The 288,358-nt window shown below is 42.9% G+C and overlaps 3 protein-coding genes and 1 non-coding gene across 19 annotated transcripts; 2 read left to right on the plus strand and 2 right to left on the minus strand.

Moving 5' to 3' along the window:
• Positions 1-5,866: 5,866 nt before the first annotated feature.
• On the minus strand, positions 5,867-122,666 carry SMARCA1 (SNF2 related chromatin remodeling ATPase 1). 10 transcript variants are annotated; one of them, XM_070605177.1, is made up of 26 exons: positions 121,770-122,321; positions 116,921-117,007; positions 114,879-115,045; positions 114,435-114,535; positions 114,229-114,329; positions 111,548-111,727; positions 107,466-107,621; positions 106,195-106,326; positions 105,006-105,074; positions 101,998-102,107; positions 100,450-100,676; positions 99,401-99,522; positions 96,767-96,802; positions 95,679-95,831; positions 93,790-93,922; positions 93,048-93,196; positions 90,326-90,445; positions 84,405-84,515; positions 84,028-84,141; positions 74,394-74,516; positions 71,446-71,578; positions 68,816-68,934; positions 68,487-68,699; positions 56,667-56,777; positions 42,992-43,100; positions 5,867-6,705 (listed from the first exon to the last, which is right to left on the minus strand). In XM_070605177.1, the coding sequence occupies exons 1-26, from the start codon at positions 121,950-121,952 to the stop codon at positions 6,566-6,568; spliced, it is 3,399 nt and encodes a 1,132-aa protein (XP_070461278.1). In that variant the 5' UTR covers positions 121,953-122,321; the 3' UTR covers positions 5,867-6,565. The 10 variants fall into 10 exon arrangements, with proteins under 10 accessions (XP_070461278.1, XP_070461280.1, XP_070461281.1 ...); XM_070605179.1 differs by lacking the exon at positions 96,767-96,802; XM_070605180.1 differs by lacking the exons at positions 5,867-6,705; positions 42,992-43,100 and adding an exon at positions 54,822-55,553 and having other exon boundaries at positions 121,770-122,666.
• Positions 117,133-117,204, plus strand: LOC139081256 (small nucleolar RNA SNORD112). The gene has a single exon (XR_011536377.1). It is a non-coding gene; the product is annotated as a small nucleolar RNA SNORD112 (small nucleolar RNA).
• Positions 122,667-129,549: 6,883 nt separating the features above from the next.
• On the plus strand, positions 129,550-184,854 carry OCRL (OCRL inositol polyphosphate-5-phosphatase). 7 transcript variants are annotated; one of them, XM_070606237.1, is made up of 24 exons: positions 137,328-137,586; positions 137,894-137,964; positions 142,779-142,858; positions 145,465-145,503; positions 153,209-153,319; positions 153,747-153,836; positions 154,819-154,939; positions 155,028-155,189; positions 156,413-156,514; positions 157,034-157,148; positions 158,274-158,390; positions 158,495-158,682; positions 160,680-160,791; positions 162,074-162,183; positions 163,706-163,841; positions 168,194-168,304; positions 168,932-169,097; positions 169,359-169,594; positions 176,651-176,674; positions 179,476-179,592; positions 180,457-180,541; positions 181,165-181,292; positions 182,076-182,187; positions 182,402-184,854. In XM_070606237.1, the coding sequence occupies exons 1-24, from the start codon at positions 137,548-137,550 to the stop codon at positions 182,524-182,526; spliced, it is 2,697 nt and encodes an 898-aa protein (XP_070462338.1). In that variant the 5' UTR covers positions 137,328-137,547; the 3' UTR covers positions 182,527-184,854. The 7 variants fall into 7 exon arrangements, with proteins under 7 accessions (XP_070462342.1, XP_070462341.1, XP_070462338.1 ...); XM_070606236.1 differs by having other exon boundaries at positions 137,414-137,586; positions 137,885-137,964; XM_070606240.1 differs by lacking the exons at positions 137,328-137,586; positions 137,894-137,964 and adding an exon at positions 129,646-129,709.
• Positions 184,855-231,906: 47,052 nt separating this feature from the next.
• Positions 231,907-241,486, minus strand: APLN (apelin). The gene is made up of 3 exons (XM_070603466.1): positions 241,103-241,486; positions 235,133-235,304; positions 231,907-234,445 (listed from the first exon to the last, which is right to left on the minus strand). Exons 1-2 carry the CDS (start codon positions 241,167-241,169, stop codon positions 235,138-235,140), a joined length of 234 nt encoding a protein of 77 aa, XP_070459567.1. The 5' UTR covers positions 241,170-241,486; the 3' UTR covers positions 231,907-234,445; positions 235,133-235,137.
• Between the last annotated feature and the right edge of the window lie 46,872 nt (positions 241,487-288,358).

Consider the following 288,358-nt stretch of genomic DNA (forward strand, 5'->3'; position numbering starts at 1 on the left):
CTTCCTGGCCTCAGAGGGTAAAGTGAGTATCAGATGAGATGATGGATGTGAAAGTGATTTGTTCCGAAACAAAGAACATAAAGACACGTGGTAGATGCTACTGTTCTTTCACATTTAAACCCCAGGGAAGGGCTTCAACACTGGGGAGACCAGAAGCCAGTGTATTTTCAAATGATACATATATGCCACTCATTTATTCTGCAAATGCTTGCTGAGTGCTCCTTGCTTGCAAAACACTGTGCTGGGTGCTGAGAATCAAATTTTCCTCTTCTGTTAAGAATAAACTGATTTGGGGCCAGCCCGGTGGCACAGCGGTTAAGTTCGCACGTTCTGCTTCTCAGCGGCCCAGGGTTTGCCAGGTCGGATCCTGGGTACAGACATGGCACCACTTGGCAAGCCATGCTGTGGTAGGCGTCCCACATATAAAGTAGAGGAAGATTGGCATGGATGTTAGCTCAGGGCCAGTCTTCCTCGGCAAAAAGAGAAGAATTGGCAGCATTTAGCTCAGGGCTAATCTTCCTCAAAAAAAAAAAAAAAGAGACCGATTTGTTCTTTGGCCATGGCAACAAGTAACCCCCAGAGCCAGTTTTATTAACTATTTCTTTTGTCAGTGGGACACTTTGTACTAGTAATCACACTTATGAAACCCAACCAAGCAGCAGTAGCCCCATACCTGGGAGAGTGAGCTAGTCAACGGCAGACACGCTCCAGTAACCACGTTGCCATAGCTAAAGATGTAAAGTCCCTAAACACTTCTGCTTTTGAAGCTCACTAATTCCTGAATTCCATGTTTTCCAAAAGCCTGCATAAGGTAACCTCTCTGCTTTTCTCAGAGAATCTACACCTTATAAGTAAAGCTCTCCCTTGCTTAAGCAAGAAATAAATTCAGCATTTGGTTTCAGCCACTGAGCCTTCAACAGTATTAAAAGATGTTATATAAATACTCCAAAGATGGCCTCTGTATATTAGCTCTATGTTGTTGAATTCTTCATAGCAGGCTGGGATCTGCTAGCTCAAAAGCCAATAGACACCAAACTCAAAGTGTTACACATCCAATTCTTTTAAATATAGCCCAAATAGGCAGATTTTAGCCATTTAGAGCCTACGTGCGTTGAATACCCTGCAAAACTGCACCTAAAATCTGCTAGCCATAGATAAAATAAAGCCTATAGCTATGAAAGACCACAAGCCACTGCTGCCCTTCAGAGCCCTTGGAACCAGAGGATCCCCATTGTGCTGCTGAGCAACATCACCTAGGAATGTAAGCTCCCTCTCTGATTTCCCTCCCCGCTGGAAGTTCTTTGCCATCCTCCCCTCCTCACTTTATGGGTAGTGGCTTCTATATGGTGGCCTTTAGAAGGACACATACTGTAGGGAACTTCTCCCCTACCCCTACCCCACCACAGCCATGCAAACCTATCAAATTGGCACCCAAATAAATCTTACTGTGTGTTGCTGCCACCTTGTGGTCATATATTTTTTCCTTGATCAGCCCTCATATGCCCTAAAACTACAAAGACGAATTAGCTTGACTTGACATTCTGCCCTCCGGGAGTTGTCAGGTTGATAGGGGAGATACGACAAATCCATTCAGATCAGTGGCCAGTTGATGGATGTAAACTATAAGTGATCAGATTTGGGAGGCAGGAACGGGTCACTGTGGGCAGGGGTGTATCAGGAATAACTTCCTGGAAAATGTGGAAATTGAACTGAGTAGTGAGATAAGTAGGCAGAGAAAAGGATATAGAAACCAAAAGATGAAATCCAAAGAAAATAGGTCAAACCACTCAACAATGGGGTAATTCTTTAAAATTTTAAATCTTTTTCAAAGACCTAGTAGAATTAGGTGCCCTAACACAGGCCAAATACTGAAAGCTAGTTTCTCCCAAGTGGATCTGTATCTAAGTAGTCTCTCAAAGGTTTTTCCCTCCAATGGTCACTGGAGTAAGAACACTGCACATGAAAATGATTGCAGGCTAAGTAATGTGTGGATCACAATACAGAACAGCTTGATGACCCACCTGTCCCTGGGTCTAAAGGACCCCAGAGAGAAATAACCTTTATAAACACAGAGGAAAGATTACATCCCACCATGGCTTTTCAAACACAAAAGAAACGCTCATAAATATTCTTTGATTCTCTGGTAACAACACTTGCTCACAGGAAAACAAAGCTGTCCTTCCTCTGCTATCCCCAGTCTCCCAAAGACATCCCGCCGCCCTGATCAGGTTATCCTCCTTGAAACAAAGTAACTTTTAATAAAATGGGTCGCTGGCAGGGAAAACCTGATATGATCACACACCTGTTATAATAGGATTTAATTCTGCTTCAGATGTGCTAGTTTTAATAAAAAAGGATTGCACAAATCGAAAATAAATTACATTGAAAGGTCAGGCTTATTGCTTGTACAGTTATGTTAACTCCCCCACCGACACTTTTAGAGACTATATTTATGAGACCTTTTGATTTGGGAAAGAGAGGTATAAAATACATCTACAATTTCCCCATTATTTGCAGCGGTATTTCATTTTCAAGTGTCAATTCCAAGCACTTAAGTATGGCATTCTTTAACAGGAGTAAATCTAAAAAGTATGAGTTGTTTACAGAATGCTGTTATTCAATACATTAATAAAACAAGCTTTTCTATCCAGTGGAAAGTTAGAAAAATCCTTCCAGAGTTTACACAGCATGATAATTCACTTTAGTGCATGTGGAGCATTATTAAGAATGCGCTGGCTTCTAATTTAAATGAATATATTCCTCTGACACAGCATCTCCTCTGCCAGAAGGGGAGCCTGCTTGATTTACTAACTAGGAATGGATGGACCAATGACCCACCCAAGATTATTTTCCTGATCTTTCTAATGGGACATTCAAGTAGATATAGTGAGTTTGTTTCTTTGCTCAGCTTCAATTAACTAGAAGTGTTACATAAGCAATTCTAAATATCCTTCCTTGTTCCTAGGTTGGTTTCATGACCCATCCATCAAACATAACAGGATATTGAAGGAACTTCTCCTATTGTCCCAAAATTGGTGACTATTGGGCACAAAGCTGAAGACAAGTAATAATCGTCATCATCATAAATAACAATGAACATTTGCATGACATTTATCACGGACCAGACACAGTACTAAGCACTTTACAAACCTTAATCCAACTAGTCCTCATAATAACCCTATGATATAGATACTATTATTACCCACAATTTAGAGATGAAGAAATTGAAGCACAGAAAATTTAAATGAGCTGCCCAGCGCGAGACAGTTAGTAAATGTAAGAGACAGGATTTGAACTCAGGCACTCTAGCTCCAGAGTTGAAGTGTCTTATAGCCTAGACTCTGTCATATTCTCAAGAGAGCCACCAACAAATGGGACCAGACACTTTCCTCAGGGCTTATTGGACGTACTGTCATCTACTATGCTCTACCACCCTCCACCTCCAGTCTACTCCTCTGAGGCCTGGAGGAAGGGAGGATAGCATGTTATTGGAGTTTTCAGGCTGGTAGAAAAGAGGAAGAGATGTTTCTCTCCCATCCACCAAAGCCAAGTGAAGTAGTGGGTGGGTCCCTAGAGAATTTCTCATGAATTTTTGGAGAACCTATAAGAAGAGGAGACTGGCATCTTTCTAGCCGGCAGGATGCACGAAGAGGTCTAGACCCTGCAAACTTACCCTCATATCTTTGGGTGGAACAAGGTGAGAATCCTTAAGAGAAGGTGATATAGGTTCTCTAAAGGCAAAGGGAATATGTGAATGTGGAGGCTAGGGCCTTCTCCTTATCTGGAGATTTCTGAAGGCAGCTGTCTTGCTGGAGTAGTCCATTCCAGGAAGACGTGAAAGAATTGTAGTGTAATATAACTTGGAGTGGAATGGGATGATAGTCCCACTCCACATTCCTGCTGCCCTTGGAAGTCACAGAAAAGAACCACAGCAGCTCTGTGATTCCACATGAAGGAGCCTGGAGCAGAAGAGCAGGAGTCTTAGTGCTGCCCAGGCAGCTTCAGGGCCAACAGTCATGGCACTCCACATAGGGAAGAGGCCGGGCACATGAACTTCTGGGAATGACTGCAAGAGACCAGGCTGCCCCTCTCTGAGAGAGTTCTCAGTAACAGAAGACACTTCCATGAAGCTAGCCACCACTCCCATGAAAGCCACATATGCCATCTGTGTACACAGAGGGTAGCCCAGCAGCAGAAGCTACCACCAAGAGCTAGAAGGAAATCTAACAAGGGTGAGGCCAGGGGCATCTCCCTATCCCTAACAACCAGCCAGAGAGCAGTAGCAGAGGAGCTAAGTTATAAGCAGGAGGGAGAATACCACGCCCCTGCATCTACTCCTAGTTTTCCCAGCCACTCATCTAGACAGCAACAGGGTAAGGAGTAATCTTTGAATCAGATATGAGAAAATTTAACAGACTAAATTTTACTAACTGAAAAGGACCAGAAGATTATGAATAAAGAAGAGGAACTCCACAAAGCAAGGTTGCAGTCAATGTTCAGAAGACATGAAACCTTTACATGTTAATACCCCTACTAACTTAATATTCCTCAGTGAACCAGTTATATCAGAATTCCATTGGGGGGCAGGTGCCTCGTTAGCATGTTGTAGCAGCGTGGAAATTACTCTTCAGCCCCTCCACTTCAAAGGTTACAGCTCTACGTAAACATCCTGACCTTCCGTGGTTCATTTTCAGTTTGCCATTCCCGGATTTATGAGCAACACGTGTTGCCCAGACCACCAGCCTAGGGAAGAATACAGAAACACACAAAGAAACAGTAACAAAATTGTCCTCCTCTGGCTGGGTTCCCACTTGCAGAATTGGAGGAACTCTAGCCCCATCCGAATTCCTCCTCCTGGCTCAAGTAAAGCTATAGTAAAGGATGGAGGAGGAAGGATCCTTGGCATGTTTTGCAATTTCTGCCTTAAGCCTGATTTCCACTTGGTTCCTGGAGACCAGGTTCTGACCACTATCTCTGGGGCCTACCACATTGTCACCGCCCAAAGAATCTACTGCTGTTTGCTGTCACAGCATTCCACCTCCATGATACTGCTAGTGTCATCACCACCACTGCAGTAGTCCTCTTCTGTATTGGCACTCTTAGTCTCATATAGAAATACTACACCAGAATGTGCTCGTACATTCCAGATACTACATAGGAACACCCCGTCCCACAGACTCTGACATTTGTCCCAAAGGAGTACGCCAGTAGCCTATATGAGTGTCAACCCACCACAATGTCCTTGGTAATCCCTCTTTCCACACCTTAGCATTATCCCCACACCAAGTCGGTGGACCCTAACTCTCCTTAGATATGTATAGTGCAAGTGCTCTGTGGTCAAGCACTGTGATAATTGTATTATCACATTGAATCCTCAAAACTACTCTATTAAGCAATTCCTGGTTCGGACTAGTTTTGCCTGGAAAAATAGAAATGAAAAGGAAGCAATAGTGACTTAAACAACATGGGGCTTAGTTTCCTCTCATGTTCAAATAGGACTGGTCTGATACCCCTACAGTGTCAGAGACGTAGATTCCTATTCTCTTTCTCCATCTTGTGTGTTGCTTCCATTCCCATTGACATTTCACAGTCCTGGTTGGCTGCTGGGGCTTTGGCCATGATGATCCTATTCCATCCAGCAGAAAGTGGAAAAGGAATAGAAAGATGTCCCCTCCTTTTAAGGACACTTCCTACAAGTTGCACATACTGTTTCTGCTTACAATTCATTGGCCAGAACTTAGTCACATGGTCACATCTAACTGTAAGAGTGGCTGGGAAATGTAGTCCTTATTCTTGATGACGGTGTGGCCAGCTACAGAACTGAGGTTCTATTGCTGAGAAAGAAAGGGAAATATATTTGGGGGACAATTAGCAATCTCTACCACAGGAAGGTACAAGACTACCACTTATGACTGCATTTTGTGGATTTAGAAAAGCTGAGAGAAAGATGGGAGATGAAATCTAGCCAGTGCCCACCAACCAAACCAGTGTGCCACAGCTCAAGGTTCAGTCAGCCCAAAAGGGTGCCTTTTTGTATTAGGTTGAATCATATGAAATTGTCATTTTCATACATCAAAAATGATGGTAAAAATGATATAATATCAGCAATTTCATATGGTTCAACCTAATTAATGTGACCATATCACTACTCTGCCCAATGGGGAGGGGGCGGGCCCCCTTATTCCCCAATGGCTAAATGCTAAATGTTTAGCAACCAGCTCTCTGGCGGGGGGGGGGGGGGGGAAGCCCTTATTTGTAGAATTTGCTGATTTCCACGGTGTAAGTACTCTCACCATAGCCAATCTCAAACCTCCACCTTGACATCACTGAGCACAGAGTTGTGAAGATACATGCACTAGTACACCGTTACACAATATTTCCATGTACAAATATAATAATCTCAAAAGCATATATAAGTAAAAAGTAGTGAAACAATTAGGAAGTGATGGTTTTTGAGTATTTTTAACATAATTTTTAATGATAAGTTTATGTAACAATTTTTTTTTTCCTTTTTCTCCCTAAAGCCCCCCGGTACATAGTTGCATATTCTTCGTTGTGGGTCCTTCTAGTTGTGGCATGTGGGATGCTGCCTCAGCGTGGTTTGATGAGCAGTGCCATGTCCGTGCCCAGGATTCGAACCAACGAAACACTGGGCCGCCTGCAGTGGAGCACGCGAACTTAACCATTCGGCCACGGGGCCAGCCCCTGTAACAATTTTTAATAATGGCTGTGTTTAAAAATTGGCTTGCAAAATTTCCTGAAAAGTTAACAACTGGCTCTTGTGAGCCAGAATGAGGGCCAGCTAAAGGTGACAGTCCAATCACCCGGTCATTTGACCTGCCCAGCAAACTCCTTGCTTCCTTCTGTAAACCAATACCTCACCACTCCCCTCTCCAGCCCTCCAGATGTGTATGAGTTAACTGAATATTTATAGCTTGGCCTACACCCTGGGATCTCTGTCCATATATCAGCACTTCTTTAACCTCTTCTATTTATCTTTTCAGCCTATACTACCCCTTAGGGTAGTAAAATCTATATGCACTCTCCACTAGGTGAAGTCCACGTTTCCTGAGTTTATTCTAAAGCCATCTCATTAGTCCTCTAGCTACAGAAATGGCCCCCTACCCGCCCTTTCTAGGATCCAACATAGACAGCAGCTTCATTTTCTCCTTCTCCCCATCCACCCCACCTTCCAGATAACAAGAATGTCTGTCCTGTCAACCATTCTTTCTCTATGTAGAGGAAGCCTAATATTTTGTCCTTGTGGTCAATTTATCCACCCCACCCATCCATCCAGGAAATTTATTGCCATATTCTCCTTGGCTAGTCTCATCACTTTCATTATTGGATACAGATTAAATGCCTCAAAGTCCACATAAGGCCCTTAATGAAGTCCACGTAGTCGAAATTTTGTCACTCCCTACCTCACATTTGATGGTTCAGCCACACTGAAAAGCCTAGAGTTGCTTACACTCTCCCAGGTGTTTCTTGCCTTGTGCCACAGCTTTTCTCTCCACCTGAAATGGCCTCCCTTCCTCTCCCCACCCGACACAATCATGTTCACCTGTCGAATGCTTGCACGTCTCTCTTCACCTCCTCCGTGAAGCCTTCCCTGATACCTCAAGACAGGATTCATTAATTTCTCCACTGCACAGCTTCTCTACTACATACAGATTTCTATTCTTGTGTGACACGTAGGGTTGCCAGATTTAGCGAATAAAAATACAGGACACCCAACTCAATTTGAATCAGGTGAATAATGAATAACTTTTAGTATATGTCCCATGTGATATTTGAGACATATTTATGTTAAAAATTATTTATTGTTTGTCTCAAATTCAAGCTTAAATGAGCATCTTGAATTTTATCTAGAAACTCTAGTGACACCACACTAGTGTTTCTCTCTGGCAGCTTGTCTCTGAGTTCCTTGAGGGCGGGGACTTGGGCTTGTTCACCTACGTACCCTCAGCACCACGCAGTCTGTAGCACATGGTAAGAGCTCGCTAAGTTTTGGAACTCCCTTCGGGTACTATTTTGTACCATTTGAACTAGTTTACATACATCCTCTTACTGAGTCTTGCAAAAATCCAGTGAGGTTTTACAAAAACAGATATTATTTTCTTCATTACACCAATGATGAAACCAGGGACCAGAGAGAAGTAACTTCCCCAGGACCATGCAGTGTGACCAGGACAGAGCCGGACCTGAGACCAGTCTTTCTGAGTCCCTAGTTCTTTCCACTAAACTACACTGCTGTTTTTCTGTATGTGGCCACAGATTTTATGCAACTTTGCAATTTTCAGGATATTTCTAAGCTTTAAATAAATGATCATCCTTGCTTTGGTTTTAAATGATATTGTGCCGCCACTGGCATAGCAGAGACTTTAATATAGCTTGAGGAGCTTGAAGTTGAGCCTAGTGAATTTTTAATTAGGTATCAATCAAATTGAGAGACTGGTTATAAAGCATCATTTTCCAGTAAAGTCAGCAACATGGTAAATGATTTTATTGGTAAACCATGAGCTTTCTTTACATATTTATTATTATTATGTCAATACAAGTTTCCTCTATCTGCGTATGTATAGCAGTTGACAATATCAGCCACATTATTAGTTTGGTTTCCTCTGCTTGGCTAGCTTTTCAGTTGTGGTAAGTGAAGTCTGCATTCCCTGCTCAGCACTTTTGAAGAAGCAGCAGTTACAGTAAAACTTATATTAACTTGCACCCAAGTAATGAGCCCTCCCTTAATTGAAAATTTTCATCACTTAGCTCTTATGAAACAAAAAGAGGCAATTATATGAAGATGGACTGACAAACTTTATTTTTTCCCCAGAAACGTCTGACTCTGGTCTATTCAGTCCAATTTCCTGTGCCACCTATTTTCATCTAGAGTTCTACATGTTAACGGGCAATCAGCACCTTGGCCCTTACAAAGGGCCCAGCTCTCTACTAGGTGTTGTGGGGTTCAAAAGAGACAGAAAGAAACTAATGTTGATTAAATGACTACTATTGATGTGGATTAAGGCTGCCCCAGCTAGAGCAGCCCAAGGTGACCTGGCCTACATGCCAAACTATACGACCCAGTGGACTTTTTTTATGGTATGAATTAGGACTGCCCCAGGGAGAGAAGCCCAGGGCATCCTCACCTACATGCCGATCTATATGGCCAGATTCGTATCTAAAGTTATATGACCGCACAATAACCAGACCCCATCTGCACTGAAATCATTTAATGACTTTTTACATCATCTTTTCTTTTCTCCAGTAAAAATAAGTCACGTACCCATGCCTTATAAAATTAGCCCTAACCCTCAACTCGGGGCAGCAGCAGGAGCTCTGCCTGCCCATGGGTCCTGTCCCCATGCTATTCCACACTATTCTCTAAATAAAAGAGCACTACTGCCAGATCTTGAGAGTCTAAGAAATCTTTCTTTCGACTCCTCGGCTCACTGACCCCGCATCACTATGAGCTTCTCTGGAAAGAGTCTCAAGAAACTGGTGACTGTGGTTGTCCCCTAGGAGGGAAACTGAGTGACTGACTGGGGGACAGGGGTGAGAAGGAGACTCATTTTGCACTGCATTCTCTTGTGTGCATTTTGAAATTTTTATCATGTGCCTGTATTACCTAATCAAAGAAATTAATTAAACATTGTTTTAAATGACCACCACATTCTTTGCATGATCTAATAAATTCTCACAATGACCCTTCGAGATATGAATCGTTCTCTCTGTTTTCATAGAGAGAAAACTGGGGCTCAGAGAATTTAGGTCGCTTGCCTCAGCTCACACCAGTTAAGTGAGAGAACTAGAATCTGAACAAGGGTCTGCCGCACTCCAAAGCTATGCTAACTATGCTGCTTCCCAAAGAAGATGAAAACCCAGTATTTGTCCTCAAGGGCAATCTTGTTGGAGAACTAAGACATAAAACCCTTAAGAGTTAATTACCATATTTCATTGATTCTAAGAAACACATTTTAAAAGTTCTGAAATTAGGATGTGTCTTCCAATGGGTGGCATGTTGTAGTATATTTGGTGGTGTTTTATTTTTCTCAGTGATTCGAAAGTTAATGGTGTTTTTTTCCACCAACAGCATCTTGGAGTCAATGAAATATGGTTCCAATATAATGCAGAGAATCAAAAAGTCCAAATAGGCAGTACAAGCAGTAAGTGCTGTAGGAGTTCTGAGGAAGGAGCATCCTCTGCTGTAAGAGTTGCTAGGGAAGGCTTGGCACTGATTTGAGCTAAGCCTCAGTGATTAGGTAGCGTATCTGTTATCTATAGCCACAAGAATGCTGTGCAATAAACCACCCCAAAACTCAGTGGCCCAAGACAGCAAGCATTTATTTACTATAGCTCTTGAGTCTACAGTTTAGCTGGGAAGTTCTGATCATCTAGGCTGGATTTATTCACGTGTCTACAGTCAGCTGCAGGTCAGCTAACGGATCTTTGCTAGGCTCACTCACGTCTAGAGATCAGCTGGCTGTTGGCTGATCTAGGTTGGCCTCAGCTTGGGTGAGGGATGGTGTGGCTCTGCTCCCTGTGTTTCTCACATCCCTTCAGCAGGCTGGCCTAAGCTTGTTCTCATGGATATGGCAAGGGAGCAAGAGCAGAGGTACAAGAGTGAGCAGGAGAAAATGTGCAAGCATTTTCCAAGCCTCTGCGTGTAACATGTATGCTAACATCCTGTTGGGTAAAGCATGATATGGCTGAGCCCAGAATCCAGAGATGGGGCAGAACACACCGCCTACAATGGGAGAAGTGAAGAATTAGGTCCATCCATGCAATTAATCCATCACAGGAAGGCTTCAGATATGCAGGTTGAGGAAAGGAGGGCTTTGTTTGCTAGCCAGGAGAGATCCTGCGGGGAGAGGAGAGTCAGCCAAATGGACTGTATGTGTGTGTTTGAAGGGGTTGTTACATCAGCAAACACAGAACCAGGCTAGGCTCTAACTGTGAGTTTATTTAGCAACAATGTTTACAATGATGACACAGAATCATTGTTTGAAATAAGAATAGAGCCAATCATCCCATAAACTCAGCCTCCCCTATCTCTGCACTCAGAAGCTCCTGAGGTTCGCTCATGGAACCCTAAGTCCCTACCAAATACAGTTGGAAAACTACTGCATGGCATTCCTGGCCCCAGCAGCAGGCCTAGCCTGTCTTTGTTCAACTTCCTAGGGCAAGCATAATGAATTCAGCTTGGAGTGTAGGCACTCTGGCCTGAAAAATCACCCTCCAGTTGAACTGTCTTGTGAAACCAAGGTGTCTTCCTTACTGACCAGGGCACCATTCCTCATGTTCAACTCCCTCCAAGGCCAGAAAGAGGTCCTCTCTCAGCAGACGAACTTTAGAAAGGACACACAAACAACTTCCACTGGGATTCCAATTTGCACCCTAATAATTTGCCGAGCTTTCTTCTCTGTGATACTGGTGGATAATTAACCACCTTTGAGCTCTGAATCATGCTGAGGATATCCACAGCACTGAGAATTTTTCTTTTGAAAACAAAAGGGAAATCAATTTCAGCCAATTCAGTTGTTGCTATTTTATGAAGTTAAGGTGCTCAATGTAAATTAATGTTTTGAATGTATGTCTTTGATCAATAGGTGTAATTATTGATTGGAGTCACACAAAGCCAAAAGGAAACCAATAATTCCTGACATTGTAAGCTCTACACCATGCAGAAAAATCACAACACAACTGCACTGAGCTCAAGGCTTATGTGACCCCCTGATGTTACAAGTCAACTCTTAAAAAATGCAAACATGTTCACTCTTTACTTCCCTTCCTGTTCAAACTCCTCTGGATTTTTAATTAAAAGGATCCATAGACCAGAGTAGGGGCAGTTGCTCCTGATTGGTCACTTGTCCAGAAGGTGACTAATACAGTCCCTTATGCTTAGTAACCATATTGCTGCTTGGAAGTATAAACCAAGCAGCATATACCAATGCAGAGCCCACAAGTAAAGCTAGCCTAATTTTATTATTGGAGGAGCACTGCAGCCCCTGCCCCCAATCAAAAGGATTACCCCATGAACTTGTCATTTGTCCAAAATTATTACTATTTGTCATTGTCAAGGTTCCCAAAGGCCTTTCTCCTCTTAAGCCCCAGGATCCCCTCTCAGTCCCAAGCCAGTTTCCCATGCTCTCACCAACACTGGCTAACACTCAGTGAATACGTACTCATGTGCCAGGCACTCAGCTAAGCACTTCACACGCATTACCTCACTGAATCTTTACAAAACTCTATGAAACGGGTAATGGTACCCTGGTCTTAATTCCAAGATTCCATTTATTTTAAGATTCACTATCAATTTAAACTCTATATGAATCATACACATGAATTGTAAGATGCATATCAAATGCAGTGGTGTTAAAATGTTCGAATCAGGAAAATAGGTAATATTGCCATTTACTGATGAGGAAACTGAAGCCCACAGGAGTTAAATAACCAGTCTAAGGTCACAAAGCTGGTGAATGGTGACTGCAGTTCAAACCCAGATCACTGATTGCAGTACCTATAAAAGTATGATCTCTTTACTTCCTTTGCCACTGGTCTCAGATTCCTTGCTCCTCCTCTCCCCAAATGCCACCTTCCATTCTGTTTCATGGAGTTCTGCTCATCCCTAGTGCCTGGCTGCAAAGGCGACACAAATGACCCAGTTTCTTCCTTCCAGAAGAACTCAAACAAGCAGAAACTAATGGTCAGGAAATAAATAGAGATAGTATCATCTGGTAGATAAAGGTGCAGGATCACAGATTTCAAGATGAAAGACCTAATATATGCTGTAGTCTCTCCATCCAGCACCAAAACCATTGAAATATAGAGGAATCCTTGAAAGACATGAAGCAGGTGAGATCGTATTAAAGAGAAAAACTACAGCCCATGATCATAGGCAGTAAAATTCGGCTGTGGTAGATGAGAGCAGTACAAAGGATGCTTCATGCCCTCAGGTGGTCAAAACAGGAAGAGCTCAAGGATAACCACGAAATGATTGGGCAAGATCAAATAGGATAATTGGCTCTGCAAATCCCTCCCACCTCCTCCCCCCATGGGCCAGGTAGTAGCAACAAAAGCCACAGCAGTGTCTATCTCCAGGTAGGAACAAGTGAGAACGGGAGCTTGGATCAAAGAGACAGGGACTGCTTTAGGTATAAGGTTGTCAGACAAATTACAGGACACTCATATTTGAACTTCAGATAAGCAATGAAATTTTTTTTTTATAAGTATGTCCCATATATTGCATGGGACATACTTATACTAAAAAAAAATTCGTTGTTTATCTGTAATTCAAATTTAAGTGAAATTAAAATTTAAATTAAAAACTTCTAACATTTTAGGACTTTAACATGCAATATAGAGCACATATTTATATGAAAAACATTCATTGCTTATCTGAAATTCAAATTTAACTGGGAATCCTTTTATTTACTAAATCTGGCAATGCTCTTCAGGAGGCTAGCGACCCCTGAGGGGAATAGAGAGCACCCACATCCAGAAGTTTAGCCCCCAATGTACTCCAGCCAGCAATACGTCCTACTCTCCCTTTAAAATAGTCATAACAGTAGCAACTTCTGTCTTGTCCCTCAAGCAGATTGTGCAGAAGCAAGAAATGTCAAACATTTAAGGAAAACTCACACCATTGAAGAGGAACAACAAACTCAATAAAAGAAAACACGAGTTAAACAGAAACAAAATTCATAGAAAAAGCAGAATAAGACCTTCACATAACTTTGATTTATTCCCCCAGAGAGATATGGAAGGACATCACATCCATAAAACAAGAATAAATGGTTTTGAATAAGAACTGAAGATTATTTTTAAAGCTATTTAGAGATATTAAAAATTGAAATATAACTATTGAAATAAGTAGCTCAATAGATGGGCTAAATAGCAGATTAAATTTACATGAAAAGCAAAAAGGTAAGCTGCAATATGGAACTGAGAAATTATCCAGTAGAACCCAAAGAGTTAAGAAGGTAGAAAGTGCAAAAGTACAAAGACGGAGAGGACAGACCCAAAAGTTTTAACATCAGTCTAACAGAAATTTCAAAAGAAGAAACAGGCAAAATAAAGAGGGGGCAAAATTTGAATAAATAATAGCCAAAACTTTTCTATAATTGAAGAAGGATAGTAAGCCTTTGATTGGAAAGACCCATCGAGTGCCAAGAAGGATAAACTAAACACACACACACACACACACACACACCCTTAGACACATTGTAGTACAATTTCAGAAACCAAGGTTTCTGAAAGAGCAGAAAAAGGTGTCAGATTACCAGAAAGGAATGGGAATCAATTTGACATCAGCCTTTCATCTGCAACACGGGATGCAAGAAAACAAGGAGCACTTCGTATTGCTAAGGGAAAATAATTCTGAACCTAGAATTCTATCAATCAAGAAATTGAGTAAAATAAAGACATTTTCAGCCATGCAAAGGCTCAGGAGTTTTAACAACCAAAAACCCATGCTGAAAGAATTACTGGTGGATATATTACAGAAAGAAGAAAATTGAATCCAAGAAAAAGTAATAAGACTCAAATCCAAAACCATCAATATGAGAATTGAGACTGGAGAGCACAGGGCAGTAAAAGCATGCTAAAGTCATCATCTTTCCAGGAAGGTGAATTAGATACTAATTCCAGTGTTAGAAAAAAATATAACTTTATATGTATGTTAAAAACTTAAGGGTGATTAACAAAAGATAGAAATAAAATGTATAATTTTTCAATTTGAAAGAGGGGAGAGGAATAAAAATTCTCAATCCATTCAATAAAAAGCAGGAAGGAAAAAAATTAAGAAAGTAAAAGCATGATAGGCTTATAACAGGAAATAAGAAAGCAAGAATAACTATCTATAAACATCGGTAAACACAGTAAACATGAATGAATTTAACTTATCTATTTAAAATATAGTAAAAATGATCCAACTAGATGTTATGTGCAAGAGACACACTTAAAACAAAATGACTCACATAGATTGAAAATAATGAGTTACAAAAGGATAATACCAGACAAATAATAACAAAAGGTGAACTGATATGGCAATATTAAGAGCAGACAAAACATAAATTAAAGGCAAAAATAATTCAGAGACAAAGAGAGAAACATTATTTTGATAAAAAGAAAGAATACTCCACCAAGAAGTTATAATAGTTATGAACCTTTCTGCAATTATGAACAGAGGATCAAAATATAGAAACATGAACTGATAAATGTACAATAAGAAATCATGCTTTATATAAATCACAATCACAATAGGAGAATTTAACATATTTCTCTAAGAAATTGAGAGATCAAGTAGACAATAATTAAGAATAAAGACAATTGAATAAAACAATTAACATATATGTTTGTATTCAACAAGTAGAGAATATACCTTCTTTTTAAACAAACATAAATATTCACTGAAAAAATGACTATCCATTAGACCACAAGGAAATATCAAATTCCAGAAACATGATGTTATGTAGGCTACATTCACTGTTCTCAGTGCAATAAAATTAGTAATCAACCACAAAAAGATAGTTCCTTAAAATCTTTACACCTGGGGATTTTTAAAGAACACAATTCTAAATAACTCTTAGACAAAAGTATAAGTAAAACGGGAATTACAAATTATCTAGAACAGGACTAATCTCAACACATTGGGAAAGGGTGCTCAACTTCATTAATCATCACGGAAACACAAATCATAACAGCAATGTAATACCATTACGTATTCACCAGAATGGCTAAAATGAAAAAAAAGACAGAAAAATACCAAGTGTTAGTGAGGACACCGAGCAAATGAGAATCTCACACACTGCTGAATGGGGTGTAAATACTTAGGAAAACTGGCACAAAGCAGCTGAATACATACATACCCGATGATGCGGCAATTCCACTCCTGCGTATATACCCAAGAGAAATGTGTGCATATGTTTACCTAAACACGTGTACAAGAAGGTTCAAAGCAGCTTTGTTACTGCTAAAAACCGGAAACAGTCCACATATCTATCTGTAATAAAATGGATAAATTAATTGTAGTATATATTCACACACAATGAAATACTATGCAGCCAAGGATAAGGAACCACTACCCACAACAATATGGATGTTTCTTACAGATATAACGTTAAGTGAAAAAATCAAGACTCAAAAGAATATGTGCAGTATCATTCCATTCACACGAAGTTCAAAAACATGCAACACTAATCTACATGTCATTGTAAATTAGGATAGTGGTTACTCTTGAAGCGGGTGCTGGTGATGACGGGAAGGGGCACAAGAGGAGGCTTCTGAGAGGCTGGTCATGTTCTGTTTCTTCACCAGGATGTTGGTTACACAGGTGTGTTCAGTTCGTAAAAGTTCATTGAGATGAAAACTTTTGATTTGTACACTTCGTTATACGTACGTTATACTTCAATAAAAATTACAAAAAATAACGCCTAGGGATATGGCCAGATAGTACTCAAAAATAAATTTAGTCTTAAGTGCATGTATTAGAAATAAAGATTGTAATAAATGAACTAAGCTTTCAACTCAGGATGGTAGAAAGAAAACAATAAAATAAATCAAATGAAGGTAAAATGAAACATTTATATAGATAAAAACATACATTGATAAAATATAAAACTCAAAAAACCAGATAATAAAAAACCAAAAGTGACTACTCTGAAATAATTAAAAATATAAAAAATATGGATAATATATTTAAAATACTTATTTAAAAATATTATTTAAAAATCTATAAACAAAAATTTGCCAGATATGATCATTTAAAAAAAGAGAAGCCAAAATAAGCAATATCAAGAACACAAAAGGTGGGGCCGAGTGGTTAAGTTCGCGCGCTCTGCTGCGGCGGCCCAGGGTTCGGATCCTGGGCGCGGACATGGCACCTCTCGTCAGGCCACGTTGAGGCGGCGTCCAACATCCCACAACTAGAAGGATCTGCAACTAAGATATACAACTGTGTACAGGGGGGGTTGGGAGAGACAAAGCAGGAAAAAAAAAAAAGATTGGCAACAGTTGTAAAAAAAAAAAAAAGAACACAAAAGGGGCCTAATTGAAGATAAAGTGGAGACTTTAAAAATTACAAGAGAATACTATAGAACCTAATACCAATCAATTTGAGGCCTTAAAAAAATGGACACGTTCAAGGAAAATACAAATTACTAAAATTGGCCCAAGAATAAACAGAAAATCTTGAATAGACCAAAAGCCATTGAAGAACAGTAGCCAAAATTTTTTAATCCCTTCTAAAAAACAGTCCCAATAGTTTTACTGACATTCTATCAAAGATTCAAGAAAGCAATATTTAAATGTAAATGAACAGAAAAAGTTCTGGAAGTATAAAACCAAACTGATATTAGTGGTTACTTCTGGAAAATGGAGGTGGAAATTATTAGTAACAAAGAAATAATCAATAATATTTTCATTTTTGTGAGAAGAAGGTATTCATGTATTACTCGTATAATTTATAATTTCTTAAGAAATTGCCTTACAGTTTAAATACCAAAAAGAGTCTTGATTTGTAGCTAAATTGAAGACCTAAATGAAATGGACAATTTCCTATATAAATTACCAATATTGACTCAAAATCCACCACTTCCCAGCTGTTTGCCCTTCGGCCAATTATTTAACATCTCTGAGCTTCAATTTATTCTGTAACTGGTGAATAATAATAATATTACTTTTCTTATAGGTCTTATAAAACTTAAATGCATTAGACAATGGAAAGTACTTAGCACAGTGCCTGGCATATAGTAAGTGTTCAACAATTGCTCATTATCATCATTACTACTTATTAATAAAACAAGATTGAGGAATTACAGAGGCCACAGAACCTTACAGGGATCTCGCAGCCACCAGCTCTGGTCTGCAATTCCCGATTCCCCTCTGAGTAGATGGTGACTGGGGGCCCTCTGGGGTTCTGCCTTCTGCTCCCATTCCGGATTGTGGGCCTCACTCTCCCCTCCCACCCACAAGTCTGATCCACTTCAGGGAAAGTCACGTGGAGTGTCCTTTTTTATTTGTTTCTCTTTTTTAAAACTATTGTGGTAAAATATACATAAAATTAACCATTGGAATCATTTTTAGGTGCACAGCTCAGTGGCATTACGTACATTCCATTACTGTGCAGCCATCACCACCATCCATCTCCAGAACTTCTACACCATCCCAAACTGAAACTCTGTACCCATTAAACAATAACTCCTCATGTGAAGTCTTTTTTTTTACTGAAATTCCCTCTTCCCTGCCTAAAGATACTAAGCCTTTGTCTCCAAGGACACTTAGCCTCTCTGAAGCTCTCCAGACTGGGTGGTCTCCAGTTCTCCAAGTCTCTAGAACGATGGTCTCCAGGCCTTTCCTCACAGTCAGTACTTTCAATGAAAGTATGGAAGTCTTCTTTTGAAATATATTTGCAGTCGTTTTAAGTCATTACTTATCTTACTGAGCTAGTGAGAACCTGTTATGGGTTGAATTGTAACCCTCAAAACTTCATATATTGAAGTCCTAACCCCTAGTACCTCAAAATGTGACCTTTTTTGGAAATAGCATTGTTGCAGATGTAATTAGTTAAGATGAGGTCATATGAGAGTAAGGTGAGCCCCCAGTCCATTTTGACTGGTGTCCTTATATATGGAGAGACACACATGCACGCAGGGAGAACGCCAAGTGAAGGATGGAGTTTTGCTGCCACAAGCCAAGGAACTACCAGAAGTTAAGAGAGAAGCCTGGAAGAAGATCCTTCACTAGCACCTTCAGAGGGAGCATGGTCCTCCCAATACGTTGTTTTCGGACTTCCGGCCTCCAGAACTGAGAAAATAAATTTCTGCTGTTCCAAGCCACCCACTTTGTGGTACTTTGTTACAACAGTCCTAGGAAACTACTATAGTCACCTACTCAAGAAAATATGATAAGGAAGTTTTCAAGGGCAATGGAGGGTTGTTGGAGTGTATTAGTTTTCTATTTCTCCGGGTAACAGATTACTCAGAATATAGGGCACTTCTGGGGAGAGTCGGCTAGGCAGAGGTCATAAGCTGGGGGCTATGGACAGTAGGGGGAATTATAAGGGTCCTGGATTCCTGGAAGACTCATAATGTCTATAACAGCCAAGCCTGGTTACTGCCATTTTCCTAGTGTTTCCGAGGATACATTTTCCAGGTCTATCTGATGACTCCCCGGGTGCCACATTATGCATAATTTCCCCCTTTTTTGGTACTACTATTTGTTCTTCTAAAGAAATGCTTTAGGAGCAGATAGGCACTTGAGAGGAACCACCAGAGGGAGGCAGGCTCTCCTATCTCTAAGCTGTCCACCCTGGCATCGTAAAGCACTACCCAGTGTTCAGTTGTCATGTTGTTTAACTGGAGGCTGATTTTGTCTTTTAAAGTGAAGCAGGCTACCCTGGGAATTAGCTAGGGGCTTTGAAGACACAGCAACTGGAATGAGTTGGGATATTCAACCCACCTTTCCCAGAAGAGCTAGAGGCAGGGCCCACTTCTCTGTCAGCCACAGTATGATTTCCTCACTATAGACCACCAGCTCAGGAATCCAAGATCTTCTTTCAGCCAGCACTATTGTCTAAGAGCTGAGACTGAGGCTACAGAGGCCTGACCAGAAAGCTGCCCTGTAACCCTGCTGACCTGCCTGGTGGTTGAAAAGGCAAGATTCTTTCTCCCGGGCTTGAAACTGGCTCTTCCTTTTCATCAAAAATGCAATTGAAGGAATTTAGAAGTTCAGGAGGTTGGAATATTCACTTGCTGAACTGGCCTTTAATGTCTCTCACTTCTCCTCCGTGTCTTCCTGTGTTCCAGTCTCCTGCCAGTGTGCCCATAACATGAAGAAAATAGCCCATTCTCAGCAAAATACCTTGAGGTTCATAAATGACAAATAGCTGAAAAGGGAGAGAGCTGTGCCTTAGTTGGCTACATAAGATTAAAATGTGTCATCTCTTATTTTTAATTATCTTTTCTTTTTTAATTTCCCCAGTGAATCTTTGCAGAAGTTAGGTAACCATAATTACAAGTCAAAAGGAAGGCCTTCCCCACAGGATAATTGGCAAGATTTTCAGCCATAATCATCTTGACCAAATATCTAATCATCATAATCAATCATGCCTTTGGCATTTGCAAAGATTTTCCAAGATCCAAAAGTGTATCCCTTTATGAAGACATCAAATAAAAAAGTAAAAATGGGAGAATTATGGCAAAGGTTAGCATTGTCACTATATTTTGTAAAGTTTTCTGAAAGGTAGTATAAGCTTTGATGTATGACATAACTCATTCACTCATGTATTCATTCAGCAGGTATTTTTTTAAGAATCTACTATATTTTAGGCCCCATGCTACACACTAGGGATATAGTGACAGGCAAGATGGACCCTGCCCTCACTGAGCTTATGAGCTATTTGAGAGATATACAATTAAAGCGGCAATTACAATAATGTGTGATATATTCTGCAAAAAATTAACTTCTTAAGGAACTGTGAGATACAATGGAGGGACATTTCTCATGGAATTGGGAGTGGGAGTGGAGTTAGGAAGATTTCCCAGGGGTGATGAAATTTCAGCTGAGAGCAGAAGGATGACTTAGTCTGGCAGTATGTAGGCAGATTGGAGTTCCAGTCAGTAAAAACCCATATGACAGGCTAACGCTGTGAGGCTGTCAGTAGAGTGCATAGAAGGAACTGAACCAAGTTCATTATGGTTGGAGTATCAGTATAAAAGAGAGAGAGGTCTGATAAAAAAAAGAAATGAGGTTGGGCAAGTGAACAGATGCCAGTTCATAAAAGGTTTTTTAAAATGTGTTAATAAATTTAGACATTTTCCTTAGGCGATGGGAAGCCACTGAAGGCTTTTGAACAGTGAAGTGACATGACCAGATTTATGCTTTAAAAAGCGCACTCCAGCTGCAATGTAAAGAACTGACTGGAGGTGGGAGAAAGAGTAGAAGCAGGGAGAACAATGAGGTTACTGCAGGAGTCCAACAGAGGAATGATGGTGGCCTGAAGGGGAGTGGTAATCTATGGTGCAGTGATGGAAATGGAGAAGAGTGGAGAGATTCAAGAGATATTTAGAAGATAAGATGAACACGACTTGGTGATTGAATGTGGAAAAGGAGAAAAAAAAAAGTGTCAAGGACGAGTCCTTGATCTAGGACATAGGAAACTGGGTGGTTGGTGATGCCATTCACTGAGATAAAGAACACAGGAGAAGGTGAGAACTTGAAGGGCTGTAGTGAGGGGAAGGAGATGAGTTTAGTTTGGGCAATTTTGAGTTTGCAGCACATGTGCTACATCCAGATGGAGATGCCTAATCAGTAATAGAGGAGAGGCTTGGGCTGGAAATATAACTTGAGGGTCACCATCATTTAGATTATACTTGAAGCCATCAGATAAGATTGCCTGGGCAGAGAATACAGGGCAACAAGAAAAAAGGGCTGAGGCTCAAGTCCTGAGAAATCCCACATCTAAATTCTAGGTGTAGGAAAGTAAGTACCCAAATGAGACTGAGAGGGAGAGGCCAGGAAGTAAGAGGAAAATCAGAAGAGTTGTATCATAGAAGACATGGGAAAGGAGTGTATTGAGCAAGAGGGGGTAGTCAACAATGTATGTTGCTGAGAAGCCAGGTAAAATGGGAACTAAGTGTCCACTGGATTTAATGACATGGAGATAATTTTCTGTTCCTGTATCTTACTTGTCTCATTCTTAAAATGTAGGAATTGGGCTCATCTTGATCTCCCCCAAATTCAACCAAAGTACTTTCACTCTTGTCTGCTTTACAAATTGAGCTTCTTTCCGTAAAATTTCATTTGAAGAAAAAAGTCCATGGATTTTAAAAAATTCTAATGAAAATGATAGGAACTAGACCAGGAATTCCAGCTCCAGCTGGAAAATTGGCAATGCCCTTTGGGCTCTAATATTTTGTGATTCTATCCACTCAAGATACACCTCAATCTAAACTTATCCTATTTTGCGAATATTATCTCCAAACGGTTCCTAGTATGGACCTTCAACCCTATTAGTCGGTCTCCTTATATTGTCAAACTCATGTAAGTTTCTTTGCATCCCTTTCACTCCTCTGTCCATCAAAATCCTTCCAAGTCAAACTTAAAAGCTCACCTCCTCTCAAAGGCCTTCCTTGACTTCAAGTCACACTGATGGTAGGCTCCTCTGTCCTTGTTTTAGCAATTATCACACACTACCTCTAACTTAATAGTTCTCTATTTGCAGTATGTTAGTCTTATCACCCCAATGAGACTGCAAACTCCTCTAGAGCAGCAACTACGTATTTGCTCGCCTATGCCACCCCCCATGCCTGACACAGGCTACATGCTCAGCAAGTGCCTAACAAAAACCATTTTTCTCCTGAAACTGGTATGCACCCTTCCATTTTAGCTGTTAAGGCAACAAGATCAAACCCTACATTCTGTTATTTGTGGTATGTTTATTGCAAAGGATTTTCATTCTATGGCATTTGCCGTAGTTAATGGGGTGGGGCAGGGAGATGTCAATATTTTAGTTGCAGTAAAGCACAAAAAACAGGCAAATGCCACAGGAAAGAAAACAACAGCAGGCACTGTGCTCAGGAATCTGGAATCTTTGTTACAAAATCTCAAACCCCAGCATGGGCTTGGCCTTGAAAATGAACATTTCACACTGAGAGAGGCTCATTTTTAAAGAAGGTCAAGTTTGAGGTCATAGCTAGTGGACTGTGTTGCTTTAATAGGGACAATATAAAAATCATACATTTTCTAAACAAGGGTTGTGGGAATGACTCTGCCTTGGCTTGTGATGCATTTACCCTGGAAGAAAAGTACGTAAACATGGTTAAGACTTTCATTAAGCTATAAAAATTGATGGAGCCAATTATCTCCCTCTGAAACTCAGCCAATAAACGAAAGAGGATAAGAGAAATGGCTTGGAAATGGAAATGAGGCACTATAGAGATATGAGTGGCATCCAGGCAGTCTCTGATTTTCATAGTGGCCCACAAAAAAAAGAAGGGGTCCTTCCGGGAGGACAAAATTCAACTGAAGTCAGTCAGCTTTTATGAAGCACCTTCTGTTCCTATAAGCCTTTGCGTTGAGCCCTGTTGTGGATGATATTAAAATACAGAGTTCCTAGGGGCTGGCCCCATGGCCGAGTGGTTAAGTTCGCGCGCTCCGCTGCAGGTGGCCCAGTGTTTCGTGGGTTCGAATCCTGGGCGCGGACATGGCACTGTTCATCAGACCACGCTGAGGCAGCGTCCCACATGCCACAACTAGAAGAACCCACAACGAAGAATACACAACTATGTCCCGGGGGGCTTTGGGGAGAAAAAGGAAAAAATAAAATCTTAAAAAAAAAATAAAATAAAATAAAATACAGAGTTCCTGGTCCTTGCTCTGTAGAAACCTACAGTGTAGTTGGTGGAGCCAAGACAAAGATATCTGAAATAACAAAAGAACATTTACAAAGTGGTATGAGCTGAAAAAAGGTTGAATTAGCTTCAAGCACCCAGGAGATGCGGAGTCAGGGAATCACATGATGTGTGTGTGTCCACACATGTATGTGTGCTTATTTGTGTCTATTGTGGAGGAGATGGTGCAACAATCTGGGAATGGAGCTTTATCCTGAGGAAGTGTATGAGCTAGATTGTTGGAGGAAATGGAGAATTCTCTGTAACTATATGAGTAATGGGTGGAGAGGCAAAAATAAACAGGGCATGTAAAGAAAAGTATTTTAAAAGATCAGGCTATTTAGACTAGTGGGTCTTTGTGGGCAAGGCTACGACTGGAGAGTTGAGCAACAGGCGTGCAAAGTTCAGCAGTGGGGAAAAAGACAGAACAGTTGAGACTAGTTGAAGGAGAGCATCAAAACCCACAGCTAACATCATACTTAATGGTGAAAGACTGAGAGCTTTCCTTTTAGGTCAGGAATAAGACAAGGACACTTGTTTTCATCAATTCTATTCAACATTGTACTGGTGGTTCTAGCCCAGGCACTCAGGCAAGAAAAAATAAATAAAAGGCACCCAGATTGGAAAGGAAGAAGTAAGACTATCTCTATTTGCAGACGACATGATCTTGTAAATAGAAAACACTAAGGAATCCACTAAAAATCTATTATGACTAATAAACAAGTTCAGCAATGTTGCAGGACACAAGAGCAACATTTAAAAAAACAATTGTATTTCTATATACTTGCAACGAACAATCAAAAAGTGAAATCAAGAAAACAATTGTCTTTACAATAGCATCAAAAAGAATAAAATACTTAGGAATGAATTTTAAAAGAAATGAAAAATTTATACTCTGAAGATTACAAAGGTCTGTTGAAGAATATTAAAGATCTAAATAAATGGAAAAACATCCCTTGTTTATGGATTAGAAGATTTCATATTGTTAAGATGGCAATATTTCCCAAATTAATCTACAGACTCAAGATAATCCCTATCAGAATCCCAGCTGACTTCTTTGTAGAAATTGACAAGCTGATTCTAACATTAATGTGGAATTGCAAGTTTCCCAGAACAGACAGAAAAGCCTTGAAAAAGAACAAAGAAGGAGGACTCACACTTCCCAATTTCAAAACTTACTAAAAAGCAATAGTAATCAGGACAGTATGATAGTGACACAGGATAGACATATGGATCAGAGGAATAGAATCATTAGTCCAGAAATAAAACCATGTGTCTAGGATCAACTGATTTTCAACAAGGGTGCCAAGACCTCCCAACTGGAAAAAATATTATTTTCAATATACGGTGCTGGAACAGCTGGATAGCCATATGCAAAAGAATGAAACTGGACTCTTATCTCATATGCTACACAAAAATTAACTCAAAATGAATCAAAGACCTAAATGTAAGAGCTAAAACTAAAAAACCCTTAGAAGGAAACATAGCAGTAAATCTTCATGACCTCAGATTTTGCAAATGATTCATAGGTATGATACCAAAAGCATGAACAACAACAACAAAAATTAGATAATTCAGATTTCATCAAAATTTAAAACTTTTGTGCTGCAAAGGACACCATGAAAAAAACTGAAAAGAGAACCAAAAGAATGGGAGAAAATATTTGCGAATCATATATCTGATAAGATATTTGTATCTAGACTATAAAAATAACTCTTACAACTGAACAGTAAAAAGATAAATAACTCAATTTAAAATACAGTCAAAGGATCTGAAGAGACATTTCTCCAAAGAAGATATATAGATGGCCAAGAAGCACATGAAAAGATGCTTAACATCATTAGTCATTACAGAAATGCAAATTAAAACCACGATGAGATACAATTTCATATCCACTAGGATGGCTGTAATAAAAAAAGATGAACAATAACAAGTGTTGGGGAGGATGTGGAGAAACTGGAACCCTCATAATGGGAATGTAAAATGGTGCAGCAAGTATTGAAAACCACCTGGCAATTCATCAAATGGTTAAATATAGCTACCATATGACCCAGCAATTCCACTCCTAGTTATATATCCACGAGAAACCAAAACATATGTCCACACAAAAGTTAGCAGACAAATGTTCATAGTAGCATTATCCATATAGCCCAAAGCGGAAACTCAAATGCCTACCAACTGATGAATGGATAGACAAAATATAGTATAATCATACAAGGGGATATTATTCAGCCATAAAAAAACAATGAAGAATGGATAAATGCTATAACATGTAGCATAAAAACATGTAGCAACCTTGAAAACATTTTTCTAAGTGAAAGAACAGTCACATCAGACCACATATTGTATGATTGCATTTGTATGGAATGTCCAGAGCACGCATAGTTATAGAGACAAAAAGTAGATTATGGATTGCTTAAGAGCTGGGGCAGAGAAAAGGGAAATAGGGAGTGGCTGCTAATGTGTGTGGAGCTTCCTTCAGGGGAATGGAAATTCTAAAATTAGATTGTGGTGATGGTTGCACAGCCCTATGAATATACTAACAATCCTAGCTTGTACACTTTAAATGGGTGAACTGTATGGTATGTGAATTATACCTTAATAAAGCTGGTATTACGAATTGAATCGTGTCTCCCAAAAAGATATGTTAAAATCCTAACTCCCAGTACCTGTGAATATGACCTTATTTATAAATAGGGTCTTTGCAGATTTAATCAAGTGAAGATGAAGTCATTAGGTTGGTCCCTAATTCAACATGACTGGCATCCTTATAAGAAGTGGGAAATATGGACAAGGATACACAGGGAAAATGCCATGTGTGACAAATGCAGAGATTGGAGTGATGAGCTGCCAGCCAAGGAACGCCAAGGCTGGATGCTGCCACCAGGGGCTAGGAAGAGGCAAGGGATGATTCTACTGAGTCTCAGAGGGAGCATGGCCCTGCAGACACCTTGGTTTTCAGACTTCTAGCCTCAAAAAGTATGAGATAATAAATTTCTGTACTATCTAGTTTGTGGAACTTTGTTATGATAGCTCGAACAAAATAATACAGCTGTTAAAAAAATAAATAAAACAACCCAAAGAGTTTCAACTTGTATGAGATAACAGAAATAACACTAGACTAGGAGTTAAGGGACCTAAATTTTAGTCGCAATTCTCTCCTGACTCACCGTATGACATTAGACAAGTCGCTAGCTCTCTCTGAGCCTGAGTTTTCCCGTTTACCAAATGCAGGGATTGGGTTGCATAATCACTAAGGTCCCCTCAAGGATGACATTCCCCTTCACAGAATTCATTTATTTTACAATTTTGAAAATGTTAGCATGGGCCCCAAATTCAAATGACACCAATAAAAAGTAGTGAAATATTTTAAAATCAAATTAACTCCTTCCATTTTGAAGCTCTTTTGCTCATCTTGAAATCTCACTGGAACTAAAATTACCCCCATTTCTTAACATGAAATCACTCCCCAAGGTTTGTGGGGATTATGAAATGGGACATAGTTTCTGAGACACAATCCAGTTTTGAGTTAAACTCCCTTTGTCCTTTCTCTTATACCTTGTAAATGCAGAACTTCCTTTCCAGCATTGGGTTAATATGAAACCTATGTGATGCCAACAACTAAACCTCATTTAACCAAAGAAAGAAAAGGATCATTGCTATAGTTCTTGTTCTGCCTGGTATTCAGAGATGCTCTATGTAGTTTGTAAACCACTGGTTTTGGGATACATTAAAGAAATCTCAAGCTGATCTCCCTTTTGTTGTTAACAATGTACAGCATAGAGTTGCACAACACAGCAAGTGTTCAAAATGGCTTCTCCCTCCCTTTCCTATGTTTTAAAGATTTGGAACATAATACTCTTTCCTTTATGTTTCCTTTTGCTTTTTTTTTAACTTCTTTTTATCTCTCCTGCAGTCCTTTCTCTTTGCAAGAAAAGTCACTTGACCCTCTCGACACTGGCAAACTCCATTGTAGCTCAGGAAATGGAGTACGCATCAGTTGCTGAATTGTGCACATGCCATAAAGATGTCTTTTCTTTAATAGACAGCCCTATGTGAAGTTTAAATTAACTTCCCAGATCACCACAAACCATCAGAATGATTTTTCATAGGCTGAATATTCAGTAAGCAGTTTTATACTTAGCTTCAAAATAATGAACTCCTCTAAGTGCCAAACATTGGCTTTTTGGCAACTCATTATGGTTTCTATTTAATAGCTTGCCTGTTGCACTTAAGATTTTCCAACTTCCGATTGCTAATTTGTATCAAAACTTCTTATCCTACAGGTTTTTATAAAACAGCATTTTCAATTCCATGCTACAGTAGTTAGTTTTACATTCATTCACTCATTCATTCAGTAAGTATTTGTTGAGTACTATGCAAAGTTTTACATAGATCGAATTTTTACAAATTAAACCACATTTCAGTAGGATACATGTGTGGCTATTTAGAAGTAATCTGGAGTGGATCCTTCTTTAAAGTAAATAATCATTTGTAACAGAGATACCTTAACCTAATGTATGTTGCATTGTGTTTACGTGAGGTAAGGACTCTATTAGTTGAACACAGGTGGAACATTAATGATCCTAAGGGGACAGGAAATGTGGAGTTGGGCCCATAAAAGAGAGAAAACTGGAATTGAGACTCCTGTTTAAAATTAGCATCCTCGAAATCTACCCATTCTGTGTAAAGAAGACTAGAACAATTTCACCCATCATCTCAGGGGAACATCAAGGACACTTATGGGCTCCTGGGGGCTATGGATTGAAAACACAGTCTTCCATGAGAAGTCATATCGTAACTCTGTGGGATATTTCGGGGTGGGGGGTGCCCCCATATACATTACTCACATGGCCTAGGACAATAAATTAACATAAAACTTGGTCCAGAACCAGTAAAACTCCTAAGGCTTCTGCAGAATCAAAACAAATTGTTTAGAGACACTTCCACATCATAGGATGCATGGAACACCCATAGAAAAGAGAACCCTGAGTTTATAATAAGAACATAGAAACCACATGAGGAAATTAACCACTGTAGGGAGAGTCAGCCTTCACAAAAAACAGCAGGATTAGCATCCCAAGAACTACACAAAATAAAAGGTTGAAGGAGATTATAAAATAGGTATGTCTAAAACAATTAAAAAGATAGAAGAGTAGAATTTTTGAAGAAAACAGATGAATTTGAAGAAGAAACAAAAAGAACTTTTAGAAATAAAACATACAGTCTTTAAAATTAAAAAGTAAATAGAGAAGTAAAACTGTAGACTAGACACAGCTGAAGAGAGATTTCGTAAATAGTAGAAGTAGCTAAGAAAATTACCAACATAGACAAAAATAGATGGAAAATATGAGTGATTAAAATATCTGAGGATAGAATAAGCAGAATATAAAGAGGTAGTATTATTTTAAAGATTCCATTCACAAAAAATAGAAAATGAATTATAGAATAAATGAAGAAAGAGAATGGGGAAGAAGCAATATGTGAGGAGATGATGGCTGGAAATTTTACCTATTTTTCTTTCTTAAGTCACATTTATCTATAAACCCTTAAAGAATTACAAATTCACTTAAATTTTTAAAGAAACAACTAGAAGATCAGAAATAAAATGTATGATTTCCAAATGAGTAGAGGATGGAAAGAAAAATAAAGAAAACTTGATCAATAAAAAGAATCATCATTAAACATTTCTCAATAAAATGAAACATAAAGTTACCATATGACCTAGCAATTCCACTCCTAGGTATATATTCAAGAGAATTGAAAACATGTCCACAAAAAACCTTGTAAATGAATGTTCATAGCAGCATTATTCACAATAGCCAAAAAGTTGAAACAACCCAAGTGTCCATCAACTGATGAATGGATTAACAAAATGTGGTATATCTCTACAATGGAATATTAGGCAGCCATGAAAAGTAATGAAGTACTGATACATGCTACAACATGGATTGCTACAACATGAATGGACCTTTAAAACATGCAAAGTCAAAGAAGCCAAACACAATAGGCAACATATTTTATGATTCCATTTATATGAAATATCCAGAATAGGCAAATTCATAGGGACAGAAAGTAGATAAATGGTTGTCAGGGGTTGGGGGAAGAGCAGATTGTAAGTAATTGCTAATATGTACAGGGTTTCTTTTTAGGATGATGAGAGTGTTCTAAAGTTAAATGGTGGTAATGATTGTACAACTCTGTGAACATACCAAAAGCCACTGAAATTTACATGTTGTTAAAAATAAGAATTTTGGGCCAGCCCCAGTGGCAAGTAGTTAAGTTCAGCATGTTCCACTTTGGTGGCCTGGGTCCAGTTCCTGGACACAGACCTACACCGCCTGTCTGTCAGTGGCCATGCTGTGGTAGCAGCTCACATACAAAAAGAGGAAGATTGGCAACAGATGTTAGCTCAGGGTGAATTTTCCTTGGGAAAAAAAATAAGAATTTTAAAGTACATGAATTATATCTCAATAAATATGTTGTTAAAAATCAAAACAAAAAAGGAAAGAAGTCGAAATATATCGGTAATCACAATAAATCATAATGAGTTAAATTTAGCTGTCAAAGGCCCATATAGTTTTGGAGGCCAGTTTAATCAAATTTTCAAAAATGTATAATCCAGATTTTATATAAAATAATCCAGAAAAAAAGAGAAAGAAGTTAATCTCTCCAACTTATTTTGTGAGTCTAGTACACCTTGATACCAAAACTAGAAAAGAACAGCACAAAAGGAGGACAGAAACAGAACAATCTGACTTATGATCATTGATGAAAAATCCTAAATTAAGTATTAGCAAACCTAGCAATGCATTATAATTTTTAATACATATGACCAAGTGGTATTTATCCCCGCAATGCAACATTAGAAAATCCACGTAATTCACAAAATTAAGTGTCCAAAAGAAAAAATTCATCAAATCTCACTAGGTGCAGAAAAGTCATCTGATAAAATTCAACATTCATTCATATGATTAAAAAAAACCTCTTAGCCAACTTAGAACAAAAAGGAGCTTCCTTAACTTGATAAAAGGTAGCTACCAAAAACCTGCAACAAATATCATACGTAATGGTGAAACATTAGACTCATACTCTTTAGACTCAGGAAACAAATCAAAGATCCTCATCACTGTTTCTCCTCCAAGTCTGGAGGGACTTGTCAGAACAATAAAACAATATAAAGAAATGAGAGGGGATATTCTAAAGAAAGAACAAAAACTGCCATTATTTGCAAAATGATAGCTTATATAGGAAAAGCTAGAGAATCTGCAGACAAACTGTTGGCACTATTAAGAGATTGCGGCAATGTTACTGGATGTCAATCGATACAGAAAATTTAATCAACTAGAAAATGTAAAATAAATTGTTTAAAATATCATTCACCATTACAAAAATATATATATATATAATACACTTAGGAATAAAACTAACCAAGTATGTGTAGAATCATAACGAAGAAAATTATTCTTGTATTCCAAACAAAATCCCAACAGTATTTTTTTCATAGAACTTGACAAGCCAATTCTAAAATTGATATGGAAGAGTAACAGGCTAAGAATAGCCAAGAAAATTTTGAAGAAGAATGAGGGGGTATTCATCCTACTAGATATCAATTTATTATAAAACTATACTAATTTTCAAACAATGTGATATTAGCACAAAAATAATCAAATAGACCAGAGAGCACTAAACTTTTTCTGTAAAGAGTCAGATAGTAAACAGTTCAGGCTTTTCATGCCAATGGATACAATTGAGGATATTATGTCGGTACTTAAGAAACAAGAGAACAACTCCTTCCCCACCCCACCCCATTTGCCTGGGGTGGGCCATCCCAGGCTGTGAGCAAGCTTGGTACTCTCTGTTAGAGACATTCTCTAGATGAAGAGCTACTGACCAAAGGATAAGGTGCCATTCACCAACCATCCCGATTTGCCTGAGACTGCTTGTGTCATAGCCCTAAAAGTCTCACGTCCTGAGAATCCCCTCCATCTCCAGAAAACCAGGATGGTTGGTCACTCTACCTAAAGGAGAAAGGCCTGGCGGGCTTGGAGGAGGGAAGAGTGGCTGCCACCACAGTCAGTTTCATTTTTGGCTCCAGCAACACCCAGACCCCAGCACACCCTTCTCTTCTCCCAGAGAACTTGGCTGTCTTAACTTGGGCAGGTGGCCAGAGGGAAGGCAACTCGCTAAGTCACTGACTTCCAGACTAAGATTCCAATGGACTGAGATTCCACTGCTCCGTGCTGGCAGTTGCCAAAAGTAGAGCCTCCAAGTATGCGGAGACCAGTGTGGGCCATGGGCAGCAGGGAGGTGTGGCATTCAGAGAGGGGAATGAGGCAGAGGCGTATGCCCAGACTTGGTCTTCACCACTTACATAAAAAGACTCACTCATAAAAAGTTAACTGTAGATTAGGCAATTCTCCAAGACAGCATTCCTCTATGAGGTGACACAGGAATTAAGGCTGCTATGATTATGTGGCTCCATTATCTCTACAGCCAACCTCCATGCCCGTGATGAAAGGGGGAGGGACGGAGAGAGAGGGACAGAGAGAGAGATTGACTATAGAATCACAGATATTTTACACTGCCTCAGCCAGAAGATAACCGCATCACTTCTGCTCACATTTTATTGGCCAGAACTAATCATATGGCCTTGCAAGGGGACTGGAAGGTATAGTTTTCTCTTGTTCAGGAAGGAGGAATATGAGACAGAATTTGGTAAATACACAGCATACATAGCATTGTCTCTGCCACAAATGCTCATTATAGTTTATAAGGTGAAAACAATACAGTTTGTAATGTAAAAGCTTGAAAACAATACAAATATCCACCAAAGTGTTAAATTAAGTAGCACAAATGTATGCATTGGAATATTACAGTGAAAATGAATGGGCTAGATCTGCATGTCTAAACATCCATAAATCTCAAAAATATAATGTTGAAAAAGCATAAAAATGTGGATGGGAGGGATAAGCACCAACCTCTAGATAAGGATTACCTCTGAAGATGAAAGGAGGGCGGGTAATGACATAGTGGGTGGAAGCAGAATGAGTCTTCAACGGTATGAAATGACATTTTGTTTCTTTTTAAAAATAATCTGTGGGGCCGGCCCCGGTGGCCTCGTGGTTAAGTTCAGCACGCTCTGCTTCAGCGGCCCAGGTTCAGTTCCCAGGCATGGACCTATACCGCTCTGTTCGTGGCCATGCTGTGCTGGAAGCCCATATACTAAAAAATAGAGGAAGACTGTCACAGGTGTTAGCTCAGGGCGAATCTTCCTCAAGGAAAAAACAAATGATGTGTAAAGGCAAATTTATAGGAAAAGAGGGCTGATTAGTGGTTGCCTGTGACTGAGGGTGGGAATGGGGAGTGACTACAATGGACAAGAGAGATCTTTAAGGGGTGATGGAAGTCTTCAAAAATTGAATTGTGGTGATGGTTACACGTCTCTGTAAATCATTGTATTCTACACTTAAAATGGTGAATTTTATGGTATTTGAATCTTACCTCAATAAAGCTGTGTAAAAAAACTATCTGTAATAAATATAGAAAAATTCTATATTGTGTGACTCCATTAATATAAAAATAAAATGTTTGGATATGCATCAAAAGCTTTTTTTTAAATGATGGGGTATAGTAGTTGGTTTCTACGTATAGATCTGATGACTCCAGTCAATTGCTTTTTGGAAAGGAAACAAAGACTATGGGATTGAAAGATAGCACGGCTGAAATAATAACAATGATAACAATAACTACTTCATATTATTTGATTTATTAATTTAGATATGTGCTTATCTAAATTTTACATTAGGCATGTTGATTATCCACTCTCATTTTGTGAAGCCAAATCAACGTTTTCATCTCACTGGATCACTTTTTGCATCATCTAACACAATTTCCCAGAGCACACCATTTTTACTTCCAAATAATAGCAGAAGATACAGAATTTTAAAAATACTTATATGATGTTCTCTCTAGAAAAAAAATGTACCCCGGCAATAACTACCTATAGGCCTAACATACATAACAATCCATTTTTTCCCATTAATAATTTAACATAGTGATTAAAAGTATAGGCTTTGGAATTTGATGAGTGAACAACTATTGAGAACTTACTAAGCACCAAGCTGATCAATCTTCACAATAACTCTTTGAAGTAAATAATGTTATTTAGCATGACTTTTCAGATGAAGAAAAACAAGGCTCTGAGAACTTGAGTAATTTACAGCTAGTGAGGATCTGGTGGCAAAGCCCAGATTCCTACTCTAGCTCTTCCTATCAAGAGTCTAATCTACCCGGAGCCATGTCATAAAACTAACCACAAGGATCTGGTGGAAGGAGAGTGTTGTCCTCAATCCTTGTCCACGTTGTCAGAGCAAAACCTTATGTTTTCAGTTCATCCAATGATTTCAGGTAATTTTAATACCAAGGGTTCTAGAGAATTCAGATGTCGTTGCCTGAGTTTTTCTGACTGTCTTTTAAGGAAGGTTCCACATTCACCAAATCATGGATAATCCTCCTGTTACTTTAACTCCATAGAGGACCCAGGAGCGTTGGCTGACTCAATAGCCAGGTAGCAGATCAGAGATGGCTGACATTCTCTGGCAGCAATGGAATAAAAAGAAAAGTATAAACCCCAAAATGAAAACAGCAGTAAAGAGACCATCAGAGAGCTCACTCAATCTCTGAAGACAGAAAGCAGATGTAGAAGTGGTAACTGACAAAACGCAGCAGAAGAAGCAATAGCCTAGAGGATGCATAGAGGGATACAGCCAAGAAAGGAGTCAGTATGCTCTCTGGGATCAGACAAATGCTCACTGTTCAGAAGTACCAGACACAACAAAAAGTAGGAGTGAGGTGAGGAACTGACAACATAGGGATTAATTAAAAATCTGTATGTGGAACAGTTGAGTCTTCCCAACTTCCAATTCCACATGCACAGAAATATTTGCCACCAGGGAAAGGAGCCTTCTTCTCTGGAAAAATTAAACAGCTAAAGCAAAGGCCTCTGCTTTCCGATCCTTGGGAGTTCCCTACCACATCACCCTAAAGTGAAGCATACCCATTGATCAGCTTTATCTAAGCACAGAGATCCACAGCAGTTGTTTATATTTTATTTCATTATTCTTATAGATGAACAGATACCCAGGGATCATCAGGCATTTGAAGAAATTTTGCAACGGAAAAGAGATCAATAATAAACAGAAAAATGGCCCCAAGAGAAACAGCAATCGTTCAGGGAATAAAGAGAACTTAAACAACAATAAGAACACAATAATTTTTTTATCGTGGTAAGAGCACTAACATGAGCTCTACCCTCTTAACAAATTTTGAAGTGCACAATGCAGTATTGTTAAACACAGGCACTATGTTGTACAACAGATCTCCAGAACTTACTCATCTTGTATAAGTGAAACTTTATACCCGCTGAACAACAACTCCTCATTTCCCCCTCCCCCTAACCCTTGGCAACCACCTTTAAACTCTCTGCTTCTTTGAGTTTGACTATTTTAGATACCTCACATAAGTTGAATCATGCACTATTTGCCCTGCTGTAACTGGCTTATTTCACTTAGCATAATGTCCTCCAGGTTCAGCCATGTTGTAGGATACGGCAGGGTTTCCTCCCCTTTTAAAGCTGAATAATATTTCATTCTATGTATATATCACATCTTCTTTATCCATTCATCCATCAGTGGACATTTAGGTTGCTTCAATGTCACGGCTGTTGTGAATAATGCTGCAGTGAACACAAGAGTGCACATCTCTCTTCAAGATCCTGATTTCAATTCTTTTGGATATACACCCAGAAGTAGGATTTCTGTATCATATGGTACTTCTGGTGTTTTTTAGGAACCTCCATACTGTTTTCCATAGTGTCTGCACCAACTTACATTCCCATTAACAGTGTACAAGGGTTCAAATGTCTCCATATCCTAGCGAGCACTTCTTGTCTTGTTGGGTTTTTTTTTTATAATAGCCATCCTAGCAAGTGTGAGGAGATATCTCATTATGGTTTTGATTTGCATTTCCCTGGTGACTAGTAATGTTGAGCATCTTTTCATCTCCCTGGTGGCCATTTGTATGTGTTCTTTGGAGAAACGTCTATTCAAGTCCTTTGCCCATTTTTTAATCAGGTTATTTTTTTGCTATTGAGTTGCAGGAGTTCCTTATGTATTTTGGATTTTAACCCCTTATCAGATATATGGTTTGCAAATATTTTCTCCCATTCTGTATGTTGCCTTTTCACTCTTTTGATTGTTTCCTTTGCTGTGCAGAAGGTTTTTAGTTTGATGTAGTCCCACTTGTCTATTTTTGCTTTTGTTGGTTGTGTTTTTGATGTCATATCCAAGAAATCATTGCCTAGACCAATGTCATGAAGCTTTTCCCCTATGTTTTCTTCTAGGAGTTTTATAGTTTCAGGCCTTACATTTAAATCTTTAAGCTATTTTGAGCTGATTTTTATGTATGGTGTAAGATGTAAGATGCCCGGTTTCATTCTTTTGAATCCCACTTACAATAGCATAAAAAAAGAATAAAACACCTAGGAATAAATTGAACCAAGGAGGTGAAAGACTTCTACAGTGAAAATTACAAAATATTGATGAAAAAAGTTAAAGAAGACACAAATAAATGGAAAGACATCCTGTGTTCATGGATTGGAAAACAATATTGTTCAAATGCCCAAACTACCCAAAGAGATCTACAAATCCAATGCAATTCCTATCACAATCTCAATGGCATTTTTACATAAATTTAAAAAAGTTCTAAAATTCATATGGAACCACAAAAGACTGAATAGCCAAAGCAATTTTGAAAAAGAAAAATAATTTTAAAACAGCATCCTCAGAGAGATTCAAGATATTGCATCCCTAAAACAAGGACAAAATGCCATGACAAAGAACCAATCAGAGAAAAAGAAAGAGCTTGTGTAAATTTAAAATGTGATTTCCAAAATAAAATTAAGTAACAAAGTTGAGCATAAAGCTGAGGAAATTTTCCAGAAAATAGAATACAGAGACAAAGAGGTGGGAAATCCGAGCAAAAAGATAAGAGACACAAAGGATCAACCCAGAAATTCTAAATATGATTAGCAGAAGTTTCAGAAAAGAGAATTGAGGAGGGAGAGGGAAAGAAATTACCAGGAAATAACACAAGAAAATTTTATAGAACTTCATGAAGACCAGGGTTTCTATATCAAAGGGACCCCCTCAGTGTCCAGTGCAATGAATCAAACACATTCCACAAGAAGCCACATTAGTGTAACAAAAAATCAAAAGAAGGTTCTAAAAGCTTCCAAAGACAACAAAACTGATCATCTACAAAGGTACAAGAATCAGAGTGGCATCACATTTTTCACCAGCAACAATGATGCCAGAAGGCAATTGAGCTACGCCTTCAAATTCTGAAAGAAAAGTACTTTCAAATGAGAATTCTGCATCTACAAACTTATCAATCAAGTGTGAGACTAGAATCAAAACACTTTCAGACACTTAAAACTCAAAGGGTTTCTCTCTCACACATTATTTCTTAGGAAGTTACTCGAGGATCTATTCCAGCAAGAAAAAGTTAACAAACAAAAAAAGACATTGAGATCCAAGAACCAGTGGCTCCCCCCAAGGACTGCAGTGAAGAGAATTCCTAGCGTGATTGCCGTTCATTAGAACTGGGGGGCAATCAGGCCAGATCGGAGCAAAGTGATGGAAAGCTCCAGGAGTGAGGTATCCATAGAAAACAACAGGAATCAAGAGACTCCTCTGATACCATGCTTAAGAAACTGGACCAACCAAATAGATGATAAAGGCAGGAGATGTCTGGGAATTAGGAATGCAACTAAGCAAACAATAACTTAGGCAATACATGCCCACAGACTCTTCTGGAAAGAACTACTTAAGGATGAAATACATCCAGGCAAGAGATAAACAAAATAAACATCTTATAAATGGAGATTCTTTGGCAAAACAGACTGGTGTTCCAAGCATTAAATCCCTGTAAACATAAAACTAAAAGCAACCAACTATGGAAATTGAGGTTATAGGTACTTCCCATCTTAAGCAATGTGGTGAATGGAAAAACTACATTCCTCAGCCTCCCCTACAGATGTGGCGAGGTGAGGGGAGCAGGCAGTGAAATACATATGTGCCAGTTCGGGCTTCCGGAAGTATCTTTTTTACCTTCTCCCCACCCCCCCCCCCCCACCTTCTACCTGCTTCTTGCCTGGAATATAGACATGATGACAAGAACTCCAGCAGCCACCTTATGACCTTGAAAATTAAAGTCACACACTAAACATGGCAAAGCAGGAAGACAGGGGAAGCTGGGTTCCTAATAAGTTCATGGAGCCCCGACCATGTCCTGACTCCCACCTCCAGTCTTTTTTTAGGTGAGAAACTAAATCCTTACGTGTTTGTCACTACAGTCAGGTCTCTATTCACTGGCAGTCAAACACAATTTCTAACTGATTCTTAGAACACGGAGTCAATGTTATCAACCTTGACAATGTGATATATTATTATATGAAACAAAAATTGGAAAAGGAGAGGAAAAAACATAAGTGTGATTTCCTCATCTTTCATAGCAGGGAGTCAATCAATATTATTAAAAGTGAAACAAGAAAGAAAAAACACAATAACACCAACCTATTGATGTTTTTTCCATCAATTTTTATCCTTACCCTTAGAGAGATCTATTAGAAACTGATATGCCTTATGTTGAATATTTTTCCAAAGTGTATAGTTTCTTCAGTTTGACCTCATTTTCTCTTTATCCCATTAAATTCTAGTACAAGTAAATTGAATAATGTAATTAAAACTATGTATAATATGATTCAAATTTTATCATAAATTGGTTCTGTATGCTTATTACCTATCTGTCTCTATGTGTGCAATGAGATATCTAGAATGCTGTTAGCGTCATGTTAATGGTGGTTCCATCAGGGTGGTGGGAATTGGGGTGGTTTTAGCTTTCAACGTTTTACTTTGAGTTGCTTGAATTTTTTATAATGAGCATGTATCATTTTTAGAAGAACAATAAAGTCATTTTGAAATGAGAGGATTAGAGTCGAAGGTCTCCAAAGATCTCCAAGCTCTAAAAGTCTATGATTTAATATTTTATGAAGCAAACACAGATCCATAATTCAGTGATAAAAGACCCCACATTCTTTTGTAAAAATAATCTCTCACTGCATCTTCTAGCCTCCTTTGACCACTGCTCTTTGTCTAGACTCAAGCCCTATTGGAAAAGCATTAGATGACCCCAAATCATTAACCTTAGAGGATAGTGTGTTCTCACCAACCAAAAGCAATTTTTTTAATACAAATGAAAATTTTAAAACATAAAGCATGCTATCTAATCCAAAAACAATGAAGAAACATCAACTTACATATAAAGTAGTTTTTAAGATTTAATTGTAATGACGGCAAAGTGTCTACTTAGGTTGTAAATATAACTCATATTGACGTCCCTTTTCTCAAAACAAGGAATCCAAATAGATCATCTGGTAGGAACATCCACTATTCCTCTAATCTTCCAGCTCTTTCATATCTCTGTGTCTTTGCACACACCGTAATGCTTTCTCCCTCGTCTATAATTTGGACAAACGTCATTCACCTGGGAAAACTCAGTCCCTCCTACCATTACAGGCACACCTTGTTTCATTGCACTTTGCTTTATTGCGCTTTGCAGTTATTGGGTGGAGGGCAAGACTCTCCATCAGGAAAAAGATTATGACTTGCTAAAGACTCAGATGGATGGCTAGCAATTTTTAGGAATAAAACATTTTTAAATTAAGGTATGTACATTTTTTAAGACAAGATGCTAAACATAACTTTTATATGCACTGGGAAACTGAAAAATTCGTGTGACTCGCTTTATTGTGATATTCGCTTTATTGTGGTGGTCTCGAACCAAACCTACAATATCCCGAGGTATGCCCGTACAGGCCTGTAGCACTTGGTGTATACCTCTGTTATAACAGTTCTCAGGGCCATTATGTGTAATTGTGCAGGTTGTGCACTGCACAGAGGCACCCAGCTGAGGGAGTAAGTGGGAGCCGAAATCTATCCTGAGCTCAGCTGCCAAGCCAGGCTGTACCTGCCTAGAGGAAGTCTCTTATATATTTGCACAAAGACATCTTATAAGTTCACATGGACTCTTACAATTGTTTGGATTGAAATCAGAGTTTGCTTGTCTATTGCTCCTCCTAGACTGTGAATTCATCAAGGACCTGGCCTAGAGTAGGAACCTCATGTCTGTTTAATGGATCCTGAATAAATATAAGATATAAACAGTTCCCTTAATCTCCTAACATCACAGTGAAAACAAGTGTCAGGCATTTTTTTTCTCCCCTTATTTAGGTTGAAAAATATTTTTTAAAAGTCGTACAGAAAAAAAAGGAAGAAAATAAAACTAATATTTCATGCGTAGCAACTGTATGTAAAGCACTTCACATATATTATCGCATTTTATGTTCCCAATAACCCTACCCATTAAATCTTATCAGGAGCGACAATCAAAATATTTAACAACCAGTACAGCATGGGCACCCGCCATTCAGAGTGGACACTGACCCAATCCCAATCAGAACAGAGTGCAGCTGTAAACAACTGCCCCACCCACGCTGGTAAGTATCAGCTGAAGGTTTGCCCTGAGTACATCATCCCCACATTACAGATGGGCAAATGAATGCTCACAGAGGTTAGATAATGTGCCAAGTTCACATAGCTAGCAAGTGGAGAAGCTAGGAGTAGACCCTGGATGAGATTGATTCCCCAAACCGGTGCTCTTTCCCCCATACCATGATGCCTCTCCTTGGTCTCTAAAGCCCAGCAGGAGTGTGGGAAGTGGGGTCTAAGTTTCCTGATGTCTATTCCAATGTCTATTCACTAGACTGCTTCCCTTCCCCAAAGAGGAATAACCATTGTTTATGACTCTAAAGTAATGACCCTCATTCCACAAGTCACACACAACAAATAGTCACGTTGCTTTAGAGTCACACTTCATATCCTAATAAATCTGAGTGGGACACTTTTATTACTTTATACATTGAAAGCGTTAGCAAAAGGAGACAATTCTTAAACAATGCTCTTGGTTCCCCTTGCATTTTTTAAAGTCTATATTCTTTCAATTTGAACTACATCACGCAGTTCCTTTCAGCAAATACTCTTCAACTGCTGAAGAATATACCAAATGTAATTTTGTTCTGTGAAAGTTCAGGGCAATACTTTGCATCCTGCACATTTTACTATCAGTTGAAGAATTCTAGCTTAAGATCTCACATGTATGTTCTAAGAACATATATTATTTTTGGATCCTGTTATTCATTCAATCCTTGGGTCAGTCATTGCACAGCACTCTGGCCAGGCACTATACATCATGCCAAATCCCCACTGGGAATGACAACATTCAACAATGTTTGGTTTGCTTTGAGGTTGTTTTCCATTACAGCCCTGTAGGAGCTTCTAATAAATTTGTTTCTGCTATGAAACCAATTCTTTGTAGAGGAAAGGAGATTTTTTTCTTCCTTAGATCAGTTTTACTGGAATATAATACTAACCTACAGGCAATCAACTCATTCTGATTTTTGACCCAAAATTTTTTTTTGGAAATAAAAGAGTAAACCTAAGGAAAGACTATAACAAAAAAAATGCCTTTTTAAATACACGATTTCTTCTTTTTTTACAAAAATAAATGGTGGCTTTCAAAAATGCAAAATTTACAGAAAGACATGTTCAAATTGCTTTAGAAGAAATCGACCAAACCATGAAATACATTATTTCCAACTACACTGATGCAAGTACACATAGAAAATATTATATATATATGCCTTTTTTAATATGGGTTTCGGATCTTTTTTCTATGCAAGTCACAGGAGTGGTATTCAAAATATTTAACAACCAGTATGGCACAGACATCAGCCAATCAAAATGGAAGCCAACCCTAGCCCTGGAGCAGAAGCCTAGGCCCTCTGCTGGACCACAAATGAACCCTTTAGTTGCTGGGCGGCAAGAAGATCTCGGGGTTTTCAGGAACGGATAAGGTCAGCTGGGGTGGGGGAGGCACTGGAGGAGCTCAGGGAAGGAACTATTTACCAATCATTACCAGGCATTCAGTATTTTAATAACCAGTACACCTGGTTATTAAATAATTACCTGTAGCATATTTTAATTTATATTATATTGTAGCATTAAATTAAATATTAGCATATTATTTAAAATAACCAATACAGTGAGTACCATCTGAAAATCAATTCTGCTAGTCAATACACTGTACTCAAAATGTCCATCTTGCCTGCCAGGCCCAAGCTTTGTCCAATTACCCTACCCGTAGCCCCCTGCTGCCCAGGCAGTCATGTTATACACTAAATTACTCAGCCCTTCATTGGCCACAGCCAAGACTCAGTACGGACTCACAATCCAAGCACTGAAAATACATAGGCCGACCAGCAACTCTTTCTGACCTGACACAAAGATAAACTGGCAAGCCAGTCAGATTCCCAGTCTTAGGAATCTGAGTTAGGAAACACAAAAAGACCGATGCAAGTAGGAATTAGTTGTTTCCTGGCAGGAAATGAGAATGGGAAAGCTAGGGTTGGAGAAAAGTGGCAGCAGTTAACCACAGAAGTGAGTATGGACATCACAATCAGCACATGAGGAAAGGTGGCAATCCAGGTGCTAGGAGTGACAGAAGACAGGGAGACCTCCGTTTTGGGTTTACAAATCAAGGGATCTCAGGAACACAACTGACAGACGACCTAGAGAAATTCTCCTGGATTGAAACCACCGACAAAACCCCACCAAAGGCCTGATTCAAGCAACCTAGAACAGCAGTTTGTAGAGTGTAATTCCTGGACCAGCAGCATCAACACCGCCTGGGAACTTGTCACAGTGCAAATTCCCACTGAAGCAGAAACTCTGGGGGCGGAGCTCAGCAGTCTGTGTTTTAATAAGCCCTCCAGGTGATTCCGATCCAAGCTCAAGTTTGAGAACCAACCCCTCAAGCTGGCTTTGCCCAGAGTGCCAGAATTACCTGGAAATGGACTGTTGCTGCCCTTAGAGCATCTCAGGGGTAATCCCACCAGAGGCAGATTCTCCAGTTGGTCAGATTTGCTGACCAAGGAACTCCCTTATCTGCAATACATGTGGCCTACCAGCTCCAGTATATAATTCACCATCCTCATGCAGCTGCAGGATGCAACATATACTCTGAACCAGCAACCATAGGCAGGCCCAGGAATTAAGTTGAAGATGCCACCCAAAAGTTACAGACACTGAGTCCGACAAGCAGCTTTTAATGTGATCTTTTCACATTACTTCTAGATAAAACTGCATTGTCTTCCTCCTGGAATTAGGGAAGCAGGTTTTTGTGGTTGAGGCATAATAGGTAGATTGTTTTAGGCAGAGACAACTTGGTACTGCATATAGGAGAAAGGTTAGCATATCAAGGGGCAAGAAACAGACGATAGGAAAATGTCAATTTACTGCCTGTTAGTCCACTGCCTGCCTGCAACCTCTGCTGCTCATGCTTCTAAGTTTTATATCACATGACCTTGGCCTCTAGCCATAGAGCGTACCCCTGACCGAGGTGCAGCTGTCAGTCAAACCACTTACCTACAATGTGACCAGATGCAGAAGATGATCTGTACCCGTTGATTCTCCCACTCAAAAATCTGAAGACTGCAGCAGTGAGAAATGACACCTGAAGCTTACCAAAAATGCCCTGAGGAAGAGAAGGATCTATGAAGGATTATGGCAAGGCAAAGATACAGCCAAACCAGAATGCATTGCACAGTACGGAGTTGCAAGAAATAACCTCAGGAGGCCATACACTATAGAGGCTACAGACACATAGAGAGAAAAGCAGAGATACTGAGAGAGAATGACAATGACTGGCACATTGAGAGAGACGTCATGTAGTCCTGGAGAGAGATGGAAAGTTTAACTGCCAGGATTCCCTGGCCGGTGTCCTTGCAATACCCACCTTTTTGTATTTAGGTAATGGAAGTGAGTTATCAGAATGCCTGAGGAGGGGACTACTTAAATTAGTTTGAGTGTAAGAGCAGGTGAGGGAGATTAACAAAATGAGAGACACAGAGTCAACGAGAGAGACACAGAGTCAATGACAGAGACAAAGACAAGGAAAGAGAGAAAAATACACACAGACCAATGGAGATAGAGAAACACAGTCCCTAGAGATGCAAAGCTGGAAGGGCATTCTGTCAGAGAAAGGGTCAGAGCCACAACTCCTGCTCCCAGGAGTTTAACCTGAAATCCAACTAAAGGAAGAATGAATGAATAATGAACATACAAATGAATAAATAGTAAATACTTTTTAAATGAATAAAGTTAATGACATTTGTCAGGATGGACAGAGGTGACCCTGGCCAAGGCCCAGAAAGAGCAACAAAGCTTCTGAGATCAAATCACTATGAGAGTAGAAAGAGATGGCACCAGCGGCACCTTGCCCCAACTCATGTAGTTGTAGAGGAACAGGACTGGCTCTGTGGGGTGGCAAACCCCGCAACCAATCCCATCCCAGCCTTTCTGATGCCCTGAAGAAAAGTTAATGTTTCTAAAGAGCTAAAGTGTTTGAATCCCAGACCAGTTTTTCCTGGATTACCTTTGCTCGGTGGTGGCCTGGGTGGGGAACTCACTTAGGGGCCAGCGAAGTGATGGGAGCAGAAGTGTTCTGCCATACACATCAATTCAGTCATAACGGGTGACAATGCACAGTCCAGCACTAACAATGGCAGCAATGGCAATCAAGGTATCACAAACTTTGCCAACTTCGGTGGCAGCAAAAGTGGCATGAAAGCCTGTTCTCAAGCAAACAGCTTAGAGTAGCAAAGGTGGAGGTCTCCAGCCTCGACGGGGCTTGTCTGAGTTCTGGCCCAGTGCCAAAAGAGGAGTAGCAGGACCAACCCTAGACCTTGGTAAACATGTTGGACCTTGGGTCATTTCCAGACGACATAGGACATTTTGTTCTCACTGCCTATTTTGACCATGCCATTTGACCCAAAGGACATTTTTGTTCCGCATTTTGCTCTCTCCTGCACCCAGAGTATGGACCATTTGGGTTACAAGAATTCAACTTTACTAGGAGTTTAATACCTCTATTTCAACTTAAAAGAAATTTCTTTGAATGTATAAATAGGGATTTGACACCTTGAAAGCAGCTGAGCCTGTGAGAGGAAAGACATTGTGTGCCAGTCTTCCCAGTTATAGAGTTGGCACATGGCGCCTTAGGTCCTCATCTCAGAGTACTCCTGCTTTACCAGTTTATAGCAATGATAACCTGTAGCATGGTGCCTAAGGGGAAAAAAATGAAAAGGCAGTCCCTGAAATCTGAAAGCTGGCCTGATGCTCACAGCTAGGCCATCTTATTCTCCTATTGGACATTCACAATGTCACGTAATATCAACTTCAAACAAGGTTACTCTGAAAATATGAGAGTGAGACAAAACAAGGCCACTTTGTAATTTTGTCTTAAGCACAAGGTCGAGGTCACTGTGCCCCCCCAACAAACTACCAAACACCACGCCCTGTCAGCTGAAATGCGTAACTGCTACTTCTTTCCCAATTACAGCTTTATCAACTCTCTCTAGCCAGCCCTTCCTATAGATAAGATTTGAGATATCTAGTCACAGAATCATCCCTGATTTCTGATAGCATCCAATCTAGAATGAACCCTCACTTCCTTAGACCCTCCTTCAATCACCTATCCAAAGCCCAAATCCTATAACAGGTTCTATCTACTATCCTCCCACTGAGGGACCCTATGGCGCCCCATGGTGTGCATTCCCTCTCCCTACAGCAAGTAATAAACCCAACTTGTTCAACTACAGGTGTGTTCTTGGTGGGCTTTAGCTGCAGAGCATTGACATGCCTATAAAATACATTATTTTAATTGTCTTTATTGTTATGTTTGTGTGTGTGTGTTTTACATTAAAGGTTGAAGGAAATAAACTTTCTGTATCATATTTATGATTTTAGGGGGATAATAGAGTTTTATACGTTGAGTGTACAATAACTACAAAGAGTTTAAGGAGAACAGGTAAACAGCCAAACTTATATTAGGAGAAACTTTCTAGTTAGTTTGCATTATGATAAGTAAGGTGAGTTATTAAACCACTTGAGTTCATTTTAATGGAAATTTGGTAGTGTTTGAACAAATGGGAGTCAATTTAGGGGCTCAGGGATGCATAACATTTTTTCCCATTTACAGTAATGGTGATTGCAACTTTGACTTGGGAGGATTTGCACTAAAGGAAATTGCCAGGAACAAATCACAAAGGGAAAGATTCTATTCATAAGTATGGGACGTGCAATAGCATAGATTTATCCTGAAGAATAAGAAAACTCTGGAACATCTGAGGGGTGCTGCTCACAATTTCCTCAAGAAATTAATATGAATTTCCAAGTCATAATAAAGATAACCGATAGAACTAATCAATACAAAATAAAATGGTCAATGCCTAAAACAGCACATGGTAAAATTTATTAGAAACAAAAAACTGAAAAACTACATGTCATTTGCAACACTGGAAATTGTGAAAACTGACCTGAGAAAATGCAGACTTGGTGGAAATAACCACACAGAAAAAAATAAGTGGTGAAACTGCACAAGATAAAGTTTGTTATTGACTATAATTTTACAGAAAAATCACACGTTCTTGAAGAATTTAGATCTGTAAAATTTGACCCAGGGAAGTAGACCTTGATGAAAATAATGCCGACAAATAAAAATTTACAATGTGAAGTAAATTTTACATTGAAAAATAATTTATTGATAAAGCAAATCCTTACTGTAAAGTTAAAATGAAACTAATCAATCCCAATGAAAATATTTTCAGTAGAATAAAACTACAAACAGAAAAAATGGAAATGGGCTATCTGTACAGTTTAAAAAATTGATCAAGGACTTTAGTTGACTTAAGAGAATTTGTTTCATTAAAAAGTTACTCAACAAAAAATCATCAATATTGGGGTATTAGTTAGGATACAGCTGCATATATCAATCACAACAAAATTAAAGATGGTGCTTTAAACAGATGGAAAACTATTTTCTCTCAAGATAAAGAATATAGAAGTGGAGGTACTCCAGAGTTGGTAAGGCAGTTCCATGATCATCAGGGACCCAGGCGCCTTCTATCCAGCCGCAGCACCATCCTTGATGTGCAGCCACATAATTCAAGATGGTTACTCAAACTCCAGCCATCAAGTTCACATTCCAACCAACAGGAAAGAGGAAAGGATGAAGAAAACCTCTCCTTTTAAGGACACTTTCCAGAAGTTGCAATGTCACTTCTTTGTACATCTCACTGGCCAAATCTTAGTACATGGCCATACCTAGTTACGAAGGAAGCTGAGTAATTTAGTCTTTTAGCCAATAGTCAATGTGAACAGCTGAAAAATAGATCGTCTTATTACTAAGCAAGAAGTAAAAGATGTATATTTGGAGGCAATTAGCAGTCTACGTCTCTGTTAGCATAATTGTGATATACATGCTTGTACTCAGAAACAGGGAGTCCAAATGTTCTTGTAGCCAAAATAGACGGGGGATCCAAACTGCTGGATCAAAAAGACTACTCATTCAAAACGGGAGAGTCAAGAAGGCAGGTACAAAATATCGTTCAGGAAGGAAGGCTCTAAGTGATGGACTCCAGATTTTCCACTGGGTTACGTACATGGGAACTCAAATGTTAGAATTTGGGATACTACTAGGGGACTATTATTCACACAGTAACTGTAAATCAGGACACCGCAACAGAAACAGCCTGGAGTAGATTCCCCTCCACCCACATCTTGTACCCAGGCCTTCTGCAGTGTAATTGTGCAGCATCTCCCAGCAAGAAGTGGAGTCAATTTCCCTACCCCTTGAATCTGGGCTGGCCTTGTGCTTTGCTTTGACTAACAGAATCTAGTTGAAGTTGTGTGAAATCTAAGCCTGGGCCTCAAGAGGCCTTGTAAGTTTCTGCTCATTCTTTGGGAGCCCTGCCAAACTGCCCAAGTTAACCCACTGGATGATGAGAGACCTGTGGCCAAGTTATCCCCACTGCCCAAGCCAACAATCAGTCAACCCCTACAACTAGAGTCATCTAGCTGATCAGCAGTCGACCATAGACATGTGAGTGAACTCAGCCAAGACCAAAAGAACCACTCACCTGTGCCCAACCCACAGAATTGTGAGTTAAATAGTTGTTTTAAGCCACTAAATTTTAGAGTGTTTTGTTACGTAGCAAAAACATACTTATACAGAGCCCAACTAAAATAAAGCCAAACCAAGCTTAGATGTCTTCAGAGCCTGAAGCTGACAATTCTAAATACAATTCAGAATGCTTTCCTTCAGCATATTAAGTCCAAACCTCTGCATCCAGGGACATACAATCACTAGTTACGGTTCCATGAGGCTAGGCAGCTTGGGCAGCTTGCCATGCTCCAGCACCTACCTAGAATTGTGGAAGATCTCCACATGAGGAAAATTATAGCATGCAAATTATTCACACATAGTTTACACTGCTTTTTTTAAAACTACAGAGTAAAAGCGTCTTTTAAAAGCATAGTCCATCCATATTCAAATTTTAGCAGTAGATGTGCATTTATAATAGCATATGAAAGTATAACCTTTTCTCCTTACTATTATGACCAGCAACAGTTGCCAACTCCCAGAAGAGAAGACTCAAAATACTGTGACACTGTTGCTTGGTACACCATTGTTCTCAAAGACTCAAGTTCACTCACAGTCTCATCAATAATCACAAAATATGGTAGATCATAAGAAATCCCACATAGGTAATGATTGTCATGAGAGGTTATCCAAGTTGCATTCTCTAATGGTAACTCTTGTGAAACCTTTTGTATTAGTCAGTGTGCCAGCCATATACAACATGTAATCAACCACATAGGCTGGAGGAACTGACTTGGCTACACAAGCTGAGTAAGCAGTCTAAAAAGAGTGTCCGTATTGGCCTCCAGGGGAAGGGGTTCAAATCTCCTCTCTGGTCCTCTCCCTATCCTCCTACACAAGTAGTGGAGGAGTGCTGAACTGATGGGTAAAATTCCTGAACACTTGTTGAACCAGTTTCTAGTGGGTGGAGCCTTAGGAATATAAACAATCCCATATGGGTAGAAACCCTTTCTGGATTCATTCCCTCTGGAGCTGGTAGCTCTGAGTTTTTTTCTCATTGGAATGGTAAATTCTGAGATTTGATTTTGGCTTAAGGGAAATGCTAAGCCATTCATCCTCCTCTGGTTCTGAGTTCCCGGCTGCCTCTACCCTAAACCTCCTGTGGTCAAGCCTAGCTCAGTAGAGGGCAGAACTGGGGTTTGGTGGCAACGTTCCAGTTAGTAAAATGTTACTTTGCTTTCTTTTGCTACTTTTTTATGCACATGCAACCCTTGTGGAACACACAAGGGTGGTAGGGTCAAGGAAGGATTAAGTATTCCTGAGTTTCCTAGCCTATTACAACTATAATTCCATCCCTTAATAGTACCCGGATCTCACCTCTGCCCCTAACACAGACATGGGCTCAGCAGACAGAGCAAATATATGCCCCGGGAACTGACATTTGGAGAGAAGAGTCACACAAAAGACATTGAGGTCCAGTCCTCAAACTTGAAGCACCGCTTCTGTAGGCCCAGAATATAATCTCCCATGTTCTAACAGGCAGGTGTTGCTATTGCTGCAAATATTCATTTTAGGAGCTAGGGTAGCCTTATCCGTGACTTCAAATTGTGGGAGCAGCAAAGTCTACAACACGACCTAGGTCTCCCTAAAATAAGCAGTGTGACATTTTTGGCCTATTGGATTGTTAGATCCAAATATCCATATGGCCAACTAGATGGCCGGCTCAGATTCTGTCCTCTTGATCTTGTTTTAACCTGCAACCAGGGATAAAGAGAGAATGATGGTGAGATAAAATTCTGGGGTGTCATGTGACTTCTCTAAGGTTTTCTGAGTCCCTTCTCCACCATATGTTCTCAAGTTGACTCTGATTTGAACATTATATAAATACTAATCGACAAATTTGTGGAAAGAAGATAAATGGATAGAACAACAAAAAATAACCCTTAGTGATTTGCAAAGCCTGATCAGGAGATAATACGTTCCTTGCAATGGCTTCTCTGATCAGGTATCTGATTGGCCAAGCGTCTAATCATGGTTATGGATTTCAGAGACTTTAGAGTGTGGATGCAATCACTACAGAGAGGTAGAATTCACTAATAAAAAGGAATTGAGGCCTTTACTGCATGGGGAAAGTAGCCTCTGGGCTGAGGTGAAGAGGAAAATTTAATGAAAGAAAAAAGAGGTCCAAAAGTCAAAAAGGCATTAAATAATGCCTGTACCTCGAATGCCTTGGCTTTGAGAATCCAGTTGGCCTGGAAATAGTGGAAGGCCCTTGGTTTGCAGGTAGAACGACTAGAGGACATTTTAAATGAACTGAAAACTCTTGTTTGGGGGCCGGCGCTATGGCCGAGTGGTTAAGTTTGCACGCTCTGCTTTGGCAGCCCAGGGTTTCACCAGTTTGGATCCTGGGCACAGACCTAGGACTGCTCATGAAGCCATGCTGAGGTGGCGTCCCATATAGCAGAACTAGAAGGACCTACACCTATAATATACAACTAGGTACTGGGGGGCTTTGGGGATAAGAACAAAAAAATGTTTGGCAACAGATGTTAGCTCAGGGCGAATCTTTAAAAAAAAACCTCTTGTTTGGGAGATAATTTGAGTTTTAGGAGTGATGGGAGGCAAACTAGGAAAGAATTAGGAAAAGAAGAAAGCTCGAGATCTTAGAAACCAGGATAGACATATTTGAAATGAAAAAAGGACATACCCACAAAGATATACCCAGACCCAATAGCAATCAGCTCTCACAAAAGTAAGGGAGCCATCTACCCAACTGTAAATAATATAGCTAACACACACTGGGAAACAGATGGAATATCATGGCAATCTTAGTAGAAAACGGGTAAATTATATTTTGGCAATGCTCTCATATGGCCAGCACGAAAACTAAATAGCATTTGGAGACTTACAGTTGATTCTAGGAGAGAAATGAATAAGGTGTCAATCCCAATTGATGATGGTGGTCACATACCAAATATTCTAGCAAAGATACGATCTTATGCAAAGTTTTTTTCTGTCCTAGATATAGCAAATAGGCTTTGGTCTCTACTACTGAAGGAGATATATTAGTTCAAAACTATTCGTGATGGGAGGTAGTTGAAGATAAGTAGTACAATCAACCTCCCATAGATATACAGAGACCCTGAAAAATAAACCACATAATTTGGTAGTCCTACATATTCTAATATCTATTATCACAGGAAGAGATCAGAAACTAACCAATCACATCTTGGAGGCAATATGGAAGGCAAAGTTGAAAGTCAATGAAAAGATATAGCTTGAAACTGACTTCAGTGGCCTAGATGAAAAGTTTCTCTAGCGGAAAAGCAGTGTATCAGGAAAGGGACAATCAGCTCACTAGGCCAACAGATGAAAAGGGCCTGCTTTAAGCAGGTTTCTGTAATGGTTATAGACCACGATACAGTGAGAAAGGCTAACACTCGGTCCAATTATCTAAATGAACCACTGCTACAGGGAAGGGGCACCAACTAGCATGGAGAACACTGAGAAAGACAATAACCTGGGCACCAGCTCTGGCCTTACCAAAAACTTGAGAACCTTTTATACCATAGCTATTGATGATATTAGAAGGTTTCGTTTGTTAATGGAGAGAAATTGGCACCCAGTACTTTGTACCAGTGCAGAGTATCCTGATCCAGTCACATCACCCACCAACTGTCCACAGAGGGACAGATCTTCTAAGAAAAGATGCACGACGCACTATCCAGTCATTACTCTCCTGAAACACCCCACATCTTTTTATGGAGTAACTAAGGGCTAAGATCTATGCACACAGAGTGTCTTAGTTTGGGTTTCCTTACAAGCAGACAAAGATTCTAATGCAAGTAGTTTATTTAGGAGTTGACCCCAGTAAACACCCACAGGGGCATGAGGAGGTGATACAGGGAAAGGAAAGCAGTCAACAAAGAGTGTGTTATCAACAGCTACTACTGTAGGTGACTGGAGCTTAATCCCACTGGTAAACTCTGGGGAACCACACAGATCACATACCTTAGAGTGACCTTGTTCAAGGGGTGAGAGAGCTGGGCTACTTACACACCAAATCCAATCACTTTTTGGTTGAGAGCTATTCTCAGAGGTGTTAACCCTCTAGCTCTGCCAGCTTATCATGGAAAGGGCAGAAAAGCCTTCCAAGGCCTGTGATAAAGCCCTCAGACAAAGAAATACTGACAGAAATCAGCTGGAGAACACAGAAATGATAAGGCTGAGGAAGAGGGGACATGACAGATGGCATGAGCTACATGTATTTGAACCACAGGAAAATCTTACCCCTTATCCATTGGGAAGGTTAGTTTAAGCAGACTAAATAAATGAAACATGGGGTAGAACACTGATAGAAATTTGAACTTTGATGGCAACTTGAGGATTTTAGGAGTTGATAAGAACACCTGGAGAGAGAACAATGTGGACACTGGCATTATCGTGGGCCTTGAAACTGTCCCAGAAATCTGGAATAGCTGCATTGGTTATTGCACCATAGAGGAGGAACGACAGACCACAGAGGGGACCTTTGCCAGTAACTGGGAAATATCATTTTATTCTGGTGACAGTAGTTTCTTTAGTTGGGTAGAGGCTTTTCAAACTAAATATCCAGCAACCAAGATAGCTGCAAAAATTCTAGCTCACTAAGTTCTCTTACCTGGGAAATCTCAGACAATGAACCAAATTTGGGGACATATTTCATGGGAGAATTGTGTAATCTGACAAGTAGTTTTCCATATAGCATAGCCACTTGCAGGCCAGGCAGCCAGGGAATAAGAAGGAACTGTGCAATAAAGACTGAGATACAAACGGCTATGATGAAAATGAGAGATTACCGAGTTCATCACCTTCTTTTGATTCTAAGGAAATCAGGGCCTGAGTGTCCAATGGATCAAGACAAATGCTTTATGAGGGCCTCTGTGGGAGCCCGAGGGTTTCTGAAAAACCTGTTTACCTCTTGTCTTCTATAGAGGCCTCGAGTGAAGGAAACCACTCAGGATTCCTGTTCTTTTATTCACTTCCCACCTTGCACATTCTCCAAACACGGAATCAGGTTGGGTCAGATTCCAGTACAATTGACTGGACCACTTTTGCTGGGGGGCTGGATCACTGTGCATTTATAAGATTGCATGCATGGATACAGCACTCTCTGGTGCTTCCTCTGGCCTCGAAGCAGCTGACATGGTAAACTGACTATCCTGCATGACTATCCTCCCCAACGCAGCAGCCAGGTCTAGGGCTACTACCCCATCAGTCTAGGCCTCTCACTTAAAATTGAATTTCTTTGTTGGGACTTTCAAATTTTCTATGACACTTTAATTTCTCTGTGTAAAATTGACAGTAAGAGAGCTTTCATATGGAGACTTGGGCATTTTATGTCCCCGACACTGTATTATTTGGACCGTGCTATCGTCTAATGTTCATTTATGGGCCTCCTTGGTAGGCTATGCTCACCAATGATGCTATACATAATCTAAGATGAAGAACAGAACAGGTGGTGAATTTTTCACTAAATATATAGTGTGGTCTTTAAGTTAACATCCTAAATAAAACTGTTTCACAAGTTTCTGAGGCTGACATCAGAGGCATTCATTGAATATCTTGGGGAACCGAATTTCACATCTCTTTGGTCCAAGAAAGGCTCATAAGACCCATGATACGGATCAGGGAAATGGCCCCATGAAAAGGCTAAAGAACTTACCTGCAGATTTTCTCCCCTATAGTAGATAGTCATATACTGCTTAGCTATTAACTCCTTTGGGTTAACAGAGAAAGAACAATCACTAGAGATTGTTAAATTTCCATGAAAGAAGTTCAAAGACCCTAATTGTACCTGCTCCCACCCTCCAACTTCATTCCCTCTAAGAAAAGAAATGCTGAATTGATTGATCAGAGTCCAGGATCCTCACCAGGCTGTTTTTCAGTGCACAGAACTTGGGGTATCAATAAGACCCTCTCAGGAATCATTGTCTCCAGCTCAGCTGACTGTACCTGTTAATCTCATTGGAGTAGGAAATTCCAATATCTTATTTTAGGCTTCGGAGCTCTGGATTAAAGTTTGGAGCCAAAGCACCAGCTAATGAAGTATTACTTCACTTACTTTCAGCTCCCTTGTGGACCTTACAGAAAGGGCAATTATATATTTGGGTCTATCTGGGTCCCTTAATCTAACATCATCCTAATCTCATCTCTTAACAGCACCTCAATTTCACCCCAACCTCCAAGAGAATATAAGAGTCTAAGTCCTAATAGTGAAAACAGTCAAAGGAATCCAATCCGGGGCACGGCAGTAAGAAATATGAAATCTGGACAATGAACGAAGACTTGGAAGAGTCCAGCAGACAGTGAGTTGTCATTCTAGAAGATCAATTCCTATGCTGTAAAACCCTTATGAGAAGATATGAGAGATGCTTACTTGAACCAAGGGCTACCCAAGGGTTGCCAGTGATAGGAAATGTGAAAGATCTTGGTAGGGGGAGGGAGCAACTCTTTAGTAGTCCAAACCTTGTTCTGATAACAAACACCACCGTTCTGCATTCCCAGCATTGCTTATTTATTTGCTGTGTGTTTCACACTAGATTCTGATCCATTTTTCCTGTTCCCTTATAACCTGACCTTGGCTCTGATTAATTGCACACTAACAGTTTCATGCGACAGGCCAGGTCCTTTCCTGAACTGACAGCCCCTGTGGCAGAGGCAGTAATGCAAAACATTCCATTTGTTCCCCTACACTTGCCAGCCCTCTTGCATGTACACAGGACCACGTGGCTAGTTTTGGACAATGAAATCTAAGTGGAAGAAACACGTCACTTCGGGGCTGAGGCAATAATAAGCCTACATGAGATTCTTCAGCCTCTCTTTCTCCCACAGTTGTAGCTGAAAAGGCCACATGTCCCAGATGGTGCAGCTACAAAACACTGGAGCCTCAGTCAGCCTGGAGCCCTGAGTGACTACGTGGAGCAGATCGTCTCCCATTCTCACATCCCTCGGACCTGCATGGGATCTGTAGTGCGAGCAAGAAATTAAGTCTTGGTGTGTAAAACCCAGATTGATTGTTATCTAAGCATAATTGTATTTCTACAGAAGACAGCACCCTTCTTCTGCATGCACGGTGCTTATTTCATACTCTTAATTCAGTTGTTAATAAATCTATTTGTTATACCCAGACTCCTCTGAACAGGCTCTGAGACAGAAGATCATGCACAAGTCAGCAAGCAAAGCTTTAACGTTCAACCAGATACACAGTAGTGAGCAATATAATTCAGTAAACACAACTATTTTCTACTGCACAAAAAACAGGAAATAATTAAATTTCTTATAGACATTTTCTTTATTATATTTTCCCACTTGAATATTTAGAGAATAATTTAAATGTAATGCATACTGACAGCAAGCACAGTATCAAATATTAGTTTTTTTAATATTTTTCTGTTCTCACCCTTTATTCCTTTAGGGAAAAAATATTTAGATGACCTCAAAGAAACAATTATTATGCTAATCACAGTATGCAGTAACACGTACAAGCCCATACTCAATAGAAAAGAAAGCAACAAAGAAGTGAAAAAGTCTTTCTCCTCAAATCATTTTAATTCATTTTTCCACAGCCATATAAATTTAAAGTATGAAACAACAATAATACAGCTATAGAATCTAGGTTCTCTTTCAAAGCAGCGGCATATAAAACATAGAAAAGCTAAAACCTCAGCACAAGCTTCAAAAGAACAAGGACTGAGAGAATTTTGATGAAGACATGAAATGCACAAAATACAGTACACAAAAATACTAGAATGCATAAAATATAAAGCTACACATTTCAGGTAGAAAGCATTGTAAAATATATAAAATATGCAAGAAATCAAAACCAAAGAGATTTTTCTTAGAGTACCATGAATACACTGGAACTGGCAATTAGCATTTGAAGATGGGAACAAGAAAATAGCAGTTTCCCATTTAAAACTTTATTTCTAGGCTTTAGGATTTCACCTTCTTGACATCCTTCTTTCCAGAGCTCTCAGTAGCTGACTCTGCTTTTCTTTTCTGTGACTAAAATGGAAACAGATTTAATGTTCTGCTCCAATATGCACATTTTTAAATGGCCCAACAATGTTAAATCTAGGATGTAAATGCATTAAAAAAAAATTTTAACATGAATATTCACTTAAATGTTATACTCACAGTTAATGTTCTATATAGCCCAACAAACTATATAACCCAATGTAAAATAACCTTCAAAGATGTTTCTTTATAAGAAAAGACATAAAATACCCATCAAAAATAGTCATCAAGTGTCTACTTACACATGGTACTATAAATGTATTCTTATTTTAAAGAACTACTTAATATTTAAAGTTTTCTGGGCAAAATGTTATTTATGAGTGTATTATTTTTTAAAACGTTATGATAAATGTTAAAATACCATATTTCATATATTCTATGATGCACATTTCTTTCCCACTTGAGCATCTCTGAAATCAGGATGCACCTTACAATTGATGACAAATTATAGTTACTTGACAGCATTTTTTCTTAGTGGTTCATAAAATAATGCTGTCTTATAATGGAAGGCATCTTAGACTTGATGAAATACGGTAGTTTACTTCATCACACTCAAATAATATGATCTATTGAAGAGTATTTTAAATTGTAGCTATACAAGGCAACCTGACTGGATTAGAATCAAGTCATCTTATTATTCAACAGTTAACTTATTACCAAGTAAACCAAGTAAAGCTTTGCTGTCTGCCCGAAGTTCTTATTTGCACTCACAGTTCCACAAAGATCTGAAACTTATTTGATCAAATCAGAACTCCCAGGTTCAACCTCAGCCCCAGCCCACCCCACCCCGCCCCTCTCCTACTCCCCACGACAACTCTAGTCTCAATTCAAAGGATTTTACTTGCATTAGACTTCTGCTTAAAGCCATGAGGGATTTTTTAAAATACTGAGCCCTGTTATTAGGGAGTTCCTAAACATATGTTCTACAGATAGGAAAAGTGTGGTTGTAGTGTAATTCTTTTTCTGTCAAAAACAAATTAGCATTTCATAAAACCACTTTTTATAGTAGGTATCACTATGGCATTAAACATAATATAGGCATTTCAATTATGTAAAAAAATGGGATCTACCTAAAAGTTAGGAAAATGCTGAAAATTTTACCATTGGAGTTTTAGTTGCCCGTTTCTTCTTTTCTGCTCTCTCTCTTTCCTCAATTTCCATATTTTCTTTCTCAATCAATGAAATCAGAGTATTACAGCGTCTCTGGAATTCCTAAACCAAATAATAAAAGACTTAATTCCTGAAACCCAGGCATAATCTTTAAAAACGGACAATTCTTTAATTGTATCATTTCTGTGGTACAGAATTTCTAAAGTTGGTATTCTTCAGAACAATATTTATACAGGGTATTAATAGATTCCACCAAAAATATGGGGAAGGGGTAAATGTCACTCAAGGGGTGAACGGGTAAACAAACTGTGGTATACGCATATCATGAAATACTACTCAGCAATACAAAGCAGAGGTACACACAACAACCTGGATGAACCTCAAGGGAATTAGGCTAAGTGCAAAAAAGCCAACCTCAAAAGGTTACATACCATATTATTCCGCTTATATAACCTTATTGAAATGACCAAAGTTTAGAAATGGAGACTATTTCAACAGCTGCCAGGGGCTAGGGAAAGCGGGGAGAGTGAGTGTGGCTATAAAGAGCTAGCACAAGGGAGGCTTGTGGTGGTCCTGGTTACACAAACTACATGTGATAAAACTGCACTGAACTCCACACATACACAGACGCACAGACACAGACACACACAGACATACACACAAAGTGCATGTATAACCTGTGAAATCTGAATAAGCTCCGTGGAGTGTACTAATGTCAATTTCCTGGTTGTGGCATTGTACTACAGTTATGCAAGATGTTAACCTGGTGAAGGGTACATGAGACTTCCCTGTACATTTCTTTACAACTTCCTGTGAATCCATAAATATTTCAAGATAAAAAGTTAACCAAAACATCACATAAACAAACAAAAAAATAAGGGGATGTTCTATCGCCAAAGTAAGTTTTGGAAGTACTCGGTTTACAACAGTCAAACAGATTTCTTTACTACAGAGCTTCTCAGAGCCTTTAAGTTCCTGATGAGCACTGTTAACCACTAGGTAGGAGATGCAGGATGCAGGCAGTTCTCAAAGCTACTCAACCAACAGAACTCTCTTCTCCTAGGACATCTTGTGGGATCAGAGTTCTGAGGAGCACATCTCATGAAACACTGCTGTATTTGTTAATTCAGAGCAAACAACAGCTGAAAAGATTTTGCATTAACCTTGCCATTACCTATATTTCACTGCCAGCAAATCAATGCATCCAAACTATAAACAGATTTTATGAATGTATGGTGAACATTAAACATATGATTCATTAATATGGACACTCAGATATATTAACTCTGTATACTTTGTTGTATTTTAAAGATAAATAATAGTTTCATATCAAAAGATAAATAATATTTTAAAATATGATTCCTTTTCTGTATAAGCAAAAATGTCTGACAGGATACAAAACAGCTAAACAAGCAAATGAAAATGTAGGTTTATTGGCAACAAAAAACGGTCAAAGTACAAGAATAGAAAACTCATAAAAATTAAAATGTCCAAATATTAAAGAAAATTTCACTCAAACTAATGATCAAAGAAGTGCAAAGTAAAACAACGCCATCCTTATCAAACTAGCAATAATACATGCGTGCAAGTGTGCATGTGTGGCGTGTGTAGCCAGTGTTGGAGATAAGATGGTGAAATGGAAACTCTTATTCACTGACGACGGGATGCCAATGTTACTACCTGGAACAGAATGAATTGTGTCCCCTTCAAATTCGTATGTTGAAGCCTTAAAACCCCCACAATGTAAATGTGTTAAGAGACAGGGTCTTTAAGGAGGTAATTAAGGTTAAATGAGGCCAGAAGAGTGGGGCCCTAATCTGACAGGATTGGTGTTCTTATTAAGAAGAGGAAGAGACACGCAGAGATCGCTCGCTCTCTCTCTACACGTGCACAGAGAAAGGGCCACGTGAGGGCTCAGCAAGAAGGTGCTGTCTACAAACCAAGGAGAAAGTCCTCACCAGAAACCAACTCTCCTGGCACCTTGATCTTGGACTTCCAGTCTCCAAAACTGAGAGAAATTTCTGTTTAAGCCACCCTATCTGCAGTATTCTGTTATGGCAGCCCAAGCAGAATAATACACTACTTTTCTAGAAAGGAATTTGGGAATATCAATGAAGCATCTTAAAAATTTCACACCCTTTGAACTAACAATTTCACTCCTAGAAACTTAATGTAAGGAAATAGATGTATATAAAGATTTACAAAACAATGTTTAACACTGTTATTTTTAGCAGGGAAATACTGGGAACTAAATTTTTGGTAATTTGGAAATGGAATACACAGACACATCTTATTATATACATATATACACAGAAATAGCTGAGAGAATATTAACTACAACGTTACTAGTGGTTAATAGCAGCTATCTCTGAGAGTAGGACCAATGGTAACTTTTATTTTCTTCTTTATACTAGTGTGCATTTTCCAAATTTTCTGCAATGAACATTTAGGCCTTGGGAAATCTGTAACATTTTTAAGAAATGGCAAATTTTTTTAATACAGTTTTATCTTTGCAAATAAAAGCCAGACAAATGGCATACAACATAGGAAATGCTACATACAGAAATATTATCAACTATCCAAGCATTTGCTACTCTTTAAAATTCAAGCCCAAATGAGGGCAGAAAACCAAAGACAATCTAGCCAGAAAAAAAATTCTTCATCAACAAATTATTGTTTAACTGTTAAAAATAACCTTACAGAACACTGGTACATTCAAGTTTCTCATGCATCCTCAGATTACCCAAGGTTAAATAATTTAGGGAAAATAACACTGGAATTTTCCTTACTTACCAAAACAATAGTGGTTATCTTTAATATGCAGGCCAAATACTCTTCATAACTTCATTCAACAACACACATACAAATTAAACACCATGTTATTCAATTTATCTATTATAGAAAGCACTAAGTTGACCCTGATGAGATTTGATCGTTGGTTTCTAGGGAGACTTAGATAGAGTCTTTATGTGAAGCTGATCCTTGAATCAGTAAGCTATATCCTCCGGCTATTATTATTCTCAATAAGCAATAGTTGCCTGTGACTGGAGATACCTTTAGATACATATTCATGTTTCATATGGGTGATTCAGGAAAAAAAAACTAATACTTTTGAGACAGTCTCACATGCAGAGAGTTAAGACTATCTCAAAATAATTATAAATAGACTGGATAACAAATTCTTACCTTCATTCCTTTTAACCTGTCACCAACTACTCCAGACACAGAAAAATAATCTCCCTAGAGAAAGGCACCAAGGAATGGGCGAGTACGAATGTTACATTCTAGCATAGGTAATGTCATTTTCTCTAGAGAAACCAATCCATTTTTTATTCACCTGCTTAAAGATTGCCTAACTAAACAGATGGTATCATAAACAGAACACTAGCTAAAAGCAGAAATTGCAAGGAAAAAGGCTAGATTACCCATAAAACAGTGATTCACTTTTTGAATAACCAAGTGACTATGAAATGACTATGAGAAGTTTCATGATGTCAAAAGCACTTCCATCCACTATAATTTCTCCTTTCACATACCTATTCTCCTAGGTTCTGATACCTCTTTATCTTCCTATTTCCCTGGGGTTACAGGGAGTAGTTCGTGTGGTCTCAAACTATTTCCACAATTCTCTAGTCTGATTATCTCTTTCTCTCACCATTCCTCCACACTGGATTTAGGAATGAAATTGGAAGGAGAAAAATAAAACACAAGAAGAGAGGAGATGCAAAAACAATAAAGACAACAGAAGAGAATAGGAAAATGACAAATGGAAAACCATTCTGCAGTGTTAACAGCTGTGGCAAAAGAAAGAAAAAGTATCCTGTGGTCACAAGTATGTGGGAAAAGCTGGATTTGAAAAAGGTTATACAAATTTCTTCATCGCAAAACTTCCTCGGAGCTTTTAGCATTCTAATGTAGATTGCAAGGGTCAAGAGTAGGATTTAGTATCAGCACTTCCCAAATCTATTTGAACACAGAACCCGTGCCCTGCATATCATCTATTTATATATCCTGGAACAACATTTGGTAGAAACCAACTAGGGAAATGCTGTGCAGAGTAATAAGAGTGATGGACAAGGCCAAGTTTGGATCAAAGTACAAAGAAACTAGAAATGAAGAAATAAGGAATTTTACTTAATTCAGTTAACAAAAGGATCTCATTGATGATTTTTGAGCAGGAAGAGCGATGTAATCAAAGGTGTGTTTTGTACTTGGAAATACAGATTTTCAATAGTGGGAGTTCATAAAATTATAGACTCTCGAGATTAGAAAGAACCTTTAAAGATCATTCAAGTTGATGCTTGAATCCCTTCTACTAGGTCCTTGCTAATTAGTTGCCCAGCCTGTCGGAATTCTTCCAATGATGGGGTACTCACTACCTCCCAAGGCTGTCTAGTCTACCTTTGGACAAGTTAAAAATGTTCCCTTATGCAAAGCTACAGTTTGCTACCTTAAAGTTTCCAACAATTGGTTCTAAGTCTAACTTTTGTAGTCATAGAGAACAAGCTGATTCCCTCTTCTGTATGACAATACTTCAAATATTACAAGGCAGCTATAATGCCTCCATCACAATCACCAACAGACCCCCTCGAAACACCCCTCTTTTAGGCTAAATATCCTCTCCCTTTACCCATCCTTCATTTAACGCTTTTCTTAAAGGACAGTTTAACACATATCTACCCTTGGTTATATTATTTCTTTCCACCTTTCTTACAAATTCTTTTAAACCAGGGGTCAGCACATCTTTTCAAGAAAGAGCCAGATAGTAAATATTTTTGGCTTTGTAGACCACATGGTCTCTGTCACAATGGCTCAGCAATGCTGTTGCGGCATTTTGAAAGCAGCCAAAGACAACACATAAGTGAATGAGTACGGCCGTGTTACAATAAGACCTTACTTACAGATAGTAAAATTTGAATTGTGCATAATTTTCACATGTCACAAAATGGTCTTCTTTAGATTTTCTTTCAACCATTTGAAGATGTAAAACTCATTCCCCAGCTTGCAGGCAGTACAAAAACAGGTGGTGGGCCACAGTTTGCCAACCCCTGTTTTAAACTATAGATTTACTTTAAACAAATTGCGCTGCCTTGGTTTTCTGTAGCTTTTTAATGGTTTATGATTCTATTCAATGCAAAGCCACACAAGTTTCAACTGTTGAATACTAAGATATGTATCTCGACCTTTATTTAATAAATGATGGAATGTTTGCAGTGAGTGGCGCTGTCCCTTAGTGTGTGGTGAATATCAATCATGCTGGGCACCAAGTTCAAATATCCTTTGCCCCAATACTCAGCTTCAAAGCATCAATTCAAAAGGCACAGAAAGCATCGGTAGACTTGAAGTGATTTATCGAAAGAGATTAAAGAGGCTCCACATTACATTTCCTACGTACTAAAATCCTAGACACTAAGCCTACCTAAGTCTGAATGACAGAAGGTCTGTGCCTGTTATGGTTCAAAGTCAAAAGCAGGTGAATGAGCAAGGGCAAAAAAATAAACCACGCTCCACATTTGTGTTTCTAAATTTGCAGGCAGTTCTGTAAAGTCAGAATTTCCTTCCACAGTTCTTAGTAAAGCAAAAAGGGTGTTTTTTCTCCTTTGCTCTTCTATAAACTCCCTATTACTTTACCGACAGGGTCAATACTTTCGACTCTACATTTTATATACATTTCCCAGGTTCTTTGTCACTTTGGAACCTCTATCATGCTAACAAAAAGCAATGGCATTCTACACTAGAATCTCGGGACCCAAGCACACGGGCAGTTAAATGAGTTAATATTCTAAAATAAATATAGCCTACATTTCTTAAACAAGTATCAAATGTTATGATGCTTTTACTTAACTGCTGCTGCTTAAACATTGTTATTTGTAAAATATTATATCACCTCCTCACAAGATAACATACCAGTATAAATACCTAAAATGGACTCTTGTTAGTGTAGTTGTATTTCAGATTGTTAGAACAGTTCAGTCTTAAATGAAACACTATAGTTAATAATAAAACACATGAGGGGTCGGCCCGGTGACGCAGCGGCAGTAAGTGTGTACATTCCACTTCAGCAGCCCAGGGTTCGCTGGGTCGGATCCCAGGTGCGGACATGGCACTGCTTGGCAAGCCATGCTGTGGTAGATATCCCACATATAAAGTAGAGGAAGATGGGCACGGATGCTAGCTCAGGGCCAGTCTTCCTCAGCAAAAAGAGGTGGATTGGCAGCAGTTAGCTCAGGGCTAATCTTCCTCAAAAAAATAAACAAACAAACAAAAAACAACAAATGATATTTACAACTGGCTATTCAAACTTAATAATAAATAAAAGCTGCAGGGATGACAGCCAAATAAAGTCTATCACTAGAAAATGGCTGATAAAAAGAAAAGAAAACTCAAGCATTTCTTCACATTCTATCCAAATCTGACCCATCTGTAAGAGTCTACAAGACAGAAGCAAACTGAAGTACGAAAGTTCCACGCTCCTTTGTTCACTGAATGCCTACTTTGTGCAAGAGGCTATGCTGGTCCCTTTAGATATAACCAATCACACTTGAAGGTTAAAAGAGCAGTAGTGAAAAATGACTCTGGGGTAGATGGTGATACATTAGCCAAGATGGATGGGAAAAAAAGGATGAGGAACAGAGAAAAGAGAGAGAAATTTGGGAATTATCCGTCTATAGTTGGTAGCTGAGGTAGACAATGGCCCATTTCCACAGAATAGTATCTCTAAAACATAAATCTGATCATGTCACTGATCTGTTAAAATCTTTCAATGACTCTCTACTTAGTCTAGAGACTAATGACCAAAGACGTCAACACAGCAGACAGAGCCCTTGGTAATTTGGTTGTCATCTACTTCCTCATCTTCCAGTAGTTCCCGACTCCACTCTCCCATACCAACCTACTCACAGTTTCTGAACTTGTTGCGCTTGTTTATACCTTTGCATTTGCTGTTTCCACAACCTGGAATGTAGTCCCATAGCCAGCTCCTTCTAGTTTTTCAAGACTCAGTTCCAAGAAGGACCTCTTCTGTGAAGCCATTCCTCTTACCTAACCTTCAAGGCAAAGCTAAGCACTACTCCCTCTGCACGTAATCTCTATATAGGAACTATACAAAATTAAGGCTGAAAAGGGACATTTTTGTCTTTCAAGTGTGTGAGTTAATAATATATCCCTATGAGCATAAATGTATTGGGTTTTTAATATTTTAACAATTCTATAGTCAAGAAGAGCCCATCAATACATTTTATAGTTTACCAATTTTACTAAAAATACACTAATTCATATTTCTCACATTCCATTAAGAATGTAATGCTCTAGAACATCAATATTAGCTGTTATCATACAATTAAGTACTAACACAAAATCAGAATTGTGAGTGGCCTTCTTTATGTAATTTCCTAGACTATGCTGCATGAGGAACAAACAAAAGTGGTATTGTGACTAGAGAATAAGTCAGAAAGTTTTTAATTTGACTTTCATTTTTCTAAAGTATCTATAAAGAAAATCCTCCTCTGACTGGACGGATCATTTATAAAATATCTTGTGCTGAATTAATAACCTAATTAACATTTACTATCACTGATAAACCTATTAGAAGGGAAGCAAGCTAATAAAAAGCTATAGTGATATTTTCTAAAAAGTATTTTTTCCTCTACAATTCTAATGAGGAATGTCATTTTCTTAATTTTAAATAAGGAGCACAATGACAAAGTCGTGATTTGAAAACAAACAGTAATAACATGAAATTTTTATTACACTGTACACAACAGCGTGTAATTCTCTTTCTGAGATGCTATCAGAAAAATTCATTTAAATTACTACAAAAGGCAGCATAACTCTAATAACTAATTACTAATACTTTGATTCAACTCAAGGTACATGGCCACAGGCAATGTGCACACAGCCTCTTGAGCTGGCTAAGAGAGGAAAGAAAAGAGCTCCTCAGAGGTTAAAAGGCATGAATTATTTTTTATTAAAATTAAGAGTCAAAGCAACCCCGCAAAGGATGCAATAAGTGTTTACATCAAGAAATGTTCTTTATCTCAGAGAGTTAAATTCTGGTTTTTTCTCCTTTAAGTACTTAAAAGGACTTAAGCGGGTCCAACGATTTACTTTTGGACCTCGCAGATTCTTCTTACATCTCCCAGTCACGTTAGTCTGTCACTAAAGGAATGGAGATAGTATCCTGACATCCATTCCCTAAAAGGAATGGCAAGAAAATTAATGAGCTAATGTTGGTAAAGTGACTGGCAAGCCTTACACAAAAGGTACTATATAAATTCAGAGTATTATCATTTCCTCTTATAGTCATTTGGTAAAAGTCCTTTTAATTCTGATATTTTTCAAATGTCCTCAGACTAAGACCCCATTTTAATATATTTTTCTTAGAAGAAAAATGGTAGGGCGATTCATACGCTCTGAGCTTAAAAATCTAAATTGATTATATCCTTCCTACTTGTTTATGTAGTTCAATAGAGACTGATTACTTACTTAAAGACCACACAAGCTCTCAGAGAAAGAAATCACAATCTTTTTAGCACAGAGTAATGGGACTAAAACTCATTTTTTCTTTTGTATAGCCAGCATTTTTAAATGGAGAAGAGCCTCAAAGAAATCTTCAACCTTTAGCTGGAGGCTTTCAAAGTGAGGCATATTTAGAAGTGGAGTTCACGCCTTTAAGCACTTTAAGACTGTTAGTTAAGTCAGAAGCCATGAATTCAGTACTTTGAGTTCTCTGAATAAAATATGACTACTAAGGTTTCTCCCGTTTTTCTAAGTACTTCACAGTATTTATTGGTATCTCTGGGAAAGAAAAGGGTCATCTTTAAGCAAGATTACATTTTTGAAGATAGCTTCTTTAGTAAACTAAGTTTAAAGTTTAATCATTAAAGATTTTAATTTGTACACACTGACACACATAATGAATCAAATTACATCCTCTGTATTTTTAAGATGGTATTTTTCAACGAATCAAATTATTTTAATTTCAGAAATCACAACTGCTCTTTCAAGGGGGAAGTTTCTCTTCCTAGATTGTGAACGTGATTCACTCACTATACAAGAACAATTATTTAAAATGAGGGGGGAAAGAGATCATCTAAGATCATTAATAATCCATTTCTTTAATTCCCTGATTGATATTATCATGAAATATTCCAAAACGATGGTCCAAATATGTGCGTATTTTAAAATATACTTCCTACACTCCAAATCCAAAAAAAAAAAACCAGGCAAAAATTATCCATTAACTAGAAGGGAAATAAAAACAATATGATAGAAAATTTTAAAAGCAAAAAAATTTGGATTAAAATATTTAAATATGAAATAAACTATTCTATGTTTTTAAGGATTCTTTAGAAATCATAAATTCCACCTTCCAGAAAGTAATTAAGGACAGAGGTGTCTTCATTTTTAACAGACAAAATACAGGTTTCATTTTGCAATTACCTACATGGTTAACATCTGCTCTTTGGAAAATATACATTAGAGATTTAAATCTCTTAGGAAAGAAAAAAGTAAATGTCTTGTAGAAAGAAGATGGAGGATAAAAAGATTCTTTACAAGGGAGTTAAGAGACATCTAGTGGTTGTTAATATACTGGGTTTTTCTCTTAGAAAATGAAATAAGGTCATGTAGTTCTACAGTCATGTTCATATTACAAATAATATAAGATTTTCTTTGCACTTTTGAATCTGTTTCATGCTACTGTTTTACTTTAATGATTCCAGAAACTGAAAACAGCATTAACCTCTCAACCTTTTAAAAATAGTAAAATATCACTGAAATAATACTCAAAATTCAGCAAATGCTACATCACATAAAAGGGCAGGTATGATCTAAAACATGATTCACCGACAAATGCAGGTAGGCACTTGTCTTTTACAAGCTAGTGATGCTGCTCCAAAGTAGGTCATTACACACATAACACCCCAAACGGACAAAAATTTTAAATGCATGGCTTCTGAAAGGAGTTCTCTGCTAAACATGGTCATAGATGCCATGACCTAGAAGGTACCTTAAAAGGCCAACAAGCTCACTGCCAAAGTCTTGAGATAGTCAAAATAAAATCTCATTTTCACGGCTAATAGAAGAGGTATTTTACATTGTTCTTCAATAATCTATTTCAATGATCCAAAGAAGCTTGTGAAGCAACTCTTTCCTACTTCCACCCTCGGTCCTTCATGCTACAGATTCATTCTTATCTTTTTTATTCTTTTCTCAATTCTTCCTACTGTATCTTATTCATATATACACATTTCATACTCTTTTGTACAAGGATAGGGCTTTAAATTTATCCCTATTAAATGTCACGTTGTGAGAGTCAACCCATCTACCATTCTAACTACTCTAGTTTCTTTTGGATGCTGGCTTGATCCAAAGTATTTGCTAGCTCTCCCAGCATTATGTATTCCAGAAACTTGACAGGCACATTCTAACAACAATCCAAGAACACTCTAAATTTGTGTTAAAGAAATATCTGATCTTATAAAAGCATCCACCAAAATTAGCATCTTCTTTTCTTTTTATTCAACTTGAACTGAAAACATAAAATGAGTCAAACAAAATATTAAGCATTGCTTCACACCCCTATGAACTTTTGGCCAAGAAAATCATTTATGATAGATAGCAACTACTTAAGAAAAATGTCCATTGTTTGGATTGTTAGTTTCTGTTTACTTTTAATTTTTAGGCTGTATAAATCTATTTTTGTCTTAATTACCTCAGCTGACAAAGGACTGATGATGCCAACATTAAAAATGTGTTGCATTTATTTCAATATCATCACGAACACTGCTAAGCAGCACTAGAATTTAACAGGAACACAATTCATGTTAGAAAGTAACAGAGTAAATTGCATGAAGGTAAAATAAAATATCTGTTCTACTTAATTATTCCCGTCTCATAATATTCTTATACTCAACTTAGGCAATAATTCCTTCTCATTAAAAATAAATCCTTGTTATTCACACAGTCTCAAGTATCACCAGCCTAATTACAAAGAGGAAAATGTACCTTTAAAGAGGAGAGCTCTGGTGGTCACCATATTAACCAAGTGATCAAACTTAGCATCACCCAGGGTATGACAACCTGACATAATGTGCCTCCTGATGTGATAATAATAAGTATACGTCATTTATGTCACATTCTTGCCAAACATGCTTAACCTAAATCTAACAATGAGCAAAGAATGAGATACATGTGGGACATTTTACAAGACAACGAGCCCGGGCACCTTAAAAAAGTCATTGTCACGAAAAACAAAAAGTTGTAGACTAAAGAGACGCAACAACCAAATGCAATATGTGAACCTTGACGGCATCATCAATTTAAAGAAACGGCTCTGAGAGACCCTTTTGGGACAACCGGAAAATTCTGTACATGGACCGTACACTAGATGACATTACTGGATCAATGTGAACACTTCCAGGTAAGATAAGAGTATTGCGGTTATGCAGGAAAATGTCTTCGTTCTCAGGAGATGAATGCTGAAGTATTTAGAGGTGAACACTCATGACGCCTGCAACTTACTTTCAAATGGTTCAGAAATAAAGATATTATATTTATGAATATAAAATACAGATATGTATTTCTGAACGTAGATATGTTTCTGTATTTCTGAATATAAAATATAGATGCTATATCTATTTATAGATTCTACGTATGTATGTATGTATAAGTTTATATACACATATATGGGTGGGGGAAGAAAGCCAAGGTGGCAAAATATTAACAATTAGACAATCTAAGTCAAGGATATATATTTGGAATTTTTCAAAATAAAAAGTTGGAGGAAATAAGTCAGAAAGGAATACATACCATGGCAGTTCTAGACTTGATAAACCAGTCAAATCTAAACTGGGGAGCATTCCGTACACACTGTCTTAACTCTTCATACACGTTTTCTCTATCAAAGCCCATTTTGTGTAACATACAAATCAAGAATCTATCCTCTTCCTCAGTATAGTTCTTTCCTTTGCTGGTTCCATACTGAATACGTAACTGATGAAATGGAGCCTTGTATCTTGCAATCTGTGGATTTAAACAAAACACCACTTTTAATTAAATGTGCAAAACAATAAGTCAAAGCTAATCACCATATCAATTAAACAATCTAATCATAATCTGACAATTATGAAATATAGTACTTTGGCATCTAGGGCTTTCTTGATACTGATCCTTCGTTGAATTCTTGCTTCTCCACGTTCAATTTGAGCCATAATTTTCTCAATGTCCTGTAATTCATTGCAACGTTCCCAAAACACAGCTGAAAAACAGAGTTATTACTTTACAATACTATCATCTTAACCAAATGAATCCAAGGAACTGTAAAATAAAGAATTAACAGGAAAGGATACAGTGAACTTCCATTGTTTACAACTAAGATTCAGATTTAGCGATTTTCCTTTCACGAAATATTATGAAGTTTTTAATTATCTATCCAAAATGACTAGGATTTCAAGATACTACAGACACTGTTTTAAAGCTATGCTTTTATTCAAACATGACATGAAGAGACCAATACATAAAGTGAAATACGACAGAGAGAGTGGCCATATAAACCTAGAAAACAGAGCTTCCTAGCAAGCAAAAACAAGAACGAAACCATTATTAACAGGTCCTTCAAATTTCCTATGAAGCAGCAATTTCTACTGAAACTGTTACTTCGCTTTTGGAACCACTCACTAATCTTACAATATTTCCAACGACCCATAGCTTGCTTTTTCTTTCTTTCTTTTTCTTTTTTTGAGGAAGATTAGCCCTGAGCTAACTGCTGCCAATCCTCCTCTTTTTGCTAAGGAAGACTGGCCCTGAGCTAACATCCGTGCCCATCTTCCTCTACTTTATATGTGGGACATCTGCCACAGCATGGCTTGCCAAGCAGTGCCATGTCCGCACCCGGGATCCGAACCGGCGAACCCCGGGCCGCTGAAGGGGAGCACGAGAACTTAACCGCTGCACCACCTGGCCCGTCCCCCATAACTTGTTTTTGAAACTTACTTGGAACAGCCTTTTCTCAAAAAGAAAAAAACACAAAGTCACCAAATTTTATAAATGAGCTAAATAATCTGACTGCATTAATATGTCACATCTCATGACTTCAGTGAAAAGCCTTTTAATGACATACTCTGCATTCTCAAATTTTTCATTTATAGAGTCTATCAAAAAAGGAATGTTAGCACTGCAATTTTTATAAGCATCTGTGTTCATTTATTCATTCTGTCCTTTATTCATTCAACACATATTTAAATCCCTGCTTTGTACAAGATATTCACAAACAGCCAACCTCACACATTTCTTTTCTTATTGCAACCAACTACATAAACCCATTCCAATCTCCCCACCGTCTGACATGGCCCCAATTAAGCTGTCCTGAGCTAGTCATGTTACCAGGCCTGGTGTCAAATTTGAAGGAACATCTGACATATCTTTTTGAATCACTTGTTTTCTTGCAACTTCATATACACTGATGCTATTTCGAAAAAAATTCTACTTCAGAAAAATCTCTCTACACATATGCTTTTACACTCTTTTCATTCAATTCTTGCTGCTAAAATTCCTCTCTCTCATCTATTTTTCCCCTCTCTAAGCCCCCACAAGCCCTAAACTTATGTGGTAAAGCTTAAGTGTAAAAGTAATGCTATGCTGGTATCACGGAAAAGGAAGTTCATAAACTTGATATTATATTACACGAAATAAAAACTGAATATAATCAACCTCTAAAGTCCCTGATAATCACCAGGAGACCCTTTTGGATTTCCAAAAGAAAAAAAGTATCTATTCTCTAATTAAACCTGGATTTCTTCAAACACGATCACTAGAGATAAATTAAAAGCTGTTCCTAGCCTGTATTAATCTTTGGTATATTTATTAGTATTGTCATGTTTCGTCTCTACTATTTTTCACTGCAATAACACAGAATTTCAGTGTTAAGCTAAACAGACTTTGAGGGGCTAACACAGAAATCTAAACCTATTTTGTAACATTGTTTCTATAGGGAAAAATGCTCTGGATTCCAAAGAGTTGACATTCAGACTAAATTTGAGAGTTCAACCTATTCGGAAGTTCGAAACTTCCTATTCCTACATATAGAAAACTTACCAGACATGATTATCTATTTTTAATAAGATTTCTTTCCAGAAGCCTGAGGTTGGATGCGCTGTGACATGAGAATTAGTATTAACTCCGTATGCTTCAGTAGCTAACCTAGTTCTGGTCAAGAGCAAAGACACAACTGAGGAAGAGAGGGAGACGATTCTAGGACCAATCAACGGATTTCTTCACGCAGTCTTTTTAGATCTAGTCCAGCTTGCTTCAAGTTAACGGAATCCACATGACCTGCGGGGGGTTCACTGGAACCCTGAGGGTGTCTGAGGATCTAAAAGGGCCTGATGGGAATTTTCTACTTTAAGGACAACCCAGAAAGACACTAATTGACTCTGCTGAACCTGAAGTCTCAGATTTGACTTGCCCAGAAGAGGACCAAATTCCAGAGGTGGGAAAGTGGGAAACTTATTTTGTCAGTGCTCATCCAATATCCACCCTTCTTTCAGCAGGCCTCTACTTGGCTCTATTAGTTACCTACTAGGGACACTAGCAGTCAGTTTGTTTTGATAAATTTTATAGTCTTTTCATAGAAATACAATTATATTTTATACTTTCATCTACACTTTATTCATAAAAGTTTAAAAGATCTCTGAACAATGGTACAGTTGAATTGACACTAACGAAATGAATAAGGCTACATTAAACACCATGTTAGAAGTCATATACAAACCTGAATACTCCATGACCTCCTCGGGGGATTTGCCCTCCACCTCTCGAGCTATATTATCAATGTCATCTCTTCCATACTTCTCATTAGCTTTAATGAACTGGTTAAAGTCTCGCTTAGTCCAGTTTGTGAATCCCTGAGAACAAAAAATCAAGCGTCATCAATAGAGGTTAAATTAACAAAACCATTTATTGTTTTATTTACTTCTAGACAATGATACATTAAAAACAGTTTAAAAGATTTAAAGAGTTCCTCCTTATAAAATCCCAGGTTTTTTATGTTAGAATCAAAAGTTGAGTGAGCATTATTATAAAAATAACTGCTTTTCTACCATGAAGAGAAAGTACTTCTCTCCAAGTACTAAAAACTGATTCACAGTTCCAAGATAATTGTTTTTAATTCCATATTTTATAGATGCCTACTACATTAAAATATTAATGCATTAAAATAAAAATGCTAATATAAATGCTGAAGCCCTGATATTCCAGTACTTGAATGGTTTTTTTCGCAGATCTGTTTCCATGTAAATTAAGAGAGGTATGTGGATGTACTAAATCAAAAAAACGTGGAGAAAAAAAGGAGAATGCAGAAAAGAATTTGTAGCTCTTTATATCATTCCAAACCACTGTGAACAAATAATTTCTGTTCAAAATTGTATTCATAAACAGAATTTCTATAAACAGAACGTTACTGGGCTCACTCAATTTCTTTACTCAAAGATAGAAAAGTTTAACCAACCAGTGTCTTAAGTCTCTTTGGTATTACTAGCATGTCTGTGAATTCACAGGACCAAGAATTTGTTTTCCACTCCTTATGTCCCAACTCACATGAACGTGACACCCTCAACAGTGCAAAACTATCCCCAGCCTTTAGCTGATAAATGTTTCAGATGATCCCACATTTGTTCCTTCGCACTGCCATGATTTTTTAAAAGAGTAATTATTTAGGGTAGTAGAGAAAGACAATTAAAGATGAATTCAACTACAAGGAGGGGCAAAAAAATTGATTTGAGTTCTAATTACAAACTAATGCAATTTCTCAGTTGATACTGTACAATATATTGTACATTCACAATAGACTGCAAGCCAAGTAGCATTCTAAGACCATAACTTTATTGTTGTGTTTGGTAAATAAATTTTGAAAATAAAACATGAATATTCAGCCAACTACAATTATATTTTCAAACTAAACTTTATGACTTCCAGGTATTTGGCTCAAAAACTTATGAATGTAATTTGTAGAAATTAATTCAATAAAATTACATGTTATGACAAAGAAAAGACCTATATATAACAAGATATAAATATAAAAACTATCTTTCAATAATTAATGTGGAAACTTTCCAACACTGTGCCTTGCATAGTGTTCAGAAGAATTTGTTGAATAAATAAATCTTGCTGGCAACTCTCTCTACTAAAGTGGTACCAGTACACATTTTTGTTTATTATTTTGCTAGGCTCTTTTATGCTATAACTTTTTTTATCTTCTACAGATTATTTTAGAATACGCCACTCATACTAAAGCAACAATGACCAGAAAGCATTCTTATTTTGTGCAAATGGAAATGCTCCCTATTTAATAACTATTAGCTTTTAATTATACAATGCTCACCTTTAAAAGTTTCAGAAAGTTCTCGTTTTATTAAAATTCTTCCCAAAAAAAGGATAAACGGCATTTTGAGAATTATGAAATTATTTCATAAATAAAAGATTAGTAGAGTATAATTTCAGAGAATAGTTCACATCACTCAATAAGAAGATGCTAGTAATTTCTATCAGGGTTCATATGTGGATTAACTGACCTTATTATAATTGATAAAATACATGTCTTCTTTCTAATAATTGACACATATTTTGCATTTATGTATTTTCTAGTACAGTCATGCTTCACTTAACGATGGGGCTAGGTTCCGAGAAATGTGGTGTTAGGTGATTGTGTCATTGTGCAAACATCATAGAGTGTGGTTTAACAAACCTAGATGGTATAGCCTATAACACACCTACGCTATCTGGTACTAATCTTATGGGACCACGGTCGTATATGTGGCCTGTTGTTGATCAAAACGTTGTTATGTAGTACATGACTGTATTTTCAAAAGGGTGTATTCTGTGAAATGGATAAAAAATGGGGATATTTGATCTAAACGTACACAAAACAGCCCTGAGTTTTGCTGATGTGTCCAATAATTAGCTTACTGGGCCCATAAAATAAAAAGTAAGTGATCTACACCTTACATCCATTAGAACGGCTGTAATCACAAAGACAAAAACTAAACGTTGGAGAGGATGTGGCACAAAGGGAACCCTCATACGCTGCTCGTGGGAACGCAAACTGGTGCAGCCACTATGGAAAACAGTATGGAGATTTCTCAAAAAATTAACAATAGAAATACCATATGACCCAGCTATCCCACTACTGGGTATTTATCCAAAGAACTTGAAATCAACAATACAGAGAGACTTATGCACCCCTATGTTCATTGCAGCATTATTCACAATAGCCAAGAAGTGGAAGCAACCCAAGTACCCATTGACTGATGATTGGATAAAGAAGATGTGGTGTATATATAAAATGGAATACTACTCAGCCATAAAAAAGGACACAATTGTCCCATTTGCAACAACATGGATGGACATTGAGGGTTTTATGTTAAGTGAAATAAACCAGACAGAGAAAGACAAACACTGTATTATTTCACTCATGTGGAAGATAAACTAACACATGGACAAAGGGAACAGATTAGTGGTTACCAGAGGGGAAAGGGGATTGAGGAGTAGGCATAAGGAGTAAAGGGGCACATTTATATGGCGACTGACAAATAATAATGTACAACTGAAATTTCACAATGTTATAAACTATGATGACATCGATAACATTTTTTAAAAAGTGATCTATATTTTCTTGTTTCTATTTGTTGACTAGAAATATTTCAGCCACTTAAAATATTTTACTTGTGTGAGAAGTTTTTCCTTTTCTTCAGTCTCTTCTGGTGTAAGAGGTTCAGCTCCATCAATCTTTTTTTGCTCCTCTCTTTGAGCCACAGCTGGATTTGGGATATCAGGATTCCTGGGGACCTATAAATCAAGAGATGAGTTATGAGTAAACTGTTCAGAAAAATTAAATAAGGGTGTATATACACCTATCAATCTTTAGAGTTGTTTCAACAGCAAACAATATAGAGTCACACCAGAATGACACATGATCCTCTCACATTCCTACTACTATGATATTACCCAAAAAAATCATTCTTAAATGTGCTACATGATATTTTAGGGTTAAAACCCATTGCTAAATGCCATACTACATTCTAGATTTAATTATACTGCGGGACAAAGTTCAAAAGACTGAGGACAGAAGCTTAGCTCTCCAAGGAAGCGAGCAGTCAGTCAGCAACCTATATATCAAAACTGTAGCCCCAGAGGCCTGTGTGTCACAGTGAACACAGAAGCCAGTACGGTTCAGCAGTATGGAGCAGCATTCATCGTATGGAGTGACAAAGTCACTCCGCCCAAAGCCTCACACCGCTTCTATGTGCATCTACAGCGATAACGCAACACACTGATTTAAGAGGGTAGGTCCATAACACGAAGAGGCCATTTTATAGCACTCCATTAAACATGAAAAGAAAAGAGTTGACAGTAAGCCTTCCATTGTTTGGAATATACGCCTATCATAAATGACTCATTCCCTAGGGGTATCAGACAGTCATGGTTTTACTACAATGTAATTACAATACATGCTAGAGTACATTTTTCTAATTTTCATACATATTTCATAGAGTTTGAAACTATATTGCTGTAACTTAAAAATAAATCTTTTTAAAAACTATTTATATCCAACAGTTGTTTAAATATAAAACCTACTAACTGGGGATTTAAAAAATACTGAAAATACAGAGTCATGTGTAATCATCAGTACCAAACAATCACATTAGTAAGTATTGACTAAATGTCTATTATGTTTGTAGCACTATGATATGTATTCATTGGAATATAAAAGAAGTAGTGGACATGGTCCTTGCCCAAAACATGCTCACAACCTAGTTGTAGAATTTTGAGCTGTACCTTAAGAACTCTAAGGCTTAGGGTGATGGAGAGGAGGGAAAGAATATTCCAGTCTGGAGCAATATGAGCAAAAACATGAAGGCAGAAATGGACAGGAAGGAGCAGACAGGGTTTATGTTAAGAAAGGATAAGAAACAAGGCCAGGTGAAGATAGATTAGAGGGCCTTTTGAAACTAAACAGTAGGCAACAGCAAGCCACCGGAGATTTTTGAGCACAGGAGTAAAGTGTCAAAACATAATGTTTTCACCTTTAAGCTTTGCGATGAATGGACTGAAGTGGGCAAGTGACTAGAAGCGAGAGAACTAGCTAAACTGTCATAATCTACAAATGAGGTATGACCACCTGGTCTAGAATGGTGGCAGATGGAAATGGAAAAGAAGGCATAAATTAAAAATGAAATAGTGATAAATAGTAGTCCAGTGATAAGCATGATTAAAAATAACTTTTGTCAATAGCTAAATTCAATTTTTAAATTATAGGCACATCTGCAATTCCATTCCTAAGTATTTACCCAAAGAAATGAAATATATCTCTACAAAGACTTTTACAAGAATGTTCATAGCAGCTTTACCCATAATAGCCAAAAACCAGACAGAAGTCAATCAACAAGAGAATGGACAAGCAAAGTGTGGTATATCCCTACAATGGAATAGCAGTCACCAATCAAAAAGGAAAGAACCACTGATAATGGCACAACATGGATGAATCTCAAAAACGGTATGCTAAGTGAAAGAAGCCTTACACACAATGTATGATTCCATTTATTTATGTGAAATTCTAGAACAAGAGAAAAAAACTAATCTATGGAGGAAAATAATATCAGAACAGTGGTTGTCTCTAGGGAGTGGTACGGGGACTGACTGAGAAGAAGCACTTTCTGGGGGGACAGTAATGTTCTATATTTTTATAGGGGGTTCCAGTTATGTAGGCAGATGCATTTGTCAAAATACGTCAAATCATACACTTAAGATTTACACATTTAACTGTATATAAATTTTACCTTAAAAAAGAATCAAATAAATATTGAACTCTGGCTAACGACATGTATGCTGAAGTGTTCCTGGGTGAAATATACTTATGCCTGCAAGAGTGAAATGCATAAAAAAATAAGATGGTTATCCATTTGGCAGAAAGCTGGAGAAATGGACAGATAGGTGATAAGGCAAACAAGATGTAAATTGGAAAATATACGTGTTGTGTACTGTACAATTATTTAAACATTTTTGTATGTTTGAAAATTTTTCATAATAAAACATTTGAAAAAAATTACAGACATAGCTTTGAAAGTTTAATAGACTTCTTAAACTGCTTGCATGTGAAATTACTTTGGCGTAAAATTTTAATTGAGAAAAACTTCTTTAACCTTAAGATATCTCTCTATCAAATATCTTCAATATTTTCATGTCCAACCATAGTTTAACAAAATGAAATGTTTCATAAACATCTAATCTTATGACAGAAAACGGATAATAAACCCACACAAAATACACTCTTTTTCCCATGCAGATATCCCCAATACTAAAAATTTCCCCCTTGAACTTTAACAAGAGCAAAATCAGAATATTATGTCACACCATTAGATTTCAGGATTCAATGCAGACTACTTCTACATCCACTGGTCATATTTTTAATACAGCAAAACTTTAGAATGACTTCATCAATGACACATTTACTATTTTAATTCTAGAAATTACTCAAATATATACGTACTTCTGAAATTGTTTTGGGGCGCCACAAACCTTGCCCACCTAAAATGGCAAACTTAATCGATAAATGTTTTGTGTTCTGACTGCTCCACCGACCAGCCATTTCCCTGTCTCTCTCCCTCTCCTTGGGCCTCCCTATTCCCTGAGACACAACAATATTAAAATTAGGACAATTAATAACCCTAGGATGGCCTCTAACTGTTCAAGTGAAAGAAAAAGTCGCAGGTCTCTCATTTTAAATCAAAAGCTAGAAATGACTAAGCTTAGTGAGAAAGACATGTCAAAAGCCAAGACAGGCGAAAAGCCAGGTCCCTTGCACCAAACTGTTAGCCAAGTTGTGAATGCAAAGGAAAAGTCTGAAGGAAATTAAAAGTGCTACCCTAGTGAATGCATGAATGATAAGAGAGCGAAACAGCCTTATTGCTGATATGGAGAAAGTGTCAGTGGTCTGGATAGAAGATCAAAGCAACCACGACATCCCCTTACGCCAAAGCCTAATCCAGAGCAAGGCCCTAACTCTCTTCAATTCTGTGAAGGCTGAGAGAGGTGAGGAAGCTGCAGAATAAAAGTCTGAAGCTGGCAGAGGTTGGTTCATGAGGTTTAAGGAAAGAACCCGTCTCCACAACATGAATGTGCAAGGGGAAGCAGCAAGCGCTGATGTAGAAGCTGCAGCGAGCTATCCACAAGATCTAGCTAAGATCATTAATGAAGGTGGCTTCGCTAAACCACAGATTTTCAATGTAGACAAAACAGCCTTATACTGGAGAAAGAAGTCATCTAGGACTTTCACAGCTAGAGAGGAGAAGTCAATGCCTGCCTTCAAAGCTTCAAAAGACAGGCTGACTCTCTTATTAGGGGCTGATGCAGCTGGGGACTTTAAGGTGAAGCCACTGCTCATTTACCATTCTGAACATCCTAGAGACTTTTAAGAATTATGCTAAATCTACTCTGCCTGTGCTCTATAAATGGAACCACAAAGCCTGGACGACAGATCATCTGTTTACAACATGGTTTACTGAATATTTTAAACCCACTGTTGAGACCTACTACTCAGGAAAAAAGACTCCTTTCAAGATATTACTGCTCATTGACAACGCACCTAGTCACCCAAGAGCTCTTATGGAGACATACAATGAGATGAATGCTGTTTTCATGCCTGCTAACATGACATGGATCAAGGAATCATTTCAACTCGCAAGTCGTCTTATTCAAGAAATGCATTTCAGAAAGCTATACCTGCCATAGTGGATCCTCTGATGGATCTGGGCAAAGCAAACTGAAAACTTTCTGGAAAGGATTCACCATTTTAGATGCCATTAAGAAAATTCATGATTCGTGGGAAGAGGTCAAAATATCAACATTAACAGGAGTTTGGAAGAAGTTGATTTTAACCCTCATGGATGACTTTGAGGGGTTCAAGACTACGGTGGAGGAAGTAACTGCTGATGTGGTAGAAATGACAAGAGAACTAGAATTAGAAGTGGAGCCTGAAGATGTGGCTGAATTGCTGCAAGTTCATGATCAAACGTTAACAGATGAGGATTTGCTTCTTATGGATAAAGAAAGAAACTGGTTTCTTGAGATGGAATCTACTCCTGGTGAAGATGCTGTGAAGACTACTGGAGTGACAACAAACAATTTAGAATATTACATAAATTTAGTTGATAATGCAGGGATGATGAAGCAGGATTGACTCCAAGTTTGAAAGAAGTTCTACCGTGGGTAAAATGCTATCAAACAGCAGCACGTGCTACAGAGAAATCGTTCATGAAAGGAAAAGTCAATGGATGCGGCAAACTTCATTGTCGTCTTATTTTAAGAAACTGCCACAGCCACTTCAACCTTCCCCAACCACCACCCTGATCAGTCAGCAGTCATCAACATCGAGGCGAGACCCTCCACCAGCAAAAAGAGTGAGACTCACTGAAGGTTCAGATGATGGTTAGCACTTTTCAGCAGTAAATTATTTTTTAATAAGGTACGTACATTCTTTACGCATAATGCTCTTGCACATTTAACAGACTACTGTACAGTGTAAACATAACTTGTATATGCACTGGGTAACCAAAAAAGTCATGTGACTTGCTTTATTGTGGTGGTCTGGAATCAAGCCCGCAATATCCCTGAGGTATGCCTGTGTAAAACTTAAGTAGATAAATTATAGACCAATAGTACTAAGTCGACACCTAAAAGTTATCTCAAGTACTCATACGTCTGTCTTACTGATGGCCCCCAGCAACACTTAATATAGTTACAATATACAAAAAGTTATCTTTCGAAAGGAAACATCACAATTATTATTTGGATTTCTAGTCAGACTAAGTAATTTGTGACTAAGAGCTGTGTTCCATGAGAAAGCAAAAATCTTTTTGTTGTCTTGGTTCTTCGAAGGAGTTTTAGCAAGCATTTCATAGAAGCACGGAATCCCGAATGAAATGTGACCACACAAAATGAAAGGAGTAACCTGAAATCAGCTCAGCGCATTTTTGGTCTACCACTGCAAACCAGGTGGCCCACGACAGTACGTTATCAAAACTCACAAAGATTACGGAAATGTCTCCATTTGTCAAATGTTTATATCCGTCCCTAAAGAACTGTTTTATTGAGGATAAATGTTAGAATGTTCTACAGCTTTCTTCAGCTTCAAACATGGCAAAACTCCTTCACTCCAAGCCTTCGATTCAATGGAATTCCTAAATGCTTTGGATTTTTTTCATTCTGCAATTGAAATTTCAGTTAAGTTATCCTCTTCCAATGTAAAGATTTTAGTGAACAAGTGATTAAATACATTAAGTAACTCCCTTAAGTTGCAAGAGCAACGAAGCTTCTGAATACGTCTAACTTGCGACAAGGTCAACGCTTAGACAGCGGGGAGAACTGGCACATACTGCACTGCTATCTATCAAGTGGTTAGGACAAAAGAAACAAATATTTCAGCCTCAAATACAACAAAATTCTTTAACTACAGATCTTATTATCAGTAATATTGCTGTGACCTTGTGCTGAGTATGGGAGGAAAACAAAATAGAAAATAAAAATGCAAATAAGAAGGCCCTCAGGAAAATGCCTTTACCAACTGCTTCAAAACTACTGAGCCGCTCATAAGCCCCACTCCAAATCACTACAGAATAAGACTATGGGGACTCCAAACGGACAAAAGGATACTGTGCACCACAGTGCCCCCAGCCACACACAAGGCCTCTCTCCCCTGGGCTAACAATCATTTAAGCAGAAAGAAGAGAAGGAGCTCCTTTTTGAGACTCCTAACTGCATAGAGAATACCAGGCTCACTCCACTACAGCAGTTCTGTTCACCTGAGAATAAACTATTGCTCTGTTCCCTTTGTGGCTCTGGTGAGTTTTCTGGAGGCATAGGGAGAAAAAATCAATGCCAGACATCCTTGAGAAGATACTTCTAACAGTCATCAATATCACATCATCCTTGAAAGAAAGCTTTGGCAGATGATTAACACGCTATGCTCATCTGTCTATACTCTGAATTCAAAAACGAAATGCACCCAGTTAAAGTACTCATCTTGGCTCGGGTCTGTAGCTCCTGGTAAAAAATGAGAGAGACAAGGTTCAGAAAGAATCAACATCCAGAACGTATTCTTATTTATCTTGTAAATCCTCAGATAAATAGGCACACGGAGGATCAAGGCAAGTCTTTAGACAATACAGAGGCAATCCAGGATGGGGCTGAAGAGAGCACAAGGCTAGGAGCATAGTGGTAGGGGACTGAGTCTCCTTCCACCATCACCACACTCCAAGCTATCACCATCTTCTCTCATCTTGACACTTCAACAGCCTCCTGCCTGGTTTCCCTGGATAACCTCACCATTCTCTGTGTTGCAGCCAGAGTGATCTTTTAAAAACGTAAATCTGATCATACTCTACCACATAAGTTGTTTGACCTTGAGCAAATTACTCAGAGCAAATTACTCAACCTCTCTATACCTCAGTTTCCCTATCTGTATAAGTGGAATGTAGTTCCAGAGCTGTTACGAGGATAATGAGCTAATCTTTTTAAAGAACTTAGAACAGTAAGCAATATAAGTAAGTACTAAATAAGTATTTGCTATTATTATTTCACACCCACCCACCCCTCTGCCTTAAAAACATCTCAATGGTTTTCCTTTGCTCTAAAGCTAAAGTTCAAACTAATTAATATGACCTATAATAAATGTTCAGTGCTCCACATGAACCAACTTTACCCGCTCACCAGCTTCATCTCAAGTCGCTCTCCTCCCCTCCACCATTAGCAATACTGGCTTTCTTTCAGTTTCTAAAGGGGCAATCCTCCTTCCCACCACACCTTTTTACCTGTCATTCCCCTGCCCGTGCTCTTCTCTCATACTTCACTTGGCTAATTTCTGTGCATCTCTCTGATCTCAGCTTAAATGACACTTCCTTAGGGACCAGCTCTCTGATCTCCCAGTCCACATTAGATGCCCATGTTATGCTCCCTCCCCTCTAGTACCCCTTTGTAAGCACTGAAAACAAATAACAAATTATGTCATCACCCTGTGGTATCAGCTTAATGTCTACCTCCTCCATTAGAATACTTAAGTTCCGTGTGCTCAGGGACCTCGTCTGTCTTATTCACCACTTTATCCCCAGTGCTTGGCATAGGACTTGACACAGAGGAGTACTCAATAAACATGTATTAAATGAAAAAAAGCCCTCTTTTCACTCATTCTCCCTCTCCTGTCATTTCTTTCTGGAAGGTGAGAAAGAGAAAATAGTAAGGTGCCATAGCATGGATTCCACACCATCTTCCCTCTCCACATTCATCCCTTTCCTCTCTTCTTACACTTTCCTCCTTCCTATCACCCTTCGCAGCTGTCCCTTCACTCCTCCCTCTTCTAAGGTTTCCTCTCTCCTCTATCTCCTTCCAGTTGGCCATCACCCAACCAGTCATTGTAAGACCTCACCCCTAACCACAAACTGCCTATAATTAAAGGCACTGTTTACATTAAAACCAGAGCTGTGGTGAGCGCTGTATTATTGCAGGGAACAGAATTTCAGAATCTCCAAAGAAGGAGCATAAACAGTTATATCAGCAGAGATGATTTTTTTATTGCTGCTACTTGACTACCCTTGGCTCACCTCCCAAACAACATGTCACACCACTGTAAACAAAGTCCTTATTTAGGGCTGCTGAAAGAAGAGGGGTTATGTCACATGCAGAAATAGCCCAGAACGTCTGAGCAGAAAAAGCATAGCATATGAACACTGAGAACCTGGAGTTGAGACCAGCACCCCTGGCAACTCTCTTAGCTATGTGATCCTGAACAAGTCATTTACCTGCTCTGAACTTCAGTTTCCTTACTTACCATATGGAGGTGATAATAAGACATCTCACAGAGTTGTTAGGAATCAAATGAAGTATGTGGTAAAGCATTTCTTAAATTATAAAATACTCTACATAGATATCTGGTGAATATAATGATCTAAACCTAAAATTATTATAATCCTTAATGGGATAATATATATGTTTACTTCATGAAATGTTAACTACTTTATTAATTTTACTATTTTTATTTTACATTTTTAACCTATAACTTGCCTGTTTCTTCTGGCATAGCGCCATTTTCACCTTCTTTGAAACTGGTTTTCAAAGATAATGATAATGTTCAACCATGGTTACTTTACTCTTCTACAACTTCCTAAGAACGATTTTATCCAGTCCTGTTGATTTAAATACATTCAAATTTAATCACATTTCCCTAACCAGATTATAACTAACCACTTATATTCACCTTAAGTTTCTTATTCCTATTTATATATATTTAAACTTTGATACACAAATAGCAAGCAAAGCTTTTTTGCTCTGTTTCAAATGGCAACGCTCCCACTCTGGACAAATAATAGAAACATTCTAGAGATCCACTCTAGTTCCAAAATATAAATGGGCTAACTGAACATCTTACACACATGGAGCTTTTCTAGGCTTATTACAGCTACTAATCAAAATAATTGGTCATAGTTCCATTCCTAATAAAGGTTCACAAAATAAATTTTAAAACACAGCTTCCAATTCAGAAAACAGAAAGCTTCATACAACTACAATAGCGTTAATATTTTTATAATTTTGTTCATACTATCGATCATACATTTGGTCATCCCTTTTCATTCACTAGGAAGTCAATTTCAACATACAAAAATAACCTGGCATGTCTAATCTCTCAATGTGATACCTTTAGTGTGACAAACATTAAATTTCGCTAACTAAAAATGGGTTCCTATCTACCTATATAAATAAGAACTGTGAATTCCAAAAGATCATTTTAAAATGACATAATTCAAAAAGTAAAATGACATCATTCATTATCATGTTTACCATTATCTTTAACACCTATGTGACTAGAATCTACTAACCGCCAATAGGGCTCTTTCATCAACCTATGAGCAATAAATACAAAAATACTATTTCTTAGCCATACTAAGGAAAATGACCAAAAACTTCCTATCATTTATCATGCATTCACTTCCAATTCAACACATACCTATTGTTCTTTCTACTTATTCTTTGACCACTCGAACACTAGCACTATTAAAATAATGTTATTATTACTATTTTGAAATATTGGCTAATTCTCCATCAATCCCATTTAGTGATGATCCTACTGATGATTCAGTAATTTGATGTTTGACTTCTAGTTAAACCTCCTCTTTGATTTTAAAAACACCACTGTTTTGGTTTACTCTTATGTTCTCGCCCATTAAAATGGAACACCTCCTAGTCTAGCTTAATAGATATTAGCTTAAAAGATTATATTGTACTAATCTTAAAAAATTGAAAATTTTTATACCTTATAGCCTATTGTCTTCCGATAATAAAGAATTTCCTTTTCCAGGAGCTCAAATAAACGTGGTGGGAAAAACTGAAAATCCTGAACATTTGGCTGTTTTGGAGGTCGTGGAGCCTGTGGGAGAAAAATACATTATATATATATTTGTTTTCAGTACACGAAGCGAACATAATTATCTTTTACTATTTCTTTTATATAAAGAAAAATAAATACAATGAAATCCATGTATATTGCTGGGCCATATTAAGGACTTTTCTGTATCATTATTATATTTTAAGGACTATGATTGGGTACTAACGCAAGTAAATCTGAATCACAGACCGGGTTACAAGAGAATTCTGCTATAAGACATAAAACCTGGCCTCATACTGTTTTACCTTTGGAACCTTTGGCTCGCTGACACGTAAAGCCTCTCTAAAGTAGGCATCCACTGCATAGTTTGCTTTGCGTTCTCTTTTAGGAGGTTCAATCCATTCCACCATACCAAGCTACACACAACACACAAGAACAAGGAGTTTAATTACTCCAAACTGTTTCATGAAAATCTAGCACATCAAGGTCACAGAAGCGTGAGAAAACCAAAGCCATCAGAAAGAATCAAAATTTGCTTTACAAATCACAATTATACATCCAAAGTTCCAAAACCTTGTATTATATACCAATTTAGGTGCAAGGATGGTTTCCTTTTTTTTTTTTTCTCTGAAAGTAGGTTTAAAACTTAGTTCTTCCTTAGTAATTGAGAAGAATTTGCACAAACTGGTTAGTATTTCATATCAAAATAAATAAACGGGGGCTGGCCCAGTGGCATAGTGGTTAAGTTCACATGCTCTGCTTCAGCGGCCCAAGGTTCATGGGTTTCGATCCTGGGCATGGACCTACACACCTCTCATCAAGCCATGCTGTGGTGACGTCCCACATACAAAATAGAGGAAGATTGGCACAGATGTTAGCTCAGGGCCAACCTTCCTCACCAAAAATAAACAAACAGTATCTAATATAGAAGGAAGACTAACAAAATTCTGGTAACTGTGGTTATGCGTATGAATTAGAAAATAGCTGAAAGGGGTAAATTATGTATATCAACATGACAAGCATATGTTCCCTTCAAATCAAGAGAAATATTATTCATTTATTTTCTGAGGAAGATTCACCCTGAGCTAACATCTATTGCCAAGCTTCCTATTTTTTTTTATGTGAGCCACCACCACACCATAGTGGCTAACAGAGGAGTGGTGTGGTTCCACAATGGGAACTGAACCTGGGCCGCCAAAGTGGAGCACATCAAACTTTAACTACTAGGCCATCAGACCTGGCCCCAAGAGAAATTTTTTAATGAGATCTCTTGGTGAGCTATCTGTGGGAAAAGTCAGTGGAATCAGAAAGACTTGAATTTGGACTTTGGGGTTTTTTTTTATTTTTTACTGAAATATAACTGATATACAATATTATATTAGTTGCAAGTGTACAACATAGTGATTTGATATTTTTATACATTTTTAAACGATCATGCTAAGTCTCATTACCATGTGTCACCATACGTTATTACAATATCATTGACTACATGCCCTATGCCATACATTGCATTGCCATGACTTATTAAGAAAGATCTGAATTTGAAACCAGGTGCTGCCACTTTACCAGTTGTACAAATTTGGAGAAATTATTTTCCACGTGTAAAATGTGAATAATAATACCTACCTTGAGGATTAAATGTGACTATATACATGAAAGCATTAGATAAACTGCCAAGAGTTAAATGTAAGTTATTATTAAAATTCAAAGTGGGGTGAACAATAATTCGGTAGCCTTACAAAACTTTACCCCAACATCAGCTAGAAAACACAATTTAAAAGTCAACAGACCAAACTGGCAATACAAAGTTCCGGAGTTGGTAGAAATGGTTTTTCTAGTTCAGATATTTTTCTTGATTTCACAGTGCCTAGCCTAGTGCTTTTACACGACAGAGGCCATTAATGGTCTAAAAGAAGCCATTAATCTACAATTAATGATCCTACTCTATCTGATCTTATCTAAGGGTTGAGTTCCAACATTTGTATCATATTTTAAGAGTGGATGATAAACTAAGAAGATTAGGATGGTTAGAGATCTACAGACTTTCAGTGTCTAGAGAAGTAAAGACTAAAGACAAACATAATGGTGGCATCCACATATGTAAAAGTCTATCAAATAGAAAAGAACACAGTTCTTTGTTGATCCATAAGATTAAAACCAATGTGGGAAGTCAAAGCAAAGTAGATTGCTACTCAATATAATTTAACAAATATGTCTTAAGTACCTATTGTATTATTTGCAAGTCAGTGTCAAGGATATAAAGATGATTAAAATAATCTCTTCCATCAAGGAGCTTATAAGTTAAATAAGTTTTCTGGGAACCAGAGAATAAAAAACACTGAAATGAACAATCCTGAGAGGAATAAGATTTCCAACATGACTGCATTTAAACAGAGGCTGGATATGTCCTAAATGCTATAGATGGGATTTCTTAATTATAAAAAACATTAGACTAAATGACTTTTAAGTTCTCTTTTAACTCTAAGAGTCTACAAGATACAGACAGTAAAATGTGAGTTTATGTAAAATGAGAAATACCCAGAGCAGTGAAATGAGTTTTGTTTTGGTTTTTTCCCCTCAGATGGATTAATATGAGATGACAGTAATGGAAAAGGCATTTTATAAATAACCAATATTTTATTTATCTCAATCGGAGTGAAAATAAATCAATAATGATTTAAATTAACTTTCTAAAACTAACATATTGGGCCATTTAACCTATACTTGTTTGAAGGTCTAGGTATTCAAACTTGAAATAAGCATTAAAGGCCAATCCTGAGCTTTCAAACGTGGAATAAATCATGATGAATTAGTTTGTTTTAGACAGGAGTACATTAATACAAACTTTTTCAGGTTAATTTATTGAGGATCAATGTCAGTCATTATGACTTAATCTACCAAGTATGCTTGTAAAATAATGCAACTGGTTCAACAAATCATATATGAAAATCTACCTCATTGTGTAATTCCCATGATTTACGTATAAACAACATTCTTGCAGGTTTTCAATTGTCTTCAAAGGATAATATGAACCTATTTTAAGAACCTATCTAGAAAATATGAAAAGAAAGAAATAAAATATAAATAAAATGTAATCTCAACTCCAAATATTCAGAAAATATCCTGATTTGGCCAGACATTCAATTATAAAAATATAAATCATAATTATTACTATTAAAATTTCTTTATATCTGTGAATCATTATTTTGCTGGAATTAGAAGCACAGGAAAACCAGTTATATTAGAAATAGACAAGCATTTTACTGAGTCTAATTTTCTTCTAAGAATGTAGATAAGAAGCTCCACTGATATTTAGACTCTTAACTGTTTAATATTTTTCCACTTTATAAAGCACTTTTAATACCAATAAGCCTGTGGGAATAATTGTAAAATTAATAAAATTCATATCACATAATGAGATCTAAACAGCATATTAGGAAGGCAATTTCCACCCTGTGCACGCAAGCCATCACCTCCATCTCATCAGAATAAAATATGAGTAATCTGAATTAAGGTTATAGATAAAAGAACCAGATAGCTTTAAGTCAAGACACTAAATACTACCAGAAATGATAGCAACAAAGCATTATCAGCATACTAGTTGCAATGCAAATTAAAATGGCTCAGCTCTCATTTTTCAGTAAAATGAATACCCAAGAATAAGCTTTTATTGTTTTAACAAAATTCATTTCTGTCAGTTAACAAATATAACAGCTTTATGGAACAATTTGAGCAACAAAATAAATAATGATAGAAAAATATCATAACTCAAAAAAGATAAATATCCACGGGTCCATGCTGATATAAATGAACAACTGAGTATATAAAGAAATGGGAAGAAGGGACAGCTCTTCCTTACAGAAAAATCCCAATTGATAAATGTAGATGGAATGAAAGAAATACAAAATTACTATCTGGCAAACACCATATTAATTACTGTTGCAAGCAATTCCACAAACAGATGCTAAAATCAGTAGGTAAAAGTTTGAGGAGTATCTCCTCCTAGGTATTTATCAATTACAAAGGGAAAATGATAACTCTATAGTGGAGAAGTGCAGCAAACACCACCTCAACTAAATGATCAAGGTTAACATCCCCAGTAATACAACACAGGGATATCACACCTTGCCTGGTACGATGTACTTGGAGGGACATAACATCCCTTCCATGGCATGCTTGCCAAAAATGCATAATCTCAATCAAATCACAGGAAAATGTCAGACAAACTCCAAGTGAGAGACGAGCTACAAAATAACTGACCAGTACTCTTCGAAAGTGTCAAGGTCATGAAAGACTGAGAACTATCACAGATTAGAAGAGACTAAGGAGACACTGCAAAAAAACACAACGTGGGTCAAAGAATGAGAGGAGACGCCACAGACTGGGAGAAAATATTTGCAGAAGACATATCTGATAATGGACTGTCATCCAGAATTGCAAAAAAGCATTAGAACTCAACTAGAAGAAAACAACCAACCTGATTAAAAAATGGGCAAAAGACCTGAATAGACACCTCCCCAAAGAAGATATAGATGGCAAATAAGCAAATAAAAAGATGCTTGACATCACACGTCATCAGTAAAATGCAAATTAAAACAACACCATACCACTACACACCTATTAGAACGGCAAAAATCCAGAACACTGACAACAACAAATGCTGAGAGGAATGTGGAACAACAGGAACTCTCATTCATTGCTCATGGGAATGAAAAGTACCATGGCCACTTTGGAAGACAGGTTGGCAGTTTCTTACAAAACTAAACATACACTTACCATGTGATCCAGCAATTGTGCTCCTTGGTATTTACCGAAAGGAGTTGAAAATCTATGTCCACACAAAAACCTGCACACGAATGTTTACGGCAGCTTTATTCATAATGGTCAAAACTCAGAAGCAACCAACATGTCTTTCAGTACGTGATTGGATAAATAGACTGTGGTACATCCAGACAAAGAAATATTACTCAGCACCAAAAAGAAATGCGCTATCAACCAAGGAAAAGACATGAAGCAAACTTAAATGCATATTACTAAGTGGAAGAAGCCAAGCTGAAAAGGCTACATACTATTCCAACTATATGATATTCTGGAAAAGACAAAACTATGGAGACAGTAAAAAGATCAGTGGTTGCCAGGGGTTGAAGAGAGGGTGGGATGAATAAGCAGACCACAGAGGATTTTTAAAGCAGTGAAACTCTTCTAGATGATACTATAATGATGGATACAAGTCATGAGACATTTATCCAAACCCATACAACACCAAGAGTAAACCCTAACACAAACGATGGATTCTGGATGATAATGATGTGTCAATGTAGGTTCAGTTCTAACAAATGTACCACTCTGGTGTGGGATGTTGACAGTGGAGGAGGCTATGTTTGGGCGGGGGCAGAAGGAATAAGGGAACTCTTTATATTTTCTACTGGATTTTGCTGTGAACCTAAAATGGCCATTAAAAATAAAACTCTGTTTTTAAAATTGCAATGTGGGATCCCAGATAGTATCCCCTGGAACAGGGAAAGGACATTAGGGGAAAAACGTGATAAGTTCCTGCATTTGATAACTGTACTGTGGTTATGTAAGTTGTTAACACTAGGGGAAGCCGAGTGAAGGATATATGGGAACTGTGTACTGTTTTTTGCAATAAAGTCTAAAGTCATTTTTCAAAACAAAAAGTTTTAAAATTTACAGCCATAATGTCAGTTGAAACAAACAAAATAAATAAAACTCCCAATTCTTCATAGGACTCTTGCTGGCCATGCAGTATATTACAAGGCATTATTTTATAAATGAGACCACCTATAACAAACTCCTTCTGGCATTTAAGTATCTATATGTTAATAATAATATTAGTAGTAATATAGTTAATACTAAGTGCCACGCGTTGTTCTAGTTATTTTATGAGTGTTAACTTATTTAACCCCCAGAATCACTCTATGATCTAATTACTATAGCCTCCAGGTGAAAAACCTGAGTACCCCAAGTCAGTTAATTAGTGAGAGAGTTGGGATTTCAGCTTCAGAATCCAGGAACTCAACCACAACCTACGCTGCTTCTCAAAAACAAAACTGGTGGTAGTAGCAGCAACAGCATGAGATCTTTTGACCTACATCAAATTTCACTCTATAGCAGAGTACTGTAATAGGTAAGTGCCAGTGTTTTTTTAATAATTGCTATGCGGAGAAACACTAATTTGAGAGTTTAATGGTTGAGGATAAATTACCTTCTGTTTTTCTCTATAATCTTCTCCTTCAAACTTGTACAAACTTTGTTCAGTGTCCATTCTGAAATTTCTCAGAGAAGACTCTCCCATTTTCTGCAAGCGTTCATTCATCTCTGCAGTCTAAAGGTGAATGTATTGAAATTAGAAAATTATCACTGAATTACTTATAAAAATTTGTGGATTCTCTCTTTTTAAAAGTCTGGTTTTAACATGAAATATACAATCTGTTAACTTACAAGGTAAGAATATAATGCTAACATCAAACTCAAATATAAGTTTAACTTGCTTCAAGTATTTCAAATACTTAAATGGGTCTTCCAAAGTATTCTCACTTAGGCTTTCTTTAAACTGTTTTACCATTGAAGATGTAGCCATATTATAACTGCCACTGCATATTTTTCATGGGACAAATGGCTAATGCTAAAATAAAGCCAAACGCAGACTAAACAAGACATTTTGCATACTAATATGAAACACAGTAACACAAGACTGCTCAAAATTCAAGATATGACCTCAGATACATGAAAAGGTGCTCAACATCACTAAATTATCAGGGAAATGCAAATCAAAACCATGATGAGATATCACCTCACACCTGTTAGAATGGCTATTCTCAAAATAAAAAAGAAAGAAATGTTGGTGAGGATGTGGAGAAAAGGGAACCTTTGTGCACTGTTGGTGGGAATGTAAATTCCAACTATACAGCCACTATGGAAAACAGTATGGAGGTTCCTCAAAAAATTAAAAATAGAGCCAGCCCCAGTGGCCTAGTGGTTAAGTGCAGCACGATCCTTTTCAGCAGCTCAGGTTCAGTTCCTCGATGCGGACCTACCCCACTCATCTGTCAGTGGCCATGCTCTGGCATGGCTCACATATAAAATAAAGAGGAAGATTGGCAACAGTGTTAGCTCAGAGCAGATCTTCCTCACCCAAAAAAAAAAAATTAAAAATAGAACCACCATATGATCCAGCACTTCCACTTCTGGATATTTATCTGAAAGAAACAAAGACACTAACTCGAAAATATATCTGCACCCCCATGTTCATTACACCATTATTTACAATAACCAAGACAGGGAAACAAACTAAGTGTCCACCAATGGATGAATGGATAGAGAAAATGTGGTGTATATGTATACGATGGAATATTATTCAACCATAAAAAAGAAGGAAATCCTGCCATTCGCAACAACATGATTGGACCTTAGGGTATTATTCAAAGTAAAATACAGAGAAAGACAGGTGGGACGTGGGGGTGGGGGTTCAGTCGTAAAATAAATAAGTCCTGGGAATGTAATGTAAGAAAATACATATAGGGGGCTGGCCCAGTGGCATAGTGGTTAAGTACGCATGCTCCACTTTGGCAGCCCAGGGTTCATGGGTTTGGATCCCGGGTGTGGACCTACACACTGCTCATGAAGCCATGCTGTGGTGGTGTCCCACATACAAAATAGAGGAAGACTGGCACAGATGTTAGCTCAGCAACAAACCTCCTCAAGCAAAAAGAGGAAGATTGGCAACAGATGTTAGCTCAGGGCCAATCTTCCTCACCAAAAAGGAAATACATATATACACACACACACACACACACATATATAAAATATGTATCTCTCTCTCTCAGAAACAAAAGTAGTCTGAAAAGTAAATTCAACCAATCTACAGGAAATACAAAATACAGGAAATACATTTCGTAAATGTATTATTTACGAAATAAATGAACGTGGTAAAATATACCATGGGGATGGAATCAGCTAAATCTAGACATGAGCAACTGAAAAGGCAAACAACTCAATTTCTTCACCAAATAAACTACAAGGGAAATAATACATAAACTGAGGGAGAACAGACAGATTAAAATAGATAGAGATGACATATCAACCAATGGCAATGTGTGGACCTTATGTGCATTCTGATTAAAAAAAAGGAAAACTGTTTCCAAAAAAAGTACAGCTACTTATGAGACAATTGGAAGTTTGAATATTAACTAGATATTTGGTATTATAGAATTATTGGGGTTGTTCAGATGGGACAATGCTATAATGATTATGTTTTTAAAAAGAGTTCTTATATTTTAGAAACACATGGTAAAATACTTACAGCTGAAACGATGTGTCTGAAATTTGCTTCAAAATAATCCAGAAAGAGGGAAGATGAATTGGGGGTGTGACTGAGGCAGGACTGGCTGATGGTTGTTGGAAATGGGCGATAAGTACATGGGGGTCCATCACGCTATTCTGTCTACTTTTGCTTGTATTTGAAATTATCCATAATACTTTGTGAAAAAAGGCAACTTCAACACAAAATCGCAATGTTCTGAAACAGCTTATACTTTAACAAATAATGCTTTCATATTTCAAGAAATGTTCATAAAAGATTTTCAGTTAACACAATATAGCAGTAGAACATTTCTAATCCAGTGGGGAAAAAAGTCATAAAAATTCAGTCCTAATACATGTGATTTAACACAAAGTTTATTTGGCTTTTAAGTAAATACCAATGTTATTTTCAATAAGCATGAGGTATAAGGTCACTCAACTTTAAACTCTGGTTCTTAGTCTTTCTCATCAAAAATTAAACTAAAAAAAACTAAATTACCCCTGGATATAAATCTACAAATTCTTAGAACATGAGTCATTTGAAACAACACAAATACAACAAGCATGCTGAAGTACGTTGATTTTAAAGCAATCTATCGGGAAAGCTAAACGTCACTTTAACTAACCTTCTTTTCCCCTCTTTCCAGAAGAGTTGTAATGTCTTCATCCGTCAGCTCACTTTCTTTAGAAGCAAAAACATGTGTGGCCCCATGACGTATCATTTGCAACATTTCCTCTTTTGCCAGCTTGTTAGACTGTTGGTCAATGAGTCTTCCTAATTATAAAAACAAAAGTTGTACATATTCAATTATATTCCAGACAAAGCATAGCATAACAGGTCTAATCAGACATTACTACATTTAACCCTAAGTAAACCTTTATAATAATAGAAAATTAGCGAGCTTCAAAGTTATTTTTTAATGACCCACTCTCCAAGTTTTTCTCCTACCACACCTTCTATTCTCAATGTGAATTTCCTTCAGTAAAATCAGTCAACGCTCAGAAGCACAGAAACACTTTTTCATGTTCAAACTTCATTTTTCAGATCAAATTTCTCTGTATGGAAAGGTACCCCTCTAATAACATGTTTTAAAAATTTGTAAACTAGACACTTTATCTGCAGAATAACATCAGGAACTTCAAAAGACATGCCACTGACATTCAACTATAAGCTAGGGATGTTCACCTGTCTCTTCCATACACTGAACACACGGCCCTAAATTAGGAAGATCAGCATCTTTCTAACTAACTTTTTTATCTCGTTAAGTTTGCAAATTTTTCAGTCAACTTTCATTAAAAGTAATCTCCTTTGAAGAAAATTGCATGCGTTTTTGCAAAAAAACCACCTAAGTTTATAGGTATACATACCTTGTTGTATAACAATTGAGTCGAGTCTCAGTTTAATCTCCGCTCTTTCCACAATCCTTTCTTCAACAGTGTTGTCAGTGATGAGACGGAACACACGTACTGGCTTCTTCTGACCAATACGATGTGCTCGATCCTAGTAGGAAAAACCCTAACATAAGATATTGGGTATTCTGGATAAAATGTATAATATAGCCACCATATGCTATAAAATTCTGAACATAAAATTAGTTCCTAAACTCATTACACCTGCCACTTTTGAAAGGATGATGATGAATAGTAGGAATATCTAGAGACCCCTGGGAACAAGGAAATCTGCAAATATTCTACCATATCATTAATGGAAAACTTCCAGAAGGACAACAGGCAAAGTTCCTTTAAGATGAAAACTAGATGGAACTAAAAACTTTGCGATTAAATTACCAAGTATCTTTAAGCCACTAAATAGAAACATCTTCCACACTAGCCAGGAGTTTTGGAAGTGAGGGGCAAAGTAGTTAACTAGGATTGCTATGGTGGCAAGGGTCAGCTTTAGCTCATCATGAAGCAGTTCTTTCTGCTCACAGAGGCAATTCAGGGATCTGTAGTAGAGGGTCATAAAAATTAATGGGATATTAATATCCTTACCATACAGTGGTCTAGAATTGGTCCTATGGTTTATAGTTGATAGAGGTGACAGGTGGCAAATTCTGATAATATAAAAACAGCTGGAGGGAGTGTTTCTAAAACACAGAAGCTGCTAGAGCAAACAGGTGAAGGGAGGAGGGATGTTGAGAAAAAAAATTAAAGAAAAGGGTTCAAAACAGCCCTTGTACTAAATATAAAAACACTAGAGCCCAGTAACAGTTTTAACACAGCACACTGAAAAAGAATGCAACACCCCTACACGTATTTAAAATTTCAAACTCAAATCAGTAAATCGTGAAAGATCAGTCATACTCCAACACTTTTAAGGAAATGAAGTGTTATCATTAATAGATTTTCCAGTTCACTAACACTGTAAGTTACTGGGGCTTACTCCTACTTAACTCATATCAAACAGGGAGTTTGGCACCATGCTAAAGTAACAATAATTATGCCAAAGCATGTTGATTTAAAAACGTCCCAATGGTCAATATTTTTTCAATTCTCTATTATAAAAGAAAAGGAAGGACTTCTAAGCTATGCCTCATTGGCATGTGACTTTAATTGCTCCCAAAGACAGTCAATTGTCTAACTTTTCGGGATTTTGGATGCATAGCTATTTTGCATCGTTTTACTTTTGAAATTATATTTCTTTATCTTAAAATTTGAGTCACATTGACAGAAGTTGTAGCTCTAATTCAATAAACGACACCATGATGAAAGGTAAGAGAAATACCTCCCTGAAAATTTCTTTTTAGATAAAGGGTAGACTAGTTTTTGACGGTGTCCTTAGGTAACAAATATTTTCCTGGAATATATTCCTTTGTTATCTTTTTACCTTCTTGCCCCAACTGTTTTATTACAAAAGTTAAAATCCTACCTCTCCCAATTTCGTTGCTAAGGATTTTAATATATTTAGTTGTTAAGCAGAATAATATTGAGAAATTAACTGTTTAACCCTTTTCATTAAAACATATGCATGTGTCCTCTTCAATATTCAAGACTGGGGAAAAACGACATTTCTGTTTCATGATAAAAGCCAAAATCGACTACAAATGCTATAGTTGGATTTGGGGTGTATGTGTTTGTTTTCATTTCCTTTATTTTTGCAATTAGCATAGCAACTTCGTTTTCCAGAATAATCTATTTTGACATCTACAAAACCTCCCAAAATTTGTTGTTACCATCATAAATTATCTTTGTGCTATGTAAATAGCAACTGTATTCTGAGTTAAGATAAATTTCTGGCATCATTAAAGATTACTAACCATAGCTTGCAGATCAACCTGTGGATTCCAGTCTGAATCATATAGTATAACCACATCAGCACTTGCCAAGTTAATCCCGAGACCTCCAGCCCTGGTACTCAGCATAAAGATGAACTTGCTACTGTTAGGAACATTAAAGGCCTCTATTGCTTCCTTGTTTTTTTAATTGACAGAGGAGATGTAAGAAAAAGAGAGAAAAATCAAATTACCAGAGTCCTTAAGAAAGAAAGAAACATTTTTAACATGCATACTCAAAGCCCCACTTTATAATACTCTTTCATCTTCAAAAATATTTAAGTATCTATCTATCTACATACTATACTCTGTGAATTGCTGTAGAAAGTATATTACATAAAGTTCCTAATCTTCAGAAGCTTACATCAATAGAGACAAATTTAGAATAATCACATAGACAAATTTAACTAAGCAAGTAACAGGTCATTTAAATTATTTTAAAAAATAATAGTAAAAATGTTTTAATTGAGTGAGAGCTGAAATATATCTAGGGGGTAAAATGTCAGATATCTCAATTTCATTCCCATTAGTTTATAAAGGATTAATAAAGAAGGTACAGTATAGAGGACCAACCAAGAGAGAAAAAGGTTTAGAAATGGGAATGAGAGCAAAAGATAAAGGTTAAGTAGACTTATTTCCATATGGCGAAAAGGGGCAAATAGGGAAGTAATGAGGAACGTCAGGAAGGTAATCCAGGGATATTTAGTAAACAGTCTTAAAAATTAATGGGATGTTAATATCCTTACTATATAAAGATCTCATACAAATTAACCAGAAAAAAAACACTAAGACCCCAATAGAAAAATGAGCAAAAAAAAGGACAATTCACAGAACAAATACGAATGGCTAATAAACACAAGAATAATGTTCAATCTCACTAGTAATCAAATAAATGCAAATTAAAACAACATAATACCATTTTTTGAAGATTAAAAAAAATGATAATACTCAATGTTGACGAGGGGGCGGTGAGACGGGCACTCTCATACATTGCTGCTGGGAGTGTAAATTGGTACAACCTTTCTGGAAAGCAATTTGGCAATATGCATCAAGAGTCTTAAAAATGTTCATACCCTCTGACCCAGTAATTCCACTTCTAGGAATTTATCCTAAGGAAATAATCAGAAATGTGCACAAAGATTTATGTATAAGGACTTTCACTTTAGCATTATTTATAATAGTGAAAAATTGGAAACAACTTAAACGATCAACAATAGGGGGATAAGTTATTTATAGTACGTCCGTAGGATGAAATACTACACTAAAATTATTTTTACAATTATTTTTTACTGATATAGGAAAGTACAACACAACTTTATATATAGTGTATATAATATAATATCAATTACTTATATATATTACATATACACAAAATATTGGCCAGGAAGACTTTTATTTTCCAAATTTCCTTCAGCAATCACATACTACTTTTATAATCACAAAATACAGGAAGTTCTATTTTTAATGAATGGAATGGCATGGTCAGAAGTCGCAGGCAGAGAAGGTGACTCACTGCCGCAGTCCATATAGAGGGGACAGTACAGAAAGCAGCATGGTGTAGTGAGAGGCAATTTGGTGTAGAGGAAATAGCAAAAACCTGGACGTGAATAACTCTACTATTTATTACATATGTGGTTCTGAGCAAGCATTTAATCTCTCTGAGACACAGTTTCAAGTGGAGAAAATTATACCAATACTTTACTGGGCTGCTGGGAGAACTCAATTGGAACTATAAGTTCCCTAGCTTATAGGAGTTGCTTGACAAATATTAGTTCCTTTCTCTATAAAAGTGAGGAGGCCAATGAAGTAAAGTTCACAGGAACTGAGTCAGACGATGATCAGAGACTTAGCTAGTTGAATGTAGCTGCAGCAATGGAGAAAGGGCAAATCTGAGAGCTACTGAGAAAGAATTGTTTATTAACAGCTAGCAAACAATTAGAGTAAGGAATCAAACGTGGTCTTCCCCTTCTTACTGTGAAAATAGATGAAATGATTATGATTCCCATTGTGTAATGGGAAAGCAGGGCATCTCCAAAAAAAAAAAAAAAACAGCTGTGACTTTGCTATACCTAAAGTCAATATATGTAATTCAAAGTCTCTGAAGGGAGAAAATTATTTGAAATTTCAAGAAACCAGAAGAATTTGGGAATAATTAGGTAACGTCCACATTGTTCATGAGCAGAGAGATCAGTGAGAAACGCAAATCGGCAATTTGAGGTCAGAAAGCCTACTCTTCTGCCTCAGTATCATCGTTATTCCAGGAAGAAAGGCCGTCTTGAACGGTACTGTGTGGATTTGGAGAAACCCATTCTCAAGAATAAATCAGCAAAAGCCCAATAAAGCTTCAAGTTACCATTTCAGAGAGAGTAAAATACCACAGAGTAGGGAACAGTGTAAGCTTTGAAACATCCCCATATTTGTAAACGTTATTGTATTGTTTCCCCACAGTGGGTTGCAGGAAACCCTTAATGCCTGCCATCGGCACTATCCTATGCTACAGCCAGGCTTCAACAGGGAGGTGTACAAGGGACAGAGTGCCCACTGCAGCTGCGGAAGGAAGAGGGACTCGTGCTGAGAGTCTCTGTGGCCTGATAAGGGGCCCTAAAGCTGAGAGACAAAAAGGCCTGTGTGCAATTTCATGACATGCGATATATACTGCACTACACAGTTTAAAATGCAATATATACTGTAACGCAGTTTAAAAACTGCATTCATAACGATTATAGCCAATTATCCTCACAAAATTGTCAGAAAAAAGAAGCCTAGGTATTAATTTCCCTCTTATAACACAGTTAAAGATACTGAGGCTCAGAGAATTAAATGGCTTGCATACACTACAAAGTGGTGGAGTTGGTGCTAAAATTCAAGTCTTCTGAAACCAAGTTCAATGCATTTTCCACTATACCATGGAATCACGATCTTTGCCCAGAGCATGAGTATAGACTTAAAACAGAGGCCAAAGACAGAGCCCTGAAGGATCACAGAAAAGAGAAGATAAATTAGCAAAGCCCTCCCCGAAAAAAGTGCTTTAAAGGATTTAAAATACATTAGACCCATGACATTTGTGAGGGATAATCTAAAGAGCTGTAAGAATGTCCACATCTGAGAAAGATACTGGGTGCTGGGTAGGCTTCCTTGTCAGCTAAGCAACTCATTCCTGCACACCAACCTTTTACTACTCTAAGATCCAAACGCATGATAAGCACCTATACCGACACCCCGTTTCAGTTCTACAAAATCTCTGTAAGACTGAGAATATTCCTTTTACAAAATTATGTTTCATGAGTCTTTAGAGTTGCTCATAACCTGGAAAAATCTCAACTGTTAAAACTCCACAAATGGCAAGGGTCTACTGTAGGAGGCAAATCAAGAAAAGAAAATGCCATAGAATCAGAGGTCAAAGAGTAAGCTGAGAAACAGTAATCAAAAGCTCAGAGATAGCAGAGGTTAGAGGCAGTAAGGATACAATGGTGTAGTGTCCTTTAGATAAGTGAGGATGTCTTTAAAGACCTTGGGAAGGATGACTTGTAAAGAGTCAGTGTAATGGAAGCCAAATTGAAGATCTCAGATAGAGAGCGAGGTGGCAGTGAGAAATTAATGTACCTAGCTAAAGAAAAGGTCAAAGTTCAAAAAACTCCCTAATGATGAAAAACAAGGCTTAACTGAACTCCGATTTTTGAAGTCTCGTTTTATTTTCTCTGCCTCACCTCTCTTTCTTCATGTGGGGTTTGTCCATCCAGTCGACAATACTCGTAACCACGCCACATACAATAATCCTCCAAAATATCCAGCAAGCGAGTCATCTGGCTAAAAATGAGAACCCTTGAACCTAAACCATTTCACCAAAAAAAACCAAGTTATTCGACTTACATTAAACCAACTTGAAAGTTACAAAAATAAACATCATATGTAATATAAATATATAGCACATGAACACTCCACTAAACACACACACGCCCCTTCAAGGGATGCTCTACAGAATTATGCGCTTGTTGAGCTGTGCATTTTTAAGGCCTTCAAAATCCTCCACAAGCAATGAGATGATTTCAAGTCTACCTTTACTCCGTCCTGAAACAGCGTCACAGGTGATGGGTCCACAAAGTCCTTCACTAGACTACCACAACAGTTTCCCAACTAGTCTCCTGTTTCTAGTCTCTCATCCTCAGTAGATTCTCTATGCTGCTGCCTAGGTTCTCTTCTTACCATATAAATCTGATCGTGTCACTCTCCACACCAAATCTTCTATGAACTCCCCCTCACTTCAAAAGAGTCTAAACTTCTTCAAGCATGGTTTAAGTATTTGGCCCCAACCATCTTCCCAGATTCATCACCTGCCACTCTACCCCAAATACCATAAGATCTGCATTCCTTTCTTTCACACCTCTGTTTCATTGCCCTGGAAAACCCTTCGCTTCCTTTTTCCCATGGTTTACTCCTACACATTCTCCACTGCTCACCTCAAATGTCATCTGTGTGACAACTTCCCCAACTCCCAGTTTCTTAACATATCACAGCGCTTATCACCATGAAATGCAACTATTCCTCCGCACTACACTGTGAGCTTCTCCAAGGGAAAGACTATTCTCTTATACATCTTTGTCTAGCCAGACCTTAGGACAATTTCTGGTAAATAGTAAGTACTCAACAATGTTTGCTGAAGGAGAGAATGAATGATTAGTGTTTATGAAAATTGTTATTCATATACAAGTCATCAATATTAAGTTATTTCACGTTAATTTAAAGATTTGTAACTCACCCTGTTCTTTGAGTTTGGCCAACAGTTTATCAAGAACTACCATTTTACCACTGTTACTGACAATGTGCTCATCAGTGGTATAAGGTGGACCAGGTTCAGCACCATCAAACAGGTAAGGATGATTACAACACTTGCGAAGCTGCATCAGAATGTTTAAGAGTCGCATCTTGTCCATCTTGCCAGCAGAGTTTAAAACATCAATATCTTTCATCAGGATTTTTGTATACCTAAAGTTTTAAACTATAATTAATCATCAACTATTAGAAAGGTTTAATGCCATCAAGAAATGTCCCTGTGGTGATCAGCTTGGATTCTCATTTAAAGACAAACAACAAGATTTGATTTGAGTGTAAATTTGATCAGCAAAACTAAGAAAGCAGTGAAGATTTGAACATTTTAACTTGTATGCTGCCTATAAACCTGTTTCCTCCTGCTTTATCATTACCAAAAATTGCCATCAGCTAATAAATATTCAGATAATTATATCTGGTAATTATTCAATAACTACATATTTGCCAAAAGATGCCATCCAACTTTTACCTGTTTGTGCTTAAAACAATCACAATTTCTTATACATGTTGTCATAGGTCATTTCTTTCTGATTCTATAAACGTCTTTTCTAGACCTTCACCTGGGCAAAAACAGACCTACATATCCACCTGAACAGTAATAATAATTATAATCACAGCCAACTTGTACTGAGTGCAAGTGCCAGGTATCAGGTCAAGGGCTTTATAGAAATCAACTTGTTAAATCTTCACAATTCTGAGATATGTACTAGTATCACGCCCATTTTACAGATGGAAATTCAGGCCGCTAAGAGGAGTCAAACAACTTACTCAGGGCCACAGAAAAGGACAAAGCCAGGGTGTGACCTTATGTCAGAATCCAAAGAATATACTCTTCACCACTATCCTAAACTGGCTTCAATAGTCGAGATATAATTACATATTATGTGATCTAATTTTATGTAAATAAGCAACGTTTTGCTTCTCTTCGCAGCAATATTACATTATTAGCATGTCTAATTTATGATTCCTTGTGACTTCCTTTGTCAATTTCCTAGTTTGCTTGTATTTATCCAACCATCCCAGCTTCTGCTTTTGTAATATCTACAATCACTGATGTTTTCACTCATCTTATTGTCACTTATCGTTATTATAGTTATTACTATTTTCACTGATGGAAAAAAGCAAGAATAACAAACGTGCCAGTGACATTAACCCCTTTAATTCCCATAAGCTAAGTATTATTATCCCCATTTTACAGAAGGGAAATTGAGGTTATTAAACTTGCCCAAGCTAAGCAGCTATTAAGATGCAAAGCATAGGATTCAAACACAGGCCTATACACTCCAGGCCCATGCTCTTACCCAAAGGTTAAATAAAATACTCATCAATTTTCTGTTAAAATATTTGAACTACTTAACTCGACATTTAAACATGAAATGTAATTTTTGTACTAATGGCACAACTGAACCACTACAAAGTTAATTTTTTAACAAATCCTTATACATAAATCAACTCTAATGGAAATAAAAGAGCTCACCATTCTCGTTGCATTTTACTCAGTCCCAAGTAAATCTTTATTTCCTTTTTAGGAGGCAGGCTCTTCTCTACATCAGTTTTTATACGACGTAACAAAAATGGTTTTAAAACCTAAAAGTGATAGTTTTTATAAAGTTTATAAAACATGTAATATTATAAACCATATATTTCAATGACAACACCCTAATGTGAAATTTACTTCCCACTGCATCATCTGAAAAACACTACCAACATCGGCTGCCAACTTTCTTGGTAAAAAAGAACCAAGTAATGGCCACCTAGAAAATCAGAATAGGGGCCCTAAAATAGACCTTCATAATTTGATGGCACAAAATACATTAAAAATAAAGACAATATTATTGATTATTGAATAAGCGTGGAAGAGCTTTTTTAAAAAAAATCTGCTGTCATATAAGCTTTTTTAAACCTTCAAAGGAAATCTGGTGAGAGTATGGATCAGAGTTTCTAAAAGTGAAATAAAAATGCAGGAAATCTCAAAATGGTTCAATATATGAATGAGGACAAAATGGTTCAATGTTAAGGAGGATAAAGATGAACAGAGAAAAAAGATGAAATAATCAGTGTATATCTGGAAGACAGATTCTATCACAAATGCCAGTGCTACTATCCATACAGAATCTGCAATGTGCCAGACAGTGCTCTACGAGCTTTACATAGCATACTGCATCCTTACAATAAATCCTTGAGGGAAATGTGATTACTTCAACTTCAGTAACATCACCAAAGTCACTCTGCTAGTAAGCGGTAGAAGCAAAATTCAAAGCCAGATCAAGCTGATTCTATAATCAGTTCAGTCCGATTCACTGTTGTGAGTCTGGGCAAGTTCCGGAACCTTTCTGAGCTTGTTTCCCCATGTCAAAAAAATTCTGATATATGTATATACCAAGCATTTTTAAGTGGGCATAATGACACCTATTTCCAAGGCTGCTGTAACAATTTGTGGTAGTACGTGTGTGGAGCTTAACCACAAGCTGTCATTATTACAGATCTACAGGTGATAAGGAAAAGGGAAAAGTAAAAAACTTCTGGTCTCTGGTTTGGGCCTCTTAAACTTGCGTAGGAGAGACTCTTAAGGGTCTAAACTGCCTGTGAGACATTTAGGCAGAAAGACTCGAAGGCAGTGGGATATGTAAGTCTAGAGCTAGAAGAGAAATATAGAGACAAATTTGGAAGTTAGAAGTATACAGGTGGTAAGTGAAACCATGGAAGTGGATCCCCAGGGAGAGCCTGCATGAAAAAGAAGATCAAAGACATAGCCATACAAAATACTACACTTTCAGGGACAGACAGAGAAAGAAAAGTCCATAAAGGGGACTGGCAGAAGCAGGCAAAGAGGGAAGAAAAAATCCATTCCATACCCAGAAATCATACAAGAGTTTTGAGCAGGAGGAGTGGTCAGCAGTGCTAAATAGTACAGAGAAGCCAAGATACTGACCAAAAGGTGTACCGTGAATTGAGCAACTGGAAAATCACTTGCAAAATAAGTTTCAGTTGTATGGAATGGATAGAAGCCAGTGGTCAATGGATTCAAGAGTGAAGAAAAAATTAGGTAGTGGCGATGGAGAGGATAAACTACTCTTTCAAGAAGCTTAGCTATCAAGGGAAGAAACCAGAATCACAGCTAAAGAGGGACACAGTAATGAGCGAGTACTGTTTTGTACATGTGTGAGGGCAGGTGGGTATCAGTAGGGGTTTGAATTTAACAGGGGAGATATTTGAGATGTGGAAAGAGAAGAGCCAATGTGGAGGGAGAGGTAGAAAATTCAGTCAATGAAAAGGATAAATCATGGAGAAACGTCCATAAAGAAATAGGACGAGATGACATCCAGCATTCATGCTGAAAGAATTAGCCATCGACCAGAGAAAGCATACCTCTTCCGCTCAGGCAGAACACAAAACAGATGCAGATACCTGTGGAAGATGGATAGCCTTGAAGGAATTCCTACCTAATGCCTTCTGATTTCTCTTTGAGAAAGGAATGGATACTACCTGCTGAGGGAGAAAGAGAGTAGGGGATACTTGGGATAGAAGTCTTGGGGATATTGGGCAAGGTCTGAAATAACTGTTATAGGAAATGGGAAAGAATGCTGCAGAAGGCCATACTGAAGGATCACCAGCATCATCAAATCCCAGCTTACATTAGGGAACACGAAATCGTAATGGTTTCAACCTATACAGTTGTATAATCTTCTTTATCAGTTTTGAGCAGCCCCAGCACAGAGTAGGTCACTCTGCTAGTAAGTGGTAGAAGCAGAACTCAAACCCAGAGAACAGAGACACAGTTACACTATTCTAGTTTAGGGCTTTCAGGGCTGAAATGGCAGACAGACAAGACAGCAAGGGAGTTCGGGAGTATTGGCAAATGAGTGGTTCAAGTGATAGAAAATGGGCTCACTGTTGGATACAGAAAAAAGTAACAGCAGAAATGGGCTGATGGATGGGGAGAAAAAGCAGGGGTCAGGGACTGAAGGTCTCTGTAAGAGAACAGATACAGGAGTAACATGAATGAAAGAGCTAGAAGAACATAAGTTATCAAAGAATGGAAAACTGGTGTTTAATGAATGTGAGAGTCACCTGGTGTTGAGTACATGACAAAGAGAATGGGTGGTGGGTGAACCTGCAAGATAACTTGAGCTTCAAAGGAAAAGTTCTACACATGACAGTGGAGAAGCAGTGGCTTACAAGTGGCACTGGGGAACTAGGAGAATACTGATACGATCTTGAGGACCTGTGGAGTATAAGAGAGTGAAGACCCTCTGCTGGAGAGGATCACATTATCCACGGCTGAGAGCTGAAGCTAAAATGCTGTTCATAGATTGGCTGAGGATATAGTAGAGTGTATTTCCCAAAGAGGGATGTTGGGAGGGAGAAGCAGGGAGACTGAGCCAAGAGGTTAACCGGCAAGTTCAAATGGATTCTATGGCAGTTGGTTTTCTGGCTCGGTTACACACATTTAATTACTAAATCTTCTTGTCTGCTATTACTTACTGTGTGAAGTCTTTCCACAAGTTTTTGATCACCAAGACAATTTTTAGTGTCAAACCAAGAATCAAAGTCCTGTGGAGGGGTCAAAATTCTGCAGTAAGTGCACAGTTTTTCTTTTAATAAGCTCAATATCCTACAAATTCTTATACAACTTATATAGCAATAATTCACTTTAAAAGCACTTTCAGAGCCAGCCCCAGTGGCCTAGTGGTTAAGTTTGGCACGCTCCACTTCAGCAGCCCAGGTTTGGCTCCCAGGGGCAGACCTACACCACTCGCCATGCTATGGTGGCAGCTCACATACAAAAAGAGGAAGACTGGCAGTGGATGACAGCACCTTCAAAAATATGTTAACTGTGATGGCCAATATTATCTACTTCTGAAAATAGATAAAATACTGGAGCAGTTAACAAAATCTGAACCCCATTACACAGAAACTCCATCAGTAGTTTTTCCTTAAAATGCTTTTATTAGGCTTCCCCATACCATAGTAGCATTATATCCAGTTAAGAGGAGTAGGAGTAAGATTATAAAATCGAAAACACACATTGCTAATGAAAATGTTAATCAAACAATAAAAATGATAAAGTATACAAACCAATGAATAGCTGAACTTGGTACTTTTTATTATCAATTAATATCAGTAATGAGGAAAATCAAGCTGCAAAGTCCTTAAATCATTCAATTCAGTTTGCTGCACTAGCATAACCTTGTGTTAACGACAAAAACAATGTAAATCATACATTTACAAAATATGCTGTTTTTCAAATCATACATTATGAGCTCTTTAGCACTCACCGGATGTTAATGCCTACAATAATCAAAGCTCATTTTAAAGACTCCAACTGCAAAACTAGTATATAGAAAGCCCTTCCAATTTAACCAAAAGAAAATATTGAGTGCACTATTCTGAACTCAGCTTATCTCATATCATAACTTGTAGTAGCAATGTGCTACAGGTAAAGTTTAACGGGGAGGATAATCTCAAAGAAAAGAAACATTATTTCTCTAAACATCCACATTTGAAAAATTTGTACTTCAGAGCTCTTTCCTGAGAAAACAAAAACACAGATAAAGAATTACAAATGAAAAAGAACTCTAACTATAGAACTATTTCAATCTACAGTCTATGCTTTGAAAACATGTCTGTGAGCATAAGAAAATCATACTTAAAACATCTGACTTAAACTTACATCTGCAGAATTAAAGACATCAGGCAATAAAAAGTTGAGCAATGCCCAGAGTTCATGCAGGTTATTCTGCAAAGGTGTTCCAGTCAGGAGCAAGCGGTTAGTTGACTTGAACTCACGAACGATCTCTGAAAGCTGGAAAAGTAATAGTTCTGTTAACATTGTTTTATTTATTAGAAGGCTCTACATTCAGTTCTTTATCCAACCAATGCATTTCCTGAATAAAATAAAACTTGAAAATTGGTTTTCTATGGAAAAATATCCTACTTCAGGTGACACTGCCACAGTGAAGCACAAATGAACAAAATGTTCTGGGCATTTCGACCCTCACAAGAATACAGATCACAGTCATACCTGAGACCCCTGCCCCACTTCACAACATTTACTCTCCATTTTGGGTCCACAGAAACAATTAGAACACTAAGGAATCCAGGCTAGTCACTACACACAAAAATACTTCCTTCTCCCCGCCAATCATGCTCCTCTACATGCCTAGTCTAGCTCCAGCTTGACGTGGTCACAATTTTTAAGCACCAGAGTTGAGCCCATTTTCCCTGATATCTAATATTAACTTTCTAAACATAAGACCACAAATTAAAGCATCAAAAGTATAAAGGAACAGTAATGTTATCAATAAAAATGCACATTTTTATAATGCTCTTAAACAATTCTTCTCTAACATGCATCCTCTTATCAGGTACTAGTTCCAATTTGAAATTAGTATGATCCACCTGGTGGTTTTGCTCCAGTTCTGTCCCTTTCTCCCAAAGTAGCCCAGTGATCCAAAGAGAGGTTCACATAATAATTGATGCTTTGCCTACTGTTGATGGAGTTGAATGGCAAGAAACATTGATATTTTTCAATGTTAACACCACACTCTAATTCACACACGTCAGATAATTCAAGGAAATGATTTTTTCTAATCCACATGAATAACATAAGGTAGCTCCTCATTAAAAAATAAATCAGTGCAAATGACATCTGGACACCAAATATTACCAAAATATTAAAATACTGTAGGATAACAGAGTTAAGCTGCAACAGGTACAGCCAATAAACACCTAACTTTCTTTACGTTAAAAACTGTGCTGGATTCTCATTTGTTTTGCATTCAATAATTTAAACCTTAAAACCCTTTTCAAAACTGATTTCCATTCACATTCCATGAATAAAATCACAATCTTCCATCACTTTTTTATTTTGAATACAGAGAAGTAAACAAACATGTGATAGTTAAAAGAAAACTTTAATAAAATGATTGAGAAGTGGCTTACCTTAGATTTTTCATTCTTTATTCTGTGAGCCTCATCAATGACTAGGTATCGCCAATGAAACTTTTTGAATACAGATTTTTCTTTAATTACCATCTCGTAAGAAGTGACACAAACATCCCACTCTCCTGGCATCATTTCATCACGAATAAAAGCAGCCTAATGCAAAATAAAGTTCCTTCTATTAGAATATGGACAAGATGATCACAGAATTAAAGCAGCAAGAGAATATTAGACTTCTAAGAGACCCTGGCAATCATTTGGTCTCATCCATTTTAGACACAGAAAAACTGAGGCCCAAAGATACCTTTGTGGTCAATTATCCAGATGGCATGCGAATGTATTCATCAACAAAAGACAAGCAAAGGCTTCCCTTAAACAAGTACAGCATATTCAATGAAGTGGAGAAGTTCCTATCGCCAGAAGATGACTAAACTACCAGGCTCTTTCTTCATACCAACAGGTCCAAAGGGACATGGGCAAAGTAACTGCTTTCTTAAGTTGTGGTTTTTTTGTTTGTTTGCTTGCTTGTTTTCAGGAAGATTAGCCCTGAGCTAACTGCTGCCAATCCACCTCTTTTCGCTGAGGAAGACCGGCCCTGAGCTAACATCCGTGCCCATCTTCCTCTACTCTATATGTGGGACGCCTACCACAGCATGGCATGCCAAGCGGTGCCATGTCCGCACCCAGGATCCGAACCGGCGAACCCCGGGCCGCCGAGAAGCGGAACGTGCAAACTTAACCGCTGCGCCACCGGGCCAGGCCCTGTAACTGCTTTCTGAACACCATATTCTTACCAAGATCCAAGCATTGCCCACATGATATGGTTTCGACAAATGGAAAGAACTCACTATCCAAGAGTGATTCCAACCTTTTGAGATCTCTTGTACATTCCTTCACTTTCTAGCAAGGATGAGTCACGTATTTGTTAAGGGGTCGTGAAAGCTCATTAATGTTTCTGTGAACTCCCTGATGTTGTTACGAGGCTACGGACGTGATTTTATAAAGGAGACTTGCTCTATCCGGTATAGGAGGCTATTTACAACAGTGAGACTATTTAAAACTACTTTTAAACCTTCACAGGCAGTGGCCATGTAGTAGCCAAGTTGATTGAGAGTATTTCTAACTTGTATGAACTGAATTTCAGATGTTACAGGTCAAAATAAAACCACAAAAGTTAACAGGGAGCAGCAAAATCTATACTGAGAAGGGGCTGACTGGTACTCTAAATCTGAAATTACAGCGCATAAAAAAATTAACTGTGCACTGCTAAGTAATTATTTCATAAATTCACTGTTATGCACTAAACACACTGTGGACTCATTCAACAAATATTCAGTGAGTGCCCACTATGTTTAAAAGGATTGCCTGGACTAAAGCAGAGAACAGAAAAAAGGCCTTTGTAGAGATCTCAGTTGCACCCTGGGAAGTGGCCACATTAAAAACGATAATTAAGATATTAGGGAATTAGAGACAAAATAAAGAGAACCAGGGTGTCAGACGCCATTTGGTCCTGCAAACACCTTATCTTTGTTTGATTTTGTGAGACACTCAGTTTAATGGTTCCTCCTACAGTTTCATGGAACATATGCATATTTTCAATTTAAATTAGCTCTGATTTGAAATTTGTGTAACTACTTGAAAGAGTTAGAGTTAAATATCTTGACAGAATATTAAAGATTACATAATCCAAAAGGTTTCCTTTTATAGGTGACAAAATTAAGGCCCTTCAAGATTCACTCAACATCACACAGTCAGTACCAAAGCCAGAACTAAAAATCAGATCTCTTATTTCCATGTCCATGATCTTTTTTTCTTTGCTGAGGAAGATTAGCCCTGAGCTAACATCTGTGCCAATCTTCCTCCACTTTATACATGGGTCACTGCCACAGCATGGCTGACAAGTGGTGTAGGTCCATGCTTGGGATCTGAAGCCATGAACCCAGGCCGCTGAAGCAGAACACGTTGAACCCAACCACTACTCCATGGGGCCAGCCCCTCCATGTCCATGATCTTTGATGCCTCTGGAGTGGAAAAGGAAGGGGTCAAAAAACCATGTTTTGGAATCACACCTCTATAAACTTCAGGACTACATTAGCATCAGACAGGATCAGGAGTATCTCTAACAATATCCCAATTCAATTAAATACCTGTTGTAGCCTACATCAAATTTTTTATTACTAAAATATTGCCCTCACAAAATGTTTCAAGAGCCAGGAAACTAGAAAGACCCGATATATCTAGCCCATAATGGTACCAACATTCAAATTTGTCTATAAATAAAGATCTAGATTTTCTCTATCCATACTGACCATCAATCTCTAAGTGTTGAATATGGCACATTATTTATGTAATTAATAATTACTGGTTTTCAAACTCTTCTGACCATGGCCCACAGTAAAACTACATTCTAGGTCGCAATCCAGTAAACACATATATGTTCGAGTGTGTGTATATAGAAAGAAGCAATATGTATCCTTAATATGTATGAAACACTCTGCTTTTTTCTATTCTATTCTATTCTATCGCAGTGTTTTAAAAATTTGTTGTCACTATCCACTAAGATTAATTTCCACCCTATTAATGAGTAGCAATTTGAAAAACACTGACTTCGAAGATTAGTTTTCAAGATTAAGAAATTTTTGAAGCCACCAGAAGAATCCCAACCTCCCACAGGGGAGAGAGAGGGCAGTCACAAATTAAATACATCCACTTCTTCAAAAGCTTCCAGAGATACTTCATGAAACCCTTGGATTCCACATAATATAGCTGAAAACCACGACATACATTTTTTACTGAAACATTATGAACACACAAGCCTAGATATTTCTCTCTTGCTTATGATCTTCAAGAAATAATTTCAGCAAAAAACCAATACTTCAGAAAAGCAAAGTTTTATATGGAGTGGGATTATATTAAATAATAGCAGAGATCAGAAAGAGTTCTAAGTGACTAATGTGCTACTGGGAAATATTAGGCATAGGGAAGAATCAAGCCTGTAATTCTGAATTTATGAGACCAGTATTTCAATATTTAAATTATTTATGTTAAATTTAAGTAATTTTTCTTCAAGCAAAATGATAAGAATAAAATTATATAATTCATTATGCTACCGTTCTTTTGAGGATATCTTTTGATAACCTATCTAAATATATAAAATAGAATAAATCTTTAAACTATGTTCTCTGGAGGCAAAATAAAGACAAAGTTTAATAATATGCTTTCTAAGCTGATTATTCATTTTGGTATTTTTGCATAATTTATTATTTTTAGATTAATTCTACAGTCCTAAAATAATTGTAGCCTACTAGATTGACAAATGGCTAATTTAAGCAGAAGCCCAGAGTTTCTAATATCTAGAAATGTATGCAGACATGTATTTTTCTATGCAAAGACCAAAACTGAAAGCTGTGTCTACGCAGAAACACAAAACACAAGGCTCTCCATACAAATCAAAAAGGCCCCATTCGTGGGTGTATACATGTATAGCAAGTGAAAGCCAAAAGTCAAAAATTCAAACATAAAAAATTAAGTCATGCAAATTTACACATTTTGGGCATCAAACAGCACAAATGATAGAGTCACTGATAAGATACACTGTCAGTAAAATAAGATTTTTTTATAAAAAGTTACTTCAAAGTACAACTCAAAAATGTAATAAGGCACATGTGTATGGTGACAGATGGTAATTAGTCTTTGGGTAGTGAACATGACGTAGTCTACGGAGAAATCAAAATATAATGATGTACACCTGAAATTTATATAATGTTATAAACCAATGTGACCTCAATAAAAATAATTTAAAAATTACAAAATGCTTAGCTTAATGAGTTAGTCAAAAGTAAATGCACATAAGCACAATAATGGATTGTCTGTTATTAACAGGTAACACATCTACCTCATAGGAATGCTAGGAGAATTAATTAATAGATAAAAAGCACTTACAACAGAGCCTAACACAGAGTAAACACAACTAAAGTGTTGCTAAGTTGTAGTCAAGTTACATGTCTTTTACGGCAAGAACATGCAACTTAACCCCAAAAATGTTATTCTCGATTGCCTTTTTAAACCTGTTTATCACTTACTCTTGCATCCTTGTCCCCGACGAAACAAATAACACGGAGAGATGGGACCCATCGTTTGAATTCATTCATCCAGTTATGTAAAGTAGACTTTGGAACTAAAACCATGTGAGGTCCAGGAATGTTTCGGTAATGTTTCAGGTAACCAAGCAAAGCAATTGTTTGTAAAGTCTTACCAAGACCCTGCATTATTATGACAAGGAAAAAAATGCATCAATGTTTTTTATTTAACGCAACATTTTGTTAGTAACAACATCAGAAAAGATATTTGCCAACCATCTCACAAAGGAAGAAGTTAAAATATCTTTTTTTTTTAAGTGAACAACCATTCCAATCCTGTACTTACTGTGAGCACAAAAAGAAACCAGGAACCTGCAGGTAGAAACTTGCTCAACAAAGCAACTTTCTATTTAGGAGACGTACTCCTAAAGAAGCAAGCAATCTACTATATAATTTTTCCTACTGGTTGCAAAATTAGGAATTTTGTGTATATCACAAAGACTCGTTTCCTTTAACAGCCTGCTTAGATACCAGTCTTTCTTTCCCATTGTCCTTAACATTATTACACCCCAGGCATGAAATACTCAGACTATGCATCAAGGGGCTTGTAGCTCTGTACCTGCACCTCACACCCTTGAAGAGCTACGGAACCACAAGAACAGAACATAAAAGACCTTTGCAGCCAGAAAGGACCTTAGAGACCACCTAGTCCAGTGGACTTTTTAAAAAAATAATATACTGAACACCCATGAACCCAACACCTAATCAATGGAAAAGGGAACTATGTCCTACGCTTCACGGCCTTTTAAAATAGTTTCTGGCTTTATCTATGCAAGGAATATATTTTCTTTTATAAACCTAAGCTTAAAGCTATCTTTACAGGGTTCATCCCTTCTGATATTTCACTTAATGAGACGGGTTTTATGGGTGCTATGAATCAAAATCTTAAAATGTTTATCCTCTTTAAGCAAGAAATTCCACTTCTAGGAATCCTATGGAAATAATTTGAGAGGTGCAGAAAAACTAAATTACAAAGGTTCTCATAACAGCATTATTATATGCCATATACATGTATATATATCAACCAATATATACTATATATACACACACACACAATATATATATATTATATATGTATTATACATCAACGAATCCAAATAACCAGGAATAAGGGAGATGAATAAAATTATGGTAGCTCCATAAGATTAACTATTATGCAGTAACTAACAATTATTTTTACAAAAATGTTTTAATTATGTGGAAAGTAAGCATGAATGTGAAGCAATCAGAATACCAAGTTATATATTATGATTTCAACTATGCAAAATAAATACATCCAGAGGAAAAAAGTCTAAAAAGAACTATGCCAAAATATTAACTGTGGTTATTTCTAGGTAGCAGAATTATAGCTTGCTTTTAACTTGTTTCTAGATTTTTTCCAAACTTTCTATACTTCTTAAAGTATCTTCCCTTTTTTAGTAATTAAAACATACCTGGTGTCATCATAAATTCAATATGAAGGATCTTTAGATCCTTCATGTTTAGACAGGCTGCAACCAAGAGGAGCTTGAAATGAAAAATCCTGGTCTTTCTATTGTCCAATTAACCAAGCTCCTGCCCCTCTGAGCTGACTGTAGTCTCCAACCCAGAACACTAAATGTAAGGAACTACAGAGCCTTGATTTAAAGGACCTCCCGCCATACACCTAACAGTTGCTCGGCCAGGGATAAGTACCCATCGGACTGACTACTACACTACATGCTGTAAAGCATAAAATAGTCACGTGGCTCTTCTGGATAAGAGTGACTCCAAATATGGCTCCAGAGTCACATAAACATCAGCATCACTGGGTCATATAGATCTAAAACTCCCCCTGCCCTCTCTTAAATCCCATCTTATTCATTTGGTCTTAAAATACCAATCTAGGCCTTCATATACTCCCCTGATCTGCTGAATTAACGTCTTAAATGGCCTTAGTTTTTCTGTTTTGACATTTTATGTATATGTCCATCATTCCTTAGCTTACTTACTGACCCCCACCTGGCACTCTGCTGTATCAAGACTCAATATTGCTCCTTACTTCTCTGTTCTTTATTCCATCTATTAACTTTCTGATTGCTCACACATCAAGGCATTTACATTCATCCATCCATGCACTCATTCACTTATTGTTTGGTTCATTCATTCATTCATTCAGTGTTTGGTTTATAGATCCCACCTTATTCCCAAAAGGATTTCAGGGAGCCTACAATGAACACATGGAACATAAATCAACAGTAAAATAGAAATAAAGAGAGGCCAAGGAAAGTAAGACTAGAAGGTCTCGAATAGGAAAAGGCACAAAGGACACAATGGGCAAACCGTGAAAAGTTACACACGTGCTCCATTTTGGCATTTATTTTGCCTCTGAGCTTCCTGAAAGCCAAAGCACAAACAAAAACAAAAGTACAAGCAGGTTTTTAGAACCATTTGAAGAAATCACTAAAATTTTGTGGCCTGTGAAAGAATATGTTCTAGAGGTTATTTGGAACAATTTTAGACTTTACAAATGCTTTTTACATTATAATAACTGAATAAAGCACATAGCCTCCAGGCCTCAGAGGGGCAATTCAGCTCAGGTATTTCAAATTATTACATTAAAATTCTTGATAACTGAGAATGTTTTTTTGGTACCAACTCCTTACCATTTCATCAGCCAAAATACCATTGACTCCATTTTCATACAAAGAGATCAACCAGTTCAGTCCTCGAATCTGATAATCTCTCAATGGTCCTCCTTTCACATCTGAAAAAAAAAGTCAAGGATGCCTCATACTTTCATTAATACAATCAAGTAAAATTTTTCTAAAACCAAACTGGAAAAACAAAACCAACATGCTGAAGTACTCACACGAAGGGGATACCTCAAACCTAACACACACATTAGATGTTTTCCGACTTTCCGAGAGGAGCTCTTCATCTTCTTCTTGTTCCGTGCGCCTGTGGCGGTAGCTGAAATGAAAAAAGAAAAACCGTCATTTTCAACCCAAATGCTAAGGTGTCAATGAAGTCAGTATACTCTGCTAATATCTTTTATGAAAAAAAATGAGTTATCTAAGGTCTTGCTTAGAAGTTGGTAGAACCTGCCTACATTTTTATTGATCGACTTCTAATGAGAAAAAAGCACTGTTGCCTCCAAAACCTATTTACATTGACAATAACCTTACTTTTTGAATACAGAGTTATAGTGAACAAGTGAAGAGGGAAGGAGAGCATGCGGGGAGGGAGAAGGAAAGACAAGAGGAAGGGAGGGAAGGAGAGAGGGCAGAAAGGAGAGAGCGCCATGCTGACATACTCTCCAGCAGAAATTAAGCTCTGCTTGTCATCTTTCTTCATTCGAGGACGTCCCAATTTCATGTTCAGAGGAGAGGTTGGAGATTTCTGCGCTGAAGGTTGAATGAAATGTGCAAAAAGTTCTGTCTGCTTCAGTAAAAATTCAAATCGCTTGGCTCGGTCTGCTTTCTAATTTACAAAACAAAAGAAAAAGTAATGGTTTTCTTTTTATTCATTCAAAGTTATTTAACAAACACTTACATTGCACCTACTCTGTACTATGTTCTAAGCACTTTAAACATACTAACCCATTTAATTCTCACCATAAACCTTTTAGGGAGGTACTAGTATTCCCTATTTTATAGATGATAAAACTGAGGTACAGAGAAGGTAAGTAACTTGCTCAAATTCCCGCAGCTAGTAAGCAACAGAATTTGAAAACGGTATTTTGAGACAGTTGGAACAGGAGCCAAGAGACCTGACAGACCTAGTAAACGCCACAATAAGAAATACCATGCTTAAAGAGTCAGGGTCAAAGCAAATCCTCTTTCCAAACCATATGGTTTTATTTTCCTAAATAGTTAACAAAACTAAGTATCATAATATATAATGTATCCCAAATATAACGCATATATATATACACACACCAAAAACTGAACTCTTAAGAATTTTCAACCTCCATCTAGAAATAATTGAAATCTTAGAATACAGTGTCATCTTACCTCAAAATACTTTGAATGTTGTGGTACGATAATGCAATAAACATCTCTCTCTTCAATTACAGTGATCTAGAAAATTGCATTTTAAGCTAGCAGTATATAAAGTTTCTCCCCAAAGTGAGCAGGATTTGGGGGGAAAATACACACACATATAGAAGTGAAATAGTTAATATATATTAACTATTAAAAATTGATACATATAATTTCTGAAAAGGTCATAGAACTTGTACCATATGAATGCAATAAAACTTTTTTCACTAAAATCTTAAAGGATGTATACATCATTTTAGATTTTAAAAAAATGAAGATTTTTCAATTCCCAGTCACTTTCTGACCACAGGGTAGAGAATATTTGCTTGCTAATGAAGGATGCATAAATAATAATACCAGAAACTTAGAAGCATTCATTAACATAAATACAAGAACGAGACAAATATACTCAGACCAGTAGCTGGAAGGAGGCCAAAACCTTTCCATTTTATGTTATCCTCACTGGAATGTTGTTTTCAGAGTTGTTAAAACATTAACTGTGTACATTAGACGTGGCCTTAAACATTAAAGGAATGGAGTTGTGTAAAACCACTATGAACAACCAAAAAACGTACTTCATCTCTACTTATTCTTATACTACTACTGCAAAAACAACCCTTCAACAAAAAATTCAGTTCTTAGTACTTGTTAATTTCTCTTTTGAGTTAACCAAGTGTACTGGTTTTGAAAGATCCCAGGGGATAAAAGTTAGCCCTAGTTAAATTTAAAGCTAAAATATGGATTTTAGTGACTAAAAATTAATAATTAAATGTATAGCAAAGCAGTAGATGGGCACAACTAGGATTATGCTGCTTAAACATGTAATATTTTCATACACTGGGCAAATGTCCTTCCCTCAAGAAAATGTATTACGGTATTACATGTTTCCTAACGTGTAGCATTCATTCATACAGCCAAAACAAGGACAAAGAGAAAAAAATATCAGTCTGTCTTTGTGACTTGCTTTCTCTCAGCCATATTCATATTGCCACCAATATTTTCACTTAGTGGATAAAATAGTTCTAGAATAAAACACCTTATAGGGTAAAAAGTACTGAACAAAAGTGAAGCAATGTGGCTTCTGGTCCCACCTATTCCATATAGTTTCTCTGATCCTTCATTTCCTCATCTGAAAATGAGGAGATTCATCTATTCAACAAAAATCTCTATGATGGATTATATATTAAATCACTTTCCAAATCTAAAATTCATGATTCTCTATGCATTATATATACACATGTATTTTTTAATCTTTCACATCCCCTCTATAAAAATGAACTACGGTATTCACTATCCTACCCACAAATATATTTACCATTTTCTCTTCATATTCTGGGTCCATTTCCTTTTCAGATTTAGAAGCTTTAGCAGCAAGTTTGACTTGAAACGGAGAAACGTTTTTCTAGAATTTCAAAGAAAATAAATCATCAAATTGCAAAGCAAGGTCTTAAAAGTGGTCAACATCCTCATTTGAAGAAAGTAAAAAGTAATTAAATACTAAATAAATAAATCATCATGGGCCATGCATGGACCAATGATGAGAGCACGTCATGAAGCAGGGTTTATGATTAATCCAGTTCTGTGCACCTGAGGTCCAATAAAAAAATCCAAGAAGTGTGAAAGCCAGAGAAATAACATTAATTAAAATAAAAATCAAAAGGCGAAACATTGAGTCTTTTCACCTATTTTTTAATTTACAGCATAAGAAAGTGTATAACCATTGAACAGGAGATTTAAAATCTAGAATATAATATTATCAACCACAAACCAAAGGATTCGAGGAAAGTAAATATTAATTCTCAGAAACACTTTTTTATGTAATGGAAACAAGCCAGACTTTCAAAAGAAAAGACTGGTTTCTGTTCCTGAAAAGACACTATTTCTTTTATTGTCTTCATAGTCTAATTAAAATATTTAAACTTCTATATGTAAGGCAATGTAACCATTTATATTTAAAATAATGAAATCTTACAGTTTCAAACCTTTGGCTTATGTTAATTTCCTTCAACTGGAAAGAAAACTATTTTAAACTATTTATATTACACAAATATTTTGTAGAAGCAGTTCCTCAGGGCTATTAATTATTAACCTTTGATATTTAACAACTTGTAATTTATTGAAAACTAACATGAATCCGCTATTTAAAAATACTGTAATTATATGGGGGTCTCATGCAGCCTAATTCTCTGTAAAGACAAGCTCATACTTGTAAATATAGATAGATCTACACAATACACATTCTTCCCTGTAAGAAATCCAGAAATAATAAAATAAACACAAATCTACTCATTAGTACCAAAGCCGGGAGTATTTCAGTTTTAACACAGACTTTGCACAAGTCAAAACACAAATCTGTTGTGAAAACTAAAGAAATTATGTCCATTTTATTATGGCTTTTGTCAATCTATTCCTGAAAACTTAGGTCATAAATCAGCAACACAGTGTCATCTTAAACATGAGAAAAACATGGCTCCAAAAGTTAATGAATACGTCTTCTGACATTTACTAAAATTTCTATTTTGAGGAAATCCAAACTAAGATTATGGAATTTGACCCTGGTCAGGGTTCTGATTTGGAGCACTGACCAGATATTGTTCAGTTATTCTTAATTCAAATGACAACCATCTTGATTTATAGCATCTCATACGTATATATCATCTACGTGGCATGTTTTGAATGTAATCCTGGATGGATGAGAACAGAAAACTGCCAAACTGCCCTCAACCCCACACTTTCAAACTGTCACATATACTATAAATCCTATTTTATTTTCAAAGCTACAAGTAAAGGAAAATTGAGTAACAAAATCCACATCTTTATCATTCCTTGAAAAGCTATATGAAGTCTAGTTTCCGAGTTTCAAAACAGTGAAAATCACTTTGCCTCATATACACAAGTATATATCTAATAATGTGGAACACAAACTTCACTCATAGAAAAGTAAAGCTTTCGTATTAGAAAAATATTTTATGCATTAATTTTTTGCTTACCTTGCAGTAGAATACCATAAAAAGTTTAATTATACGCTAATTAAAATTCCTAATCTTGAGCAGTGCTATTAAAAGCTGTGGGTAATTACTTAATTGGCACTATCTTCCTCAACAAATTTTAAAATACCTACCTTCTAAACCTTCTCATTTGCATAGGTTTTTAAAAACACACTTCTCATACCAGAAAAGATAAAAGGTGACTGAGATATTCCAATAAATTCCTTATGGATTTTATCATCTGTTAGTCTAGATGTCATGAGAATGCAGCACAAGGTCATCTAGATGCCCTCTCTTAAAGACCATGACCTTTTTCTTGACGTTTTCATTACCAAAAATACCAACTCCAATTTCCACAGTGTTAGGTTATCCAACTGTCACTTAAATCAAATAAGTTCAAGAACCAGAAGGTAAGCAAAAATACCTTTCTGTAGCTAAATGTCACAAATCAATCCACTAACTCTCATCCAGTTTACGCATCATGAAAATGCTCTCGTTCAGAGCCTATTATCTTTTTTTCCCCCTTTTTCTCCCCAAAGCCCCCCAGTACATAGTTGTATATCTTAGTTCTGGGTCCTTCTAGTTGTGGCATGTGGCGCCGCCTCAGCATGGCCTGATGAGCGGTGCCATGTCCTCGCCCAGGATCCGAACCGGTGAAACCCTGGGCCGCTAAAGCAGAGTGCGAACTTAACCGGCCCCCAGAGCCTATTATCTTTTATTTGATACACAATTCTAGGAAGTTTGATCATCTGGCTTGCCATACTACAGAGAAGAAAAGCAGCAACAGATGACATGGGCAAGACTACTAGAAGAAGGCACACTACGAACAGCAAGGAGGGATGGGAGAAGCCCAGGACTAACACATGAGTCCCACTGCAGTGACATCCCTTTTCCTTGGTGTGCAGGTGTAATTACTTTCCTCTCCCTGCCGCACCACTTGTATTTTTGTCTTTTATAGTTGTTTCAAATGATTTCATGGTTTTGTTATATCTATGTACTTTATCATAAATTTTTCCTCACGAAAGTAGATGAAGTGTTTAAAAGTAACAGCTAACAGCCTGGCAAACAAGAAAGGAGATGGAAACATTATTTAAAAATCAGCACTATACTGCAAGTGTCTGGGAAGTGGTTACTTAATTGAGGGGAAACAACCTCCTGGATCTCCAATGCCTTCGTGTCGCCGAGTACAGTAACTGATGGACATGAGGAAAAGGCTAATTTGCGCCTTCCGTACACCATTTAGGGAGTCAGGGTAGGACGCAGTGTATTCAGATTTGGGGGAGTACTAAATTAATGTATTTGAAGAAATGGTACCAATGAAAGAACTTAAGTTGATGTTTTAGTACTACTTAGATTTTTAAGGAAAAATTAAAAATAAAAAGATGCAGTTACTACGGTAGTAAACTTCAGATATCCAGAAAGTTCCTGCCATATAGCACCTCATTTCCCTCCCCCGAGCGGACAAATGAGGTGCTATTAGGGCAATTGCTAATTAGGCTGTAGAGTTCATGAATATATGTATATCAACTCAGTGCTTATTTTGTAGCTTTTTTTATTGAGCCCCAGTCTTTTCACAATTCAAAAAATTCATACGACCTGGAAATTCAACATTTACTGCCATACAAAAGACAGTTTCGCACCTGCATCTGCCCAGTCTAGGGAATAAAAGGTACTTAGTGGCATCTCTGAATTTCCTAACATTTGATTTACATTGATGCTTGGTATCTGGCCCTGCTTTAATCATCAATATTGTCTTACTGATCCAAATATCGCACAGATCTTAAAATGCGTATGTTTTCTATGGTTTTCACTTAGCAGTACAATTGTCTTTCTGTTTAGTCAACCTTCTAACAGTAAAATGCCACTTAAGCAACTGCTGAATTTAAAATTACTCTAATTCACGGCGAAAGGTGTTAATTTCCCTCGAAAGCTTTTCATTTGGTCGTATATTATCATATAATGATTCAGACAAAGCCACTTGAGATCTCTAAAGCATAATTTTAATTACCTACCGCTTTTTAAATTGCGATATGTCTACTCGTAAACGGAAAAAAAATCCACCCATAAACGATCCGTTTCACAATTTTATTATACATCAAAAATCCTTATGCCCCGGCCTACCCTTTATCTTAATTTTTTAACGGGTCTCATAGTTTTATTTGCATGTCTCAGTCCATATAAAATATGCCTTATGGAGATAATACACATTTTCTGGATTTGGCTTTCATAGGTGTCAGAGCGGTCCCCTTCTGTACGTTAGCAGCAGCTCATCCTGGCGACGCTGGGTTAAAAAAAAAAATTTTTTTTTTTTAAAAACCTGCGTGTGTCCAGGAGCCAGCAGCGCCCACTAGGAGAGGGAGGCGGAAGCCTGGAAGGCTTGAGGCCGGATTGGGGGACCATTTGGGTGGCCCTGGAGTGAAACACTATACCGTCGGGGGCGGGGCAGGAGAGGGTGAGGGTGCACGCGCTGGAAAATTTCCTAGGCCAGCGTCCACGGTTCCTCAGTTTGGGGTTTGGATTGGGGGGGTACGACACGGAATGCTCATTTTCTTGGGGTGACACCCCCGCCTCGGCAGGCGGGGACCAAACGAACAAGGGATGATTCTTTTTCCCAGCCACCCAAAAGGCCGAGATGGCCAATGAAAGAAATGAAAGTCTCTCCTGTGGTCCTCCGCCTCCCAACCACCCGCACCTTGAAATTCAAATTTAAAAAAACGAGCCCCAGCAAAACCCCTTTTGCGTGAGTGTGGGATTGAAGGGCCCAGATTTCCCAGGCAGAGGCCGACGGGAAGGGAGGGAGAGGGAGCGAGCCGAGGAGGGGAGAGGCGGAGGCTTTTTCCTGCACGGCCCCATCCCCCACCCCGTTACCCCAGTTCCGGGAATGTGCGGGGGCCGGGGGCTGTCGAGGGGCTCCCGAGCCCCCCAGCCCCCGGATAACGGGCCCCTCCACCGCGCCGCGCCGCGCCCCGCCCCCGCCCGCAGGCGGCGAGAAGGAAAGGGGGAGGGGAGCGAATGCTAGACTGTTCCGCCGACCACCCTCCCCCCCCGCGCCCGCCCGCGGCCCCCATCCCCGCCGAGCTCCGTGGGTACCTGTCGGCGCCCAAAGGTCAGGGTTTGGGCCCCTCGGAGGGGCCCGGCACCGGATTTGTCCACCACACACACCCCCTTTCTATTTACCTCCTTCTTCTTCTCGCCCTTCTCTGTGGCCACGGTGGCTTCGGTGGCCGCGGTGGCCGCGGCGGCCGCTCCCTCCTCCTTAGAGGTGGACGGCCCGGGCTGCTCGTCCTCTAGGACCACGATTGTGGCGGTCGCATCAGCGGCTGCCACGGTGGCTGCCAATGCAGCGGTGTCCGGCTCCATGGCGTTGGAGCGGGAACGAGGAGGGGGACGAGGAAGGGGACGCGGGTTCCCGGCGACGGCGGTGGCTGCACTGGAAAGAGCCAGATGAAGCAGGGGTGGGGAATCACTCCGCTTTCAACCCCTTCGCTCGGCCCCCCCTTCTTTAAATAACCCTCAACCCTGCCCCACTTCCGTCCACCCACCCTACGTCATGGCCTCCCCCCGTCACCCTCCCCCCTTCCTCCACCCCCCCTCAACGATCGCGAGACTCCCCCTCCCCACCCAGAGCCCGGCCGGCCCCACACGACCAACTGTTGCCGGAGTATGGGGCGCGGACAAGGGTGGAGGCGGGAACCCACAGCCAGCAGCCCCCTAAAAATCTCCTTTCCCACACGCCCCCAACAGTCAGCCTGAGTTCCCCTCGCAGATGTGTGCAAAAGGAATCCTCCTTCCCTTAAATCTGCTCTTTGTACCTCAGGGCGCTCTCCCCTTCTTGCACAAAGAACTTTTCCTCTGCTTCTAAGTGTACCGTAGAAGGTCTTTTTCACCATTTGCAAAGCCCAGAACCCCTCCGGGGACTGCCCTTTCCCAGGTCCCTAAAGGGGGATTGGAGGTGCTATTCCCACCTTCGTAAATTCTGCAGAAGGAGAAGCACTCCTGAGTCTCTTGATTGCAGCTGCAAACATTCACTTACAAGGCAAAGCGTGACTCTTGGGTTTTATGTATATTTGCTCTGTTTTCAATTCTGATAACTCTCCGATGGCCAGTGTGCAGGAGCCCTTCTTTTGCCTTCGCCAGTGAATTTTAAAACTCCTGGGGGGGAGGGGGCAAGGTCCCAACAGAACCTGGGGCAACTCATGATAAGTACCTAATATTAGTAATTGGATTGAATTACTGTGATTTTGTGGTGTGTTCTATTCGTTATTGTTTAGTAGTAATTCAACACCAATAAGATGCGTGGTCACAGATATAAAAGTATATCGTAAAGGGTGCGAAAGGATGCAAATGTCAGTCATCAAATATTATTGTTTCTATTTCTCCTCACCATTTATTTTGATCAATAATGGGAAGATTTATATCCTAGTTTTTAAATTTCAGTCATTAGAGACAAAAGACAGTAAAACATATAGGAAACAGTGTACCAAACAACAATCACAAAACCTGCAGTTTCCAAAACGAAGCAAATACTTTCCAAAGTGAAAAGAAGTCATGATTAATTTCCCTCAACACACGTTCCTAAATTACCAATCTGAAGTCAAGTGTGATTTCTGTGAATAGGAGGAAGGCACACAGTTGTCTCCCAAATAGATCCATTTTTCCTGGGGATAATACCCTAAATTCCCTTTTGTTTTAAAGCTGTGACTCCTTAATATGCAAAAACTTGTGACATTTTAGCTATTATTGGTCATTTACACCTTAGTGTGAATGAGTGTGAGATCTTGTCCAGGGACTGGTTTTGAACAAAGAAAAAGAGGCAAAAAGCAAGACGCAGGTAATTGAAGAAGTGTGCCACTGAGAGAGGAAAGGAGAGACTGGTGGTGCTAGCTTTGCTCTGATTTGAATTTCAGTATGTTCTTCTCATTTACTTTGGTTTTTCCCTGTGTCCATGTTTCTCATCCTGAAGTAGGCTTGTGTACTATCCAGTGGGTATAGGGAGTCTCAGTGTAAAAATGGTTCATATTTCTGGAGCATCAACTTTGGTCAAAAAGTGGGATGAAATTAAGTCACTTAACTGATCATTTGAAACACAATTTTTTCTATTAAAATGTGCACACGTATTAAGGAATGAACTGCGGAGTTTGAAGTGTCTCCAGATAACAGCTTGAGACTTCCAGTTAGACATCCTAGCCCTTCCCCACTACCTGTTCAATCTCCTCAGTCATTAAGGATTGTTTGATGGGAAGTTCAAAAAGCACTGACAAAGAAGGATGTTTCAACGCACGCGTGCCCCTGACTTGAGAAGAACCTTTCCAGACAAGGGCAGTGGAGGACTTCTTTTTCACCAAACTACAGCTATGGGAGGACAGAATTCCCCTTTCCTTGCCTGGGGCTTCAGAGGAGAAAGGCTCAAGAAATGTTTGTTGTGTATTGATATGTTCCCACTTGCAAGGGTACTTTGTCCCTTTGTATTTCTCATTGCCAATGTACAGTATTTCAGTTACATTGTGGGCTAACTGCACTCTGGTGAGGAAAGCTGGGAAACTCACATCCCTGCATAACACCTTTTCTGTGGGAACGTGTGTTCTACGTTCCAAAAAAAGAATTTAGAAGTTGATTTGAGGGACAGAACATAGTTGTATGCTGGCGATTTTCCACGTATGTATAATGTGATCCTTTCTTTTCAAGGTGACACGGCTAAAAGTGCTACCAAGTGTATGAGTTCGGCTGGAAAGGTCAATGCTTGGTCCATAGGTCTTGCTGCAGGATTCATGTAAATATTGCCCTTTGGCTTGTGGCAACAGCTGCTATTTACAGAGCATGTGCTATCCTTATTTGCAAATCTGCCTAAAATTCATGGTCTGTAGACTTTGTTCAACGAGTCATCTCATTTCTGATCCTACTCAGCACCTTGCTCTATCTGCTACTTCTCCTTATTATGTCTTTTCATTTGAAATGGTTTTTAATCGCTCTATTCCATTGAGATTGGAGAACAAAGCAAACTTTTACAGAAAACCTTGGGGCCATATTTGAGATCCTCAAAATGAACCCTAGTCTACTGAACAATATGTCCATTTGGGCAGATTGTGAACATTGTAGAGGATATTCAATAGTCATTTTTGCATAGCTGAACTTGTTTAGTAGCTACCAGAACACATGTCTAGTGGTGGTATTTAAAATATTTTTACAAAGTTCATAAAGGCAAGGTCAAGGGCTTGGCGTTCCTTCTCTTATCCTGTATCTGAAATTTGTCGTTGAAACCACAGTATGACTTAAAACCACATTGCGATCCCACTGATCAGTGTTCTTCAGAAGTTGGTACAAAGGATTCTGGTCACAGTATTTTGCTCACCGCTATAGTAACCATTCTGCTCATATTAGTATGCTTTTTCACCATTCTTCTTAAAGACATTTATGCTAGTGGGATCTTTGAAAATGTCACATTTCCTCGGTGCTCTGTATGTAAAGGGAGCAGTAATGGTAATAGCTAGTATATGTCTACCATTTCTTGAGCACCCACTATTGTATCAGGCACTGCACTAGGTTCTTTACATATGCTATTGCTAATCTTCCCAGCAATTGTATGAAATAAATATTATTACCCCTATTTTACAGATCAGAAAACAGAGACGTAGAGAGGCTAAATAACTCACCCAAGGTCCCATAGCTAGTGAGTGCCAGAAGCCAGATTCAAATCTCAGACTGTCTGGCTCCAAATCTCAACTTTCCACTTCACCTTTATTAAATTCTCTGGTCTTCACAGGACTTGACAATGTAAATCATATTGAGAAAATGACTGCAAAATATTTCTGCTATCTGTCTCCATCGTGTTCCCTCTGGGTTTATGAGGAGACACTGTCACTCTTAAGGCTCCGATAGCGTGAACAGCCAGATAATTTCTTTAGCAGCTCTACATAGAAGTTGTTGTAAGGTGGAAGTTGGAGAATAACTTGGGGTTCTTGCATATACCCAAAGTAAATTCTTGGAACAGTAATGGGACTCAGGACAGTTAGAGTGCAGAGAGAGGGGAGAACCTAACAGAAACAACTCAAATGTCCAAGAAGAAGTGTTTGGCAAAATATTGTACAGAGCATTCATAAATGGAATACTGTGCAGTTATTGTGAAGTATTATGTAAATATGTATCTGTTGACATGGAAATATGCTCCTAATATATTGTTGAGTGAGAAAAGGCAAGCAAGAAAATAGAATGATCTCACTTTTGGAAAAAGAAAAAAGAAACTATTTACGTAAATAGATTTCCACCAAGGAAAAAGTCTGGAAGGTTGTACTCCAAATGTTAACAGTAGTTACAGCAAGATGGTGGGATTATGGGTGACTTTTTCTTATTTTTGCTTTTCTATTACTTCTAATTTTCCTCGATGAAGGTGTTTATACTTATATAATAAATAAATAACATTTTAAAAGATGAATCAAAAATTATTGCTCAAAACTGGACAGGTTGAAATAATCCCTAACAGAAGGAGTAGGAGCTACTAGACAGGGTGAGTCATAAAAAGGAAAAGAACAATTTCATACTGAAGACAGAGTGTAGTTGTTTAATGTGTAACGTAACAGAAGAAATATAAATTACTTTGCTATTTACAATAATGTTGCCTGGATAAGGAACTGTTTTTGACATTATTGTTTTAAGTTGTGTGTAAAAGGATTTTTCTACTTTTAAAAGTTATCACACGAAACCTAGCTCAGGAAAAAGATATAGCAATTTTTTAAATACTTCTCACCCGGAAATTCTACATACCCATGCATGCCCCAAAACTTGAAAAACATGCTAAGTAATGTGAATCGAGTTTGCTGAAAGCAGGTTGTGAATACTACAAGAGGAAGAATAGCACAATTAGTACAAGCTTGGAGTCTAGAGTCAGAAAGACTTGGAGTTTGAATTCTACCAAATTGTTAAACCTCCCTAAGCCTCAGATTTGCATCTGTAAAATATAATAAAACCCAACTCAAAGTGGCTTTATAAGAATTTAATGTAAAAGTATACATAGAACACTTAGCATGGTCTTGGCATGTAAAATGCACTCAATGGATGAGAGTTAACAAAAAGAAAAAAGCAAGATGATGCTTTGGGCTTCAGCCTGAGCCAAGGAAAAAGCAAGGTTATGAGAAAGTCAGTCCTAAACTAAGGTGGGAATAAGGCAGAACTTTCGTTTGCCCAGTTAATTTGCTATGTTCATTATCATTTATTAGGGTCAGCAGTTTGGTGCAACTACACTTTCTCAAAGGTAAGTTCTGAAGAAAGGCAGTAAATGAGGGAGAAGAGGGCAGGACACTTCCCTATTTAGACTGTGACCTCCTTGAGGACAGGAACCATATCTCATTCATCTTTATTAAAAGGCTACATGAAATGAGGTGGAGGGAAGGGGGTCCAGGGGCTGACTCCCAAACTGTATTGCGTCCTCCACCCTCCACACATACCATTCAGATTTTATGTTGCCCTCTGTGGTTCCTCCCACATTTCCTCCTCTAATTTTGCCCTAGGTGTCCATTTGGGCCAGATTTCATATGCATAACAATATATTTATAGAATACTTTTTAAGGCTCTTTTACAGATTACCCACTATGTGTAGAACAAAATATCAAGGACTATGATGTCTCACAAAGAAAATGGATTGGGTCCTTGTCCTGGGCCTAAACCGGTGGTCTCAGACTTCAACACATCAGCATCAACTGGAGGGCTTGTTAAAGCACAGGCCCCACTCCCAGAATTTCTGAATTCCTATTTTTGGGGTGTGGCTAGGAATTTGCCTTTCTAACAAGTTCCCAAGTGATGCTGATGCTGCTGGTCCAGGGACCACACTTTTGAACCAGTGACCTAGAGCAGGGATCAGCAAAGTTTTTCTGTAAAGAGCCGGGCGGTAAATATTTCAGGCTTCGTGACTGTAAGGTCTTCGTTGCAGTGACTAAACTCTGCTGCTGTAGCATGAAAGCAGCCATAGACAATAGGTAAACACATAAGCATGGCCGGGTTCCAATAAAACTTTATTTATGGATGCTGAAATTTGAATTTCATATAATATTATTCCTCTCTGGATTTTTTCAACAATTTAAAAATATAAAAACCATCCTCAGGTCGAGGGGTATACAAAAATGGGCCTCAGGTTGTGTTTGCTGATCTCTACCTGAAAGAGATTCATTATCTAAGGAAGACAAATGCAAGTGGAAAAAAGAGATATAACAAAGCAATAAACATATGAGAAGGTGTTTAACCTCTATAGTCATCAGGGAAATGCAAACTAAAATGACAGTGCGATATTGCTACACATCCATTCATATGGCTAAAAATTTTTTAAAGATTAACAATACCAAGAGTTGGTGAGGACAGGATGCAGTGGGAACTCTCATATACTACAAAGAGTGTAAATTGTACAACCACTTTGGAAACCAGTTTGGCATTATTTACTACAGCTGAACACATATGTACCCTATTGTGGTAGAGAAACAGAGACGTGCAACCCAGATTCTCCGTCAAGGAAGGACATTCTGCGCAGATATGGGGAATGGAGTCAACAGATAACCTCCAGCTGCCATCACCTTGACCGTCTGCTGCAGCTGCAGAGTTCCTTTGCCCAAGGTCACGTTCTTCCGAAGGTGAATGAACAAAGCAGGAGTGTAAATAAGTGAGGTCTGACGCAGAACACATCGATGGGCACTACTTGTTCCAAAACTCCATGCCAAGTTGGCTCAAGGTTTCTCAGACTTGTATCACGGTTCATCTTCTCCCTCTGCCCAACCCTACTTCCTCCGCCTTTCTTTCCCAGGTGTTGGTCTCTAATAAATATCTTGCACTCAGCACTCCATCTCAGCTTTTCCTTCTGGAGAGCCCAACCTGCAACACCTTTGACCCGGTAATTCCACTAGGAAAATACACCCTAGAGAAAATCATTCATATGCACACCAAAAGCTATATACAAGAATGTTCATAGCACCTTTTACTTATAATACCAAATACTGGAAACCACCCAAATGTCCGTCAACAGGAGAATGAATGAATTGTGATATATTCATATTTTGGAATACTATACATCAATGAAAATGGCAGCTATATACAGCTACATGCATGACATAATATTGAGTAAAATAAGCAAGGTATAAAAGAGTGCATACTGTGTGATGACACTTATATAAAGTTCAAAAACAGGCAAAAGTATTTATGGCTTCATTCATAAGTGATAAAACTAGAAAGAAAAGCAAATAAATGATTATCACAGAAGTCAAGATAGTGGTTATGTCCAGAGGTGATCTTCAAAAATTTTAATGACCAGTGTGACTGAAATCTTGACCAATCCAAACAGACAGAAGCTGAGTATTCTGGAACACACTGAGTATGCAGAAACAGACAGAGGACAGAGTGTGCCAGACCAATACCAGCCCCCGTTTAATTCTGGGGGGGGCAGAGGGAAGAAGAGATGGTCAGAGAGAGAGGCGCCTGGTTTGGGGGTGTCTCCCTAAATGCTAACAATGTTTGATTTCTTGGCCTGGATAGAGGTTGCATGGGCATTAACGTTATAATCATTTGTTAAACTGTACATATATATTTTATGCACATTAAAAGAAGGAAAAGTAGACATACTATAGAAAAATATAAGTAAATGTTTTATAAACGTTCACTTTAAAAAGTAGAGCTATAGGGGCCGGCCCGGTGGCGCAGCGGTTAAGTGTGCACGTTCCGCTTCGGCAGCCCGGGGTACACCAGTTCAGATGCCAGGTGCAGACATGGCACCGCTTGTCAAGCCATGCTGTGGTAGGTGTCCCACATATAAAGGAGAGGAAGATGGGCACGGATGTTAGCTCAGGGCCAGTCTTCCTCAGCCAAAAGATGAGGACTGTCAGCAGTTAGCTCAGGGCTAATCTTCCTCAAAAAAAAAAAGTAGAGCTATAAAACACTGAGGAGATGGTGGGGGAGTGAATTTAAGAATGATCAGAGCTCATCATGTGCTTATTCATTCTGTGACAATATGATACAAAGCAGACCTTGAGAAGTTTCAAGAAGTTCTATAAGAGGTACAAAGAGATACTGTTACTCCGAAGAGGAAGCATTCTTTTCCAGCTGAGAGGTGACAAGAGAAGAGCTTCAAAGAGGAAGGACCATTTGAGGTGAGCATTGAAGAATAAAGAGGATTCCAGTAGTTGCAGTTGCAGAGGGGGTTGGGGGAAAAGATAGCATTAACGAGATGGAAGTAAGAAGAAGTGATCAAGAAATTAAATAGTCAAATTGATTAGAGGAGCAGCTTCTTTGGATGCTTAAAACCCTTAGGACAATTTTAAGTCATACATTATTTTCTGCAAAGGATAGTTATACGTCCTGCAGATACCTATCGAATAACTACTATGCCAGGTGGTAGGTGCCAGGTATACAGCCATAGCAAGACAAACAAGATTTTGGAGATTACATCGCCTGTATCTGGACTTAATTTCTTTCTAGAGGCACCATTCTTCCTGAGAGCAGAAAACAATCTAGGCTCATCCACATAGACTCGGTCAACTCAATGTTGTTTTTGTGTGTGCGTCATTTCATGTTTAAAGTCAACCAGATTTTGGAGTCACCCCCTCCCTCCTTCGTGGCCCTCGTGTTGATTTTGAACTCTAGAGTTTATGTAAGACTGAATTAGCAGTGATGGGGAGGAGGCGTCTACTTCTTGGGCTCTTGGTATATTCTGCACTGGCCTTCCCTGAGATGTATGAAGTCACCCTGTCATGCATCCCTGCTGCCATCCATCCGACTCCACTTCAGACCTCTAATAGCATGATCCTTACTGCCACCCAAAGCTGCTTCCCCTCATCATGACCACAAGACCCCAACTTCTAAGTTCTCTTTTCCTACTCTCCTCCTTCTTCTCAGTTCTGAGGTTCTTATCTACTAGGGTGGAGGGATGGGATGAGTAACATAACACATCTTGCCCAAGTATTCTTCCAAAATCTTCTTTTCTGCCTTACACTCTGAACTGAGACATAAACCGATAACCTAAAAACAAGGCTATGTTCTGCTCTTCCTTTGTCACACCTGCAGTGGAGGTGAGACCAGCCTCTTGTGTCACGGCCTGCCTGGAGAAGGGACACAGGGTTGAGGGTAGAAGGGAGCTCAGGTAGGCTTCATAGATCAGTCCACTGGATCCATCACGGTGTGGATTAAAATGTTACAAATAGACAAAAACAGCTTTCAAGACCTGATTGGAATTCTTGAATTTTGTGCTTTAAAAAAAATCAGTTTGCTTACTTTAATAATTTTATATTTTGTTTCTAAATGATGAGATTAGAGAGACGGTTTTACTTGGCAGATAATTTTTATTCCCAATAAGCTAAAAACTGAGTTGAATTTAGCCGTAACTCTATTTTCTCTTGTAGGGTTTTCAAAGTGCTAGAGAAATCTTTATGCGCTATGTAAGAATTTTGATCAGATAAATGCAACTTATGGGTCTGATGAGTATCATCTTGAGAATTCATAGAATTTTTCATTTTTATGGTCTGTATTTCAACATCAGCATCTTTTTTATTCTTTGTGGGTATATATTAAACAGTTTATGACCATTTTTTAAAAGCTTAACACTCTATAAAGATCAAGACCAAGATGGCAAGATAAGCAGCATTTATCTGGACAATCAACAGAGTACCTGAGTCATGAGCACACCCGTCTGATTGCCACTAACTGCTGCACGTGTTCAATTGCTAAGGGAAATGCTGGGTAGAGCATAAGGAGTGGTCTCAGGAGGTAACCCTGGAAAGACATGTCCAGGACACAATACTTGGAGCCTTAAATGTCAGGCTAACTCCATATTCTTTCAGTTCAGCCTCTTCACTTTCTGAGGGGAGGAGGAAAGTAGGCCTGGGCAATGCCAGACCTGGCTATGGGATTCTCAAAACAGAAAGGAGACCCTAGCATAGGAGAATGAAATAGGGGTGGAGGGCAAAGGGAATTAAGAAACTAGCCAGGGCAGGAACAAAGTAGCAAAGGGAAGGGGGGACTTAGAGAGGGGAAGAAGGGTCTGGAGGGCCTCCTTTCCCCAAGGAGGCCAGCTCCTCCTGCCTGCTTGTGCCTCTCAGAAGTTAATGAGCCTTTCTCACCCCAAATTCTATACAGAATGAAAAGTATAATTGAAAATATGTAAATAAAAATGAGCTTTTCTTTATGCTGTTCTGTATGGAAAGCAATATCTATGTTGGATTTGTGTATATCAAAAGCAAGGCTTTTCAACTAGTGGTGATTTAAAAATCAATGAATCATTTATGCCTCCACTTGGCCTGCCTTCCAGCCTCTGGCTGCTGACTCACCTATGCGAAATCTTCCTCCCCAGCCTCACTTGTGTTAAGTAGGCCTGTTTTTGCCTTTGCAGGCCCTAAGCTATCTAGCTTATGAAGGCTTCAGCCAGTATCATATTAAACATATTACAATGCATCCACATCTTGCATTAAATATTTATAATTTTGCTGTAAATTTTTGAAAGGGCTTTTGTAATTTTGCTCTTGAAATTATTTGTCTGTGCATAACTAATTTAATTTATAATGGCTGTGATTTCTCCACAATCATTAGGCATACTTGGAAAGTCTTGGGAAGTGAGAAGTTCCAACCTAAAAATTGTTTGCAAAGACAATGGTTTTAAAAATAAATATGAGATTTAATAATTAATCACTTTGATATGTTATATTTTGTAGCCATTTAATTAAATTGTTATGATTTTTGAGTTTTTTATTTTCTTTTAGTGTTTTATAGTCTCTTTTTAAGATCTCAGTTTTTTTATTTTGTCTCTAAAAAGCCTGTAAGTCCTAAGCACTTAGTTATAGTTGTCTAGTGGATAAAAGACAGGCACTGAGCACCCATTTAATTGTATGTCTGTGTTTGTGTGTGAGTGTGTGTGTGTGGTGGTAAAGGTGGTAAGACTCATGTTTACCTGAATCTATAATTTCATTTATTTGAATTTTGTTCAGTGACCATTAACTCTTTGCATTGGATATCTCTTATATGTAAATACAAGTATCTGGCATAAGACCTTTATTCTGTTAGGCAAAATACCATCTGATGATGATAGGTGAGAACGATCAGAGCTATACACTAAAAATTTACTATAGAACTGACAAAACTTGGATTATTGGATATCATAGGTAAAGGAGAAGAAGAGTTCATGGATAAACCTCAAGTTTCAAACTTGGGTGACAAGTAAATAGAGGTGTCATTAAGAACCATAGGTAAGTCAGAAGATGGTTGGGAATAAAATAACGATTTTAGCCAACTTACAAAAATGACTTAACACATCCAGAAGCACATAAGTAAGCACAGTCCCTGAAGTGGTGCCAAAAAAGGAGAGAAAACAATTTGCCACAGGATCAGGCCCGGGGAAATGATTAAATTAGTCAGGCTTGCCTTCATCCCCTCTGCTGGTGCTAGGCTGAGGGGATACATATCTTTACCCAACTTTGACTCCAGGGTCAGCTATTTCAACGCGTCCTAAACACCATTTCAGACTCCGTCACCCCATGACAGTCTGCTCTGCCTGCTGTACTAATTCCTGAGCCTACTGCACCTTCTTGGTATATTTTCTCTGCTCCTGCTTTCCATCCACCAAGCATTGCCGGAGAAAGGTACAGACCGGTAACTTTACAGTGCTGATTTGGAATTCACGCCACCTGCCTCGCGTTGGGCTTTCTCTGTTGCTCTAAAACCCTTTATTAACTTTTCTGGATTCACTGTCAGTCTCCAACAGTGACTGTTCCCTCCTTCTCTGCCTTATTCAAGTTCCCAAACCCTCTGCATCTAACTTCAATTTCATCAGATTAAATGTGATAACTCAGGTAGAGCAGTTACCATAGTGCCTGGCACATAGAAGGTTCTAAATAAACACTTAGTGTTGCTACTGTTAATATTGCATGAACAGCGTAATGTGTTAGTTGAAAAGCTAGGAGTCTAGGGGCAGGCCCCATGGCCCAGTGGTTGGGTTCGCACGCTCTGCTTCGGCAGCCCAGGTTTTCACCGGTTCGCATCCTGGGTGTGGACATGGCACCGCTCATCAGGCCATGCTGAGGGGGCGTCCCACATAGCACAACCAGAGGCACTCACAATCAGAGTATGCAACTATGTACTGGGGGCTTTGGGAGGAAGAAGAAGAAGAAAGATTGGCAACAGATGTTAGCACTGGTGCCAATCTTTTAAAAAAAAAAAAAGGTAGGGCTTTAGAGTCAGACATAAGTTTGAGTCCTGATTCTGCCATTTACTAACTAACGGGCAAGTTGCTAGACCTCTCTGAGTGTCAGTTGTCTCATCTTTACAGTGGAAACGATAAGATTACTACTTTACAGGGATTTCAGGAGGATTAAATGAAAGTATGTACGTAAAGCCATGAGGAGAGTGTCTGTCGCATGAGTATTCAATGTTAGCCACCAGTATTATTATTATTGTTATTACATCCACTTGTTACTTTTTTTTGAGCAAATCATCACCTCCCCTGTGAGAGTTTCTCCACAGTCTTTAGTGTCCTCACCTCAATGTATTTCCATTCTTCACAACCTCTTATTCTTTACAGCAAATATTTGAGTACCCCACTATATGCCAGGCACTGTGTTGGGTGCTGGGGATACTGTAGACTCGGAGGAAGAACTCTCTCTCCTTTTCTCTAAGGTTGATTCCTCCATCTGCACCTTGGATGCTCGTCCTTCCCAGTTACTGAGGGATTTTTCTTGCAACCTTTCTGCTTCCCTCTTCTAATACCTTAAATGTCCCCTTCTTTGCTAGCTCCTTCTCATGGCTTTAAAGTGGCTTCAAGTTTTGGTAAGTATTTCTCTTTGACTCTTCTAATTTAATTAAAATTGTATTTCACTCCTTTTTGCTTCCAAACTTCTTCGATATGTGGTCTCTCGTCTCCGTTTGCTCAGGATACAGTCCCTTCTCAATACCCTGTCATCTTGTTTCTACCCTGACCACTTATTGAAACCACTTATTTAACAGTCTCCAGTGAACTCCATGATACACCCAGAGAAAGTCTCTCAGTCCTCATTTTCCTTGTCCTGTTTTCAACGTTTGACACCGCTAACCCTCCCCTACATATTATTTCTTTGTTTTTCATTTTCATTGATTACAAACAATTTAAAATGCTAGAAAGTACACAGGATAACGTATATGTACCCACAACCTAGTTCTAGCAAATCTTGCAACATCAACTTTCAGATTGTGTTTAAAGAAATAAATATTACAGATACGGTTGATGTTCCCTGTAGTCCCCTCTCCAGTGTCAATCCTCTCTCGCCCTTGCATTTGGTGATGATCATGCCCTTTCATGATTTATATACTATTACTATTATGTATATCTATGTAGCCATAAGCAACAGATAATATTTTCAGACTTTATATAAATGGTATACCATACATGTTTTGCAATTTTCTCTTTATGCTCAACATTATATTTTTGAGATTTAACTCCGTTAATACATCAAGCTTGAGTTACTCCTTTTAATTTTGAAATAGTATTAAACTTCATGAATACCATGATTTATTCATCCATTCCCCTGCTGATGGACATTTAATTTGCTTCCTTTTTTGGTGAGATTACAAATAATGCTGCAATGAACATTCTTTTACATGTCTTCTAGTGCACAAAGGTTAGAATTTTGCCCAGGTCTGTAGCTAGAAATGGACTTTCTGAAGGGTATTCCCTATCCAACTTTATTATACAATGTCACGTTGCTCTTCATAGCAGTTCTGCCAACTTATACTCCTTCTAGCAGTGATCGGAGTTCTATCTGTTCCACATCCTCGGCAACACTTGATGTCGTCTGAATTTTGAAGTTTTTGCCAACCCGACGGTTGTGAAATGGTATCTCATAGTTTTAATTTTCAGTTTCCCTGAATTGTAATGAAGTAAATCATCCTTTCATGTCTTTATTGGCCATTTGGGTCTTTTTTTCTCATTGATTTATAGGGGTTTTTGTACATTCTGGATACTCATTCATTCATTCATTTAATCAATATTTTTCTAGCATCTACTTTGTTTCAGGAATGGTTCCAGGCACTAGGAATGCAGCAATGAACAAAACGGACAAAAATCCATGCCCTCATGGAACTTTCATTCTAGTGGGGAAAGGTAAACAGTAAACAAAATTGCGAAGTAAGATAGAATAATGGCTAATGATAAATGCTCTGGAGAAAAATAAACAGGGAAGAGGGGTGGGTAGCATGTGTGTATGGGAGTGGGAAAGGAAATTGTTGAACTGCAATTTTAAATAAAGTTGTCTAGGAAGGCCTGACTGAGAAAGTGACATTTGAGAAAAGACCTGAAGGAGGTGAGAGTGCAGGCAGAATGAACAGCAAGTTCAAAGTCCCTGAGGCAAGAGTGTGCCTGGCAAGTCCTAGGAATAGCAAGGAGCAGTGTGACTAAGCAGCAGGAGTTGGAGAGAGTGGTGGGAAAGGAAATCAGATAGGTGATGACAGCTAGAAGTATAGAACCTCATAGGTTATCTTTTGTCAGTTATATGCATTGAAAGTATCTTCTCCCAATCTGTGGCTTGTCTTTTAACTTGTTTATGTTGTCTTGAATTTTAATATAGTTAAGTGTAGCAATCAATTCCTTTATTTTTGTGTTGTCTAGTGTCTTAAATAGTCATTTTCATTCCCTATTCCAAGCGCATAAAGATATTCTCCTGTTTTCCTCTGAAAGTTGTCAAGTTTTGCTTTCCACATTTAGATCTGGAATCCACCTGGAACTGAATTTTTCTTCTGTGGTGTGAGGTAGGGAGCTAATTTTATAATTTTCCATATGGATGATCAAGAGTCCCAGCAGCATTTAGTGGATAATCCACTCTTTCCTCACTGATTTGAAAGGTCACATATGTTGCATATCAACTTTCCATCTTTGTTTGGGTCTGTCTGGGGGCTCTGTATTCTGTTCCATTGGTCTATGTTGCTCCATTCTACACTGTCTTAATTACCATAGGTTTAAAATCAGTCTTGATAGTTAATCCACTGTAGATTCTTGAGCAAATGAAAAACACAATTGAAGCGTTACTTTGGGAAGAATATTCTTATGACTTATGTCATAAATCGTATGCTTGAGTTCCACTGCTGAACTTCTGTACATATTCTCATGTAAAATGGTCAAAGGGGATGTCACAAAGGCTAATAATAAAGTGATAGCGGTGTCAATGGAGAGAAAACAAGGAATCAAAAAGTAATTCCAAAGAAAACATTAGCAAGGTTTGTTGACTGATTGGATACAGAGAAATTAGGAGCGAGGAAGAAAGCATATGGCTTTGAAGTTTCAAGCCTGAGTGGCTGTGTGAAATGATGATGAGTTAGTTTTGTCATCCAGTGTTGTCAACAGTGGGGTATACTAGGCAAAGGGTCCCGGTCCAGGATATATATTTGGGCGTTGCCTGCTTAGAGGTGACCTAGAGGGGCTGCAAAGGAAGAGCAAAGGTCTGAACTTTGGAGATGTTTCCGATTTAGGAGGTGGAAGAGAAAGGGGAGAACATCTGAGAGGGAGGATAACCAGCCCGGCGCATGTCAACCATAATAAGGATTTTTTGAATGGATGATGTGGGTCCTATTGTCCCAACGCCTTTGAGTTCCATCATAGGCGTGACTGTGTTTTGTTTCTGCGGCAATCTTCAAAGTGCCCAGAAGAATTTCGGTGTCACAGGCAGCACTTGAAACATATTCCTTGCTGGACGTGGTTGAGACGCCCCCGGTCCGTCGGGTCTCTCGCTGCAGTGCCGCAGCTTGGCCACAGGGGGCGGACTCTGCGGCGGCCTGGAAAACTGGCGGGGGCGCGAGGCGCCGCTCTCTCTCGGGTCAGGCTCTCGGCTCCCGGCTCCCGGCTCTGGCTCCCGGCGCCCGGCGCTGAGCCGCTCCTCGCACGACGCGCCGCCGAGGCGGGCGGGTGTACGGACGCGGGGGCCAGCGTCGTCGGATCCGCCCGCAGTCCGCAGCCCGGCTGAGCCCGGAGGCCGCCCGGATGGAGCCGCCGCTCCCGGTCGGAGCCCAGCCCCTTGCCGTATCCGCCCGAGAGAAGGGGGAGGGGAGGCCGCGCGGGCGGCGGGTGGGGGTCGGAGAGATTGAGGCCGCGGCTGGTGGGGCGGGAGCGGGGGCGGCCAGGCCCGGAGGCCGAGCGGGGCGGGGGAGGGAGGCGGGCGTGGGAGGCGCTGCCTCTGGTACAGGGGAGGGAGGAGGGGAATGGGGAGGAGGGGTGGGGGGCGGGGGGCAGGCAGGGGGCGAGAGCCTCCCACCACCCCGCACCGCGCCACCCCTCCCTGGCTGCGCTTCTAAAAGAGACCCTTGACTAGCGCCCGCATACTGTCGAGGGTATGGAGATGAAGGGTCCTCTCCGGGAGCCCTGCGCTCTGACCCTAGCCCAGAGGAACGGGCAATATGAGTAAGTAACCACCTGATTCCCACAGAGGAGGGGAGCCTGCCATTACCTCCCAACCCCAAACCGCGACAAGCCACCCACCCTCCTCCCACTGAGGCCGCGCGGGCAACAGGTTCAGGCCCAGGTGTCAAGTGCAAGTGGTTTAACCACGGGGCTTTCTCCCCAACTTCCAAGCTGCTGGATTGCTCCTGGCAGTGTGGCTCAGTGGGAAGACTCAATGGGCGGGGAAGCAGGAAGCCTGGGTTCTTTGTTCCAGCCTCTGCAGCTGACACATGTTGTGTAACCTTGGGCAAGTCAATAAAGCTTTCTGGGCCTCATCAGTTAAATAAAAACATTAACTGCCTTACCTTATAGCCTTTGGAGTTTTAACTGGGAGAATAATAAATGCGAAAGTGGTTTACAAAAAGGAAAAGTGCTATAGAAACGCTTCATTATTAACCTTACAGAAGTGCCTTTTCTTAACCCCATTCAACTGGTTCCTCCACTCTCCCCACCCCCTTATTCCACTTGCTTGAAGGCATAGTCATTAATTCAGTAATGGTTTAGTGTAGGCCAGTAACTGCCTCACTTATTGACTTGACTGTTAGAAAAAATAATGAAATGTGTAGAAATATAAACGACATTTGGCATTTTATCAGTGTGTTACCTTCCACTCTGCCTTGCACATACGAGCTCAGTAAGTACTGTTGACTGATGCATCAAAAGATTATTTTGATAAGCTATCACCATAGTTACTGATCTCACTCCCTTACCACTAATGCCTCATCTTGAAAGTATCCATGGTGACCACAGTATGTCAGAGGCCCCTCTCCTTGTGTGCCCAAGCCGCTTCCTTTGGTTATTCACTGGTTTCTTGACATCAGAGTTTAAAAATTGTTGATCACTTAAATCCTGCCATCTGCCGACATTGGATTCTGCCTAAAAACAATTTTTCTCAGTCCCCGCTTTTAGATTGTCCGGTCAGTCTGTGTCTATGGTGTCTAATTTACACAGAAGAAATTCCCACTGGCCTATCCTGCCCTTTTCTGAGACTCTTGGTGACACTGTAACTGGACATCGGCTGGTTCTGTGAAGTAGCTCTTCCCCAGCTCCTGCTTGGTCGGTTCTGTTGATGTGGGAAACTCATATCACTTTTCCCAGATTTCACCAAACCTTGAAGGACCAATTTAAGAAAAGTAAATTTAACAGAAAAGTGAATTGAAAAGTGGAACACCACTGCCGCTTCCAAAGGCTAGAACAGATTGGACAGATGTGACCCCCTTGGGCAAATGAGTAAACATTTGTGCCTCGATTTCCTCTCCTGTCAAAAACAAAATGAAGAGGATTAAATAAAATAGCTACATTGTAGAGATGACCGCAGCCGGGGATTTGGTCCCCTGGTTCACTATGTTTGTAATTCTATTCAACTAATAAAGGAGTGAGCAGCGGCCTTGAGATAAATATCCCTTTCTATCTGGACTCTTGTACCAGAAGAACTTTTAAAGGATGGTAGCTCTCCTGACTATTTGTGTCCTCCTCACAGAGAAATCCAATTCTTGTGTTCCAGTTCTTTGTAAGTTATGGGAGAATAGCAACATCTAATACTTAATGGCTTGATATGGACCAGGTACTCTTCTAAGCACTTTTCATAAATTAGTTTATTTAACCCTCACATGAGAGTTCCTGTGAAATAGTCATATCATCATCCCCCTTTTCTAGATATAGAAATGAAGGCACAAAGAGGTTAAGTCACTCCCTCGCAGTTGGGAAGTAGCATAGCTGAGATATGAACCCATGTAACATATCTCAGGATTACATTGTCTGAGAAGTTTCTTTTGAAATCATTTATTGGAGACCCCTAATACTATCATACCATCTATAATCCTCAGGTTCTTGTTTCTTGGGTGCCTGCTCTGACTTGGGTGTCCAGAACTTTTTAACTTTTGGGTTTTTATCCTTGAATTTGAAGCCTATTTAATCTTTAGTTCCGTGGTTCCTGCTATTGAGCATAGGAGAAATTTACTTGCCAGACTAACATTACAATTACAAATTGTTTTTTTTGGAAACAAAGAATCAAACACTAACATTCATTTTTTTCCAGGAAAATGGATTATGACACAACCTGTTGTTTCGTCTTTAACCTTCCTTGAACAAATCAAAGTATTTCCTAGGGATAATGCTGAGTCTGCAGTCACAATTTGTGACTCTTTTCCGTCTGACAACTACCAAATTCTGATTTCCATTGTTTTGCTATATGCCTATTACTTTTCATCTTTCTGTTCTGAAAGGAATGAGTACACTTAGGTAGAATTTTTATGCTTATTCTTAGTCCTCTCTCTTGCTACGGTTACTAAGACATAATAGATATTCAATAAATACTTGTAGAATTGACTTAAATTCCCAGTTTATCTTTGTTTTGTGGTGGGTTTTTTGGGGGGGAGGGGTGCATTTCTTCTTTTATCGAGATGTAATTTACATATAAAATATTAGTTTAAGGTGTACAACATCATAATTTGGTATTTGTATAGTTTGCAAAATGATCACCATGGTAAGTCTAGTTAATATGTATCACCATGCGTAGTTCCTTTTTTTTTCTCTTGGGATGAGAACTTTTAAGATTTACTCTCTTAGCAACTTTCAAATATACATTACAGTATTATTAACTATGGTCATGTTGTTCCTTATGGCCTCATGAATTATTTATCTTATAATAACTGGCAGTTTGTACCTTTTGACCTCCTTCATCTATTTTGCCCACCCCCATCCCCCACCTCTGACAACCACCAATCTGTATCTATGAGTTTGGTTGGTTGGTTGTTTTTAGATTCCACGTATAAGGGAGATCACACAGTATTTGTTTTTCCCTGTCTAACTTATTCCACTTAGCAAACTGCCTTCAAGGTCCATCCATGTTGTCTTTTTTGTGATGGTTTTTAACAACACGGTCCATTTGAAGCTTTACCACTAGTGGTCAGCAGCATTTTTAGTCTACATTACTTTGAGATTATATTGGTTTTGTGTTCATTTTCCTCAAAATAAGCTCTTCCTCCTTGACCCTTGCTTTGTCAGTCTTTTATCTAGTTTCTGGTCTCCATCTGGATTTATAGGACTCTGCTCGATAAAGGAACTTTGCAGGATGAAAGGGGCCTGCCCCATATTCCTCTTAGTCACCTAAAATAGAAACCCCAGCAAATTAGACAAACAGGATCAGAGCAGAAAGACAGCGTTAATACTTTTATTTCGCTTAGTTCTGTCTAAGCTATTCCTTGCCCCCAGTTGTCTCCTTCAAAGTTAACGCATTTGAAAAAAAAATTCTAAAAGCTAAAACAACAAGCCCCCCAAGAGACAACAAAACAGAAATCCAACGCTTCAAAACAATGACATTTTTAATGACAGAAGTTGAATGGTTGTATTTAGAAATGCATCTCTGTTTATAGCTTGATTAAGCTAGTTTATTCAACCAATATTTATTGAGCATCTATTAGGCAGGAGACAAAACTGAATACGGTAGGGTCCTTGCTTTCAAGGAGCTCCAGTCAGTGAGGGAAATAAATATAACTGTAATGGAGTGTGTAAGTGCTCTATTACAGGAGCAGGCAAAGAGGATGAGGCCCACTGGTTCTGCTAGGGGGTGTGGGGGAAGCTTCACAGGGGAGCTGATGTTTGAGGTGAGTCTCAGGAAGAAAAGAAGAGTGTTCCTGGCAAAAAGAACCACCTGAAGAGTGCTTGATTTGGGGGAAGCTAGGAGATGTTCAGAAAAGCCACTTACCAGTAGATTATACCTTGATCCTGGGCGACTAAGGATAAGCAGTAAATGGAAATTAACATTTCAGGAGTACATAGGAATTTAGAAGTCTCACATTTCATACTGGGGGGCCAAGTTCTTCCGTCATGTTTACCTAAAAATAGCGTCATGAAGGGGCTGGCCCTGTGGCCGAGTGGTTGTTTGCGTGCTTAGCTTTGGCGGCCCAGCGTTCACCGGTTCGCGTCCTAGGCGTGGACTTACGCACCACTCATCAAACCGTGCTGTGACGGCATCCCACATAGAAGAACTAGAAAGACTTACAACTAGGATTTACCAATATGTGCTGGGGCTTTAGGGGAGGAGAAAAAACAAAAGGGAGATTGGCAACAGATGTTAGCTCAGGGACCATCTCTCCTCAAAAAAAAAAAAAACCCAGCATGAAGTTGGAAACCAGAGTAAAAACACAAGGGATGTAAAGGCAATCTGGTGATATCTGCTACTTTGTTGGTCACTGGGGTTATTTTGAGCCATCCAGCTGGCTGGGAACCTCCCCTAAATTCTCCATGAACCTGTATATTTGTTTGAAGAGATAGAACCATTCTTTGATAAAAGCCGTGGGAATATAATTGGAAGACTAATTTATGAAATTTCTAATTCATTTCATCAAACTTGAGGAACTGCTGTGTGCCAGGCACTGTGCTAAGTGCTGGAAATCCTATGGTGAAGACAACTGTAGTCCCTGCCCTCGTGGAGTTCACACCTAGCTACTAGTTCTTCACTCTGGTATGCATACTCTGAAGGTGTATTCACTGTAATTCATGCTCATAAGATTGTAAGCTGTTTTTAAGACATAGACTGTTATATGTTCTTTATGGCATAGGACAGTGTCGGTATTCAAATACTGATCACCACTAATATCCTTTTAGACCTAGAGCAACATCTACTTGTCACAATGCTCAGATCCAGAGATCGAGATATAACAAGTCTAATAAATACAGACTAGATTTGTGTAAAACAATATAGCAGTGTATTTTGTTGTTAAATGTTTGGGTTTTTCAGTAGCTATTCGTTGATGCATTCTTCTGTTTCCTAGGTTAATAATCCAGTTGCACGAGAAGGAACAGCATGTTCAAGATATCATTCCTATAAATAGCCACTTTAGATGTGTTCAAGGTACTAGCTTTAATTGTTTAGCTAGTTTTATGATGTTTTTCCTTGGTCATTATTGCATTGTGTGATACCATACATATTTTAAATTTGTCACTGCACATGAAATGTAGTACTCTTTGCATAAAAAGATAACATTACTAACCTACCATTGAGAAGATGATGAATGCTTTGTCGAAGAGTGCTGAATGATTATATTGAAAAAAAATATATATATATATATATATTTGTGGATTTAAATGACATCCTTGTGTTTAACTGACACACTGCTCATTGTAGAGTTTCAAGGTTGCTTGGCTTCACACACATTCAGCACTTTCTCCCCACACTATTTGAAATTAAAACAATTGGTAACATGCCTTGCCAAACTGTAATACCTTGTATTCAATTGTGCTGAGTCTCTAACCTTGACATTGTTGAATCATAAGAAAATTGACTCTGGGGAGGAAATATTTGGCTTCCTGCCCTCAAATTTGGAGACAGAGAACAGATCATCTGTTGTTTCATCTGTTACAATGAGACTCAAAAATTGGGAGGTTTTGTGTAGGAGGTGTTGCTTCTGTCATCTCACATTGCTCTAGAAAGGAAATTGATTACTAGAGAACAAATGCCTTATGTTTCCAGTGGCTCCGTTGGCTTCATCAGACAGAAGCATTCTGTATCAGCTGTAGCTTCTTGAAAAACTTGAATCCTACCTTGCATGCGTTCTTTCTTAAACTACACTGAACTTTTTTGATCACAAAAGTAATATATATACCATAAAAAGTTTGGAAAGAACAGACAAGTATAAAGAAAATAAGTAAATTTCCATCCTTCAGAGATAAACACCTAACATTTTCCTTTTTTCTACACATGTAACTTTTAGGGTGAGTGGGACTGATACTATATGTAGTGTTTTGTGCCACATGCCATCATATTATGAGTGCTTTTCCATGCTATTAATAACTATACTATTCCATTTTATGAATGGCCCATAACATAATTATTCCCCTGTGTTTGACATTTGGGTTATTTTTCACTAGTATAAATAGTAATGTGATGAACATCTCTGTACATAAATCTTACTGCACATCTCTTATTTCCTTAGGATTTATTACTGTAAGTAGAAATACTAAATGGGTATGATTTCTTAATACAGCATGTGTTGAGAATTAAAAATACCCACAATGAATAGTATCCACATCGTATAGAAGAAGGAAGTCGTAGACATTTAGCCTGCCTGGTATGAGAGGGACGTAATGACCAAGGCACCTGTATGCCATAGTAAGTTGCTGTGGTCACCTCACTTTTCATGGTGTAGCACCTTTGTTACATACCCAGCCTCGTAAGGAGGAGGAAAGCCAAAGAACATGACTTTAGGTTAGTGTTCTACTAATGCTATACCTTTTTGTACTACTTCTAGCGTCTCTTTTACCCTGTTTCTCTTAGTATTGTTTTTAATAAGAAATAGATGGCAGATTGTTAGATTGGAAGCTAGGAAAATATGTGTGCGCACACACAGTAGTCCCCCATGACAAAAGGAACAATTACTTCCTTGAGTTTTCACATCCATTCTGTTTCCCAAACCGTGCATCTATTTTAAAAAGTCTGTAAATACTCAGGTTTAAAGAATTAAAGTTACTGAAGAACAGTTGTGAACGTATAATACTTTTGTCCTGATGCTCTATTGTCCCTTGCTTCATCATGCTAGTAAGCGTATTGAGACTATTCTCTAACGTTAGACAACTTAGTTCCTTACCAGTTGCTTCTGTTGTTCCTGAATAACGGAGCCAAATATACAATCCAGGATTGTGAGGGAGCTAGAAAAGGATGAGACTACATCGTCTGGCCAAGGTAGATCCAGGATAATCCAAGGAGTCAGTACCCAGAGTTCAGCTAGCCAGGAGAGTGTACTTGGTGCTGTTGGCCAAATCCAGGGACGGCAGAGAGGAAGAGATGGGTTGGGTCTAGACACTAGAGGTAAAGAAAGGAAGTCCAGGAGAGCCATCAAGAGAAAAGAGAACTCTGAACTCAGAGACTGTGCTTTGCCCCATTTCATGTTTTATACTTCCCTGTTGGGTGTGGTAGGCCTTGGACCCAGGGTATTAATTGTAGCCTGAAGATGAAGAACTTCAGGTAGTCTCTGCTGCTCTAAGGGGCAGGGGTCGAGGTAATGAGATCCCTGGGAAATTTTCAGAGACGAGATCTGAGTTGACAATGGAATTCACCTCTGCGCCTTTGGGGTCACTTCCTGGGCTTTTTATAAGAATTAGATTATATTAAATCAGTATGTTATAGTTGAGGGGAATTAAACTCACCTTCAGAACTTGGATTAACGTGTTGTTCTATTCTGTACTATTAATTTGTCATTCCTTCATTTGCTTTGAGGCGTCCCATTCAGTTACTTGTTCAGATCAGTTTTCTCTTAGTTGAGTTGCTCATAATCTTTAGAACCTAGTGCTATTAAAATCCTTTTTAAAAAATGGTAGACAAAAAAGCAAAGTATTTTTTAAATGTGTTCTGAGACCTAGGAGGAGTCATTGAGAGAAGCAGTGATGTAGTTAGGCATGTACTTTTGGTTTTAATGAATGGTTTTCTCTTACTTGATCCTGTTCTTTCTTCTTTTCCTTCAGAAGCGGAAGAAACTCTTTTGATTGATATAGCTTCAAACAGTGAGTATCTTTCTGAATGGAGTTGATTTTCTTTCAACAAATATTTTCTTGAATACCCACTTGTATATTTAAGACACCTTTTTTGGCATATCTTTTATCTTACCACCTTATCCTGTATTCACCATTTCCTTAAGGCAGCCATACAAATTAGCCTTGCCTCCCAAAAACATTTAGGCTAAGCATAAGAAAAAGCTAGTGGCTGGCAAGAATCTTTAAAAAGTTGAAAATATCTGATTTTCTAGCGCTGAACTTCTTTGAGTTACTGGTATTGTTACTATCAATTAATTCATTGCTGTGGAATTGATAATTGTAGGAAGAGCCAGAAAATGTTAAAGCACATGAGGTTTGTGAGTGTTTTTTTTTAACTACTGTTATGTTTTAAGCTTTTTTTCCCCACCCACTTTTTATTTTTGCATGTTAAATCATAATGTTTTCCTTATTTGTGGTATTACTTGGGGAGGCTGCAGAGTCCCTCTTGTACCAGGGATACCTTGCTTGTACCAGGCCTATCTTATTTTCTTAAAACAATTTTGGTCTTTTATTTAAGCCCCATCCCCTCAAGGCATCCCTTTATCAGAGGGAACATGGTCTTCCTTCTCACTCTTTCCATTCTTTCGTTTTTATCTGTTTGAAGCAAATCTTCGTGGACTTTCTGTGCAAGCTGTTCTCTGTTTATCATCTAATTGTACTTGTTACGGGCACCTGAATGCTACTGTGACTATTCTGTAGTTGCTACAGAAAAGAGTATGTGACCTCATGAATCTAAATCAAAATGGCTCCTTTATCTCTTGGTTGAATCCTTGGATGAGTGGGACTTGACCCTTAGGCTTGGGGCTATGGGTTATGCATAATTTTGTTTAGACACAGTCCCTCTCTTGGCACTAATAATTTCCATTGAACAGTTTAGGTAGGCTTTTTCTGATTTCGGTTTTATTATTCTTTTCTTTGGTCATGGATTTTGGAAGTCTTAAGGGCTGATCCTGAAAAGCTAAGTAAACCCAGCTGCTGACTTCTACTGCAGTTATCCAAGAGAGCAAATAACTTAATATCTATGTCTTATTGTGCTTAGAAAGGAGAGGGCAAAAACAACACTGAAAAAGCAAACTCTGAGCAAAGGCCGTTCAGCAGTGACTGACATTGCTGCTGAAATAAGATACCAACATGTCCTGTTCTTGGTGTGGAAATAGATATTTGATCCAAAGCTGAAAAGTTAAAGTGACCTGTGCCTTTTCTCTTATAAACACCTAATTTATGGCATTAGTTTTCTTGGCCTCTCCTACATAGAAATGAGCCATGTGTTGCTCTGTCCAGAGTTCAAGTTACTGGATCATAGGGAGAGAATGGTTAAGTAACCACTTGAGTAAAACCCTTTGTTATTTCTGCTCATTTAATAATATTTGCACTGAAACCAGATTTTATCTTGATCCTTGGGCTTCATGGGTAAACCTTTAGAGTACACAGTATGTTGCAAGAGAGGTGCCTGGGTTTGTTAGGCAGGCCTAATTTTAGTGTAAGTGTGTATTCTCCCATTGTGTGGATGTTGGTGCCTGGGTTTGTTAGGCAGGCCTGATTTTAGTGTAAGTGTGTATTCTCCCATTGTGTGGATGTTGGCATTAAACATTTTAAAATATTTTTTTCTGATTATGGAGGTAATATATCTTCATTATATACAATTTGGAAAATTCAGAAAAGTTTAAAGTATCAAATTAAAATTGTGTTCCTGCAATCTAGAGATCACCACTGTAGTTAACAGTTTTATATTTATCTCCTTCCAGTCTTTTTTTATATTTTTACATACTTGGAATGCTTGTATGTAGTTTTTATCCTGCATTTTCTTTTAACATTATATTATGTCCTTTTTCCATGTCATTTAAAATTATTTAAAAACATGATTTTTAATGACCAGTATTTCACCATAGATATGTGCCAAATTTTATTAAATTAACTCCTTTATAAAACTAAGTCACTGTAAAGGACATGGTACATCCCTCTACTTATTCAGGTTCTCTTTATATCTCTCAGTAACGTTTTGTAGTTTCTTTATGTATATCGTGTATTTGTAAGTTAAATATTTTATGGTAGATTTTATTTGTTTGCTGCTATTGTCAGTGGGAATTTTTTTCTCTTATCTTCTAATTGCTTATTACTACTATACCAAGCAGCTATTGAGTTTTAGATATTTATCTTTTATCTAGCCACTTCACAGAAAAATATTTTTAATTTTTTTTAGCTTTGTTTTTCAGTTTTGGTAGACAACCCTAGCCATCTGCAAATAATAATTTTGTCTCCTTTCTAGTAGCTGTAACTATTAGTTTTGGTTCATGTCTCATTACCCAGACAAGGATTTTGAGACCAGTGTTAAATGATGATTTTTGGTTAGCTCCTGATTTTAGTGAGAATGCCTCAAGTGGTGCTTCACTGCTGAGGAGCTTATTGCCTATTGATTTGACTTTTTTTTTTTTACAGATTGGCACCTGAGCTAACAACTGTTGCCAATCTATCTTCTTTTATGTTTCTTCTCCCCAAAGCCCCCCAGTATATAATTGTATATTCTAGTTGTGAGTGCCTCTGGTTGTGACACAGTTTTTTTAAAACCATATTAAGGAACTGCATTTATTTCAAGTTTGTGTGGTTTTTAAAATTGTGAATGTCTATTGAATTTTATCAAACGTCTTCAGTATTTATAGAGATGGTTGTATTGTTCTTCCTTATTTGACGTGTTGATGGACTGTATTATACTAAACCCTGCCTGATTTTTTCATTATTCAGCAAATATTTGTTGAGCGCCTTCTATTTGCCAGGCACTGTTCTAAGTGCTGCAGAATCAGTAGAGAACAACATAGATAAGCTTGCTGCTCCTGCTTTTGTTCTTGCTTCTGTGCTGTTTGCTACTAGTGTCGCATAGATGCCTGCGGTCCATAAATTCATTCTATAAAAATATGAATGTGCCAGGCTCTGTGCTAGGCTCTAGGGATATAGCAGAAAGCAATATGGCCATGGTACTTCATGAAACTTAGTGCAGGAAACAGACTTTAAACTGATAAGGTATAGATACTTACATAATTGCAGTTTTGATAAATGCTATCAAGGAGAAATACAAAGGGTTTTTAAGAGGACTAACTAAATTAGGCAGGGTGGTAAGGGAAGGCCTCTTTGAAGAAGTGACATTTAAATTGAAACCAGAGGGGCCAAGTAAGAGACGGGTAAAAATGGAGGAGAGATGAGTATTCCAGGTCAAGGGAACCAGATATGTAAAGGCCCCAACTTGGGGAGTAGCTGGGCATTTTCTTTGAAATGAAGGAAGGCCAGGGTACATGGAACGAGGCTTGGGCACCAAGCTAGGATGGGCTAGGGCTAGATCCAGTAGGATCTTGTAAGCTGTGGTAAGGAATCTGGATTTTTAGATTTTAAAAATGGGAAGAATATGAGGGATTTTATGCTGGGGTGTCGTCATTTGCGTGGAAGCCAGTTAGAGGCTGTTTCAGTAGTTTAAGCTGGAGAATATGGTGGCAGTAGAAATGGAGAGAAGTGGACAGATTTGATAAATGTTTGGGGAGGTGAAATCAACAGAGGTTGGCTTGGGTGTAGAGGGTGAGAGGAAGAGAAGTGTCATGGATGAATCCCAGGTTTCTGACATGAATGTGGATGATGGTACTATTTGGGGAAATAAGAACACTGCAGGAGAAATGAGTTTCCTTTGGGGGTTTATGAATTCAGTTTTAGCTATGTTTAGTTTGAGATTTCTTTGAGACATTTGAGTGTAAATAAATTGGCAGTTGAATATATGCATGTAAAGCTCAGAAGAAAGGTCTGGATCAGAATCACATAGATGGTATTTGAAACCATGCGAGATGATATGTCACGTATAGTAGCCACTAGTTACACGTGCCTCTTTAAAGTGATGAGAAATTAAATTAGAAATTCAGTTCCTCAGTTGTACTGGTTACATTTCAAGTGCTCATTACATGTGTGGTCATTAGTTACCATATTGGACAGCATAGTTATAGAACACATCCATCATCATAGAAAGTTCTATTGGACAATGCTGATATAGAGTGAGAAAAGAGGTTTAGGATTGAACTCTAAGGAACTCTACTCTTTAAAGATTAGATAGAGGAGATACCTTGAAGAGCGCTAAAAATTAGTGACCAGAGAGAGCGAGACAAACTAGGTGAGTATGGTATCATAGAAACTTTTGGAAGAGCCTATTTCAAGCAGTGGCCAACTGCTGATTTCTGCTGATAGGTCTAATAAGATGACTGAAGAGTATCCATTGGATTTAGCAATATGGAGGTTATTGGTGGCCTTATCAAAGCAATATCAGAGGGGTGGTGGAAGCCAAAGTCATATTGGAGTGGATTAAAGAGAGAAATGAGGGTGAGCACTTGCTCAACTGTGTGTTTTTAAAAGAAATTTGACTGCAGAGGGGAATATAGAGAGGGACTGGAGTCGGAGAGACATACGGGGTCCAGGAGATTTTTTTGTGTTTAAAATGGGGAGGATTTAAAACACGATTAAATGTAATGCTGATGGGAAGGAGCCTATGAAAGGGAGAGGTTAAAGATATTGGGAGGACGTGTCTAGGGAGTGATCGTTGAGAGTGAGATTCCTAAGAGAATGAGAGGAGTTGTAATTCGAAGAGAAGGTGGCCTATGATAGGAGTACTTTTCTTTCTTGTATCAGAAGGGAAAGGAGAAGATGTGCAGAAATACAGGTAAGTTTCCATGTGATGGCTTCCATTTTCTCTGAAGTATGAGGTGAAGCAATCCGCTTGGAATGAGAGGGCTTGAGAAGAGGGCATCCAAAGATTGAGGATAAATGAGAAGATGTGAAATAGTTGTTCCAGATAGTAGTAGGAGACAAGTTGACTATGGGAACTTAGATTGCTTCCCATCATAGAGGGCCCAGTTGAGGTTGAGGTTAGCAGTCAGTTTATAATGATGGGTGTGTGTGTGTTTTACTGTGTGTGTGTGTTTTTTTTTTTACTCCCTCTGTGTGTGGTTTTGTTTTTGTTTTTTTTACTCCCTCTGTTTGCTCAGATATAAGTACCGAGAAGGCACTTGGATTTCTGAGGGTTGGAAGTTAGCCAGTAGGTGCTGTGAAAGAACAGAATAGTTAAGGCACTTCTGGGCTTTTGCAACAGAGTGCGGTGATGGCATCTTTTTGATAAAAAGGGAAGTGAAAGCAGGAGAGAGTGAATGGATATTGACAAAATGGAGAAATCAAGGGGCTGGAGGTTCCCATATGAGCAAGTAAGCTGGAAGGAGTAATAGGTCAGAGTGGGAGATTTGGATTAGGGATTTATGAGGTGGTGGTGTTTCTGTGATGAAACGTCCAGAGTGGAACTGAGGAAGTCCCGGTTGGGACTGAGGGAGTAGATGGCTGAGATGGGAGGGGCAAGGTCATTGGATGAGGAAGTTGAAGGTGTTGCCTGGGTTTTCTGTGCTAATTTTGAAGGGACCCAAAATTAAGACAGGAGTTTGAGTGGAGAGAAAGTCTTAGGAGTCAGGTATTGAATCCTGGATTCAGAAGTTTCTAAGAGGGATGGTAGGTGATCTCATGGCGGAGGTAACGGAAGAAGCTGGTATAGCCCGGTGGGTGAGCCACAAAGGAGAAAAGATTTCTCCTGAGGGAGGAATAGAGGGAATGGTCTTGAGATGGCATTAGGACAAATAAGGACACCGGTCTTAAATTACATAGGGTGTGAGAGACTCTATTAAAAGCGTCCACTTCAGAGGGCTGCAGGAGGAGTGCTACTCTCAGGGGCCAGCCAGTTTGTGCAGGTGACTCTGATTTTCAATCTGGGTGCACATTAGAATCACCTGGGGAGTACTTTAAAAACTACCAGCGCCTGGGCTTCATCTCCAGAGATTCTGTTTTATAGACCTGGGGTGGGGCTCAGGTTCAGTATTTTCTGAAAACGCCTCTGGTAATTCTAATACACTCACAGTTGAGAATTACCGCGAGACGCGGGGAATGTTTAGAGGAGAAGTTGAGGATATAGGAGTGTTTACTGATTACAAAGAGGCCGGAGGGTTTTGGAAGGGAGAAGAGTAGAAGGTTGGGTCATAGGGTAATTTGTCCTCTTTCCCATGCAACATGGTCAGAGAACACCTAGTGTTATTTGGTAAGCAGTTTCTGGAATCTTCTGCTCGTTAAATGGGTCAGTTTATTTTTTATATTTGCTAAAATGTATCTTTCAAGGATTGTGGGAAAGAGAGAATATGGGGTGTTGTTCTAAGTTTCTGTCAGATAGAAACTGCTGTTGTTAATTTTTTTCTACTTTTTATATAAATTATTTGAGCAAGGGAGTACTACTTGTGCCCTGAAGGAGTTTTCCCTGTATCTTCAAGACTGCTCTTAATTGTCAGTCTTTATTCATACCCCTCTTTTTTCTCCTCCTTGCAGTGGCACCCTCATTAATTTTCTTATCTCTAGTCTACTTGGGTGCCTTCTTTTTCATTTTTTTGTTGATTTTTGTCTTTCTTCTGATCACTAAATCTTTGAAGATAGAAACTGAAGGAAATGCAAAGGAAAAAAGGAGAGTCAAAGGTTCAGAAGTGGATTTCCACCAGAGGAAACTAGGATTTTCATTTCATTTTCTCATCTGTAATTTACAAGTGTGAAAGAATCTGATTGAACAGTCATTGATTAAATGCCTTCTGTCTGTAAAGTCTCACATCATTGTCACCAATAAAGTGACCAACTATCCCAGTTTGCCTGGGACTTTCCCAGTCTTAGCTTTCAAAGTCCTGAATCCTGAGAAGCCGTCAGTCCCAGACAACCTTGGGAGACCATCAAGAGTGTTGTGTTGGATAACCTGTATGTGCAGCCTGCCTCCTGCTCTCAAGGAGCAGATGGTTTCCAGGGGTGTGGGAAAGCAATATATGTAATCAGTCAGTTAAAATAAGAATATAAACAAGTATATAGGCTTCCTAGATCACCATATCCAGACAGTTGATACAGATGATAACTAGAGAGCATCATAAAAAGGAAGACTATGTTATATACGAAAGAGACTAAAGTCTTAGATAACTTTGCTTCTACTTATATACTGTTTTCCAATTGGCCATACTTGAACCAGACCACTCCTGAACATAGATCATTATATTACTTTTATAAGTTTATTCAAGACATACAGTTTCCACTTGAGGTAATGAGGTATAGATGCTTCTTTTCAGAATATATCAAATCAATCCCACTATTCTTTTTTTTAATTAGTTTGTAAATTCAATTGTCTAGGTATAATGTGAACCTAGGAACAAACCATCCTGTTTGCTCTATTCCTTTCATGCTTTAGATACTCTTACTATATGATCTGGATTTGAAATGGTAGGGATTTCCAGCTAGGAGATGGGAGGAGGGTGCTTGGGGAATTGGTCTTTTGCTGGAATTTGGAGTACCCTGCATTGATGTTTGAGAGATATATCAGAACATAGAAAACTCTGACTTTTTTAGTATGTGTCATATCGCTACATTGGGCCGTTCCTTTACACAGTTCATCAGCCCCTTAGGTTTCCCTGTTTGCCTCGCCCCCTCCGCCACCACACCGAATCCCTTGATCCTGCAGACGTGCTTCCTGCATTAGAGGTCTGGGATCTTTGTGATCTGGACCTTCGTCTGTTAAACTGCTAATGTGAGAATATGATCCCAAGAAAACATTGTATTCCATAGCTATATGTGTATGGATTTCAATTCTTTTTAGGTGGCTGCAAAATTCGGGTTCAGGGGGACTGGACCAGAGAGCGCCGCTTTGAAATCCCTGATGAGGAACACTGTCTGAAGTTCCTCTCAGAGGTCCTTGCTGCTCAGGAAGGTAACTCAAGACTCAGCAGTTTTCTTTCTGCTATTTGAATGAGAGTGAAATTCTGACATGCTGACACAGAGGCAAGCAGCCGTTAGCCAAAGTACCGTATCCCTTGAGCCTTGATAGCTGATTTGTTTATCTTCGGGAATGAACCCAGGGATAGGTTAGGAAACAAGTCTATTCAGCTTTAAGGACACTGAGCCAATTTCCAGAATCTTCAGTGTCATGGTATGGACAGCTTACTGCAAACTGTAATCCTCCTTCTGCCCCAAAATGATCCCAGATCTGCCCTCATTTTCTTAGTCTCTTCCTTTACATTCACGAATGCTGCTGGCCCCCTGCATTTGAGGAGTGCTGAGTGAATGGCTTTTGGTTATGGTAAATTCCACTCAACAGAGGGCTCCCCAGTTTCTGACCATGACACTTCTCTCTCCAGCTCAGTCACAACTTCTTGTTCCAGAGCAAAAGGACTCATCCAGCTGGTACCAGAAATTAGACACTAAGGACAAACCTTCTGGTTTTTCAGGTACTGAAAAGATTCTTTTCTCCCTGGTTGCTATGTTCATTGCATAGTCAATAGATTTTATCTGGATGGATAAGATAACGTGGATTAATGTCAGTGTCAGACACTTTCTCCTATGGAGTGGCTTTATCGAGTCCATGCCCACTGACTGATGTTCACTCCTGATCCTTTCTGTGGCACGTCAACTCTTCAGGAGCCAACTTAGCAGAGTGGTAAAAAGTGCAGGCTCCAGGGTCAGACTGCCTGGGTTTGAATCCCAGTTCTGTGACTTACTAGTTATATGACCTTGGTCACATTACCTAACAACTCTGAGCTTTCATTTCTTTTTCTATAACGTGGGAACATTTTTAATAGTACTGACCTGATGGAGTCTTTGTGACAATGAACTGAGATAATGATATAATCCCTTAGTATCAACCAGGCATTGTGCTAAGTCTTCAATAAATGTTAGCCCTTATTATTCAGGTTCCAAATTAATGTAACTTACTGTTGTTCTAGTTAATATGCCAGTCCTTCAGGGACAGATGTGCTTCTTCCCTCAATCTAAGTTATTGCTACCCTTATGATAACTTTCTGTTTGGTGACGCCACTGAGCAAATAGCGATCAAATCAAAACCACTGAGGGGGCTAGCCCCGTGGCATAGTGGTTAAGTTCAGTGCATTCGGCTTTGGCAGCCTCACTCTGCAGGTTCGGATCCTGGGCGCGGACCTACACCACTCGTCAGCCATGCTGTGGTGACAACCCACATGCAAAATAGAGGAAGATTGGCACAGGTGTTAGCTCAGGACTAATCTTCCTCAAGCCAAAAAAGGAGGAAGATTGGCAATGGATGTTAGCTCAGGGCAAATCTTCCTCAGCAAAAAAAAAAAAAAAAAAAAAAAACCACCAAAAAAATCCCGACTGATCAAAGCAAAGCCTTATGTATCCTAGATAAGTTGGATGTTGTCTTTTCCCACCTTTGACTCTTAGTTCTGTGTCCTTCAGGGATTCTTGGATTTGAGGATAATTTTTCATCTATGAATTTGGACAAGAAAATAAATTCACAAAATCAGCCTATGGGGATTCATCGGGAACCCCCACCCCCGCCCCCTTCAGTGAATAGAATGTAAGTAAGTCCTATGTCAAAACATTTCCCATGTAGGAGACTTTCCTGTTTAAGGCAGTTTCACTTTTGAATTTCTCATTATTGCTAGGCTTCCACGTGACAAAGAAGCTTCTAACAAGGAGCAGCCCAAAGTGACCAACACCATGCGGAAGCTCTTCGTACCCAATACCCAGTCTGGACAGCGGGAGGGTCTCATCAAACATCTCCTGGCAAAGCGAGAGAAAGACTATGTCAACATTCAGACTTTCAGGTTAGTCTCTCTTCTGCCTACTGAGGTATAGCAGAAAATGGCCTGTTGATATTTAAGGTATTGGTTTAATTAGCTTAATTAAGAATCAAAGTATAATAAAAAGGAATGGTCAGCTGATTCAAGCCCTTGTCTATATGCTGGTCTATAACATACATATCCAAAATAATGGAAAGGCTACAATTTCCCTTGGATTTTCTAACCACTGGTGATACCATGTCTACTAATGTTTCTGTCCGCTCTTAGAGAACCAGATCAAGCTTACATGTACTAGAGAATTATCCCCTAGCACATTCCATAATCAAGTGTGTTTATCTGTCTGGCCTGCTGGATTTTTTCCCGCCAATATTGGAAAATTAAAGGCCACCATTACTACTAGATGTTAACATATTTTGGTAGGTTAACTACAAAAAGTTTTGCTCAGTCCTCTTGATTGGAAGATCTGTCTTGGATTCTTTCCTCTGTATTAAATTTTTTATTTCACCTTTACTTACTGATATCTTCTTTTCTGGACCCAGTGTGTCTGGTGCATGCTGTGGTGTGGCGTGTATCCCAGTGTGCAAAACAGCAGTGCTTTTCTTTATTTGTGAACAGCATGTACCCTTATAGTCCAAGATTCTGCTCCCATCTGCTGTCCCATTATGCCTCATTTATTCTAATTCAATCATGACTATATTCCTATGCTAAAGCTTCCAGTTCCTCATATTCCCCATGATGCTTATATTTGTATGTAAACAGTTAAGACAGTCATGAGTTTTCCCTTCTGCTTTCCCCCTTAATACTACATCTGCCTCAACAGAATTTCCTACACAGATGTCCTTGTAGTCCTTTGGGAAGTGAGTTTTTGGATTCAACTACAGCTCCTTACAGAGCACTTATCCATGTTAGACGTGCTTACCTCTTTCGCATCCACAGGCTTTCCCTTCAAGGATGAGTTTGGATGGAGTTTAACTGAAAGGAAATGTGGTAGAGCAATTCACTTTGTGTTTTCTAAATAGAGACTTGATTCCTTTGTGTAGGTTCACCTAATGTAAAATTTAGAGAGAATAAGCCCACTGCCTTTGTGTTCTATGTGCAAGAGATTTTTCTTATGTGTGTGGCAAAAACATTTTGAGAATTTATGTTGGCTTATTTTGAACATACACCTGTATAGAAGTGATGAGAGAATTTCCATTGGTTCATACTTGACCTTCGTTTTCAAATTATTGTTTCGTATTGTGTATTAGATTTTTTATTGGAACTTGGAACGTGAATGGCCAGTCTCCAGATAGTGGGTTAGAACCTTGGCTGAACTGTGATCCGAGCCCTCCTGATATCTACTGCATTGGGTAAAGAACACGTCTGCACTTTCCTTTTGGCTCTATGTTTGGTGTTAGTTTATGTGACATTTTGCCCTCTTTTTTTTTAACTATTTGATAAAAACCTACTGTAGACTGTATGTGAGAGTTAACTTGTAGGTCAAATTTGTGAGACGAGAAAGGAATGCTACCTAAAATGGTGTAAGGAAGCATCTAGTCCTCTCGAAACCCATAGAAAACTTTGTTCTTAGAAACTGAGGCTTGAGGTCAATTCTAACAGTGACTGTTCCTATATATAAGAAAAGCTCCACTGTTATCCCTCTTGGAGGTGTTTGGTTTATGTTTTGCATAGCCTGTGCATATACTTGTGGAGAGTCTTCGAAAACAAAGCTGCTTGTCCGTACTGATCACCTGGGTCAGCAGAGCAGTTCTGTAAAATTTCTCTCTCTCCCTTTCCTTTTTTCACCTAATGTCTCAGAGAATGGGACAAGAGGTAGTCAGAGATAATTATGGGATATGGATAGATCTCACATCCTCTCGTTTTCTCAGATTCCAAGAACTGGACTTGAGCACAGAAGCCTTTTTCTACTTTGAATCTGTGAAGGAACAAGAGTGGTCCATGGCTGTGGAGAGGGCTTTGCATTTCAAAGCCAAGTATAAGAAAGTAAGCTGCTGTTAATTATCTTTTTTTGGTATACAACTAAAAAGAACTTGCTAGAAGTTATTCTGTTATCTATAACTTATTCCAAAAGAACAGTTTAGTTGAATTCTTCCCCATGTGTAATATTGAAATATGGCAAACTAATCCTTTATACCTATTTCCTAGAAAAAAATTTCCCTAAGCTTTCTGATCCTCTGTTTTCATTGCTCAGGTAGCTTTTAGGAGAAAAAAAGAATTTTATTATTCTCATAACAATAATTAGCTCAAAATAATTACATATAAAGTAACTGATTTGTACAGTAAGAGTTTAAGATTAAAATTGTTCACTGACATGGTCAGAACTGGATGTTCAAACAGAAAAGCAATTTGAAGCATGTGGGTGCGTAGGGTATGCTTTAGAATCAGAGCAATAATAGGTGTCGTGGAATTTAAATGAGTTCTAAACTTGGTTGTAAGTCAGGAGTAAAGTTGACTTTGGCAAGGTGGGCCAATTTGTTGGTCTTTAGAAGGCACGTGGTAGAGGCTACCACAGGAGTTATTTGAATTACAGGGCTGCTAAGCCCTTTAAAAGGAGTCATCTGTCTGAGTAGTTTTTGTCCACATCTTCTAACAGTTGATGTAGGTAATAAAACTCCTGAAGATGTTATTCCTTTCATATAGGTCTCTGACTAATACGTTTTTCAGACATATTTCTAGCTCTAGTTCACAGACTTAAAATAATCAAAGTAAAAAGGATTGCTGTCTTATAAATTTTAATTTCTTAGGAAATTGGAAACCAGAAACCAGGAAGGAGAGGCAAAAGGAACAAGTTGGGATACAGGTTTCATATTTATTAATTGGGTTTTTAATGCTGCCTACTCCTGGTAGGCTAAAAACTGATTAAAATAATGGATCTAGAGCTGAGTGTACTCGTTGTCCCTGAAGACTTAACTCTTACTGGTCAGAGCCAAATTAGAGATTCCCCAGAGAAATTTTGTTTCCACTTTATGGAGTCCACTGGGAAATTAGAAGATTTGGATTCAGATTTTGGCATTGTTGTGTCTCCTCGGTGGGAAATCAGTTGTGGGAAGTTAGATATGTGACAAAGAGTAGTAGCAAGAACCTTTTCTAACTCCCTGGAACTCATAGGTTCAACTAGTCCGCCTTGTTGGGATGATGCTCCTGATATTTGCCAGAAAGGATCAGTGGCGATATATCCGCGATATTGCTACAGAAACAGTTGGAACTGGAATCATGGGGAAAATGGTGAGTTACTTTGGAAATGAGCTTGATTATTATTTGTGTGCATGTGAAGTTCAACTGCTAGTTGTGTCTTTGTACTAACTATGAGTAATTACTCTTGCTCACAGGGAAACAAAGGTGGGGTAGCTGTGAGATTTGTATTTCACAACACTACCTTTTGCATTGTCAATTCCCACCTGGCTGCCCATGTGGAGGACTTTGAGAGAAGGAATCAAGATTATAAGGACATCTGTGCAAGAATGAGTTTTGTGGTCCCAAATCAGACTCTCCCGCAGCTGAACATCATGAAACATGAGTGAGTGGTCAAGTCTCCTTTAGCCTTTGAATCGTGGGGATGAGAAGAGACTAAACGTGATGAGAGATTGTACAACTGTGAGGAGTGAGGGATTATCATGTAGGTGCTGGGGTCACAAAGAAGAGAGAATTTTTGAGGAATAGCAGATTGATTGAGGCAGAGAAATCCGATTTGCTATCGGAGGAAAGGTTAGTTCTATTAGTGAGCATCTAAGAGTAATACTGGCCGGGGTCTGTCACTTAGAGTCAGTTTTTATTATAAAATAGAAATGTTCATTGTAATTCTGATAAAAGATAAAATTAAAAGTAAAAATCTCTCATTTCTTATCCTCTACTCTCCCCAGCCAGCCCCTGTCTCCAAAGGAAACCACCAGTTAACAGTTTGGTGTGTATTCTTCTAGAACTGGGCTGTCCAATGTGATGGCCAGTAGCCAAAAGTGGCCGTTGGACACTTGAAAGTAGCTAGTCCAAATTGAGATGTGCTATAAGCATAAACTATATACCTGGATTTCAGAGACTTAGTAGGGAAAATTATAAAATATCTCAATTTTTTAATATTGATTACATGTTGACATGATAATTTGTATATAAGTTAAATGAAATTTATTGTTAAAGTTATTTTCACTTGTTTCTTTTACTTTTTAAATGCAGCTACTAGAAAATTTAAAATTACGTCTGTGATGTGAATTGTATTTCTTTTGAATAGTGCTGTTCTAGACTTTTCTCCATGCACATACAAGCGCACACATACTCGTTATATAGGACTATATTATTCTATTTATTGTGGAACTCTTTCTAAGCCAGTATGTATGTGTATATCTACATTATTCTTTTTAATAGCTGTGACTCATTAAGAATAGGGGTGGTGGAGATTTAAAGACACTAATGGATCAGTAGCATAATATGCAAGAAAGGTTAGTGAAGGATGGGAGTTAAGGATAGAAATGGAAATCAGTTGAGGGATGGATTGGGTGGTAGAAAATGATTAGTTGTAAAGAAATTAATACTGGTAATTAAAATTCTGAGAGGGTGATGTGATTTGGAATAAGTGGTTTGAAATGGGAATTAGTAGGAAAATAAAACATAATTTAAGGGTATTAGAATCAGTAGAGAGTAGGGTAATGGAGGAAAGAATAGGGAAGGGTAGTGATATTGGCCTGTTTCCATATGGTCTCAGCAATTAGGATCATGTGGAATTCTGTTTCACTGTAGTAAAGTCAAGGCCTTGACGTTAATGGTCATAAAGTTGCCCTGAAATTCCTTAAATTCATTTCTCTAGGACTCCAGAAATTGCACATTGCATTTAAGATTAGTAAAGAGATCCATGTGCAACTTGAGATAGCTCACAGGAGAATCCATTTTGGTGTGGTAATTTCAGAGTCTCCCCTGTGGGGCTCTCAGCACACCTAGGGGCCTGGTGCTATCATTGGGTGCCTGAGGATCCTGTGGCATGCCAGTCTCCTTCCTGCCTGGGACTTGGACTGCAGATCTGGGGCAGGGCTAGACAGATTGGCTATAGCCCAGAGCCGTGGACCTACTTTTGCTGGTGAGCCCTGCCTGGGAGAGCTGTCATTCAGACCACGCAGACCTTAGTGGAGAGCCTGCAGAACATCAGGGCTCAGAGAGGCAGAAAACGCTCAGATTCTCTTCCCCTAGAGACCTGGCAAGCAGCCAGGCAAAATTTTGAAGCTAGTCCAGCAAATAAACTACATGCTTCTCTCCGGCAGTTAACTCCTTGGCTTCTGAATCCCATACCTATACTGTGTTTGCCTGTCTTTGTTCTTCATGAATGAAGTGCCTTTCCTCCCACCTATTTTGTAATCCCTGGTCTCTCTCAGGTGTTGATAGTACTTGGCCCCAAAGGATAGTTACCCCTTGTCAGATAGTGATAAATGAATCCTTATCAATCATTACCCATATTTCTTCTCTCCATTCTTCTCTGATTGATTTTTTCTGCTAATTATTGCTACTTTTGTTCATGTGCTTCCTGATCCTCAGTGTTGTCATCTGGTTGGGAGATTTGAACTATAGACTTTGCATGCCTGATGCCAATGAAGTGAAGAGTCTTATTAACAAGAATGACCTTCAGAGACTCTTGAAATTTGACCAGGTAAGTAAATTTTCATTTTGTAGATATTTTCCTAGATGGCAGATAAAATTGTTAGGTTTATGAGATGGATGAGTGGGAGGTGTGTCTTACTTCTAGGAATAGATGGAAAGGTCTCATAGTCTTGGGAAAACAGTGTGACTAGTGATGCAGTGAATACACGCAAGGTTTGTAGTGTTTTTATTAAGTGCTTAGATGGGAGGAGGGGAGATAATGTTAGTGATAAAAGTAAATACAACATTTATTCATTAAGTCTTTATCGAGAAGAGATTTCAGAGATTTATATAAATGAGTTGGAGAATGGGTGGGGTTAATTGGAGAACACTTCCTGGAGGAAGTGGGCCTTCAGCTATGTTGATGTGGTTTGGCAGAGGAAACAGGGAAAGCTGCTCTATGATTACTTGGCAGGCTCAGCAACAGCTTGGAGGTAAAAGAGGGAGGCCCTGTGAGGGGTTGGGAAACACAGAAGAGAAGTTTGTCTGGGATAAATAGCACAGACTGGGATCTGGTGGTAAATGATTGAGAAGTTGGGGCTAGCTGGTTTATAGATGTTAAAACCTGTTGGAAAAGCATTGGTTCAGTAACATTTATGTAAAACTTAATATTCAGGAACCTAGTTTTCCATAAATTTGCCTCCAAACCTGGCACATGGCTTGAATGTCTTTAAATCCTTATGTGAACCTTTTTGATCTTCAGACATAGTCAAAATTCAGGTATTTTGCAGTAGAATGGTCTTTGTAGTGAGCCTTTCTTGGCTGTGCCGTCCTTCACATTGAGATTGGCTGGCTAATTTCTTTGCATTTCTTCCTCTATCTTGCCTCCAAAGGGGGTACAGTTGGAATAAATTCTGAGTCTTATGTAATTCTGGTAAAACATTAGAGTGAGGATAACTTTCAAAACGATCTGTAATGATTCATTGAATTTGGCTTTTGGAGTTATCCATTCAACATTTGTCTGCTTTTTTAAAAAATTAGAGTTTTACTAGATGGTTCCTGTCTAACTTCAGGGAACTTATGATTATTCAGATTTTATTCTTCCATTTTACCCGACCTCTATTGGCAATAAAAAATTAATGATGTACTCATACTAAGCATCCTGTCTGTGGGTGAGTTTAGATGCTATGGGAATGGCAAGATTTAATTTTTAAGGTACAGGAATTTTATTATGTACTCTGACAGTTGCAAAGGCTGTGGAACTAGCTGCTTAGAAATGGCTAATCAACGTCATTATCACTTATATTAAGATGGCATTACCCTGCTTATGTAATGCTTCTTCCTATCTCTAGCTAAATATTCAGCGCACACAGAAAAAAGCTTTTGCCGACTTCATTGAAGGGGAAATCAAATTTACCCCCACTTACAAGTATGACTCTAAAACAGACCGATGGGATTCCAGGTAAAGTAACAAGAACCTCCTCATGGAATAGGTTAAGGCCTGATCTTATTTCAATTTCTCTGTATTGGTGAAGGGCTAGGAATTTTTTAGGTCAGGCCAGAAGCAGATATAAAATCCTAATGGCTCAGTGCTATTATGGAAGAGTATTTAATTCATGTGTACTCAAAAGTGAGCTCATCTAAGAAAGTTGACTTCTGTGTCAGGACTGTTGATGTTTTGAGGGCTGCCTGCAGTGCCTCACTTCTGTAACCTCAGCAGACTTGTGTAGATTTTTGCCTTCCTGATCTCACCCATATTTCCTTTTCCTTACCTATTGCCCTGTTCTGTTTTTTCCCAAACTGTTTCTCAGCTGTTTAACTCAGGACACCCAAAGCTGAAAACAGAGAGCCGTGAAAGGTTCTTCTAGCACAGTGGTTCTCAATCCTGAGTACACGTTAGAATCGCTTGGGGGACTTTTGAAAATACCGATGCCTGGGCCCAACCTCTGCAGCTGCCAGAGAAAGCTGGGAACCACTGTCTAGGAGGCCCTCTAATTTCCTAATATCCCCCAGTAAAGCGCCCCTGTCAGTACATTCCCGGTAACTGTTTGTCTTCTACCTACTATTTATTTCTTGGTTTGCCATGGTTTCCTAGCTGGCTGAACCCAGAAGCCTGAAAAAGAAAGAATCCCTGGGCATATTCAGCTTCTTTAGGCTCAGAGAGCACTAGGGTCGCATGGGGAGGCGTCCGTATCTCTGTGCTCTGAGGGAGCTGGTCAGCAAGTGAAAAGTGACACTGGCAGATCTGGTACACTTTGCCTTGTTTCTTCCACTCACCTGACTTGAGAGCCAACTGAAGTGCTACTGATAAGAACTTATTTGTGTCACCTTCTGGATCAGGTGTACAAGGTGTTGCTTATTTTAATAGAATGATGAATAGGCATTTTCTCTACCCTTGGTATTCCATGGGCTGTTATATGTTCAGACTTGCATACTTAGATGTTAGTTCATCCCTATTAGAAGAAGCTAGACTCGTCCATAAAAGTCCAGGTTTAAAGGAGAAATCTCTACTATTATCTCCAGAGACTAAGCCCAGTATAGAAATATAAGATGGGAATTTTAGATTTTATTAGTTGTCTATCTGTTGTGAAGTGTCATTGCAGTTCATAAGCAAAGGAAGGGGAAGGGTTCTGAATATAATCCTGACCTGAGGATATTTTGAGAAGGTGCTGTTATATTATCTCCCTGGGAGAATGTTGTTGAAAATGTAATCCTAATCTTAGGAGCGCTGTCTATTTATTCATTGGCTAAACTATTCATTGAGCACCTAATTTGCACCAGATACTGTGCTAGGGGCTGGGAATTCAGTGGCAAACAGGCACAGTCCCTTCACAGAGCTTGCAAATACAGCAGGGAAGATAATAGTTGGAGTCGTTAGAGAAGAAGCATGTAACAAGAGGGCCTAACCCAGGTCTGAACCAGTGTGGTAGGTATTACGTTCTTGTGTGGTATGTTCTCTTTATAATTCCTTTCTTTATTTGCAGTGGGAAATGTCGGGTTCCAGCCTGGTGTGACCGAATTCTTTGGAGAGGAACAAATGTTAATCAGCTTCATTACCGGAGTCACATGGAACTGAAAACCAGTGACCACAAGCCTGTTAGCGCCCTCTTCAATATTGGGGTAAACACTTGTTTGTTTGTTCATTTATTTGTGTGTTAAGTATCTATTCTTAGAGCATTATTTAGGCTCAGAACAGATCAGAAATTCAGTGAGCCATAAATGTTTCCATAACTAAATAATCTTTTGCAGCATTGAGAAGTTAGTGCCCTTGACCCTCCTAAATGCTGTCCATATGGCTCTTCCTGCTCCAGGCCATTTAGTGACACAGATGTTTCTCATGCTGCCTAACGGCTGGGTAGTAACCTTAGCCTCTTAAAGTCGTTATACATAAAGAAGAGTTAGAAGCTAGGTTTTAAAGGATGAGTAGCTTCTCATCAGATAGATAGTAAGGAGGGAAAGAACGGGAGAGAGGTTCCAGATGGAGGGGTGGGAACAGCAGGAGCAAAGGCACTGACTGGTCAGGATAGAATCAAATCTGTGTATTACCTTAAGAGGCATATTGTCAGCCCTGCTATAGTGAAGTCTTCCTATCCAGGAGCACAGGTTTTCAATTTTTCTTTAACTTTACTGCGTCCTGGGCTGGAGTAGTGGCCAATTATTTAACTTTTTGTCTCTGTTGTAAGTAAAGTTTTCTTTTCACATTGTGTGTTCTAGCAGTGTGTTATTAGTGTGCAGGTTATATTTTGGGATCTCATTGATTTAATTTATTACAGCTAGTACATTTAGATAATTTCTTGTAGATTTTCCAGACCTGTGGTCACATAATCTGTCAGAATCTATATAGTGCAGTGCTTGATAGGATGGACTTTATAACTAGACTGCTTAGATTTGCATCCCAGCTCAACTACTTTCTGTGTGACCGTGGAAAATTTATATAAACTCCCTGTGCCTCACTTTCCTCCTCTATAAAATGGGGATAACAATGGTACCCAGTTACAAAGATTAATGAGGTAAGACATGGGAAGAGCGCAGTAGGGTAGATTTCTTTCCTCTATGTATATATCAATTTTTAGGGGCTTCTGAGATAGATTATCACCAACATGTCTTATCTTACTCCTGTCTTAAAGAGGAATGACTTTGGGCCTTTTCCTTTGTGTACAAAACTAGTTCTTGGTCTGAGAATAGCATCTAAATTTCATCGAGGCACTCATGACTTGACTTTTGTCCATCTTGATATTTTAAAATAATAATAGTAAGTACTCCTCAGATAGTAGCTAGTATGTGCCAGAAACTCTGCTGGGAAATTTATACACATCTGATTTACTCCTCACAACAATGCTTAGAATTAAATATTTCTCATTTAACAGATGAGCAAATGGAGAACTAACTAGTTTAAATAACTTCTTAAACTTTTTTTTCTTTTTTTTTTTTTGAGGAAGATTAGCCCTGAGCTAACTACTGCCAATCCTCCTCTTTTTGCTGAGGAAGACTGGCCCTGAGCTAACATCCGTGCCCATCTTCCTCTCCTTTATATGTGGGACACCTACCACAGCATGGCTTTTGCCAAGTGGTGCCATGTCCGCACCTGGGATCCGAACTGGTGAACCCCAGGCAGCTGAGACGCAAAACGTGCCAACTTAACTGCTGCGCCACCGGGTCAGCCCCCTAAATAACTTCTTTATGAGCATTCAGCTAGAAGGAGAGCTGAGATACAAATCTTAAGTCTCTTTAACTCCCAGGCCTATAAATGCTCTTTCCACTACCCCACAATGCCTCTATAGTTCCAAAGAACTTACTGACTAGATATACTCTCACATACTACTTTTAGCCCACCTAATTTCTAGTTGTGTACTTGTGGGCTGCCCTGTTTTCTTCGTTTGAGTTCTCTTAATCCATTTTTAAAAGGATGTCTTTCCACAAACTCTAACCTTTTTGGTTTAATCAGCTACGTTTGGCTTTTTTGTTTGTATTTCTTTTCAGAACCTTGAAATATTTGTAATGCTCCATATATATTAATCCAGAGCTCCCAGGAAGAGATTTAAAAATTTCCCATGCTTCCTGTGTATTTTTGTGTATCTTCAACAAAGATCTACTTTTCTAGTTTTTAATACTTTTAAAATTACGTAGGAATTCAAAAGTACTTTCTCTTTAAAAATAAAAAAAAAATTAAGCAAAATTTACAGATCAGGCTGAAGTTCTTCGATCCCTGTTCTATTCTCTACTCCCACCTTCGCCTAAAGCCCCGCTCCCCAGCTAGGCCAACTATCCTTAGGAATTTATATCTTTCTAGACAAGCACTGTCTAAGAAGTCTGTGACGATGGGAATGTTCTAGATCTGTCCTGTCCAATACAGTACCTACTAGCCTCAGGCAGCTGCTGATCACTTGAAGTGTGGCTAGTGCAACAGAGGAAACTGAATTTTCAGTTTTATTTAATTTGAAGTAATTTAAATGTCCATGTGTGGCTACTGGCTATTATATTGGATGGCATAGTTCTAGACCTTTGCATATGCTTTTCTGTTTACCTGTACACAATATAGTATTCTGTTTGTTGGTATGTATATATCATAAATGGTCTCATACTATATGTGTTGGTCTGTAGTTTGCTCTTTTTTCAATTCAGTGGTGTGTCTTGGAGAGCTATCCATGTTATTACATAAAGTTATAGCTCATTGTACTTTTTTCTTAATTCCTAATTTTGTCAATAATTTCCTTTTCTAAAATGGATGTATCAGGTGGTGACATTCTATGGTGTTTTTCCCCTTCATTATCCTTGATGTGCCATTAAGGGCTGTGATATCCCAGTGAGGAAAGCTTTTATTTTATTGAGTAACCACCCCATATTTTGGACTCTTGGGTATACTATGATTAGAGGCTTTAAAAACCACATTATTATTATTATTTTTACCACCCTTCGCATCAACGACTGTTAACAAAGGAACCAAGTGCTTAGTGGCCACTTAGCTTCTGAAGACTTGCTGTGGGCTAGCTGAGGTAGGGTTCCAACACCTGCACTTGGTAATGGCATCTGTTGCATTGGTTCTCAGACTTTGGTGGATATAAGAATTGCCTAGAGAACTTTAAAAAATGCAAATGCATGGGCCCCATCCCTGGAGTTATGATTAGTAGGCCAAGGCATCTGCATTTTTAAGACCTTACCCGACTTGGTCCTGTTGCTTACGTGGTATTTTAGAAAGGGTCTTACCCTAGAGGTCCAGATATCACCTCTGATATTAACTGTGGCAGGAAGCAACTTAGTGGATCTTTTTGTATCTCGATATTCTCAACTATCAGAAGAAAAAGAATCCTTGCTCTGGTAGCTTCACAGGTTGTTGTGAAAATACAATGACATATATAAAATACTTTTTGAAATAAGAAGTTGCACAATTTTGTAAAAGTATTAAAGTATAAAATTCCTCTTAACCTAACACTATGGTATGAACCCTGGTGACACTAGTGATTTCTTGCTCCTCAGTTCTCTAAGCACTATGGTTCAGATATGTAAAAACCTCCCCAGTCTTTGAGATATTTGGCTCAGTTTTGATGTTCTTATTATCCACATTTGCTTTACAACCTCTACTGTATACCTCAATCTTTTTTTTTGACATCGAATTTGTGAAATTTTCTATTCTAAAAAGAAACTGGGATCTCAATAAGTTAAAACGCTGTTAAATCTGTTCATTTTGGGCATCAATTTGTGTGAAGTTTTAACAGAACACAGCTATATCAGGAAGCTGAAAGTGCTGTGTCAGGTGGGAGATTTTTGATTATTAGTCAAGATGATTTGTCTCTCTGTTGTCACGCTTCTGCTCTAATCTAGGGCATTTTGGGTCGGCCATTTTCTAAAATGGCTGTAGGTTCCATTTACTAACATAGCTTTATCATATAATCTGAGCGTTGTGCATGGCAGCTAATAGTGTTAAATGCTTTAATCACTTTTTCTGCTGTTTCAACACTTTCTGATCATTGTTAGAAACAGTAATAGGTGTGTTTTGACACTCATTTTGTGCAGTGCAGGAAATCATTTTTACCACAATTGTCACATTTTCTCCACCTCCAAATAACTTAACAATGGAACGAGAAAATATTCTTCCCAAATATTTATTATTGCCAAGCTTCTTAGCACAGAGGTTTAACTTTTTCAGGAAGTTAACCAATTAACCTTACCTTTACCTTAAAGTGTGTGATTCTATAATGCTTAGTTTAATTTATGTTTGTTTTAGTGACCTTTTAAAAATTGTTAGACTTAGAGATATATAAGTTGAGAGCACATAAGACTGAAATAAGGATCTCTTTTCTTTCAGGTAAAAGTTGTGCACGGAGCAAGATATCAGAAAGTGTTTGAGGATGATATTTGCACCACAGTTTATTTTAAGTGATTGCTGTAATGACCAGTTTTAAATTGTTAGGTAATCTCAAAGGAAGATGAGCTAAGAGCACGTCAGACTGAAAAGAGGGTTCTTTTTCTTTCAGGTGAAGGTTGTGGATGAACGGAGGTATCGGAAAGTGTTTGAAGATATTGTACGCATCATGGACAGAATGGAAAATGACTTCCTTCCTTCCTTAGAACTCAGTAGGAGAGAGGTGAGCAAAAATACACAGCCGCCCTTCTACTGCCCGTTGTGGTTAGCACAGGCCAAAACATGTTACTTAGAGAAGGCAACACGGCAAAGTGGTGAAGACCATCTATGCTGAAGTCTCCTGGCACTGCCATTTAGTAGTTGTATGACCACAGATGAGTGTCTTACCCTCTCAGCCACAGTTTCCTTTTCTAGATAAAGGAGTGGTTGCAAGAATTACATGAGTTAATACATTCAAAGCTCTTAAAACAATGCCTGGCACAAAGTAAGCCCTCAGATGTTAGCCGCTCTAATTTAATATTTCAGAGTTCCTGGTTAATTCATATCTCAGGCACCAGGATTTGGTCACGGGATGAATGTCCTGACCCAAGGTTGGGTATCCTCTTAGGATCCCAGGAACAATCAGAGAAGCCTAAGGAAGTAGCAAGAGCTGCCTAACTCCTCCTCTGTCGGTATGAGTGTAATAATACTCAAGAGAGGATGGTGTTACTGCTGGTTCGGTTAGTGAATGCATACAGCAGTTACACACTTGGTTAATAATTACCTTATTTTTTATTCATATTCTCTGTGGAATAATCCACTGACTTCCCCTACTAGTGATGCATGTTTGTGTCTGTCTGTTATTCCCCAGTTTGTGTTTGAGAATGTGAAGTTTCGGCAACTACAAAAGGAGAAGTTCCAGATCAGCAACAATGGACAGGTTCCCTGCCATTTTTCTTTCATCCCTAAACTTAATGACAGCCAGTACTGCAAGCCATGGCTTCGGGCTGAACCTTTTGAGGGCTACTTGGAGCCAAGTGAGTTTTCCCTTTACCATTGTCTCTGCTTGCAATGTACCATCTCCTTATGACTCTCATCCTCTCCCTTTGTTTAACTTCCTGTTTTCTAACCATATGTGTCTTACCTTTACTGTCATTATTTTGGAGATACTTCTTCTGTGTGTCCAATCTTTTCTTCATCACTTGATTTTTTAGAGGACGCTTCTTCATTGGTTCTCATCCCCTTTTTGCTTGTCCGCTGGAAGTTTCTGTTACCATGTGTCATCTCTTATGTTTCAGATGAGACAGTGGACATTTCTCTTGATGTGTATGTCAGCAAAGACTCTGTGACCATCCTGAACTCAGGGGAAGATAAGATTGAAGATATTCTTGTCCTTCACCTGGATCGAGGCAAAGATTACTTCTTGACCATCAGTGGAAATTACCTCCCAAGTTGTTTCGGGACATCCTTAGAGGCTTTGTGCCGAATGAAAAGACCAATCCGAGAAGTTCCTGTTACCAAACTCATAGACTTGGTAAGAAACATCCTAAGACATGAACCTCCTTTAGGTATAATTTTCACAATACTTAAGTGATGTCCTCATTTTCTCTGTGCTTTCTCTTTTGGCAGGGGGCGGGGGTGGGGGGCTGTCAAATGATAAATAAGAATAAGAACGTCACTTTACTCTAGCACTACTTTCGTTAGATTAACCTAAAAGGAAAGAGGAGAGGGTAGTCTGTAATTGACTTTTGTCAGGAATATAATAGATAATACTAAAGTTCACGTAATTAGATTAAAGGCTGTCTTCTCAAAGATATAATACTTATTTGTTATGCTCTTCACACTTTCATGTCCCTTTGGTATAAATTAGCATGTATGTGAGATACAGTAAGTGGGGGAGGCAGTATTCTCCTCATTAAACATATGAGAAAATTAAGGCACAGAGACAATAACTTGCCCAAAGTGGGATAAGTTAGTATCAAATCTGTTGCCCAGGTTTTCTGACTCCCAGTCTAGTACTCCTCACTCTGTTATCATATCTAATCCAAGTCGAACTTGGCTGCTTGTTGCAGCTCAGATACCTATAAGTGAACCTGCCTCAGAACCCCCGAGGGCCCTTACACAAGCACAGGTCCCTCCCCCCGCTCACCTCTGGTAACAGAATCAGAATCTCAGGGTGTGGGGCCTAGGAAGCTGCATTTTATCAGCATCCCAAATGATTACAGTGTGCACTGAAGGTTGGCATATGTTTGCTGTGACTCACTAAACAAAGGAAAAGAGTAGGATTTCCCTTTGCTGACCTCAAGCTATAATATCAGTGTCCTTATGGAGGAAATATTTATTATCTTCAGTAACATAAATTGATTTAGTAACAAGTTCGTCCTATTAAGAACTTTTCTTCTAAATGAAAATATTGTTGGCTTTATGTGCAGACTTCTTTGGGCTATAAAAGGGTATTCTTGGTCTTTTACCAAAGAAAATTAAGTGACATGACAGCCATCCGTTATCATTACCATTAGTATTCACGTTGATCCTTTCCGCCTGCTGGAACAGTGATTGTATCATCTAGCGGGGAGGGCTAGACCAGCAGGCAGGCTGCTGGCTTGTCTGAGTGTGATCTGTTCTGTTGCCATGGAATTGTTTTAGCTATGACTCAGATGGCAGATTAAAACACTCTGAGTCCAGCCTCAGCATTCTTTCTTGGAATTATGCTTGTTTCCCTAAAGCCTTCATGACAGTGTATTACCTCTGAGAGGGAACCATTTTCTTCAGAAGTTCATATCCTGACATTCTCTTATTTGTCATGATTCTTGTTTTTTCTTCTACCATCATATTCCTGTCTTTCAAATTTAGTATTTTACCTTTTAGAATATACTCTAAATGAAGTTGTTTCCCTTTCTTTACTACCCACTTCCCTCCATCCCAAACACCATTTCCCAGCTGTCTTTGTCCCAACTTTTTATTATGAAAATGGCAAATGTGCAGAAAAATTGACAGAACAGTACAGTGAACACCCACATTCCTTACATACGTATATAGACATATGCATTTTTTGCTGTACCATTTTGAGATTAAACGGTGATATGTCACTTTACCAGTGAACACTTCAGCCTGCTTCTCTTAAGAAGGAGGACAGCTTCTGTATATATAAGCACAATATCATTATTACACCAAAGAAAAGTAGCCAGTCCATATTCAGATTTCTCTAGTTATCCCCAGGATTTCTTTTATAGCTTTTTTTACAGTGAAAATCTGATCTGGATTCATGCAGTACATTTAGTGAGGTCTCTGCAGTCTCTTTTAGAGTCAAACAGTTATCCCCTTTTTCTCTTTAATGACATTGACTTTGTGAGAGTCCAGGACAGTTGTCCAGTCAAAGATCCACCATTTCCTGAATCTGTCTGATTGTTTTCTCTCAGTAATTTTTTAATCTTATCCTTTCATACTCCCTCCTCCAACCTTATTTCCTATAACCTGGAACCTTGCTTTATTTTTGGTCAGAGTTGGCAAAGACATTATAATACCTTTTACTGTAATTGTCCTGTGTTAATTAAAGGGACTGGAAGGAGGCTCAACTAGCATAAAAAATTTTTTTATTTTGTTTAAAATATTGTCAGGTAATTCAACCATGTTTGACCATGAATATGAAGTAGCAAAAATCTTTAGTGGAGTCAGTGGCTCTGTAGGAAGCCCCTTTGCTTCTTTTTGTATACAAAGGTTTCAAGGTTTGAAGAAATAGAACCTTGATCATTTTTTAATTACAAAATTGCTGAGTTCTTATTAACTTGTATGTGTGTGGTCATCATTTATCCTTTTAAAGCTTTTATTTTGTAGGATTTAGGATTCTGATTCTTTTCACAGCCTTTTGCATTTCAGTCTTAGTAAGTTCCTGTATCTCATTGTTGAGGAAATTAGCCATATTAGTGTGGGGCAGTGAAGGAGAAATCTAAGATTGTCTGTACCCCATTCGCAGTACCTTCCCACTCTGCTTTGACTTGATTTTGAGGTTCTGAAATGCTTTCTTAGGTTTGTTCATGTTTGTTCCAAGACCCAAGATGATATTTCAAATCCCATGAGACTATGCTATTAATAATGGTACCTGTTGCTTTCTTATGTATTATTTACTCTAAAATTTTGGAGAAACCAGAAATGAGTTCAGTGCCTGCATTGACTCTCCATTTACTGTTTCAGAAAGATTCTTGTGCCATATCTTCTTTCCAGCAAATGCGGAATGAAGTGACTGGCCTAAGTCCTTTTCAGTCTTCCTGCCCATACAGCTAAATTCTAAATCAAGGTTAATAGGGAGTTTGGTTAGAGATGATCTAAACATTAACTACCTTTACTGGCTAATGTCCAGTGTGTTTGCTAAGTCAATATTTTGGAAAGTCATTTAGAAAGTCCATGAGAGTTATGGAGCTTGTAATTTGTCTTAACAATAGATTCCTTTCCTGTGCTGTTTACTCAAGCCTTTACATGCCATAAAAGCTTATTGATTGACCAGCTTATCTCTGTGAAAATCAGTTTCTCGGAATCAGTCTATTTTGGCTTTAATGAATAGTTGATGCACGTAACATTAACATGACTAGAAATGAGTTCGGCACATAACAAAGTGAACTAGAAAAGTGACTTGGGGTTCACCAAAGAAGTATTTTGAGTCAAGTCCGAGTATTTAAGAAACTTATGTTAATATATTGGGTGAGCAGGCTCTTCCAGGCATAAGGGGCATCGTGAATAAAGGTTAGAAGGTGAAAGCAAAAAGACCATGTATGAAAGATTATAAGATTTCCCTTTGAAGAGGAAAGATTAAGGATAAAAGTGTGTGAAGCTGCTTAGGGCAGGGGATAGAGAGTCTCAAAGTCAACAGATGAATTTATGCCGGAGGGCATCTAGAACCATCAGAAGGCTTTGATGAGTAGTATGAGGTTGTAAATTGACACATTTGGAGGAACATTGTGGTGTTGCTTGTAGACTAGACTAATGGAGAGGAGACCAGGCTTGAACTCGCCAGATTTGGTTAAAGTTTGGCTTGTAAATACAGAGATGAAAAAAGTTGAGGGATGAGTGGACAAACTGTATTTGCTTGGGGACATGTCTATTAGGAGAAGCATTATCAAAAATTTGAAAAAATGAGAATAACCGCTTGGTGATTAATTCATCCCCAGTGCTCGCTCTGCTGGGTATTTACTTTGTCTTCCTGATCTGACCACCCATTTCTTCTCCTGTGAGATGTATGGTTTGTGTTTCTTCTCTTTGCATTTCACATGAACTAATCTTTTCTAGAAATTCAGAATCTGTTCAGTTTTCTGCTTTTTATTTCTAAATTTGAGTCTCCTTCTAAATGACCCTTTACATTATTTTAGCTGCGTTTACTACTGAGAAAGTTCCTCTAAGGGTGAATTTTGGGGTGAAGCGTGAGTTGCAATGCATTTGTAGTGTGTCAGTGTTTCCCCACTTGGGGATTCGTGAACTGGGTGCCTTTTTTTAATGTGATCAATGCATAGCCTTTTGCAGAGAGTGGGTAGGTCAGTTGAACTAAGTGACTAGCAGCAACCTTAGGACTACCTTAGGAGTATGTTGTTTATTAGTGAGGACTAAGTTGTGTTTCTGTTTTCAGATTTGAGCCAAGTGTTCATATAAATGTAATTTACATCTACTTTATGCCGTATGTAGCCAGAGAAGTAAACTCTCAATGTAAGCCTGCTGCCCCTCCACCAACAGCTAATCAAAGTCCTTTTGAGTCTTCTTTCAGAGTTTTCTCTTGTATCAATTCATTTTTTAAAAAATATTATTTCCACATCATTAAAGAGTCTACCCTCTCCTTGACCTACCTTGATAGCCTTTTAATGATGCCTTTTGCCTCTATCTCCCTACCCTTCCATTTTTCCTCTTCAGGTCTGTCAGACTAATCTTTCTGTAGTATAGCTTTGAGGCCTATCACTTCCTTGCTTAAAGGTAGTTCAGTGGCTCCCCCATGCCTGCTGAATGCAATCCAGATCGTTTTCCCTGTCATTCAAGGTCCCCCAAAGTCTGACTTCAACATACCTTTTTCAGATTTATTTCCCGCTATTTTGTCAACATACCCCCATGCTCCCCACAAACCAGATGACTAACTTTTCTCCTAATCTCACCTTGTGATTTACCTTCCTGCACCTTTGTTTATTTCTTCCCCTTCCACTTGTAAGTCCCCTCCCTATCTCTACCCTTTAAAACCCCGTGAACCTTTTAAGGGCTAGTTAGGTCTCATCCCCATTGTGAAAAATCCCTCTCAGAGCCCCAACTGAAAGTCATCTTTCCTTCCTTTGAACCCCTATTTTGTTTGTTGTTTTAACCATTTATTGAGAACTCGTGTTTGTGAATTATAACAATATCAGGCCATAAATTGTGGGACTCCTTACCCCAACTCAGTTGCAAACCCGAGCCAGGGGCCATGTCTTTCTCCTCCGTGTAGTCTCATTTCTCATCATCCCCACCCCCTAAAGGCACTTAGTACCATTCCTTGCACTGGTAGAGGTCACTGCTCGAAGAAAACTTCTTTGAGGGCCTAGTTTGACAGGTTAGTATATAAAAACTCTGCCTAGTTTTACTCATCGTGTCATGTGGCGTGTATTCATGGGAGGGAAAATAGAGAAGTCTGTCAGACAGGCAGATTCTCTATTTGTTAATAAGTAGTCTTAAATTTTAGAAAAAGTTGTGCTCCAAAATTGTGTTAAATTACATGTTTGGTACTCTGAATTAACTTTCACATTAAAAAGTATTATAATTACAATACTATAAATATTGTATACTTTATAAAGCACTATTACTCTGGTTATTTTTATTTCATTTTATATGTGGTATTTAAAAGTTTAGGTAAAACCACAAAAGCATGTTTAATTCATAATGTACCTAATAATACTAAAAAACCTAGCCACCAGATAGAACAGTTGTTTGGGGGAAATGCTTTCAGCTTTCCCACTTGGAATGTCGGGGAACACATCCTCCCTCCCTCCCTCAGCCCCCAGCATGTCTCGGACAGGAAGATCGAGCTTTTGCCTTTTCCTATCAGACCTCAGCTGTGTGATTTATACTCACGTTCTTGGGGGCCCATGGCAGGGTTGGGAGGATTCCAGTTGGGAGTTTCTGGGGAGGTGCAAGGAGCTTTGAGAGACCGGACCTTCTGCTGGCATACTGCACCACCACTTCCCCACCACCCCTGGGTTTTAGGGTGCTTCCCTGTCCCTATGAGGTAAATAGTAGTCTCCCTGTTTTAGAGATGAAGAAACTGAGGCTTTATAAAGTTTAGTAACTTGCCTGAGGCCTGTACAGAATTAATAACAGGCAGAGCGAAGATTTGTACCCAGAACTGTGTAACACCAATGCCTGTGCTCTCTCCACTAACCATGCTGCCTTGTGACTGGAGTTTCTCACTGTCTTTAGCTTGTTCTTGAGTGGTACATTCTCACAGCTTTCCCCTGCCTCTCTGTCCAGGAAGCAGTCACATTGTCCTTTTTGAGTTGTCTAAGGAAGCATAATCGTAATGACTATGGAGTCAGTCACATGTGAGTTCTAATCCTGATTCGGCCCCTTACTACCTAATAGCATGACCCTGGGTAAATAATTTAACCTCTCAGAGCCTCAGTCTCCTCATTTGTAAAATGGGAATAGTATCTACTTTGCACATGTCTGCAGACTAAATGACATTGTATATGAGCACTTTGCACGGTTCCCACTACATGGCAGATGCTCTCTAAGTGGTGGCTGTAGTTATTGTTGTTCTTGGATTATAATAATAGCACAAAAGACAGAGATGATTAAAAAGGTACCTTCTTATCATTTCACCGCATATGTATATCAAACCATCATGCTGTACACCTGAAACTTATACAGTGATGTATGTCAATTATTTCTCAATAATACTGTTATGGAGAAACTGAAAAAAAAGTACTTTCTTCTCTGCTTCTCTTATTTCTCTTATACCCTATAGGAAAACACAACAGGGGATGCCAGGGGATCTTCTCGTCCCCAAAGTCTGAAATGACATTAATTTACATTTCAGAAGGACCTCCAAATTTGGGGACTCTAGGGACCTTTGGGTAGAGGAGTGTGGGATACCGCTTAGGAGGCTACCTAGAGTGAGAGGAATGGCAGTGGAGGGGAGAGAAGCTTACCATCTCCTTCTGAATGGCCACTGTCGGGCTTACAACCAAATTCTTCCATTGACGTGACATTAGGGTGAGGTGAGAAGCCACACAGTGCAACAGCAGGGCCTGCCTCCAAGTAGCATGTGGAAAGAAGACAGCAGCGGGCATTTGGCTGGGTCAGCTGGCAGCTGCCAAAGAAAACAAAAGCAAAAGGACTGCACATGCATATTTCTTGAGTGATAGTCTCAATAAACTGCACAAAATTTGATATGCATAATAGAGAACTTTGCATATGAGAATGTGTTCCTTTTTCAATAATCATGATTTATTTGAAGAATTTAAAGCTGTTTAAAGCATATGTATCCAGTAAGCTAATGAGTTCTAATAATACTGATCTGTTTCTAATTCTGTAAATTAATTCTAATCATTTTCTATCTGTCAATGACCTTCTTTTCCTGCTCTGCTCTCAGGAAGAAGACAGCTTCCTAGAAAAGGTAATGCAATCCATTGGTGGTTGTGAGTTTCCCTGTGCTTGATTAACACTTAACTGTGGTCCCTGGAATTTGTCCCTTAGGCTTTCCCGTATCAGAGACCTCTAACTCCATGAGAATCCCTGAAAGTCCTGCCAGCTGTCTTAAAGTGTGTCTGAAGTACAGGAAAGATATTTACTGTACTGGTCAAGTCATTGAGACTCTGCAGATAAAAGCACTAGTGCTCAGGATTCCAGGCTCAGACTTTTGAAATGAGAAGTAACTGAAGAGCTGTCTTGATGTATCTGAAAGCTCAGGAGGTAGAGGAGGGTACCGCTTAACTGCCCTCCTTTTCCAGTGACAGTAAAACCAGAAGTGGATTTTTGTTGCAGTGAGAGTGATTCGGGGTTGGTGATAATAGTGATTAGTTACTGAAGGAATCCATAGATATGGTCAAGAAATAGAGCATAGAAGAGAACCATAGAGCTGAACAAGATCATAAGGGATCATCCGTCCAGCTCTCTGCCTTCAGACAGGATAAGGTGTTTTCTCCATTCTAATCGACGAGACAACCAAGGCTCAGGAAGGTTGAAACACTCGCTAAAGTCATACTGCTCCTGACACCAGGGGTGTGGGGTGGAGGGGACTGGAACCCAGGTCTGCCGAATGCCTAGTGGAGGAGCCTAGGGAAGCACTCCTGCAGTGCGTTGCCGCCTCTCCGCCTTCGAGCTGGAGAGTGCCTGGCCCCACACAGGACTGTCAAGTAGAGAAGCGCGGGCTTGAGAAGCGTTCTTAAAGCACTTCCACTCAGGATCTAACGTGCCCTCACCATCTGACAGAGTTTAATGTTTCAATGCTGGGGACACTGTATTGTTTTTGTGCTTTAGTTTTTAGCACTAAGGTTACAAAGTGTAGGCTTATCAGGCACCGAATGTGTCTCGTTGAAAGAAGACAAAGTGGGCCTGGTTTCCCTTTGAAAATTAGAGTTCAGGATAATTTGTGGGCGTTTTAAAAACTATTGTTTCTTGTGCATGATCTTTCTCTAGACTTCAGAGACATAAGTATGACATTTCATATTATCACACATGAATTTGAAAGTGGATAGTCGATGGTGTATATAACCTACTGACATTTTATTAACCTTTTTAAACCACTAAGGATTGAGACGACTCTGCTTCCCAGCCCTTTCCTGTTAATAACAGGCCATGTTCTGCCTTTTCATCTTGGACAGTGCTTTGTATTGCCTTAATGCCTTAGTGCAGGAAAAGTGCCAACTGGATGTCAGATTTTTTAAAAAGTACATGAATCAGTGCTGACTAATTTATGTATGGTAAGTTTGGAGGCATCTGCTAAGGAATCTGTACATGTGTTGCATGTGGTCCAGAAAATGAGCAGAGTGCATTATGGACAGTGTTTTACCTCAGAAATCATGTGTATGCCTGGATTTAATACTTGCAACCGGAAAGAAGTTAGTGGATGAGCCACTGATAGAATTTCTGCCAGCTATAGGGAACATGGATATCAAGTGCTGGGATCCCAGGGAAAGAAAGGAAGGAAGCAAAATGAATGTGAAGAAAATAGATTTTAAATGGTAACCAACTGTCATGCTCCCTTGTCTTCCTCATTCCCTTAGAAAGGTGCAGCGGCTTTAAAAGGTCGCCGGTGCTTAAGGAAGGTGATGTGAAGAAGAGCACTGAGCTCCGCTGTAGTGTACAGTCTCTGGAAGGAGTGAAATGCTTCTTTTCCATCCCTTAAAGTGACATGGCTGGGGGTTGTGGATGGAATTAACAGAATTTCCTAAAGTTGAACATAGATAATATATGACCTTTAGCTGGAGGTGGAGGAGGGGAGAAGATGCAAAAAATTGGTCACCGTTTTCTCCACTAGGATTTTTCTGAAGGCTGCCTTCAGATGCCTTTTAACCTATTTCAGACATCTTTATAATTTAGTTTATAGTTGACTATATAAACATAAGATAATTGAGTTTATTCTCCAGCCATTTTCAAGTTCAGATTTAGTTATTGATCTAATTTACATCACTTCTGGATTTTTCTCTTAGATTCTTTCAGGAGACTCTAACAGAAAATAGAAAGATAGGTGAAAGGAATCAAAGCCCTGAGAAATCTTTGCTGAGCTACTAATATAAAGAATAACTTCTGGACTCAGACTCGACATTTTTGTAGTATATCTGGCTTTTGGTGTGCTGTATTCAGTTTATTATTTTTGGATCTTAACGCTTATAAGTTTAGTGCCTTAAGATTAGATCTTCTATCAGGTTTGAAATACTCATGTATGTAGGTTTAATCTGGAGAATTATCTTTAATTCCTGAGGATCAGAGAACCTCATTTAAATCAACAATGAGAACTGTATTTGTGGTGAGACCTGAAAAAAGAATAGGTTAAAGTCAACAAAAACTGAAGTAGATGCTGCTCTCTCAAAGTCCTATATTAACAGTTGTAATTTAATGGTCCACAAGTTTCCAGTGGTGTGTGGACTCTACCCTGACTGTACTGCTGGGCCACTGGTTCTCAGTGTCACCCTTGAAAGGATTTACAACAGCCAGTGAATCCATGTGATAAACATCATAAACCCAAGCAGAATGCTTAACAGTTAAGTGAAACATCTAGAAAAGGAGATCCTTTAACTGTGGGAATCAGTATTGAGTGCCCTCTGACCAGGGCTGTCCCCAGTGAGAAAAATAGGAAAAATCATAAGAGATGAAGATCAAATTGTACTCCACATTAGCAGGATTTGAAGAAGATTAAGTTACACACACACGTTCTTATTAAGATCCCTTTGATTCTCATCCCTTTTCACCTCTTAGGAGAAATCCCTTCTTCAGATGGTTCCCTTGGATGAAGGTGCCAGTGAGAGACCCCTTAAAGTCCCCAAGGAGATCTGGCTTCTGGTAGATCACTTATTCAAATACGCCTGTCACCAGGTAAGTGAGAGAGGGCCTGCCCTGCAACTTTGGAAGGTGTGTGAGTCCAGTGGGAAATGATAATGCCTCGTGTCAGTATAGTGCTTTTAACTTCCCCAAGCTCCCTCCAGAACAGCACTGTCAGATCGCCTGGGCAGATGGAGGTATCCCTGTTTACAGACTTGAGAGCTGAGGCATGCCAGCTAAGTGATTTACCTAAGACGGCAGCATAAGCATACTGGCGGAGCTGGGGCTGAGGCTGTAATGCCTGCTTTAGCTGTCATGCAGGCAGTGCAGATTTTAAAGTCCAAAGCAAACTTCAAGCCCGTTTCTTTAATTTGGTCCTCATTTTTCTTTTAAACCCTATCTAAAATATTGGCCACCCCCCACCCATTCTCCCAGAAAAGAGAAATTTCTTGGGACCAAGCTGAAGGATAATGTTTTCTTATCTACTGAAGAGTAATAGAACTTGAAAGCAAGGTTTAGTGTGGACATACCATTTACTCCTGCCCTAGCATTCCATAGTATCCATATTTGAATGCACTTCTACTGTTTGGACTCTGCCTTCTACTTGTCAAGAGGCTAGAAGTGGGGATACCTGGTCTCCTGATCTAGCCATCTAGTCTCCCCTGCCATATCAGGTATAGGCTAAAACCTTTGAAGGTAATTTTCTGGTTTGAAATAAAATTTCACACGGATTATAGAGATGATAAAGGGAAAAGGTGCCATTGTCGCGCCTCCTTTCCTAATCATGAATCCCTATGCATACCACCCTTCCCTTTGCTTCCTGCTGCTCTCCTGCTGCTCTCCTGATTCCTGGGTGGTCTTCAGAGTTTTAGGGCTGATTATTTTGCCTTGTTCCATTCATTGTGACCTCTTCGGTAGGAGGACCTGTTCCAAACCCCTGGAATGCAGGAGGAGTTACAGCAGATCATTGATTGTCTGGATACCAGCATTCCCGAGACAATCCGTATCCTTTTCAGCAAAAGCTTAGCAAGCTGGATGAGTACTTGGCCAAACTCTTCTTCCTACCTACGTTTGATTTTTGTGTTTCCATCTTTATTTTCTTCATAACTGTCTTCTGTTATAAGGTAATCATTGACCATACAGTTGTTTCTCAACTCCTTTCAGGAAGCTTTCACCTCTCTCCGCGTCAGACTCTTACTAAAAGAAATCAAGGAGTAGATAACAGTGACTTTTAATAGGCATGGAACATAAGACCCACAGCACTGGACTGTTCTGCTTCAAGTGGTTAATCACTCCCGCCACCACGTGTACTGTCACTAGAACAGGGAGGAGGATTGGAAACATTGGTGACTAGTTTCCAGGACTGATCCAGTGTGAACTGTCCTTCTGCAGGCTGTATTCCCCTGACCCTCAAGTTGGGCCAAACCTCCCGAGAGTCTTTGATCAGTTCTATAACAATTCACCTACAGCATACCTGGACCAATAAAAATCAAACCCCAGTTAGGATCAGTGTGCCCTGAATAAGAGGAAGGAAATAGTCCCTGAAGGAGCTTGAGGAAGGACGCAGCTGGGTCTCTGTGTGGCCTTATTCCTGGAGCCCCTTTCCCTTGACTTAAGTCAATCCAGCTGGCAGTAATCACTCGGTGGCTGAAGCACTGCTCATTTTCCTGGAAGCCCTGCCAGAGCCCGTCATCTGTTATGAGCTTTATCAGCGATGCCTGGACTCTGCTCAGGATCCTCAGATCTGCCGACAGGTGATTTTATTGCTCTGAAGATGTGTTTGGGGCAGGTTTCCCCATAGAGAAATCATCAATTTTACAAAGCCAGATGGGCAGCCAGCTATGTGGTAGGATGGGTCTCGATCTGTTATTGATGGCAGGACACCAGCATTGAGAGTTGGGACCCTTAAATCTTAGGTTGTGTCATTTCCTATTGTATTTGCCACCCTTTTCCAGTTGGCCTATTGAGTAGAGTGGCTATCTCTACTCTGCAGCACAATTGGTGAAGCTGATCATACATGAGGTTCTGGCTGACATTATCAGGAGGGGTGCGTGACACTTGTGAACCTTTCTTCTTTTGTCTTCTTGGTGTTTTTTTTTTAACCTTGAGATGATGTTGATGCACAATAGCTGATGATACCTCTGAATCAGACTAGTGAATATCAAGAGGAGCTCCCATCCATGCTAAAGACATTGCAGAGAAAACCATTCAGCTTGGCAGATGCCATGGCTACCTGGATGGAGAGATGGGAAAAGACCTCCTTGTGAGGCAGATTGTGCATGTGAATGTTTAATGACCACATGGCCTGGTTATTGAGTGGACAGGGACCAAACAGTATGACCATTCCGACTTGGAAGTTATCATTTGGCGGGTGCTGTGTTGGTCGTGAGTAAATAAAGGAAGGTTGTGATAGATGAATGGGGTCCTGTCCTTACAGGACCTGTCCTTGGATTATAAACTCCTTTTTGGCAACTATAAGCTCTTTTTACTCCCTTCTTCCACCTGTTCTCACTGTCGACCCCCTTTTGTTAAAACAGGTGATTTCCCAGCTTCCAAGGTGCCATAGAAATGTTTTCCGTTACTTGATGGCATTCCTTCGAGAACTCTTAAAATTCTCTGAATACAACAATGTCAGCACCAACATGATTGGTAAGAGTACTTTATGAGAATGGCCACATGGGGTGTTGGTTGGGACAGCCTGTGTCCAGTGCACACAGTGTATTCCTTCCTTAATGTCCAGGCACATGGCAGTCACTTCCCTTTCACTGCTCTCGTTCCCTGGCCCCCCAGCCCCTAGCCCTGAGGCTTTGCTTAGGTTGTGTCTGACAAAGGGTTTTCCCCTTTGCTTTCTCTCGCCCTGTAGCCACTCTCTTCACTAGTCTTCTCCTAAGGCCTCCACCCAACCTCATGGCCAGACAGACTCAAAGCGACCGCCAGCGTGCTATCCAGTTCCTTCTGGGTTTTCTGCTTGGAAGCGATGAAGACTGATAAGTCTTTTCCTCTTACTACTCTCCGAGATTCTAGAGACAGAAGATCTCGGGCACCAAGTATTTCAGAATGATTTGAAAGTCATGCCACAGGAAGGGTCTATTGCAGATTTTCGAGGCTGCTGGCGTGAAAAAGTTCTGTTTCTAGCACAAAAGGAAAAGAGTCTCCTAATCCCTCCCCTACCATATCCTACACAGCAAAATACTTTTAGACTTATATTGCCAAGCCAAAGTTACCATATTTTGGTGTTTTTGTGTTCTCTTTATAAGGCAAAGAGATCTGTATTTATACTCCTTTACCTGGGGATGTGTTTGTTGCCCTCCTTCCCAACTGTCATTATTGTCCTTAGCATCCTAGGCCTACATTCTGAGATGTTCCCATTCTAGGCCTACAAGCACTACTTACTGTAGCTCAGACTTGTCTGTAGTCCTTTGTCTAAAGCACTTTTGCCCCACCTCCTCCCTTTGCACTCCACTCCACTAGTACTATCATGTCGAAGGCAGTCTGAGTGAGGCTAGTGACTCCTTGGGTGTCCCCAATAGTGAGTTAACCATCTACACGTGGTTGTTACATGCATTTGTGCATTTCTACTACGGTGCGTCTGTATGTCTGTGTAACATTGGCCTTTTCGTGGATCTGCACTGGGTGGAACCATATTCTCTTGTCTCAGACCATATTTAGTAGCAGAACTTTAGGAACTACTAGAGATGACATCCCATCGATGTGAGAAGAATCACAATCAGAGTGGAAGCGCTTTGGGTATTTTAAGAGTGAGAATGTTCATGTTTGACAAGTCCTACTTCCTACCATCCATTTCTGTTCTTATTTAAATTTCACATGAGATCTAATCCTGGGTGTCTGTGGGACCCATCCCCCACTTAGAAATCCGCCTCCGGAGCAACACTTGCACCACAGTAAAAAAGGGAGTCTGCACCTCAAGTGAGCCTCTCTAGAGATACTGCTCCTCCCCCCAGCAAGGGTATTGAAGATAACCTTTAGGACCCCCTTTCTCCAGTCTCCAGAAGTGCCAGGGGGCAGATGTTGCCCCCTCCCTCATCAGGGCTGACTCTGGGCTCCACAGCCAGCTCCCCCTGGCTCCCAGGCACCTTATCCAGTACTGTGTAAAAGAGACTGTCCAGTGGGACCAACCAAGCAACTTTCTCTCCCACCCGAGACAACCCTTGAGCTTTTCATTTACTCAAGCTCTGTGGGGCAGCCTTTTTTTTTAAAATTAATCTATGTTGGTTGGCAAACCAGCCACAAGCCACTGACTACAGAACTGCCTGATGCAATTGACTTCCTCCTGGTTTTCTTTCATTAAAACCACCCTAAGTTGACTCATTCTTGCCTGTTAACGTTAAATCCAAGGAGCCTAACATACTGGCTCTGTGTCTGGTCTTTGGCATTGACTCCTGATGCTTCCAGCACACCAAAGGAAAGAGCCAGGGGAAACACCACCACTGAGGGTTCTCCAATTCCCCCATCTCCAAAGTTGAGTTCTTTGGGGGAAGAAAAGGTACGTAGCCTGCAGTATGCTGGTTAAACCCTTTCCTGATTGGCAGTTACAGAACTAGGAGTCAAGTTATTGGTGCCAAATAGCTGCAGATCTGATAGGTTGGGGGCTGGGTGTTGAACTTACTTAACAGAAGACTGCGAGCAGAACACTGTGGTCATCTCCACTAGGCTAGCAAGTGATCACAGGAGAGGCAGTTTATAGAAGCTGGGGCAAGGTTGTAATACAAAGACGGGGAAATGCCCGTCCTGGGTGCATTTTCTAGTCTGTTGCCAACCTGGGAGCTTTGGGTGATCAAAGATGTGGTTAGTGGGGGCTGTGTACAGCGTCCTAGCTCTTTCTTCACAAGGCAAATGCACTAAGTTGGTTTACTGCCTCAGCCTTGCCAGCTCTGGTCCTGGGATGTACACAGGTTTGAGGGTTTCAGACAATCTCTAGGTAGGGGAGACAAAGAGATAGAGCAGACACAGAAATCTGCTTCCCTACTGTGCCTACTCCAGCATCCCAACCTCGAATTCCTAAGTACCTCTAACGTACTGCTTCATAGCTCCTCTCAAGGAGTTCAGATCCAACTGGTATGGAAGGACTCTGCATCTATTGTTTTAGGGAAGAAATGGTTCAAACCCATGTGGCGACGTTGCATTAGTCTCCCTCTCACTGTTTTCTGATTCTTCTTCTGTAATTGTTTGTTATATTTCCCCAAAATGTCTTAGTCACTAAGCAAAGCTGCTAGTGGGATTCTGTATTTCATGTCATCTTTTTTATTATAATTTATTGCAAATTTTTTTCTGAATAAATATATGTTGTGTGAAAAATCAAAGTGTGATCTTGGTGAGGAAGAGCTGAGAAGGGAGGCTCATGTCACTGGGTGTCCCTTGACTGCTGCAGTCTTCCCAGCTCAGTTCCTGTCTTAGAGGGAAGTAGCGTAAGAATTCTCAGTATATTTGCCCTTGGGGAGCAGAAGAAGCCACGTACTTTCAGAGGCTAATAAAGAAGTTACAGTGCTTTCAGAGGCCAGCCAAGGATCCTTATTTTAACCCTGGGGATTCAGACAACAAAATAACACTGTTATGAGAAAGGATGCTGATTCTTAATGCGCGTAAATGTCACATTGGGTCAGATCCATGATTGCTCCGGCCCCAGAAATCTCACAAACCCCAGCGTACACATTTTGGGAGAACCCAGTTGTCCTTGCCAACCTAGCCTCAATAGTTTAGGCATGCCCCGCAGACAGCCTGTTTTCACATAATTCATTCTGCAACGCTTGAAAACCAGTTTTGAACTTTTATTACCTCTTGGGGTGGCAAAGTCCATAAATTTAGTACTTTTTTTGGCTTTAATCCAAACTCTGACACTTGAGGAGGAAACCCCTAATTTGAGCACAATGCCTGTATTCCCCTGCTCATCTCCATCATGAATTTGCGCATTCTGATTCCAGGCCCTTTGAGACTGAAGAGGCCTCAACTGGAGGTTTCTTCTCAACCAGGGCCTTCTTCCAGTTCGCTCTGACTGTGAGCTTGACCCTAATGAATGTGCTGATTCAGTGTTGTCATGAGCAGTTTTTCTAGCCCCACCCGAAGCCTTGGCAGAAGAAAGTGTTTCCTTCTGAGAGTGATTTCTCTGCAGCGGATGGAGACTGACACCCGGTAGTTTTTACACAGCAGACAATGTGGTGGAGCAGCCTCAGTGACCACCTTTCCAGAGGTTAGCAGCTGCATCCCAGGCTGCTGTTCAGGAGAACTGCTGGGCCTTTCTCACTGCAGAGCAAGTTGAAGTCCTGGCTCTTGGTGTAGCCTAATAATCTAAAGCCGCATACCGCCGCATTGGGATCACAAAGTTAGGGAGAGAAACTTAGTGATGGACTAACCTAATCTCGTTGTTCCAAAGGGCAAAGTCAGGCCAGAGGGGACAATGAGGGACTTAAGCATGGTGGGGAAAAAAGAGTTTAAGCTTTGGATTTAGACCTCTTTCTTTTTTCTAACTTTTAAAGTTTTTTTTTTTTTTTTGAGGAAGATTAGCCCTGAGCTAACATCTGCCACCAATCCTCCTCCTTTTGCTGAGAAGACTGGCCCTGGGGCCAGCCCAGTGGCCAAGTGGTTAAGTTCACGCACTCTGCTTCAGCAGCCCAGGGTTTTGCCGGTTTGGATCCTGGGCACGGACCTAGCACCACTCATCAAGCCATGCTGAGGCAGTGTCCCACATAGCACAACTAGAACGACCACAACTAAATAATATAGAACTATGTACTGGGGGGCTTTGGGGAGAAGAAGGAAAAATAAAAAATAAAAAGACTTGCCCTGAGCTAACATCTGTGCCCATCTTCCTCTACTTTATATGTAGGACGCCTGCCACAGCATGGCTTGCCAAGCTGTGTGTAGGTTCGCACCTGGGACCTGAACCAGCGAACCCTGGGCTGCCGAAGCAGAACGTGCAAACTTAACCACTGTGCCACCGGGCCAGCCCTTTTCTAACTTTGTATTACAAAATATTTCAAGCATGTAGAAAAGTCGAAAAGAAGGATACAGTGAGCATCCTATATACCCTTAACCTGCACTCAACAACTATTCACATTTTGCCACAATTGCCTTTATCTCAGAGAGCCCTGATTTTCAATCTCGGTTCTGCCCCTCCTCACTGTGACCCTGGACTAGCTAACCTCTAGTTTCCTAGCCTATAAAATGGAATGGGAATAGTACTGATCTTATATGACTTAACTACATCAATCTCATCACTTCCCTCTTGAAAACCCCTCAGTGATTTCCGAGTGCATTTAGAAGAAAATCCAACTTTCCGGCCCACCAGCCATTGCGTTATTAAATGAGAAAGAAACGAAGTAGCAAGCATAGTACCTGGCACGTAGTGGGTGCTGTATAGATGTTAACCTATGTCCCGCTGCCCCGCCCCAGCTGTCTACTATATTACATTGACTCTACGACACTGCAAAGGCTCTCTGGCTCTCATTTGATGTTAACAACCTTGTCAGGTAGGTAAAATTGGACCCCATGCTCAGTCTCCTCTACTGCCCTCCTTCCCTCTACCACAGATACACCGCCGTGCCACCTTCCATACTTCCGTATTTCAGAGTTGGCTGCAAATCTTGGGAGTGGGGGTGAGGTGTAAATTAAAGGATGAATACTGAGCCCCATCACCAGCATGTGACGTCTGGTTACTGTCAAGCCTCAGGAACCACCCCCACTGCTCTGCCCATTCCCCCATCAGCCTCCCTTTGCTCTTTCCCACGCGGCTCTGCCTGCCTTGGTAGTGCCTGGCTCCTAGCCCTTCTTTCATCATCTGCTTCGTGCATCAATTCCCCGTTTCCACCTTTTGCTTCTCCTCACCTGAAATGATTCTTACCCAGCCAATGCTACCTCTCTTCTATGGAAGCTGCTCCCATCCCCCAGCTCCCTGGGAGGAGAAGAGGGGCTTGTCTCTTCCTTGGTCACACTTGGAAGCCGTGGTTCTGTGCCGTTCACTTTCCCCATCTTCAATTTGGATGAGTGGTTCTAAACCCTGGCTACTCTAAAGTTATCAAGGGCATGTTTCTCCAAGTTTCGTCCCCAAACCAACATCGCCTGGAACCTGGTCTAAATCAGTGCTTCTCAACCCTAGCTCCGTAACCTGGGGTACTTAAAAAATACGAATGCGTAGGCCCCACCTTAGACTGAATGCCTACCAGTAACCCTCCCCCTCCTGCCACTGTATTCTGACACTGTCCTTTCACTCCTACCAATGAGCTAAGCTCTTTCCCACCTCAGGGCCTTTGCACATGCTGTTTTCCCTACCCAGAAACACTCTTTCATGCACTTTAGAATGCCTCAGCCTCCATCTTTGCTGTACCTAATCCTAAGTCACCTCCCACCTGGTCCCATTCACTTTCTTTGCTCTCATTCCTGGGCTTCCTGGCACAGCATGCTGACTGGCTGACTGGCCCTGGGCCTGCCATATACCATTCATTCCACAATTCTCCTCTTCATCTCTTGCTGACCTTTCATAGATCTGCATCTCAGGGACCAGGGAGACAGGAAATCGTAGTGGTTCTTCACATATGTCCAACAGCCAGACTTCCTGGGTTCAAATCCAGCTCTGCTGCTTCATAGATGTCTGACCTTGGGCGAAAGTTAACTGACTGCTTTGGGCCTCAATTTCCACATCTTAAAATGGAAGTAATAATAGTACCTTTCCTCATAGGATCGTCATGAGATGAAATCAGCTGTTACGTTTAAAGGACTTGAAACAGTGCTTGGTGCATAAGTGCTAAGTAAATGGCAGCTAGTATAATTATTCCCAAACCCTCCACTGGCCTCAAGGCCCAGACCCCTCTTCCACTGCCCTTCAGCCCTCAGCAGGTGACTGCACCCTTTACTTTGCGAAAATGTCAAAGCGGTCAGCTGAAGCAGCCCTCTCAAAGCCCTGCCCTGATATCAGAATGTCTCCAGCTTCACCTCCTTCCTCCCCTTTCCCACCTGTCTCAGAAATACGTGGTCCTCCTCCTTGCTAAGTTCAGCTCTTCCACTGCACTTTGAGCCCTTCTCCTCCCACCCTCACTGGATTTGTTCCCGTCAGCCATCACCCCTGTCCTTGCGTCTTCAATAGCAGCCATTCAACAGGCATCTATTGTGCCCCTGCTGTGTGCCAGGCGCTGTTCAAGGTCCTGAGGATATAGACATAAACGTGATAAAGTGGCTGCTCTCACGGTGCTGTCACTGGGAAGGAGGGGCAGGATGGGGTAAGCAGACACGGAAATAGTGCACGAAGCAGCCAGAGATCACGACGAGTGCTCTGGAGGGAATAAAGCAGCGTGATGTGCCAGTGGGCACGGCAAGGGGACTTGGGCAGGGAAGGTTGCTTTGAGGAAGTGATTTCTGAACTGGGACCTGAATCTCAGGAAGCCAAAGACCCTATACCTTGATTGAATGATGATTACACAGTATATACAAAAAAAGAAAGCCAGCCATGCAAGATCTGGCAAAGAACATTCCAAGCAAAGGAAAGAGCAAATGCAAAGGCCCTAAGGCATCAAAGCAGCTTGTGGAATTCAGGGGCCAGCAAGGCACAGTGGGCGTGCTGGATGAGAGGTGGGAGGGACGTGGTCACGCAGGCCTGCTGGCCCGGGAAAGAGGCGGCCTTTTGTTTGCCATGCAACAGGAAGCCAGGGGTGGCTTTGCTTGGACCGATGTGGTATGAGCTCCTTCTCCTAACCTTACTAATAAGAATAATCGCTAATAACTATAGCTATCGTTTATCCCAGGTACTGTACTAACACATCTAACCTCACCTTTAGCCTTGACAACCATCTCATAAAGTCCTACTTTATCCCACTTTCACAGGTGAAAAAAGCTGAGGCTCAGAAAGACTACCTAACTTGGTACTCAGCTAGTGGCAGACCAGAATATGACCCCAGACCAAAGTCTGTGCTCTTAAACACAGCCACTATCTCCCCAGCTGGGGTGGAGGTGAAAGAGGGGATGTTCCTGAAAATCCCCCCCCTCTAGCTACATCCCAAGATTTCAAGTCAGCTGGATAACCTGCCAGTAGCTCAAATTCAACCTGACTTCAACCCTGATCAGCTTCTCCTGGCATCCTCTTCTCTCCCATAACCCAGGCTTGAGCCCTTGGTTATTTTTGGCCCCTGCCGCACTTGTAATCAGTCACTAATTGCAATTCAACAAATATTTATCAGGTATCTGCTAAGTGTAGGCCGCTATGCAAGGCTCTGAAGGAAAGCAAAATGAGTAAGACTGGTCATCATAAGATAAGACATAGATAATATGTTTTTTAAAAGAAGGAGGAAGGAAGGAAAGGGAGAGAGAAACAGAAGGAGGGACAAAGAAAGGAGGGGAGGGGAGTGGAGGGGAGAAAAGGTGTGATGGAACATCCATGGAAAGGGGGCCAAGGTCAGGTCGTTCACAGTGTCCTCCATCCATCCGGAGCCTCCTTTCCACTGCCCACTTCCCACGCCCCACCGCTGAATTCAAAACCTCATTAACTCAGGCCTGGGGTATCCTTTTTAATCCCTTTCTAACTAATTTCCGGTGGCTCCGGAATTCTTACCTCTCCCTTTCAGTCTATCCTCCACACATCATTGCCAGACTAATCTTCCCAGTGCACTGCTTTGATGTCACTCCGCTAATCAAAACCCCTCTGGGCCCCTCACCCGCACTTACCACAGAAGTTCCAATTCGTCAGCTTGGCGTTAAGGCTCTCCTTAGTTTCTTCCTCCCATCTCTCCAGCCCAGTCTCCCACTCTTGATCTTCTCTTCCCTCCTCTTCCCTAAGCTCGTGCACACTCTCCACTTTGGCTCTGTCTGTGTCCCCTACCTGGAATCCTCTAGCCTCCACCCCTCCTCCTGTCCAAACCCTATCAAATTCAAATGTCACCTCCTCCAGGAAGCCTTTCCGCATGACTCCTGCCTCCCCTGAACTCTCAGAACCTCCCTTTGTACCACTAAACACACCAGACACCAAAGGATGCTGTTGCCCCTCTGGGACTAGAAGCTTCCTGCAAGTGGGAACCAAGCTGGCATATTTTGGGTTTTCCCATGATACCTTGCAGAGAGCAAGTGCTCAATGATAATTTGGTTAATAAATGAAGGTTGTCCCTCGAAGCACTTTAAGGCACAAGTCTGTATACAATAGGTGTTCCTGAAGTGTGTATAGGTTTAATTATTCATACTGAGCTCTGTTAACTTTAGAAGAATTCACGTGTGTGTGTGTGTGTTTGTGTGTTTGTACTTGGTAAATTATATTAATGTAGTCCTAGAAGATAATAGCTTTTAGCAGCTGCCCAGTACTATTTCCTATGGTTTTTTAGGCAGCAAAATCAGTCTTGCTGAATTTGCTTTTAAAAAGTGATTCTCAAGGTTCCTCAAAACATTAAAAATAAAACTACCACATGATCCAGCAATCCCGCTTCTGATTATAGATTCAAAAGAATAGAAAACAGGGACTCGAACAGACACTTGCACACCCATGTTCTTAACAGCATGATTCACAGTAGCTAAAATGTGGAAGCAACCCAACTGTCCGTCGATGGATGAATGGAGAAAGAAAAAGTAGGATAGCCACATGATGGAATGTTATTCAGCCTTACAAATGAAGACACTCCTGATACATGCTACAATGTGAATGAACCTTGAGGACATCCTGCGAAGTGAAGTAAGGCAGTCACTAAAAGACACGTACTGTACGACCCCACTTGTGTGAGGGATCCAGAGTAGTCAAAGTCGTGGACACAGAAAGTGGAAGAAAAGGGTGGTTGCCAGGGGCTGGGGGAGGCGGAAATGGGAAGCTGTTTAATGGGCGCAGAGGTTCAGTTTAGCAAGATGAAACATCTGGTGGATCTGTCGCACAACCGTGTAAACATACTTCACACTACCCAACCGTGCACTTCAAAATGGTTACAGTAGTAAATTTTGTTACATGGTTTTTACCACCACTTAAACATTTTCAAATTTTCTTTTAAGTGATTCTCAAAAGGTGAATCTAATCACATCACCCCTCCGTTTAAAAGCATTTGGTGGCTTCCCGGAATTCTTACCGGGACCCACAGGGCCCAGCAGGTCTGAGTGTCGCTGACCCCAGCCTCCTCCCACATCCTGCCAGCCCCATTCTCTCAGCTGCAGCCGCTGCCCTTGACTGCTCTCTGCTCCCTTTTACCTCAGAGCCAACTCCTGTGCTCTGCTCTGCTCACACCCTTTCGTCTCCTCCAGAGCGCTCATCGCAGTTTGTAATTACACATTCATTATCTGATCAAGGTCACTCTCTTCCACCAAGTCAGGAACTCTGCGGATGCAGAGACCACGTTCTTTTTTTTTATTTGCTTACTATGGTGTCCCCAGCACCTAACCTAATGCCTGGCACCCAGTAATCTGTGTCGTCTGTAACTCTGGTGTTGGCAAAGACAAGGGAAAATAATGTGTGTCTGCTGCTCGTTAAAGGGTAAATGAGTGTCACCTTTCTAGAAGCGATATGGGAATATGTATCGAGAGTCTGGAAGCATTCATAGTACTAATTCCGTTTCTAGGAAATGATCCTAGAGGAGCACAAGGTGTAAGACCACGGAGGTTCATCCCAGATTTATTCATTAGAACAAAAAACTGGAAACAATCTGCCCAGCCTTCAGAACCAGAAGGTGGTAAAAACACTGTAGATTTTTATGGATAAAATATTATGCAACCTTTACAAATAATGTTGCTGAGGAATGGTGACATGAAAAAATGCTAAGATGTAACACTGAGTGGAAAAGCAGGATATAAGAAGGTATGTACGGAATGTTCCCGAACTTAAAAAATCCTATATAAAGATAATACATAAAGATAAGACATGTGTACAACATGGTGACTGTAGTTAATGGTTAACAACGCCATATTGTATATTTGAAAGTTGCTAAGAGTAGATCTTAGAAGTTCTCATCACAACAAAAAAAATGTGTAACTATTTATGGAGACGAACGGTAACTAGACGTTATGTTGTACATCTAACACTAATATAATGTCGTATGTCAATTATACCTCAAAAAATAAGTTTAAAAAAAGAGATAATACATAGGCACAAAAATGGTGGAAGTCGATGCTCCGTTCTGTAAACAGCAGTCACCCCTAGCTGGTGGCATTGTGGGCAGTGACGGCTCTAGAATGTCTATAAAGGAAAGTTTAGAAGCCATTCAAAGGGAGGCTGGGGACTTTCCCTTGAAACTGCCAGCTGCCTTTGCAGAACAAGCAGTTTTCCCTTAAATCGTATGTGTATTTGGAGTGACTTTGGGGTGCTGATGGAGATTATGGTAAAGCCCCCAAGCCACCCTCTGGTGCCAACTCAAATGATTTTTTTTACTTTTATATTTGTCTGGTTTTCTAAATGTTTTACAATGAGCATGCATTACATTAATTAGATAATTACATTAATTAAAGATTGGGGGCCAGCCCCGTGGCCTAGTGGTTAGGTTCACACGCTCCACTTTGGCAGCCCAGGGTTTCGCCGGTTCGGATCCTGAGGGTTGACATGGCACCACTCATCAGGCCACGCTGGGGCAGCTTCCTACATAGCGGAGCCAGAGGGTCCTTCAACTAGGATATACAACTATGTATTGGGGGGGGCGGGAGAAGAAGAAGAAGAAAAAAAAAAGATTGGCAACAGATGTTAGCTCAGGGCCAATCTTTAAAAAAAAAGAAAAGATTAAAGAAAACATTATTTCATAAAAGAAAGAAACGTCTGTGTGTTGGGATGAACGGACACAGTGTCCTGCTGAGGCATGGAGGTGGCTGGAGAGGGCCTTGCGGGCAGGGAGGCGGGCCCACTCCATCCCAGGCCTGCTCTGTCGCTCGCATCTGCAGGCTTCTTTCCTCTAGCTTCTGGCGTGTCAGACCGGCACGCCACCAGGCAGACTCAGGGCTCCCCAGCTGGCCAAAGTCCCATCTTGACTGTGGGCCTCAGGGCTCTGTAGGACATGGTGCTCTAAGGCACATCCACACACAAAGCACACTTGCAAGAGCCATTTGGCTATCATGGGCCACTCCTCTACCTGTAACAGTGGCGCTGGCTCCGAAGACCAAGGATCATTTGCCGATTGTAGCTGTAGCCAGTAGATGGCAGAGGAGAATGTTTCCAGTTGTAAAACAGATTTGAAGCTGCAGTTACTGCTGTTTCTGGTTTTGCGATTCTTTCTTTCTATTTTGAGGAATTTGATTGACTGTTCTCCTTACAATCTCTCACAGACTAAATAGTCAACAAAAACAGAAACATTTTTTCAGGACTAGATTGAAATTATCTAAAGGCCATGGAGGTTTCAGTCCTCTCTTTCACTGAAAACCAGGTGGAATTAAATAATATTTTTTTCTCTTGCTTCCTTCACTATCCCTCAATGTTTCAAGTTATTTAGAAAGTTTCAGTGAGGGTAGGGAGGTAATTTTGCCACTGAAAGGTGGTGACTTAGATCTTCTTTGGAGAGGGGTCAGCTGAGGAGGAGGGATGGAGGTGATGAGGCAGCTGGAGGGGGAGGCACAAATGGGAATGGGAAGGAAAAGAATGATCCTTGGCCAGACGATTGGAGAGGAAGTAGAAAGAAAGGGGACCAAAGGGTTTATGGGTTGAATCATGTACACCCCCCCACAAAGTCATACATTAGCGTCTTAACCCCCAGTGCCTGTGAATGCAACAATATTTGGAAATAGGGTCATTGCAGATGTAATTAGTTAAGATGAGGTCATATTGGAGTAGGATGGGCCTTAATCCCATATGCCTGGTGTCCTTATAAAAAAGAGAACTTTGGTCACAGAGGCACACACACAGGGAGAGCGCCATGTGAAGATGAAGGGAGAGATTGAGGTGACGCATGAGCCAAGGAATGCCCAAGATTACCAGAAAATCACCAGAAGCTGGGGAGAGGCCTGGAACAGAGTCGCCCTCGCAGTCCTCAGAGGAAACCAGCCCTGCCAACCTTGATCTTGAACTTCTGGCATCCAGAATGAGAAAATAAATTTTTGTTGTTTAAGCCACCCAGTCTGTGGTACGACAGCCCTCAACTTACAATGTTTCGACTTACGATTTTTCAGCTTTACGGTGGGCAAAGGTGATCCGCATTCAGTAGAAACTGCACTTCGAATCTGAATTTGGGTCTTTTTTCCCAGGCTAGTGATATGTAATAGATACTGTCTGATGACGCTGGGCAGTGTCAGCGAGCCACAGCTCCCAGTCAGCCACATGATCACGAGGGTAAACAACAGATACGGTGACAACTGTTCTGTGCCCACACAACCATTCTGTTTGTCACTTTCAGTACCGTATTCAGTAAATTACATGAGATATTCAACCCTTTATTAGAAAGTAGGCTTTGTGTTAGATGATTTTGCCGAACTGCAGGCTAATGTCATTGTTCCAAACACGTTTAAGGTAGGCTGGGCTAAGCCATGATCTTCCATAGGTTAGGTGTGTTACATGCATTTTCGACTTATGATATTTTCAATTTACAGTGGGTGTATCAGATGTAACCCCATCATAAGTCGAGGAAGATCTGTACTTAGTTACAGCAGCCCTTGAAAACTAGGCTCTTTGGGACAAGGCTCTCAGGGGCAAATGAGATGATGGCAGAAAATGCACGGAATTGCTTCGCTCACCCCCAGGACTGTATGACCTGATACGAAGGAGTGATGGCTGGAGGATAGAAACCTTCCTGCTCTGTCAGTCTGTCCACCCTCTCCCACAGCTACACTTCTTGAATCATTTCCACTTGCTGTCCTTGCTTTCTCGCCTCCAATCATCCCTCGACCATCTCTGGCCGGTCCCTCCAACACTGCTCTCATCAAGGTCACCATCAACCTCCGTGTTACCAAAGCCAAAGGTCATTTCTCAGTCATCACCCTCTCTGACTCTCGGCAGCATTCCACCCCTTCTTCTGGAACAGTCCCTTCCACCATGCTGCCAGGACCTGAACTCTTTCTGGTTTTCCTCCCACCTCACCCACCACTCTGTCTCAGACTCCATCACAGGCTCATCTTCCTCCCTGGCCGTACTGCTAAATGATAGCACGTCCTAGGCCCTAGGCCTGGGGCTTGAGCCACTTCTCTTCTTACTCTTTAGTCTCACTCCATGAACCCCACTCACTCCTCTGTCTGCCATTGCGACCTCTGTGCTGGTGAATCCCAAAACTCTCTCAGTGTCCTTCCTCACTACCGTCCACTGCAGACATATTTACAATAGCATCACATCCCATTCAGGTTTAGATTCTAAAGTCAATTTCTTCAGGCAAAAATTGAATATACCCAGAAAAATCCCTTAAATACCCCCAAAGTGAAATAATGCTCCCAGGAAGCATATCACACACACACACCCCATACAATGGCATCTTTCAATGTATGACCCATACTCAGCCCAGAGAGATAGTTATACCATGAGAGGCATGGAAAAACTGAGACCCACTCAAGGAACAGGAGACCCACTTCTTCATTTCACATTCATTCCAGAGCACATGCTTCTTGGCCAAAGGACAAGTGGAATTACTGGAATACTTTTCATTGTCATTTTCTCTCTTTCTTTGGCAGTGTGAGTAGTGTTTAATTCAGGTAAATCGAATGCTTGTATGAAACAAGGCGCTGGAGATCTCCACTTGGATGTCCCACATCCATCTTAAAGGCAACATATCCCAGACCAAACTCGTTGTACCCCCACAAACCTCCTTCTCTTTCTGTGTTCTCAATGAACAGCAGCACCATCCCACCCTAGCAATCCTCACGTCCCTTCTCTCCTTAGGCAGGGTGAGGGGTGGCCCAGGGTTGGCTGGTAGTGTGCTTGGCATCAGCCAGTGAGCTAACACAAATGGTTTGTGTCAGGCAAGGGGCAGATACCTATGTGCAATGGCTCTGGTTGAGATTTAGACCTAACCCAGCAACAGTCTAGGAGACCCAGAATGTCCGATGGCCTGCTCTGTGAGGGTGGGCACAGGACGTTCTATTCAGGGACCTGAGCCAGACGCCCAGCCCACCTACCCAGCCACAAAGGCCCATTTGAGATGTCTGTGAAGACTCTCAATGACCCTATATTTGATATGGCACTCTCCTGATGTATAATTCACCTCTGGACAAGTTTTGTAGAATTAGGTCTCAGTTGCTCTCAGGGGTTGGCAAACTATGGCCCATGGGATTCAGCCCGCCATCTGTTTTTGTAAATAAAGTTTTTTGGAACACAGCCATGCTCATTTCTTTACATGTTATCTATGGCTACTTTTTTCCTTTTTTTTTTTTTTTTGAGGAAGACCAGCCCTGAGCTAACAACTGTTACAAATCCTCCTCTTTTTGCTGAGGAAGACTAGCCCTGAGCTCACATCCATGCCCATCTTCCTCTACTTTATATGTGAGACGCCTACCACAGCATGGCTTGCCAAGCGGTGCCATGTCCAGACCCAGGATCCAAACCGGCGAACCCCGGGCCACCGAAGTGGAATGTGTGAACTTAACCGCTGCGCCACTAGGCCGGCCCCTCTATGGCTACTTTTGTGTACCAAAAGCAGTGTTGAGTGGTTGCAACAGAGACCGTATGGCCTTCCAAGTCTAAAATATTTACTATCCGGCCCTTGACAGAAAACGTTTGCTAACCTCTGCTCTAGACTGTGGTAATCTGAGCCCTCCACCACTGAAGGCTGGGACCCCTTATCAAAGCACCCACAAACCTAGAAGTTGGCCTTGATAGTAAGTACACATCACATAGTGTTTAACTTGTTGGACTTCACATATAAGTGCTCAGAACAAAAACAGAGATAAAAATAATGATCTAATGCAGTGATTTCACCCCCCTGCCACTCAATGAGCACAGCCCTAGAATGAGCATGAGATACATGGGAGTCAAGAATTTGCCATTCCCTCCATCTCAGCCCCCGTGTGCTTCTCCCTGCGTGAGCCTCTTACCATGCTGAGTGTGACTCTCATGTTTACTCTTCAATATGCCATGTTGGGACAACTGGGTAGCCATCTGGAAGAAAAAACAGCTGGATCCATACCTCACACCAAACCAAGGCAAATGGCCCTCATGAGGAACTGAGAAACTTCCCCTGCCTGAAGAGGTCACTGGCAGAATAGTCGGGTTGGAGACAGGAAAGATGACTGGTGTCTTGTGGGCCCCAGTGACTGCAAGGAATTGGGTTGTTTTCTTATTTTTTTTAAGATTGGCACCTGAGCTAACATCTGTTGCCAATCTTTTTTTTTTCTTCTTCTTCTCCCCAAGACCCCCTAGTACATAGTTGTGTATTCTAGTTGTAGGTCATTCTAGTTGAGCTTTGTGGACGCCGTCTCAGCATGGCCTGGTGAGCAGTGCTGTGTCTGCGCCCAGGATCCGAACTGGTGAAACCCTGGGCCACCGAAGTGGAGCGTGCGAACTTAACCACTCGGCCACGGGGCCGGCCCCCAGGAATTGGGGTTTGATGGAGCTGGTCTGCAGAAGGTGGACCCCTTGGCTGGGCAGAAAGTGTCTACCTTGAGCCTCTCAAATGTGTATCTCTCAGAGCTAGCCAGGAATGGGGACTAAAGTAGACAGTCCAGGATGGAGCAGGCCAGTGGCTTATATAAGGTGAAGCTTCAGGAGCGTATCTTGTTGTCACAGGCAGACCACAGCCCCTCAGCCCAGGAGGTCAGGCAAACTGTTGATCATTAGTCAGTAGAAAATAGCTGGGGCGCCGCACAACTCAATGACCATGACTATGTTCTCCGCTTCCCCCCCCCCCCACCTGCCTGCCCTGATCCTCCAGAGGTCCTCATTCTGGAAGACTCATAGCCCATGGAAAAGATGGAGCGATTCCTGTTTCATTTTTCAACTAAACACCTGGAGACCCTGAGGGGAAGGGAAGGGAGAGAGCTTAAGGACCTCAGACCCGAGCTGGTGTCTAGATCCTTGCGGAGGCTCAAGCTCAGCCTCTGAGATGTATTCATTATCACAACAAAGCACTTTCCATGTATTGACTCATGTAGCCTGGGTGAACACCCTATGACGTATTATTGTTATTCTCATGTTACAGATGAGGCACATAATAAGTTGCATATTTCTCCAAAGTCCTGGGCCCAGGAGAATAGGACCCAGCGCCCCCAGCGGCCATGGCAAAGGCTGATGGCCAAGATCTGCTAGAAAGCAGAGGACATGCCATTCCTAGGGGATGGCTCACCATCTCCAGCGGATGGCACTGGAGACGCCAGCAGTGGGTCAGTGATCACCTCAGCCTCCCTATCACAGCCTAGGGTGTCCCCAGGCACCCACAGCAAGTGTCTGGACTCAGAAGGCAAAGGAGGGGGCTGCATTTCTTAAGCTGGTCTCCTTAGAAGACTTCTTCGGTTACTCCGGACAAGCCTTGCGCTCCACTAGACCAGGTCATCTGAGGCCTGATATCTCAGCTTCCCTGCTTGGGGCACAGACCCTTTGGCTCTGGCCACATGTGCACAGGCTCTGCTGTGCAGGGGACAGAGGGTGGGACATTTGGTAGGTTCTTTCTGACTGGCTGGGATCCCAGAGAGGGTGGTGGCCGGCTGGAAAGTTGGGCAACCACCCTCTATTGTGGCCAGGCCCACTGCCTAGTTGGCAACATGCCCACCATGGCAAACCCATTGTGAAACCCAGACTACCCCTCCAGTTTTCTGGTGGGATGTCCACGAGCAGGTGGGGAGGGGGCGTCCTCAAACACAGCTACCTTTATTTGTAGGCTAGTATCTATCAAATCTGGAAAGCTGGGGATTTTGGAGACTCTGGCCAGTTCAACCTGGAGCACTGTCCTGAGTCCTGCCAAGAGCGGAGACGTCAGGGCCTAGTTTGATTCTTCAAATGTCATCTTGGGCTACCTCTCTACCAGCAATTCCACCGAACAGATATGTTGCTCAGATCCATAAGAGCTGAGGCGTGCCAACAGAACTCCTGAGGGATGGCCACCAGGAGGGTCAGGACCGCTGTGCCCTGCCAGGGGAGAGATCAGGAATGTAAAGCTCTCCTAGCGGTCTACAAACCGGTCTCCCATCTCACCTCGGCCTGCAGTGCGCTTTATGGCCACTGGGAGGCACTGTTGTGTCACAAGAATCTGAGAGGCCAGGCCGCCATTCCAGTCCCAGCCTTCTGGGGGGTGAGAAAGCCCCTAGGGAAACCTGTGGCATTCTGGGAATGTTTGAGATTTTCCTCTCCAGCAGGAAAGATGTGTCCCAGTCAGGCCTGGGCTGGGTGCCTCATGCTAGCCATTGCAAAAAGTGGTGCAGAGAGGCCAGACCCCTAAAGGGGCCTTAGCCTGATCCAGGCACCAGACCGTGGCTGATTAGCTGGATCAAACAAGGGTTGAGACTGAAATGCAGAACTAACCGGGTGTGGGACCCAGAGGGGCCAAGCAGGAGGCAGGCCAAAGCCCAGACGGAGAGGGGTCTGGAGGATAGCGTGGCTCCTGAGTTCAGGGGTTCCCCGGGACGTTTTAGGAAAGACCCTTGACCTTGCTGTGTGTGGTGGTTGGGCAGGGTGCAGTTAGAGAATCCAACACAGTGCAAGCAGCCCAGACGAGATTGGGCGTTCTGTTTGCCGCCTCTTCTCACTTTCCCTCATCCGTGTCATCCCCGAGTTCTTTCATTTCTGTATCCTGAATACTCCTTGAATTTGCCAACTTCTATCCAACTCTACTACCTCCATCCTAGCCTCCATCATCTCTCCTTGATGACTCTAAGATAGGGCTGCCGGATAACATACAGGATGCCCAGGTAAATTCGAATTTCAGATGCACAAAGAATAATTTTTAGTACATCCCATACAACATCTGGCATAGACTTAGACTAAAAATTGTTCTCTATCTGAAATGCTGATTTCAGTGGGCATCCTGGGTTTTTTCCTCTTGTTTTGTTTTGTTTCCCAATCTGGCAACCCTCCTCAGAGCCTCTCTGGCCTTACACCTCTACAGCGCATTCTCTACCAAGCGGCCAGTATGCACTCACAGAAATTCAAATCTAGCTGTGTCCCTACCCTGCTCTAAGCCCCTCAAGGATTCTCGATGACCCAGGAAACAGATCCAAGCCCTCCTCATGGCACACAAGGCCCGCCACGCCCTGAGCACCAGCCAGCTCCCGACTTCATCCCCACTGTCTCCCAAATGCACGCTATGGCCCCAGCATATGAAATGTTCTGTAGTCCCTTACATTTGCCCCGATGCCTTCACACACACCCATCTCTGTCCAGAAGGCCCTTCCCCCAGCCACCTGAAGAACTCAAAGTCAGTCGTCAAACTCAACTACCACTTCTTCTTGCCAAGATCTTCTCAACATGTCACCCACCTCCCCCAAGCCAAGCACACCCTCTTTGCACCATATAATGACCTTTAACAGACCACTTATTTAACTGTATCAAAATGATCCCTTTGTTCGTCTGTCTGCCCCGCTAGACTGTGGCCCCTTTCAGGGACGGGTCGTAGTGTTATTCATCTTTGTACCCACAGCGTACAGCACAGCACCTGGCCCAGAGTGGGGCACTCAATAAATGTGTGAGGCATGAATGAATGGGTGAATGAATGAATGAATGAATGAACAGAAGTAATTCTAAATTTCCTGTAACCTAGATGGGTCACTGGCAGCTACTGCAGTTACAGAAGGGGACACCAGGGGGCAGAATAACCTCAGTTGTGTTTGGCTTGTTGGCGGAGTGGTTCAGAGAGCTGCCTCCCTGGCATTGGCTCCCCTCTCCCGTTCCAAGGAGAGTTTTTGTTGGTGTTTTGTTTTGTTTTTAAATCATGGAAACACAAAACAGGAAGGGACTTTAAGAGACCATACAGACCAGCCCTCTGCTTTCAGATAGTTAAAAACTTCTTTCCGTTTCCGTTTAATGCCTGCTTTCAGTTAAAAACATTCAGTTATAGTCAGTTAAAAGCATTCTTTGGTTTGTTACAGAACAATCACAGAGAGGTTAGGAGACTTGCTCCAAGTTCCGCAGTGAGGGAATGGTTCCAGGCAGCCTGGGACTCAGAGCCTGGCGGACAGGATCCCATTTGGTTCGCACGTAGCCCTGTGAGGGAGGCGCCATCATTACCTTACACCTGAGGAACATGCACAGAGATGTTGCCACTTAGCCGGATCACACAGTGGGAGAGCTCGGACTTGGATGCAGGTCTCCAGTCTTCCTTTCTAGTGCCCTTACCTCCCTCACTCCCTAAGCTTTGCTTGGCTTTTGTGCATGTTGAGGGGATGCTATTTCCCAGCCGCTTTGCAGCGGGCATCATCTGGGCTCCCCCTGTGGGAAAGCCTGTCTGTTCTGGGCCTGCCCATCTGAGTCAAGGTCGGCTGCCGTGCTGGCCTCAGAGCCCTAGATCCTCAGCACCCAAGCCTAGAATGTCCTTGTGGACCTGAAAGGTTTCTGTGAATCCCAGGGGAACCACTGGGCTCTGGCCCAGGCCCTGTGACAGCTACAAACAGGACCGGGATAAGGGTGAGGCACTTAGGGTGCAAAATTTCGGGAGATGCTGACCCGCTTGCCAGGTCGGCACCTGACAGTGAGCACCTCCTGACAATTTGCGTTCTGGGTGCTCACTTGCCTCACCCTCGCCCTGGCCCTGGGCGCAGCACTGAATACAGACCCGTTCTCCCGTCCATCAGCTGCTGGGCCAGCCTAACCCCAGAGGGCCCCAAGGAGGCAGGGGCCGCGGGAGCTCATTGAAAGAAGCTCAGATGGATGGCGAGTATTCGGGGCCGGTGTTTCACACTGTGTAACCGGTTAATTGTAGAGTCCCAACTCAATGGGATACAGAAGTACAATGATTTTCTTTTTCTTGAGACACTACCCCCAACTTGGGAGAGGTCTGGAGGCCTCCCCACTCTAGAGTCCCCTGATGTGGGAGAAGCTATTCGGCCACTACTTCTTCCAGCCAACCTCCCCTGCATCCACACTTACACACACTCGCCGCCAGCAGTCTCCCCAAAGGCCTTTGCTCCTGGGGTCCCCTCACCCAGCAGCCAGCCCTCTTGGGTGCAATAAGGTAAGACAGCTCAAACCTCACTACCTTCTGAGACATCCACTTGACCCGAGAAAGTGCACACTGCTTGGCTACACCACTGCTGCCCCTGCTCGCTGCCCTGTCCTATCTCTCCACTTCCCCTCCAGTTGGCTCTTGTAGGCTCAGGGCAGGGGCACAAGTCTGCTCCCCAACAGATGTCGAACCAGGAATGAGATGCCACTCTCCTCTCCTCACAGGCCCCCTCATCTTGATGGCATGCTCTTGGAATCCCCCTACCCCGCTGGGGGCTTGGGTGAAGGAGAAGCCCCAGCACTAGTCTGAAGCGTCCTGAGCCCAGTGATGCCCACCTTCTGCTTATCTAGACGGGGTGGGAGGGTCTGGGAGCAGGAGAGCTTGTTTGGTAGGCTCTCAACGAGCCTTAAGGGAAGCGTCGGCCCCTGCTGTTGGAAGTTCCTTGGCAGTTCTCTCCTGAGACTGTCGCCAGTTCTAGGGCTACAGGAAAAGTTCCACTCACATCCTGTTGAATGTCAACTGCATAACTCTGTATGCCTCTGCTCCGACTCCCAAGGATTGGAGATAAAATGAGTGCCCTCTATTGACCTCGCTGTTTTCCACTGGGCAGAAACGAGGCTTAGAACACCATGGCGCCAGGAGCGGAGGAAGGGATTCGCTGGGGCCTGATTCTCAAGTGAGGGGTGCCTTGAGGAAGCAAGAAGAGCAACTCGTCACCCACTGGATGCATGCCTCGGGCAACTCATGGAAATCTCTGAGCCTCAGTTTCCTCATCTGTGAACTGAGGATAATACAGATGTCTCGGGAATGTAGAAAAGATCAGATGACATCAAATACGTAGACGCAATATCACTGTAAAGTGCTGGTCCAAGGAGTGAGGCTATTTTTGTGTGTTTGTGTGAAGAAGATTGGCCCTGAGCTAACATCTGTTGCCAATCTTCCTCTTTTTGTTTGAGGTAGATTAGCCCGAGCTAACATCTGTGGCAATCTTCCTCTATTTTGTATGTGGGACACCACCACATCATGGCTTGATGAGCAGTGTGTAGATGTGCGCCCAAGATGCAAACCCAAGAACCCTGTGCCACCAAAGCAGAGCACATGAACTTTAACCACTAGGTCATGGAGCCGGCCCGGTGGCTAACTATTAACCAGTTAGAAGTAGCCATCCCTCCCCTCAAGGAGCTTGCAGGGGTTGGGGAGCAATTCCAAACAGATGATAATGGAGGCTGTTCAGCAAGGGGCAGGAGCAGCTGGTGAAGAGCAGGGGTCTTGGAATCTGATGGTCCTGGGTTCCAGCTCAGCTACATGCTAGCTGTGAGACTTTGGATAAATCACTTCCCCTCGCTGAAGCTCAGTTTCCTCACATGTAAGGTAGAAATGTCAACACCTCCATTGGGATCCAGGAGGATCAGATGAGTCAGCATCCCAGAATTATGAGCTGGCGGAGGACTTGGTATGTAGTGGTGTATGATAAATGTTGCTCATAGCTGTTGTTACTGGGAGATCAGCAGGCATTACAAAGGGAAGGGGTAGCCAGGGAAAGTTTCTTAGGGGTCGTTAAGCTTGAGCTTGGCTTTGAAAGCAGAGAAGAATTTGGAAGGTCAGATGGAATAAGATGCTTGTAGGTAAGTCTTGCCAAGCATTAAAAAATAAAGCAAGGCCCCAAAGTCCACTTCCATCCTTTCTCGTGGATGGCCTAAAGAGATGGTCAGGCAGGTGGCCTGCCCCAAGAGGGGCATACCAGTGAGAAGTCACCGGAAAACTGAAGTAGTGAAATGGCCCTCCTGCTCCTGTTGAAATTCAAAACTCCTCCCAGGCAGCGGAGGAGTAACCCTGGGCCAAGCTGTGTGGTCTGCCTCCAATTTGTGACCCAGGGTGGCCCTGAGACCCTAGGCCTGTCCCTCCAGCCCTCCCCTGAGAAATCAGTCCTTAAGAAAGGGCCTCCTGGCTGTCAGTGGATAAATGAGGGGCCCCTTCCAGGGGACTGGTATGCATTTCAATGGGGGCTTTCTGGAGACAATGCCTTACCTCCCAGGGTTTCCCAACTTTTTAGCAGCTGGAGCTCTCGTTTTCTTACTTGAAACCTCAGTGGATTCCCTGAGCGGTTTACGTCTTCATTATTGGCTGAATTCCAGGACTTAGGACTCAGGAAGCACAATTTGTGTCTGTCTGAATTCTCAGGACTCACTGGGTCCATACCCAGTCTTGGGGACAAGCTGACCCAGAGGGAGAAAGGCTTGCTTCTTGTTCATACAAAGTCTAATACAGGTTGGCCAACAGAGCTGGGCTGTCTGCAACATGTGCCCCCAAGATCTCCATAGCAAGGGAGAGATGGAGAAGCACGCGTCTCAGTCAGCGTAGGCTGCCGTGACAAAATACCACAGACTGAGTGGCTTAAACCACCAACATTTATTTTCTCACCATTCTAGGAGCTGGCAAAGGCCAAGATCTAGGTGCTGGCTGATTCGGTTCCTGGTAAGAGCTCTCTTCCTGGCTTGCGGACTGCCGCCTTCTCACTGCGAGCTCTCCAGTGTCCCCTCCTATAAGGGCACCAATCCTATCAGATCAGAGCCCCACTCTCGTGACCTCATTTAACCTCAATTACTTCCTTAATCCTAATACAGCCACGCTGGGGGTTAGGACCTCAACCTATGAATTAGGGGAGGATGCAATTCAGTCATAGCACATACCAACTCTTAACCGCCTCAGCCCAGAAATGACGCACATTACTTTCGACGACTCTCCCTCAGTCAGAATTAGTCACGTGGCCCAAACTTCACCGCAAGGAAGGCTGAGAAATGTAGGGGAGCGAATAGATATCTGTTGAGTATGATCTTTGCCACACACTGTCTTCTGGGCTGAGCCGTGCTGAAGAAGGAAAGTCTTGAAGGTCAGAACACAGCTGTGCGATGTAAGGTAGGAAACACACACACCTAGGACTGTCTGCCAGGCGGGTCCGAGGAGCCAAGACCTGAAACCTGATTCTGGATAGGATTCTTGGGGGTGGGGGGAAGAGTAAGAAACTTGTCCCTGTGTTTGGTATATTTTGAGGTTTACTATATCTCCCGCCCAGGATGTGAACACAAATGTTTCATCACAGGTATTATCAATAGATACTCAGGAAATTCAGATGAATTGAGCAAAGATTGGGCTTTTTATTCCATTTTTAAAAACTGACATATTGATTATTTCCCCCCAAAGCTCTGTTTCTTTTTTTTAAAGATTTCATTTTTCCTTTTTCTCCCCAAAGACCCCTGGTAAATAGCTATATATTCTAGTTGTGATTACCTCTGGTTGTGCTATGTGGGACGCTGCCTCAACGTGACCCGACAAGCAGTGCCATGTCCGTGCCCAGGATCCGAACCAGTGAAACCCTGGGCCACCACAGCGGAGCGCGCGAACTTAACCACTCGGCCACAGAGCCAGACCCCCAAAGCTCTGTTTCTTTTTTAAAAAATAATTTCCCACTATATATCAATAGGAAGAGAGTGAACAAAGTGTTGCCAAGTAGGCGTCTTCAGGAACCTGCTTTAATGATGAGAGAAGCCGGCTCCAGAGCTGCACAGCCGTGGGTGATTTCGAATTTGCTGGAGAGGCTGTTCTTTTACACAGGGGAACTCGGCATCACTTGGTGGCATTTGGGAGGCAGTATAGCAAACCCACCTTCTCACAGCGCAGCCTCTGGACGGACTCGTTCAAAGTGTGAATTGGTGAAGTCCAAAATAGAGAAGCACAGGAAACGTCCATGACCTTGCGGAGCAGCCCTGCGTCTGGGTGCACATCTTTCCCCGGTTCTGCTCGAACATAGATAATTGAACAGCACGTCTTGACAGGTTGTTTTAGGGAAAAATAGTCGTCTGAGACTCTTTTTCAACGCTTCCCTTCCTGTGGCTTCCAGCCCGCACCCGCCTCTCCAACCTCATCCCTCTGCCTAATGACCCAGGCGCACTGGCCTCCACTCTGTTCCGAGAGACCCCAAGCCCTTTGCTGCCCTAGGGCGTTTGCACTTGCTGTTCCCTCTGCCTTGAATGTTCTTCTCCCAGATCCTTGCAGTCTGCTTCCTTTTCATCTTTCAGGTCTCAGCTCAAATGCCGCCACCTCGCAGAGGTCTGACTACCCATATAACGCTATAAAGTCCCCGCGCCTCCTCCCCGGCCACCACACACTCGTATTCTCTGTATATCACCCAGGTTAGTTCTCTGGTAAGGATGATCACTGTGTGCGCCCACCTGTTCCATTACTCACTTGTGAATGGCTTGTAAGTGACTTCTCAGGGCTGGACCTACTAGACTGCGTGTTTCCCTGGGGAGATAGGGACTGAGGTCTCTACAGCCCTTGTCCCCCCTGTGGGAGTGGGGGCATCGCCGACTCATGTGTAAGAACATTTGAGTCCCCAAGTCGCGGGAGAGTTACCACAGCCCTCGGTGAAAGTCGCACACGAGATTCACTGGCCGACTGTGTAGAAGTTTAGCACTCACTGTGTTCTAGGGCTCTAGGCGCTCGCGGGCCCGGCCTGCCTTCACGCAGCTTGCAGTTGCTGCGGAGGACACCAGAATCAAGTAGTTGCACTGCTCTCCTAACCATCGTCATCATTATAGTGATACTGATAGCAGTACTGACAGCTAACACTTACATTGTGCTTTTATATTTTGTTCTAGGCATGGGGTGAGGGGGAATCTGGGTCCTCTCCTAGAGACACTCGCTGTCTAGAAGTAACAATACTGGGACTGGCCCCATGGCCAAGTGGTTAAGTTTGTGCGCTCCTCTTCGGCGGCCCAGGGTTTCACCGGTTCAGATCCTGGCCGCAGACCTAGCACCGCTCGTCAGGCCATGCTGAGGCGGCATCCCACATGCCACAACTAGAAGGACCTACAACAAGAATATACAGCTATGTATTGGGAGGCTTTGGGAAGAAGAAGAAAAAAAAGATTGGCAACAGATGTTAGCTCAGGGCCAATCTTTAAAAAAAAGCCAAAGAAAGAACAATACAAGTAAGTGACACTTATATAGTGGTTATTAGGTACCATGCATTGTTCCAAGCACCTTACATCTATTAACTCATTTAAGCATCACAGCGGCCCACTGAGGTAGGCACCATTATTATTCCCATTTTTATAAACAAGGATACTGAGACTCAGAGAGGTCAAGTAAGTTGCCCGAGGTCACACAGCCAGTGAGTGTGCAATGAGCTATTATTGGTCACTTCCCCGGGGAATTCCCCGGTTTCTGTTGTGGTAGTTGTTGACCTAAGTCACTTAGGAAGTGCTACTTCAACTCCTCCTGCAGTTTAGATCCTGTCTGCTGATAGTCATGGTAAACAAACAATGCTGTAGGAGACCCATGTGTGCCCAGAGGACTGCCGAATTTTCTCAGCGATTTTGTATGCAACTGAATAGCTTTGAACCCCAGTCAATGAGGCCCTTCCTCAAGAGTGACAATTGCAGTAACCGATCTTGGCAGGGAAGTCATGTTTATGACGATTTTTCTTTGTTCTAAGTTAGGATCTCACACTGGCCAGTTTAATGGCTGTTTTCCCAAACACCCTGCCTCCCCCCAGGACTGGCTGAGAAGGCATGACAGCATAAATATCAGCATATTTTGTATAGTGCTCAAAAAGGATAGAAATCAGTGAATGCATTCATTCAACAAATTCTTCTTGAGCGTCAACTATATGCAAGGTACTACTCTTGGCGCTGGGGCAGTGAGCAAAATAGCCTAGAGCCCCCTGCTTTCCTGGTCTATACAATGTGATAGAGACAGATAGACAATAAAGAAAATGAATAAGTGAAAAATGTCATTTGATGATAAATACTACTGGAGAAAAATAAAGCACAGAAGGGGGAGAAGGAGAGCCGGGGATGGGTGCAACTTTAAATCGCGTGGTGGGAGTAGGCCTCACTGAGAAAGTGACTCATGAGCAAAGATCTGAAGGAGTGAGGGCATCTCCTGTCGCCTAGGTGGAGGCCTTTGTGGACACAGGACCTTGGGCACTGGCCTGGCTTGCCAGCACCTGGGAGGTGCAGCTTCTCTTTTTGACTCTGGTCATGTGTCCAGCAGCTGTTGAGTGGGGCTTGGCACAAGCAGCTCAGACCAGGGGCGCCCACCCCCCCTGCCAGGGCTTGGGAAGCTGCTGTGTTGAAATGGTCCCACCCCATGCCTTTCCTGCCACCGAAGGGGCAGGTGGACAACCGCAAGAGGCTCCCCAAAGTCTCAAAGGGGCAACCCTCCTCCCCAGCGCTTTATCAGTTCCCCACTGAGAACCTCAGCTGGTGTCTGTCCTTCTGGCTTTGTATCTTGAGTGGGAAGGCAGCCCTGGCATAGGCCCTCCCTCCAACCCCCAGCAGCCCTCTCTGCAACATTTGCACTAAAGACATGTTTCCAGGGGCAGGCGGTGGTGTAGTGATTAAGTTCACACAACCCTCTTTGGCAGCCCGGGCTTCGTGGGTTCAGAACCCAGGTGCAGACGTACACATGGCTCATCAAGCCATGCTGTGGTGGCATCCCACATACAAAATAGAGGAAAACTGCCACAGATGTTAGCTCAGGGCCAATCTTCCTCACCAACAAAAAAAGGAGAGCTGTTTCCAAAGCCTGAGATGTGTGTGTGTGTACATGTGCGTGCATTGGAAAGGAGGTGTATCTCAGACCTTCACATTTAATCAATTCATGTCTTTTGCTTCTAGCATAGGACTAATGAGGTCGTAGTGGTGGATTCCAGTTTCTTTCATTCCTTCAACAGCATAACATGGGGTATGAGCCTGACTCTAGCATCAGATAGACTTGAACTTGAATGCCAGGCCAACTGTATACTTGCTCTATAACCTCAGACAAGTCACTTTGAACCTCTCTGAGCATGCATTTCTCATCCGTAAAATGAGGCTAAAAAGCAGCACCTTCCACATAGGGTTGTCAAGCTTATATCAGATAATCCTTGTAAGGTGCTTGGCACACAGCACGCGTTCCATAAATGGCAGCTGTTGGTACTATTAATTAGCAAGGCCTTGCTGAGCGTGCGCCGTGGGCCAGGCACTGTGCTAGGTGTGGGAGAGTTAGGAGGAACTCAGAGATGAGTCAGACAAGGGCCGACTTGGCTCTTTTCCTCCTCCACCCCCAATCCAGCTGCCTCAGCCATGAGACCTTGGAGTTGGGTGTGTAAACACCTGGTGTGGGTCCCACAGGGTCCAGTGCACCACCCACGCCCCCAACCCCCACACACTCCTCACTGCTATAGACACAACTGAATGGTAATTCAAGGCCACCAGCGGAGCAGGGCATGCACTTCCAGCTGTGCATCGGACAGGGGTGGGGCACCAGTGCAGTGGAGACTGTAACCGGGTCACCATTTTTCTGTTTCCCTCCTCAGCTTCTTGGCTATTGGCAATGCGTCATCACTCTCTACCATTTCTTGGGAAGTGGCTTCCCCTCCTTGTCAGAGACTTTTCCTGTTATTTTTTGTGCCTTTCTCTTTTCACCACCTGCTCACTTCCAGATCTCCCACTCCCCAATCCTTGTCCTCAGTCACTGCTAGCCTCAGTGGTCAGTGGATCCCTCATGTCGATGGGGAGGCTCATAGCAGCCTGGCTTACTGGGCACCAGAGCGTGGCCCATTGTTGGATGCTGTTGGGAAGGTGGGGAGAGGAGAGGAGAAGAGACGACTTGGTCTCTGCCCTGGCTGATGGAGTGTGTTGTACAGGAGAGAGGGAGGAAACGCAAGAGGCGTATGCGCGTAGCCCAGTGTGAAACCATGCTCCTGTCCTTCATGTCATGGAAGAAGCGGGGAAGAGCAGTGACGGCCACAGCAGAGCAAGTGGGACTAGGGCTGGACCTTGAAGGAGAGGAAGGATTGCGACGGGGCGGGCAGACTCAATTCTGGCCCAGTGGGATGCAATCAGCCGTCTGAGGTCTGGTAGCAGGGACCAGTGGGCAGCGAAGAGTAAAGGAGATGTGGGCCAGGCCCAGGCAAGCGGTGGCGGACGCAGGTGCTGGCAGAAGAAGGCACAAAGGGACCTTTGGCCATATGGTTGCAGAGGGTGTGGGGGTAGCCCTTTCTCTCTAAACCTTATTCTGTTCTCTTTTCAGCCTTTCTTTTCTGCACCACTCCCTTATTCGCTCTCCTTGCTTTGGGTCTCATCTTGTCCTCCCCTCCTTCTGAGTCTCAGTGATTTCATCTGCAAAATAAAGGTCCTCATCCTGGGGGCTGGTGGAGTCACCTCTCCTGCTCTCCATCCCAGTTCTGAAATCCAATTCAATAGGAACTGCTGCCTTAGGGCTGCTCTCCCAGGCGCGGCCCTGCCGGCTCCTGCAGATGTATGCGCCGGAGGGGAGGCGTGAGGGGCCGGACCCTGGGTGCCCTGTCCTGCTTGCTTCCTGGGGGTTGTGGAACAGGCCTGTTTTGCTTCTCACCCAGGCTGGAGACGTGTGAGGATGCCAAGTCTAGAAGTTGCTTTTCTTCCAGAGTCAAATGGCTTCCTCTCAGCACCAGTCCCTTTAAGCTGAGAAGGAAGCCAGAAGAGAAGATCTTTGATGTTGTTCAATTGAGAAATCCATCAGGTGGGAGCGAGCCCGGAAATGCCGGAGTGAAGGACTCCGCTGTCGCTGCACTGGCGGGGGCACTGCCTGGACTTTGTTTTTTGATGGCAAACGTTCCCGACATAAACACAGGCAGAGCAGGGAATAACAACATTCGGCCCCCAAACAAACAAAACAGGAACGGGACCTGCCTCGCACGAGGAATGGCTCTCGCTGCAATGATGCTGCTCAAGGGGCCTTCACTGTGGAATTTCCTGCTTTGAGCATGATGAATTTTCCATTCTTGTCCCTGAATGAACACCGGCCTTAGAGCTTAGTGGATGGCAGTGGGGCTCGGCAAGGCCCCCTGGAAATGGGCAGCGCCGTCTCAACTGGGCCTGGATTCAGAGGAGCATGCCTCCCTTATGAGCCGGGCCTGGGGTGAGCGCTACTGCACCCCTCAAAGCCCCACAAGACCCATTGCCCTCAGGTGCCTGAAGACTTAGCTGGAAACCACCTTCCCCTTCTAGCCCGTCTTGGACTACTCCCCTTCATGCACCAAACGCTGCAGCCATAACAGACTCATCTCTGAGGTGGCCATGTTTTCTTGTGCTCCTGACTCTCTGCTTATTCTGTTCCTTGAGCCACTCTGCCCTCACCCCGTTTCTGCCCATCCAAGAGGCAATGCAGCATAATGGTTATGAGCATGGACTCCATCTAGATTTGATTCTGGGCTCCATCACTTACCATCTGTGTGGCCTTGGGCAAGTCATTTAACTTCTCTGTGCCTCTGTTTCCACATCTGTTAAATGGGAGTGATAATGGCACTTCATAGGGTTGTGGTTAGCCCCAAGCAAGCTATTATTTGTAGTGCACTTAGAAGAGTATCTGGTACACAGTAAGCACTATACAAAATGTTAGGAATTAATATTCAAATCCTACCATCTTTCATAGTTAGCTCAAATGCCACCTCCTCCGTGAAGTCTTCCTGATCCACCCAAGCGGAAATGCTCTCTCCCTCCTCTAATTTCCCATAGCCTTTCAGCCGGGTCTGTCCCAGGGAACCAGCTACATGTCTTGGCGTCATGACAATGTATGCACAGGATTCAGCTACCTGAGGGCTGGGACCCCTTCCGTAACTTCCAAAGGGCCTTATACCCAGGAGGCGCTCAATAGATTCTTGGTGAATGATTGAATGGAGTTGAGAAGGGGTGATAACAGGACCCAGGGGGAGAGCACAGCTGCTCCTCAGCCATGACTGGCCTCCACATGGGAAGGTGAGGGACCCATCACCAGCGAGTCGTGTGTGTCACAGTTCTGTGTGTCACAGCTGGCTCGCGCAGATCCGCCACTCCTCCCTGATCGGGCCTTCCTTGTGAGAATCGGCAAGGCTGAGGCACAGTGGACAAGGGATAGAGTGAAGGGGTATGCCAGCCACCTCCCCATGTTGCCCCTGGTGGCCGTGAGGCAGCCTGGACCGCATCTGGGCTGCTTTATGCCGGCTCTAGTCCCGGGATTCTTGGTCGACAGTACAGCCAGATCAGTCAGAGCCAAATCCCGCACATGTCCTTCCCCCAAAATGCACCTCGCCTCTCTTCTTTCCATACAATTGACCCAGTTCCTGCTGCCGTTGGACCTCCAGATGCTGCCACTTTCCTTCCCTCCTGCCTGAGAACTGTGAGCACGTCCGGCACCTCCTTGAGTCATCATCCTCTGAAGTTGGACTTGGGCCTTACCGGGATGCTGAGCTCTTTCCTTGGTGGCCCCAAGCACCCCCATATACCTTCAATTACCCTACTCTCCGAGTTTTGGTCTTTGCCTGTGCTGCCTCTTGCTGAAATGACTTCTCTCTGGGCCTCAAGTGACCATGGCTTTTTTGCAACTCAGTGGACAGCACTAGGCCCCAGGCAAATTGAGGGCTCTCACTCCGGCCAGCCTATCCCACCTTGGTACCCTGTTCCAGGACTTCTCAGTCTTTTTGGCACCGCAACACACTCTAAGCATGCTCCCCATTGACATACTCAGGTTGTGATAACAACTCTCCCCCCAACACTCAAATTTGTAGTAATCATGGCCACACCTATTAGCGATCCTTAACGGTTGCTCAAGGGTTCCGCATTGGGAAGACGGGCTGGGGGGTCTTATGCAATTCCCACCACAGAAGCTACAACCCCACCCTTTTTCTCCCATTTAAGAAGACTTGCCAGAGCGAAAGTCACCTTGTTCTAGAGGTAACTCTGACTCCACTCTTATTTATAATAAGAATAATCCTGAACTCAACCTCGTTTTAATAAAAGTCACTCACTGCAAACTTTGGTACTTTATTAGTAGTAACACACCTCACAGCTGATCTGCCTTAACTCTGTTGATGACAGCAATGGCCCCGTTCAGAGCCTACTCTGGAATTCGATTGCCTAAAAGGAGTTGTAATGAGTGGCCCTACCCTGGATGTCTCAGCGAGGGTAGGAATGACCGTGCGTCCAGATGGCAGGCTGCCTCAGGGGCCAGCACCCGGGCTGTGCACACAGCAGCAAGAGCTTGGTTCAAGCTGCCTTGAACACTGGGAAGCAGCCTGCTCACCAGCCCCTAGGTACACACCACAAAGCTGGAGCCCATTCAGATAAGGCCAGCAAAGTGACCCACGGACAGTATTGTACAGGCGCTGTAGAGCTGAAGACTGAAGATGCAGACACGCTTCAGGAGATGTGTGGGAGAGATACAGACACAGGGAGCCCTTCAATGAGATGGAAAAGTTCTGAGAGATTATGTAGATCTCCACTGTCCAAAATGGCGAACAGCAGCCCCACGTCGCTATGGAGCACTGGAAATGTGGCTAGTGCGAAACAAGATGTGCCGTCACTGCAAAACAGATTGGAATTTGAAAATTTGATATAAAAACGTTAAGCATATCATTAATCATTTTCATGTTGAATACATGTGGAAATGACAATATTTTTGATTTATCAGGTTAAATAAAATATACTATTAAACAGATATATTACAAAGACGTACAAAGACACTTTAAGGGGTGAGAGATATGTTCACTCTCGTGCTTTTTGAGACGGTTTCACAGGTGTATACATATGTCAAAACTTAAACTGTACATCTTAAATATGTGCAGTTTATTATACGTCAATTATCCCTCAATAATGCTGTTAACACCTTCTATAGTAGCTCGCCAAATTACTACCTGAGAAGATCAAAAAGAACTAATTTCACCTGTTCATTTTTTTCAATGTGGCTATTAGAAAATTTAAAATTATATATGTGGCCTGCATGATATTTCTAGGGACAGGGCTGACCTAGTGATTCTAGTCCATTTTACAGATCACAAAATTGAGGCTCAGCGACGGGAAGGAGCTTGCTCATGTGAGGAGGGGGAGAAAATTTCATTGATGGCAGGAATCCATAGGGCAAGAACTACTTACATTGGTAAAAAGACTCAGAGAAGTTCTTGAGGGCAGAAAGTGGTACCTGTCCTTGACCTTCACACCCTTGATAGGTACCAAGGCTTCAGGGGGCAGGGGAAATTTTGGAGCAACCTCAAAAACCCTGGAGGGAAAGGGTAAGGAGCAGAGCAGCAGGGGACAGACGAGCCAGAGACGGCAGAAGGCTGTGAGCTGTGTGTGATGTGAGCCCCCTGGACTCCACCCCCCAAAGACCTTCAGTAAATTCTACTCTCAGTTTCCTGATGGGAACTGAGGAGGGGTCTTGGCTCCATGCCTTGCTCAATGTGGTGAAAGCAGAGACCATGCCCAAAGCTGCAGACACCTGAGCAGCACAGGAGGCCATGAGAATATCAGTCTTCCCTATGCCTCCACCCCAAGAGATCCGCAAATACCTTGGACAGGGCTCTTGACTTGCACAGGTCATGGCACGGGGTGGAGGGGGGCTCCAAGAAATGTCCTTTAGATCTCGTGGGGCATGCAGGACCCTGGTAACTTGGGGCTCCGCTAGTATGATCAAAATTGTAAAAGTTAAGAAGAACATGATCAGTGATTATAGGTGTATTTCCCTCCTCCCATCCCTTAATTCAGCAATCAAACCAAAAAGGATTAAGAGAGTCTTTGCTATGTGCAAGGCCAACCTCCACCTCCACTGTGCTAGGTGCTGTGAAATATAGTACCAAAGTTTGCAATGAGTGACTTTTATTTTTTTTTTTTTTTTAAAGATTTTTTTATTTTTTCCTTTTTCTCCCCAAAGCCCCCCGGTACATAGTTGTGTATTCTTCGTTGTGGGTTCTTCTAGTTGTGGCACGTGGGACGCTGCCTCAGCGTGGTCCTATGAGCAGTGCCATGTCCGCGCCCAGGACTCGAACTAACGAAACACTGGGCCGCCTGCAGCGGAGCGCGCGCACTTAACCACTCGGCCACGGGGCCAGCCCCGCAATGAGTGACTTTTATTAAAACGAAGTTGGGTTCAGGATTATTCTTATTATAAATAAGAGTGGAGTCAGAGTTACCTCTAGAACAAGGTGACTTTCTCTCTGGCAAGTCCTCTTAAATGGGAGAAAAAGGGTGGGGTTGTAGCTTCTGTGGTGGGAATTGCACAAGACACCCAGCCTGTCTTCCCAATGCGGAACCCTTGAGCAACCGTTAAGGATCGCTAATAGTTGTGGCCATGATTACTACAAATTTGAGTGTCGGGGGGAGAGTTGTTATCACAACCTGAGTATGTCAATGGGGAGCGTGCTTAGAGTGTGTTGCGGTGCCAAAAAGACTGAGAAGTCCTGGAACAGGGTACCAAGGTGGGATAGGCTGGCCGGAGTGAGAGCCCTCAATTTGCCTGGGGCCTGGTGCTGTTCACTGAGGTGCTCACGGAAGGCGTGGAGGTTTAGCAATGCCCAGCGAGACCACTCTGGGGTGGGCCAGAAAGCAAGAGAGCAAGCAATCTTCGAGACCCAAAAGCCCTCAGAACCAGCCTCTCTTTGGGGAAAGAAAGCATAAGCCTGGGGTCAGGCGGGGGAAGAGCTGTAGACAATCACCGTAAACTAGCCCAGCTTTAGGCCTATGCGGCACTCTGCCGTGGGGTGAGGGAGCTGCCTGCCTTCCTCGGGGACAGAGAGGGAGGCTGGGCGTGGGGGCTGACTGAGGCCCTAAAGCTCCCAAACTCTAGGACGGCCATGTGGGGCCAGAGGGAAGCTGCAGTTTCTGCTTTTGCAGCTGCAGCGGCAGTGAAGAAAGCGGGAGGGCATCCTGAGGCGGGAAATGCCTATCAGTGTCATCCCCAGCTGCTTCCGGCTTCCACCTTCAAGGATTCCGGCTCCTCTTTGTCCCCGCCAACCCATCTCCCTTACCCCAGGTTCTGGCAGACAGCTGTGCGCCCCGCTCAGGGCCCGCGTCACAGGTCCACTGAGGGGCTGTCAGCTCCCCATTGTTCTCGGGGCTTCTCTGGCATTCCGTTGGCTCACAAGGGGAAATGCCTGAAGCTTCCCCCCTACCTCCTCAGACATGCTTGGCCAAATAGTCATCACCACTCCTGGCCCCTCAAGGGACACTGCTTGAGAGGATCAGGCGAGGCTGACCGCACCACAAGGACACCTACTGGAGGCCAAAGACGGAATCTGAGGGGCTAACTAGGCCTTTGTTGGGTTCACCCTAAAGACCCCAACAGGACATCTTTTCTCTCTCCCTCCTAAGCACATACACACAGTTACCCCACAGTTACACACACAGCCAATCTTACCCATTTCCACACAGCTCTGCACACGTTCTCACATGCATGCTCCCACCCCACCCGTTCTTCTAGGGAAGGCGTGAGGTGTGGCAGGGTCAGAAGCTACTTTCCTGTGGGTGTGAAGTGGGACTCTTCCAGAAAGCCTTCCTTGACTATAGGCAAACTTTCCTGAGTGGCAGCTGCTGCCAACCCCTGCCTACTATGTGCCAGGCTCATAGGCACAGGGAATACAGTAGAAAACACAGCAGACGAAACCCCTGCCCTCCTGGAGTTTATGTTCCAGTAGGGGGAGAGGAGAACAATAAACAAAGAAGTAAAATGTATACATGGTGATGAGTGCTGTGGAAGAACAGGGAGGCCAGTGTACCTGGAGTGGAAGGCTAGCAAGAGGAGCGGTAGGAGGTGAGACCAGGCACATAATGAAGGCCAGATCCTGCAGGGCCTTGTCTGCCACCGTATTGGGGGAGACAGGGGTACTGGAGGGTTCTGTGCAGAGGCCTGACATGAGCTGGCTGAGAGCGTAAAGGATGATTCCAGCTGCTGGGTTGAGCATGGACTGCAGGGGGACAAGGACGGAGGCAGCGAGAGCAGTTAGAAGCCTCTTGAAACAATCCAGGTGGAAGGTAATGGTGTCTGAGGCCACGGTGGCAATGGTGGGCACGGTGAGGAGTAGGCGAAATCTAGATAGATTCTGGACGTAGAGTTGACAGGATTGCCCATGGATTAGACGCTGCCGATGTAAAAGAAAGAGGAGAATCAAGGATGACTCAAAAGCTTTTCACCTAAGGCACTTTGAAGTTTCCATTTCCTGCAGAGGGGAGAGAATCAGGTATTTACTGCGCTAGCAAGCGGAGAGAACCGGGCACTCAGTTACTGCCGTGTTAGGTTTGAGAAGACCATCAGATCTCCAAATGGAGAGGGTGAGCGGGCAGTGGCCTACACAAATCTGGAACTCAGGAGAGAGACCTATACCTTTCCCGTGTGTGTTTTCATGCTTTTATGATGCATTGTGTCTATAAACAATTTCTAGGATTGCTTTAAGAGTGTTTAAACTTTATATAAGTGATACCATGTATGAATCTTTTTTGCAACTTGCTATTTTTGCTCAACATTAGGCTTTCACAATTTATCATGTTGAAATGTACAGTTTTTTCAATTCAGCTCTATGATATTTCATTGTATAATTATGCTTCAACTTATGTCCTCATTCCTCTATTAATAGATTTAGGTTGTTTGAATTTCTAGATGTTTCTTCCGCTTCCACGGAATGTGATGCAATGCTTTCCAGTGCTAGGCACACAGATACTAAATGATTGAATATTTCTAGTCACCTCCATCTGTGTGTCTGGGACCATTCATCCCCAGGCAACAGGGAGCAAAGCGTATCTGTTGATTTCATTGTGCCCTATTCACTAACCCGGGTCCAGCTAGATTTCTCCCTGCTGATCTTGGGTTAGCTACGTTGCCCAAACTGCTGGAAAGTAACAGCAATGGTCTGCACTTTTTAAGTTACCCCAAAACTTAATGCCTTAAAACAATGAGCATTTATTATCTCATGGTTTGTGTGAGTCAGGAATGGGGTGCAGCTTAGCTGGACCCTCTGTCTTCGGGTGTCTCACAGGCTACAGTCAAGTCCGGGGCTGGAAGCACCTCAAGGCTCAAGCGGGAGAGGATCAATGCTGCAGCTCACTCAGGGGGCTGTTGGCAGGAGCCTTCAGGCGCTCACTGGCTCTTGGACTTAGAGCTTCCATTTCTTACCGGCTATCAGCCACCCTCAGTTCCTTGCCACGTGGAACTCTCCTTAGGGCAGCTCACAACATAGCAGCCGGCTTCCGCAGAGCAAGCGGGGATGGTGAGAGAGAAAGACAGGAATCACAGTCTCACAATCTAACCTGGGAAGTGATAGCCCATCACCTTTGCCATATTCTATTTGTACGAAGCAAGTCACTAGGTCCAGCTCACACTCTAGGGGAGGGATTAGACAAGGGCGGGGATACCAGGAGGTGGGGATCATGGGGACCGTCATAGAGACTGCCTGCCACAGAAACCAGAGGAGGTAGGTGGGCGCAGGATCAATGGGATCAAATGCCTACAGAGGCATCAAGGAGGATGAAGGTGAGGGGGGCAGGGGGTGGAAGCCAGACAGCAGGAGCAGGAAGATGGACTATGGGCTCAGAGAATGAAGGCATCTGGCAGAGCCATCTGTCTCAGAACTTTGGTGCTGAAGTAAAGTGTGTGTCAGTAGAGGGAGGTATCAGTGGAGGGACGGAGAGGCTCCGAGCACGTTTGACGGCCAAGGGGAAGGAGCCAGTGGAGAGGGAAACATTGCAGATGGTGGAGGGGAAGGGGACAGTGCGGAGCCAGACCCCTAGGAGAGGAGGAGGGGCATCCTGGCATCTCCCCCTGAGCCTGTGTGTAGCACACTGTAGGTGAGAAGCACTTTTACATGTGCATTGTTATTTGATCCTCATAGTGACCCAGTGGGGTTGGCAGAGCAGATTATAGCATCATCCCTGTTTTACAGATGAGGAAACAGGTGCAGAGAGGGGAAGTGACTTTCCCGAGGTCATATAGCCAATAAATGTCTGAGCCAGGGCTAGAATTCAGGAATTCTGTCTCTGAGTGATTCAAGTCCAGTTCTGGTCCCTCGCTAGGCCCCAACACATTCAGCATGCTATTCCACTGCTCAAGAACCACCCTTGGCTCCCTTGTGCCTGTGAAGTTGAGGACGTCTCCTCATCCCAAGGGGACTGAATGAGAGAGTACAGTTTTAGTTAAAGTGGGTGGACTACAGCTGGAAAGGAGTGAGAACTCCTTGACTGTTAAGGGGCTGTAACTCATATTGAGTGGCTTTTTGGTAGGATGGGGGTGTGGGGAAGACCCTGCGGGGTGGTCTGGTGAGATATATGCTGTGGGGTCCATGGGATTCTGATTAGGCCCAATGAGGGAGTGGGAGTGGGAGAGCTGCCGAGTCCGTGCGGTTCCAGCAGGGCCCCTCAGGGGAGGCCCGTGGCTAGGGAGGCTGGCTCTCACTGTGGAGTTGCTGTCCCCATGATTTCCTCTCCCGGTCACTCAGTGCCACTGCCTCTTCAGGCAGCTGACCAGCCCAGTGAAACAGTCTCCATCCAGGCCTGGAAGGCTCCAGCGAGATCTGGGCAGCTGCTGCTCTCCAGCCTTGGCAAGGCCTGTCATCCCCTTTCGGCTGGAGCCCGGCCCACTTTGGGCAACATTTGGGAACTCACTGGGGAGGTGGCAGTCTCCCTCTGGGAATCCCTGCCTCGGGCCCACCCCCTCCTCCACCATGGCCTGAGGCCTTCCGCAGGAGACCTGGAGCACCTTGACATTGGGGGTTGTCTCTCCCGGAAGGCAGGAACCCAAGCCCTGCCCTTTGTGAGCCCCAGAGCACACACAACTCACCCTGACCCTGGGACAAGGAACCAATGACAACCAGTCATCTGGAACCACCTGAGCTACAAGGGTCCTCAGAGACCTTCTAGAGCCTCATTTTTTAGATAAGGAAATTGAGGTACAGAAGAGGCAGGAGTTTAGTCCGAGATCGCAGAGCTGCTAAGTGGCTGAGGGGGAGGGCCATAGACTGACAGAGACTCGATGCTGAGGAAGAAAGGACAGCTAAGGCAGGAGCTCTTCAAAGCTGAGTATAAAGGAGTTGATCAAGCAATGCTTGGGAAGGCCTGAGAGCGGCATGCAGCAGTGCTGAATAAACGCATCCTAAATAAATGAAAGTAATTGGTGCTGCAGGGGTGGGGGGGGTGGGGGCGGGGGAGGGCCAGACCACAGGAGGAGAAAACTCTGCCCTTCTCCAGGTCCCGCCGGGTCCAGGTCTGCATCAACGAGATTGGAATAGCCATCTGGGCTTTCTCCCCAGGGGACCCAACTCTGACCGGAAACTGGAGGAGTGACCATGGGGGGGTTGGGGAAGGGAAGCCCCACCCTTACTAGAGACGAAGAGCCCCCCCACCCTTGTTTTCCCCTTCTGTTTTTTTGAGTGCTTACTTGGTGCCAAGTAGTATTAGAAACACACACACACACACACAGCACTGATGCACAAGATCCCCAGGTACCAGGCACTATCGACACCTCCGTTTCCCAGATCAGGAAAGAGCTAATAAGTGGCCACGTGTTCCGAAAGCCCGTGCTCCTGACCGCTAGACTACAGTGCCTTTTGGCTGAGAAGGGCGGCTTGTAGTGGAGCTGCTGCCCTGGCTGATCAAAGGCCCTCTCACTCAAAGCCACCCCTGCTTGGTGGTGGCATAGCAGGACAGAATTTGGGGTTGCCAATGTCCCGCATGCTTCCGTACAACCTCTACCTGTCATGGGGCCTGAGGTGCTCAGCTGAAGGGCATGTTAAGCCATTGGCCCCCATGAAGGCTTTGACCTGAGTCTCTCAGGCCTCTGCAGAGACAGCAGGGCCCCAGGAGACGGCACCAGGGCGGGGATGTTTGAAAAGCAAAGGAGGAGGGATGTGCAGGGCAGCCCGTCGTGATCTCTATTCACTTAGCACTTAGTAAGCACCTACTATGTGCCTGTGCAAGGGGCTGGGGCTACAGCGATGGGCCAGAGAGGCCTGCCTCTGCAGTCACAGAGCCCAGTCTAGAGAGGGAGGGCAACCAGCAAACAGCTACACCGTGGAGTGACAGGCCCAGCAGGGGGGCAGTGTTCTCATGGCCCACGTCAAGTCCAAACCCAGTGTGGCGCGCCAGGCAAAGCCTCCCGAGGACTTTACTCTTTCAGCTGAGATCTAGTCTGATTATTGCCACAGCCCAGTTTCCAGAGAGGGCCACTGAGGCCCAGAGAGGTCAAATGACTTGCCCAGGAACACACAGTTAGTGAGTCACAGAGCTGGGCCACAGAGTCAGCGCTTGGACTCCCAGTCCGGCACGCTCCCCACTGCAGCAAGAGCAAATGCAAACCAGCTCCGAAGAAGGGGGCGTTGTGCAACGGAGGAGAGGTGCGAGGCAGGCAGGGTTAGAGGGAAAGTGATACTACAGGAGGGGAGGGTGTCCAGGGGGACAGGTGCAACCTGACAGAGCTTAGTGCCCCTTGAGCCCCAGAGAGGTCCCGGGAAAGCCTCTGGCCTCAGCCCGCACACTCCCGCAGTTCCTGGAGGCCGCCAAAAGAGGGCCACACCCACCAGGCCACCAACTGGGGAGGTACTTCCATCTGTTACGGAGCTCTGTCTGTTACTGCCTCAGACCGTCCACGTGACGGACGGATGCGGTATTCATGACACCTTCCCCCAAATTTCCATGGCAACTAGGAATCGCCATCCCCCCATCCCAATTCACAAGATGTTCTGCCTGTTGTGACCAGCAGCTGTGTCAGGCTGTGAAGAAATAACACGGCCGGCCTTCAAGACTGGATTTGCCCTCCAGGCATTCCTGATGCGGCAGAGTTGGATGTGGATACTAGGAGTGGGGGCAGGTGGCAAGGGGTCTCAAATGCTTCAAATGCATCCACCTGTCTTAGCTCAATGTCACCAGAGAGGCCATGGCTCAGCATTCATCCCAGAATCCCCTGCTGAAGTGATGCTCGGTGTTGATAGACCCAAGCTTCAGTTCACCCCCAAAGCTTCCATTTTCTCATCTGCTAAATAAAGATAACTATGCCCATCCAAATGACTTGTTATAAAGAAGAAATAAGATGACATCTAGCACAGAAAGCATCTTCTAGCAAAATGTCTAACACATAGTAGGTGCTCAAAAATGTGAATCCAGAGTGTCCATTCTAAACCTTTTTGCCTGACGCCACGATGGACCTTCTCTCCTCTCTGGGTCCTTGTTACAACCTCCATGAACAGGTAGAAAGACGGAAGCCCCAGCGGTCCTTGGGAATTTGAAGAGCCCAAGTTAGAGGTCCCCAGAAGTTCATAATTTCGTGGTTTATTGGGAGTGGCCCTACCAGCAGAGAGTCCTGGGTTTTAGTCCTACTATACTAATGGTTGGCTGTGGGGCCTTGGGCAAGTCACCTGCCCTCTCTGATCCTCTCTGATCTCTCCCTCTCCATCTGGACCATGAGGGCCTATCCTAGGCCAGAAGTTTTCCAGATTGCGTTCCACAGATGACTAGGTGCCTCGGGGGACACTGTGGTGGGGAGCGGGATAAGAATGAATGGGTGAGGCTCTGGGCCCTCTGAGCCGGCTTTGCTGGAATCCACATGTGTTATGACTTTAAAAGTAGCTTGAAAACTCTAGCCCCATGCTCCTGACTTTGCTAGGGGGAGATGGTACCTTGGCTGCTTCCTCAGCCCCAGAGAGTGTGAGCCCCGTGGCCTGGGAACAGCCACACCAAGAGATGCCCCCCATCCCAAAGGTATCCAAAGCTCCAATTTCTCTAATGCCAACCAGCCTAAGCCCTCTTTCTGCCCAGCCCTTCTCCCTGCCGGCCCCAAGGGCCCAAACCCAGGCTGCTTCGGCCAAACACACCTCCAGGAGTAGTATGATGAGGGGACCTGGAGCAGAGAGGGGGCCTCCGAGGGGGAACAAGTCCTGGCCGGCTGGCTCTTCCCCTTAGGAGGGGACAGCAGGGGCCAAGCCCCCAGGACACTGGACCAGTGGCCCACCTCCCGGGGGTTCTTGCTGAGTGTGGCGGGTGGGGGCCTAATCTGCATTTGGGACAAAGCCTACCCGGTGCTTGAGTGTTGTTGCCATGGAGACTCAGAAAGGTGTTATTAGCATCTTTTCAACTCGGTGGCCCTGTGTGGTCCAGTCCCGTGCAATCTTAGCAGTAGCGCACCATCACCCTAGCAACCCATTAGCCTAGTGTTGTTACCATGGAAACCCCAGCAAGGCCGATCAGCCAGGGAACTTCCCGAGGAGATGTGCACTAGGGGATCCACCCATGGCAGTGCCCACCCCACAGGCCTCCTAACTGACAGTGACCCACTCCTCAGACACTCAAGGATCTTTTCTGGAGTGAGCTTGGAGTCAATGTGACAGAAAAGAATTTGGTCCTGTAAAGTGGCAGAGCTATGCCTCGTTACCATGGAAATGCAGCTTTTAAGGATCTCAAAGCACGATGCAAAACTAACTTTTGGAGGTTGAGGCTGGCAGGAAAGGAGGCTGTGAGCCTGTCCTTCGTGGACTTGTCCATTCAATCATTCATTCACTCAGCCTGTATTGAGCACCCATTAATCCAGTGAGCACTGTGTGTGTCCTGGGCTTTTCCCAGAGGAACCACTACTCACTCACTCTCCTCACCTGAAAGAGGAGTAGTGAGGTAGGGGAGCATCTTTCTTCCTGCTTCAATCTCCGTTTGAGGAGAAGATGTTGACATGCCAAAGGGAATGAGATCAGAGGGTCTGCATGTACAGGGGGTGGGGGAGCAGGGAGACTGTTTGCTTTCTATAGTCTCCTGTTTTTAGCCTACTCCCTGCTTGAGTGTTCAGGGAATTGGGATCTTTGTGTGGTCTGGATCACCAAAGGCTTGGGCAAATATACGAGAAGATTCTAGCAGCCACAGCTCTGTGAAATCAGAACAGACTACCTTGGTAAGTAATGAGCTCCCCATCACTGATGGTGTGCAAGCAGAGGCAAAACAACTGCTCAGTGAAGACTGTGTAGAGACCATAGAGCACAATGATTAAGAACACAGGTTCTGGAGCCAGATGGCCAGGCTTCAAATCGTGGCCCGAATGACTAGCTATGTGACTGAGGGCAATTCTTCTTAAGCTTGTTGAGCTTTGGTTTCCTCGTCTGTAGGATGGGGATGACAAGAGTGTCTGCCTCATGGGGCTGTTGTGGGGATTAAATGAGTATAGTATATGGAAAGCACTTAGAAGAAAACCTAGCACATAGTAAGTGCTCAATAAAGACTAGCTTGTATTATCTAATTATGGCTCGACTAAGGTCCCTGATAACCCTGGGATTCTACATGACTGTTGGTTACAAGTCATCCTCAACACCCTGGGGAGAAAAAAGGGATTCTGGAAAGGGCGAGACTGGCCCCCCGGCTGGGGAGCCGGCTGACGGGAGCACCTTAGAGCTTGGCCCCCACTCTTTACATGCTTCCAGCAATGGTCTCCTTTGCAAAGTGCTTTCGGATTCAGTGTCTTAATCGAGCCTCAAGACAATGCAAGAAGTACAACTGCCATCCCCATGTTATAGATAGGGGAGAGGAAGCTCAGAGGGAGAGAGTGGCAGAACCGGGATGGAAGCTTCCCCTCCATCACACTGCCTCGCAGTCCTCAGGGCTGGTGTATGGGGAGCACAGCAGTTGGAAGGGGCAAGTCACGGGGTGGGCAGAGGAGGAGCCCAGCCCAGCAGTAACCCGGGAAAGCAGCTCCCCGCTCTTTGCATTTCTCCAAGGAGGAGCTGAGGGCAAAGCTCAGGAGACAGAGGAGGGTGTTTCCTAGAAATACTGCGGGTATTGCTGGTGTGCCCCACCCCCCTGGGCGAAGGACAAGGCTCGGCCTGCTCATGAGCACTTACTTGAACCTGAACTTGAATCCTCTGGAGCTCCTACCCCACTGAGCTCACTCAGAAAGCTGGGCCTTTGGGCAAAGTCCAAGGGAGTCATTAGACTCTGATCTAACATTTCTGTTCCCAGCTTAACGGCTCGAGTATTTATCTGATGGCCAACGGCCTCACCAAGAGATTTTGCTTGCTGAGATTAGTAAGGTGGGCTCCTGTTTTCATGCTATGTGGAGGGGTGATGAAGAAGGGTTGTGAAAAAAAAAAAAACTTTCAGTTAGGCTTGAGAACAAGAGTGATACCCGAGCTCGTGGTTTCCTGAAGCTCTGGGTTAAAAAATATATATCACCTGGGAGTGTGGGAAACGAATGTGGGGGACATGGAAAATCTTTAATAACCAGCATGGCACGGGCACCAACTGGTCAGCAAAAGCAGCTAAAAAAGTCAGCTTTGACTAAGTCCAATGGATGCCCCTCCGACACACCTTGGTCTTTGCTCTTCTTCACGCCTCCTGCAGAACGGGACAGATAAGGTGACTTCCCTTCAGTGGCCCTGGCCTAGGCTTGGCGCAAGCAGTAAGAAATCCCTGCAGTTCCCAGGCTCAGCCAGCAGCGGGCAGCCTCTCACACCACACTGAATTTCACCTGAAGGCTAACAGGCCTGGAGGAGAAAGGGAGGCAGAACGCAAGGAAAGTAGAACATGTAAGAAGATTTCAGTGTCTGACCAGCCTGTGAGCGGGCCCAGGCGCACCCAGCCACCCACTCCTGTGGGTGTGGGGCTTCCTCCTGCCCGGTTGATGAGGTCGATCCAGCGTTGGGCAAGTTATCAGGAGATGGTGTCTTAGTTACCACAGCAGGCCCTGCTCTAGCTCTGCCCAGCCGGGAGCCGGGAAGGGAATCAGCCAGCACACGCAAGTTGAATGGAATCTCTCATTCTGCAAGTCACGGCCCCTCTCGGGGGCCCACTTCCTGTCTGTGAAATGGGTTGAAGAATAAATCACCTCCGCTCACTCCCTCCTTGGGGCTTGGACTCAAGCGGGCTGCTCCCTCTGCCAAGACTTCCCTGAGGGCTCGGGTCCCACTGCTCCTCAGGGACGCATCTCGACCCCTTTCCCAACTGGATCGTGCACTCTCTCTACAATAAACTTCCTAGAGCCCTGTGCTTTCCCAGAGCGCCCTTATCACAGCCCTTCCCTTGTGATTTGGGAAAAACACGGGATCTCCCTCACCAGGTTGTAAGGAATGTGGCACACAGTAGGCACTGAATAAGTGCTTGTTGAATGTTGAGAAATGAATTTCTATAGCTCTTTGAAGATGACAAAGCACTTTCACATGCAAACCCGGCACCCTCTGAGGCAGGCATTTTTCTCCCGGTTCACACGTGCATCTACTTTTTAGTGCACCACACATTTTAACTTCAGAAACTTCACTTGTGCCTCACGGCAAGCCTATGAAGAAGCTAGGCATTATTATTTCCATTTAAGAAACGGTAAAACTGAGGGCCTGAAAGGTGAAGTATGACCCAAGCTTAGGACTTGGAAGAGCTAGGATTTTGAAGTCTCCGGGTCCCATGCTGGAAGGTGTGACCACTAGGCTGCCCTGTCAGTCAGCCCTGTGGGCATCGTCGCCTCCATTGTGGTTACAGCCGTGCTCAGTCTGGCAAGAAAGTGTATGGTGGGCACGCACATGGGCTTTGAGGGGAGACAAGCCTGGGTTCCCATCTGGGCATCACCTGCCCGTGACTTTCAGGACTAGGGGAACATCCGGTAAGGCTTCCTGGAGGAAGTGGCCTTAGCTGGTGCTTGAAGGAAGAATTTGGGGAGGTAGAGAGCTAGGAAGTCCGGGGAGACTAAAGGCGCGCCAGGAAATGGGGTTGAGTGACTTAGGCTGAGGCCTTCCCGGCTCCGCTTCCTGAAAGAAGTGTCTGAAGCTTACTCCCTCACAGCTTCGGCTGGGGCCAGGGCAGCAGCGGGCGGTATGGAGGGCCATGCAGCAGCCACAGGCAGCGAAGGCTGTCATGCCCTCGCCACACACCCTTGACTTGAAGCAAGGCGAGGAGCAAGTCTTCATCACTGTCCCTCCTCTGCTGTCACCTACATGGTGTCCTACACAGAGAAGGCATTTTTCAGCTGATTGTCCAGGGGATGGGTTATTTTGAATCGGTCCTTGGGGAGGGGCAGGGAAAATGGGCTTTTCTTATGCTTGGGCTCTGAAAATGCTGGCACTGAGTTGCGGGGAGGTGGAGCCACTTCTGAAACTTGCCAGGCAATTTGGGAGCAAGGATGAGGGTGGAGAGGGCTGAGGTAGCCCAGGGTCACCTTGGGGTGGCAGAGGAGGGCAATCAGATTGGAAGTCTTGGGAACAGCAGGGTCTGAGATCTCTGAGGTGATGAGCTGGAAGGGACAGAGTGGTGATTCCTCCCTCCTGAGACCCCTCCTGCACCCCCCTCATCCCTGTGTGGTCACCCGCCCCCGCCGCTTTGTTTAGTTTCCCTTGTCTTTCCACACCCCTCACACCTGAGGAGCTGGGAGTTCCGAGAGGAGGTGAGAGAACTCTAAGCCGTGAGAAAGTTTGGGAGCCTAGAGACGGTGGATGAAACCTCATACCTATGCCGGGTCACCGGCCTCTATCTCCCCACTTGCTGGGAAGGGAGCCAGAGATGTCTCCACCAAGCTGGAAAGATGGGCTGCTTCTTCCCGGCCAGCCAGGCCTCCTATGGTCCCTCAGACGCAAGCACTCTGCTGTTCCAGGACTGAGGGCACCAGAGTGAAGCCCTCCCCACAACCGAGAGCTGACTGCAGCCCTTGAGTGAATGCCTGGCATGTCAACAGTGACTTCAGCTTCCTTTACAGCAATGTCACCTTATGCCTCTTGTTTCATTTTCACATACCACAGGAGCTCCTCAGCTGAACTTAGCCTTTCTGTGCCTCAGTCTCCTCAGCTATAAGATGGGGTTGTGGTGGGGACTGAATAAGTCAGGACGGGGGATGTGCCACCAGTGCTTGGCACATAGGAAGCCCTCCCTACGTGTTTGCTAGTATCGTCTAGCTATGTCCCTTTAAATGGGTCACTGTCCCTTTCTGAGTCCCACTTTCTTCATCTCAAAATGAAGGGATTTGGAGGGCTGGATGACCTCCCAGGCGCCTGCCGGCTCTGCCCTTCTACGATCCTATGTCTGAGGTAGAGAGAGCAGAGATTGTTGCCCTATGAAAATAGACGGGGGGACTGGGACCCCCAAAAGATGAACTGACCTGCCCAGGGGCACACAGCCAGGTACAGGCCCTGCTGGGGTTAGGAGCCAGAGTGCCGAGCCTCTAGCTTCAGGCCACTGGGCTGGCTTGGCTGCAGCCTGCCCATTCTTTAACGCCCAGGGAGGATCAGAAAGCACTTCTTCTGCATGATGGGGGACATACGTGATGGAGGTCTGCGCAGCCTCTGCGGCCAAGGGAAGCTTGTGAAGACCCGTATAACCCAGCGCTGGCCTTCCTCACGGGCCAAGGTTCCCGTTTCCTGCCATATGCTGCTTTCTTCTCGCAGAGCACTGATTCCCTCTGGAGCGTGGGCCTGAAGCATCCTCACTGTTTACTGGGAGCCCCACAAAGCCCCATTCACCGGCAGATGCTTCACGCCCACCCACCCCTTCAAGGTGACCTGGGCAGGTGAGGAGGCTAAGGCCCAGAAAGGGCCAAGGAGAGACTTTGCCAAGCTGCCCAGCAAGCCCTGGGCACAAGCAGATTCAGTACGGGCACTCCGGTTTCTGGGCCTGTGCCCTGGTGTAGAAAGGACCCCGAGGGCCTGGTAGGGTTCCTGGAGCAAGTGCCCGGCTTTGCAATCCCAGCCCAGGTGCTGCCCAAGCTAACGCTGCCACAGGAGAGAATGCTGAGGGCCCAATCTGTCCCTGGGGAGGCCCTATGGGTTGTCTAGGATACTGGAAGTTTCCAGTGGCCAAGGCACACTCGGTGGGGAAGCAGACCCCTAGGGGGAGCATGGCAGCCGACTCAAGCTGAGGACACAGCCAGGTTTGAGGCTCGACTCGCCAATTAGTGGCTCCGTGAATTTGAGCAAGTGACTTGACCTCCCTGAGCCTGTTTCCCCATCTATAAACTGGGGATAATGACCGCTGCCCGGTCCACTTCTCAGGGGTAGAGTGAGGCTTAGTGGAGATGTTAGCTCCCACTAACAAGCTTGTGCCAGGGGCCGCACACTGTACCCAACACTTTACCTGCATCATCTCATTCAATCTTGACCACAGCGCTCATAAGTAGGCAGAGGATCCCACCCGATGCGGAAACGGGGCTCCTTGAGACCGAGACGCTGGCTGTCAGCTCTCATAGATAAGTAAAGAGTGGTGCCGTGATTTGAACCCTGATCCGACCTCCAGACTTCCCTTTCCACTGAAAGCACTTTGTTAGCGTGATTATCAGATAGCATCGCACAGAGACCAGTTCACAACCAGTTTATTAAATTCCCTTATTTCTAGACCTTGCTGCAGAAGGTAAGTCTTCCCCTCAGGCCCCAGACAAGGGTTCAAGGGCTGAGTTGAAGGCCTTGCTGATACTCCATGTGACACAGGGTTCAGCAAAATGTGGCCTGCCACTTGTTTTTATAAATAAAGTTTTATTGGAACACAGCCACACTCATTCATTTACATTTTGTCTATGGCTGCTTCTGCACGACAATGGTTGGCTGGAGCAGTTGGTACAGATACCTGCAAAGTCGAAAATACTATCTGGCCCTTTACAGAAAAAGTTGACTGACCCCTGGGTTGAAACATTCGAGGAAATGGCTTGGATGTGACTTTGGCCTTTGGCTGAAGTCCAAGGCAGCAGCCAGGAGAGTGCCTCTCTGAGAACTGGCCAGTATGTAGGGAAAACTGGTTTTTCAAGGGAGACCTTCCACTTTGGAGGTTCCAGAGAAATGTTGGCTGAGTCAGCAGCTCCTTATAGGGCCGGGAGCAGAAGGTAGTAAGTCTTTTCTGCCATTCCCTTGGCACTTAGCTGGCACAGGCTCCCTCTAGTCAGAAACTTGGGATTGAGAAATTTCAGTTGACTAACCTTTAGGCCTGAAAATTACAATTCTATAAACACCTCAGAACGGCCACTCAGGCCAGGTCCTGGAGTTCCCTCGGTGGCAGCAGAGGAGCCCAGCCTGGATCGGGGGTCCCAAGTCAGCCAGGGCTGTGGGGGAGCCTAAAATATTAGCCCTCAAAGCAGCCATGGCTCATTTTACACCACACCTGCGGGCTGAAAAGCCGTGTGTGGTCTGAGTCTGTTCGCCTCCCTAATCTCTGTCATTTCAGAGGCCGCCTAATTTCCAGACGGATTTGAATGGATTGGAAACACTGTGGTTTTTCAGGTTCTCTGAAAACCGCTTCAACCTCTTCCTCCAAGACTTACGGTCAAGAAACAATCAGTTGTCAAGTGAACTCCTTTTTCTTTTTTGCCTCTGCGTCTTCAAAAACAGCCCCCTACTCTGATTCTATTGTATTTATCTGGTCAAGTCAAGAAATGGCCAAGGGGTGGCAACCCATATGTCCTGCCCTCTTTCGACTTGTCTAATTATCTTCACAGAAGGCCACCAGCTCCCCTTTTCCTCACCCCCTGCCCTAAGGAGGTCAGACTTGCAGCCACCCACTAGCATCAAGTTGACTACATATGCCCAGAGGACCCTGGTGACTGCTCCCCTTTCCTTGTCCCTGCCTCCACCTCCCGCTGTCCTCCCACCAACTTAATCAAATGTGATTGGGCCTTCTGGGGCCAGTGTTAGTTGGGCAGCCTCCATTAGCCTTTCTCTGATCCCACCAGGCCACACCATGCCATCTATTTTTATCGCACTTACTGAGAATACAAAGCACATTTTGTACTTAGGTCTCCTCTAATTAGGGGTCCGTCTAGAGTTTGCATTCTAGAGTTCTAAGTCCAGATTCTAGATTCACTTATTGGCCGTGAGCTTTTGGGCAAGTCACTTCACCTCTCTGAGCCTGTTTTCTCACTTGTAAAATGGGAATCGTGGTCTGTGCTGCCCAGTTGTTAGGATGATAAAATGAGTCGGCATTTTTTTTTTTTAAAGAGTTTTGTCAACTGTTAAAGGGCTACAGACTCTGGGTCAGTATTCAGTTGTTCTGCCACTACCCGCTTCTCCTTGGTTTCATGTGAAATTCGAGCTTTGGGGGTGATTAGGGAGCCAACAGAGCAATCAGCATGAAGCCAGCCCGCCCCAAACCTCCTTCCTAAACCAGCTCCTCTGACGACGAGTTTGCCTAAAAGTCAAAGTAGTAATTTTGAAAGAAGGCATTTTGTACCAATTTTCCTAAGAGAAACTTCTAAGATAATGTCATATTTTTAAATCACTATGTCACAATCTGCAGTATTTGTCAGTGTTGTGATTGTTTTGCACGCTTGTGGGTGGCTTCTTCTATTTTATCTCCTATTGAGCAGTTCTATGACTTCTTAGCAAGTTTGTCTGAAGACCCTTTCTTAAAATTGTATATTTCTAGCACTAAATACTTGTCAAATCTGTGGCATTTCCCACAAGATTTAGCGAATGCACCTTTTAGATCACTCCTGTTTCCTCCTCGCGGACTTATTTTCTGCGATGTGTACGCCTGCGTGCACCTGATGAGTCGATTAAACAAATTAGCATGTTACCAATGTTCCTTTCTGTTCGGCAAGATATTGGCATTTTGACAACAAGTGTGAAGAAGTGAGACACATGGGGCAGAACGGCGTCGAACTCCTTACGTTTTATTTTGCAGGCTATCTCATTCATCAAGCAACTCTACTTCGTGACGCATAAAACGATACATACAAAGTCATTACCAAATGTATTTATTGCAGGAAACATAACATTTTTCAAGAAAGGCAAACTGGCTAAAAAGTCCCGAAAGTGTTCAAAAGTAGATAAAAATAGAAGACACCCACCAAGGATACAAAACAATTTTTAGTAGAAGTTGTATCTTTAGTCAAAATGTTCTTAAATAAATGGGTTTTTAAAAATTCTTCAAATGACACTGTAAAAAAAAAAAAAATAGGACACCCAGGCAGATGCCAAAACACTTAAAAGTGGACTGAATTTTACGTGAACCAGTCATTAAGCGTACAGATTCCTTTTGTGAGTTTGTGGGAAACTGGTTTGAGGCCATTTGACCCAGAACCAATTTGGGATGCAGGCACTTACCTCCCTGCACGTGCAATATGTGGGCATGGGGACAACCAGGGACCTCAGGGGACAGGAACGCCCCTCCTGAAAGTGACCTCCATGAGTAAGGGCAAATTGTCAGCTTTTAATTCTTTATTATAAAGACATATTTACATGGAACAATCTTTACAAACACAGTGAACACAATTATGGGAAGGGGACAATTTCTTAATGAAAAGGGCCTTAATATCTTTATATAAATTAGTATAAGAATCATACACAACCACTTTAAATAAGACAGCCCCCCAGCCTCCCACTGTCCTCTGCCCTGTGTCTCCTGACTTTCCCAGCTGTCCCTCGTTTCCCCCCTTCCCCATGGGGCTGGGCAGCTGATGCGGCAGGAGATGCAGAGAGGAGGAGGGGGAAAGGCCCGGTCCCTGGTAGGGGCGTCAGTGGCGAAAGAGGCTTTCTGGACACTGGCCAGCCCCCACTCCGAGCCTGAGGGGTGTGGGGGAGGCAGGAGCCCAGCCTGGCTCCCCAGGGCGGGCCTGGAAGCAGCAGCAGCAGCAGCAGCAGTAGTAGTAGCATTAGCAGCAGCGGAGGTAACGGGGAGAGGCGGATAGGCAAACCTCGGGGTTATTGTGGGACTCGGGGGGCCCTGACTCCCCCTGCCCCCATATATACATAGGTGGCCATCAGGCTCTTGTCTTCCCTTTTCTCCCTCCCGGGAGGCCTCTGGAAAAAAAAGCCTGCTCAGACCTACACTTCCTCCTGTCTTCCCTTCCTCCTTTCCTCCCCTCCCTCCCTTCCTCCCTTCCTTCTTCTTCTCCCCCCACCTCCCCTACGATGGACAGGTCACTGGGAAGGAAGGTCCAGTCAACAAGAAGGGAAGGCTATTGAGTCCAGTTGGTCAAGGCCCCATCCTGGCTCCTGAAAACCAGCACTGGGGTTGCAATGGTAGTCTCAGTGCCCGAGCTGCCCCCATGAAAATACCCAGGGTCTGCGAGTGCTGCAGGAGAGGGGCAGCTGGCCACTTACAGAACTTTTCAGCTCAGATTGGGGAATGGACCAGCGGAGGCAGGCCAGGGAGGCGGGAGCAGCTCCGTCCCCACACCACCACGGGGCAGTTCACGGCCGGCTAGCCTCTCCCTTCCCAGCTACCCTCAGCCCCGTCCCCGGGAAAAGGCACTTAATGGGTTTTGAAAAACATGATCAAGAGGGAAGAGGACATCATCAAGTGGGAGTTGGGAGACCCGGGTCCTCATTCTGGCTCAGCAGTGACCCTGAGCAGGTCACTACCCCCTCCAGGCCTCCGTCCTTATAGGAGTTTGCAGAAGGAGGCAGAGCTAAGAGATCTCCAAGGTTCCTTTTGGCTGTGATTCTTGACCAAAATGATCCTCCTGCTTGGTTTTTGGTCCTGGGAGAGTATAGAGCCATCTCAGGCCCAGCACCCTCTCCTCCTGAGGTGGAGTTTGAACTAGCTGGGGTGGGAGTTGGCAGGTGGGGAGGGTATGAGAACACAGGGAAAGGTGAGAGAAGTGACAGAGTACTTCACGGCCCCGCTCCTTCACCTCTTCCCTAACCCAGACAAGCATCAGGGTGAAGAAGAGGCCACAGCAGCTCTTCCTCCTCTTCCCCAATGCTTCACCCTTTGCCAGAGCACCAACCCGCTTTCCAGTGTCCCCCAAGGCACCCTGTGTGCATCCCAATGCCCCAGCCCCTCTGACTGGAGTCTCTCATTGCTCATCTCTCTATTCCCCTCTGGAGGCTGGATGAAGGGTCCAAGTGACACAAAAACATGGGATCTCCTGGAGCCCATTGAAGAAGGGAGCTTCCACTAGGCCCCCAGGGCATACCTGAGGAAGGAAGCGCCTAGTAAAGGGTTAGGTGTTAGATGCAAGAAGTGGGGACCAGAGAGGGGGGCGTGCCAGGGACAAGAAGGACGGCCTTCCAGTGCAAGGCCTCCAAGGCCAGTCTGGGGAGGGGCTGGGCAGAGGGGCTGAATGGATCCTTGTGAGAGAAAGGGAACCACCCGCACCAGGGGCAGGACCACGCAATTCAGGGAAGCTGGTGGGTGAGAAGAAGCGGGACCATCAGCAGCTGGGATGGGTGCAAGATGAACGGCGAACGGGCGTGAGGGCACCAGAGAAGCAGGCCAATCTATAGAGTAGAGAGAATCGCAGGGGGTGGGCGCTTCAGGGCCTCTCCAGTCCTAAAGAGAGAAAAATGACCAGAGAGAAGTCAGTGACATGTCCTAGGTCAAGGAACCACCAGGGACAGGAGAGGAGACAGCCTTCATAACCCCCCCCCATGACCCTGCACCTAAAGCCCAAGGCCCCTGAGTAGATGCCACCCTGTCCCGGCTCCAGGGGGAGGGACACCAGGCTGGCCCTGAGGGGCAGGCTTAGGCCCTGCTCCCTCTGCTGCCACCTTTGATTTTTCTCTCCTTCCCACAGCTCTGGGCAACTCTCCTCCTGCTCTCCGCCTGCTACCCGCTAAGGCTCCCCGCCTCCCTCTCTGCCCCCCTGAGGATCCATACTGCACAACTGTAGGAATACCCTGGGGGCACCCCTCTCCAGCTCATCAAGGCTCTTCAGGACTTCTAGAACTCTCCAAGTGGGCTAGCCACCCAGGCAACAGGGTGGAGAGGAACCAGCACTCAACTCCTGGGGAGTCAGGAGATTGGCCTTAATTGTCAGTCTCCTCTCTGGGCCTCCATCTCCTCGTCCATAAAATGAAGGCGCTAGATAGGTGCTCTGTCAGCCCGGATGTTGTGTGCTGCCGGGACTGGTTGGTGCAGGTGTCTGGCCAGCGATAAGCAGCAGGGTCACCCAGCTGCCAGGCTGCCACCCACCCCCCAATCCCCTCAGTGCCACGCACTGACCAGAGGCTCAAGTACCTGCTTCAGAAAGGCATGGGGCCCTTATGGGAGAGGCGCGGCCGCTGGCGGCGGAATTTCCTCCGCCCTCCCTGCCAGGGCCCTGGTCCGTTTCTCGACCCTCTGGGCTGCACCAGGTAGCGGACATCGCCTTCCTCCAGCCCCTGCCCGTCAGGAGGCTGCAGCAGGGGCCCTGCAGGAAGGAGAAAGCCTGTCATCAGGAAGGCTGATGGAAAGGGGCAGGGGTCCACGGACCACAGGCCCACGGTAGGGGGCAAAGTCTCGATGCGGTGGCGCTCCTCATAGCTTCTGCTTCTGCTTGTTTTTATCTTCCATCCCGATGAACAATTTAGAATTTTTACACTATCCCGGGGCAAACGGAGCCCACTACTCACATCTTGCAAACTATGTACTGACTTTACATCCTTTGGACAGTTCTATCATGTTTCTGACAGGCACAAACATGTTCTTTGTTTATAAGATCACTGGGGGTGCAGTTTGGGCATTACACCTGTACTCGGCCGGGGCAGAGCCGGCAATAAGCCCCCCCCCCCCCCCCCGCTGCACCCTTGCAACTAATACACTTAAACATTTCAAACACACAACATTTCAATGAAATGACCGCCCCCCATGCACCCATCGCCCAGATTCAACAGTTATGCACGTGGAGTCACATATGCTTAGTGATCTCTTTTCTTTCTTTGCTGAGGTATTTTACAGCAAATCCAGAACATCATGTCATTGTACTCCTCCATCCTTCAATATGCAGGTGACCCACTTTTCGGTACCAGAGATCTCATACGTCACCCCTGGGCATCTCACCAGTCTTTAGGCATCTCTGGGACTCACTTGCTCCTGTGGCCGCCCTGGGGGTGTGGCTGGGGGTTTGGCAGGGAAGTGGGGTGTCTCTGACTCTGCCTGCCTGTGCTGAGTTCTCTTCACCCTCTGCCCAGATTTAGAGGCCAATAAATATTGCATGAATGAATGAGTGAACAACTGAGTGAATGGTCACCTGAAGCAGCAAGTCCGTGCATGAGGAGGGGGCGGGCTGCTACAGTTGGCACGTCCCCACTGGATGCCCTACCTCCTGTCATCTCCAGATCACACCCCATCCTGTGTCTGATGCAAATTCCTTCCATTCCAATCCCAGCCGGCTTCTCTTCTGCTCTGGGGGGGCGGGGGGCTCCTTTCTAAATCTGTCCACATCTGGCTTAGAGTAGAAACCACTCGATGCCAGACCAAGCGCTGACAATGGAATCCAAGTGGTGCTGGTGTTCTTGGGTGTGAAGACGGAGCAGGCACCTGGGCCAGCTCTCATGGAGGCTGCAGTCCAGCCAGGGAAGGCGAGCTGCACTCCAGAGCAAGCCTGGCTGCCGGAGGCAGGCAGAGCAGGGAGGTGAAATGGTGCTGGGCACGAGGCGGGCTGGCAGAGTGCTTGTGCGACGCCCAGTATGGAGCCGGACTGCAGAAATAACCCCCCCTTCTGAGGCCGGTGATCACAAACCCCAGTCTCTCTTCCCTGCACCATCAGATTTGCCTTCAGCTATATCCCTGTCCGTCAAGTCCCATTTCCATCCATCCAGGAATCCCCATCACTAGCTCACAGTTTCCATAGAACCACCCGTTGGCTGCTAGCCCCCCAAACATACTCCTGGCGGCTCCTCCTTCCCCCTCCCTGCCTCCAGCATCCCCATACTCGGGTTCATTCCTTGGCCCCTTGGCTCTTGTGATTCCTCCTCCATTTGCACACAATTTCCAGGCATTTATCTCCCTCATGGGCCAAAAACAGACGAGGTTTGTCCTTAGGACCCTCCCTACCCAGGCTCCCGGGGCCTGCCGCTGTCCACGCACGCTCTCACCCAGACACACGCCCCCACAGCACACACACACACTCTGTAACCCTCCGTCCTCCCTCTCCAAGAAAAGTCATAGACCCCTTAGGACCTGCTGTTCACTGGCCAGACTTCTGTGCTTCTGGTCGGGATGGGTTAATTTGTGACCTCCTCCTCCAATGAAAATTACCTAATCTGAATTAAAATAAAATTATATTTGCCCTTTGGGGCAATAGGTATGGATGGAAGTAGGAGGTCACTTCCGTCTGTCATAGAGCTACCCTCTTGATGCCATCTGCAAAGGGGCTGAGCTGGGGTGGGAGAGGAAGGAAAGGCCCTTACTAAGCCCCCCACCCCAGCTGCTTCAGCTTCTGCCCTGTGTTCTGGGGTCCCCTCAAGGCTGTTCGTGCCCACTGAGGGGGCTAGGAATGATGCTGATGAGGAGTCAACACCAGAGAAACAGTCGGAGTGGGAAAGGCTGTGCTAAGGGTGTGGCCAGGCACAGGGGAGCTCCCTAGGGGCCTTGGGAATTTAAGAGAGGCCTTGGTTCTCGGGGCTATGCCCTTGACTACTGGAGGAGGGACAACGGCACAGGCTAAGGCCCAGGGGTACAGTAGGCAGGGAGACAAGAGGCACAGTGCCTGGACAGGGAGGGCATCATCTCCAAATGCTCAGCACCCAGGACTGAGTGTTGGTGGCAGTCAGGGAGGGAGGGCTGGGGGTGGAGGGCCCTAAGTGGGGGAGGCCAAGAGCCAGGATGGGGAGCAGGAACGGTGGCTCAAACTCTGGCCAGGGAGCTGTCTAGACTCTTAAGTTTGCAGAGAACTACCCTGAGATGACTGAGCACTCAGCCAGGCTCTGGAGAGCAGCCAGAAGCCCCCGGCATCTTGCATCCCATTGAGGAGGGGGCTCACTGTCTTCCTGGTAGCCGGAAGTCTGCAGCTTCTCCTGCATGCTGATCCCATCACCCACCAGCTTCCTATTCTTGATTCTGAGTCTGGTTCACCCCAAGATAAGCTGACACCTGAAACCCTGGCTTTATGCTGTCCGAAGGGACAGATCAGGGGCTGTTGGTTCTCGTCACTGCAGAGGTCCCGGCTGTACAAAAGAATTCCCCTGTAGAAATGGGGGCCATCCCCAGCGCACTGAAATATTTTTCTTCCAACTCATTTGCTACTTAAAGGGAGACTGGGACAATCCCCCGAAGAATCTCAAGCCTAGAGGAACTGGAGCCATTGTTCTCCAAAGTGCCACCAGCAATGAAGCTACAGCATCTCCACACTGAGAACCACAGTGAGGGAGAGAACAGAGTTTGATTTTCCTGCAATCTGAACTCCAACCCAGCCAAGGCACAAAGAGGTACATGCGACTTTTTAGGAACACACCAACCTCACCAGGAATGACACACTTGTTTTCCTCTCACCATCCAGCCTATCTTGTTATTGCTTTAAAAGCCCACACTAGTGCTCTGGTGAGAACCCTACTGGCTACGTCCCCTCCATTGCTCCAGGGTCCTGCATGTGTCTCCAGGATGGGGTGTTCTTCCTTTGTCTATCCAGCCCCCCAGCCCAGTGCCCTGAGCTATCTTCCTGTGCCAGCTTTGTTGCCCTCGGACACGTCATGACCCGGCAGCCTGGTCCACCACTTCACACGCATGAGTCGTTTGCTGTCGAGAGACCTGACTCAGGTTATATGGGTGCTTAGTGCTTAGTGATTGGGGATGGAATGCAGATGCCCCCTCCCTAAGCAGGAGGGGTGCAGTAGGCTGTCCTCACACTGTCACTGTGACTGCAGGCTTCGAACTGGGGCTGGGGAGGAGGAGAAGAAGAAAGAGAGAGGTGCTCAGAGAAAGATCAAGGGACACTTGGACCTGGCCCAGCAGCTCCCAGGCTCAGAAGAGTAAAGCGTATGTCAGGTCAGGAGGCAGTGGAAGAGCATGTGTGTGTTGGGAGTGGGGGGGCGCATTCCAAGTCAGGACAGTGTGTTGAGGAAGAAGCGCGGTTTTCAGACCTGAGACTTTGACTGGGGATCCTGGCTGGGGAGGACATGCAAGTCTGGGCCAAGGGTGAGGTGGGCCTGGGGTCCCTGTTTCTCACCCAGGATGGGAGGCAGGAGGAGCAGGACATGCATACCTGGACCCTTGGCTGGTGGCCACCTGCATGGAGGTGCCCCACCTCGGCTCCAGGAGAGATCACGGGGTGGAGAAGTTTCCAATGCTAGGCTTAAGCAGAACGTGAGGGCAATGAATTTACTCAAATCAGGGCGTGAAGACAGATGACCTATTGAAGAAGCGTGAATTAAAGCAAGAAGTGGCAAGTCTGGGCCAGACACAGCGTTCCTTCCTCTTGAAACCAGCTCTCCCCTTGATCAGTCCTGCCCCAACAGCTGGGCCCTGAAAGGGTTTGAGTGGTGGTCTGTTGGCCAACAGTTCCCACAGCCTCTGGGGGAGCACCAAGTGTGTACATCAGGAAGCCCCAGCTTCCTCTGCGATGCCCTCTCTGCACCCATTCTTTCTTCCCTGAAGGCACCTCCTTGGACTACTTGCCATTGGTGGTATCACATTGGGTGTCTTGTCTTGCCAACTGCACTGCATGGTAGGCTCCTGGAGGGCAGGCCCATGTGGTGTCCGCATTCCTATCTTTTGCTCTCTCCCCGCCATTGCCTGACTGATGGGAGTTTCTGAGGAAAAAGCCTGTTCCCCTCTTACCAGGCAGGTGGCTGACCCAGCACTTAGGCCCTGAAGAGGGAGACCTCTGGACAGCTAGCTGAAGGCAGGTGGTGCCAGACTCAACCAATTCACCTTCCTGAGAAGCCAGGCAGTGCTCCCAGCGCCAGGGCAAGTGCCAAAAGGCAAGGGCAGAGAAAGGAGGCAGCCTACAAAGACAGGGAGGTGGGACCCCGCCAGGCCCTCAGAGGCTCCTCGGTTGCAGGCCATACCCCCACCCTGCGCCTTTCCTCTAGGAAATTTCCTCCTCTGCCCTCTCCTTCCCTCTGACCCCACCTCCCTAGGACTGCAGCTCTGGCACTGGTATTAGTCCACCTGGTCTTGGCCTTCCCCTTCTGTGGTGCCAGGCAGGCAGCAGTGACAGCCAGATCACAGGGCTGTGGCAGCTGGAGGTGAGAGCTGGCAGCCCCAGGAGACACTGACACACAGAGGACAGGCAGCCTGGGCTGGGGCTACTGGGGTATGGGTGGGGACTAGGCTTCGGGAGGGCAAGGGACCACCAGTGCCAAGTATGCCAGGTGGGGGGTGTGGTGCAGGTGGGGGCAAGAAGACTCCCCCTCCCTGAGCTGCATGGAGGTGTCAGGTCAGGCGCTGTGTTCCGTGGGTTGGTGCCCGGAGACAGGGGGACTAAGGTGAAGCATGCCCATGCCTGGGGCAAAGGGAAGGCCGGAGCCTGGATATGGAAGATCCAAGTTCCTAGGGCGGCCAGGAGGCTGTGGGGAGGGCCTTGTGTGCAGGAGCAGAAGAGCAGACCAGACAGGACCTTGGGGTAAGGGAGGAGAACACCAGCCTGGCCCGGCCCTGCCCGGCTTGGCCTGGGGGAGGCTGCCTCTGCTCATAGGCAGGCTGAAAGGAGCAACAGCTGGGCTCCACGCGCCGCCTCCGCCGCGCGCTCTTGCCTATGCAACAAGTGTCACGTCTGCATCTTGGCACATCATCACATCATCCCCAGGGGCCCGCGCCCCCCGGACCGGCCGGCGGCCCCTAACCTCCAGGGGCCAGAAAACTTTCGATGCGAGAGGGAGCTCAGCCCACCGGGGTCAGGTCAGCTCCCTCCACTGATCCACGGGGAGCGGGACATGTCCCCCCACACGTACCCTCCTCCACATGGGGTGCGGGGCGCGGGACACGCTGCACACGCCTGCGGCCCTGAGCTCCTCCTCGGACCGCGAGGGGTGGCCAGGAGGGACAAGCAGCCAGGCGGGTAATGCCCGAGCCGGACCCGAGCCCCGGGAGGAAGCGGTCCCCGCTGCCGGCCGGTCCCTGGCCTGGGGAGCCCTGTCAGCGGGCCACCCGGCGCGGCCGGCGCGTGGCTGCCCCTGCGCGGCTCGCGCCGGCCCGGGAGGCGGAGGCGGAGAGGGCGCGGGCGGAGGGGAGGGAGCGCGCCGGCTGCAGCCCGGGCTAGGGGAGCGCGGCGGGCGGGCGCGCACTCACCTCCGCACACCGCCGTCAGGGAGAGCCAGAGCAGCAGGAGCGCCTGCACGCAGAGCCGCAGATCCATGCTGCTCCTCCGGCAGCCGCGCCGCGGCTCTGGCCGGGGGCGGGGAGTGCCGAGAGGCCCGGCGCCCGGAGGCGGAGAAAGGCGCGAGCCGCCGCGGCGGGTGCGTGCGGGTGCGGGCGCGGGGCTCGCGGGGCTCCCGGGCGGCGCCGCAGACTGGCCGGCCGCTGCCGCCTCCCTCCTGCAGGCTCCCTCTCCCGCCGCGGGGCAGCGCCGCCAAGCTGGCCTCGGCGGCTCCGGGGGCGGCGACAAGCTCTTTCCAAGCGGCTGGCTGCTCGACCGCGGCTCCGGCTGCCCGTGGCCCAGGCTGCCAGCGAGAATGCTCCCCACTCACTCCAGGGGCTGCATTTTGTAGCTTGTGGCTTGGCCGCGAGCCCACTTGGTCATGTGGTCATCGAGAGGGCTGGAGGGGGGGCCAGGAAGAGGGAGAGGGAGCGGGCCTCCCGCACCGCCCCCCTCCCGGCACGCACGCTGCAGCCCCAGCCAGGGCGCGAGAGGGAACCTCGAGGTGGCCCCACAACAAAGGCTGCACTGCCGCTCCGACAACCCACAACCGCTCCCCGGACAATGCCTGCCTGGCTGGGGGCCAGAGAGTTTTTGAGACCTGAAGGATTTCAAACACAGGAAGCATTTGGGGCGGTGGAGGGGCACACTTAACCCTTTCTCACCTCGCTTCCTTAACAGCTGTCAGGGAACCTGGGCGCTCCGGGAAAGACCCGGCCCAGGCTGTCCCCACTCACCCCCTTCACCTCGGACCCGCTCCTTCCCCCTGCAGCTCTGCAGCAGCAGGGGCTGGCCGAGACCCCCACACACTGGCCCTCTTCTCTCCTCTGCATCTTCAGCTGGCTTTGTATTGGGGGTGACTGCCTAGGCTTGTGCCCAAGACCGCTTAATTGCCCAGCGCCCCCGGGAGGTACCCTCTACCCGGAATGCCCCACCCCACCCATCCTGCCCCTGCGTTCTCCGTTCTTGCAGCGGCATCTCAAATCCCAGGTCATCCGAAAGACTTCCCAGGATAACAATAATCCAGGAGAAGCTGCCCCTGAGTTCCTCCTCGCTGTGGGACTTGCAACAGCCTCTATGGCGTCCCCTTTCTTCCCCATTATGGTGAGAGTGGGGTGGTTTACCCACCTCCAAACAGTCTAGGCTGGATTCATTTTGCACGTACTCGGGATTCCCCTTTGTAAGCGGGTCCTTCCCAGTGATGTGTTTGCCTTCCCAGGCTAGACTGTCGGCTCCTACAGCCTGGAGCTCCCAAGGGAAGAGACTGCCTCTTTCACGGGCCTGGGAACCCCCTAAGATACAACCTTGTCTTCTAGTTCTTCTGCGTCTCTCCAAAGTCCCCAGGATTGGACTCTGCACATAGGTGGCACTCAACACATGTTAAAAGACTAAATTGAAAGGTTTTTCCACATTTCAGCCAGCCAGGCAGTTTGCTTGAAGTGAAAGTCCAGATTTACACCAAAAATACGTTGGATAGTGTGTATGTGTGCCATAAAAGATGTGAGAGACCACGATATATTTAAAATATGTTGGAAATGTTAAAACAATCCAGTGCATACACTATTTATCAGTCTCCCTCGACCGTAATGGTCAGCTCCTCACGAGACGGCTCTCTCCTCTGTTCACAGCTGTATCCCCAGACAGTGTGGGACGTGGTTGGCATTCAATATATAATTCTGAACACACAAATGAACTTTTCAAAAACATGCCTATTGCCTAAATCAAAGTAGTGGGAAGGGAATAAAATAGGGTTCTTGTTACTAGCCTGTGGCTCCCTTAGCCGCTGTCCAGGAGGAAAAAGGCAGAGACGGGTGGCACAGAGCACCTCTCTTCATTGGCGAGGCCCAGGCTGGCAGCCGCGGGCATCAGCACTAGGAGGTCACTTCCCCGGGGCTGTCCCCCCGAAAGAGTCTTCCAACTGGGAGGAAAAACACGTGGCCTCGGATCTCCACCCTTATCTGCTGTAGCGCCTTGCTGTCGTCACTTAAATTTACTGGGTCTCATGGGGATGATCGTCTTCGCCCTCCCCCTCAGGGTTATTATGGGATTAAATGAGATAATGTACGTGAAGGTACTGTGCAAATGGGGATGAAACCCTTGTAGGGCCGTTTTTAGGAAGTGTGATACTCCAACCTCTGATTGAGCAAGCCCATGCACCCCCAAACGAGTGCCCCCGCGTAAGTAGGTTAATAGACCATTCGTATTTAATCACAGCTTTCCTAGGGTGTGTATGGGCATAGCTAAGTGCTTAGAGCTGAGCTTTCCAGTATGGTCGATACTAACATCTAAAATAAAATGACAAGTTCGCTTCCTCTGTTGCACTGGCCACATTTCAATTGCTCAGTAGCCACATGTGGCTAGTGGCTACCGTATTGGGCAGCACAGAACAGAACCTTTCAATCATTGCACAAAGTTCTATGGGACAGCGCTGGGTTAGAGCACCTCATTCATTCTTCCTTTTGCTATAATCCTTTTTTTTTTTTAATTTCTTCTCCCCAAAGCCTCCTCATTACATAGTTGTATATTCTAGTTGTAGGTCCTTCTGGTTGTGGCATGTGAGATGCCGCCTCAGCATGGCCTGATGAGTGGTGCCATGTCCAGAGCCTGGGATCCAAACCAGCAAGACCCTGGGCCCCTGAAGTGGAGCACTCGAATTTAACCACCCGGCCACATGGCCGGCCCCTATAATCCCTTTTCCAACCTTACCTAGTCTTCAGAATGCACAAGGGAAAAAATACAAAAGCAAACCAGTAGCATCCAAGGCAAGCAACACTCAGTAAATAGAAGGCATGCATGTAAATCAAGATGTAAAGAGCTGAACAGGTGGGAGAATCATGTTTTAATCTAATCCTTTTCCATTTCACCAAATTGCATTCATTTTTCCAGTGCCAGATCCAAAATTTTATTCTTTCTCCTTTCTCAGGCCACTTTTACCCATGGCGACCTTGCCCTCTTCGTAACGGCTATGGCTGTAACTTTCAGTGGCAGTTTCTCTTGCAATGCTTCAGGAGCACTTTTGTATCTGCACACCATGCTCTGCGGGCCTGTGGAGAGGGTCCACCGCCGGTGTACCCCTTCTGGAACTGAGGCCCAGCAAGCAAGGAATGCAACCCTGATTGCTCACTCTGAAACCCCCGTGGGCTCCATATATCTCAATATCATATTCAAATGACCAGTTTTCATATGTATCTCCACCCACCAGATTTTCAGGTCGCTGGACTGACAACACCTAGCACAGTGCCCAACACATACTTGGCACTCGGTATCTCCTTGCTGAAGAAATAAATAACTGTTGGCATAACTCTGTGCTGTCTTTTGCTCAGGAAGATGATACTATTGAGACAATATCAGCAGACGAATGTTTTAAGGTGTTTCTTCAGGGATGGGGAGGAGGTACATGAAACCGTGCACATGGGTGGGGCCCATGGTCAGGGACAAGACTCAGTTTCTGTTCAAGGTCAGGGGCAATCCTGGGGCCGAGGTAGGACTCAATGTATTGTTGAGGACAGAGATGAGATAGCTGACCTATGTGAAGCCAGCCTGTGATTTGTCCCCCTCATCAGCGCTGTGCAGAGGCTATTCGGTTCGGCTTAGTATCGTATGTCATCACCACCAGTTGATGGTGCTCTCTTGACTCAGCCAGCTCTCTGTCCTGGAGGTTTGAGTGGGCAGTGTGGTGTATTAGAAAGAACCCAGCTTTTGGAATTTCAAATAACTGAATTCAAATCCTGCCCCTCAATCTCATTCGTTAACTGTGTGACCTTGGGACAGGTATTTAACCTCTCTGAGCCTCAGTTTCTTCAGCTGTTAAATGAGGACAGTAATAGTCTCTACCTTATTACAGTTGGGAGATTAAATGAGATAACGCAGATAAAGTACTTAGTACCGCCCCGGCCCACAGCAGTTGCTCTTCAATGGTAGTTTTCTCCTCTTCCTGACGTGCCCCTCCAGCCTTTGAGCTCTGGCCTCTGACCCTTTGAAACTGATCAAGAAGGACAGGCTCTGTCTCTGCGCTGCTCCACCCACACCTGTCTTCTTAGCAGCCATCAGAACTGCTCACTGCCTTACTCCCCAAAAGAGCCGATCTCTGCTGGAGCTGAGCTGACGAACGCACTTGATCCCGGGGGTTCATGCGTGATAGCAGTTTGAAGTTTTGCCTCGCAGGTATGGTCTTCATTTTGATGGGGGCCTTTGGGAGACAACGTCCTACCCCAAGGCAACAGCAAGCTCCACCCTTTTGAGCTCTACTTTAGTGACTTTCAATTGGCTGCTCTACATAGAGCTCACCTTGCTGCAAAGTCAACTCAAAAAAGGATCCCCTTTGGCGACTTACAACCCAGCTCTCACCCTGCAGGTCTAGCCACTGAAGCCTCAGAGGGCAAGGCTGCTGCAGCTCACTGCTCTCTGCCTGTCCCCACAGATGAGGATGAGGATGATGATGATGATGGGGATGATGATATAGCTAAGATTTACTGAGCGTGTGCCTGTGTCAAGCACTGTTGTGAATGCTTTACATGTGTTAATTCATTTAATCCTCACACCTGCAAAGTAGGCCAATTCATTATCATTCCCGTTTTACAGATGAGGCAACTGAGGCTAGCAGAGGTTAAGTAATTTTCCCAGGCCCGCCTAACCTTAAAGCCCACACTCCTCCCTCACTGAGCTTTGAGAAGCACCTTCCCACTTCTCTGGGCCCATATATCACTTTCTTTGCACTTCTGACACCTAACTCATACTGTCTGGAATCAAATTAGGAAGCAGTGAAGCACCACGGTTAAGCACGTGGGTTCTGGAATAAGGCAGCTCTGTCACTTACTAAATAGGTAACTTTGGGCAAATTATTTGGCCTTTCTGAGCCTTGGGTTCCTCATCTGAAGAAAGGGGCAGTACCTGTCTCCCTGGGTTATTGGAAGGCTTAAATAAATCAATACCTATAAAGTACGGGGTACAATGCTGGGTTCTAGTAAGGCAGGCATTGTATAAATGGCACATCTTCTCACAGGTATTCGTGTGTGTGTCCTACCAATACTACGAGATAGTGAGACTATGTCGTATTCACTTTTGTGTTCTCACCAGCAGTGCTGGCACCCAGAGCAAATACTCAATAAATGTCCACTGAATTTAGGAAAGAACTCTATAGCCATATGAATATCCACTCTGGATTTATGATACGCATCAAATGTCCTTATTTGCATACTTTCATTTGGGCAAAATCGTCACAACCTGTCCAACAGTTTCTTGGATGGGTCAATACCAAGAGTTAGAAGAAATAACAAAAGGATGGATGTGCGCTCCCCACCCTCAATTGTGCAGTGGTTGTTTTTACTGGGGTGATGTAAGATGTGGAGCCTGGGAGAGGACATCTGGAGAAGGATGAGCCTGGCCAGTAATCAGAGAAACCTCATAACAGAAAGAGCGCCGACCCCCTCGTTACACAGCTGGGGAACCTGAGGCCCGGAAAGGAACAGTGACTTGCCCAAGGTCACACAGAAAGCCGGGGGCAAAGTCAGGACTGGGATCTAGGCCTAAGGATCTCCTGTTTTCCGTTGTTCCCTGTGCGCCTTCCAGCACAGAGCTCTCACCCACTGGCTGAGCAGTGCCCCAGCTGGCGGTGAAGGCACTCAGAAGGGCTGGAGTTCATTAGGCAGAGGTCGCTCACCCCACAATCCAGCCCTCCTGGAGCACCTCCTAAGAATGCGTCTTCCCAGTCTCGCTCATCCAAGCTGTTCCCTAAGACATAAGCTAAATTAATGGGCAAAGAAGTTCAGTAGAAGCAACACTGGTAAAAAGTACTTCAGAGGCTCAAAGCTGCCCCTGTCTCCGGAGCTGCTTAATAGGAACTTGACAAACAGCAGGAGAGGCCAGCTGCTAGTTGATGCCTTACTAACTAGCTCCATGACAAATGATCATTACTGGGTTCAGCACCAGCAAAGAACGTGAATTCTCACTGTCTCATTACTAAGGGTTTGTATCTATTGGCTGGAGTTGAACTTTCTAACCCATCTATACTCACCAGAGCAGCCAGCACAATGCTTGCCATAGAGTAGATGGTTCAGACACAGTCAGTAATGACTTTCCCATTTTGGGTATGAGACCATTTTAATCAGAGAGCGTGGTGCTAATTGTGCAGCACCTAGCCTGGAACCTAGTCTATGAATCAAAAGACCCATGTGACCATTTGGAGGAAAAAGCCTGGTTGTTGGGACTTCTTGGCCTTTGCTAAGGTTTCTTCTTCATCAGGCTATATGAGTCTTCCCTTGCCTTGGTGTTCAATGCCCCTTAATCCTGATCACCAGCTGGATCCCAACCCTGGCCACAGACAGAGATCTTGCCTCTCACACTTGCCCTTTCCCCAAGCACACAGGGTCAAATACTAACCATTATAAGGTAGCACCTTTGCAAAACTTAAAGAACTAGCCACTTTTCAGCATGACCGCACTACCTCTACTCACATCCCTGGCATTTAGTACTATATCTCAGTCCCACTGTGTGCTAAACCCTTTCACAGGGCACCTTTCAGCCAGTCCCAAATGGGCTCCAATTTCCCACTGGAAATGCTTACTCCACTTAGATGTTTCTTCTAACGTCTTTGCAAACTACATACATTTTCTGGTTCTCATAATTTAAGAGACATCAGAGGTTCCCTCACAGATACACCTCATTTGACACAATAATCACGTTCCTGAAAACTATTCTGGCGTTAGAATTCAGATAATTGGCCATATTTCAAATGTCTTCAAAGGGTTCACTGTTCACTAGTGGGAGAAGTCCTAAGAGGGATCCTCCAAGAAAGTGAACTTCTTCTCCACGCCCACCGCCATCCCAACCCCACCAAGTTGCCCCCTTTTCCCTGCATCCTGCCCAATTCCTTCTGATTCTTTGGTCTCTCCCAGAGCCACGCAGGTCCCCGTTCCTCCTGTTGGTCTTTCAGAGCAGTTCCATTTCCTCTGCACATCCTCTATGACGTCTCCCAGGAGCCTCCATCCTTCCTCTCCTCTAGGGTCTATAAATAGTCTGGCCCCCCCGGGGGAGGCATGCGAATTCCTTCCTCAGGCAGCAAGGCCCTGTGAGCTGGGATAGCCACTCCCGAACAAGCAGGTTTATCTCCAAGGTCCAGTGGGCCACTGAACGTTTCTTCTTGCTTTGCTGGCTAATCTTATCTGGGCTTGCATAGGTGGGATGTCATACAATCTCCAATCCTGCACCTTTGTGTGCTGAGCCAGGGTAAAGACTGTTGGGGACTAGGTGTTGAGCCTCTGACCAGTTTGGTTATGGCCTTAGAGCTCTGAGATGATGAGGTTAAAGTCGGAGGGATAATCTGGGTCAGCTTCGCTCCATCTCAAATTCAAGTTTGTAGCCCTAAAGTGATCAGAGGTTGATACCAGTTACCACGCAGGTCCTAACCCTGGCCACAGACTGAGATCTTGGCTTCTCACCTTCTTGTCTTTCATACACTTCCTGAGCACATTAACAGAGAGAGTCTAACCTGTACTAATCTTAAAAAGGTAAGACTTTTGAAAAAGAAAGTAGCCATTTCACAGCAAAATCCCATGTATCAGTTTTCCAAGGACGCCATAACAAGTTACCACAAACTTGGTGGCTTAAAACAACAGGGATTTACTCTTCTGGAGGCAAAAGTCTGAGATCGACAAGTCTCTAGGGAAAAGTCCTACTTTGCCTCTTCCGGCTTCCGATGGCTCCAGGCATTCCTTGGCTCGGGGCGGCACCATCTTCACAAGGCCTTCCCCTCTTCTGTCTGTGCGATCTCCCCCTAGCGTTCTCGTATAAAATCACTTGTTGTTGGATTTAGGGCCCACCTGGATAATCCAGGAGGATCTCATCTGGAAATCCTTAATTTAGTTGCATCTGCAAAGACCTTTTTCCAAATAAGGTTACATTCACAGGTTCCAGGGGTTAAGACGTGGACATGTGTTTTGGGGGCCACCATTCAACCCACTACACCCCACTACCTCCATTCACATCCGTAGCATGCTGGAATCGAAAGAGCAAGAACTTTCGGTCAATTTTACCTCCAAATATCTCTCAAATCTGTGCACTTCTTTATGTTTCTACTGCCCCATCCTCATTCAAGCCCCGTCATTCCTGACACGTCAATCTCCATAGCAACCAGAATGATCATGCCAGTCCCGCTCTGCTTGAAAGCCTTCTCTGGCTCCCCATGGCTCTAAGGATCAAGACCCAACTTTTAGCCATAGTCTGTAAGGCCATGCATAATCTAGCCCTCACCTACCTCGCCAGCCTCCTCCTTTGCCTCTCTCCCTCTTTCTGTCTGAAATGCTGTGTCCCTTCCTGTCACAATACTTTCCCAATACTCTTCCATCCTCTTGAAGAACTCTCTACCCCACCCCATCTTCTCCTGGCTAACACCCATCATCCATCAGCTCAGCTCGAAGGTCAAATAACTATTCCTCAAGAGATGCTTCCCTGGCCCCCAGACTGGCTGATATTCCCCCGTAATAACGTCTCGCATAGTTTGCCATTAGATTTGTGTTGAATTAACGTCTCTCCTCACCCCTACCACCCAAATAGACTGAGCTCCACAAGGGCAAGGCCTATGGCTGTCTGGTTTCATCACTGTGTCTTCAGCGTCTGATATATAGTAGGTATTCAACCATAATTTGAACGAATATATGAATGAGAGAATGAATTAATGAATTAATCCAAACATCTGTGTTCTGATCCCTCCAGTTCCTCTGCTAAAAAATAAGAGAAACAACGCCTATCTCACAGGGTTGAATACGAATCAAAGTGAGATAATGGAGGGGAAGGGGCTTTATAAACCATGAGATGCCTTACTAATTTAAGGGATCCTTATGAGATTGGCCAGTGTAACCAGCCTTTTTGGTGATGGGGAGGTACACTGCACCAGGGCATAGGGGCAGCAGGAGAAATGAGGGTGGAGGTGAGAAAGGATACTTGAGGTCTACATTCCTCTGGATAAGAAGAGTTTCTGTGGCTCTGCTGTGTAGGATAAAATTACAAGAACACTCAACTCCCGGGCTTCAGACTTGAAGCTCATAACTTACCACCCTCTGGGATCAAAAGAAAATGCCACTCTCCTCAAGTGTGAATATTGCCCAGAGTCCCCCAAGGCATTGAGGGTTTTGATTGTCTTCCTTTGAAAGCATCTGCGCCAGGTGCAGGCTGAGGATAGGGTGACAGCCTCCTGGGCTGGGCCCATCTCCAGCAGTGCTTCCCCTGAAGTGATCCATCAGCCGTGGCCCCGGCTTAAGGCCCTGCCCAGCTGACAAACGACTTTGAAGCATACCTCTTGGCTTTTCATTCTTTCCCTTCCTTGCCTTCTTGGCTTTCACTGCTAACAGGCGGGAGGGTATCACCTCCTTCCTCCTGCTCCTCTAGCACGTCCATCTAAAAGGCATCCCTGGAGGCTTGACATTCCAGGTCTTCAGTTTCTTACATTTGATTTCCCCAGACCCCATCAAGTCATAATCTCCTTTCCTGCAGGGAAGGGACACTTCCACTGCTTCCTCCATATCCTCTTAGCTCCTTGCATTTGGGTCAAGAGACCTAAAAAGGCCATTTCTCATTTCCATCTTGTCTTCCATTGTTTTCTCCCCTGGGATGTCTATGCATTCATTGCCCTCAGATGCCTCACTGGTCTGGAATGTCCATGGCAAGCCAATCCTCTGAATCATAGACTTGAAGAAATTGGAAAGAGCAGAGCTCATTAGGCTGTCATTTCCCCAGCTTCCTTCTCTGACCTGGATGTCTTCCCACCGGCTTCATAGTGCACTTCCCCACTCCGTTGTCCCACTGGGCTTTGAGGTTCTGTCTATGATGTCCCAGAAATGTGAAGAACAAAGGCATGTTACTGAATAATCCAAGCAAAATCCCCAGTTTTGTCTCAGTGATTCGGGCATCCTACTACAAAGCAGTATTTCGATACAAGGCTTCAGGATAATGTCCTGCAATAGGTGCCACAGAACCAGAGCTGGAAAAGACTTGCAGCTCATCTGTTCAAAGACCTGCTCCTTTTTTGTTTTTAGCTTTACTGAGATATAATTGACATACATCAAACCACACAATTTGCAATGTATAGAATGCCATGTACACAAAGCGTACAATTTGCTAAATTTTGACATATACACACCTCTGTGAAAGCATCACCACCATCGAGTTTCCATCGCTCCCTATAATTGCCTCTTGCCCCTTTGTAATCCCTCACTCCATCCTCTCCCGATTCTTTCATCCCCGGGCAACCACTGACCTGCTCTCTGTTACTGTATAGTTTGCATTTTCTAGAGTTTTATATAAATGGAATAACACAGTATGCACTTTTTTTTTGGCTGGCAAAGTTATTTTGAGATTAATTCATGTTGTTGTATGTATTAATAGTGTTGTATATATCATTAGGTTGATTATACTTTTTGGCTATTGTGAAAAATGCTGCCATGAACACATGTACAAATTTTCGTATATACGTATGTCTTCAATTCTCTTGGGTATGTGCCTATGAGTATTTACCTGGGTCACACGGTAACTCTATGTTTAACTTTTTAAGGAACCCCCAAACTGTTTTCCAAAGCAGCTGTCCCGTTCTACAACCCCACCAGCAATGTATGAGGTTCCTATTTTTCCTCATCTTCTCGTCTTATTTTCCGTCTTTTTTATTTTAACCATCCAGGGGATGTGAAGTGATATCTCATTGTGGTCTTGATTTGTATTTCCCTAATGACTACTAATATTGAGCATCTTTTAATGTGCTTATTGTCCTTTTATACATCTTCTTTGGAGAAATATTTATCGAATCCTTTGCCCACTTTTTACATTGATATAATTCACATAACATAAAATTCACCATTTTGAAGTGTCCAACTCAGTGGTTATTAGCATATTCACTAAGTTATGCAACCATCCCCACTATCTAATTCCAGAGCATTTCCATCACCCCCCCCAAACAAAGGCCATATCTATAAGAAGACAGTTCCAATCCACTCCTCCTTCCATCCCCTAGCAACCACTAATCTACTTTATGTCCATCTGGATTTGCCTCTTCCATACATTTAGTATAAATGGAATCATATAATATATGACCTGTTAGGACTGGCCTCTTTCACTTAGCATAATGTTTTCAAGGTTCATCCATGTTGTAGCATGTTTCAGTATTTTGTTCCTTTTTATGGCTGAATAATATTCCATTTTATGGATACACCACATTTTGTTTATCCATTCATCAGTTAATGGGCATTTCAGTTACTACCACTTTTGGATAATTATGAATAATGATGCCATGAATGTTTATGTACAAGGTTTTGTGTGAATATGTTTTCAGTTCTCCTGGTTATGTATTTACCTAGGAGTAGAATGGTTGGGTCATATGGTAACTCTATGATTGTAAGGAACTGCCAAAATGTTTTCCACAGCAGCTGCACCATTTTACAATCCCACCAGCAGTGTGTGAGGGTTCCAGTTTCTCCACAGCCTCCTCAAACGCTTATTTTCCATGTTTGTTTTTAGTATATCCATCCCTGTGGGTGTGAAGTGGTCTCTCATTGTGGTTTTGATTTGCATTTCCCTAATGACTAATGATGTTTCATGTGCTTGTTTGGCCATTTGTATATCTTCTTTGGAGAAGTGTCTATTCAGATCCTTTGCCCATTTTTCATTTATTTGTCTTTTTATTATTGATTTGTAAGAGTTCTTTATACATTGCAGGATGCTAGACCCTTATCAGATACATGATTTGCAAATATTTTCTCCCATTCCCATTCTGCGTTGTCTTTTCACTTTCTTGATAGTGTTCTTTGATACACAAAAGTTTTTAATTTTGATTAAGTCCAACTTATCTATATTTTCTTTGGTTGCTTTTGCTTTTAAATGGTGTTGTATCTAAGAAACACTTGCCTAATCACAGGGCACACAGATTTACAACTATGTTTCCTTCTAAGAATTTTATAGTTTTGCCTCTTACATTTAGGTCTATGATCTATTTTGAGTTAATTTTTTTTTAAGATTGGCCCTGAGCTAACATCTGCTGCCAATCTTCATTTTTTTTTCTTCCTCTTCTCCTCAAGGCCCCCCAGTACATACTTGTATACTCTAGTTGTGAGTGCCTCTGGTTGTGCTGTGTGGATGCTGCCTCAGCATGGTCTGACGAGCGGTGCCATGTCCACGCCCAGGATACGAACTGATGAAACCCGGGCTGCCGAAGCAGAGCACGAGAACTTAAGCACTCGCCCACAGGGCCGGCCCCTATTTTGAGTTAATTTTTGTGTGTGGTGTAAGGAAGGAGACCAATCTCATTCTTTTCCATGTGGATAACCATTTGTCCCAGCACCATTTGTCGAAAAGACTATTCTTTCCCACATTGAATTATAAAAAGTATTTTAAAATTTCAGTTTCCAATTGTTTTTGTTGCTGGTATATAGAAATAAAATTGATCTTGTAGCTGAAAACTCACCAAAGTCAATTATTAGTTCTAGCAGCTTTCTTGTCGATCCCATCATATTTTCTACATAGATGATCAGGTTATCTGCAAATAAAGACAGTTTTATATCTTCCTTCCCTATCTAGATGCCTCGTTTTATTTTCTTGACTTTTAGCACTGGCTAGAACTTCCAGTAAAATGTTGAATAAGGGCACACATCCTTGTCTTGCTCTTGATCTTAGGGGCAAAGAATTCAGTACTTCACCATTAAATGTTATATTAACTGTAGGTTTTTCATAATACCCTTAATCAAGTTGAGGAAGTTTCCTTCTATTTCTAGTTTGCTGAGTTTTCCTTAGGAATAGCTGTTGGATTTTGTCAAATCCTTTTTCTCCATCTATTGAGATAATCATGTAGTGTTTTTCTATTTTTGTTTATTAATATGGTGAATTACATTGCTCGATTTTCACTCAAATTAGCCTTGCTGGGATAAACCCCACTTGATCATGGATGTATTCTCTTTTTTATATAGTTAGATTTGATTTGTTAAAGTTTTTACATCTATATTTATGAGAGATGTGGTCTGTAGTTTCCTTGTCATGTCTTTCTGCTTTGTTATCGGGGTAATAGTGATAAAAAACATAGATAGAATTAATGGGGAGGTATTCCCTCCTTTTCAACATTCTGGAAGACTTTGTGTAGAATTGGCATTACTTCTTTAAATGTTTCATGGAATTCACCAGTGAAGCCATCTGGCCCTGAAGTTATCTTTGTAGCAAGGTGTCTAACTATAAATTGAATTTCCTTAACAGAGGGCTATTCACACTACCTATTTCTTCTTGAGTAAACTTTTGTATTTTGTGTCTTTCAAAAGATCTGTCCATTTTATCTAAGTTGTCAGATTTGTTGTCAGAAAGCTGTTCATAATATCCCCTTAGTGTCCTTTTAATATCTATAGAATCTGTAGTTACGGCATGTCTGTCATTCCTTGTATTGGTAATTGGTGTTTCTTTCTTCTTTTCCTGGTCAGTCTGCCTAGAGATTTACCAATTTTATTAATCTTCTTAAGGAGCCAGCTTTTGGTTTCATTTATTTTCTCTATTGTTTATTTCTTTTCTATTTCTTCAATTTCTTCTCTGATCTTTATTATTTCCTTTCTTTTACTTACATTGGATTTAATTTGTTCATCTTTATCTAGTTTCTTATGATGGAAGTTGAAAATCATTGATTTGAGACCTTTCTTCTTTTCTAAAATAGCCATTTAGTGGCATCCCACAAATTCTATGTTGTGTTTTCATTTTTATTCATTTCAAAATACTTTCTAAATTTCCTTTTGATTTCTTCTTTGCCCCATGGATTATTTAGAAGCGTGCAATTTACTTTCCAGACATTTGGGAAACTTCCAGAGATCTTGTTGTTATTGGTTTATAATTTAAATTTGTTGTAGTCAGAGGATATACTTTGTATAACTTGAATTCTTTTAATTTTTTTTTTTTTTGGTGAGGAAGATTGTCCCTGAGCTAGCATCTGTTGCCAATCTTCCTCTTTTTGCTTGAAGAAGATTGTCCCTGAACTAACATCTGTGCCAATCCTCCTCCATTTTTTTGTATGTGGGTCGCTGCCACAGCATGGCTTGATGAGCAGTGTGTAGGTCTGCACCCAGGATCCAAACCAGAAAACCCCAGGCTGCCAAAGCAGAGTGCGTGAACTTAACCACTACACCACCAGGCCTGCCCCTCTTTTAAATTTTTTGAGACTTGTTTCATGGCCCAGAATATAGTCTATCTTGGTAAAGGTGCGGTATGCTCTTGAAAATAATATGTACTCTGCTATGGTTGGGTAGAGTGTTCTGTAAAGGTGAATTAGGTCAAGTTGGTTGATGATGTTATTCATGTCTTCTATATCCTTGCTGATTTTCTGCCTATGTATTCTATCAATTATTGAGAGATGAGTGTTGAAATCTCCAACTACAATTGTGGACTTTTCTGTTTCTACTTGCAGTTCTGTCAGCTTTTGCTTCATGTATTTTGAAGCTCTGTTAATAGGTGCATGAATATTTAGGATTGTTATGCCCTCTCGATGAACTGACCCCTTTAACACTAAGAAATGACCTTCTTGATCTCTGGTAATAATTTATTTTTTAATTTATTTTTTCCTTTTTCTCCCCAAAGCCCCCCAGTACATAGTTGTATATTCTTTGTTGTGGGTCCTTCTAGTTGTGGCATGTGGGACGCTGCCTCAGCGTGGTTTGATGAGCAGTGCCATGTCCGCACCCAGGATTCGAACCAACGAAACACTGGGCCGCCTGCAGCGGAGCGTGCGAACTTAACCACTCGGCCACCAGGCCAGCCCCACTGGTAATAATTTTTGCTTTAAAATTGACTTCATCTCATATTAATAAAGCCATTCCAAATTTCTTTTGATTAGTGTTAGCATGGTATATTTTTTCCATACATTTACTTTTTTAACCTATTTTTAACTTTGCAATTAAAATGTTTTACGTGTAGGCCATATATAATTGGTTCTTGCTTTTCTATCCAATTTGACAATCTCTGCCTTTTTTATTTGGGTATTTAAATCATGTATATTTCATTTGATTGTTGATACAGTTAGATTTAAATCTATCATTTTGTTATTTGTTCTCTATTTGCCCCATCTGTTCTTTGTTTCCTTTTTTCTTTTTTTCTGTCTTTTTTGGGAGTAATTGAATATTTTTTATGGTTTCATTTTATCTCATTTATCGGCTTATCAGCTATGATTCTTTGTTTTGTTATTTTATTGATTACTTTTAGGTAACTTATCTTAGTCAATCTTCAAGTGATATATACCACTTCATGTATATTATAAAGTCTCACTATTTCATGTTTCTCCATACATGAAATAGTATACATCATTTTCTCCCCTCCCAACCTTTGTGCCATTGTTGTCATACATTTTACATTTACATATGTTACAAACCCCACACTACATTATTATTACTTTTACTTAAACAGTCCACTATCAAAGATATTTAAATACTTTTCTTAAATCTTATATATTTGCCCGTGTAGTTACTATTTCCTCTTCTCTTCCTTCCCTTAGGTAGATCCATATTTTCATCTGTAATCATCTTCCTTCCATTTCTCGTAGTGTGTGTCTGCTGGTGATGAATTCTTTCAGTTTTTATATGACTGGAACGTCTTTGTTTGGCCTTCCTTTCTGAAAGATATTTTTGCCTCATACAGAATCCCTTGGCAGGGTTTTTTTTCTTTCAGTTCTTTCAAGATTTTGCTCCACAGTCTTTTCACTTGCATCCTTTACAGTGAGAAATCTTGTCTTTGTTTCTCTATACATAAAATGTCTTTTTTCTCTGGCTGCTGTTAAGATGTTCTCTTTATCACTAGTTTTGAGCAACTTGATTACGATGTGCCTTGGTGTAGTTTTCTTCCTGTTTCTTGTTCTTGGAGCTTACTGCATTCCTTGGATCTCTGGGTTTATAATTTTCATCATATTTGGAAAAATCTTGGTTATTATTTCTGCAAACGTTTTCCTCTTCCCTCCTGTCTCTTTTTCTCCTTCAGGGACCCCAGTTATATTTATATTATGCCACTTGAATTTCTCCTACAGCTCGACTGATGGTCCACTCATTTTTTTTCATTCTCTTCTCTATGTGTGTTTTATTTTGAATCATTTCTATTGCTGTGTACTCAAGTTCACTAGTCTTTTCTTCTATGATGTCTAACTGCCATTAATCCCATTGAATGTATTTTTCACTTCACATTTTGTAGTTTTCACCTCTGTAAGTTTGATTTGGGTATTTTAAAAAATATCTTCCATGTCTCTCCTTAAATTTTTGAACATATGACATACGCTTATAATAACTGTTTCAATATCATTGTCTGCTAATTCTAATATCTGTGTCAGATCTGGTTTGATTTCAAATAACTGATTTATCTCCTGCTTATGGGCCATAGTTTCCTGCTCTGTCCACGCCAGGTAATTTTTTACTGGATGCCAGACATAGAGAATTCTAGCTTGTTGGGTTCTTTAATATACCTGTATTCCTATAATAAGTGGTTCTCAACCAGGGGCGATTTTGTCTGTCTGGAAATATTTTTGGTTGCTACAACTGGAGGGTACTATTGGCGTCCAATGAGTAGAGGCCAGGTATAATGCTAAACATCCTACAATGCACAGGACAGCTCCCACAACGAAGAATTATCCAGCTCAAAATGTCAGTTGTTCTGAGGTTGAGAAATCCTGCTATAAATATTCTTGAACTTTGTTCTGGGACTCATTTAAGTTTCTTGGAAATTGTTTGATCCCTTTGGGTCTTGCTGTTAAGCTTTGTTAGATGAAACCAGAGCGGTGCTCAGTCTAGGGCTAATTATTCCCCAGTCCTAAGGCAAGACCCTTCTGTGTACTCTACCTGATGCCCCAATTTTAGCTGGTTGGGAACTGGCACTATTCCCAACCCAGTGTGAGCTCTGAGCATAGCTCCCTCTAATCATTTAGTATGATTCTCTCCCCAACATCAGGTAGTTCCCTCAAACATGCTCATGGACCTACACAGAGTTTGTTCCAGCCCTACTTCACCCCTAGCACCCAGCCTATCTCATCAGGATGTCCTAGAGATACCACGTACTCACTAGTTCTACTCTCACCCCCCACCTCAGACCTACTCCTCCTTCTGTATCTTAGTGAATGATGCCAGTCCCCTAAGCTGGAAATTCAGGAGTCACCCTCCACTTCTGACTCCTCATCACCCCACCATTCAATCAGCCAATTTGGTCTTGCCAATGTCTCCTGCATTCTGTCCTTACTTTCCATCCCCTCTCTCCCTGCCCTAGCTTGGGCCATCATCATCTCCTGCTTGAACCCTTCATGGGATGGTCCTAACTTGCATCTCCAGCATCGTCTGTCACTCTCCCATACATCCCCACCTCCAGTGCCACAGAAGTTTTCACTGCTTTATCAAGTAGGCCATGCCCTTTCACAACTCTGTGATTTTGCACATGCTATTCTCTTTGCCTGAAATATAGTCCCTCCTTTCTTTGTCTGGCAAACTCCTTCTCATGCTTCATGAGCCAACTCAAAAGTCACCTCTTCTGTCAAGCCTGCCTTGATTTCTTAAAGCATCTATTCACTCCTGCCCCTCCATTCTCCTACTCTGTTCTATTCACAGTTTGTTAACAATACTGGTCACATCTGTTTACACTGCTGTCTGTCTCCCCCACTAGTATAGCTCCCCGGAATCTAGCAATCCCTGTAGGTTCTTGCTGTGGACTGAATTGTGTCCTTTCTCCAAATTGGTATGTTGAAGCCCTTACCCCCATGTGACTTATCTGGAGATAGGGTCTGTTTATGTAATTCAGGTTAAATGAGGTCATTGGGGTGGCGCCCTAATCCCATAGGACTGTGGAAATCTCTCTCTCTCTGCCACATGAGGACACAGTGAGAAAGTGGCCATCTGCAAGCCAGGAAGAGAGTCTCACCAGAACCTGACCATGCTGGCACCCTGATCTCAGACTTCCAGCCTCCAGGACTGTGAGAAATAAATTTCTGTTGTTTAAGCCCCCCAGTCCATGGTCTTTTGTTATGGCAGCCCGAGCTGACTACTACAGTGCTTAATACATGGTGGATGCATCTTCCAATGAACGAGAAAGAAAGAAAAAATCAGAAGAGGGAGAGATCGAATGCCTAGGGAGAGAAGATGAAGTAAGAAAGCTGGAGAGATGAGAAGAATAAGAAAAACTAAGGAAACAGGAAGAAGAAGGCAGAGGATGGGAGTGAGCTCACCAGGGAGCCAGTTTTTCAGTGGAGACCATGCCCCTGCCCAGGGAACCACTGCCAGGCTGGAGGCCGGTGGGTACAGGTCCCAGGGCCATTGCTGAGCATGCAGGCACAAAATTTTATATACTGTATATGTTTCCCCCCTACAGGAGCCACTGTGCTTTTCTCAGAGGCTATGCGTCCTTCAGGAAAGGACCCCGATGCGTGGGGCTTTTGGAAGGTGTCACCTTGGCTCTTTGGCTGGGCAACAGCTGGGTGCCCTCGCTTCCCCCGTCAAAGGCAGCCACGGTCCACACCCAGCTGCGGGAGACACAAGGAGAGTGTTTACCCAATGGCCCGAGTGTCCTCAAAGGACTCGGTTCTCAGTTACACAGCAAACAGCTGGCTCCGGAGGGGCTGCGTCCGGGGCGCTGCAACCCGGTGCCTCCAGCCATGTTTAAGCCTGACCCATGAAAATGCTTCCCCCGCTCCTCCTCCCCGACTTGGGTTGGGGGTGGGCTCATTCACGAGCTGGGACCTGACAGGTGGCTTTTTTAGAACGTTCGTTCTGAAGGAACAGCCTCAAAAACGAATACCAAGTTTTCTGTCGCCCGAGGCTTGTGCAACTTGGTTTCAGACTCTGCCGCCCCGCAGCAGACAGCGGCTGTCTTTCCAGTAAGAAGACGTTTCCTGGAGAGGAACCCGGACAGACAGGCGAGCGGGTGGCGGTGGCGCAGAGCAGTGCCAGGCGGGTGTGGAAGCGAGCGCGCTCCGTCCGCCCCAGGGGGCAGTGCAGCGCCCGCTGCGCCCAGGGCTCCGCCCACCTCGGCTCAGCACCCGTCCCTGAGACGGGGACCCGGAGGGACAGCGTGCCCGCGGGGCCCGGCTGAGCGGCGCTCCCGGAGCAGGAGCCCGCGCGCGCGAGCCCTGAGCCTGGGCGGGGCGCGGGATCCCGGCGCTACCCACCCGGCCCCGCCTGAAGGATGGGGCTCCTGCCAAGACTGGGCCGGCATTCCGAAACCAAACCAATAATAGAATTGGAACACACTTAATCACTTTGGCGGGGGGAGGGATTTGGGGGCGCGGGGGGCGGGTGGAGCTGGTGGAGAGAGCAGCAGGGAGCGGCGCCTTCGACAGCTGTTCCCCAGGCAGGCATCGCGCTCGCAATGCTGGCAGTCACTGCTAGGCCCAGCCCTGCGGTTGGTTGGGTGCAGGGACGTGACAGGCCCGCGAGGGCTGGCTCTTTATTCTATTGTTGCCACTCGTCAGAAAGGGCTCCTAGCAAACGTTCTGCTAGTCTCAGCTTTCCCCATGAAATGGAAACCTTTGCTTTGCTGTCGCTATCCAGGGTGGGGTTTTTGTCCATGCTAAGGCCTTCGTTACAATATCTACACTAGAATGTCAACCCACCAGTCTGGCAAAACAGTGAGCCAGCCGTTAGGTTGGGACTTGTGGGGGAGTGGCGATGTGCTCCCACCCAAGCAGCCACACACTTCCCCGGAAACTGGGAGCACCCCGGAGCCCACGCTCTCCTGCCTAGCTCCTTGGCAGTGCTTTTCAAACGTGATCACGTCAACCAGTCCCTTGGGGTGCTGGTTAAAATGCAGATTCTGATTTAGAGGATCTAGGTGGGACCTGAGATTCTGCATTCCCAATAAGCTCGAGGTGGCGCAGCCACCCGGGACCACACTTGGGGGAGCGAGGGGCAGAGCGTTCCTCTTAACTGCAGCTGCACACGAAGATCACCTGGGGAGCTGTAAAACACTTGAACTTCTCTAAGAGAGTAAATCTTCTGTTCTCACCGCAAAGAAAGGGTGACTTTGTGAGGTGATAGATTTGTTAACTCCATTGCGTAATCATTTCACAATGTATACATGTACTAAGTCATCGCCTTGCACACCTGGAAAAAGCATCATGATGTACAACCAAAATATACACAATTTTTATTTGTCAATCATACCTCAATAAAGCTAGGGAAAAAACTAATTAGGCCAGGCTCCACCCCCAGATGTTCTGATTTAATTGGTCTGGGGTGGGGCTGGGCATTTTTTGTTATTAAGCTTTTTGGATGATTATAATGGGCAGCCAGGATTGAGAGCTGCTGGTCCAAGCAGCTGTGAAGAGGTACTTAGGCTGTAGCAGGGAACACTGATTCCATACTGGGCCCAACTCTAAGGTTCAGTTTGTGACCAAAATTAGGAATTCAGTTTGTGATCAAAGAACAGAATTGGTCCATATGGTTTCAAATACTTCATCTTACCTCACCTTCATTCAGTCATCAAATTATTGAGCCATTATATTGTGCTGAGCACTGTGCTAGCGACTGAGTGCTCAGCAGTGTATGAGACAGTCTAGTGGTAGAAATGGACAGCAATCAAATAACTGCTGAAATAAACGCAAATGTCCAGTTGGAGGAGTGCTAGGAAGGAACGAACCTGATTTAACATGAACATGGGGAGAGGAGGGGAAGGAAATGACAATTAATGACCTACAATCTGAAGGATGAATTGTCACTAACTAGGTGGAAGGGAGTGGGCTGGAGGGAAGGGAGAGCATTCTGGCTGACAGGCTGACAGTAGGGCAGTGTGGCCAGAATGCAGAGTCAAGGTGGTCAGCGGGCAAGATGAAGCTTGAAAGGCAGGGAGGTAGCTATGTAGATCAGAGGTTCTTAGCCCTGGCTGAAAATTAAAATCCCCAGAGAATGTTAAAAAATATAGCCACGCTTGGGTTCCAAACCCAAGGTTCAGATTTAGTGGTCAGGGGTGGGACCCAGGCATCAATATCTCAAAATCTCCCCAGGTGATTCTAATGTTGAGTTAAGGATGAGAACCACTTGATGTGGAGCCCCATTATGGCTTTTGACCTTTGTCTTAAGAACCATGGGAAGGCACTGAAGTGTTTAAGCAGACAGGTGACATGAGCAGATTTGCATTTTAAGACTATCAGTCTGGCTGCAGAGCGAACAGATTGGAGCGGAGCAGAGTGATGTCTGGAGAAGCTATTGCATCAGACCAGGTGAGAGGGGATGGTAGCCAGGGGGCCTGGGTGGTGATGGAGAGGAGTGCATGAATTCAAGAGCTCCTAAGGAGGTGAAGTCAACAGGACTCAATAATAGATTGGAGGTGGGAAATAGAGAGAACTGTCAAAGATAACTTCCAAGTTTCTGACTTCGACAACTGAACGGATGGTGGTGGCACAGAGATAGAGAACACTGGAAGAGGACTGCATTTGGAAGCAAGCTCTTAATTTTGGTCTAAGCAAAGCCATCAAGTACGCAGTTGGATCAGCTGTCTGAAACTCAGCAGAGAGATTGGAGCTAAAGATGTAAATTTGGAAGCCATTAGGAGAGATATTTAAAGCCGGGGAGTGAATTGATCACCAGGGGAAAGGGAGTAGAATGGCAAGAGAAGAACTAGGAGCGGCCTTGAATGCCAGCATTTACTGGCTCGCTCTCCCAAGGTCCATGCTGATGGACTGTGCTAACCAATCACCCAGTCGCTGTCAACCCTCTCTCATTCATTAAAGACATTTGGTAAAGTAGCACATGGTTTTCTTCTCTTCCAGAAGCCCCCTAATTATTGTGCATGACTTCAATGTTCATGCCAACACCCCTCCCAACACCTCGGCCTCTGTGTTCCTTGACTTCATCTTGACCTTCTTCCGCACTCCTTCTCAAGCCACACTCTCTCACAGTCACACCTTGAGCCTGGACGCGGCTCTCCACTGTGCCACTTTAAAAATCACTCTTTCCAGCCCCCTCTCCGCTACCCCCACCTCTTCCGATTCACTCGCTCATTCCCTTGAGGACTGTCCTTCAACCTCTTTGGGCTGGCCAGGGCACTGGCCCTTCTACTCTTCCCCACTTTATCAGCCCTCTGCTTTCTTCACTTCTTCTTTATCCAGCCTAGAGTCGATGGCCTGTCACTTCAATACCATGGTGACTAAGCCCTCCGCAAAGATTGGCCTTGGCAGTCGTGCTCCTAAGAGACCCTGGCTAGGAGGGGTCAGGGCTGAGTTCTTTGGTGAGTATGGAGGCTTCTGTGCTGAGAATTAAAATTCAGATCTGGGTGCTCTGGGTGCTGGGAACAGTGACACAGGTAGAGGAGTTGCCATTTTGTTTTGACAATGGACTTGCTTGCCTTTCATTCTTGCCTGGACAGAAGGCCACCCCCTACCTCAAGCTGCTAAAATGCCTGGGGGCAGGGCCAATACGTTCCTTAAAGAAGCAGCAGTGGGGGCCAGCCTGGTGGCATAGTGGTTAAGTTCTTGCACTTAACTTTGGCAGCCCAGGGTTCTGCCGGTTGGGATCCTGGGTGTACCTAGCATGGCTCATCAAACTGTGCTGAGGTGTCACCCCACATAGCAAAGACAGAAGGACCTACACCTAGAATACACGAGTATGTACTGGGGGCCTTTGGAGAGAAGAGGGAAAAAAAAAGAATGGCAACAGAAAAAAAGATTGGCAACAGATGTTAGCTCATGGCCAATCTTCCTCGTACGCACACAAAAAGACCCGATAGCTTTGGGGGACGTTAAAAAAAAGGAGAAGAAGCAGTCATGGATCAACTTAAGTATTTGAGCAGGTGTTCAGATGGAGTTCCAGAATATTGGTTTGGGGGTGTGAAAAAGCCTGGATGGTTAGAAGATCTGATGTTTGAGTAGCATGGCCTTGGGGCTGGGGCTGGGGCTGGAGCTGGAGCTGGGCCAGCTTTCCAGCCATAGGGAATGGTAGAGGCAAAGGGAAGGAGGTGGGATGTGTGCAGCACTCCCGGGGGACGGTGAGCAATCTAGTTTGGCTGGTCCGGGGTGTCCAGGAAGGAGTTTGAGACCCCACTGCCTGTCCCGATGTCACACTAGGCCTACAGCTTTTTTGACAAACCAATTCACAGATGTGTCATAGTGATAGAAAGTGAGACTGTTGGGGAGGTGATGGTCCCCCACCTGGGAAAAGCCCCAGGTTAGAACATACACAGTCTGGTTGCAATTGGTCCCAGCCCACTTAGGTGACTTCTTCCCAGGGGAGCGTACACATTTGCATGTGTGAGCCTAAGTCAGCCAGTGCAGACCCTTTCCAGAATAATGTTTTTAAGTGCATAAAATAAAATACAAAGGATTATAATGGAAGCCAATTATACTGAAATACAGCTATCAACATATTTTTAAAATTCGTGCTATCTATGCCTCGTTATTAGCATATGAAATAACAAGATCTAGCGGTGCGTCTTGTAACTATCATAATTGCAAAACAGTGAGGAGCATACTGATATTTTGAGAGATCTGTTTCACTCTAACGTGATATGAAAATATGTGTGATTCCTGTTGCTGGCTGAGTCGCAGGTCCTCTAAAATTATGGTAGCTTGTTGCCTGCATTCACGATTGAAGGAAATGCAGAAATGTAGTTAAAAGAGAGTAGAAATAAAGACGTAATTTCCCCCTTCCAAGTTCATGAGCCCTCTGAATTCTAGCACAGACCCCTGGGAGGGTTGGGGCCCCAGGTGAAGGATCCATATGGCCTTCCTGGTGCTCCTCTGTGGGAATCGCCCTTTGCAAGTTCCCTCACTGGAGGTGTCTTTTGGGGGAGCAGGAGTGGGACTGGAGATTTGGCTTTAGAAACAGCCTGCAGTCCTGCCTTCCCTCCTCGCCCTCTTAGAGCCTGTGTCATTTGGTTTTCTCTTGGCGGGTAGACGACTTTCCACCTCAAGTAGGATTCCTCTTTCAACACGTGTCAGCTAGCATCTGTTGAGTGCAGGGCTCTGTGCCAAGCCCTGGGCTCCAGAACAGGGGCCACAAAGAGATAGCTACTAATAATAATAACTACCACTTTCCAAACGCTTTTTATATGACAGGCACTGTGCTGGCACTTCATTCATTCATGCATTCATTCATTCATCCAGTAAAGATTGACTGTGTTTACTATGTGCCAGGCACTGTGCCAGGGGCTGGGGGAATGGCAGTGAGAAAGACAGCTAAACTCCCTGCTCTCACGAGGCTTACACTCTAGGGGGAGGACAAATGGTACAGAGAGTAAGTAAGAAATAATGTGGTATGCCAGCCTGTGAGAAGTGCAATGGAGAAAGCCAAAGCAGAGAAGGGGGAGAGGGAGTGCCCAGAAAGGTGCATGCAGTGTCAAGGGGGGTGACCATGGAAGGTCTCACTGAGGAGGTAGACATTGAGACTAGACCTGAAGGAGAGGAGGGTGAGCCTTTCCAGGTGGAAATGAAAGAAGGGCATTCTGGGCAGAGAGAACAGCTGGGCAAAGACCCTGAGGGGGGCAGGTGAAGGAGGCAGTGGGGCTGGAGGAGAGGAGTGAGAGGAAGAGCAGTAGAGATGAGGGCCAGGGGGGCATGGGAGGAGGGGTGCCTGATGGTGCAGGCCCGCAGACACCATTGCAGTGACATTGGCATTTACCCAGAGCAAAATAGGAAGCCATCGGAGGGTTTGAGCAGAGTCCCCCGAGCGACACTGTTAGGTGGTACAGTACCGCTATTCCCATTTTCAGATGAGGGACCTGTGGCCCGGGAAAGCTAAGTGACTCGGCTGGTAAGTGGCAGAGCACAAACTTGGAGGCCTCACACCTGCTCCTCCCTCAGCCCCAGGCCAAGGAGGGTCAGCATGTTCTTCACTCCCTTCTGCTGCTTCCAGACTGGTGTGCCTTTGTCATTTCCCAAGGCTCATTCACTGCTCTGTGCCCCCCTCCTTGCTGTGTCCACCAACTTCTACCACTTTACTTCATGAGCACCCACTATGTGCCAGCTACTGTTCTAGATGCTGAGAGGAAATGATGAGGGAGGCGCCAGCTCCCTGCTCTCGGAGAGCTTTTATTCTAGTGGGCGGGAGAGACAGGTAAGTAAGAAAATATTCTTTAGTAATAAGAGTCATGCAGAGAAAAGAGAGTGGCGACTCTATAGAAGCTGGGTAGGGAAGGCCTCTCCGAGGAGGTGACATTGAAACTGAGATCTGGGGGAGAACATTGCGGGCAGAGGGAGGTAGTGAGCAAAGGCTCAAAGGTGGGAAGGAGCTTGGCATGTTAGAGGAACGGAAGGCAGGAGCACGGGGAGGGGTGCAGGGGGAGGGCAGGAGAGCAGGGTGGCAGCTAGAGGCCCATTCAGGCATGGCCTTGTAGGTTATGAGTGCACAGGAATCCACTGGAGGGTTGGAAGCAGGGCAAGGAAATGATCTGATTGATGTTTTCAGATCACGCTGACTTCCCTATGGAGAATGTACTGGTGAGAAAAGGGGAACGGAGAAAAGCGAAAAGATTGGGGATCTGTTTGGAAATAAAGTCAACCAGACCTGCTGATAGATTAGACGTAGGGGTGAGGGAAAGAGAGGATTCAGACATGTCCTCTAACTGTCGGTTTGAGCAACTGCACGGATGGTGACGCCATTTCCAGGGCTGAAGAGGGCTTTGGGGGATCAACTTTGGGGGAACATCCGGAGTCCCGTTTCGAACGTGTTCGTTTGAGATAGCAACGTCAAACAGGCAGCTGGTTTCACGCGTCCGCAGTTCTAGAGAGCGGTCTAAGCTGGAGCAAGAGTCAGAAACGCAGAAGCCCCGCCACCGTGCGCACCTGTGCCGAGCACAGTGCCCAGCATACGGCGGGCGCTCTTTAAAATTTTGGTTGGTTGAGTGAATGAATGAATAAAATGTGTGCTTAGAACTTGAGAATCAGACAGACTTCAAATTTAAATCCTGGCTCTGCCACTTACCAGCTTGACCTTGAACAAGTCGTTAAGCCTTCCGGAGACTGAGTTTCCTCACCTGTAGAATGGAGATAGCAACAACACTTATTCTGCAGGGTCGTTGAGAGGACGAGACTGAATAAGCCGCGTAAAGTGCTTAGCACGATGGCTGGCGCGTAGTAAGCGCTCAGTAAATTGGTGGCTGTTGTCAGATTCAAAGTATGACCCCAGGAGGACAAGCCTTGAAGGGACACTTCAGAGGGCAGCCCCAGAGGGTGGGATGATTTAGCCAGCCTGTCCTGTGACATGCAGTAAAGCCTAGTGGTTAGCTGTCGCCCTCTGGAGCCAAACTATCTGGGTTCATAATCCTGGCTGAGCCGCACTTACTAGGTTACTTAACCTCTAGGTGCCTCAGGGGGTTCTAAAATTATTATTATTTAATCTCTAAAATAGAAATAATACTAGACGTCCCTCATAGGGCTATTGTGAAGGATTAAATAAAATAATCCGTGGACAAGGCTGAGAACAGGGCCTGGCTCGTATTAAGGGCTCAGTACATGTTAGGAGCTATTATCACAGGGACGTAGGAAGGAGGGGCTGCATTCTTGGCCTGCCTCCAGAGAAGACAGTATTCAGCCCTGGCTGGGCAGCGGAGCCCACTGCAAATGGCTCTGCTCTCCCAACACTCTTCTTCCTCCTCCTCTCCAGCTGTGGCCTTCCCGAGTTTGCAACTCTCTGAACAGCTCGTGAGCCTTTGCGGGGATTGCTGTGGAAAAGGGCAGCTCCTCCACTCGAGGGCTGCAGAAACAGCTGCCCTTTCGCTCTGGGGGAGATGTCAGCCACAGGCTACAGGCAAAGAAAGTCAGGGTCCCCAAGCTGCCTGAAGTTGTCGAGGAGCAGAGAGAAAGAACCAACTGCGACAGTCCCAGAGGGCCCCCCAGCTTCTTTTCCATTCAAATGCTCTCTTTGTTGCTAAGAAGCAAACCTACCCCATCCCCACTGGCACCAGCCTGCCCATTGTTTTCCTGAGACCATCCCCAGCCAAGAGCTGGGGTTACCTCTGTCTTACAGATATGGCAGCCTGGACACGCTGTTGCAGTGGGAGTATCATATAACGCAAATTCTCCACAGCGAAAGGCTCTAGAACAGGGCTCAGGGTCAGATATCCTGGGCAGACTCAGACAGGGCCCAAAGGAAGTCATTGAAAGCACTTGGCCTGGCTTTTCCCCTGCACTCGGCTCCCTGTGGTGGTTACTGCTCGAGGCCCTGACATCTGAGCAGTGGGCACAAGGCTAGAGTCGAATCTCAGCTCCATTTGAGCAAAGTGGCGAGCCTTGTGGTATTGTTCTAGACGTGGGCAAGCACAAAATAGGTAGATGGAGCAGAGAGATTTCATAAATACCTGGTCCTTCAGGCAGATGGAGATAGATGGGTCTGAGGGTAAAAAGGGCTGCAGGGGTCCTTTTCCCAAGTGGGAGGGGCCTCCCTTGCAGCTTTTGGCTCAGAATCTAGCATCTAAATCTAGAATCGAAAGTCAGACCGCCTGCCTCTGACTTACCCATCCTCCCCGCTCCTCCTCCTGTCGGGTATCTCCCTGGGGGTTTCTCATCACCTCAGTGCTCATCTTCCACTTGCTGAGACAGCAGAAGGATTTCCCCAGCTCTATCTTCATCCACACATTCTTACCTCTAGAACCTTCTCTCAGCATGTCTTCAGCTCAACGATTCCCCATTGTTCAAAGATAAAATTCCAACTTCTCTAAGGCTTATCACCACAAAGGAATTTTTGAACTAGAAAGGATTTTCGAAATCATTTTATCCTAACCTCTTGTTTTTACAAATAATGAAATTGAGGCCCAGAGAGATGTTTCTTGCCCAAGGCCACACAGCAAGTTCTTGGCAAGGCTAGACCCAGGTACCCAGGTCCCGACTCTCAGATCAGTGCTCTTTGCATAACACTACTCTGCTTTCACCAACCTCATTTGCCTGTTGCTGTGTACAAATCCCCCCCAACCTTAGTGGCTTAAGGCAACAGCAATGATTTTATTACGTCTCATGGTTTTTAGGATTCAGGAATTTGGGAAGGGCTCAGCTGGGCGGTTCAGGCTCAGGGTCCCTCCTAAGGCTGCAGTCAGAGAGTGACTAGAGCTGGAACAGTAGGGGGTGGGGAGGATGGGGCAGAAGCAGCTGGGGACAGGCCAGGCTCTCTCTCTCCACGTAGTCTCAAGACTCCTCAGGTGATCTCTCCATGTGAGTTAGCTTGGGCTTCCTCACAGCATGGCATCAGTCAGATGACTCACAGGGTGGCCCAAGGCTCCAAGAGTGTGACAAATAAAAATGGCAAGCAATAGGATATATTGGAGTATATGAGGAAGCCATTTGGTATAAACCTAATTCGGCCTGACTTTGTTTTTTCCAAAAGGGCCTGACTGTGGCTGTTGAGCATGCATTGCATATCTGCTTAGACATTTCCTACAGCCAGAACAAAGGCCCTTGAGATAAAGGTGCAACTTCCCCCCACATTAGCATTTCCTTAGGGATAAGCATTTTTCCTTAGGCTAGGAACTGATTGCTGCACTCACCTTTGACCACCCAGCTCACCTGTGACCACTCAGCTGGAGACAACAGACTGCCACCCTGCTGTGGTCACTGAGACAGAAGACCTACCTGCTGTTTCCATCAATCGCTGTGCTGACAGAGCAGTCTCGCGACTATTGTAAAAGGGACATTTCAATCCTATGTGAAACATCCTCTCTGGGGGTATATAACCAGTCTGTGCACCCCACTTCTTTGGTGCCCTTTCTTCCTTCGGGAAGAAAGGCCCCGGGTTATAATCCTCAGATTTAAGCTCAGAATAAACTCACCCAAATTTTCATTTATAGATTGGTTATGGATTATTTTGGTCGACAAGTGAATGTCCCAACAAGCAAGGTGGAAGCTGTATACCCTTTAATAGCCCAGCCTCTGACGTCACCTAGCTTCACTTCTGCCATAGTCACGAGGCTGCCCAGTTTCAGGGGGAAGGACCATAGCTCTTACCTCCCAATGGGGGCAGTGTCAAGGTCACGTTGTAAGAAGTGCGTATGGGACAGGAGATGTTGTTGCAGTCATCTTGGAAAACTACTACCTGCCATCCAAGCTTATGTCCCACTTTTCCCTCACAGGAACCTTCTGCTTCAGCCAGCAGTGCTCCCCCAGGCCCTTCAGACAAGCCTGCTGCTTTCTTGCTTTTGTAGTTAGGCTCCACCGGGCCCCTGCCCAGAGTGCCCTCCTCTCTTCTTCAATGCCTTCCTGAAAGTTCCCTAAAGACTCCTGGGAGCCCCACAAGCAGGAGTTCCCCCCACTCAGAGCATACAGACACTTGCATGTTTAATAGGCCAAAGAGTTGCTCCACACTCGCTCAGAGCCGGTCTGACCAACGGCCGTGGGTGTCCACAGCTGGACCCTGAGCATCTGGATTCTGTGGGCTGAACTGTCCTCCTCATTCGTCCAGGGTCACAGAGCCTCAGGTTCACACGGCTGCTGACCCTAAAGGGCAGGACAGAGTGGCAATCACAGCCCGGTGTGTCTTCTGAGGTGGGCGCAGGAACAGGCCAAGCTGCGAGCACAAGGTCCTGGCAGTCAGGCAAGAGGTGGCAGTAAAATGTATTGGCAAAAGCCTCTGGCTGGGAATCAGGAAACCAGGGTCCCTGCACCAGCTCTCTGGCCAATTTGATGCACACATGACCTGAGGCCAACCCCGCACTCTCTCAGTGGGCCCCAGTTTCGCCACCTCTGCAATATGACACCTGGAGCTTGCCCTTCCTACCTGTGTGATGAGCAGATAAGGCGATGGGAAGACACCACCCCCTCAGAGCAGAAAATGCTTTCAAAATGCTAACAATTCTTGTATTTGTTTCTTCTCTCCACTACCACTTCCTTCCTCACCAGCACATAGGCTCCAGGGAGTGGGTGAGTTGGTGGAGGAATGGTTCTGAAACTGCTATTGGCCAACAGGCTTTCCCTAGGCGCACGTGGTAGGATTCAGGCCGGCAGGACCATTCCACAGCTGCCGAAGGGCTCATCCTGGACAGGAGCTGAGGCTGAGCAAAGAGTTAGACACGGAGCTGACAACGCCACCCTGTCCTCTGCCAACTTACCCCAGCCTATTCATGCTCCTATGGAGCAGGCACAGTCTGGAAGAAGGCACTACCTACGACCTCCAGTTAGAAAGTTCTTTGTTAGGCTGCTAATCTAGCTGTGTGGCCTTGGGTGAATTACTTCCCCTCTCTGGGTTTTAGTTTTGTTAGAGGAAAATGAAGCCATCACCACCCAGGCTGCTGGAAAAGAGCTTGATCATTTCTTGGCTCCATCATATCTATTGTGCAGGGGTGGCATGTGGTCCTTCTGAGGCTGGGAAGCATTAAATCAGAACAGCTTTCATCAAAACAATACATGGTTTCCCCAAAAAAAGGGGGACCCCCCCCCAGGCTCCTTCACCTTCTAGAACCTAAGAGCTGGCTGAGGCAGAGCGTGGGCCCAGGAGTTAGGCCAGAGAGGCACTTCTGGTCATGCGACATGACCTGGGCTAAGTCAGAGAAGCTCAAACCCTCAGCACTGCCCAAATCCAGCAGCTGTCAGCCTCCAGAACGACCTGTCCCAGATGACACTCACATGGGGGATCCACTGCCACTCCAGGGTTTGGGGCAATTCTCTGCCGGCTGGAACTTCATCCCTCTTCCTCCCACTCTAGAAAGCATCTCTCTTCTCCCAACTTAAGCGAAGTACTTGCACGTGTGTACGAAGGCTGCCCATCACAGCATTGTCTGTCACGGGGAGAAACCAAAAGCAACCTAACGTCCACCAGCTGGGGATTGGTTCAATAAGTCACGACACAGCCATAGGATGGACTGCTATGCAGAGAGCTTTTTACAATGCAGTAGGCATAAATATATGGATATAGAAAGTTTTCCAGGGGCCGGCCCCGTGGCCGAGTGGTTAAGTTTGCGCCCTCCCCTGCAGTGGCCCAGGGTTTCGCTGGTTCGGATCCTGGGTACGGACATGGCACCGCTCATCAGGCCATGTTGAGGCAGCATCCCACATGCCACAACTAGATGGACCCACAGCTAAAATATACAACTATGTACTGGGGGGCTTTCTGGAGAAAAAGCAGAAAAAAAAAAGACAGTTTTCCAAGACATGGAGTTAAGTGAAGAAAAACAAGCTGTGGAAGAGTATGTATAACAATATATATGTTAAACACACACACGCAACTATATATTTCTATAGGGATGGCACATATGCATGTAATGTATGTACTGTATGTGTGGTAGAGTTCTCCAGAGAAACAACCAATAGCAGATACCTCTATCTATATTGATATAGATATAGATACGCAGATTTTCTCACGAGGAATTGGCTCAGACAATAATGGAGGCTGAGAACTCCCACAATTCCCTGCTGCAAGCTGGAGCTCCAGGAGAGCCAGTGGTGTTGTTCCAGATTGAGTCCAACGGTCTGAGAGCAGGAACTGTTGGCGGAACTTCCAGTCTGAGTCTGAAGGCCTGAGAACCAGGAGCCGATGGTCTAAGTCCCCATCCCAGGCAGAAGAAGGCCGATGGCCGAGCTCCAGCAAGCAGGCAGGAAGGGAGCGGCCCAGCTCTTCCTCCACCTTTCGTTCTGTTCAGGTCTTCAACGGATTGGACAGTGCCCGCCCCCCGCACTGGGGAGGGCCATCCACTTGACTGAGCCCACCGATTCAAACGCCAGTCTCACCTGGAAACACCCTCACGGCCGCACCCAGAGATAACGTTTAACCTGGACACCCAGTGCCCCAGTCAAGTCGACACGTGAAATTAACCATCACGTATGCAACTGCGTAGACGAAAGCTTAGGCTACGCGAAACCCTAGCAATGCTTACCTCCGGAAAACGGCCTGGGGCGAGGAAGGAGCTGCAAGGAGTTCTTCCAAAATACCCGAGTAGTTTGGATTTTTCTGATGAGAATTTATTCATCAATGTGTTTACTAATTAAAAATGCAGTTTAACAATAAAGCATAGGAAAAGGGGCACAGAAAGAGATTCGTGGTTGCCAGGGCTCAGGAGCAGCTGGGGTGAGCGGTGGGTGTGCCTGGAGGATGACCAGCGAGTTCCTTTGCGGTGGTGGTTACGTGCAACTGTACTCGTGATACAGTTGCACACAACTCTTCCTGCAAACATGCACACACAGATAAGTGTGCGGACAAACTCCTGGGACCAGAGCAGGATCAACAGTCCAGCTACCGGAATGGCAGTGATGGCATTCCACCAGATTGGATACCGCGCTGTAGTTACGTTGTTATCACTGGGGACAGCTGCGTGGAGGGCACACGGGACCTCTCTGTACTGTTTGTGCAATTTCTTGTGAGTCTATAGTTATTTGAAAATAAACAATCAAAAAAGGGGAGGCACAGAGAACTTTGTGAACTTTTTGAGGCAGTGGAAATGTTTCCTGTCTTCCATGTGGTGGTGGTTACGGGACCATATACATTTGTTAAAACTCATTGAACTGTACACATAGAAGGGGAATTTTAATGGATGTAGATTATACCCAATTTTTTAAAAGAAAAAACTTCATACCAGAGGACAAATGGGTGAGAGAGATGCTCTTGTAGGAAAAACTGCTCTAACTTATTAATATGAGTAAATCACTCACAAACTTTTGCATTTTGTGGTTGATAAAAAATTACAACGTGCTTCACAACGGTCAGCAACGCTTCTGCACAGCACAGGGTCCCAGTCAGATGTTCAAACCCTCCAGTGACGAGGAGCCCCTCGCTTAATTCTGCAGCCCGTACCATCGTTGGGAGAACCGCAATAGAAGGTTCTTTATTAGGTTACAACTTCGCTGTGTAGCCTTGGGTGGATTACTTGCCCTCTCTGTACCTTCATTTTCTTAGAAGAAAATGGACTAGATGACCTCTCAGGTCTCTTCCGTCTCTAACATTGAGTCACTAAAAATTGGAATTTACCTCTTTGTAACTGTTGACTTGGCTCTGCCTTCTGTAGTCACGCAGAACTTGGCCCTGTGTGACAGCAACAGCCAACCCACCACACTCTAGAAGTCGGCTCCCCTGTGCCCTCCACGTTGTCTTCATAGCCCGTGGAGAGGCGTATGCGGCAGGGGCTAAGATCGCAGGATCTGCAGCCAGGCAGCCCGCAGTCTGACTCTGGACTCTGCCACTTCCCAGCCGTGTGACTTTAGGCAGGTCAATTCTGTGAGCTTCAGTGTTGTATGTGTAAAAACAGATTGATAGTCCCAACCGCGTGGGGAGGGGTCTCGGGATTCAATGAGGTAGTGAATATAAAGTGGGATGTGTGGCCGGCAGAATAACGGCCCCCAAAGATGTCCACATCCTAATCCCCAAAACCTGGGAATGTGCTATGTCCCGCGGCAGGGGAATTACGGTTGCTAAGCAGCTGACTTTAAAACAGGGCGATTAGAGAAGCAGCCTGGATGGTGCGGGTGGGCCCAATAGAATCAGGCGGATCCTCCTATGTGGAAGAGGGAGGCAGGAGGGTCAGAGTCAAAGTGATGGGACCAGAGAAAGGCTTGAGTGGCCATCGCTGGCTTTGAAGATGGAAAGGCATCATGAGCCAAGCAACGTGGGCAGCCTCTAGAAGCCAGAAAAGGCAAGGGAACAGATTCTGCCCTAGAGCCTCCGTCAGGAACGCAGTCCTGCTGACACCTTGGTTTTAGCCCACCGAGACCCAGTTTGGACTTCTGCCCTTCAGAACTGTAAGAGGATATATTTATGTTGTTTTAAGCCACGAAATTTGTGGTACTTTCTTACAGTGGCAATAGGAAACTAACACAGGATGGCTATGATCCCCTCCTGCCTGGTCTTCCTGCACCCACTCTTGCCCCCTTCCAATCCATTCCTCACAACGCAGCCAAGACCCACATCTAACCAAGCCACATCCCTTAATACAACTCTTCTTTCAATTCTTTAAATGTGCCCCAGGGCCTTTGAAACTGCTGTCCTCTTAAAAGGTGCCATGGTTCCCTGGGTAACACTTAGCCTTCATAAAGCGGCTCAAAGATTAAAATGCTGCTTCCTCCAGGCAGTCTGCCCTGATCGCCAGTCTGGGTTGGGTTCTCTGGGTTAGTGCTCTCATAGCACCCTGTACTCCTCTGCAGCACTTGTAGATTTAAAACTAAATACATGCGTTTACCTGCTTCGGGGTTCATTGCCTGTCTTTGCCCAGCAGCTCTAAGCTTCCCAAGGGCAGAGGCAGTGTGCTGTCTCACCCACCCCCGGCCCGGTGTCTGGCACACAGGGACCACTCAATAAATGGGAGCTATTAGCACTGTTTTATTTCGGAATCCTCGCCGTTCTGGTCACCCTGCAAACACTCTTTAGTTTGCAATCCTCTTTAAAAAGTGGTACCCCTGCCTTGACCCCATCCTCCAGGGGTGACGAGAGCAGCTCTAATAGAAGCTGAATCTGCTGTCCCCGCTTACTGGGGGCATGCCGTTTCAATTAGTGCAGCTGAAGGCCGTGTTCCTTTGTCACTAACTGCCTCACACGCCCAACTCCAGCTGAGCTTGAGGTCACTCAAACCGCCTACCCGCCCACCTCAATTTTTGTTTCCATCAGAACATCTGTCACGCTAGCTTTGCTCGTTCTGGTTCTGTATGGTTGCTCTTTGTAACCTGTGTTGAGCTTTCCTCTCACCCCTGTGGGCTGCCATCATCTGGCATTGGGGCCCTTGTTCTAACCCGTCTAAAACTTCCTGAGTCCCCATTCAGCCGTCCACCAAATTAACCCGCCCTTCCAGCCTCATGTCATTGGCACGCCTGAGCAATATGTCCCTGTGCCTGCCTCCAAGTCCTGGAGAACAATGTGGTGGGCTCTGGAAATGCTCCCGGAGACGCCCTAGGGCTGGCACCCATTGCAGAGTGTTGAATCAGCGACCCAATCCACGCCTAGGGCAAGTCCTGGCTTTGCCACTTTTGTGGCTGTGAAATTAGGAATAATAGGACATTACTTTCCTGTGGATGCCATAACAAAGTACTGCAAACTTGGTGGCTCAAAGCAACCGAGATTTATTCTCTCACAGTTCTGGAGGCTGGACACCAAAATCAGGGTGTCGGTAGGGCCATGATCCCTCTGGAGGCTTCCAGCTCCTGGTGCCTTCTGGTGTTCCTTGGCTTATGGAAGCGTAACTCCAATCTCTGCCACACGGCCTTCTCCTCTGTGTGGCTCTCTGTGTGTCCTCTCCTCTTCTTCCAAGAACACTACTCGTTGAATTTATGACCCACTCTGCTCATCTTAACCAATTACACCTGCAAAGACCCTATGTCACAAGATCACAGTCTGAGGTTCTGGGGGGGACATGAAGTCTGGGGGGGACATGATTCAACCCACTACAAACGGTAACACTGTCGCAGAGGACCTTCGTGAGAGCTGGGGGAGACAGTGTAAGGTAGGGCTCCTCAAACAGCAATGTGCACTCCAACCACCTGGGGATCTCGTTAAAATGCAGATTCGGATCCCTCCAGCCTGGGGTGGGCCTGCATTTCTCACGAGCTCCGGGGTGATGCCTTTGCTGCTCGTCTGCTTTGAATAACAAGGAGGTAGGTGAAAGAAAGTGCTTTGAAAACAGACATCCGGTAGGCTCATTCTATTTCTTTTGTAATGAGTTTTTCTCACGCTCCTGTTTCCAGCACACCTGGCTCTTGTGTGAACTGTAGAAGATAGAAAACGTGTGTTCGTTTGGTCTCCCCCCAGAAGCAGAGGCGGAGACAAAGACTTGGGTTTAGGAGTTTGTTGGGGAGATGGTCACATGAAGCACACACGCGGAAGTAAGGAAAGGGAGAGAGCCAATGAAGAGGGCATTGCATAGCAGGTGGCCCGGGGGCAAATAGGGCTCCATCCTGCTGGGGACTGGCTGAGAAACTATGGGGACATGCCTTAGAATTGCCCCACTGGATGACTGGGGTTGGGGGTGCCAGGGCATTTTTCCACCAATTCCCACCCACCATCAGTTGAAGGGTGCCCTGGGGTTGGGGTCCTGTGTCCCGCTGGGAAAGCTCCCAGGTGCTGGAGAACGCCCTCCCTCCAGCGGAGGCACGGAGGTGGGAACCCTGGGCAGGCTGGCCAGAGCCTCCTCCCGCAGCTGCAGGTGACCTCGGCTAGGCCAAGGTGGGGGAGGGAGAGCAGCAGCATCTGCCACAGAAGGCGTCCAAGTTGGTATGTCATCGGTGTCTCCACCATTCTATTTTGAGTGCATGAGCTACCCAAGCGAGCTCTCACTTGCAGTTATGATTATGACTGTCGTCCAGCACCAGCAGACACCTTGCCCACAGGGGTGTCACAGGAGAATCTGTTTATGGCCTGCCAAAACCCACATGTGCCTTGCCTCCCCCAGGCCCTGCCTTTGCATGGGTAAAATCGTTTACACTGTAGGTGTGTGGTAAGGAGAACTCACCCCAAGTGTAATGGAATTATGCTTCAGGGCCACCTTAGGAAGGGGACACTTCCCTCTCTCACAGTCCCTGCCTTCGCCTAGTTCCACACTCTTGCCATTCACTATCACATTTCATCCGCATCACGACCCTGCGAGGTAGTCACTATAATTGTCCCCATTTTATAGCCAAGGAAACTGAGGGCCAGAAAAGCTAAATCACTTGCCTAAGGTCACTCAGTAAGTGGCAGAAGTGGGATCCGAACACAGTCTGTCTGACCCACTGTACTCTGTGGATTCCATAGGAGAAACTAGGTCGTAGGCGCCAACAGGATTTAAATACAAATCTAAGCTACACTTCTGTAACCACCTGCTGGACAAGAACAGTAAGAACTGCTTTGATATGTACGCAGCTTCTAGTCCTAGCGTAAGACAGAGGGTCCATGAGGGTGTGAGTCTACACTTTGAAAGAGAAGTTCCTGCAAGTGAGATGCATGCACAGTTACGGTCACTTAACGATGGGGATACGTTCTGAGGACCACGTCGTTAAGCAATGTCATTACCGTGCAAACATCATAGACGGTATAGCCTACTACACCCCCAGGCAACATGGTACTAATCTTATGGCGCCGCCGTTGTATACGCAGCCCATTGTTGACGGAAACATCAGTTATGAGATGCATGACTGTATTCCTTTTCATAAGGTACTGCGTATTTTCCTCTGTGTAGGTATTCTCTAGGATGGATGGATTCTTTAGAATGGATGGATTTTTCTCAGGTAATTGGTAAATGAATAGATCCAGACCCTAATAAGAAAAGATGCCACGGAGAAATGAAATAAATAAATTGAATGATTCGATGTCATTAGTTTAAAAAATATCACCACAGGATTTCCTCAACTGGCAATTTTTCCCAGTGCATCAAATGTGGGATTCCTCTCCCACACACATTTCAGGAACACACTGACACAAAATGAGAGAGATCCGCCTTTCTGCTATGTTTGGGGCCATTTTTCCTCCCTTTCCAGACAGCAAGCTCCCCAAGGGAAGGGATGGCGCAGGTTCCTTACTACACTGATTTCCCAGCGCATCGCATGGACAGGGCCATAGGTGTGTACAAGAGAGGTCTTGAACCCCTAAGTCAGGGTTAGCCAGCTCTTGAAAAATGAGCCCATAAGCTTCTTGGCGATGGGTGGAAAGAGAGCGAGGTGGGAAACGTGAGCCTTTCTGCATTTCTTCAACTCTGGCTTCTTTCTTTTTTTGCACACTTATTGCTCACTGTAGAGAACACAGAAGAGAAGAGGCCCCAGTCTCTGCCTGAAGGCACTGACAGTCCAGTGGGAGACAAGCGGAACAGACTGGAAACAACTCATGCGCAAGACAAGAGAGCTGCAGAATAGTGTGAGGGCATGTGGCTCTGACTGAAAGTGCTGAAGGGGCTCGAGGAAGGAGGGAGAGATGGCTGTGGCCTGAGACGAAAGTAGGTGGAGTGGAAAGAGCACTGGACTAGGAGTCAGGAGACCTGGGTTCTAGACCAGTTCATTGCTCAACCCTCTGTCACCCTGTGTGTTCACTTCTCTCTCACAGATCCACCCTCAACCAGCTTGCAGTCTAGCAGGGGACGCGGGGTCAGAACTCCTACAAATGCATGTGATACCCTGGGATCAAGGAGGTATCTTCATTCACCCACCATCTCCTGAGCACCAGCTAGTTGCCAGGCGCCATGCCAGGCTCTGGAGGCAAAAGTCAAACAGCTTCGCTGAAACAGCTGCAGATCCCCAACACGCACCTCCCCCACCCCCCGCCGGCTACTCTTGCTTTTGCCTTTTTGCTCATGTTGTCCCATCCCCCGGCATCGGCCTCCTCATTTTGTTCATCTGGAAAAACGATTGGCCTTCAAACCCCTGGCCAGGAATCATCTCCTTTATGAAGACTTCTCTCTTAATCAGGCGGCTATAACAGAATACTCTAGGCTGGGGGGCTTAAACAACAAACATTTTTTTTCCTCACAGTTCTGAAGGCTGGAAGTCCAAGATCAGGGCGCTATCATGGTCCAGTTTTTGGTAAAGGCTCTGTCCCTGGTTTGCGGATGGCCATCTTCTCATTGTTTCCTCACGTGGCAGAGAGCAAAGAGACAAGGAAAGTTATCTCCTGTCTCTCTTTTCTTGCTTTCTTTTTTTTATTTTTTGGTGAGGAAGCTTGGCCCTGAGCTAACATCTGTTGCCAATCTTCTTTTTGTTTCTCCCCAAAGCCCCAGTACATAGTTGTATATCCTAGTTGTAAGTCCTTCTAGTTCTTCTATGTGGGATGCCACAGCATGGTGGCGATGAGCGGTGTGTAGGTCTGAGCCCAGGATCTGAACTGGCGAACCCTGGGCTGCCGAAGCGGAGCGCCCAAACTTAACCACTATGCCACCGGGCCAGCCCCTGTCTCTCTTATAAAGGCACTAATCCCTTTCATGAGAGCTCCACTCATGACCTAATCATCTCCCATAGGCTCCACCTCCAAATACCATCACACTGGGGATTAGGGTTTTAACATATGAATCTCAGGGGGACACAAACATGCAGTCCATAGCACCCGTCATGTTGCACATGGGCACCCCCACCCCTGGAACTGTGCGATGCAGCAGCCTGGCACCACAGATGAGCCAGGGCTGAGGCTGACCAGCCCTTGGTGGAGTGGCCCTCAGCCTCTGTTTGTATCTCCCATCTACTCAGCCCCTGCTACGGATAGAGGGAGGAGGCAGAAAAAAAATAATAGAATAATCATGAACAGAATAGAAAGCGTAGTCTCCATACTTGCAGACGCTGCAAAATAAATAGAACATCCCAGAGCCCAAGGTCCCTCTGACTGCTTAGGGGAGAAGTCCGGGCCAATGAGGGCAGCAGTGGGGACCCAGCCCTCGACCAGCCAGTGTGCTTTCCACTGTTTTCCAGGCACGGGCTTCACCCTAAAGAGCCTTGTAAATTGACACAGAGGGCCCAGGGCACAGCTTGTGACAGCTCAGTCCCAGCCCAGCCATTTCCACCACTGAGGAGAGAGAGCTTGGCACACAGGGTAACACAGTCACCATATTTTGGTCCCACTTTTCTGTGCTGCCTTGAAAAGGAGGCAAATGAGACCCTTCCCAACCAGAGGAGCCACAAACACTACAGGTCGGCCATCTGTATTCCTCGAGGGGCCAGTTGGGGTCACTTTGGGTGGAGTAAGGAGGAGCAGAGAAGAGATCCCCAGTGGGAGCCTGCTGGCAAAGACCACCCCCCCAGTGAGATACCATGACACTGTGGCCAGGGCCAGAGGCCAGTGCAAGGGTGGGGAAGGAGTCTGGAGCAGCCCCCTTGCACACGCCATTACTACTCCATCCTTCCAATGCAGGAAGGAACAGGTCTGTGTTAAAGCCTATGGTGAGGGTGGCAGGCGGGTGAAGGAGGAAGTGGACTCCTGGGACAAACTTCTAAGCCAGTGTTTTTGCAAGTTCTTTGGTTGATTTATTAGTATGACATTCCATGCCTACTGCCACTGCATAGTTCAGGCCCCCAGAGTCGGCCTATGGATAGCAGTCAGGCTCAATCTAAAACGGGGTCCGGGGTCAGCTTCAGTCCATGGCTGGCAGCCCAGCCTAGCTCACCCGACACAGCCTGGGCCCACGTGCTTGGCTTCATCAACACCAAACTCTGACCAACCAGAGTGACCAATGCCAGGCTCAGTCTCCAGGAACAGCTTCATTAAAAACTTTGTAAGATGCCAGTAAACAACACACTAATGAAATCCACAGATGAGCTAAAACCGGACTGTTTAGAAGCAGCCAAGACTGAGACTGAGTCTCTAGAGGGCCCAGGAGGTTAGAAAGATGGTGAGGAAGTAACCATGTGAAATTCAGCCTGGACAAGGGCCAGTTAACCTCATGTGCAAGCTGCCAGATTCTCCCACAGTTACAAGGAGGCCGGTGGGCCGTGGAGAACAGCAGGGCTAAGGGAGACAGAGGAGTGGAATGTGGCAGGGGCTTGGGGCAGGTAGCCCCACCCCAGTCATTGGCCGGTGAGTCTGTAAAGACAGCGCCTGCCCCAGGGAGTAGGTCCCTGCCTCCATGGGCCTGGAGGAATTCCTAGGCGGCCCAGGAGGACCAAGGAACTCTAGGGGGAGCAGAGCTTTAGGGGCACTGGACAGGAAGGGCGTTCTGGATGTGTCATGCTTGGGACAGTTTTGCATCAGGAGTATTAAGATCTCTGGTGCCCAGCTGTCCCCTGGGAAGCCCCACAGCAAGTCTAGGCCTCGGGAAAAACTCAAGGCAGCAGAAGATGGCAGTGATAAAGTCTCTGTAATCAGACAGACCTGGGGCAGACTCCTAGCCCTGTTCTGAGGTTGTAGATGAGTTATCTAACTTCCTTTAGCCTCAGTTTCCGCATCTGTAAAATGGGATGCCATTTGACCTTCCTCATAGGGTGTCCTGAGGACAAAATAAGATAATGCCTGTGAAGCAATAAGCACCGTTCTTAGCACACAGTGTCAACCAAGAGGAAGAGGAGGAGGAAACCAAAGACTGTGCTGCTGGAGCCCTCACCATGGTGTCCTTCCACATCCTTTCTTCTCAGAGCCCACCCCCTCTGTGCCTCCGGACCAACCCATTCTCTCCTCAGGCTTGAAAATAACTGGTCCCTGTCCACCAAACCTCCGTTGATGAAAGAACTGCCACTGCCACATTAAAGGCCAGTCGGGTTGAATCTCTTTCTCCATCCATAAGTCTTGCATTAATGGAGACCGCCAGACCTTTAGCTAGAACTAAATGTTGAACTTTGAGCTTTTCCTCAAAGATTTATAAAACAAGTCCTAAGTGTTATATGTGAGTAATAGACAATATCTAAATGTCTGGGCTGGTTAACACTGGTTGAGGTGGCCCACTAGGGGCCAAGACAGTGGATTTCATCCCAGGGTGGACCACTTTCTTTCATCCTAACCCGAGCCATGAACTAAGCCCTAACTGAACCCTAACGCTGGCCTCAATCTGAGTGCCCAGTGCTAGTCTGCCTGCTTCAGATGGAATGTGAAAAGCTCAGGCCAGACTCATCCCCAATGTAAGGATGTAGGGAGAACCACCTAAAGACATTTCATGGGAATGACGTTGGCTTATTGGATCCTTTTCTCTCAGTTATGAGCCCTCACTGAATTTGAAGTTGCACAGAATAATCTCCCCCCAAAGAATGATAGAGCCTTGGAACCTACCCTCTGGGCACCTGCGGTCTCAAGCTGACTGTGATGACAGCTAGGAGTCCAAAGACAATGTGTGAATGGATCAGATGTTCTCTCTTTTTGGATCAAGACTCATGGACCTGGAGGAGTATGATACCATGGTGAGGATGAGCCTGTCGGGGGCGCCCAGGCTGAGCTGGGTGCAGAGAGTACACTGCTGCTCTCTCACAGATCCAAGTGCTTCTCCTTCCTTGATGTACTAGGGTTATGCCAACCTCCAGCAAGAGAGCCAAAGATTGGCCTACTGGGGGGCCGGCCCCGTGGCCGAGTGGTTAAAGTTCAGTGCGCTCCACTTCAGCGGCCCAGGTTCACAGGTTCCGATCCCAGGTACAGACCTACACCACTGGTCACCCATGCTGTGGCAGTGACTCACATACAAAATAGAGGAAGATTGGCACAGATGTTGGCTCAGGGAGAATCTTGCTCAGCAAAAAAAAAAAAAAAAAAGAGGAAGATTGGCAACGGATGTTAGCTCAGGGCAAATCTTCCTCAGCAAAAAAAAGAAGGTAGGCCTGCTGGTAAGACCCGCTGCCTAGAAACATGACGCAGCCCCCAACAGAGAGACTGGCTCCTACATAGGCTGTTCCTAACCATGAACAGTTCCAGCACGAGACTAGGAAGTGTCCTGTCGGATTTTCTAGGCCAGTCCCACTTTTCCACATCCAGGCCCTTGGTCACACCATGTGTCCAGAGTTCTGGGTCAGAACATGTGTTCCCCATAAATAAGAAGCCTAGAAAGGAAATGTGCAGCAGCTGACTCCAGCCAGCTCCTGTCACCTCAGTCATTCCACTGTCCCTCTCAACGCCCAAATCTTCCCAGCCAGCTGCAGTCAGCTATGTTCTTACTCAGAGCTTTCTTTTAAGTGGGTTCTTATGTCTAGCTATTTCAGAGCAAATCTTGGCTCCCCATCTGCTCCCTGAGGGGCTGTGTCTCCCCGTTAGGTTGGGAGCTGCCATGGGCAGGGCCTACCCCTTTCTCCTTCTTGTGCTCCTGGCAGCAGGGCTCTTGCACCCAATGGATACTCTGTTGAGGGCTTACTATGTGCCAGGCTCTGAGCTAGGGTATCGCAGTGAACAGAACAAAATTCCTGTCCTCAGGAACCTGACATTCTTCTAGTGGAGGGCAAAGGGGATGATGGAGGGGAAACCAGCAGAAGGCACTTGTTCAACCAACAGGTGGGGGCGCCCACTGTGTCCAGGCTTTAGACGAGGTCCTGGAGTTCCGAGACAATACCAGAGCAGACCTGGCGCTTGGCCAGGAGGAGCCATCAGCCGAGCCAGCACTGTGGCCACCCTTCCAGAGGAACTGTTTTCTCTCAGGATCCCGGTTGGAGGTGGCTCCATTGGCCCTGGTCAGCTGCCCACTACCCACCGGCCCATCCCTTTACCCTTTTCCCCACCACAAACAGCACAGGTCGGCTGAGAGCTCACAGAGACATTCACCCCTGCATCCACAAGGAACCAGACTGGTGTTCCCTTGAAGGCCAAGGGGAGGAGGAAGTGGTTCCTGGGTCCTTTTCCAAGCAGAGGGCACAGTCCAGGGAGAGAAGCAGCAGCTGCCTTCCTTTGGGGCTGTTGTTAACGTCTCTACCACCTGCACTGACCACCTGACCGGTGGGTGAATCAAAAGCCAGAGCCCCTCCCTAGCAGCCCCCACAACTTGCCTGCTACAAGTGGACACTCCAGTAAGGCCGGGGTCTGGCAGCCAGGGCCCTATCGTGGAGCTTGAGGAGGCCCAGGCAGATGGTCTGGCCTGGAGTTCAGCTGGGAGGGGAGAAATAATTGTCTTGGGAACAAATCAGTGAGGCCTGGGCCCAGGCAGGGTGGCAGGGTGGCGATCCCAGGAGGCGGCAGGGATGGCGTGGTTGGCATGGAGACGTGCTCTCAGATCTCCGTTGGAGGGACCCTGCTTCAGGGAGCGGAGTTCACCGACAGCCCCGGCTGCTGCACTTTGGCATCTACCCTGCTGTTCACATCAAAGCCATGTTTCCCCCAGGCTGCTCCCAGCCAGTGACTAAGTCTGGCAGTCCCAGCCCATTTCTGTGACATGGGACTCCTCCAACAGGCAAACCTCACGAAGGGATTTCCCATCAGTCTGGCCAAGACTTTCTCAGAACTGCACTGCAGTCTGAGACTCTTGCTACCCCAGCCTCCTTCCTGTCCCCTCTCCTTTCTCAGGTGTCAGTCCTGCACCGTGGTGGGAAGGCTCTCCCTGCCCACTTCTGCTTCCACCCCTGTATCCTCCACAGGTGTTTCTCCCAATAAATTGGTTGCACATTTAACCCCACCTTGATGTCTGCTTCTCAGAGGACCCACACTGACAGAAGGCAAGATCCTGTGCGTCAGGACCCATTACGAGACACATATGCCCCTTGCAGCCCAGAAGGTCCAGTACCCACTGACAAGAGAGTATTATTTTCCCAGGTCTGTGGGAGGGGGCTGAGCATGGGCTCCTCTCTGATGACCTAGAAAGGGTCCCAGCCTCACACAGCTCCCGTGCTGCTGAGGAGACCCTGCGCCAACTCTTCCCCTCCGCTCAGGGACCTCCGGTTTCCTCAGGTGGAAGTCTTGGAAAATTCTCACCCACTATGTCAAAATATTTATTCATTTCAATCCAAAAAAGAAATCCAGATGTACCTCACTTTACCCAAAAGCTGTGTCCTTGAGAAGTTGAGGGCAAATTAAATTGGGGGGGGGGGACCAGATCCCATTGTATGTGCCCCAGAAGGCTCACAATTAAAAGGAACTCTGCAGTATATCAAGTCAGTCAGCATGCCACATAGCTGAGTTGACAGCAAAACTGACAGTAAAGTGGAGGAAGAATCCCATTCGACCTGGCCCAAGGCATTTTTCCAAGGTGGGTATATTGGAAAAGTCGAGCAAATAGTGATTGCAGCAGGTCCCTGGCCTTGGGGAGCTTCCAGCCAATTGGGGAGATAAATAGGATCCAACTGGAGAATAGGCCACAGAGGATGAATTCGAGTAATATCCGGATGAAGACACCATCGCTAGTTCACTAGTTCTGAGAAGCAGGAGTGAGTTTAGGCAAGAACAGTGAGGGAGGCCACTGATAGTGGGCACCCGGGATGGGACTCCAGGCATCCTGACCATCACTACACAGAGCTGTCCCCTTCCTGCCTCTCCTTGTCTATGCCAGTTGCTCCGGAGTCCTCTTACTCTGCTCCCGGGGCCTGGCCACATGGTTGGCTGCCTGGGGAGGCCCTGGCATGGTTCCCAGTGCCAGAGGTGGGGGTGAAGATTTGTGGGCTGTTGGGAGTGTGGCCAGCCCAAAGGGCCCAGCTGCAGGGCCCAGGGCTAAGTTGACAATGCTAACTGCGGAGATGGAGCGGCAACCCCCGCGGTTGCCTCCAAAATACCAGTTGAGGTTTTCTCCTACTTTAGCGTTTAGAAACTATTTCCATTTCTATTACGCCTTTGTTTTTCCTAGCTTTCCTTTTCTTTGTAATACTGTTAATGGTTCTGCCTGGAGGTGAGACAAGGAGGGTAGGGCAAGAGCCAAAAAACAGTGAAGTCAGCGGAATGTGCCCTGGGGCCTTGTAACTTCTCTTCTAGCACCCCTACTCCCATCCCTGGAGCCAGAGCCTTGGGGCAGTCCTCCCAGGTCTTATTCTCCATGGATAAGGACCAACAAGGCACCCTCTCTATCCTATTTTCTCCCCATCACGACTTGCCTAAACTGAGGCCCATTCTCTCGGCATCTAGCTCTCTGCTGGCAAATGTGGACATTCACTCTCTCCTGGGCTACCTTCTCTCATTAGACATCCTCTCCCTGGACAGTCTTGCCTATTCCCATGGCCTCAGTTACCATGTATATGCCATAAACTCAACATTTATTTTTTCAGTCCCCGGCTCTCCTCTGAACACCAGATCTACAGATCCAACTGCCCTCTCCACTGGGCGGCTCGCAGGCACATCAAATTCCACCTGTCCGAAACTGAACTCACCATCTCTCCTCTACTCATCCACCAAATAAACAGCACATCCCTCCAAAAAAAGGAAAAAAGCCCTTTGCCCCAGCCTCAGCGAATGGCACTACCATCCTAGTTGTTTAAGCCAGAAAACTGGGAGTCATTTTGAACTCTGCCCTTTACTCCGCCTACCACCCACATCCAACCTATCAGCAAGTCTTGTCAATCTGACCTCCTAAAAAGCTTTCAAATGTTTTCACATCTCTCCAGTCCCACTGCCACTCTTTTAGTTAAGACCGCCATCGCTCATTCATAGACAACTTAAATAACCTCCTAATTTGTCTTTCTGCCTCAGTATTTACCCTTTTTCCATTTAAGAGACCACAAGGTGGCCACAAGCTTTTCCTTAAAAACAAATATGACCATGTCTCTCCCCTGTTTAAAAATCTGTACTGTGACTTTTGCTTCCAACCACTTTCGAGCAAATTCTATCAGACTTTTTCTCCTGCCATTAAAAAAAGCTAGAAAATTGAACAAAATCTATGGAACAACTGTTTTTAGACATCGGACAGCAGGTAATATAGGACTGTGATCCCTGAGAGAAGTGAAACAAATGAGGTGAAGTCGATGATGGCCCTTGATTTCTGCCTGGAGGCACTTTCTGGACCATGGTGTGGGAAGGGCAAACCCCAGACGAGCATAGTGGTCTTCCTGAGTTAAAGAGAAAGACACTGGAGTTTCAGAGGATGAGGTGTCTGGAATTTGCAGGGTAGAGTTCTGGAAAGGAGGGAGCTACACAGAAAATGAGCTCTAGATATCTGCATAGGGATCCTCTTGATTGGATTGCAGAACACTAAGCTGCACACACAGAGGGTGAAACTCCACAAAGCCAGGCAAAGAGCCACCAAGAAGCTGTAAGCTGAAATTCCCAGAGCTCTCACAGATTTCAGAGACATTCAATTTCACACCAGGCCGAGTAGAGAAACCTTGTGAAAATCCAGCACATTCAGTAGGAACTCTAAGAAATGTCATACCTTAGCAGTAAGGATAAACCAGCCCTAGAATAAATGCTACTCAAGACCTGCTCTAATGGACCTTAGAAACAAGCCTGGAAAGGCTCAGACGGATGTGCAAGTAACTTAACTGCCTTCCAGAACAAAGTTAAAAGAAGACACAAAATCCAGACACTCAACAATAAAACATTCACAGTATCTAGGATCCAATAAAAAATTACTAGACATGTAAGGAAGGAGGAAAATATGCCACTTCTATAGCCAGAGAGAAAAACCTGTCAGTAGAAACAGAGCCAGAAATGGTGAAGAGATGGAATTAACAAAGAAAGACTTTTTTTTTTTTTTTTAAAGATTTTATTTTTTTCCTTTTTCTCCCCAAAGCCCCCCGGTACATAGTTGTATATTCTTCGTTGTGGGTCCCTCTAGTTGTGGCATGTGGGACGCCGCCCCAGCGTGGCTTGATGAGCAGCGCCATGTCCGCGCCCAGGACTCGAACCAACAAAACACTGGGCCGCCTGCTGCGGAGCGCACGAACTTAACCACTCGGCCACGGGGCCAGCCCCAACAAAGAAAGACTTTTAACATACCTATTATAAATATGCTCAAGGATTTAAAGGAGAATATGAATATAGCAGGGAATTAAATTAATAATTATATATAAATATTGACTATAATTAATTATATATTATCTATAATTATAAAAACATAATCATATACTATATATAATT

Source organism: Equus przewalskii, chromosome X (assembly GCF_037783145.1).
Source record: "Equus przewalskii isolate Varuska chromosome X, EquPr2, whole genome shotgun sequence".
Lineage (NCBI taxonomy): Eukaryota > Metazoa > Chordata > Mammalia > Perissodactyla > Equidae > Equus > Equus przewalskii.

What these genes read in the sequence shown, in the direction of transcription:
- SMARCA1 (XM_070605177.1), bottom strand. Translation starts at nt 121,952, where the DNA reads ATGGAGCCGGACACCGCTGCATTGGCAGCCACCGTGGCAGCCGCTGAT. An exon ending in TTGTGGAAAGACTTCACACA is followed by an intron (nt 102,108 to 105,005) that starts GTAAGTAATAGC and finishes TATCACTTTTAG; the next exon opens with GTTTTAAAACCATTTTTGTT. An exon ending in GGGCAACTAAAACTCCAATG is followed by an intron (nt 43,101 to 56,666) that starts GTAAAATTTTCA and finishes TCTCTTCCTCAG; the next exon opens with GGCATTTTTGGTAAGCTTCA.
- OCRL (XM_070606236.1), top strand. Translation starts at nt 137,548, where the DNA reads ATGGAGCCGCCGCTCCCGGTCGGAGCCCAGCCCCTTGCC. An exon ending in TCGGAGCCCAGCCCCTTGCC is followed by an intron (nt 137,587 to 137,884) that starts GTATCCGCCCGA and finishes TAGCGCCCGCAT; the next exon opens with ACTGTCGAGGGTATGGAGAT. An exon ending in CTGGAATCATGGGGAAAATG is followed by an intron (nt 158,391 to 158,494) that starts GTGAGTTACTTT and finishes TCTTGCTCACAG; the next exon opens with GGAAACAAAGGTGGGGTAGC.
- APLN (XM_070603466.1), bottom strand. Translation starts at nt 241,169, where the DNA reads ATGGATCTGCGGCTCTGCGTGCAGGCGCTCCTGCTGCTCTGGCTCTCC. An exon ending in CCTGACGGCGGTGTGCGGAG is followed by an intron (nt 235,305 to 241,102) that starts GTGAGTGCGCGC and finishes TCCTTCCTGCAG; the next exon opens with GGCCCCTGCTGCAGCCTCCT.